The sequence below is a fragment of the Eumetopias jubatus genome, unplaced genomic scaffold, assembly GCF_037043125.1.
Source record: "Eumetopias jubatus isolate StellerSeaLion01/CBP00866 unplaced genomic scaffold, mEumJub1_p1.0 scaffold_8, whole genome shotgun sequence".
NCBI classification, from domain to species: domain Eukaryota; kingdom Metazoa; phylum Chordata; class Mammalia; order Carnivora; family Otariidae; genus Eumetopias; species Eumetopias jubatus.
Window position 1 is genome coordinate 20,746,735 of NW_028274814.1, and position 288,358 is coordinate 21,035,092.

General features: G+C 40.4%; 1 protein-coding gene across 2 annotated transcripts; it reads left to right on the plus strand.

The window, feature by feature from the left end:
• The first annotated feature begins 29,568 nt into the window (after positions 1-29,568).
• ITGA8 (integrin subunit alpha 8) lies at positions 29,569-221,351 on the plus strand. Of its 2 annotated transcripts, XM_028114140.1 has the most exons (30): positions 29,569-29,774; positions 30,473-30,606; positions 58,168-58,268; positions 61,749-61,872; positions 68,508-68,569; positions 69,661-69,706; positions 76,427-76,552; positions 77,656-77,700; positions 83,437-83,480; positions 92,004-92,060; positions 94,812-94,864; positions 107,844-108,049; positions 110,448-110,639; positions 138,954-138,999; positions 141,171-141,278; positions 148,310-148,365; positions 149,019-149,173; positions 150,449-150,586; positions 151,083-151,150; positions 152,826-152,973; positions 157,944-158,036; positions 162,368-162,447; positions 167,703-167,783; positions 184,046-184,151; positions 186,105-186,263; positions 198,862-198,990; positions 203,245-203,358; positions 210,080-210,181; positions 218,004-218,126; positions 220,023-221,351. In XM_028114140.1, the coding sequence occupies exons 1-30, from the start codon at positions 29,569-29,571 to the stop codon at positions 220,107-220,109; spliced, it is 3,189 nt and encodes a 1,062-aa protein (XP_027969941.1). In that variant the 3' UTR covers positions 220,110-221,351. The 2 variants fall into 2 exon arrangements, with proteins under 2 accessions (XP_027969941.1, XP_027969942.1); XM_028114141.1 differs by lacking the exon at positions 77,656-77,700.
• The last annotated feature ends 67,007 nt before the right edge of the window (positions 221,352-288,358 follow it).

The window sequence follows — 288,358 nt, forward strand, 5'->3', positions numbered from 1 at the left end:
AATGTCATCTTGGTGGGTAAATCACATATAAATCTAGCATGAAGTTTAAAAGACAAAACCACTAAAAATAACTTCAACATAAAAAGTTGTAAATTGTGACATCAAAACGTAAAACATGGGGGAGGGTAAAACTGTAGAGCCTAAATAAGCATTCTAAATTAAATTATCAGCTTAAAATAGATGTTTAATATAAGTTTCATGGTAATAACAAAGCAAAAACCTTTAACAGATACACAAAAGGTAAAGTGAAAGAATCTAAGCATACCACTATAGAAAAATCATCAAATCACAAAGGAAGAGAGCAAGAGAAGAAAGGAACAAAGGAATTATAAAACAGCCAGAAAACAATTACAAAATGGCAAGAGTAGCTATACTTCCATTAAATAAAACAGATGTTCAGACAGACTGTAATAAAAGACAAAGAGGGTCATTATATAATGAAAAAGGGGTCAACCCAATGAGATGATATAACATTTGTAATTATACATTTATATATGTTTTTGTATGTAATTATATTTTTATATATAATATACTTTTATATGTAATTATATATTATTTACATTTATATTGTATTTATATTTTTATATTATACATTATATTTGTAAATATTTATGCCTGTGACATAGGAACACCTAAATATATAAAGCAAATATTAACAAACCTGAATGGAGAAATAGACAGCAATACAATAATAGTTGTGGACGTCAATACCTCACCTTGAACAATCATTAAGAAGGAAAATCAATAAGGAAACATTGGATTGAATCTACACCTTAGACCAGATGGACTTATACAACATTTCATCCAAAAACAACAAAATGCACATTCTTCTCAAGCACAATGAGAAATAGATCATATGTTAGGCCACAAAACAATTTTTTTTAAGATTTTATTTATTTTAACAGAGAGAGACACAGTGAGAGAGGGAACACAAGCAGGGGGAATGGGAGAGGGAGAAGCAGGCTTCCTGCCGAGCAGGGAGCCCGATGCAGGGCTCGATCCCAGGAACCTGGGATCATGACCTGAGCCGAAGGCAGACGCTTAACGACTGAGCCACCCAGGCGCCCCACACAAAACAAGTCTTAATAAATTTAGGAACATTGAAATCCTATCAAGCATCTTTTCTGACCACAATGTATGAAACCAGAAATCAAATATAAGAAGAAAATACTAGAAAACTCACAAATACGTGGAGGTTAAATAACATGCTTTTGAACAACCAATGGGTCCAAGAAGAAACCAGAAGAGACATTTTAAAACATCTAGAGACCACTGAAAGTAGAAATACAACATAATAATGCTTATGGGAAACAACAAAAGCAGTCCTAAAAGGGAAGTTTACAGCAATAAACGTCTACATTAAGAAACAAGAAAGATCTCAAATAAACAACCTAACTTTACACCTCAAGAAACCAGAAAAAGAGCAAACTAAGCCCACAGTTAATTACTATGAAGGAAAAAATAAAAATCAGAGCAGAGATAAATGAAATAGAGATGAAAAAAATACAATAGAGATGAAATGGAGTTGTGTTTTTTTTTTTGAAAAGGTAAACAAAATTAACAAACCTTTAGCTAGACTCATCCAGGTAGGAAAAAAAAAGGGGGATTGAAAATCAGAAATGGAAGAGATTACAACTGAAACTACAGAAACACAAAGAATCGTTAAGAGACTACTATGAACAATTATGCCAACAAATTAGACAATCTAGAGGAAATGGAAAAATGTATAGCAACATAGAACCTTCATATAAAATCTGAACATACTGATTACTACTTAGATTGAATCAGTAAACAAAAATCTCCCAATAAACAAAAATTTAGGACCACATGGCTTAACTGGTGAATTCTACCAAACGTTTAAAGAAGAATTAATACCAATTCTTCTCAAACTCTTCCACACAATTGAAGAAGAGACAATACTTCCAAAATCACTTTACAAAGCCAGTATTATCCTGACACCAAAACCAGACAAGAATGCTATAAGAAAAGAAAATTACAGGCCAATGTCCCTGAACATAGATGCAAAAATCTTCAATAGCATATTAAAAACCAAATTCAACAATACGTTTAAAAAGAATCATACACAATGATCAAGTGAGATTCATCCCCGTTATGCAAGGATAGTTCAACATCTGCAAATCAACATGATGCACCATTTTAACAACTTGAAGGATAAAAATTATATGATTATCTCAGTAGATGCAGAAAAAGCATTCAACAACCTCAAAGTCTATTCATAATAAAAACTCTGTGGGAGAACAGGGAACATTCCTCAACATAAAAAAAAAAAAAAAAAAAAGGCTAGAGGGGCACATAGGTGGCTTAGTCAGGTAAGCGTCCAGCTCTCGATTTTGGCTTAGGTCATGACCTCAGGGTTGTGAGACTGAACCCTGCATCAGGCTCTGTGCCCAGAGCCTGCTTAAGATTCTTTCTCTCCCTCTGCTCCTCTAAAAAAATTAAAAATAAAAAAAATAGTAAAAGCCATATATGACAAGCCCACAGCTAACATCCTATTCAATGACAAAAAACTGAAAGTGTTTCCTCAAAGATCAGGAATAAGACAAGAATGCCCACTTGTGCCACTTGCCAGAGCAACTAGGCAAGAAAAAAGGAATAAAAGACGCCCATATCAGAAAGGAAGACGTTGCCCCACATCAGGCTCCCTGATCAGTGGGGAGTCTCCTTCTCCCTCTCCCACTGCTGCTCCCCCTGCTTGTGCTCTCTTGCTCATGCTTTCTCTCAAATAAATAAAATCTTAAAAAAAAAGGAAGAAGTAAAACTGTCTGAATTTTCATATGACATATATATTAAAAAACCTATTAGAATAAATGAATTCAGCAAAATTGCAGGTTACAAAAATCAACTTACAAAAACTGTTGGGTTTCTATACACTAATAGTGACCCATCGGAAAGAGAAATTTTTAAAAATCCCATTTATAATTGCATCAAAAAGAATAAAATATCCTAGAAATAAATTTAATGAAGGCGGTAATGACCAGTTACTGTACACTGAAAATAGAGAACACTGATGAAAGACACAAATAAATGCTCACTGATGGAAGAATAAATATTGTTAAAATGTCCATACTACCAAAGCAATCTATAGATTCAATGAAATCTCTATCAAATTTCCAATGACATTTTCACAGAAATAGAACAAATAATCTTAAAATTTATAGGGAACCACAAGCGACCCTGAAGAGCCAAAGTGATCTTGACCAAGAACAAAGCAGGAGACATCACACTTTCTGATTTTAAACTACCTTACAAAGTTATAGTCATCAAAACATGCTATTGGCATAAAAACATACAGAGATCAATGGAACAGAGAGCCCAGAAATAAACCATATATGTATGATCAGTTTATGACAAAGGAGCCAGATATATATGGAGGGGGAGGGAAGGACAGTCCATTCAATAGTGATGGGAAAACTGGACAGCCACATGTAAGAATGAAACTGGACCTACCATACACAAAAATCAACTTAAAATGGATTAAGGTCATGAACATAAGACCTGAAATCATAAAACTCCTAGAAGAAAACAAAAGGAGTAAACTTGTTGACATTGGTCTTGGCAATGTTTTTTCTTAATTTTATACCAAAAGCAAAGGCAATAATAAAGGCAAAAATAAACAAGTGGGATTACATCAAACTAAAAACCTTCTGTACAGCAAAAGAAACCAACAAAATTAAAAGCCTAACTATTGAATGGGAGAAAGTATTTACAAATCTTGTATCTGTTAAGGGGTTAATAGGCAGAATATATAAAGATTTCATACACTTCAATAGCCCAAAAACAACACAACAAAACCCAAACAATTTGATTAAACTATGGGCAGAAGATCTGAATACACATTTTTCCAAAGAAAACATACAGATGGCCAACAGATAAATGAAAATGTGCTCAACATTCTTAATCAGGGAAAAGCAAATAAAAGCACAATGAGGTATTACCTCACAGCTGTTAGAAGGGCTACTATCAAAGAGACAAGAAATAACAAGTGTTGGTGAAGATGAGGAGAAAAGGAAACCCTCACACATTATTGGTGAGAATGTAAATTGGTGTCGCCACTATCCAAAACAGTATGCAGGTTGCTCAAAACATGAAAAATAGAATTACCATATGATCTAGCTATTTTACTTCTGGTTATTAACCCAAAGGAAATTAAATCACTACCTTAAAAACGTATCTGTGCCCCCATGTTCATTGCAGCATTATATACAATAGCCAAGACATGGGAACAACCTATGTTGATGTTTATCCATCAACAAATGAATGGATAAACACGGTGTATATATACACGATAGACTGTTATTCAGCTATTAAAAAAAAAAAAAGAGTGAAAGAGTGAAATCTTGTCATTTGTAACATATGGATGGATCCTGACAGCACTGTGCCAAGTGAAACATGTCAGAGAAAGACAGATATTGCATTATCTCACTTCTATGCAGACTCTAAAAAAATTTAAAAATTGAACTCCTAGATACAGAGAACAGAGTGAGTTTGCCAGAGGCGGGGGTTGGCATAATTTATGAAGGTGGTCAAATGGTACAAACTTCCAGTTACAAGATAAGTAAGTCCCGGGGTTGTACTGTACAACATGGAGACTATAGTTAACAATACTGTGTTGCATATGTGAAAGTTGCTAAGACAGTAGATCTTCAGAGTTCTCATCACGAGAAAAAAACTATAACCATATGATAGGATGGATGCTAACTAAACTTACAACCATTTTGCAGTATATACATATATCAAACCATGTGGTTTACCCTGAACTAATACAACATTTTATATCAATTATATCTTGATAAAACTGGAGAATTTTTTTTAAAGAGTACTAGTAAAAGTTCTAAGTGACTTTATATGGGCTTGGAATAGAAAAAGACTTTCTAAGCATGACAAAGTGGGAAAACGATAGCATGGACACATAAAATTTTATAATTTCTGTATATAAAAACCCATAAGTAAAATTAAAAAGGAAATGACAAACTAGAAAAAAAATACACACATGTGGCTGACAAAGAGTTTACATTGCTACCCTGTCTCAATAAGAAAATGTTCTTAGGATGTAAGAGGACACTCACGAATGAAAAAACAGCTAAGCTTTAGTTTCTCTCTTGAAAATTAACAATAATGATAATGCATGTAAAGAGCTTAGTACTGGCCTTGCACTTACAGTTTCTAATACAAGTGGTGTTATTTACTGCTGCATGTGTGTGCACGTGCATGCACACAAGGGCACCTGCACAAACCAGCTCCACCAGTTTGCCCAGAACTGATCATGGGTAAAACTGAAAGTCCAATATTGCAGGGAACTCTTCAGCTGGCCAGTTGGGATGGTTGGTCACCCTACTACACACATACATATATACATAGTGAAGGACCTGAAAGAATGTGCACCAAGCTTTTAACAGGGTTTAATTCTGGGAAAGAAGTATTACAGATTCATTCTATTTTCTTTGTTATGCTCAGTTGTATATTCTAATTTTTCCTATAAATAAATGTGTTGGTTTTATGATTTTAAAAAAATTTATTCTAATTATTTTCTTTAAAAATTTGATTTAGGGGCATGTGGGTGGCTCAGTTGGTTAAACATCTGCCTTCGGCTCGGGTCACGATCCCAGAGTCCTGGGATCAAGTCTCACGTTGGGCTCCCTGCTCAGTGGGGAGTCTGCTTCTCCCTCTCCCAGTTGTGCTCTCTGGCTCTGTCAAATAAAATCTTTTAAAAAATAAAAAAATAATTGAATTTAGCCTCTAGAACTCCTAATAGCTGTGGAATGATTTCCTAAATACAGACTGAGTCAAATATTAACAGTTCTTACAATAGGAGAAAAATCTTTTGGCCCCAATACATGATATGGTATCAGTTTGTCAGCACTAAAGAAACATTCCCTGTACATGGCTTCTGCACTTTAATGTCTTGACAATTAGCATGGAAAAATACAACAAAGTCGTTTAATAAATGGCAAGATATGCAGTTATATTAGTACGCAATGTTTTTAGTGCTGTCAGTAAAAATTAGAGATGTTCCATGTGTCTATTGCATTTAATACAACGTCACTTATGATGTCATCATTTCAAAGACTAGGACTTACGTGCTGAAATTTTGTCCAAAGGCTGGTGGGATTATGTGATTATGTAATGAACTAGATGGCATGCTGACAGAATTTGTGATTTATACTTAAATTGATGGATTTTAGTTTATTTAATTTCCTTAAAATTTTGAGTGTTCCTAACTTAAATACATACTTTAAAGTGTCTTTCTTTCGAGGAGAGACGCAGGGGAAGGGGGGGGGAGGTGGGTCCCAGAACTTTGATGAGGAAAAGAAAAAATCTTTTCATTATTCTTTTAGTACCCAGGGAGCTGTAAATTCACGGAAGACAGATGTGGCAGGGAAGGACAAGCCATGGGGCCGCCTCTTCCCGTGACCAGGAAAAGCCTCGCAATCCACATAAAGGTTCATCAGTACCAGTGGGATTGTCTCGCATTTCCTTATTTAGTGCCAGCAAGCTGTTAATGGCTTGACTCAAGTCTTTCCAGTTACTGTATTTCTGAATACTTCCACATGAGATTTAGAACGTCTGAGTTGTTAAGAGAAAAAAAATTTTTTTGGAACACTGGAAGCACACAAGACAGCCTCTGATTCCTTAACTCTAATTCCTAGAGCTAAAATCAAAACACACACACACACACACACACACACACACACACACACACACACACACAGCTCCTGGCCAGGACCTCATGTAAACAGAGATGTAATCCTGTAACTCAGCCCTATTCAGAAACCCAGGCTCCCTGATTTAAATGGCTCACCTACATTACTAGAGCAGATTTAGCCGTCATTCCAGATGCGTTCAAAACCCTGTCTTTTGAATCTAGCACGATTTCCAGCCTTTTACACTTAACTGCCTCAGCCCCCTCTACAGAGAATTATCTGTGCCTATCATGGTTGGCCTTAATTACAGAGCCTCCATCAAGTATCTGGGATTACATTACTGCTGTATACACTCCTCTCTGGCTTTGCCCAAGACCAAGGGCCCCTTTTCAGCAATTACAACTAATCAAAAACAAATTGAGCTTTGGGCTTTACTGCTCTCAAAAACAAAACAACAACAAAAGCCAAACCGCACGAGAAAATACTCCTATTGCGCTAAAAATGCATCTCCCAAGCTGTCCCTCTTTCTCACTCCCTCACCCAATCTCCAGTCCCCTCCACATGCAAACTGAAAAAGAAAGTAACCCGGGAGATTTTTTTTGAAGAATTCATGAAAAACCTACTTTCTGGCCGCTATCATAATTTGTAGAGAAGTTAGAGGAGATATACATGGAATATCCCCCTAGAGAAGACAGTCTTTTTTTTTTTTTTAAAGATTTATTTAGTTTAGAGAGAGATTGAGAGAGCGAGTGAGATGGAAGGGGGCAGAGGGAGAATGAGAATCCTTAAGCAGACACTCCGCTGAGCACAGAGCCTGATGCAGGGCTTGATCCCAGGACCCTGAGATCATGACCTAAGCTGAAACCAAGAGTCAGACACTCAACCAACTGAGCCACCCAGGTGCCCCAGCCTTATTTTCCTAGGACTGCAGCAGAAAGTCACCACAGGTCCTTGAAATGCACATGCTGTCAGCAATCAGAATTCTATGAACCAGCGGTAGAATGTCTGATGAAAAATAAGCAGGCGTGGGGAACATCAGCCTGTAAAAATCTGTCCCCGAAGTGAAGTTCTGGGGCTCAGGCAAGCTCCAGGAGCCAAGACTGAATGACATGTGAGCCACTGAGTGGCTTGTTCGAAAGCGGCATCCCCGAGGCAGCTCACTAACTCACACGGAGCCCGCGCCAGATTCTCTGATTTCCCAGGTGCTGGCAGCAGCATCAGTCAGTGTTCTTTTGGGCCTTGTGGTACCTAACCTTTCCTCTCTCACTCCTTCCATTCCATTACCTGGTCCCAAGCGTTATCCCTTTCTCCTCATGACGTAGCCATAGACCTCCCCACCTCCTATACTGAGCTAGCTCCTCACCAACATGCCCCTGCTTCCTCCTATTTTATGTCCCATCTAGAAACAAAAATCTAAGTTCCTCAGTACATTTTTGTGATGCTTCCCTAGACCACAGAATCTATTCACCGACCCCAAATTACATGTATTGTTATGATCAAATAAACCAATGATGGATTATAGGGGAACTTTACCGCGTACTCTTTTCCCCATCATCAAACCACGCTCACCTCCAATTATGAACGGCGGCACTCACCCTCTCTCATCCCTTATTAACCCCGGCTCCCACAGGCCACCGAGGCCAAAGTGAGTAGATGGAACAATGCCTCTGAGTGGTTTGATTTTGAGCTACAGGGAGTGTCATGGCAGCACAGGGGAAGTCCATGTTCAACCCAGACTCTAAGCAGAAAGGGGTTGCTCCCACCAAAGCCGCTTAAAATAACTGCACAGAGTAAGTTGGCTGGACAATGAGATCCTCCTCTCCTAAAGAGAAGAAAACCCGTAAAGAGAATCCAAACACGGTTTGGTCCAGGCAGAGAGAAAAGACAGAGATACAGCATCAACCCAAAAAGGCTGGCCAGCATTTGCAGAACACGCTGGGAGAAGCAAAATCTTCCCTAAAAATCAGTTCACAAAACTCCATCACTCGGAGACTGGACTGGGAGCAGTGACAGGAGCAAAGACGAGTTATTTTCTGTGCTTAGTTACAGGGACTTTAAAGAAAGAAAAAAAAGGGAAGAAAGAAAAAAAGAGGTCACAGCTGGTGCAGAACAAAGGCCTGGAGAAAGCAGATTCCAGACATGAGTCTCTAGCCCACCCTGGTTAACACTAGGTTCGTGATTGAGGAAGCACTGAAGACTGTTACCACAACACACTGAACGTCTTTATTGCTCTGGGGGAGAGCTCTGGACACATCTACAGTTTGTTGCTTAGAGCTCTCATTTCAGAATATGTGTTCAGCCATTCTCAAAAAGTCCTTTTGTTGAATTTGCACTGCCCCCCTCCTAGAAGGACTGGGTAGACCCTTCCTATCTTTCACTGACTCTTTCTAGAGGTCACTGATCATTTAACTAGAAAACGCTTTGAGCTCATTCCATTTAATTCTATCTTTGTATATGGAGATAGTGCTAGTTATGTATATTTTCATATTTTTTAGTACTTATACGTGTATTGATATTTATTTGTCCTCCATTCCAAGTAAAAGATTATACCAGATACTATGAAGACACAGAGTAGATACAGCACGTTATTCTTGCCTTCAAAGGACTAATAACCTAGGAACATGAAATAAATAACTCAAGAGTTAAATAATGACAGAGTAATCAAGAAATAGCTCAGTACTTGTGGTAACTTCTAGGGCAAGCGGAGGGAGAGACCCCATGGGGACTTGGTATCCTTCTACAGTTTCTTTTCTACGTGCCAGGAAGTAGTATTGATTTTTCTTCCTGAGTCTTGCTGCAAGTTTTGGGTCTAGCCCCTTTGGCTCCCCAAAGCATGGGAGTTTGGCTGCTGGGCCTGGGTTACGATGATCCATCCCAGGAACGTAGAAAGGGTACTAGGGAAAAGGTCGCTTGACCACTAGAGACCCAAGAACCAGCACATTTGAGAGGAGTTTATTACATCCAATTGGGAATTCAATCCCAAGAGGCTAGGGTTGGAGAAAGAAGAGATGGAAAGAAAACACAGGTGTGAGCGTGGCCATTGGCTAGAAGGCAAGAAGCCAGCCTAAGTGAAAAGATTTATACCAGGGGGAGGGCACAGAGTCTGAGAACACTCCCCCACCCCCAAGGAAATGGTTGCAGTAGCTTTTATTAAAAGCAATTGCCCCCTTGAGTTTTAGTGGGATGAATCATAAAAGGGGCCCACTGAATTTAGACACCAGCCCCTACCTGCTCTGACTCTTTCCTACCAGGAAGGGAGGGGTGGCACTACCCAGGGCAAACCCTAACGCTCCCTAGAACATCGCTGAGGTGGGAGAGGGGTTCCCTCAAGTACCTCTTTGAACCAGACACTTCCTAGTGGCTGATTTTAATGCCACTGGCTGCCCAGAACCTCTTCTAACACACTCTATGTGGTCCAAGGTAAAGAAGGGAATCTTGAGTTTTGATGATCAGGATGAGCATGAAATAGAAGGTATGGGGCAAGATGACCCTGAAGAGAGCTTCTCTAGTTACCTTGGAGAGTCCGAAGTCAGGGTCTTTCAGCAGCTGGCGTGGGCAGAATGTGCATTGTGTTTGGAGGCAAGCCCAGACTCACAAATCTCCCTGACTCCCTCCCCCCAGAGGTGCAGCATTAGCTGTGGAACTCCTTATATGTGTATAAGGATAGCTTCCTTAATATTGACCAGCTGTTAGGTTAACAGCGGTGCCAAGGATGGCAGGGGACCAGTGGGAGTGAAACAATGATTGATACAAAAGAGAGTGTTCTGGCCAGTGGCCATGTGAGTCATTGCAACTAAATTCTGTTAGGAATATGTAGCGCATGTGTCTTTTTTAGTAAGAGGTTCTCCTCTGGAGTTAATATAGAGTATCAATCGATATGATCCATATGGCTGATCATCTGCATACAGTGGGCAGATGGAACCAGACTTGGAAGATCTAGAACAGTCAGCTGTTTGGTCTGACAACAGAATCACCCAGGATATTAAGACTATACATCACTTGGCCTCCTCCTAGATCTACTGAATCCTGATATTCAGAGGTAGAACTTTGGCACAAAGTTTAAACACAGTCCTTTTTCTAAATTCCCACAAGAAGCATAGCCAAGGTGGTGAATTACTGTTCTAGAACAATGCTCTACAGAATTGGGATACAAAATGAGGACAGAATTCTTGAACTGTGGAAGAATGATGTGGCCAAATAATCCGTGAGCATATGTGGGACCGGGTCATCTATCGATGCTTCGCTAATCTGTGAACGTGTTTAAAATTAGAAACTGGTTAAGTTTTAAATGTTTTAAACTACATAATAAATCAGATAACCTTCTTCTGGTCATCATCTTAGTCTAGTTAGCTACAACTCTTACTCCTAAGCAGTACATTTAATAAGTTGAAAAAGTTGCACCAATAGGATTTGAGTCACTGTTCTTCTGACCACACTGGATTCAACAGATCAGTGGCTTATAAACACTCACGATCAGAACAAGAAGAGCAACCAGCGGGGACAAGGCTCTGCTCTGCTAGGAATGGAAGGGGGGGCCAACAAGAGGAGTGGTGGGCACTGTAAGAAGGCAGAGTCCTTGAAAGGTGGGACCACTACAGGAAACATGTCAATTAAGAGAGCCAAGTTTTTCTGGATGATTTCCACAGAGAAAGCAAGGGGGAAATAAAGGGTTATCTTAGTGAAATCAATCCAGGGTAGATTATTATTAACATCTCTTTTGCCAACCACATATGTCCCTCACCGTTAAAAATGGGACCTTGGGTAGAACAGATGGTAGATGGTCTATTGTTGCCACCACTTCCTTCTTTGACCACGATTTCCAGTAACTGGCCACATTTCATTTTAAAGTTCCCAGTGTTAAGTGCTCAATTTGATCAAGAGGAAAATGGGTTCCAGTGGTCCAAATCCTTCTAAGTAAATACATTAGTTGGCAGCATACTGTGATGTCATGGTAAATATAAGGCCACTAAAAGTCTTGTTGGATAACATGTGATGTTTTGAATAGGCCCAGGGCTCAGCTAGGGTGTTGCTATGGCACAGGTAAAGTACATGGGTTTAGCCACCCTTGGTTGCTTCATAGAGCTACCCTCCCTCCATATTCTTTCTTGTGCACACTCCAAATTCCATGACTACTACTTCTTTTCAGGGAGGGGTCATTATACATAAGCACCGCTCTGTTAGAGCTATAGCATCACAAAGTTTTGGAGCCAAAGGACCAGGTATTTGTTGGTAGCCCAGGCATCTGCTGACCAAATATATTAGAGTTCTTTAGAAAGTAGGATGTGTATGTGTATACACACACACACACACACACACACACATATATGCATATATATGGAGGGAGGGAGGGAAAGAGAGAGCTTGAGAGAGACTGAGATACATTTTAAGGAATTGGCTCACACAGTTGTGGAGGCTGACCAGATCAAAATCTGCAGGGTGGGTTGGCAGGCTAGAGACCCAACAAGAGTTCAAATCCAAAGTATGTTGCAGTTCAAATCCAAAGGCTGTCTGCTGGCAGAATTCCCTCTTGCTTGGGGGAAGTTGGTCTTTTGTTCTATCCAGGCCATCAACTAATTAGTTGAGGTCCACCTACATTATGGGGAGCAATCTGCTTTACTCAAAAGTCCACCAATGTAAATGTTAATCTCACCCAAAAACACTCCCATAGACACACCCAGAGTAATGTTTGACCAAATATATGGGCACTACAGCCCAGACAAGTGGACATATAAAATTAACCATCACAGTGCCAAGTGGGCACCCTAATCAGCCTAAAAGACCACAGGTCCTCAAGCATCAGATACAGGGGTGTTCTCCTTCCCCCAGTTTGTAGATGGGTGGCTAAAAGAAGTAGGCACAGATGGACCCCAAACAAAAAGAAAAAAGGTACTAACCTGGCCAGGGTGGTAATTCATTCCCTCTGGAAATCACAGTGTGGGAAATAATGAGAAAACCTGATAGCGCTATTTGAAGAAAGTTCTTGTTTCCAGTGCATGTTAGCATACGGTCCCTGAATGAGGACAGACAGATATATGTCGTGTTCTCAATGCATTAGAGCAAGGAGTAGGCAGTGTTAGGATGAGGGAGGAGTGGAATTTCACACAGTTCAAAACCCACTCTGCTGGAATATCTGCCCTTAAATGCTTTGAAGGCTGTATCCCAGGCTTTGATTTACCATTTGTTTTCCCAGAAATCAAATTACAGTATCTCTGGAAAATCTCTTAGTTTTACTATGGATGACATCCACCTTTATGAGTTTTACAGGAGCACACACAAACAGCAGTCTATCGTGTACAAGAACTTGGCAAAAGAATACTATTGTGACTCTATTCAGAGTACTTAAGTTTACCACTGTCTCTCTACTAAAAAGTGATCCACGTAGAGCCAGTGAAGCCAACCACAGCAGAAAAGCTATTGAGTGAGCCACTGTCAGGGGCCTTGTCACACACTGGGGGCTCTGAAGTTAGGAGTTCCAAGTTTGGCTCCACCAAGCAAACCAAACCAGCTATTTATAGTACTTATAGGACTTAAAGGAAATTAGAGCACAGAGAAATGAGGCACAAGACAACATAATGGATCTCTATCTGCACTCTCTCCAATAGATTGCAAACTCCTGAGGGTGTCTTGTTCTCTGCTGAATGCCCAGAATCTGGCACATAACAACCTGTGCTCGGCAAACATGTTAACTGGCTAAGTGACTGGCTGGTTAAATGAAGTCCAAAAAAGTCTTCCTCAAAGTACTGACACATCATCAGAGTTGTCAAAAAGGAATGGGACTTTTTTTTTTTTTTTGGTAGGAAAATTGGAATGTTCTCAGAGTGAGTAATGTTGAAATGAATTTATTTATAAAATGGCCACCATCTTTGCATGTCTGCTTGGCCCTCTGTAAAATGCGACTGGCATGGCATGTTTACTTAGCGCCCATATAATGCTCAGGGATACATCTGATATGTAAATACGGCAAGAAGGCAGCCCCCCCAAACTATTCATTCCAACAGCTCTTTTCCTAACTAGCAGAGGACAGAAGCTTCCAGGAAGATATCATCAGGTTGCTCAATCTGCCTAGATTTTAACTCCTGGAAGGCAGAGAGCATGTATCTCATCCCCAGCACCTAGCACATTGCCTGACACCCACAGAATGTGCTCAGGCGATGGTTATCCAATGCTTATGTTGTTTTGTTTTGTTTTTTTTTCTTGCCAAGCAAGGAGATTGGAGCATGGCAGAATTTCAGGAAGCCTGTGATAACAGAAAACTGGTGAAGTGAGCAAAGATTATTGCAGTGGAATATCAGAAAGAATTAAGAGTAGAGGAGGATATTGACAGAGAGAATAACACCTGAAGAGGCTAACTAGACTATTGAGTAGATGGGGGTAATAAGAAGACAAAAGAAAGATAACTAGACTTGCAGTGAGTATTCATTCTGCCGAGTATGGAATTAGAGTATAATATTATGATATACATAAAAAGGTGGCAAGCAAGAGATCAGGTTTTTAGAGAGGGTCAAAGAACACAAAAGGTAGCGTTCCCAATCTTGAGTAGCCTACACAGTACACCGTTTCATTATTGACAAACCTGAACCAAGTGTCATACCAAGAAATAATTTCATGATCAGGGATTATTATCACCTTGGATAACTTACTTGCATATTTATCCTTCAATAGTATCTATAAGTATTATAACGTTTTATGTCTATATATAAATATATTTACAACATTTCTCTTTTGTAAACTGCTAAGACATAGATTAAAACCCCGCAAGTACAAATTTTTTGTCATCCTAAAAAAAGGAATTCAGTCCTTTCAAATGAATAAGCCCTGAAGTCACCATTTTGAATGCTGTAGGAAAAATTTCCAGCTTTTCTCCAAAATCATAACTATGAATGGACCCATAATTAATGCCTATACTTTCATTTTAGTGGAGCAGTGAGTCTTGGCCATTTGGGGGACATCAATGTTTTGATGAGCTGATGGAAGGTATGGACCCCTTTCCTTTACAAAAAAGGTATATACAACTTATTTTATTGAAGAAGGGTAGACAAAATATATAAAGATGTATACTTAGGTTTTTCATAGAAAAATGAATGTGTACTTCCTAAAATAAAATTGAACTAAATCAAAACTCACAAATAAAGAAAAATAAAATTTTAACTCTGCTCGCATTTCAAAGAGAAGTCAAATTTTGTTTGCCTTGAATAGGAAAAGAAGATTATAACGAGGCCTTTGCTACAGTGATGTTCATGTCAGGGCAATGTTTGACGTCTATTTAATTTTGACTTTTCTATCTGATGGCTGTAGGTGATGAAAATTCCACTATACAGAACTCTGAAGTGTTTGGTAACATCAGGAGAGCCTGCGCTCGTGTCAAGATTCACTGAAATCCCCCAGTTCTTTGAACTTAATTAATGCCCCATCATTTCCTATGTTTCTGAAGTGACCTTAGGCAAAAATCTACATCCTTGACGTTGTCCTCAAAGACAAGAATTTTTTAAAGAGAGAGGAGTCATAAGCAGAGACCATAGGACTTACACTGTTAGGAGCCATGACCTTTCTCATCTCATGGTCCAGTAATGCTCTCATCCCCTTTCCAAGAGCCCCTTAGTCCTATTTGCTTCCATACTTGAGGCCTTGCCTATTCCTACCCACCAATTACTTTCTCCACAGTTCTCCACCATGTGCCTGTTGAATAGCCAAGAAGGACCCCAATCCCACTGCAGCCAGGGAGAAGGACAGCAACGGAAGTGTGGTCTGAACCATTTCATCCCAGAAGCACCATTAATGTCATGGTTGGGTTTTGTGATATACTGCTCCATTACGAGGCCATTATGAACAAACTAGTGGGCTTATTGATTACCACATTTGTTCCCATCAAAAAATACATTCCAAGTTCCATACAACCCATAAAAACTGGCTCTTGGGGCACAATCTGTCCAGAGCCTAGGTGCTCCGTGCATGTGATGTTACCCTTGCACTAGACATGAATTTCACCCTCATTAGTTTTAACAGAACAGGGCAGAGATCCAGAGGTATTTTATTCCTATGGGAATAAATATATGATTTATCCCTGTCTACATCCCAATTGTCAGGCACAGTAGTTCATATTAAAAGAAATAGAAACGGGGGGTAAAACTTCTAACCACTTCTGTTTTTACCACTGGAGCCAGACCTCTATTTTCTTAAAATTTTGTTCTAAGAGCAGAGTGGAAGGCTGCCGTTTTTACTGTTATTCTACAGGCATCTTGGGCCCACAAATCTAATAGGGAAGCTAAAAAACTACAAGGAGATCTCCTATCAGAGAGCTGACTTCTCTCCAGACTGTGTCTTCCCTATTTGGTAAAAGTCTGTGCTACATCTCAACTGATTCTTGATTAGCTTTGGTCTCGTGTCCTCGGAGGGTAAAATCAGGATGGAACATTAAATTGGACATGGAGGGAACGTCCTTGGATGTGTACACACTCTTAGATAGAATGCAACTCCCTGTACATTTTAAAATCCTAATCACATCACTATTATCCTCTTAGTTACTAGCTATTGAGAATGAAGCTGTGCTTTTAAATTTACCGGGGAAGACGTGATTAATTGAAGACACACAGGCTGATGTCTTGCCTCTCACATTATTATAATCTAGTGGTGTCTCATGGTCCCACCAAAACGACAAACTTTCACCACAGCCAGCTTTCTGTGTTTGTGGTGGCGAACCTCCAAAACAGTGTTGTTTGGCAAAAACAGGAGTGTTTTTAGCAACAAAATCCAAGACAATTGTTTGCTACAATCTGAAACCAGCACATTGCCGGCCAATTAACTGAGCATCTGTTACATCTGGCCCCAAACTATTAACTCACAATCTTGATTATCTTCATGTGTGAAACCAAGTAAATGCCCAGCTAGGTGTATTTTACTTATTTTTTTTCACATAAGTCAAAGATTCAAATTTGTTTGCAAATGTTCTCTGGATGTTTGAAGCTTTCTAGATAATTTAGTGGGGTTCCCCCCCCCCAGTTTCTGGTGGAATTTGTTTTTGAAAAACCTACTTATTTAGAATTTATATGCCTAATATAAAAATTATTTGTGTTAGATGGCATGATTTTCAGTGAAACTAAAAGAAACTCCAACTCAAAGTGACTTAAACAATAAAAAGTATTTACAACTCACATCACTGAAAAGTTGAAAAGCCAGGCAGATGTAAGGCGTGGTTCAGTTCAGAACTCTGGCTCCATTTATCTCTGCTTCTCCCAGTTCTTCCTCCATGACGGCGGTCAGCAGCACTTGAGATACTGTCTCCTCTTTCCTAATCTAGAGGAGAAAGAGACTCATCTCTCGTCTCTGGTTATATAAACCTGAACCAACCATGGCCGCTATTAGAATGCCAGGCACTGATTGGTTCATTCCTAACCTCACCCCTACCAATCATGTGGCCAGAAAGATGGCACAGGCTATTTGGCTAGTGCCAATCAGAGCCTAACCTGGAAGCTCCATCACACCTGAACCACCAGCATACTCCGTAATGGGGGCCGGAATGTGGAGGGGCGGGAGTTTCCCCATAGAAATGGGAAAGAGAGGGGATACGTGCTATGCTACCTAACCAACTATTGAATGCCAACTTAATTCATTTCCCTTAAAAATGAACTGACTTTTCTTTTTAGAATTGTAATAAAGAGCTATTACAGAGATTTTTCGTAAAGCACCATACAGGGGCACCTGGGTGGTTCAGGTTAGCGTCTGTCTTCAGCTCAGGTTATGATCCCAGGATCCTGGGATGGAGCCCCGGAATGGGGCTTCCTGATCAGCAGGGAGCCTGCTTCTCCCTCTGCCCTTCCCCCCACCTTGTGCTCTTGCATGCATGCTCTTTCTCTCAAATAAATAAATTCTAAACAAAAAAAAACCCCAACATATATGTTTTTAGATTAGAAAGAAATAGGATAATATTTACCTACCCTCAAAGAACACTTGTACCAATATTTATAATGGTTAGGAATCCAAGTGTTCTGGAATCTGAGCCCTTGGATTTAAATTGTATCTCCATCATGCACTTAGCTACATGCCATTGGGTAAGTCAGTTAGCATCTGTGTCTCAGTAAATGAGGATAACAATAGTGCCTACATCATCAGGACTAAGTGAAATCACACACGCAGATAAATCTTGTAACAATAACAAGTGCTTCATGGTTGTCACCCACCCATTAGAATGCAGCTTCTATGTGGGCAGGGACCTCGCCTACCTTATTCACTGCTGTAATCTCAGTGGCCGGCATATACTAGGTGGTTGATAAACACTTGAGGGAAGAGTGAAGGAATCTCCTTTCCTTCATCTCTCTCAAAAAGAGAGTAAGGAAAAAGAAAGAGTTAAGAAATTAGAGGCCAGTACAGCTGGAGCAAGTTTTTGGTGGAAAGCCAGCACTAAAATCCAGGAGGATTGGGGTTTGGAGTTGTAGATCTACTTTGAGTGCTGTTGGAACAGCGCAGCTGACGGGGTCTGGAAGGGAAGAGGTAGAAGTGTTTGTTAAATCCCACAGCATGGGCTTCTTTTCTTTCTTTCTTTCTTTCTTTTTTTTTTCTTTTTGAGCCTGAGAAGCAAAGGATGAAGTTGGATCATCTGGTTCAGTAACATAATCTTAAAATAAAATGAAAAATCTGGGAGTCTCTCTGTGGGAAAAGGGAGAACAAGAGAGTCAAAGGAAAAAAGACAATAGAGGATTTAATCCAAAACATCTAAAAGCAAATATTGTTTTCAGGAATTTTCAGAGATTCTCTACAAAGGGAGAAAGAAATTGATGACTAAGGCAGAGAGGGATAAAGATGTGGAGATGTCTCAAATACAGGGACTGCACACATGCGTCTTTAAAGTATGCCTACAGGAATTCCTCATTCATACAGCTAAACATGCTGGGTTTCGAGCTGGCCCTCTCCACCCCAGCCTTCCTTATCTCCTGGGCTTCTGCCAAGATGTGGCACAATTTTAACTGCAAAAAAATGGGTCCTGCTCAGTGAGAAGAAACAAAACTGAACTAAACTCTCCTCCCAAGATAAAGCAAATAAAAATTCACTTTGGAATATTCAGAGAAACAGTGTAGGAGAGAAACTATATAGAAGATATAACAAATATGCAATTTTGCATGTGCGTTTTAAATAGACTTTTTAAGTTTAGAATAGTTTTAGATTTACAGAAAACTTGCAAAACAAAATAGTACAGGTAGTTTCTCTATATGCTTTGCGTCCAGTATCCCCTGTTGTTAAGATATTACATTAGTATGACGCATGTGTCAAACTTACCAACCAAATTGGTACATTACAAGCTGAAGCTCATACCTCATTCAGATGTCTTTAGTTTTCATCTTTGAAATGTCTTTAGTTTTATATTTTGTCTTTAGTTTTATACTTTGTTCCAGGATCTCACCCAGGGTACAACATCACATTCAGTAATCATGTCTTCTTAGGCTCCTCTAAGGGGTGACAGTTTTTAGACTTCTTCTTTTGACCATCCTTGACACTCTGGAGGAATACTGGTCAGATATTTTGTAGAGTGTCCCTCAATTTGGGTTTGTCTGTTGTTTTTCTCTTGATTCCATTGGGATTATAGTTTTGGGGAGGAAGACCACAGACATGGTAAAGTACAATTTTCATCACATCATCAAGGGTACATTATCAACATAAATTCCTACTGAGGCTGTTAATCTTCTGAATATTTACCCCCTTTCTATACTACACTCTTTGTTAGAAGGTCACTGTGTACAATCCACATTGAGGGGGTAGGAAGTGTCGTTTCACCTTCTTAAGGGGGAAGTGTCTACACACATTTTTAAAAAATTCTTCCATATGGGAACTTGTCTCTTCTCCCCGTTTCTTTATTTATTCAATCATTTATTTTTATCGCTATGGACTTGTATTAGTCTGCTAGGGTTGCCATAACAAAATACCACAAACTGGATGACATAAACAGAAATTTTCTTACAGTTTTAGAGGCTGGGAATCTAAGATCAAGGTAACAGTGGGGTTGGTTTCTGATGAGAACTCTCTCCTTGGTTTGTAGATGGTCACCTTTCACTCTATCTTTATTTGGCCTTTCCTCTGTGCACACCAGATCTCTCGTGTCTCTTCCTTTTCTTACTGGGTTAAGGTCCCACCCTTATGAGCCTTAATTTACCGCCTTAGAAGCCCTATCTCCAAATATGTTCACACTGGGGGTTAGGGCTTCAACATATTGAATTTGGTGGGGGTGAGTGGGCACAATTCAGGCCATAACAGGGCTCGTGATAATTTCTTTTATACTTTGGGTTATAATCCAATACTATATTATTTATTTTCTTGTTCAAGGAGCCTTTGGGAGCTCTTTAAGTTGACTCTTGTGTCCCCTTGATGTGTCCCCATCAGTTGGTTTTTTGTTTTTTGGTTTTTGGCTTTTATTTTTGTTTTTTTAAGTAGGCTCCATACCCAGGGTAGAGCCCAATGTGGGGCTTGAACTCACAACCCTGAGAACGACACCTGAGCTGAAACCAAGAGTTGATGCTCAACCAACTGGGCCATCTGGATGCCCCCATCAGTTTGTTTTTTGAGCACTCCCTTATTTTCTACATTACAAGATGCTTCAACTTAATCTTATATATTTCCTTCCCTAACCCTAGAATCAGCCATTTCTCTAAGGGACACTATTACTTTTATTGGAGAAAGATGTTAGACACACAAGCTGGTCCCTGGATCTGCTTGTTGCTAATACGTGTTGCCTCTGGGCTTGCTCAGTGATGGCACTTGTTTTAATGCCCCTTGTGTTGATTTTTCAAAGAGTCTGATGATAGTTTCCTTTCCCAAATCTAGAAAATAGAAATGGAGTAATAGAAAAAGTAAGTTCTTGGGAATCAGAGGGACATTCTGTGATTTATCCTCAGGTTTACTGCTTACCAGACATGTGAACTGCAAGTTCCCACAAAATTTAGGTTTCCTCATTTTCAAAATGGAATATTTAAAAAATATTAAAAGAGATTATATATATATATATATATATATATATATATATATATATATATATATATATATGGGTAAAGGAAAGCATCAAGCTCATGACCATAAATATTAGCAACCCCTTAGCATATAGGTCACCTATTATCTCTGCAATTGGACCTTTGAGCAAGAGATAAATGTTTTGGTAAATATTCTTTTCTACATGCAAAATCTAATGCAAGAATCAGCTGACTTATTCATCAAGGTTCTGTCCTGTATTTCAAACCAACTATTGGACAACTCTACATGTATATGTAAATTTTACTTCAAATTCAAAAAATTTAAAAAAAAATTCAAAATATTTGAAGCTAAATTCTTTTCCCTAAACTAAGTCTCACATTAGAATTTTACCTTTCTAAAAGGAGCACCATTATTCACCCAAATTATCCAGACCTAAACTCTGGTAATGCCAGACTAGATATTTCAGACTAACCGTTCTGCGAAGTACAATTTTTAGAAGTTGACAAAGTATTTTTTCCATAGTTTTAAAGGCACTGGGGCATTCATAAGTCACTAAGGAATTGCTGAGCCAATGTCCATGAGGCTTGGTAGCCAGTATCTGGAGCCATGTTTCCCTAGAAGAATCTGTTATTTTTCTAATGAAATGGAATAAGGAGAGGTTGGGGTGGGAAGGGCTTATTGGGTTAAGGAAACAAAAATTGTAACCCATGGTCTTGGAAGAAGTTTGTTCAATGGTAAATATTTCACACTTAATGTTAAGACCCCAACAGTTTACACTCTAAGGATGAATTGGAAATAGATTGGCCCTTCCAGGAACAGAAGCCCAGATTTGAGTCATCTTGATCTGTGAAAATTGATTAAAGTGAGTTAGCCATATTATTGCTCATAGAAGCCTGCCAGAAATAAGTGTAAACTCTATCTGAATAAGACAGATTCATTCTAGGCCTTAGGTTACTTGTGTATCTTCTAATATATGATATCTGGTATTTAATTTTTTTTAAAAATGCTGCTATGTAAGAGGCACACAAAGAGACAAGATGGGACCAAAACACAAGAGAAACAACAGATAATATAAACAGACCCCTCCCCCACAATTCACATAATAAAGTTAACAGACAAAAACTTTAACCCTGAAAATGTTTAATAAAATAAAAATAAGATTAGTAACTTTGGCAGAGAACTAGAAACTATGACAATAAAATAACCTATGGCAATTCTGTAACTTAAGGATACACTAACCAAAATGCAGAACTCAATAGACTGATTTAACAGCAGATTAGTCACAATTATAGAGATAATCAGTGAGATGAAAGATAAATCAGAAGAAAAATATTAAGATAAAACATATGGAAATAAACAGATGGAAAATGTCAAATAAAATAAGAGGACAGACTATACTATGAGAAGGTTATAAAAATACCCTGATTGGCATCTCAGAAAGAGATGACAGTGGAAAAGATACAATATTTGAAAACATACTAGCTGAGAATTTTTTTAAGACAGTAACCCAGAGGTTCAAACAGTTCAAATTTAAAAGTAAAGAAGTATACATTTTAAAAAATCACAACTACACACAACACACTAAAAACAAAAAACTTTTGCCTACCCGTTGTCATTGCATTTTACCTCCTTAATTCTGATCTTTATTTTTCACATGTAGACCTATATAACTATGTACCAACTATTCTCTGTTTCTCCCTCATTTATATAACTTTTATATTAATATGCCTGAAACATCACTTGTTACCCACCCGAAAAAAAACCCTCAAGATTTTTTGGTAACCTCTCTACAAACTGCTATTGCCCAAAGGAGTATTAATTGAGAAGGCTCAACCAAGACAACAAGGCACTGTGGTTGTGAGGATGATCATCTCCAGGCTAGGGTCGGGCAAACAGTGAATACCTGATGTCCCTGGTGAAGGGTAGGCACATGTGGATAATGGAGAGGAAAAAATAATGTCATTCTATAACCAATTAGAAGTGTAAGTAATAATAATGACTAACCCTTATATTGCTTTTCATATGGGCTCTCATATAGGTTTATACATTTCAACTTGTTGAGTCCTCATAGGTCTTTGTGATATATTGTTAGTGTCTTCGTTTTACAGCTGGGGAAACTGAGGCATAGAAATGGTAAGTAACTTGCCCATAGTGTTATAGGTAAGTGGCAAAACTAGGCTCTGGACCCAGATATCTGGCTCTGGAACTCATGCTCTTAATGCCTATGTTATACACGGCCTCAACACATATGAACAGCATTGATTTCCAAAGAGAATCATACCATGATTGAGCTGACAGCAGAAATTTAGGGTTCAAGAGAGAAATGCCCACTATATTTAGGGCTAATCTCTCACCTTGCAAGAATGAGATGCAGATGAGTGAGATCACACAGTGACAAAGGGCTGGACAACAATCCTAACAGTATTAGAAAAGTTATTACAATTTAGAGCCCTTCCCTCTTTGGGATTGCCATTATTTCCCCGATTTGGTACCATACTAAGTAGTGACAAAAGTTTTTCAGGGATTTTGTAGGAAGTTACTCCAAGATCTACTTAGAACAAGTCCTCCTTGCAAACAGCTGAAAACTGGGCTAAGCCTAATCCATTTGGTTTAGTTTTCTCCTTCCAGTAACTCGACTTGGCATCTTTCTTTTTTCTTTATGAGGGTATTTTAACTTTCATCTGCTGGTTTTAATTTAACTTGTCATATTTCCATTTTTTTGTGCATGTGCCCAGAGGCCTTTGGGAAAAGGACACATTTTTTAATAAGTCAAAACAATAAAAACCAGAAAGGTCAACTTAAGTCAGTTAGTCACGTTTTAAGCAATCTAAGTAGAAGACCAAAACTCCACTTCCAACCTTTAAGTTGTTCTCTTGAAGACTGCTAAGACTGGAAACAGATTAGGGCATTCTTGAACAGAAGGAATTGAAATGACCAAGGCCAGTGAGTGTAACTCACTGTCACGATAAGCAGGAGGCCTTTTTATGTAAGTTACACAGATGACAATATACATTGGTACCCTAAGAGCTCTAAATGCCCTAACTTGATTCCCTGTACACAGATGAATTCTGCTAAAACTGAACTTCTCTAAGTCAATGGCCCCAAACAAGTCATAGGATTCCTTGTTTTCCAGATCTGGGTGAACAGGATTATAACCATATATATATTTTTAAAGTTGTGGCATGAATAGTGTGTTTTATTCTTTGGCTTGTCACATGTCTGTATTCTTTGAGGAAAAATATCTCATAAAAGCTTCTCCACCTTACCCTCACCCCCATTATTCTCTAAGCACACCTTCTTAGTTTTGCTCCTGGAGCTTGTCAACTTATCCATTAATTATCATGTTATCAGGTGGCTAGCTTGTGTGCCACCTAACTCCTCACTAGATCATAGGTTCCATGTAGGGAGGAAATTCTATTTCTTTAGCTCACAATTGTGTCTCGAGGGCTGGCACAGTGCCTAAGACATAGCCAGTGCTCATGCTTGCTGAATGGTTAAAGAAAATGAATAAACAAACCACAAAATCAAGTAGGCAAGTGAGGTTGAATCGGACACAGTCCTTACATGGATGACATGGAAATCTGATTTGGATTTTGCAGTTAGCTGGGAAAATAAGAAATATTATTTTTATGGGCAAATTCCTTCCTTCCATCCTTCTTGTCTATCTTCTTTTTCTCTCTTTCACCTGATGATTTGCAAAGCCATAACAAGGAGACAAAGACGGTGTTGAATGTAGGAGAGATCAACTCAATATTGGGAAACATTTTAATGAAAAAAAAGCCATCGAAGTAGTTGTGAGATTAAATTATTTTTCATGAGAAAATTCCACAGGATCACAGACACTAGAGGGCAGTCCTAGGCACCCTGGCAGTGTCTTCCAGAGGCTGAATAAACACAGCAATCTAGCCTGAGGTTTAAAACACACTCATATCATAAAATCTTAAAATAAAAATAAATTAAAACACACTCATATCAACAAATCAGATGCTCCAGCCTTCCCGTCCTCCTGCAATTGGAGGACTTCCTCCATGACTTCCCACCTACTGTAGGAGAGCTTCGGTGCCTCAGCTGAGTCCTTTCAGCCTCCAGGACCGGGAGAAATGCATTTTTGTTTTTCATAAGCTACCCATTCTGTGGTATTTCGTTTTGGCAGCCCGAATGGACTAAGACACCTGGTACGTGCACAGGGGAAGAACGCCTGGTTCCCCATTTTAAGTGACCCTCTTTCCCAAAGACTAGCATGGTACTGTCCTGAACCAGGTTAAGGTTTAACCTTACTGAAATTTAATAATAATAATAATAAAAATAATAAGCCCCTTGAATATATCCCTATGGCCTTATTTGGCACTGGCAGCATAAGCTTAGGTTTGGCCTCGAACATAAGCTCTGTGGGAACTGGACTCCCCAGGTGCCATGGTCCAAGTTTACAGCTAAGATGTTGTGAGTGCCCTGAGCCCCCCAGAAGTTTGCTTCAGTCACTTTGAGCAGTAGTTATGTAAAAGGCCCACCTCACCAACCCAGCCGCTTGTGTAGGTTCTTCAGGATTCTGGCGCAAACTGGCCCTAGCTGAAATCTGTAAATTATTCAAGATCCCGAGTATACGTTCAGGTGCCCCTGGGGATTTGCCTCTCAGGAAGATTTATCCCCAATTGTCAAGGATTTGAAAGAGCATTATTTTCCTTAGTTACCTTCCCTTTAGAGGAAGACTTGTTTTATTTAGTTTTATTTTTTGTTTAAAGCAGAGCTGTTTTTAAAAGGCTCATTCTAAAAAGAGATCAAGTCAGAGTCTGTTTTCGACTAGTGGGAATTTTCCTGCAACTAAACTGTGGGCTGTGTTTGAACATCTGCCAACACGGGGGCCATGGCTGCGCCCCTGTAACTCAAAAGCGGCTAGTAAAATCATGAAGGGAAATCACAAAAGAGAATTACGAGCAAAATTATCAAAAAGACCAAAAAAAAAAAAAAAGATTTTTCTGTAATGAGAGTCACCCTCCAGGTACCAGAATAGAAAATTTGCAGACATAAGCTTGTGTTAGCAGAGACAGTTGATGGATTTAAAAGTTTGCCCCAAGTTTAACCGACCGGTTTCTAGTAATCAGTTGTTTCTAATAATGAAAAAAAAATGAGCATAGTTGAGCAAAAGAAAAACCCAAGATCATCTCCTCCATCATTACCTTAAATACAAGATGAAATTGAAAAACTGCTTTTCATTTTTGGTGCATTCATTTTTCAAGCTATTAGAATCTTCAAGAACACACTGTTTTTACATTGGCTTATTTTGTAAATGATTTAATTAACATAGTGAAAATGTGGTTGTATGAATGAATTAATCATGTCAGGATTCTCCTACCTCTTGATCCGAAGGCAGGATTGCACTTTATCATATAAAAAATAGATTTAAACATAGTAGGAATAACACTTGGTTATTAAGTCACAAATGTATTTTGTCATCTGTTAAAAAGTATGCACTAATGGTTAAATGTTACAGCATCTCTATTTTTAAAGTATTCAGTACATGGCTGCAACCCAGAGATCATTTTTTCCTGTAGTGCTTTTTACTTATTTATTTTTGGAGAGTTTGGGCCAAATCTGTTCCATCTTTGACCTTTGGATTCTTTTCTTTTTAGGGAAACAACGATGTATACCTTTCCCAGTATTAAACATACACACAAACTCACATGCATGATAAACAATTCCCAGACTTGCTTTTCTGACAAATAAATCAGTGCTAGTAGACCTTTAAAATGTCAAACTTCTCATTCAGCATGAGAGCTGTCACTGTCCATGTGTTCTCTGACAGCACCCCAGGCCTTACTGATTGGCATGGTTCCCATGTGTCAGAAGAGTGAAATGTACAAGACACCTATTCAGACCTACCCTGTCCCGATAATTATTGCAGGGTTGTTTTGTTTTTCCTTTTCTTTTCTTTTCTTTCTTTCTTTCTTTCTTTTCTTTTCTTTTTTTTTTTTTTTTGGCCTGGCTTCTTCAGAGATTTACTACTTTCTCAGGCTTCTGGCCTCCCAGGGAGGTCAAAGAGCTTCAAGTTAGTTTGCTTTCCCTCCACTCTTTCAATACCAGGGTACCACCAAACCTTGTTCCAAGACCTCTTGGAGAAGTGCACAGCTGCCTTATGCCACCTCTCAATCACTGCTCACAGGCATGCCCAAAGGGTCCTCCCAGCATAGCTTACTAATTCTAGAAAGGTGACTTCTCATGATTATCACAACTTTAAAAAATGTTCTTCTAGACCTCATAGCATGAGGAACTGGTTTTGATATCCGACAGTCCTGGGTTCATATTATACCATTTTTTGCTCTATAAATATGGATATTATTGCATTTCTCCAAACCTTAATGCACTCATCTGTGGAGTGGAAAGAGATGCCATCAAGAATATAAGTTTATTGTGTAAGTTAAGAACTAAGTATGTATTAGAAAATAGGAACAGTACATGTACCCATTTGTGTGGCAGTAAGTGGAATTCTCTTTCCCTACCTACTCTATTTTGAATACAAGGATAAAGAATACACTGGAAATATTGCAAAGCAAGGGAGTACAAAAGGGGATACCCTGGTGATGTGCTGCCCTATACAAATCAAAGCATTTTATACCGTATAGTGACTTCTGCCCAGTAAGTCGGTATGGGGGCCAAACACACGTCTAAGACAATGTTACTACTTTCTACCTATTTAGGTATTCCTTTCCTACCTAAGATTTGCCTGCAATATGAGGAATTTCCAAATTTCAATATGCCAGTGTCAGCAAGCCATCGAGTTGAGGTTATCCCCTAGTCTCAAGGTCAGCAACAGCTCTGAATGTGCCCATGTGTATGTTGCATATGAACTATTCATTGATATTTACTACAGAGAACATCACTTTTATTAACATTGTAACCTGACCAGAGCCCAAGACTCCATGTCCAACACAAACGGACTTTTGGACTAAGAAAAAAAGTTTTCTACCATCTACTCTTAAGTTCTTGTCTGGAAAAGGACTATCCAGTTAGGAAATTATCCAGATGTGATGATTTGCCAGGTAATCCAATAGCTTATTGATTTTTTACAATTTTTACGGGGATAAGACAAGCAAATATAAAGACATAAAATTCAAATCAAGCTTCCAAGTGAGGTCTGATGTGAGAGAGAGGAGAAAGTCCAGCTTTTCAGTGGGCTCAGAGTTTTCCTGTGGATAGCCTCCCAAATCTGCCCCGCCAGACTGACAACTGCCGGAAATTTATGCTTCCAGAGCCTCTGGGGCTGCCAGACTCAACTCAGACTCAACAAGCCCAGCATCTGACTCACCACAGACCTCCCATCCTCTCCTTGCCCATGGCTACTGTTTGTATTCTTCTCTTCTAACTGGATACCTTCACACTCACCTTGGACGCTCCTTGACTTTCATCTGCCATTAATCCTCTGACCTTTTCCCTTCTCATTGCCCCGGTGGCTTTCTCCCTCCCCTACTTTCTGTGAATCAGGTCAACGGCCTCATCAGCCAGTGCATCTGGGCAATAGCTTCTTGGCTTTCCCTTGCTTCTAACAACTGCTACCCCACCCCCCACCCCACCTCCTTGCCAGCAAGTGTTTTGAATCCCTGTGGGCGTGTCATGCCTCTGCTCTAGAACTGGCTCTCTCAGCCTCAGTAAATGTTCTTGTTACTAAGATCCTCTGTCTCGGGAGATCCATCCCTATTTCCTGCCACTCCCTGACCCACTCTTTTATTCTATCCCTTATACAACCCTTTCCTCCCAGCCTGGTGTCGGTGATACTCTTTGCCTCAACTTTTCCGCCCATAACGCCCAAATCCAAGCCTCTTATTCCAATTCCAGCCCAAGTCTACATCTGCCACCAACTTGCCTTAAACTACTTTCGAAACTGCTTACCCTTCCCGTCTCTACACTCCCTGGCTATTTAGCTCCATCCCCTGCACCCTCTCCCCAGGTTAACCCTTACTTAATCGCTCTGTTCGCCCATTAGCCCTGTTTCCCCATAAGAGCGTGTGATGTGAGCATCTACACCATTCTTCTTCATCCTACTCATTCTTCAGTCCCTCCTCCAAGCAGAGGACACAGAAAGAGAGCAATAGTGTCCCTGAATTGGAACTGAGGTTTGGACTCCTGTAGATTCCAGCCTACGGTTTCTACCCCCGCTGAGGGTAAATCATTAATTCGAACGTTTCTAACTTTGTTACTCTTCATCACAATTGCACAGGGCCACGGAAGATTTAGTATCAAGGCATTCACATGCCCCACGTGCCTTTGAGAAAGCGCTAAATAAAGGGTTTTTTTTTTTTTACCAGTTACCCTGCAGGGGGGCCGGGTGGGGGTGGAAAAGTTGGATTTAAGAGCTCAGCCGCGGACGAACACACGGATGGACCCTGAGGGGTCATCAGGCTGCAGAGGTGATGCAAGGAGCCCAGCTTTATCTCGCCTCGTGGTGGGGTACGTTCTCACATTCTTCCGTTGGGGAGAAATTACAGCATACTCTCGTCCCATGCCGGGGGGGCGGGGGCATAGCTCCCAAAAGCAGTGGCCTGAACTGGCATGTGCGAGATTCAGATCGTCCCTGAGATGCGGCTGCAGTGGCTGGGCGGGCGGCCGAAGCAGGCTCTTGGCGCCGGCCTCCAGCCGGGACGCGGGCGGCCAGGAGTCTCCGGGGCTCCCTCCCGCAGCCCGCGGACCCGCCGCTAGGAGGCGCCGTGAGAGCGCCGGGCCCCCTCCCGCTGCCAGAGGAGGACTGGCATCCCCTCCGCCAGCCCCTGCGCCGGCCGGGGAGCAGGCGGGGAGCAGACCTCAGAGGACAGGCGGCGGAGAGCCGGGGGCTGTCACCGCGGACGCGACGCGCGCACCGACCCAGGACGCGGGCACCTGCGGACCGCCACCCGCCGCCCCTGTGAAGGAGCCGGGCCGGTGTCTTGGGCTCCCGCTCCCCGGTGAGCACCCGCCGGGGCGGAGGGCGATGTCTGCCGGGGCCCGCCGCGGTCCCCGGGGCAGCCGGGCGCAGCCGCTCGCGCCCCTCTGGTGCTTCTCGGCCGCGCTGGGCGTGCTGTGGACCCCCGCCTCGCAGGCGTTCAACTTGGACGTAGACAAGCTCACGGTGTACAGCGGACCCGAGGGCAGCTACTTCGGCTACGCGGTGGACTTCCATATACCTGCCGCTCGCACGTAAGTCGCCCAGCGCAGGGAGTTCGCGCGCGGGGGCGAACGCGGCCACAGGCTGGGTCCCTGCCCGTCTGCCGGGGGACCCGCGCCTGTCCCCGCAGCTCGATGGAAGGAGATTCCTGAGATTCCAACCCGCTGCGCACTTGGGGTCCCGTCCGGCTTCCCCGCCTCTTGTCCCCCTTCCATGCTAGATGAGCCTTGTGAACTTTGAAGTAGAGACGTGCCACTTGCATTGAAAACGCAAGTCCTGGGGAGCTCCCAAGACGCGAGCAAAGACTCGAGCACCATACAAAGGGGAGACCGGGACCGAACAGACTCAGGCCAGTTAAAACAACGGACCACAACACGGGTCTGTTTATGCATAGCCTGTAACAATTAAGTGTCTGGGCGCAAGTGCTGTCGGCTACAAGCAGCTGGGCTCTGTCCTTTGCTACTTTTTTCCCCCCTTTTCTCTCATCTCACTGTATACATAGCTCCACCTAGAGAAGAGTTGGGACGATTTGCACCCTCTTCAAAACCAGGTTTCAGACGCCCGTAGGTTTCCAACAGGAAATCAAGTGTGACAGTCGGTCTCCATCATAAATACGTTTCTGCCCCCGACCCCCACCCTAGTCTCAGTGAGCGCGCCGCCACGGGAGACTGCATCGCATGTGCACACTTTTATGATTCCCAGGGAGTGATTTTCTGCATCCCTTTTGCAGAGCGAGTGTCTTGGTGGGGGCGCCCAAAGCCAACACCAGCCAGCCAGACATCGTGGAAGGGGGAGCCGTCTATTACTGTCCTTGGCCCGCCGAGGGGTCTGCGCAGTGCAAGCAGATACCGTTTGACAACACCAGTAAGTGTTATCTGTCATTCTCAACGGTGGGCCTTGGTTTCAAGGAACTGGAGCCATCCTGGAGTTAACTCCCCACTTTGTACTCAGTTGGCCTGTCTGATGAGTCTGTGTTGTGGGCTGTTCAGGTCCCTAGAGAAGCCTGAGTGAAGGCGAGGAAAATGTCCCGTGAACCCCAGAGAGGGAACGTTGGTGTTTTGACCTTGAGTATTTGGGTGCGTCCTAGTAACTTCTGTTTCCTTACTGTCCCAAGATGAGCATTTTCAGGGTGAGTGGATGCTTTGAAGAAATACAAATGTTCCACCCAAACCTTGATTATGGAGAGAGTTTGGTTGCTTCCCAAGGACAAATCCAGGAAAAGACAGATCCTTAGCATTTCCAGTGCCCAAACTCTGGAGGCAAGACTCAGCTGCTATAGACCCAGACATCACTCCATGTTGCTGTTTAATTCTTTACAGAAAGAAAGAATTTTCTTTCAAAATATTGGACATTGGAGGCAAACTAGTACAAGCAGAGTGTGGATGGATTACATTCATTTCCAAAATCCCTAGACAGATGTTTCTTATTTAATTAAAGGAAAAATACATTTTAACCAGTTCAGGCTGGTTAGGTTTTCTCTCATGTTTTTTCTTTGGGTCCTGAGAAAATAACTTTACTGTAATGCTTTAGAAAACATTAACACTGAGTGTTTTAATTTGTACCTATAAAACTTTATGAATTCAAAAGGTATACATTATCAGGAACCAAATATCTCTTTTCAGAAAAATGTGAACTCAAATAATGTTTTTTGATGATCAGTCATTTAAGATACCTTTTGCACCACACAACTATTTTTATGACATCATTCTTCATCATTGTTACATTAGTGTGCATTTAGAATGTATGTAGAAAATCCATATTCACAGCATTTTGATGAAATTGGATGGCTTGTATTTTACCTGTTACTTTATCCGATTTGCAACTTTCTATCTTAAAAAATAAAATAATTTCGATTCTACCAATATGAAAACCATTTCAAAGGAAAAAAAAATCCTATGCAAGGCTTACCTTGAATTATGACCAAATTAGGAAAATACTTCATAAAAGCATTTTCAAATTATGTTTTTCATATGTGTCTATATATAGTCACAGTAGCTCCTCTACCATTTTAAGTAACTCAGTTACTTCGTACCAATTTTCATAAGCTTTTACTTTTAAATGTATTAGAAATTAGAAAAATTAAGCCACTTGATGTTAATTTGTAAAAGATATCTTTTAACTAGTTGTTTAATTGGGATTTTAAATGTTTCTGCTTACTGACCTACCTCCATTTGAGAATAAATTTTGTAAATCAGGATTAAGCATAAAATTAATGGCTTTTTAAATAACCCATATCAAAACCATTTGTATTTTTAAAAGACCCTAAAACTTAAGCCTTGATAAATAAAGACATAAATCAATAGTCTGAATTTAAGTTAATGGAAATAAGTATTTACATTTTAAGATATGTTCTTGTATTTTTACCAAGAAGCAATCTATAGTCATGGACATAAATTTTGTAACCTGCTAGAACATTCCTATAACATACCAAATCAGGATCTGGTTAGTATATTTTTCCTTTGATAAAAGAAGAACCGATGTCTGCCCAGATAAGTCACATCTGAATACCTTTCTAAGTACTAATCCCAGTAGATGTCATCGTTCAACAGATGAAAACCAGAGAATACAGACATCAATATGAATTTTTAAAAACTGAACACTCCCAACCAAAAAATTTCCAATGTTAAATTACAATAGGTAAATTTTCCAAAAGTTCCTTCTAGAGCAACTGTTTGGAGATCTGAATTCACTTTCCCATGGCCAACTAATGCTGCAAGATTGTGCTTTGGTTTCCAGAACAGCCCACAGGAATGCACATAACCCTTATTGTAGCTGAGTTATAGTTGTAGTGAAACAGTAGGAGACAAACCAGCACAGTTTTAGCAATTAAATAAATAGAAAAATAATAAGAATGTCGAGAAAAGATCAGTGTTACTTGGAGAAAGAGGCAGGGGTGAATGGCATCCCTTCTGTGCAAGTTCTGAGGAAGACATCTGGATATCTCAAAGGGCTCTAGAGAATAATGCTGTTGGTTCTACACTATATCTTATTTGACTTCTAAATGAATGGAGGTTTTTTGGATTTTTTTGTTTTTTGTTTTGTTTTGTTTTGTTTCGTTTTTGTTTTGGTAGACAGATACCCTCTTCCTGCTGTTATACTTAGCAACCATAACTGGATTTGAGGATTCATAAATGGAACAAAATAAGGGGGAGAAATGGGGAGGGAGATAGATGTTTCTGAAGTAATTGAGCAAAAAATGAAGGTAAAAAAGAAGCAAAGCAGAGGAAGTCACACGTTTGTGAGAAATGAATGGTCTGCGGTGGAATGAACAACGCAGTGAGCTGGGAAAGCTTGGGGGAGTCCCACTGAGAAGAGTCTTTGAGAAAAGAAAGTTCCCCATGTTAGCCATCAGGGGGTACTGTGGGCCCAGGAACCTTGGTTGCTGTTGGGAATGGCCTGGGAATGGTGGGGCGAAGGGAATCTGCGGACCCTGGGGGCTCCTGGTTGGCTACTGAGTGGGTGCTAGCACGCGACGCATCATTTCTATCGATTTCTCTATCCAGGCGCCCCAGACAATGGGGCTCTTTGCAGTTGGAGTCCCTGTTCTTTGGGCACAGTGTGACCTTGGAACCAAAGATGAAAGGCAGAAACACAGGTGTTGCTGACTCTGGGTCTGGCAGTCGATGTTACCACACGCTTGGCATTTATTGATCACCTACTATGTACCAGCCACTTATACAATTTATTTCTAACCCATAAAACACATTTTATGAATAAGGAAACTGACATCAAAGGTGTTAAAAAAGTTATGTGCAAGACCACACCATGGTAAGCAATAGACGCAGGGTTGGAAAAAAGGTCTGCCTGGAACAGAGCCTGCCTCTTCACCCTGCCTGCCTTCCAGGAATGGGAGAAGTCTGTTCCTAATGGGGAGCAAATTCAGGGCTGGATCCTATGGAGCTGACGCCCTGCTTGTCCTGCCTTCCCCACCTCCTTCCTCTCAGCCCCCAATTACCCTCACAAATTTCAATGAAAATGATCTTCCAGAGAAGATCTAGAAGGGAAAACCAGTTGGGGTCGAGGGCTGTGGAGAGCAGAGGTCATAGAAGAAGGGCTTTGTCCTGATGGGGATGACGGGTTGTCCACGCCCTTGGCTTGCCACAGCTCCTCACAGCGTGCTATGGCCCCTCAGTGTCCCCAGTCAGCGACCTCCTGTCTTAATCTCTGCCCCTTGGCAGCCCATGTACAGTTTTCCCAAAAGAGGAAGAAAATTACTCTGCTTGACAAAGTAGTGGCTTTGAGTGTTGAGCACCCACAAACTGATGTTCACATAATAGAGCACGATGTCTCGGGCATAGATATGTATCATACTGCAGATATTCTTCTGTAAAGATAGGCGTGACTTCCCTGTCTTTTCTCCATCTGGCTTTACTGTTATGTCTGAATTCAAGTAAATTTGACCTTTTAATGACATTGTTTCAACTTGTTCAAGCCGCCTGGGGTGTCTACAATTTAGTGTTCACGGTGGTAACCTAACAAACTCTCTCAACCTAGGCATTGAAGGAGACTGGCCTATAATTTAGTCCCCCAATCTGGTTGTGATCTTGAACTTCAGTTGTAAGGTCAACTGCCTTTTTTCTTTTTTAAACTTCCATTTTGTTCGATGTTTTTTTTTTCATTAAACGATCATTTATTTTATTTTTACCTTATCGTGTAACCTGGATCTTAAAAATTACTTCTCATCATGAATGAAAAACCAGGAAGCCAGAAATAGCCTAACACTTCAAATGCATGAATACTATTAAAATCTGTGGTCCTTTCAAGTGTGGAGGAAGGAAACCTGAGGGAAGCATATGGTGGTGGGGGAGGTGCAAAGTGCAAAGAGTAGATAATTTTCCTGCTCTGTACAAAATCAAGTGGTTGCAAAAAAGCACTTCTCTCATCTCCCTTCTGTCTTTCCCTCTTACTTCACTAGAATAAAATTCCCTCTTTACCTAATTCATTTCTTTCACGTTAGCCTCAGAAACTGTCTAAACTGTGCCCCGTGTCTTAAACAATTTAAAACATCACATCTGCCAAATTCATGCCTCTCCTTTCTAAATCTACTCCAAGGTTCATTTCATCTTTTTCCTACATTTTCCAAACCCATGTGTGGAGTAAATACAACTGCTAGATTAGAGCCCCCCTGCTAAAAGGGGGAGGGAAGAAACAGAATGAATAGAGCCTCATCTTTGGAATGATGAAGGGCAAATTGCCAACAGTAGTGGCAAAGGCATAGTGTGCAAATATCTGATCATTTTAAATACACAAATGAAACATTTTGAGGAGAAAGATAATGGCATGTGCTAATTAATGATGATAATCATCATAACACGAAAAGTAATGGAGGCAAGACAGCTGGGAACACTGGCAGTTAGGGACCCATATAAAGAATGAACAGGAAGAGGTGGGCGGTGGCATTGAGATTTGGAAGTCATCTGAGAAAAAGTACTAGGATTTGCCTGGCCTTAATTTAGTACCTTTGTGTTTAAAACAACAACAACAACAACAACAAAACAAAACCCTAAAATGGAAGACAGTTTGGTTAAGATGTTTCAAAGCTCTGTAATGCTAAGATTTTTGTTAGAATTGTGTTTTAGCTTGGGGACCGGAAGCCTTTGGGTGAGGGGGGTCTGCTTTATTTTGTGTTAAGTGAGCCCACAATAAGAAGCAGCTTAAAGCATCTGGCGCTGTGACTGGTACAAGGGTTGCTTTTTGATAATATTGGGTGTGCCCTTTTTCTCGTGTGAGGGTTGGGAAACATATTGGTCGCATAAGTCTTGCTTTTTCCAACTTCCTCAGAAAGAAATCAGGTTTTGTTCAGGAACAAAGAAAAGAAAAATGTAGGTCAGAGCTATCAAGTAAATGACAGAGGAAATAACACAAATGTGACAGAACTCGTGGACAGCAGAAATCTGGGCTTTGGGAGGCTCGGTTGAAAGTGGAAAAGAGGGGGAGGCAACCCAAATAGAACCTGCTCTATGAAGAATTCATAATGCAATAATTAGTATAAGTGCTGCTAATCAGAAACATATAGAGATACATATACATTCACTGCTGACCCCACTGAATCACTGAGGGTGGTTTAGCTGGATGGTTCACTTATTCTGGGAGCAACTCATGATGGCCACCACACCTGACATGCTGCCTGGACGGATGCAACCAACATCGCTAAGCTTCTCCCAAACGGCTCGGACTTCCATGCGACAGAATGCAACCGAGTCCTGATACGAGAAGGGAGGAGGCTGTGGTCCCTACAGCACATAGCAGCCGAGGAAGCAATTAGAAAAAGGAAGTCCTTGAAACTCTAACTAGAAATGGGAAACAGATCTGCTCTATGGCCAGTTGAGTAGTATGAGCATCAGGCGCCTGTTGCCTAATCTGCAAAATTCTTTCAAGAAACTAGAGGTCTGTGCGATGGAACAGGCTTCCAAGCTCTCGGCAGGAAGAGCCAGTGCAGTGGCTGCAGCATTCTGGGAGAAAGATAGGAAATTGTCTTAAAATTATTCCGAAAGTAGAAAAAAGCACTTGGATGTAGAAGGTGACCAGTTGAGATGTGTGCATTCAAACTTCACCTGTTGTGTATAAAGAGCCCTGTATCTGTGCACGGTGTTGAAGAGTATTGCCAATATTATCAAAAAAGTTCAGAGCAAGTGCGCCCTGACTGACACCATCCAGATTCACAAACAGATATTTGAGGAAGATAGATAGACTAATTATTGACCCTATTAAAAGCACTCACCTAGAAAATAATATTTAATTTTCAAAATTCAGTTTAAGTGTATCCTTACAAAAACATATTTAATGCATCAAGCAAGGTGCACCTATGTAATGAAACCCTAAAATAGATTAAAAATAGTTTTAATTCTATTATGGATATTTAAGGTACATAAGCAAATCACAATTCACCAATAGGTGATTTATACTTAAAATAATCTACCTAATACACTGGTATTATTCCAATGGACTTTAGCCAGGCAGCTCCCACGCCAGTTCGGAAGAAACAAAGTTAAATCTCAGTCCTGCAGAAAGATCAGTTGTTGGGCACCTGGGTGGCTCAGTTGGTTAAGCGACTGCCTTCGGCTCAGGTCATGATCCTGGAGTCCTGGGATCGAGTCCCACATCGGGCTCTCTGCTCAGCAGGGAGTCTGCTTCTCCCTCTGACCCTACCCCCTCTTGGGCTCTCTCTCTCATTCTCACTCTCTCTCTCTCAAATAAATAAATAAAATCTTTAAAAAAAAAAGAAAGAAAGATCAGTTGCTGGATCTCTGATATTTTGTATATGGCCCCCAAGATCTGCCAACTTTTCTAGATCCACAAACATTGGTAAAAGTGACCATTTACCATTTTAATTGTTTTTAGTAGAAATAAGGCATGGATTACAAATAAATCTTTATAAAAATGCCGGGCATTAGGGGTGGGAAGGAGGTGTTGACTCCAAAGGAGCAGGGGGTGAGCCCACGGATGGACCTTTCTGTGTCTTGATTGTGCTGGTGGATACATGGCTGTGTGTATTTGTCAAAACCCACAGAACTATGTATTACCAAAAGTGAATCTTACTGATTGTAAATGAAAAGAAAAAATGAGAAGGAAAATTTTTATGAAGAATGCTAGAGAGTTGTCTATTCGATGTGGGGATTCAATTTGGTTTTGTGGCCATTTGCTATGAGCGCGTGGTCTTTAAGCTCCCGGACTATGGAAAGGTCTGATGTAACAATAACTGGCAGCATAAGGAGACACATATTACCCTTGAAGAGCTTAGGCTGCTGCCTCTAAATAAGGGGGGAGCAATCAGTCAGATCATCCTGTAGGACCTTCTTTATCATTCTTTAACTAAAGGATTGTATGTTCAGAGTATGTTTGGCAAGAGAACTGTGAATGAAAACATGATGAATAAGAATAAGCCTTTGCAATGAAGCATCATACTTGTGTAATATTATCCTTACTGAAATTCAGACATGGGACCCCTCACTGGTAGTCATTAAACTAAGGAGACCTCACTTCAAACACTTATTGTAGTTATCGCAATCCGTGTAACTACCCTCAGGGTATGTACATATTAACATTCGTTCAGTTTTATTCTTTACCTCTGATATCTGACATAGGGACACAGATTTGTATATGATATTGCAAAAGCCTCTGCATGCATCTGCCCTGGTTTCCAGGAAGTGTAGAGATTAAAGAGGCACACACCATTACTACAGAAATAGGTTTATGCAGGGACGGTGCACAGCCCACCCTATGCACTGCATCTCCCCACAGGTGTAGGGGAGGAAGCCATAGGGGATGAAGCCAACTCCCCCTACTCAGGTTATGGCTCCATTTCACATGTGTCTCGGTTGTTATCCCCTATGACTTGCCCAGATGTCTCCAGCTTGCCACATCGCTCACACAACTTACGTCTTTAGCACGATATGTCACAGCACTGGGTATCTCTCAAATGTATATTACATATACACACATGTCCCTGCTCTCCCTGGGCCCACGTCCTCAACCATCCAGAACATCTTCTCTCCCAGTCATGATTTTCTGGTACTTCTGGCTTCATTCTTCCTGCCGTTCCCAAAGGGAAATATGTTTTAGACATTAATTCTGAAGTTGTTGCCAATCCTTTTTTAGAAGAAAGGAGGCATAAACACTAAAAAAGTAATGTTTTCAAATATCCTCAATATTGGTGGTCAAGCAAATTATGGCCTAATCACTATGGGAAATGGTTTTTGTTTAATGTTAAATGAAAAACATAAAATTCAAAATTGTATCTAGACCTGTCAAAGAGTACAAGAAGGGATATGGAATGAGAGGCTGTCTTTGGGACATGTGATTAAAATTGGATTTTTCTTCTTCTTTCTATTTTTTAAGATTTTATTTATTTATTTGACAGAGAGAGAGAGACAGCAAGAGAGGGAACACAAACAGGGGAAGTGGAAGAGGGGGAAGCAGACTCCCCGCACAGCGGGGAGCCTGATGCGGGGCTCGACCCCAGGACCCTGGGATCATGACCCGAGCCAAAGGCAGACGCTTAATGACTGAGCCACCCAGGTGTCCCTCTTCTTCTTTTTTTAAATGCGTTTTTTTAACCTCATTTTCAAAACCACAAACAGGTATTTATTTATGATCAGGAAAAATAGTGGTAAAAATAAACATGCAAACATTTCTAAATGAAGTTACCGAGTTCCCTGAAGGGTTGTGAAGATTATGTATAGATGGTGGAGTAGTTTAGAAATGCACTATTTTTGTATGGGTACTTGTGTTTCCAAATATTGAAGACCAAGGATGTTTTCAGTAACAATTATATGTGTGAAAATAAGAAGATGCAGAAGTATTGCCTGTTTTACACATTTTCGATTGTCCCTGAATCAATAGGAATATAGACTTGATGGTCTGCCATAACAGTTTCTAGAGCCTTTTACAAGAAGGGGCTGCTTGTGGGGGCAAACCACTGTACAGATCCTACCAATTCAAATGCTAATTTCATCTGGAAACACCCTCACAAACAGCTCCAGAAATAATGTTCTGTCAAATATCTTGAGCCAGTCAAGTTGACACATAAAATTAACCATCGCACACCTCTATAAGACTCACAGTGCATGTTCTCCTAGGAATGGCACCGAGAATTCATGAACTAAGGAAGCCCACTGGGTTTGTAAGAGAGAACATTTATTGGTAGTCACTATTTATCTTCACATTTCTTAGGCCAAAACATACCCAGGTATTACTGTGGTAACAAAGGAGTTCAAATCTCTGGTTTCAAATAACTTGGGTGTATTGCTTGCTCACATTGTATGTTTAATATGAGTTGGTAAGGAGGCTCTGTTTATTCAAGTCACCCAAGGACGCAGGCCAATGGAGGTTCCTTATTTCTGTGTGCTTTCAGGATCACCTCAACTGTAAAGGCAGGTAGAAAATTGCACATTGTCTGTGAAAGCGTCCGCCTAGAATTGACATTTACCAGTTTTCCTCACATTTGGTAGGCCAAAGCAGGCCATGCCAACTTATTTCACACTTTTTTTTTTTTATCCACACCTAACAAAATTTTATCTACAACCTTTAAAAGAATACCAGAGAGGAAATGCAATAAAAGTGGTTGTCTTTGAAAAATGTGATTAAAACTCATTTTTCTTCTATCCCTAATGGACATATTTTGTGGGACATATTTTGGGGACACTGAAATGGTTCTTTGGGACAACAGTCCCAACCCTCATACATTACGGTAGAGAGCAGATACATGGCAAGGAAACGAAGGTGTTTCTGTCAGCAGATACAAAGATGTGAACAAAACTTTATACCAAAAATCAGTCCTTAACCTGATCCACCTGGACTCCATTCTCTACCACAAATATTGTCTGGCGAGACTGAATGTCCTTCATCCTTTCAATCAGGCTCCTTGGGGGACATGCTATTCGATCATAATGTCTTTTCCCCCCTCAAAGCGCTTTTCAGTAAATTTTAACCTTACTTATGAAAACATTATCTTAAGACAACAATGGAGTTGAAAGTAAAGCTTCATGTTAGCAAACAATAAAATCAAATTTCAGTGACTAGAAGAGTGTTAATAACTTTCTACAAGCAGATACTATTCTAAACAGTTCTGAACAGAGCCCAAGGCCTTACCTAACTCTTGTGGGGTTTACAGTGCATAGCCAGTGACAAACTGAGAAAAAGGAAGGTAAGGCCAAAGGAACAATGAGTGGTGTGTGTGTGCACTCATGTATTTATTTTAGATTGGGTGGGTATTATTTTCCTGGTGCTGCTGTAACAAATTACCACACATTTAGCGACTTTAAACAACACAAACTGATTGTCTTACAGTTTTGGGAGGCCAAATTGAAAATAGGTCTGACTGAACTAAAATCAAGGTTTTGGCAGAGTTGTATTCCTGCTGGAGGCTCTAAGGGAAGAACCTATTCCCTTGATTTTTCCAGTTTCCAGAGATTTGCCCACATTCCTTGGTTCATGGCCCTCCTGCATTTTCAAAACCAGCAATGTCAAGCTGAGTCATTCTCCCACTGCCATGTCTCCTGCCCTCCTTTCCTGCCTCCATCTTCCGCTCTAAACGATCCTTGTTATGGGCGCCTGGGTGGCTCAGTCGGTTACGTGTCTGCCTTCAGTTCAGGTCATGATGCCAGGGTCCTGGCATCGAGGCCCACATCAGGCTCCCTGCTCAGCAGGAAGTCTGCTTCTCCCTCTGCCCCTCCCCCTGCTCATTCTCTCTCTCTCTCAAAGATAAATAAATAAAATCTTTTAAAAAAAAAAAAGAATCCTTGTTATGACAATGGTCCCGCCTGGATAATCTCTTTATCTTAAGGTCAGCTGATTAGCAAACTTAATTCCCCTTTGCCATGCCACCTAAAATATTCACAGATTTGGGAGTGGTTAAGATGTAAACATTTTGGGGGACCATTATTTTGCTTACTACATGTGGTTAGAGTTTCATTGAGGAGGTGGTCTATCTGAGCAAAGATCTAAATTAAGTGAGGGAGGGAATGAAGCCGTATTGAGGGTTGGGTAGTGTTCCAGCTTGCAGTGAAGTCATTGTTGAAATCTGGAGATGAGAGTGTCCTTGGGAGTTGGAGGCCACTGGCTTGGACTGAGGTAAGTCGGGGAAAGAGTGACAGAAAATGAGGCCAGAGAGCCAAGTATATAGGCAAGTACCTTAAAGGCCAGGGTCAAGGCTTTGGAGTTTATTCAAGGAATGATGGGCAGCCACTGGTGGTTTTGAGTAGATAGGCAAGATAATTTGAATCATATTTTTCCAAGGATCAGTTTAACAGACTGTGGACAAGCAAGGAAACTAGATGGAAGACTATCCCCATTGTTGACTGACAGAGAAGTATGGTTAGGGTTGGGCGATAGCAGTTAGGGTTGAAAAATGGTTAGATCTGGGTTCCTTTGAAATGGTAGAATTTCATTAAGGTAGAATTTCATTACAGATCAGATGAAAGGTGTGGAAGAGAGATAACTTTGACCTGAGTAATGGAGGAATGGGACAGAGACAGGGTAAAATAGGAAAGGAGCAAGTCTTGGAAAAAAAAAATACTAGGAGTCCAATCCAGACAGGTGAAATTTGAGCTTCTTATTAGACATCCAGGTGAGGTCACATGGGAAGGTGGATCAGTAAAGTTGGAGCTCAAGCAAGAGGCTTGGAGACTGAGATTTGGAAGTCATGAGTATGTGGATGATATTCAGAACCACACCTTGGGGAGTGAGTATCGTGGGAGAAGGGGGAAGCAAAGCACAGCCAAGAGAAGAGCATGAGAAGAGAGAGATCACGGTTGAGATTGAGTCCTGGGGCATCCCAACATTTGGAGAAATATTGGAGAATTGAGAAGGATGTGTAACAAGCGCCGGGATAGAGGGCCACTGAGGTGGAAGAAGTCATGAAGCCGGTGAAGCGGGTCTTGTGAGGTGGAGTGAAGTGAGGATGGAAATGGGAACATTTGCTTTGGCAACGGGAAGTTATTGCTGATAAACAAAAGTGGTTGTGGTGGAGTGTTCGAGAGAGAAAATGAGAGGACCAAAGGGGACAACATGAAATGAGAAGCGAAGTTATCAGCTGAGCATGAGAAGGTTGGGAGATTGAGGAAGTGTGAAGAGTAGTCCCAGGGTGGAATGAACTGAGTAGTGAAGTCACAGGAGTGATTAGCAGGCAGTGCGCAGGGACCGTGCAAATTTATAAATCTGAATTTATTTGTGAAAGGAATAAATTTTTGCCTCTGCCCACCTTACGGTGTGCTTCTACTCATTTGGGATAGGATTTAAGATCTCCCAGAGAACAATTCCATCCTGAGTGTTAATCTTCCATGAGGATACGCTGCAGACACAGAAGATTTGAATTCTGAAATGCTGATTTTATGTGCCATTGCGAATGGTGATTCTTTTATTTTTTTTTAACCACAAAATGAACCATTTGTTAAATGAATGGTTGGGATCCTTTTTACTACATCTTCCGGCAACAGAGATGAGATCCCAAGGAAAATGCAAGCATATGACAGGAGTTAGCGTAAATACATTTGCAAGCGCTATTGGGAGGCAAGTTTATACAGCCTTCATCCTGAAACCCAATCATATCCTGTATTTAAAAGCATTGCTTTGAGGTCATATTGAAGAGATTTATGTCATTTAATCTGCTTCCTGAGATTCCCTTGCTGAGAGGTTTTCATTACTTCTTGAAGCAAATAAATTGTTGGGCACTAAACAGAAGCATGCTGTGCGCCTGACAATCTGACATAGAAGCTATATTGAGACTCATCAGTTCCCCAGCTGTATCTATGGCCAAAACATTGGAGACCAGGTGTGAGAAAATCTAGAGCTGAGAGAAAGTCTGAGGAATTCAAGGAGCTCAAAGAAAATCACTGTGCTTGGGAACGAAGAGATGACACTGGCGCGGTAAGGGTGGTATGAGAACTCTGGTTTCAGGATAGAGAATGAATTTGTAAGTAGCAAATCTGGGGGAAGGGAGACCAGTCAGGAGGCTATTGCAGAAATTGAGGCTAAAGAAATGGTGGTCACAACTAGAGGAGTGGCAATGGGTATGGAAAAAATGGACGGATTTGAGAGGGCTTCAGAAGGAAGAATCAACAGGAACTGACTAGCGAATGGAATTTGAGAGTGCAGCATTGCTGATTGCCAAGGATGCACGCCAAGCCCCTGGCTTGGTTCATGGGGCCACCATTTTACTAGGTATACATAGCAAACAAGACAGATGTACTCTCTGACCATGTGATATTCAAGTCCAATGGACAAGAGCATCAGTGTCAGGAAGCGGTAGTCTGAGACAAGTACTGTACAAACAGAGAGTGAAGAAGGTTTTAGGTGTGCAGAAGGGCTGCTGTCTCTGTCTGGAGGGGGACTTAGAGGGTATCAGGGACAGCTGTTCAGAGAGGGCATCATTAAAGGTCAGAGCTGAAGCTTGATGTGTATGTGTGTGTGTATGTGTGTGTGCATGGGTGTGCCTATGTGAGCTGTGTGTCGGTCCCAGGCACGGGTGAATTGAAAGAGAAAACTGTTCTAGTCAGCGCAAATGAGTGGAGTGGGTTGGAGCAGATGAGGTCAAAAGTGATGTCTCTATACAACTCAGGTGTATTCAGCTCTGCCTTTCAGACTTTCATGTCACAGTAGGGGAGTTTTTGTTTTGTTTTACTTCGTGTTTTTAATCTGATCTGCCAGAGGTGGCTGACCATTTCCCTTTGGAGAGACGAGTCTTCCATTTAATAATATTTGCTCCCCTAGCTGCATCATATAAATTAACAGAACATCTACCCAAAAAATCACTTGCATCGTACCAACAAAAGTCCATTTGTATTTCCAGAACAAACCTTACGTACAACCTGAGTTAACTGGCATATGAAAAACATTTCAAATGATATTATATGATATAGAAAACTCATTTGTATTATTACTAAACAGATGTCTGAAGAACACTGGCTAGGCACTATTGGTTGTTAAAAAATCAAGTTGGGAATATGATCTTTATTCTTGGTAAGACAATATAGATTTGGAAATAATTGTAGCAGAAAATTTATATTCTCACCTAGATTAGGAAAACTACATAGTATTATGTATGGAAACAAACATTTAAATAGTGATATGAAAATAATAATTTAAAATAAAGCTTTCATGATTTCCAGAAAAGAAATGTCTTAGACTAGAGGAATGAGCTAAAAGCCTCTTAAACTCTGAATGGTTGGATGGGCTTACCAAACTTAACAGCTACTATATCCAGGCAGTAGGATTCCAATGACTTTCCACTTAGTGCCTTATATAATTCTTCATACAAGTTCCATTACTTTGTATTGTTTGAATTTTTAAAAACAAAAATATGAAAGAATTTCGATTTGAAAAGAGCTTTTGGCTCTACGTTTTAAAACAGTTTTTTTTTTATGACAGATACATTTTTTTTAACAGCTTGGTTTACTTCATTCCACTATTTAAATGTAATGTGTGGTGTTCATTTGTATTCATTCAATTATTTTATTTGTTTGCTTATTTACTTATATTTGATAAATTTAACATGTTAAAATTTATAAACTTAAAGCATGTTACTTTTATACATTTATATATTGTAATATGATTGCCACTGAAGCAATATTTATCCCATTACATCATTATAGTGCAGTAGTATTAACTAGATTCATTACAATGTGCATTAGATCTTTATGGCTTATTTACTACTCATTACAAGTTTGTGCTGTTAAACCCCATCATTCTTGTCTCCCTCTCCCAACCCCCTAGTAACCACCATTCTACTCTCCGTAAAAAGCAGAGTTTTAAGGAAGTGATTTGGATTAGTTGGCAAACAAGGAAGAACGGAATTTTGCAAGAGAAACATCATATAGGAAGTCTAGGAATGGGACTCAATAGGGAACAGAGAGGAAGTTATCTGAATGGAAGGAAATGCTGTCCCTGGACATCAGGTGTGGCGCCCCAGACCTATGTTATGGAGGGCAGGGCATTTAGGTTTGATCTACTAGATGAAGACAGGAAAACTATTTTTGTGTGTCTGTGTGTGCATGAGTGCATACATACACACATACATATTTGCATATGTATATAATATTCATTTAATCAGAATAACACATTTCTGTCCATCAACAGATGAATTGATAAAGATGTGGTATATATATGCATTGAAATATTATTCAACCATTAAAAAGGAGAAAGCCCTGTCATTAGCAACAACATGGACAGAACTTGAGGGCATTACACTAAGTGAAATAAGAGAGAAAGACAAATGCTGTATAATCTCACTTATATGTGAACTCTAAGAGAAAACAATAGCAACAACAAGAACAAAAACTCAGACAAAGAGATCAGATTTGTGGTTACCAGAGGTGGGGGGAATTGGAGGAAGGTGGTCAAAAGGTACAAACTTCCAGTTATAAGATAAACAAGTCCTGGGGATGGAATGTACACCATGATGACTACGGCTCACCCTGCCGAATAGTATATATGAAAGGTGTTAAGAGAGTAGATCCTAAAGGTTCTCACCATCAGGGGGAAAAAGTTCCTTTTTTTTTTTTTTTGTATCTGTATGTGAGAATAATGGATGTTTACTAAACTTACTCCTGTAATCATTTCATCATATGTGTGTGTGTGTGTGTGGTGTGTGTGGTGTGTGTGTGTGTGTGTGTGTGTCAAATCATGATGCTGTACACCTTAAACTTATAGTTTTTTTTTAAAGATTTTATTTATTTATTTATTTGAGAGAGAGAATGAGAGAGAGAGAGCACGAGAGGGAAGAGGGTCAGAGGGAGAAGCAGACTCCCTGCTGAGCAGGGAGCCCGATGTGGGACTCGATCCCGGGACTCCAGGATCATGACCTGAGCCGAAGGCAGTCGCCCAACCAACTGAGCCACCCAGGCGCCCTAAACTTATAGTTTTGTATGGCACGTATATCTCAATAAAACTGGGGGTGGGAGGAGAATAACATTACAATTTACAATTACAATTCAATTTCTTAAACATTACATGGAAAAGTGAATTTGTGATATTTCCTCAAATACTTGAAAACTCACACTAAGATGATCAAGAGTATGAAGCTGACAGAGCTGTTCTTTAATGGTTTTTAATAGTGGTTTTAGGGTATCGGGAACCACACATTTGGAAGTTTGACTTTCTGGGGCATAAAAATCAGCACAGGTTCTTTTCTTGGATTTGTTTCTTTCCGACAAGGAGCTCTCCCGCCACAGCTGTATTATTTTGAATTTTACAAAGGAGTAATCCCTGTTCTCAGATATGTAGTTTCAATTTAAATGAAACTTTTACAGCATACATTGATTATGGGAAAGATTACAAACAAACGTTTAAAGATCTCTTTTTACCCTTTTCCTGATTAAAAATGTCTGGACAGCTCCTGCAACAACTTTAAGAAAATCCCTAAGGCCCTGCACTTTAAAGTGATGACTGAAGGTATAAGGAAGCTTACTGTGCTCCAGAAGGAGGTCGAGGACTTCTCTATAAATAGCTTTCAGAAATCCCCCCATCTACCAGAATGTTTTGCCGCACCTGTGTCAGTTTCGGATCTTCCCTTCTCTCCCCTGTGGTGATCTATCTTCACTTCTTGTAATTCCTCCCATTTGACCAAGCTAAATGATTAGAAAAATCTGCTTGAAGCCCATATGTGCACCATATTCTACACTCCCTCATTCCTGCTCTGAAATGAATATTCCCATGAAAAAGGAACCAAAAGTTAGTAGGCTTGCCACCCACTTGGATTTGTACCCAGACTGCCCAGAGACCAAGCTTCTGATTTAAGAGAGGTGGCTTCAAAGCCCAGAAATGTGGGACAAGACAAATCAATTTGATTGCAGCTACCCATCTAAATTTTCCAGTTTGGCCTACAAATCTTTTGATTTTATCTTTAGGGTGTTTTTTTCCCTCAGATATTTTATTTTATTTTTTGAGATTTTATTTTTTTAAGTAGTCTCTACACTCAACATGGGGCTTGAATTCACAACCCCAAGATCAAGAGTCGCATGCTCTACCCACTGAGCCAGCCAGGCAGCCCCCAGATCATATTTGAAATGAAAGTGAGATCATAATGGGGCGCCTGGGTGGTTCAGTCGTTAAGTGTTTGCCTTCAGCTCAGGTCAGGATCCCAGGGTCCTGGGATCGAGCCCTGCATCGGGCTCCCTGCTCAGCAGGAAGCTTGCTTCTCTCTTTCCCACTTATCTTGTGCTCCCTCTCTCGCTGCCTCCCTCTGTCAAATAAATAAATAAAATCTTAAAAAAAAAAAGAAAGTGAGATCACAGTAACCAATATCCTGGACAAACTTCTGAATAAATATATGGAAGCTTGGTCATTCATTCCACAAACTTATGAAGGGCACACTATGTGCAAGGCACCATCCTAAAAGTGGGAAATACAGAGATGAAGCAGAGAATTAATGTCTCCGCCCATGAGATTTACACATATTCTGAAGGAGACAGACAGTAAGCATGCAAACCAAGAAACAAGATCATCTCAGATAGTGCTCAGCCATGTGAAAAACTGTCACAGTGGGAAGAGTAAATGCAATAAGAAGACAACAAAAGCTGAGCACATCCAAGGGACAGAAAATCAATGTGTCTGCAGCTTAACGAGCCTGCGCAGTTTGGAGGAGTTGATGCTGGAAAGGCAGGCAGGGGCCAGATCATGTCAGGAGTTAATCACTGCAGAGGTAGAATTACAACTCCCCAAGAATAAAGATGGATAGTTCAATAACTGGTGTTGGGACAACTGGCCTTTCATATTGAAAATAAGTAAGATATCTGGGCACACCATGTTAAAAAAAAAAAGAAATTCCAGATGGACAACAACCCCATAAACAAAGTTAAAAGACAAGCAAAAATCAGGGAATGATATTTGCAACATATATATGGGGAAAGAATCAAGACCCAGAATATATGTTGAATTCTTACCAATCAAGAAAATGAATCACCAAACAAGAGAATGAACAAAGGAGGATAGAAACTGGAAATTCACAGAAGAAAAAGGTGTGTGGGTCATAAATAGAAAAAGATCACCTTGCTAATAATCAGGGAAATGCCAATGAAGACAGAACAAAGGGAGGTACCATTTCACCTGGCTGGGCAGAAACTTACAAACCTACAAGACAAGAGCTGCTGGCCCTCCTCTTGTGCACTGCTGGTGTGCATGGTAACTGTAGTTGGTGTGGCACAGCTGGGGAAGTAGATATGGTGACTCTGTGTGACCCAGCAATGTCATCTCTACCCTGGTGCCGGACAGACATTCTTCCACATGTGTAGGTGGCGATGGATATAAGGATGTAGTCGAAAAACAGGGGGAAAAAAAACAAAAACAAATGTTCACATGTAGGTGGAATGGATAATTAAAATGGAAATGGAGTAGGATACAATGCTGAGCAAGAATTAAAACGAATGAGCGAGGAGCGCCTGGGTGGCTCAGTCGGTTAAGCATCTGACTCTTGATTTTGGCTTCAGGTCATGTTCATGGTGTGGGGAAATCGAGCCCCATATTGGGCTCCACGCTCAGCAGGGAGTCTGCTTGGGATTCTCTCTCTCCCTCTCCCTTTGCTCCTCCCCCGGCTTGCACGTGTTCAATCTCTCTTTCTCTCTTTAAAATAAATAAATAAATAAAATCTTTAAAAAAAGAAAGCTAAATCTGTCTATCCATCTATCTATCTCTCCATCTATCTATCTAAACGCAGATATCTCTCACAAAGATAAAATCGAATGTCAAACACCAGCACAGACTATTACATACAGACAATGTAGTACCATTTTTTTTCCAGTTAAAAGGAACGCACAAAGGCATACTGAATAAGAAATTGTTGGCAAACTACAACTAAATCTGACCCACCACCTGTTTTTGTATGGCCTGTAAGCTAAGAGTAGTTTTCACATTTTGTAATGGTTGGGAAAAAAATTTGTAAAAGGATAACATTTAATGACACATGAAAATTATATAAATTTCAAATTTCTGGGTCCATGCACAAAATTTAATTGGAACACAGCCAAGCCCATTCTTTTACATGCTGTCTATGGCTGTTTCTGTGACAAGAGCAGAGAGGAGTAGTTGCTACAAAGACCATAGAGATTGCAAAACCGAAAGTATGTCTTTTCTTTCCTTTAAAGAAAAAAAAATTCAGACTACTGTTCTATATTATTCATGGACATTATGTTTTAAATGGCCAGGAGTATACACATCAAATTCATGGTGGTGGATACCTCTGGATAAGGAAAGGAGGGGAACGGAGCCAGGGATAATTACCAGAGGATACTGTCATGTTTGTAAATGTGAAGAAGCTTGTCAATTCTGCCTGGTAGGAATATAAGTGTTTGTTATATTAAGTCCTTGTACCTTTTTCTACTTTCTTTAAGCCTTAGAACAGCTAACAAAGAAAAATATATTTTGTAGACATTACCCTCAATCAGTGCATACAAGTCTGTCATGTATATTTTAACAGTTGGATAGTAAACTATTTTATAGATAACAGAAATTTCTGTTTGAATCCCTTAGATATAAATATTTAAGCTCCAGTTTTGCTATCACAACCAGGATGGCAAATATCTTCATATTACATCTTAAAGCATTTGTGTAATTATTTCCATTGAACCAAATCCTGAAAGTTGAATTCCTTGGCTAAAAAAAAAAAGTACATTTGGGGGCATGTGAAAAGATGGCAGAGGAGTAGGTGCCCTGAATTGAGCTGGATATCTACCAGACCACTCTGAACACCCACAAAATCAGCCTGAGATGTAAGAAGATAGATCTGGATCTCTACAAACAGAATATCGCAGGTGGTTGGTTTCGAGGTGTGAAGTGGGGAGCTGTGATTCCGTGGGCAGATATCGGAGGATAAGTGGCAGGGGGAGGGAGCCGAGCTGTTGGGATACTGCACCACCGGTAAGCAATAGCCTCCCACACTGGGGACTGGGCACAGACTCGCAGACTGGACTTGGCGGGGAAAGGACTTTAGGGCAGCACCCCAGGCTGAAACCGGAGCGGTGGGGTGTGCCTGTGAACTGGGGGTGGCTGGAGGTATTAGAAGCCCAAAGGGCAGAGATGCACCCCGACCTGGAGGCGAGGACTGGGAGCACTGCTAAGGGGCTCACAACCCAGGATGCTGCAGTTTATAGCAGAATAGACATAAATGCAGATACTGTGGCCTGGAGAGCTCACTGAAGAACAGACTGTGATCTCTCTGCTCTGAAACAGAGGGTTGGAAACGGTCTCTTCTGCTCTGACTCTCAGAAGAGACACGGAAAGCTGCCAGGGAAAGCTGCCAGAGAACAAAAGCCCCCCAAAAACGGTTTTCACTGAGCCCATCCCCTGCCACAGGGGGCAGGGCAACTCTGCCCAAACAGGGTTGCCTGAGTAACAGCGCAGCAGGCCCCTCCCCCAGAAGACAGGCTGGGAGAACGAGAGGCCAACCTTAAGGTCCCTAGAAAACAGATGCATCTTGCTTGGGTTGTGGTCAATAATTTGGACTCTGTACACTCCTTCAACCACCCCTCAACAGAATGACTAGGAGGAGGAACCCCCCCAAACGGGAAAGACTCAGAGACTGACTTCTGCCACAGATTTACAAATGGATACAGATATAACCTAGATGTCAGAAATGGAATTCAGGGTAGCAGTTGTGAGGATAATAGCTAGAATGGAGAAATCGATTAATGGCAACATAGAGTCTCTAAGGGCAGAAATGAAAGCTGAATTGGCAGAACTTAAAAATGCTATCAGTGAGATCAAATCTAATCTAGATTATCTAACAGCTAGCGTAAGTGAGGCAGAAGAATGAATTAGTGATCTAGAAGACCAGTTGACAGAAAAGAAAGGTAAAGAGGAGGCCAGGGAGAAACAACTCAGAATCCATGAAAATAGAATCAGAGAAATAAGTGACACCATGAAACATTCCAATGTCAGAATTATTGGGATCCCTGAGGGGGTGGAGAGAGAGAGAGGACTAGAAGATATATTTGAGCAAGTCGCAGTTGAGAACTTCCCTAATCTGGGGAATGAAACAAACATTCATGTCCTAGAGGCAGAGAGGACCCTCCCAAGATCAAGGAAAATAGGCCAAGGCACCAGCATGTAATAGTAAAACTCGCAAATCTTAGAACCAAGGAAAACATCTTAAGGGCAGTTAGGGGGAACAGGTTCCTTACTTACAGAGGAAGGAACATCAGAATAACGTCAGGCCTATCCACAGAGACCTGGCCAGCCAGAAAGGGCTGGCAAGACATATTCAGGGTACTAAACGAGAAGAACATGCAGCCAAGAATACCTTATCCGGCAAGGCTGTCATTTAGAATGGATGGAGAGATGTAGAGCTTCCAAGACTGGCAGAAACTGAAAGTGTGACCATATGTGACCACTAAGCCGGGCCTGAAAGAAATATTAAGGGGGGTTCTATAAAAGGACAAAGACCCCATGAGTGATATAGAACAGAAACTTACAATCTATAGAAACAAGGACTTCACAGGCAACATGATGACAACAAAATCGTCTTTCAATAATCACTCTCAACATGAATGGCCTAAATGCTCCCATAGAACAGCACAGGGTTGCAGATTGGATAAAAAGTCAGGACCCATCCATATGTTGTCTACAAGAGACTCACTTTGAGCCTAAAGATACATCCAGACTGAAAGTGAAGGGATGGAGATCCATCTTCCATGCCATCAGACCTTGAAAGAAGGGGTGGCAATTCTTATATCAGACAAATTAGATTTTAAGCTAAAGACTGTAGTTAGAGGCACAGAAGGACACTATGTCATTCTTAAAGGGTCTATCCAACCAGAAGATCTAACAGTTGTAAATATCTATGCCCCCAACATGGGAACAGTCATCTACATAAGCCAACTGTTAACCAAAATAAAGAGTCATATTGATAATACGTTAATTGTAGGAGACCTCAGTACTCCACTCTCAGCAATAGACAGATCATCTAAGCAGAAAATCAACAAAGAAACAAGAGCTTTGAATGACACACTGGACCAGATGGGCCTCATAGATACATACAGAACATTCCACCCTAAAACAACAGAATACTCATTCTTCTCGAGTGCACACAGAACTTTCTCCAGAATAGACCACATACTGGGTCACAAATCGTGTCTCAACCGATACCAACAGATTGAGATTATTCCCTGCATATTCTCAGACCATAATGCTTTAAAACAAACTCAATCACAAGAAAAAATTTGGAAGAAATTCAAACACTTGGAAGCTAAAGACCACTCTACTCAAGAATGTTTGGATCAACTAGGAAATCGAAGAACTTAAACAATTCATGGAAACCAATGAGAACAAAAACACATCGGTCCAAAACCTATGGGATACTGTAAAGGTGGTCCTAAGGAGGAAATACATAGCCATCCAAGCCTCACTCAAAAAAATAGAAAAATCCTGAATTCACCATCTAACTCTACACCTTAAAGAACTAGAGAAAAGGCAACAAACGATGCCTAAGCCACACATTAGAAGAGAAGTAATTAAGATTAGAGCAAAGATCAATGAATTAAAAACCAGAAACTCAGTAGATCAGATCAACGAAACTAGAAGCTGGTTCTTTGAAAGAATTAATAAGATCGATAAACCACTGGCCAGACTTACCCAAAAGAAAAGAGAAAGGACCCAAATTAATAAAATTATGAATGAAAGGGGAGAGATCATGGCTAACACCAAGGAAATAGAAACAATTATTAGAAATTATTATCAACAACTATATGCCAATAAGCTGAGCAACCTGGATGAAATGGATGCCTTCCTGGAAACCTATAAACTGCCAAGACTGAAACAGGAAGAAATTGACAACCTGAATAGGCCAATAACCAGTAATGAGATCGAAGCAGTGATCAAAAACCTCCCAAAAAACAAGAGTCCAGGGCCTGATGGATTCCCTGGGGAATTCTACCAAACATTCAAAGAAGAAATAATACCTATTCTCCTGAAGCTGTTTCAAAAAATAGAAACAGAAGGAAAGTTTCCAGACTCATTCTATGAGGCCAGCATTACCTTAATCCCTAAACCAGGCAAAGACCCCATCAAAAAGGAGAATTTCAGATGGATATCCCTGATGAATATGGATTCCAATATTCTCAACAAAATCCTAGCTAATAGGACCCAACAATACATTAAAAGGATAATCCACCACAACCAAGTGGGATTTATCCCTGGGATGCAAGGGTGGTTCAACATTCACCAATCTTTGTGATAGAATACATTAATAAGAGGAGAGAGAAGAACCATATGGTCTTCTCAATTGATGCAGAAAAAGCATATGACAAAATACAGCATCCTTTCCCAATTAAAACTCTTCAGAGTATAGGGATAGAGGGAACATTCCTCAAGTTCATAAAATCCATCTATGAAAAACCCACAGTGAATATCATTTTCAATGGGGAAAAGATGAGAGCCTTTCCCTTAAGATCAGGAACACAACAAGGATGCCCACTCTCACCACTATTGTTCAACATAGCACTGGAAGTCCTAGCATCAGCATCAGACAACAAAAAGAAATAAAAGATATTCAAATTGGCAAAGAAGAAGTCAAACTCTCTCTCTCTTCGCAGATGACATGATACTTTATGTGGAAAACCCAAAAAACTCCACCCCCAAATTACTAGAACTCATACAGCAATTCAGTAATGTGACAGGATACAAAATCAATGCACAGAAATCAGTTGCTTTCTTATACACTAACAATGCAACTGTAGAAAAAGAAATTAGAGAAACGATTCCATTTACAATAGCACCAAAAACCATAAGATACCTCAGAATAAACCTAACCAAAGAGGTAAAGGATCTATACTCTAGGAACTATAGAACACTCATGAAAGAAATTGAAGAAGACACAAAAAGATGGAAAAACATTCTATGCTCATGGATTGGAGGAATAAACATTGTTAAAATGTCTACGCTACCCAGAACAATCTATACCTTCAATGCCATCCCGATCAAAACGCCAATGACATTTTTCAAAGTGCTGGAACAAACAATCCTAAAATTTGTATGGAATCCGAAAAGACCCCGAATCACCAAGGAAATGTTGAAAAACAAAGCTGCGGTATCACATTGCCTGATTTCAAGCTATATTACAAAGCAGTGATCACCAAGACAGCATGATACTGGCACAAAAACAGACATATAGACCAATGGAACAGAATAGAGAGCCCAGATATGGACCCTCAACTCTATGGTCAAATGATCTTTGACAAAGCAGGAAAAAATATGCAATGGAAAAGACAGTCTCTTCAATAACTGGTGCTGGGAAAATTGGACAGCTATATACAGAAGACTGAAACTCGACCATTCTCTAACACCATACACAAAAATAAACTCAAAATGGATGAAAGACCTCAGTGTGAGACAGGAATCCATCAAAATCCTAGAGGAGAATATAGGCAGTAACCTCTTTGACATCACCCACAGCAACTTCTTTCAAGATACATCTCCAAAGGCTAATGAAACAAAAGCAAAACTGAACTTTTGGGACTTCATCAAGATAAAAAGCTTCTGCACAGCAAAAGAAACTATCAACAAAACAAAGAGGTAACCCACAGAATGGGAGAAGATATTTGCAAATGACACTATAGACAAAGCACTGATTTCCAAGATCTATAAAGAACTTCTCAAACTCAACACCTAAAAAACAAATAATCAAGTCAAAGAATGAGCAGAAGACATGAACAGACACTTCTCCAAAGAAGACATACAAACGACTAACAGAACATGAAAAAATGTTCATCATCTTTAGCCATCAGGGAAATTCAAATCAAAACCACATTGAGATACCACCTTACACAAGTTAGAATGGCAAAATTTGACAAGGCAAGAAACAACAAATGTTGGAGAGAGGTTGTGGAGAAAGGGGAACCCTCTTACACTGTTGGTGGGAATGCAAGTTGGTTCAGCCACTTTGGAAAACAGTGTGGAAGTTCCTCAGAAAATTAAAAATAGAGTTACCCTATGACCCAGCAATTGCACTACAGGGTATTTACCCCAAAGACACAGATGTGGTGAAAAGAAGGGCCATATGCACCCCAATGTTCATAGCAGCAATGTCCACAATAGCCAAACTGTGGAAAGAGCCGAGATGCCCTTCAACAGACGAATGGGTAAAGAAGATGTGGTCCGTATATACAATGGAATATTACTCAGCCATCAGAAAGGATGAATACCCAACTTTTCATCAACCTGGATGGGACTGGAGGAGATGATGCTGAGTGAAATAAGTCAAGCAGAGAAAGTCAATTATCATATGGTTTCACTCATTTGTGGAACATAAGGAATAACAGGGAGGACTTTAGGGGAAGGAAGGGAAAAATGAAGGGGGGGAATCTGAGGGGGAGACAAACCATGAGAGACTATGGACTCCAAGAAACAAACGGAGGGTTTTAGAGGGGAGAGGGGTGGGGGGATGGGTTAGCCCAGTGATGGGTATTAAGGAGGGCACGTGCAGCATGGAGCTCTGGGTGTTATACAAAAACAATGGATCGTGGATCACTACATCAAAAACTAATGATGTATTGTATGGTGACTAACATAACATAATAAAATTAAATTAAATTTAAAAATAAATTAAAAAATAAATAAATGTACATTTAGGGGCACCTTGGTGGTGTAGTCGGCTAAGCATCTGACTCTTGGTTTCAGCTCAGGTCCTGCTCTGAAGGTCATGAGATCGAGCCCCATGTGGAGCTCTGTGGTCAGCCTGGAGTCAGCTTGAGATTCTCTCTCCCTCTTCCTCTGCCCCTCCCACTCATGCTCTTTCTCTCTCTCTCCCTTTCTAAAATAAATAAACCTTTAAAAAATTTACATTTAAAACTTTGACATATGTTGCCAAATGGCCCTTCCAAAATACTATGTTGAGTTATCATCTTGCAAAGAGTGAATATTAATATTTTTTGCCAAACTGGTAGGTGACAAGTGTTAAGCCATTATTGTTTTAACTTGAGGCTCAGGACCTGTCCATGAATTTACAGGCTATTTAATTTCTTCTTCACTCCGCAATGCTTATTCAAGTCCTTAGAACTTTCTCCTGTACAATGTTAGTCTTTCCTTGATTCGGGAATTTTTTATATATTAAATATGTTGATCCTTCCCTTGAAAAAAGTTTCACCTGGATTTTCATTTATTTACGCTTTTAATCCAGTTACTACACAGTTCAACCTCAGAACAGCAGAAAAGATGTCTCAGGAGTCACAAAGGCCAAGTCACATCATTTTCTCTAGCAAAACAAGGTCAATTTGAAAGTGGCTTCTGCTTTTTCCCCAGAATCCATTTCCTTCCTCCCAGGAACGTGGGAGGGATCTTCTTTAAGGATATTTGAAATTTTGGAGGTGCTGGTCTTTTCATGGCTTTTTAGCAGATGGGAAATTTCAAAGCCACTGTGTTGTACTTTCTTCCTGTAATCAATCAAAGCCACATTGACAATCTTGAGAGGTGTTACTAATTTCATTGCTGAGTACCAAAAATCACCAATAATAAATAACCTGTGTGTGTGTGTGTGTGTATGTGTGTGTCTGTGTGTGTGTGTGTGTCTGTGTGGTCCTTTCCAATTCTTGGACTTAGGTTGAGTTTCCAGGTTTCTAAGTAAGAGATCTTTGTAAAGGGTTTGGACTTTCAGCGGTATGGCTACATGATTTCTGTAGTGTACAGCTTCTCAGCTTATAAAGAAAGCACTTTCAGTTTCATTTATCTCATGTGATCTTTATGACTTTGATCACCTGTGAAAGAGGAAAGGGGGAAGGTAATCTTAGCCTTATTTTATAGAAGAAATCAAAACTCCAAAGATTAAAAGAATTGTCCCCAGTCACTCAATTAATGGTGATAAGATTCTTTGTCTCTGAGCTCTACAATCTTCCAAAGTGCCTACATATAAATAGAAATGTTTATATTTTCAAGTGTATGCTATAATCTGTAAGATGCTCTAGTTCTTTGCTAGTTGTGTGCATTTCTGGTAAGGATTTACAGAACTTGTTTTAAAAAAAAAAAAGCTCGGAAACAACAAAAGCATAAGGTTTTTAAGAAGGAAATTCATGATTTTCTACTAACATGTAAAATGTAAATTTTAGATTAAGATTGAGTATATATAATTTGTAAAAGTCTGTAATCATATGTAAACTCAATTTAATGTTAATTACATGTATATTTTGGCCTCACTTAATAGGAGTTAAAAGTTCATTTTGTAATGCATTTATTATAGAGTCAAGGAAGAAAAATGAAATGCATACCAAAGGAAACACATACAAATAAAATGCCTTGGTACAAATGTCTTTTGAAATTCATTAGCTATTACTGACAAAGCTCCAGTTAGAACCATGCGGTTAGAACCATGTGGGAAATACGTTGACTGGGAATCAAGAGTGAAAGAAAAGATATCTGCTTTTTATTAAGACCTGAAGTGTGCTATAATTGGGTTGAGTTTCTACCCAGATGGCCCCCCTCATTCTGACATCTGCAAAGTGTATATAAAACTGTGTTGAGGTGTTATTTTCTGTGGCTGCATAGAAACATGTTACTCAGTTAAAAGCCAAGACCTTGGAGTCCTTCACAATCATTCCTGCTAACTCATGCCAAGAAACTCGTGCTTCTCTGATCAGGGAGATTCCTGTGTGTTTCCCTATTGGAAAAGATTTGGAATTCCTTAGGGCAGTTATAAGTATCTGGTCTTCGAACTTTTATAAATCAATGACAAACGTGTAGATTCAAGACTAGCAGAGTCCACATCAAGTTTATAATACAGTTCTCTCTGAAAACAAGTTGTAAAAAAATTGCTTCTTGTAAGTTATGAAATGTCATGTTCAAATATGCATTTTCGTTTGGCATTTTTCTAAATGAAAAATCTTGATTAGAACCTCCCCCTCCATGTATGAAAATTGTTTTTCAAGTATTTTTAACGGACACGTTCATTTTTACGCATTATATCTGGCTGCCACATTTTACAAATTATTAACAATTCCATGTCCTCCTTGTCAGACAACAGAAAGATCAGAGTTAACGGAACCAAGGAACCTATAGAATTTAAATCCAATCAGTGGTTTGGAGCAACAGTGAAAGCTCACAAAGGGGAAGTTGTGGTGAGTATGAATCATGGGGATGCTTTGGAATAATATGTATTCTGAAACGTTTTAAAGCTCATATTTATAAAAATACTTTCATGTAAGGACATGCCAGAATTTTAATGACAAATTTATCAGCATTCTAAAAATAAACTTGGTGCTTAAAATTAAAGAATTTATTCTAGTGTTCAAAGGAGATAAAGCTTGTTTTCCACATCAGTGAGATATTTTTGAATATTTCAAAAACAACTAAGGAAGATAGAAAAATAAAAGCTAAATATTAAGGAGGTAAATATTTTATTGCTCAAGATTGATTTAAAGGGCTGATTACACACTGACCAGAGAAATAGGACTGCCATTTGGATTCTTTAAAAGTTTATCTACTGTGGCATCATTGATCATTTTTAAAGCTAAAGGAAATTTTTCTTTAAAAATATAACCACTAACTACGTGGTTCTCTGAATACATTAATACTTTTTAAAGCAAAAAAAATCTCACTCCCAAGTAGATGTCATTCAGCTTTAAAATGCTATGACTTTATAATTCTATTATCTTATTGTTTCAAGTAATGATATATGTCTAAGTTATTGAGAAATAAATGACTGTATTAGGCTGATCTGGAAATTTTTTTTGTTGGGAGAATTTTTTAAACCATTGGCTTTGATTTCCTTACAACAACAAAGCAATAACTTTGCTTTTAGGATTTGTTTAAAGCTGCCTGAATTATGATTTAATAAGAATAAGTATCTAAAGGAAATGCCTTGCTTTATTTGGTCTGTGGTTAACCCCCCAAGGAGATTTTGACATAAACAGGTAATGTATAAAATACAGATAGCCCTCTCCAGTTACAAATCCAGAATTTACAGTATGGTCTCTATAGGATTGTACTTGCACTAATATGGTTTTCACATTCCAGAACTGGTAAAAACCTTTTTATCCTTTAGTGGTGTATGATATGTGAATTTCTTTGGAAAGCTAGCTACTTCCATCTAATAACTATTTGGGGTAAAAAAAAATCTTTTGGGTACTATATTGATATTTTTAAGTCTTGAAAATTTATCTGTAATTTACAGACAAATTGTACAAGTTATTCAACACTTGTAGAAGCCTTCAGGGTCACTGAAAATGAAATCATATGCCATATTCATAATAAAAATGGTTAATTTGGGGGCATGCTTGCATTTTCAAAATTATGTGAAAGGAAATAAGATAATATTAAGTATATTTCAAGTTAATTTTTTCCTTTGAGCACTGAAACTTAGCAGGGTAAGGAAATAAATTCTACCCTATGTGATAATTATCAGAACTTCAAAATGCTGAAGTATTCTTTTGAATATCCAGGTGTCATATGTGTATGTTTTAAGTTTGGGTCACAGGCCAAATTCATCTCATCAGTATGTTTCACATCAGTGTGAAACTGAGCAGATATAAAAAGGGTAACTTTCTAGAGCTGACAGCAGGCAAGTACTGGGGAAAAGTTTCCTGGCATTTAAGTGTGCCGTGGGGATCCAGCAGGTGAGGTCATTTGGCAGACTACTGGCGGCACAGGTGAATGTCTGCACTGCCCAGACTCCTGCTTTTCACTGTGGGGAACTTTATGTTAAACATATTAACCATATAACTTGTCAGTTTACCAAAAGGGCCCTAAGATAGGGAACGTGGATGAGATTCGCAGTTTTTAGGTATTGGCCAAGACCTCACAATACCAAAAAACTCAAGTAGTGGAAACACTCTTCTTACTTGAGACTATAAGTTATTTTTACTAAAAGTAGTTATGCAGGGGACTGATTATCAAGGACACATTTGGAATCATGAAAGGACTTTAAAAACAGTGTCTGCCTTCGTTTTTCTGGCATTGTTTTAAGAGTGATACCATCAGGGGCGCCTGGGTGGCTCAGTCGGTTAAGCGACTGCCTTCGGCTCAGGTCATGATCCTGGAGTCCCGGGATCGAGTCCCGCATCGGGCTCCCCGCTCAGCAGGGAACCTGCTTCTCCCTCTGGCCCTCCCCCCTCTCACGTGCTCTCTCTCATTCTCACGCTCTCAAAATAAATAAATAAATCTTTAAAAAAAAAAAAAAAAGAGTGATACCATCAAACTAGGAGGTAGGCTAGTGGTTCCGTATTCGAGGAATCTGCAATTATGTGTCCTGAGAATAATGAGCACTTGAATAATCAGGTAAAACACACTTATGGAGGATTCTAGCTAGCAAAACAAGTCAAAAAGATGCCTATGTCTTCTAGACATTTATTTCATTGCCTCTCTCCTTTGTAACAAAATTAATATTGTTTATTTTACTTAAAGAGGATTTCATATATTCTCTTTCATATTTGATACCCTTGGAAATACCATGCTTTTGTTAGAATCCAAGCTTCTGGAGAAAAGAAGAGTATTTTATGCAAGAATCATGTTTCTTACTGTTGTTTAAATTAATTTTTGTTTTGTTGCCAATAAAAACCATTAAATGAAAAACAAAGTCAAGAACACTGTGGCAAGGGTGTCCAAATGAAAGTCATTGTTTAAAAAGTTGTAAGATATACCGTCAGTGACAAACCAGGGAAATCCACAAAACAGAGGTTTACAAATTTGTCTGCATCCTTTGATTTGAAAATAATTTCTTAATGTAACAACTAGACAAAGAAAGTAACTAGTCTTCATTTTAAGACATCACACTGATTTATTCACTGCTTCAATGATCATTTGATTCTAGGTAAGTCCTATATTTTTAAAAAAGAAAAGAAGGTGTGAGTTCTTTGCCGTTAGGAAACAATCACTTTGTTTTCATGTTATGTTAACCACCATACATTACATCATTAGTTTTTGATGTAGTGGTCCATGATTCATTGTTTGCATATGACACCCAGTGCTCCGTGCAGAACGTGCCCTCTTTAATACCCATCACCAGCCTAGCCCATCCCCCCACCCCCCGCCCCTCTAGAACCCTCAGTTTGTTTCTCAGAGTCCATCGTCTCTCATGGTTCGTCTCCCCCTCCGATTTCCGCCCCCCTTCATTTTTCCCTTCCTGCTATCTTCTTTTTTTTTTTAACATATAATGTATTAATTGTTTCAGGGGTACAGGTCTGTGATTCGTCAGTCTTGCACAATTCACAGCGCTCACCATAGCACATACCCTCCCCAATGTCTATCACCCAGCCCCCCCATCCCTCCCACCCCCCACCACTCCAGCAACCCTCAATTAGGAAACAATCACTTTTGACACTTATTTAACTTAAAATCCTGTAGGGGAAAATCTCATTCCTTTCTATATGTTTAATTTGTTCTGATTCTGTGGTACATTAATGTTAAAAAAAAAATGGCTTTGGATGTTTCATTAACTCTGACTACTGAGGTACTTACCAGCATGCTGGCAGCCAATTAATTCACCCCCTACTTTAACATAGTTTATCATGAATTTAGGTACCTTAGTCAACAAGCTATATCCTATCATGGTATGTGGAAACTATGTCAAGAAAATATTGATTGTCTTTGTTGTATCACAGGCCTGCGCCTCTCTGTATCACTGGAGAACTCTCAAACCAACACCAGAAAAGGACCCAGTTGGCACTTGCTATGTAGCAATCCAGAATTTCAGTGCATACGCAGAGTACTCTCCCTGTCGGAACAGTAAGTGATTTTATTCCTTGAAACTGTAATTTAGCTCAAGAGCCTTTCTGTGGTAGATGGTGCAGGCAATGTCAGAACACCGTTAGTAAGGACAAAGAGACGGGGGTGAAGGTTACGGACAGCCTTTCGGGACGCCTTTCTGTGACATGGCGGGGAAGACACAGAATTCTGTTGATCCTCTTCCATGTTGTATAAAATTTCTTTTAGATATTTTGCAGGAGAATTGCCTGGTTCCTTACTTTAGGCCTTAAACTCTCAGTTGTTCTCCAAAACTCAGGCTGTGATCTGAAGAATGCTGACCACGCACTTCACTTTTTAATGGCAGGAGTGGTCTTAACTAGCTACTGTGCTTGGAACTGGGGACACTCTGACATCAGCTTTCTGTCCAACCTGTGTTTGGTGTTTTGCTTTGTTTTTTAGAGACAGAGAGCATGAGTGGGAGGGAGGGGCGGAGGGAGAGGGGGAGAGAGAATCTTAAGCAGGCTCCACACCCAGCACAGAGCCCGACATGGGGCTTGATCTCACAGCCTTGAGATCACGACCTGAGCTGAAATCAAGAGTTGGATGCTTAACCAACTGAGCCCCCCAGGCGCCTTGCAGCCTGTGTTCTTGACAACTGTTGCTTTCTTTGGCAGTCGTGTGCTCCAGTTATCTGCATGGCACACTTCTCTCCTTTAGGTGTTTAATCTCCATTTTTTAAAAAAGACTCTGTATACTTAGAGTGTAAGTCTCATCTGGCCATTCTAGGGGGCTTCCAGCGAAGCATCCTCGAAAGCAAGCCTGCAAGTGCCATCTTTGGGGCACAGCTGTTTAATCACTTCTGGGTGGAACACTCCCAGACTTGGGACAGCATTTCCTTTTTTTTTTTTTAAAGATTTTATTTATTTGACAGAGAGAGACACAACGAGAGAGGGAACACAAGCAGGGGGAGTGGGAGAGGGAGAAGCAGGCTTCCCGCTGAGCAGGGAGCCCAATGCGGGGCTCGATCCCAGGACCCTGGGATCATGACCTGAGCCAAAGGCAGCTGCCTAACCGACTGAGCCATCTAGGTGCCCCGGGACAGCATTCATTTCCAATTGGTAGATCTACTCAGTCTTTCTGTGAATTCTTCCAGTTTTCTACCTGTCGTGTCGGTCATTGAGATTTGCCAGAAAGAAACCAGTGGATTTTCATTCATATTCCTGATAGTTTGCAAAACTGCACTGAGGAAAGAAATGTCATTAGAAAGAACATTCTGGTAACTGGTTTCAGGAAATTGATTTTTTAACAACCCAATTCCGAATTAGATTTCCAAAACTGTTAAGTAAAATTTCACCATTTTTGTGTGAATTTTTTTTAGATTCAAGATTAATTTTGGCAGGGTGCCTGGGTGGCTCAGTCGTTAAGCGTCTGCCTTCACCTCAGGTCATGATCCCAGGGTCCTGGGATCGAGCCCCTCATCGGGCTCCCTGCTCAGTGGGAAGCCTGCTTCTCCCTCTCCCACTCCCCCTGCTTGTGTTCCCTCTCTCACTGTGTCTCTCTCTGTCAAATAAATAAATAAATAAAATCTTTAAAAAAAAAAGATTAATTTTGGCAAGGTAATAAACACATATCAGAAATAAAACAATGGAATGAAGGGGGGGAAATCGGAGGGGAAGACAAACCATGAGAGACAATGGACTCTGAAAAACTGAAAAAAACAAACGGAGGGTTCTAGAGGGGAGGGGGGTGGGGGGATGGGTTGGCCTGGTGATGGGTATTAAAGAGGGCACGTTCTGCGTGGAGCACTGGGTGTTATGCACAAACAATGAATCATGGAACACTACATCAAAAACTAATGATGTGTGGTGATTAACATAATAAAAAAATTAAAAAAAGAAATAAAACAATGAAGATAAAGAATGGATCAGTGATATCAGAGGGTTAATAAAGAAGCCACTGAGATTTAATCTGAAGATCAAAGTGAAACAGCTAACTCAGATGGTTTTGGGGGAGGATTTTGGCAAAGAGAAGATCATGACTTTTGTTTAAAAATATTGAAATTAATTAGCCACTTCCTCACATCATGACAAATGTCAGCTGAATGAATAATCTGTGAAATTAAGGTTTTATTTTAAATGGCTTTAAAACAGAGGGTTCCTTGTTGATAATGACACTCGATTATGTATCTATTCAACACATTGAACACTAATTATTCTATGTTTGGGGAATAAAGCACAGAACAAGAGAAAATAAAACCCAATCTTTAAGAAACTTACATTCTAGTGGGGGAGACAGACAACAAACATGTAAGTGTTCAGATCCAGTCATTCTACATCTGGGTATATATCCAAAGGAAATGAAATCAGTATCTCAAAGAGATATCTGCGCCCACCCCGTTCATAGCAACATTGCACACAGTAGGCAAGACATGGAAACAATCTAAGCATCTGTCAATGGATGAATGGATAATGAAGATGTTATATATATGTACAATGGCATGTTGGTTAGCCATAAAAAGAAGGAAATCCTGCCATTTGGGACAACATGGATGGAACTTGAAGGCATTATACTAAGTGAAATAAGTCAGACAGAGAAAGACAAATACCAAAGAAAAATACCACTTATATGCAGAACCTAACAAAAGCAAAACCACCACCCCCCCGCCAAACTCATAGATACAAAGAACAGATTGGTGGTTGCCAGAAGTGGGGGGGTGGGAAGATGGGTGAAAGTGGTGAAGGTGGCCAAAGGGTACAAACGTCCAGTTATAAGATAAAAACGTCCAGGGGCTGTAAAGACCAGGAGGGTGACTATAGTTAGGAATACCGTATTGTATATTTGAAAGTTGCTAAGAGAGTAGATCTTAAAAGTTCTCATCATAAGAAAAAAATTTATGGGGCACCTGGGTGGCTCAGTCGTTAAGTGTCTGCCTTTGGGTCATGATCCCAGGGTCCTGGGATTGAGTCCCGCATCAGGCTCCCTGCTCAGTGGGAAGCCTGCTTCTCCCTCTCCCATTCTCCCTGCTTATGTTCCCTCTCTTGCTGTGTCTGTCTCTGTCAAATAAATAAATAAAATCTTCAACCAAAAAAAAAAAAGAAAAGAAAAAATTTATAATGATCTGTAGTGATGGGTGTTAACTAGACTTACTGTAGGGATCATTTTGTAGTATATACATATAGCAAATCATGATGTTATATACCTTGGACTAATAATATGTTATATGTCAATTATATATCAATGAAAAGAATTTTTTTAAAAGAAAAGTTCATAATATAACGTCATATAGCAAAAAGTGCTACAAAGAAAAAATATAATAAGGCAAGCAAGTAGGGAGTGACATGGCCTGCCTGGGTGGGGAGAGGAGCTTTGAGACAGGACCAAAGAGCTCTCTTAGCAAATGGCTGTTGGAGAGGGCGAGCGGGAGTTTCCCAGGTATAGGCAACAGCCAACAGCCAACAGAGGCATATTTTGGGTCATGTCCCACTCAGAGTGTTGTGTTCCCTGGTTCAGTATGAGGCCATTACTATTATGCTAAAGATAAAAGTCAAGTAGAGAGATAAATAAAATCCTGAATTTACTCAGAAAACTAATGGTAGGGCTGAGATTTAACACGGAACATGTTTCACCAATCCTGTTCATATCATATTGCTCATGATTTGCTAAAAAGCCTTCCCCAGTACAGTAAACTAGTACAGCTGAAACGGTGAGCCCATCCTTCACACTCCTCTTGCCTTGGTGATCTCTCATACTCTTCCAACCAACATGGAGGGTGATCGTTTATAAAATTTGTCACTGCCTCTTATTCTGCCTTTTTGACTGAGTGCCTCTGTGATGAGAGAACTCAAGTTAAAATACGGCACATGGCACTTAGACATGAGTCTGAGCCTTTACCTGAAAATAAGAATTATAGCAGCCTTGTGTCTTGAGTGACACGGGCACATTATGGTGCCAGTTTACTTACTGTTTATTTTCCTAAATAAAAGAACAACTTGACCAAGGTAAAAATGGAGTTCATGTTGAATTGCAGAATAGCTAAATAAATTGCCAAGAATTCTTCCAACTCTAGTACACAGCTACAGTTTTCATATTCCCTGTGGTCACTCTCTTACTACAAATACTTCCTCCTTAAATTCACCCAAGGAGCGGACTTCCTGTCCTTCCCTTGGGTGTTTACAGTTCATTAACACAAAGCCAGCTTGTTCAGGAGCATATGGTCAATATCACAGAAGGAACACCAGCAATATTATTTTCAAAAGAGAATTTAAAGAACTCTCTCATGCTAATTCCCTATCACAAACATACCCCACTGATACATTTAGCAGTATGGGAACTAATCTGCTCTTTCATATTCATGACATGCCTAGAGCTCTTATGATCATTCATAATTCAGGTGAGGATTATTTACATATGGTCTTCCAATCAGCATAATTCCCTGGATTCTTGAGTTCATTCTGGGACATAATTTTAAAATTTACAGACGCTCTGAAGTTCAGGAAGATAGATTCCTTTAGCTCTATGAACTATAACTCTAAGAGAAAAAATAACCTCACATTTTCTTATAACCACTGCTTCAAATAAACATTTGAAGTTGGTTATTTTCTCAATGAGTTTCATAAAAAATTAGTATTTTCTCTTAAGTTTTTCAGTTTCCTGTTTTGAAACAAAATAATTTCAAAGAACAGTCATATTTCTTCCTTTTTGAATAATTTATAATATTAAAAATGAAAGAAAGACTTGGCTTTAAAAAAAGGATTTCTGAAGAGGTTTGTACATTAGAAAAATATACTTCTAAATATATGCAAGACTACACATATATGTTTACATAATCATATATCAGGTATTCATATAGAAATATTTACACACATGAACTTCCAGAAAACTGGTACCCAGACATTGGAGGTTATACACATGAACCTTTAGGGAATTTTATAGCATTCAGAACTACAAACCACAAAATACAACTTAAAATAAGGAAGAAATTTCATAAAAATATAGCGTAAGATGTTGTACACTTAAAATTGCAGAGGTTAAATCTTATGTTAAGTGTTTTTACCACAAGAAAACAAACAAACAAGGGGACACAAGAATTTTTTTGTAGGTGATAGAAATCCTTATTACTTTGATTTTGGTGATGGTTTCATGGGTGTATGCCTATGTCCAAACTCATCAAAATGCATATATTAAAATATGCATTTTTTATATATTAAGTATACCTGAATAAAGCTGGGGAAAAAAACTCTTAGCTTTAAAAAAGAACCCCACAAGGCATTAATGGACATTTGAATTAAAAACAGGTATTATTGTAAAAAAATACAGTATACACGATAGAACAGTGTATTAAAATATACAGGGAGCATCTGGAGAGAAATGGATGATGACAATGCTAAAATTAGCTAAGGATTAACCAAAGGAAAGAAAAAACAGAAGACATTCTAGAAAAAGCTAGAAAGGCTAGATCTATCAAAAAGCTTCTGGAACAGGCATACCTAGTCTATATATTTTTCCTATGATAATGTCCAATTCCTTTCCTGCTCTCTTTTCTTAGTTTCCATTGAGGAATATCCTTGATAAAAAAAAAAAAGGAGTAATTATTTGCATGTTCATATCAAACTACATAATGATTGAGATGCCCCGCACTGAACTACGTTTTGATTTTATGCTAAGCACTTTAGAAGCTGTAGACGGGGGGTGCCTGGGTGGTTCAGTGGGTTAAGCGTCTACCTTCAGCTCAGGTCATGGTCCCAGGGTCCTCGGATAAAGCTTGGCATCAGGCTCCCTGCTCAGTGGGGAGTCTGCTTCTCCCCCTACATTTACCCCCTGCTCATGATCAATCAGTCTCTCTCTCTCTCCCCTCTGTGCCAAATAATAAATAAAATCTAAAAAAAAAGAAGAAGAAGCTGTAGACAGTAGTAAATTCCTGATCCTGATGTCCTAGAAACTTTTTATAACAATCCCCTGGGAATCCACAGGTTGACCTACCCATAATTTTAAAAACGGTATGGTAAGGACCTATTGGACATTCAGTTAGTGAATTACATTGGATAGAATACAAAATAAGCCATTACTAGAGAGCTTTCTCTTTTGCAAACACTGTTTTATTCCAGTGTGCCCGTGTGGTTCATTGTGACCATAAATGCAATTTCCAAATGTACCTAACTAATGATAATAGAACAATTTTAAATTAACTTCCTCTTGGCAATCATTAAAATTGGAATCCTTGTTGGTGCCCTCAGCAGAAAGCATCTGCCCAGGTGACCTTGTTTACCTCTCTCTTGCTCAAGGGATTTCTTTAGGAATGACACATATGGCTTCGCATAGAACACTCAGGCAGCTCAGAAACACATTACTGCCACATGGAGAATGCAGAACATGGCTGAAAGAAGGAGAGTTTATTTCTTCAAACAAACATGAGTTGTAAAACCCAGTATGATAGCTCCAAGGGACGTTATTCCTAACAATCTTACTAGAGAATCATGATGATATTTAGGACAAGAAAATAAATTGAAATATATGTCATAACTTACTCAGAATGAATTTAAAAAAATATAAAACACATATTGGTTATTTTAAACTTAGAAGTATATAGAGAAAATAACAGAATATCCTGAATTGGTTATTAAAATATACCTTGGGAATGATGATGTTATAACATTTCTACATTTTGATCCCTCTAGGTAATGCTGATCCAGAAGGCCAGGGTTACTGCCAAGCAGGATTTAGTCTGGATTTTTATAAGGTGAATTCCTTTGGTCTTGTAGCTTCTAATATTTGTATTAGCTGTTTTTTTTTTTTTTTTTTTTTTTGCCCTCTTGCCCTCTGTCTCACTCACATCCCCAACCCCATAAACCACAACCACCAAAAGAATCTTTAGGTATATATCTAGTCTGTTTTGGCAACTTCTTCAAATGTTTTTGTTTGCTCTTTATTTTTATGAATCTATGAAGATGACAAACTCTTAAAATAGCACAGAAATACATATGATAAAAAGCAACAGTCTTTCTTCCCATCTCTTGTGATAGTCATTTTAAATAAAAAATCTCAAAAACTCAGTGGGAAAAATGTGCTTCCAAAAAAATCACAAGAATCAGTGAATTGCTTTATCTCTTAGCTATAATTCACTGATGAGATTTAACATTAGTGTTAAAATTCACACATCCTTTCACAAAATTAAAAACAGAGATGCCTAGTAAGAGGGTACAAAGATTTCATGGTTTTGAAAATAGTATAGAAAAAATTCTTCAGTCTACAAAATTCATTGCCTTTTTTTTTTAATCATTGTCCTTTTTTTTCCACTGAAAGTTAAGGATGCAGAGGTTGGAAGGTGGGGTTGTAAGGAGCAAGAAAAATTTATATTTGCTAGTCTGGAGTTTTTGCTTTCTCTCCTGAGAAGGGGAGAGGGAGGTGGTTGCAGATGTATGGAAAAAATAGGCATTACTGTGGCCTTGAGATAAATAGAAACCAAATTTTCTTTTTGTTGCCAAGGCTCAAAAGATAATGTCTGCTAAATTACACAGCATTAAACTTGTATATATTTTGCTTACCTGAGGCAGTGCCAAAGAACTGAATTTATATATCCTCAAGGGAAAGAATTCAACTTAGCTAATTGAGTCAAATGAAAATTATTTACTATGCTAACACACTAAATAGTGGAAAGCAAGAAAAAGAATTAAAATGAGCTGCATGCCTCTGATAGAAGGGCCTCATTTAAAAATTGCTTTTTTATGTATAACAAATTGTGAGAGCAATGCTTATTAACAATGATTTATCACCTTTAAAAAAAATCTGTTTTGTTTGGTTTTTCCAATTGTTGCTGTTTCTGTTTTGTAGAATGGAGACCTCATAGTAGGAGGACCGGGAAGTTTTTATTGGCAAGGTACGTTCCATTAGCAGAGAAGAAATGCCCATTTGTTGTTAGTAACAAGAAGGTGAAGCACAAGTAACAATCAAACATTGACCTTTTATTACATTCATTTTATATCCATGTTCATGGTTTCCCAAATAATTGAGCTATCATTTCCCATTGTATATTGTTATATAAATGATATTTTAAAATACTGTTGCAACTTAATTCATTTATTCACCACGTGTTTATTGAGGCTACGCCAGGCATTGTGCTGCTAGATGCTGGGGATACAGTGATGAGTAAAGACAGACATTGTTCCTACCCTCACAATGTTAATACCTGGGGGAAGATGCAGGCATTAATCCAACACTCACCCAAGTACCTGAGACAGTCCTCACGTGGTACTCGCTGTGAAGGAAAGGCATGTCATGATGGAGCCATGAGAGTATAGGAGGCTTCTCCGAGGGTGTTTCTTGCAGCTGTTTTGTCCTGTGAACACTGGCGAACAGGGGACTGAAATACAACCTGTGCTCTGCTTAGGGAGCCCTGAACTAGATGTGGGACAGCATCTGCCCAGACGGGGTGATGCCTTCTAATTCTTAAAAAGGTGTTACATAGGCCAGCAACTTCCCTAATGTCAACTAACTTGGAAGCAAGCAACCCTGAGCTGAGATCTGAACTTTGCTAGGAGGGAACTAGCAAAGAGAGAAGGGACTTTATGGAAAGGTTCTATGACCTGAAGCTGAGCAGTCAGGTGAGAGAGAGGGAAGCCAGGGTGACCAGAGTCAGGAGATGGGGAGGAGCTGCTGTGTGATGTGGAGCAGCCCCCCTGGCCATGGCTTGCAGGCCAAGGTAAGCAGATTTTTCTTTTCCTGAAAACAATAAGAAGTCCCTGGTGGATTGCAGGAGTTTAAATAGATGGCCTTAGCTACAGTAATTAATTGTTGCTTGTCTTGAGAATAATGAGAAACCATTGGAGAGTTTTAAGCATGAGATGCTATGATCAGATCTGTGTTTTGGGGTGAAAAGATCACTCTGGTTGTTATATGGAAACTGGATTGGAGGTTGGCCAAAGTGAAGTATCAGCAAACCAGTCATAAAGTGATAAGTTAGTTATAAGTTTATAAGGTAAACTAGCTATAAGGTTCAGATGAAGATGCTTGCTTCTTAGAGTGGTAATAGTACAGATTGAAAAGGGGGAGAAATTTGAGAGATGATTTGGGGGGGAAATAAACAGCTTATCTAATGGGTTGATATGTGTGGGTGAGGGAAGGGAGGATGCCAAGCATATGTTTCTGACTTTTGCAACTGCATGGTTATAGGTGGGTCTCACCCACTGAGATGGGGAACCCTGGAAGAGAACAGGTTTGGAGTGTATTGTAGAGGGAATATTATGAGTTTGCTCTTGGTTATGTTGAATATGAAAATGTTTGAGATATTCAAGGTTCTTCACATAAGTGTTTAGATGTATGGGCTTTAGCTCAGAGAAGATATCTAGGCTAAAATACAAACTTCCATCACTTGCATCTTGGTGACAATTAAAGCCATGCATGTGGATGGGATGCCTACATAGAGATGACAGAGAATATTCGCTGAATTTTGGCTGTAAAGTTTAGGATAAAGATAGAGTAGACTATGAAAGAGATGAATAGTTGAGTGAAGTTTTTCTTTTAAAATGGAAGACACCTGATCATATTTAAAAGCCAATGGAAGAGTACAAATATTGGGAGTCTGGGAAAGATGGTGGATTAGGAGGACCCTAAGCTCACCTTGTCCCCCAGATACAACTAGATAACACTCACATCAGTGTAAATAGCCCAGAAAACAACCCCAAGACTGGCAGAACAAACTCCACAACTGAATGTAGAGAAGACGTCATATTGAAGAGGGTAGGAAAGGTAAAGATGTGGTAGGGAGCTAACCAGACCCCTGGGGCTGTCCTTGGGAGGGAGGGACACTGCAGGCACAGAGAAGGGAGAGAAATAGACTATCATGTCAGGGATCCCTCAGGGGGATGATGAATCCCTATTACATTGGTTTTGAAAACCAGAGGGGCTGACATTCACAAGTTCGTATAACCAGTGGGACTTAAAACCCCAGCATAAACATGCCATCTGCAGGAACCAGCATGGCATTGCCAATACTTACTACCTAACTTGCTAACACCATTTGCACTTCAGTCGATCTGTCCCCCTCCAGTCAGACCAGCTTTAGTCCCAGTTGCTGCAGGTCCCCTCCCATAGATCAGCAAAAAACTTGCTGACACCTTGCCTCCTGCCCCTATGCACTTTGAGGATCCACCCCTTTAACACTCTTGGCCAGAAGACATCTAAAGTGGTGTTATACACACACAATGAATCATGGAACACTGCATCAAAAACTAATGATGTACTGTGTGGTGATTAATATAACATAATAAAAATAAAACAAAAATAAACAAAAAATAAAGTGGTGCAACAAGTCTGGTAGTGTGCAAACAGACCTGACATGGGCCAGCACTACTCCACAGTGACTCCTGGCCTGAGGAGAGGGAAAGATAACCACACACACCTGTCATACTGTGGCCCAGCAGTGGGCTGGGGACAGTCAGTGGTTCTGAGTGCAGGACCTGCCCACCAATGAAAGTTTCTCAGGCAACAACATGGGGAAAGTTCAGTGATACTGCATCTCTGGCAAATGCCTGGTCTGACTCAACTCAAGCTCAAGGCAGCCCCAGACTGGACCGCTAACAGCACAGGGACCAAACCCTACCCACAACAGGCAAAGAGAGCCACTGCAGATGCCTGGACTGAAGAAAAAGTAGCTCAGCCACAGCAGCAGGGCACATACAACACACATAGGAGACACTTTGAAGTGCCAGGTTCTCATGAACTGGTGACACCACACTGTAGAGGACCTCTTCTTCATAAGGCCACTACTTTCAAGAGCAGGAGATGTAGCTGACTTTCCTAATACACAGAAACGGACACAGAGAGTTGGACAAAATAAGGAGACGGAGGATTATGTCCCAAATGAAAGAATCGGACAAAAATCACAGCAAATGATCTAAGCAAAATGGAGATAAATAATATGCCCAATAGAGAATTTAAAGTAGTAATCATAAAGATACTCATGGAACTTGAGAAAAGAGTGGAGGACATCAATGACCCTTATCAAAAAGATAGAAAACATAAAAAAGAACCAATCAGAGATGAAGAACTCAATAAATGACATTAAAAATACATGAGATGAAATAAATAATAGACTAGAGGAAGCAGAAGAACAGATCAGTGACCTGGAGGATAAAGTAATGGAAAGCAACCAAGCTGAACAGGTGAGGGAAAAAAATAATGCAAAATGAAAAGACTTAAGGAATTCAGTAATACCATCAAGCATAGTGATTTTCACATTATAGGGATCCCAGAAGAAGAGAGAAAAGGGGGCAGAAAATTTATTTGAAGAAATAATAGCTGAAAACCTTCCAAATCTGGGGAAGGAAACATAAATACAGATCCAGGAGGTACAGGGAGTCCCCAATAAAATCAATCGAAGGAGGTGCACATAAATACACATAAGTAATTAAAATGGCAAAAATAGCATATCAACAGGATTTATTCACAGAACTAGGACAAATAATTCTAAAATTTGTACAGAACCACAAAAGACCCTGGTTAGCCAAAGCAATCTTCAAAGAGAAAAGCAAAGTGGAGGTATCACAATTCCAGATTTCAAGTTATACTACAAAGCTAATAGAAATCAAAACAGTATGGTACTGGCACAAAAATAGACACATAGGCCAATGGAACAGAATAGAGAGCCCAGAAATAAACCCATGGTTGTATACTCAATTAATGTTCAACAAAGGAGGTAAGAATATCCAATGAGAAAAAGTCAGTCTCTTCAACAAATGATATTGAGAAAACTGAACGATTACATGCCAAAGAATGAAATCGGAGCACTTTCTGACACCATACACAAAAATAAACTCAAAATGGATCACAGACCTAAATGTGAGACCAGAAACCATAAAAATCCTAGAAGAGAGCATAGGCAGTCATTTCTCTGACATCAGCCTTAGCAACATTTTCTAGGTATGTCTCCTGAGGCAAGGGAAACAAAAGCAAAAATAAACTACTGGGATTATTTCAAAATAAAAATCTTCTGCACAGCAAAGGAAGCAATCAACAAAACTGAAAAACAACCTACTGAATGGGAGAAGATATTTGCAAATGATATACCCAATAAAAAATTAGTATCCAAAATATATAAAGAACTTCTACAACTCAATACCAAAAAATAAATAATCTAATTAAAAATGGTCAGAAAACTTGAACAGACGTTTCTCCAAAGAAGACAAACAGGTGGCCAACAGACACATGAAAAGATGCTCAGTGTCACTAATCATCAGGGAAATGCAAATCAAAACCACAATGAGATATCACCTCACACCTATCAGAATGGCTAAAATCAAAACACAAGAAACAACAAATGTTGGCAAGGACGTGGAGAAAAAGGAACCCTTGTGCACTGTTGGTTCCCACCATGCAAACTGGTGCAGCCACTGTGGAGGCTTCCTCTGAAAATTAAAAAATAGAATTACCATATGACCCCATAATTTCACTACTGGATATTAACCCAAAGAATACAAAAACACTAAATCAAAAAGATATATGCACCCCTATGTTTATTTCAGCATTCTTTACAATAGCCTAATTATGGAAGCAGTCCAGCTGTCCATCAATAGATGAATGGATAAAGAAGAAGTGGTATAGAAACAATGATGGAATATTACTCAGCCATAAAAAAGAATGAAATCTTGCCATTTGCAACTGCATGGATGGATCCAGAGGGTTTATTACTAAGTGAAATAAGTCAGTAAGAGAAAGACAAATTCCATGATTTCACTCATATGTGTAATTTAAGAAACAAAACAAATGAACAAATTTAAAAAAGAGAAAAACCAAAACACAGACTCTTAACTATAGAGAACAAACTGATGGTTACCAGAGGGGAGAATGGGGAACAGGGGATGAGTGAAATATATGAAGGGGATTAAGAGTACACTTATTTTGACAAGCACTGAGTAATGAATAGAATTACTGAATCACTGTATTGTATGCCTGAAACTAATATAACACTGCATCTCAACTATACGGGAATTAAAATAAAAAATAAAATAATAAAAAACTACAAATGTTTTTTTAAAAGCCAATGGAAGAGATCTGGGAGATGGGTTTATGATAAAATTGTATGTGAAATTACTATTAAGCTTAATTCATACATGTACAATTATGAACATCAAATAATTAACATTTCAGTCTTAAAAATTATTTTGCAAATTGAAAAACTATATTTTATGTAGCAGATGGTTATAAAGTAAAAATTATGTGTGTTTAAAAAGACTTCTTCTAGTTCACTTGACTAGATAATCTAATTCACTGGATTAGATCATTCTTTCCTTAAGTTAAAATGTCGGACAGTGATAATTTGCTGAAAAGTAGCCATACCAAGGAGATTTAGAAGCATTGTCTGTGATAGGTAACGTAAAATTTTATTTAGGCTTAAGATTATAATGTTTATTGAAGCAGCTAAAGAAAACAAAGGCAGTGTGTGAGGGGGAGGTGGGAAGGGGGTATTTAGCTTTAAACCAGAGAAAATTGGCAAATTTTGTAGACATTGTTCACAATCATTTCAGGCACAGTCACTGGGAAATATTTATGGCCAGATTTGATAGTTTTATTCCTTTTGGACTTCAAACAGAAAGATTGTGTGAATTATCAGTAAATTCCCAAAGAATAATTTGGCTTTAAAACTAAAATTAATATTAAATGTTAGTTTCTTGAAGTCATTTCTCCAATTTTCTCACAAGAAGCATGAGATCACACTTGTCCCTTAGATGTCCATTATAAATATAGGAATGCATGGAAATTGTGGTGGAAAATTGCTGGCCATCTTTTGGATATTTGACCACCCCAATATGATCATATTTCAAGACTTTTAATAGTGACTTTATTTGGGAGATATTAGCCAAAGTTCTTACCATATCATTGTTGGCAGCCATGGATTCCTTTTTTTTTTTTTTTTTTGCTAAGATTCTGGATCTCACTGGACCTCACAGCCTCCCATTGTCATAATTTTATGCTCTCCGTATACATTTTAGCATAAAAAAATAAAGAGCTCAAATGTTATGTAATTCCCTCCCTTAACATAACTGATAGATTTCATAATCTATTAAGTGTTTTAGATTTAATCTGTATTTTGTGAGAACACAAAATGTCTTCTTAGAATGCCAAAGGAGACCTTGGTTGTAATGCCAAATATCTTAAAAGTGAAACCACATGACCGGAGAGAAAGCACTCATGCTCTCTGGGCCTCAGTTTCCCCACTTATAAGAAGTTATGCTTTGGTTAGATGATCTCAAAATTAGATGATGTTTCTTCTAGTCACGATGTTCCAGATTAAAAATTTAATTCATAAATTTTGCCAACAGGTGTCTTTACACAGATATTTTTCTCATTTGGAGATGGAGGGAGTATGTATTGTGAAGGCATTGGGAAGACAGATAAAATTATGTAGTTCATCTTTGGTTCTTCTGTCAGAATGGAAAGTTCTATCCAGCTGTAGCCAGTTTTACCTTGCAATTTGGCATGTGGGAAAATTCATCATCAAAAATGCAAGCAATTCCATGATTATTTTCAGGAGAGTATATGTTATTCACAGGGCCTGTCTCTTGCATTCATTCAGCTAATGTATTAATTTGTTTGAACACAGGTCAGGTGATCACTGCCAGTATTGCAGATATCATTGCAAATTACTCATTCAAGGATATTCTAAGGAAATTGGCTCGAGAAAAACAGACAGACGTGGCTCCAGCTTCCTATGATGATAGTTACCTTGGTGAGAATCATTGCTCAACACATTTGTTGTTTCTCAAAAGGCAAACATATTAAATGTAGATGCAAATTTTATTCCTCACTTATCTGATATTATTCTGCAACTTATGCAAATTTTCTTTCCTTATTAGCTTAGAATGGACTTTCTTTTGCTGAGCCATATTATGTCTTTTCTTTAGGTTCAGCCTATTTTCTAGGTTCCATAACAGAATCTTTCTTCAAATTCAACAACCATTTTTTTTATTTTAAAAATTTCAATAAATTAGACTAGGTGGATACTTCCTTCACACAATAAAACATTGGCCTCAGCCCCAAAGTCAATATCTTATTTAGTGGGGGATTTTGATGGTTACTTTTGTGTTTCAATTTAGGTGGTAGTATGCAGTTATGCAATCAAACACTAACCATCATAGTGTCTTGCGCATAAAATATTTTGCCAATTGTAGATAGTATAAATTAGTGGGGCTGCCCAACACTGTAGGGGCAACATGCTAGTGGTCCTTTCCAGTTTTTAGAGCAACAACAAAAGACCTTTAAACAGTTGCTAGAATATTGTCAAAATGTATTACATGCAAACCATGTCATTGTACCTCTGTTGCTTCCCACTTTTGGTATCCTATTGGCATTTTGATTGCTTAATAAATTAAGCAAAATGTAGTTATATTTTTCACCTCACCTCACTTTAGAGGTAAGTGAAATTTGTGGAAAACCATCCTTAAAGAAATTAGGAAGGAGACCTTCTTGATGATCAGAAATAGCCAAACCTGAGCACAAAAGATACCTTTCAGAGTATCGTGTCTGATCCTGATGAATTAACAACCTTAAAATGCAGTGGCCACCATTTACACTTTAAGGTGGATTATGAAGCATCCCTCAGAATCTGATTGTGCTGCCATTCTCAGAAGAAGCAGATCTATTATGCATTCAGGATTTAGTACAGAAATTGGCTTCACTAATTTTTCCCTCTACAGAACCCTAAACTTTTATGTTGCAATATTTGTCGAGATTTCTGAGCAAAGCAGTACTATGGTAATTCTTTCATTTTTCTAGACATAGCTCATTTGTAAAGCCTTCAAGCATGATTGGTTTTTCTTTTCTTTAACACAGGATATTCAGTTGCTGCTGGGGAATTTACTGGAGACTCTGAGCAAGGTGAGAGACATTATTGAATATAAGTCATTTATAAAGCCCGGGAAAGATAAGGTTAGGTTACCCTTTAAAAAGCCCCTTTATAAATGTAATTTTTGTCGCTACACAAAATGTATAAAAGTGGAATCCCAGAATGTATATGATAATAATCTATAGAAAAACAAGCAATATACACTTCAGCACAGCTTTATCAGTCTCAAAAAATTCCATAAGACTAAATATCAATTTTTATAAAATCTAGTTAAGCAATAAAAAACAAGTCCAGTAATCCCATGTTATGAATTTAAAAAAATAAGGTGATTAAATGGCCTACACAAAAGCCATGCTGTTAATGACAGATCAAATTTGAAAAATCAACATCCCCCATCTTTACTTTAATTTCTGGGATCTCATATTGGACATGTCCATACTCAACTCTCCACCAGACTCCAACCCAACATCTCCACGTTATTTCCTTTTCCCCTTCGGACATGCTCAAGCCCAAAATAATGGAATGAATTAACCCCTATTCTCATATATGCCCCTCACCTCTGTTCTCTATATCCTGTGAAGGCTGTCATCCCTGGTTTTAATCTACTGATTCTGCAGCCACTCTAATTTCCAGTGGTCAAATGCTACTTTTTTTTTTTAAGTATAATTCAAATGTCATCTCCTCCAGAAATCCGTCTTTTACTTCCTTCTGTAAACTCCTATCTCATATCATTTTTCTTTCTCCTAAGGCATTTATCGTTCATTTATTTGTCCAAAATTTTTTGAGCACCTACTCTGTGCCAGACTTTGTATTAAGTGTTGAACACATGGAGGTGAACAGATGATCCTTACTCTCAGAGTTTATGGTCCTAGTGGGACTGACAGGCATTAAATAATGAACACAAAATACCTGATTAAAAATTGTAGTAAGTGCTAGGATAAAGCTCTAAACATAAAACTAATCCAACCCTCATGACCTAATCACCTCCCAGAGGCCCTGCCTCCTAAGACCATCACATTAGGGGTTAGGTTTCAATACTATGAATTTGGGGGGACACAAACATTCATCCCAAAACAATACCCATCATATACAAGACTGGTATTGTTTGTTGAATGACTCAATCATCAATCAATATTTTCTTCTTGTTTCATATGAACCTTAACTACTTTTTACTAATGTGTTTTAATGAATTCACAAAGAATTAAGAGTAAATGAAATGTGGCCATCCCTAGAAATCATCAGAGCTCTTTTAACTGTTTCATGTCAACAAGACCTACAAAGCAGAAATTCACAGAGCATAAAACACTCTTTATGCAGTGAAGCAAGGGTTGAAAGCAGGGTTGGTTTTTTTGTTTTGTTTTTTGTTAAAAGAACATTTTTCTTTTAAACATAAGCTAATTTTTAAAGGCCCTATCCTTCCATTTTTTCTTCAAGATATTAAAAGACAATCTATTGTGGTAGTTAAAAGCATGGACTTTGGAGCTAGACCACTTGAGTTTCAACCCTGACTTTGCCACTTACCAGCTCTGTGACCTAGTTACCTGAATCTCAGTGCCTTCATTTCTTAATTTCTAAAAGAGAGATGGTGGTGATGATGAAGGTGATGATGATGATAATGGTAATGGTAATGATGGTGATGATGATGACGGTGATGACGACAACAATGAAGATGATAGTATTATCTATATCATAGGATTCTTATGAGGATTAAATAAGCTATTCCTATATGTTCATTAAACAGTAGAATAATCCCTGATACATAACAAGTACTATTTAAATATTAGCTATAAGAAGAAAGAACTCTTGGGTTAGGGACCATCAGAGATAAAATTGAATTCCTAGTACCCTAGAAGAGTCAAATCTTATAATCACTCAGTGATTTAGCAAAGGAAACTGTAAAATATGCCAAATGATTTTAAACATGACATTAAACTCTTGGAAAGTTCCCCCACCCAGTACAGCATTTAGTCCTGACCCAAGGAAATTAAGAGGGATGCATGACAGCGTATCACAGAGAAAGATGGTAGAAGATCATTGTGATTTTCCGTCAGATCACAGAAATGACTAGATGGATCCAAGTTTTAAATGATTTGTAGATATGTAAAGGCACTATCAGAGATCATGATCCATTTATCAGACCACACCAAGCCATGACTACCCATGTTCACTACTTACATAACTAGACTGGAAAGAATTGGAATTCTATGAAAAACAGTGAGTGACTTGATGTCCTCTAGATGAGCGGTCCTTAATATGGGATCCTTGGACTCTGGATGGTACATGGGTGGACTTCACAGGATTTGCACCCCTAGAAATCATATGCAAGGTTTTGCATGTAGGTGAACTTTTCCAGTGAGAGGATCCATAACTTCCATCTACTTCCCAAGTGTGCTTATGATTCAAAAAGATTAAAATATTTTGTTCTTGTTTTAGAGTCTGATGTGGTGAGCCAAAAACCAAGAAAGTGATCTGGCCAATCCTAGGGAATATGAATGCCTGCTTTTTAGAGGTTAAACAGTGGAAATATTATAAAGCATGTGGCACGCTCTGTAGTGGGTAGAAGACATTCGATAGACACTAGCCTCCTTTCTGCTTCTCTTGATGGTCAGGTCATGTATTTCGAGGCCAGTTTTTCCTCCATGTATTATTGATATTGAGAGAAGGTTTACCACGAGGTACTGAAATGGATCTAAGAAAAGTCACTTATTTTCCCTTCCAACAATATTTTTATAGTTAAGTGACAGTTCTAACTTACCTTAAACTCCAATTTCCCCATCTTGATCATTTGTAAATAATTATGAACATTTTTAACCAGCATTTACTTTTAATAACTCCTAGTGTTGTGACCATATAAGGCTGCAGACTCCAAAGTTACTGAGTGTGATGGTTGTTGTCTTTTAAATGAAATTCTGAATGTTTGTGGAATGCTTAGTAGTGGTCGTCATGTATTTCAAATGGGATAGTCAGTCTTTTCTGGTTGATAGGCCTGATTCTGGAATCAGTCAACTCCATTATATCGGATGGTGGTTTGTGGTTACATGCCAATTTAATTCATACCAAGTAAAGATTACTGAAAACTGAGCAGTGTGCTACCAGTTCAGCCACCTTTCCTAGAAATCTGTCCAGATAGCTTAGTTTTTCTGAGCCTGGTTGTATTCTTCAAGGACATGCTTCACCTTCTCTCCCATTGCTGAAGTTGAGCAGTCCATGCTCCCTTGTAAAGTTAACTTTCCACTTTAAACTAGGCTTCATTCCCTCTCATGACTCAAAGAAGGGACTCCAGCCATTCCTAATTCTCTATCTCATATCATCAGTTTTTTTAATCATCCCCATGAATATACAAGCATACTGTTATTTCTCACATCTTAAAAAGAAAATCTCTTAACTCCACTTCCCCTTCCAGCAAGCACCTGTATTCTCTGCTTCAAGAGCGGTCACTCTTCTCTGCCTGTATCTCTGTCTTCCAGTTCCACTGTCCCCCTCCTCTTAAACTCACTGCTCAGCTGAAACAGCTTGTGTCAAGCAAACCAGAGGCCTCATGCAACTCATCTTCCTTAACTATCGGGAGCATCTGACAGAGTTCATCATTCCCTCCTCATTTCTTCACTCGACTACCCAGACACTTGCGGCTCCTTCTCCATCTCTTTTATTGATTCCTCTTTAATTTCTCTCATCTCACTGAAGTGTCCCAGGGTTAAATATTTGGGCTGTTTATTTCCTCTTTGAGTTTTGGTACTCTCATCCAGTCTCACTTATTTTTCCAGCTTATGCTGAATTCCAGGCTCATGGTACTTCTCCAGATTACACTGAATTCTAGGTTCAGGGATACATGTTCTAAGATCTAGAACCTCAAACTCAATACTGAACATCTCTATTTGAATAGCTGTCTCAGGCTTACTGTGCTCATGAGCAAACTCCTAACCTTCCCCCTGAAACGTGGCCTACCCTCCATCAGCTTCATCTCAGTAAGTGACAATGCCATCCTCCCAGTTGCTCAAGCCAAATACCTTGGAAGTCAGCCTTGGACTGTACTCTTTCGCTCACACCCCATCCATATCCAATTCATGAGTAAATCCTGCTGACTAAACTCTCAAAGTATGACCAGAATCTGACCACTTCTCACTTCCAGCACAGCTTCTACTTTATTGCAGTAGACTCTTACCAGGTCTCTCTGCATTTACCCTTGTCCCCCTGTAGTCTGCTCTAAATCCAGTAGCTAAAGTGGTCCTTTAGAAACAGAAGTCAGATTGTGTAACTTCTTTGATCCAGTGATTTTTCAACTCGTTCAGTCTGAAATTCAAGTCCTCACAATGACCTGAGACTCCATTCATGAGGCTACTAGTTACTTTGACCTCTCTCCTACCCCTTTACTCCTCACTCCCTCTTCTCCAGCTACCATGGTCTCTTTACTATTCTTTGAATACTCCAGACACACTTCTACCTCAGGACCTTTGCACTTGCCATTCTTTCTGACTAAAACATACTTTTCCCACTTCTCCATAATATTTACAGCCTACTTTCTTCAGTCTTTGCTCCAATGTCACTTTCTTGCCATGTCCTTTCCTGCTAATTGTGCCCTAAGAAGTCATACGTCCTTCCCCACCCCACCTCTAGCGCTCCCTGTACCATTTTACTGTTTGTTTTTTCTCACTCACTACACTTATCCCCTTCAAATATGCCATTTCATTGACTGTGCTTTTTAAATTGACTGTCTCTTCCAGCCAGAGTATAAGTTCTGTGAAAGCAGGGAATTTTGTCCATTTTGCTCACTACTGTATACTCCATTTGCCTATAAATATTTGTTGACTGAATGAATGGATTTACTACTGAGAAGTCCAACATCTAACCCCAAATGAATCTTCTTTGATTATTAATGCTAAGATCATGATCACCCACCTCTGCTAGAACACAGCACACCAGATGTAGTTGATGCTAGAACTCGTGCTGTACCTTTCAGGGCAGGATGAGGGGACGGGAAATTTAAGTGGAAGGGGATTCTCTTCCAGGCCCTTCCTATTTAAATTAAACTAAATCTTTAACCCCAATGAATCAAAGGTTGGTTTAGATTTATAGAAACAAGAACTGAAAGATTTTTGATAATTAGCAATTCCAACTCCCACCAATTGCAGGTAACTGGAAAAATGAGGTTAAATGACACATCCCAGGTATATGGCAGGCCCAAGAATAACACCATAACAATCTAGAGCCAGATCATAGTGCAATGAGTTATATGGACCCTTTCCCCCAGATTTGCCTCTTCTGTTTCTATTAGTGAAGCTTCCCTTCTGGGGGACCCTTAGCTACCAGGTCACCTGCTAATTCTGCTACCAGCAAACATTTCCAAGGGGGCCAGACTCATGTCATTTATGATGGCTTTTCTTTAGGTAACCAGAATTGTTTTAACACGTTCGTGTGACAGAAGCTATACTTTTTACACTAATACAAAATGTCACCACAGTGAAAGCTAGAGAAACCAGAGTAAGAGGTTTAACCTACAAATCACACACAGAGCTGAGAAGCCAGGCTTATGCTATGCAGGCAAAAACACATGGAGACCAGTGATGAAGACTGGTAAATCTCACAGTACAACTTTTGTTCTGTATTCCATAGTCTGTAGCAGAAGCAAAAGCAAACACAAAGCCATGACTTCACACTTCCAGCTCTTCACATGGTGGTTACTCATGTCACAAGCACTATCTTTAACTGATGTGTTGGATAACTTTAAAATATATGTAATCCCCCTTCTCAATGACTATTTTTATCCCCAGAACTGGTTGCTGGCATTCCAAGAGGAGCACAGAATTTTGGATATGTGAGTACAAAGAATGCATTGTTGGATATTTTCTTATATATGCAAAGAAATGTTTCATTGCATTCAACTTTTAAATGGTTTAAAATGCCTTTTAATAGTGAGCTCCTATCGATCCATGCTTGTATGCTTGTTTGCTTACTAAAAAAGGAAGGAAAACAAGCGAAGCTAGATTTTTTTTTCTGATCTATGTACAGTGTGCAAAATGAAGATGCAGGGCCCTTTGTCCAAAATTAAGAATTTCAGGATCGCAACAGCTGGGCATTAAACCAAGGGTGGGGTCTGACTGAACGTGGGGACCAGTGTGATGGCGCAGGTCACGCCCATGAAGCCAGCACGATTCTTGTGCTTCATCCAGGAATAATTGCAGAGAATACTGTTGCTGATGTGCTCAGCATTTTAATATGCCTCATATGGTAGAAATGAGAAAATCAATTGTTATTACACTAGTGTATTTGTTTCCTGAGACTGCCACCACATTACCATAAACTGGGTGGCTTAAAACAATATAAAATTGGGGGGCGGAGCAAGATGGCGGAGGAGTAGGAGACCGAGATTTCGTCTGGTCTCAGGAATTCAGCTGAATAGGGATCAAACCATTCTGAACACCTACGAACTCAACAGGAGATCGAAGAGGAGAGTAGCAACAGCTCTCTGAACAGAGAAGCGACCACTTTCTGGAAGGTAGGACGTGCGGAGAAGTGAATCCGAGGCGATATTCGGGAGGATAGACGGCGGGGGAGGGGGCCTCCGTCGGCCGCTTCTGGCAAGTGCTAGAGCCGCGGAGCACAAAATCGGACCTTTTAGAAGCCGGCTCCGCTGAGGGACGTCGCTCCAGTGGCTCAGCGGGGGGTGGAACCCTCGCGGGACAGTGTGGTCTCAGGACCCTTGGGGTCACAGAAAGACCGGGGGTGCCTGAGTGCGGCAGAGCTCCCAGGGATCGGAGCGGGGAAGCCGGCTGCAGAGACGGAGCCGAGGCGCGGGCTCTCAGCTCGGGGTTGCCATAAACTGTGATCCGCGGCCCAGTCGGGCCACTGCTCCTCCAGCAGGGACCCAACAAGCGGCAGAGCCGGGGAGACTCCCCTCCCTCCCCCGGGAGGAGCGGTGCGGGAGCGCACCGCAGGGATCTGCTGGGTTTGGAGACTCCACACGGGGTCAGGTGCCAGAGATAGAAACGCTCGGTCACAGGCCGGGTGAGCACGGAGTGCGGCCGGAGACCGGGGACACGGGAGTGACTGCTTTTCTCTGGGGGCGCACTGAGGAGTGGGGCCCCGAGTTCTCAGCTCCTCCGGGTGGAGATTGGGAGGACACCATTTTCACCCTGGTCCTCCAAAGCTGTACCGAGAGCTTGCAGGGAACAAAAGCTCCTGAGAGCAAACCGGAGCAGCTTGCTTAGCCCAGACCGACAAGAGCGTGGCAATTCAGCCTCCGGCAAAGAAATTTGGAAACCACAGCAACAGGCCCCTCCCCCAGAAGATCAGCACGAACAGCCAGCAAGCCAAGACCAACTTTACCGATCAAGGAGAATAGGAGAAATCCAGCGCTAGGGGAATACTGCACATAGAACTCATGGCTTTATTTTACCATGATTCATTAGTTCATTAAAGTTAATTTTTTTAACTGTTTTTTTTAATTTTTCTTTTTCCCCTTTTCAACCAACATCTTATCAATCCCTTTTTTAAAAAAAAAATTTTTTTATTTTCCATTTTTAGAGTCATATTTTATCCCTTCATAGTAGTTACCCTTATTTTTGGCATATATATATAAGTTGTTCTCTCTTTAAAATTTTGAGATACAGTTTCTTCTAACAGATCAAAATATACCCTAAATCACTAGTGTATGGCTTTGTTCTACTCTCCTGCCTGATCACATTCTCTCCCTTTTTTCTTTTTTTTTTTTTACATCTTCTTTCTTTTTTCAAACAACTTCTCTTATCAATTCCTTTTATAAAATCTTTTATAATTTTCATCTTTACAGTCATCTTCCATCCCTTCATTTGTACATATATGTCTTTCTTCCTTTAAAATTTTAGGAGGCACTTTTTCCTAACAGACCAAAATACCCGCAAAATCTAGTGTGTGGCACTGATCCATGCACTAGCCTGATCATATTTGATCATATTCTGCTTTTTTTGTATTGTTCTGTTTTTGTTTTTATCTTTTATCTTTTTTTCTTCTTTTCTTTTTTCTTTCTTTCCCTTTCTTTTCCCCTGGTTGCAGGTCTTTTCTGATTTGTATACAGTATATTTGCTGGGGACGTTGTTAACCTGTTAGCATTTTGTTCTCTCATTCATCTATTCTCCTCTGGACAAAATGACAAGACGAAAAAAATCACCTCAGCAAAAAGAACAAGAGGTAGTACCGTCAGCCAGGGACCTACTCAATATGGACATTAGTATGATGTCGGACCTAGAGTTCAGAACCATGACTTTAAAGATACTAGCTGGGCTTGAAAAAAGCGTGGAAGTTATTAGAGAAACCCTTTCTGGAGAAATAAAAGAACTAAAATCTAAACAAGTCGAAATCAAAAAGGCTATTGATGAGGTGCAATCAAAAATGGGGGCACTAACTGCTAGGATAAATGAGGCAGAAGAGAGAATCAGTGATATAGAAGACCAAATGATGGAAAATAAAGAGGCTGAGAAAAAGAGAGATAAACAACTACAGGATCATGAGGGCAGAATTCGAGAGATAAGTGATACGGTAAGACGAAACAACATTAGAATAATTGGGATCCCGAAAGAATAAGAAAGAGAGAGAGGGGCAGAAGGTATATTGGAGCAAATAATAGCAGAGAACTTCCCTAATGTGAGGAAGGAAACAGGCCTCAAAATCCAGGAGGCACAGAGAACCCCTCTCAAAATCAATAATAATAGGTCAACACCCCGACATCTAATAGTAAAACTTACGAGTCTCAGAGACAAAGAGAAAATCCTGAAAGCAGCTCGGGAGAAGAGATATGTAACCTACAATGGTAGAAATATTAGATTGGCAATGGACCTATCCGCAGAGACATGGCAGGCCAGAAAGGACTGACAAGATATCTTCAGAGCACTAAACGAGAAAAATATGCAGCCAAGAATACTATATCCAGCTAGGCTGTCACTGAAAATAGAAGGAGAGATAAAAAGCTTCCAGGACAAACAAAAACTAAAGGAATTTGCAAACACGAAACCAGCCCTCCAAGAAATCTTGAAAGGGGTCCTCTAAGCAAAGAGAGAGCCTAAAAGCAGCACAGATCAGAAAGGAACACAGACAATATACAGTAACAGTCATTGTACAGGCAATACAATGGCACTAAATTCATACTTTTCAATAGTTACCCTAAATGTAAATGGGCTATATGCCCCAATCAAAACACACAGGCTATCATTGGATTAAAAAACAAGACCCATCAATATGCTGTCTGCAAGAGACTCATTTTAGACCCAAAGACACTCCCAGATTGAAAGTGAGGAGGTGGAAAAACATTTACCATGCTAATGGACACCAAAAGAAAGCTGGGGTGGCAATCCTTATATCAGACAAATTACATTTTAAACCAAAGACTATAATAAGAGATGAGGAAGGACACTATAGCCTACTTAAAGGGTCTATCCAACAAGAAGATCTAACAATTGTAAATATCTATGCCCCTAACATGGGAGCAGCCAATTATATAAGGCAATTAATAACAAAAGCGAAGAAACACATTGACAACAATACAATAATAGTGGGGGACTTTAACACCCCTTGACTGAAATGGATAGATCATCTAAGCAAAAGATCAACAAGGAAATATAGACTTTAAATGACACCCTGGACCAAATGGACTTCACAGACATATTCAGAACATTCCATCCCAAAGCAACGGAATACACATTCTTCTCTAGTGCCCATGGAACATTCTCCAGAATTGATCACATCCTAGGTCACAAATCAAGTCTCAACCGGTACCAAAAGGTTGGGATCATTCCCTGCATATTTTCAGACCACAATGCTTTGAAACTAGAACTCAATCACAAGAGGAAAGTCGGAAAGAACTCAAATACATGGAGGCTAAAGAGCATCCTACTAAAGAACGAATGGGTCAACCAGGAAATTAAAGAAGAATTAAAAAAATTCATGGAAACCAATGAAAATGAAAACACAACTGTTCAAAATCTTTGGGATAGAGCAAAGGCAGTCCTGAGAGGAAAGTATATAGCAATACAAGCTTTTCTCAAGAAACAACAAAGGTCTCAAATACACAACCTAACCCTACACCTAAAGGAGCTGGAGAAAGAACAGCAAATAAAGCCTAAACGCAGCAGGAGAAGAGAAATCATAAAGATCAGAGCAGAAATCAATGAACTAGAAACCAAAAGAACAGTAGAACAGATCAACGAAACTAGGAGCTGGTTCTTTGAAAGAATTAACAAGATTGATAAACCCCTGGCCAGACTTATCAAAAAGAAAAGAGAAAGGACCCAAATCAACAAAATCACGAATGAAAGAGGAGAGATCAAAACCAACACCAAAGAAATACAAACAATTATAAGAACATATTATGAGCAACTCTATGCCAGCAAATTAGATAACCTGGAAGAAATGGGTGCATTCCTAGAGATGTATCAACTACCAAAATTGAACCAGGAAGAAATGGAAAACCTGAACCGACCTATAACCACTAATGAAACTGAAGCAGTCATCAAAAATCTCCCAACAAACAGAAGCCCAGGGCCAGATGGCTTCGCAGGGGAATTCTACCAAACATTTCAAGAAGAATTAATACCTATTCTCCTGAAACTGTTCCAAAAAATAGAAATGGAAGGAAAACTTCCAAACTCATTTTATGAGGCCACCCTTATCTTGATCCCAAAACCAGACCAAGACCCCATCAAAAAGGAGAATTACAGACCAATATCCTTGATGAACATGGATGCAAAAATTCTCACCAAAATACTAGCCACTAGGATCCAACAGTACATTAAAAGGATTATTCACCACGACCAAGTGGGATTTATCCCTGGGCTGCAAGGATGGTTCAACATCAGCAAATCAATCAATGTGATACAATACATTAACAAAAGAAAGAACAAGAATCATAGGATCCTCTCAATAGATGCAGAAAAAGCATTTGACAAAGTACAGCATCCTTTCTTGATCAAAACTCTTCAGAGTATAGGAATAGAGGGTACATACCTCAACATCATAAAAGCCATCTATGATAAACCTACAGTGAATATCATTCTCAATGGGGAAAAGCTGAGAGCTTTTCCCCTAAGGTCAGGAACGCGGCAGGGATGTCCACTATCACTGCTGCTATTCAATATAGTATTAGAAGTCCTAGCCACAGCAATCAGACAACAAAAAGAAATCAAAGGCATCCAAATCGGCAAAGAGGAAGTCAAACTCTCACTCTTTGCAGATGATATGATACTTTATGTGGAAAACCCAAAAGACTCCACCCCAAAACTGCTAGAACTCATACAGGAATTCAGTAAAGTAGCAGGCTATAAAATCAATGCACAGAAATCAGTGGCATTCCTATACACCAACAACAAGACAGAAGAGAGACAAATCAAGGAGTCGATCCCATTTACAATGGCACCCAAAACCATAAGATACCTAGGAATAAATTTAACCAAGGAGGCAAAGGATCTGTACTCAGAAAACTATAAAATACTCATGAAAGAAATTGAACAAGACACAAAGAAATGGAAAAACGTTCCATGCTCATGAATTGGAAGAACAAACATTGTGAAGATGTCAATGCTTCCTAGAGCAATCTACACATTCACTGCAACCCCCATCAAAATACCATCCACTTTTTTCAAAGAAATGGAACAAATAATCCTAAAATTTGTATGGAACCAGAAGAGACCCCGAATAGCCAGAGGAATATTGAAAAAGGAAAGCAAAGCTGGCGGCATCACAATTCCGGACTTCCAGCTCTATTACAAAGCTGTCATCATCAAGACAGTATGGTACTGGCACAAAAACAGACACATAGATCAGTGGAACAGAATCGAGAGCCCAGAAATGGACCCTCAACTCTATGGTCAACTCATCTTCGACAAAGCAGGAAAGAATGTCCAGTGGAAAAAAGACAGTCTCTTCAACAAATGGTGTTGGGAAAATTGGACAGCCACATGCAGAAGAATGAAACTGGACCATTTCCTTACACCACACACAAAAAGAGACTCCAACTGGTGGAAAGACCTAAACGTGAGACAGGAGTCCATCAAAATCCTAAAGGAGAACACAGGCAGCAACCTCTTCGACCTCAGCCGCAGCAACTTCTTCCTAGAAACATCGCCAAAGGCAAGGGAAGCAAGGGCAAAAATGAACTATTGGGATTTCATCAAGATAAAAAGCTTTTGCACAGCAAAAGAAACAGTCCACAAAACCAAAAGACAACCGACAGAATGCGAGAAAATATTTGCAAATGACATATCAGATAAAGGGCTAGTATCCAAATCTATAAAGAACTTATCAAACTCAACACCCAAAGAACAAATAATCCAATCAAGAAATGGACAGAAGACATGAACAGACATTTTTCCAAAGAAGACATCCAAATGGCCAACAGACACATGAAAAAGTGCTCAACATCGCTCGGCATCAGGGAAATCCAAATCAAAACCTCCATGAGATACCACCTCACACCCGTCAGAATGGCTAAAATTAACAAGTCAGGAAACGACAGATGTTGGCGGGGATGTGGAGAAAGGGGAACCCTCCTACACTGTTGGTGGGAATGCAAGCTGGTGCAACCACTCTGGAAAACAGTCTGGAGGTTCCTCAAACAGTTGAAAATGGAGCTCCCATACGATCCAGCAATTGCACTACTGGGTATTTACCCCAAAGATACAAATGTAGGGACCCGAAGGGGTACGTGCACCCCAATGTTTATAGCAGCAATGTCCACAATAGCCAAACTGTGGAAAGAGCCAAGATGTCCATCGATAGATGAATGGATAAAGAAGAGGTGGTATATATACACAATGGAATATTATGCAGCCATCAAAAGGAATGAGATCTTGCCATTTGCAATGACGTGGATGGAACTGGAGGGTGTTATGCTGAGTGAAATAAGTCCATCAGAGAAAGACATGTATCATATGACCTCACTGATATGAGGAATTTTTAATCTCAGGAAACAAACTGAGGGTTGCTGGAGTGGTGGGGGGCTGGGAGGATGGGGTGGCTGGGTGATGGACATTGGGTAGGGTATGTGCTATGGTGAGTGCTGTGAATTGTGCAAGACTGTTGAATCACAGATCTGTACTTCTGAAACAAATAATGCAACCATATGTTAAGAAAAAAGAAAAAGAAGAAGATAGCAGGAGGGGAAGAATGAACGGGAGTAAGTCGGAGGGGGAGATGAACCATGAGAGATGATGGACTCTGAAAAACAAACTGAGGGTTATAGAGGGGAGGAGGGTAGGGGGATGGGTTAGCCCGGTGATGGGTATTAAAGAGGGCACATTCTGCATGGAGCACCAGGTGTTATGCACAAACAATGAATCATGGAACACTACATCAAAAACTAATGATGTAATATATGGTGATTAACATAACAATAAAAAAATTTAAAAAAAACGAACAATATAAAATTATTTTCTCATAGTTCAAGAAACCAGAGTCTGAAATCCCAGTGTCAGGCAGTGTGTCGCTTCCTGCAGCACGTCTAGCAGAGGATCTTTCTTATCTATTCCGGCTTCAGGTGGCCCCTGCCTTTTTTTGGTGTGTGTCAGCATGACTCCAGTCTCTGCCTCTGTCCTCAGATGGCTTTCTTCCATCTGGGTCTATGTGTGTCCTCTCCTTTCTGAGGAGAACATCAATCATGGGATATAGGGCCCACCCTAAATCCAGGATGATTTCATTTCAAGTTCCTTAATGTATTTCATCTACAAAGACCTTATTTCCAAATAAGGTCACCTCCTGAAGTTCTGGGCAACATGAACTTTGGAGGGATACTATTCAGACCCGTTATACCGACTTACCACAAAATTAGGAAAAGAAAATCAAGAGACCCTCTGAAAAGAAAAAGTTATATTTTAAATAATGTTTAATTTTTAAAAAGTCTAGTAAATAGTATCTGTAGATTTTAGGCTGGCTGAATAGAATTAAAGGTAATATTTTTGATATGTAGATAACATTTAAAATTTTCAGTTTTGTTTTTTTGCGAAGAGCCATAATCATCAGTTTCTCATAATAATGTAAACACAGAAATGAATTTAGACAAAAACCCTGATTAGATCAATTAACTGGCCATCAGGTTAATGGCTCTCAGCGTTCATTTGAATTCAATTTCTATTTTCCCTTTTCAGATTAGTAAGCATGCATTTTATCTGAAAGTATCACAGACTTAACCATAAATAAAAGTTCAGTTGGAATTTTTTAAAGATCGTTCTTATGGGATTACATTTTTGTTTTACATATAGTTAATAATTAACTACCGTTCCCCAAAATTTAGAAATGACTTAAGTTGTAATTTAAAATGTTTTTTTTTCTCCAATTCTGTCAAATGATGTAACCTATCTAATCTCTATGATTTCAGGTTTCAATCATTAACTCTACAGATATGACTTTTATTCAGAATTTCACTGGCGAACAGGTGAAGACCTTTTAATACCAATCAATGTCACTCAGTACTAAGAGTAAATCGCAATATTCATATCATTTATTCATTCATAAAATAAATGGTCACCGAGTACCTACTATATGTTGGAAACTGTTCTAGGCACTGGGAATATAACCATGCATCAGACAGACAAGATCCCAGCTTTCATGCAGCAGTGTCACTAAGTACTAGGATCTGTTATATTGTAGGCCGGTATATAGTGGGCCTGGTGGTGAGTTCTAAGTATCTGCTTTCCCTCTGAGAAAACACAGGCTTCTCGTAGGCCCTATTGTATCTGTTAGAGTCAGTGGGCCTGTGCTCTGCCTCCCTTCCTCACTGCAACTGGAGCCCTCCACCCATCCCAACATGATGTGGAGGTTGACAGGCTATCTTGTTCTGGTCCCTTCCTCCCAGGGATTAGATATTGTTCCTCCCCCACCATCACTGGCTGAGGTCTTATTATGAATGAGGGAAATGCCTGTCATTCTCCTAACCTAATAAGGCCTGAGGTCATACTTTATCCACCACCCCTGAGTTGTCCAGGGTATTGTGACCTGTTGAAACTTGCCACATTTATTTAAACAATGAATGTGGTATGGCCATCTAAGGGAGCCAGTCATTAATGGAATCAGTTTCTCTGGGCAACCCATATTCTCTCCTAACCAGAAGCCCACACTACTGAACTTCTAGGAAGCCTCACATTTGAATGTGGCCAAGTTACCTCTTGACCTTCTGGATCATGGTTTAGGATCCTTAGATGCTCCATTCTTAGATAGATATGTAGATTTGGAATAATATATCTGTCTAGCAATTTTGATTAATAGAGTTTTCTATTGAACACAGAGCATTTTTTACATCCCCCCCCCCCCCAATTGGGGCTTTGGTCTATCCATTACTCTGCAGTTTTCAACAAAGCATTTAACAATGTCCTTCATGATACTCTTGTGGTAAATGTGGAGAAGTAAGGCCGGGACAATACTGAAGTTGGATGAACTTACAAATTTTGAACTATTCTCAAGTGATGGTAATTAATGGTTTATTGAAAATCTGGCAAGACTTCTCTTTTGTCCAGATTTGTTTCACATTTTTATCATTAGAAGCTTTTTAAACATTATTAAATTTGGCCTTTCTATAACTTCTTGTCCTCAATACCACCTAGTTCTTCAGTCTTTCCCTCAGCATTTAATGCATAAGTGATGAAACTCCTCTGAGTGAAGGCCACACAATGCCACACCAGAAATAAGAATTTCACTGTATGTTTGGAATAGAGAAGAGAGGTGGGAAAACTGAATTATTATTACACAGTTAACTCATGCATTCATTCCCTCTGCAAAGAGCATTTGGTACCTGGCAACTATATCTCAGTCTTCAGAATACTATAATAAAAAAGTCATAGATTGGGTGGATAAAAAACCCAAATGTTTATTTCTCACAGTTCTGGAAGGCTGAGAAGCCCAGGATCAAAAGGTAGGCAGATTCAGTATCTGGGGAGAGTTGGTTTTCGGATTCATATAGACAGCCATATTCTTAGGTCCTCCCATGGTGGAAGGAGGGCTAGAGAGCTCTCTGGGTTCTCTTTTATGAGGGCACTAAACCCATTCATGAGGGCTCCACCCTCATGACCTAATCACATCCCAAAGGCACCACGTCCTAATACCATCATATTGGGGGTTAGGATCAATATTTGAATTTAGGGGAAGGAAGGGACACAAATATTCATCTATAGCAACTGTATATGTTTGGAATAGAGAAAAGAGGTGGGAGAATTTAATTATTTCATGACACTTGTTAACTCATGTATTCGTTCCCTCTGCAGAGAGTATCTGGCACATGGCACCCACTCTGAGCTGGACCCTAGTCAGGCAGTGTAGACAGAAGACTGAACAACACAGACCAAAATCTCTGCCTTCCGTGGAGGACACTTTCTAGTGGACTGTAGACTGATTACATTAGAAGATGATGGGAGGCCAAGTCAGCTAAAGCACTGGATGCCAAAACATGGAAACAAAACATCTCGACACGTTCAAAACTATGGGCTGAATCTGAAAAGATGATAAATGTTGGAAACATCACTTGAAAAACAAAAAACTTAAGAGCTAGAATGTGGCTCGCTAGTTATACTCGGAAGGGACTTAGAAAACTTAGTTGACAATGAACTCAATATGAATTGATACTGAGACATGGTTTCCCGTGAAATTAAAACCCTTTTTATGCTTCATTGATATAAACAGCCCAAAGCAAAGAGTGTAAATCCTACTTAACTCTTCTCTGGGCAGTGCACTCATGGGGTATTATCTTTTCTTTGGTATCACATGCAGTATCTCTAAGAAAGAAAGGCCATGATGGTGAGCCAGTTACAAATATTTCCATATGAAATATCATACAGGAGTGGAATTAGATTCATTCTGTGAGGTTCAACATGGCAGAACTAAATAGGATTAAGGACTAGAAGTTACAGAAGTGCCAATTTTAGCAAAGAAAATTCTAATAATTGTGTCCATAAATTGAATGGGCTGATTGTTGAGTAGCTGCAGAGGATGACCAAGCAGATGTCAGGGGTACTGAGGGGAAATTATGCATGGGGTCAGACTGAATGACTTTAAGACTCTGTCCATGTCCAGGAGTCCATGAATTTAATGCAGAAATCTGCTGCAATGAGATTCATCCTTCAGGAAAAATTGAGAGAGGACGATAAAAATTATTTTTGAACATAAACTATGTCATCTTAATGGTTTTTCTTTGCAGATGGCATCTTATTTTGGATATACGGTCACAGTGTCAGATGTTAACAATGATGGGTAAGTTTTTAAGAACTTCCTCACTCACCATATGTTATATTCATCCACAAAGATGTTGCATTTTTTTCCTTCATGGAATAGATCCTTCCATACTTCTTCAACAAGATAGAGGCTCTCTTGTTTTAATTGGGTGGTTTTTTTTTTTTTTTTTTGGTTCAGGATAAGAGGATATATCTACTAAAGAATTCTATCGTCCTATTTTATGTCTCTGTGGAGATTTTCCACATCTCCCACTTCCAGAAAAGGACTGTTTTACTTAGTTTTATCTTTAATTTAATGAACTGAATAGTCCTTGGCCATTTGAAATCCAAAGCCATGAAAGCATTTGCTCATCTGTCGCTCTTTACCCTTACTTAGCATGTGATACATTCATAAACCATTTGCACATAAATAAACATTTTTTTCTCCTGACATTGCTTTAACCAACATACTAGTAATGCCCATGGAGAAGATGAAATAATAACATGAACTTTTCAGAGTATGGCAGCAAATTACAATTGAGCTTGGATCAAACACCATGATAAACTATGGTTGTGTTTAAGTCATTCCTTAAAAACAAACTATTATTAAACATCTCTTTGGCTCACTAAAACCACCTAACTGGTAGATAAAACGGATGATTAAATAAGAAAGCCAATACACTGATAACTGATTAGCCATCCAATAAATATCACTGGAGCACCTACTGTGTGTCAGCCATTGTTCTTAGTGTCCAGAATATGGTGGCGAATAAGGCAAAATAGGTCTCTGCTCTCAGAGAGTTCACATTTTTATAGAAATCAAATACCTGCAGAATCCTGACTTGTTCCAGGATCTGGGTTAAGCAAGCACTTTAGATACATCATTGATGGACACTAGCTATGATTTTCATATAGATAGAAATGTACTTTATATAACATGGTGGCATATGACTAGAGATAAATTTAGTTACTTTTGCACCTTTTGGAAAATATCATTTTTTTTAAGATTTTATTTACTTATTTGAGAAAGAGAGAGAGAGAGAGCATGAGTGGGGGGAGGAGCAGAGGAAAAGGACAAATAGACTCTGCACTGAGAGCAGAGCCTGATGCAGGGCTCAAACCCACGACCCTGAGATCATGACCTGAGTTGAAATCAAGAGTCAGACACTTAACCCAATGAGCCACACAGGGGCCCCTGGAAAAGATCTTTTTTATTATTCTTCCATTTAACATATATTTCTTGAGCATCTACTATACACCAGCACTGTTCTAGGTGCTGGGATATAGCAGAGAACAAAATAGACACCGCTACCCTCATAGAGGCTACACTAGAGGTGGGGAGTTGGGGACTACAGATGAAAAGTAAGTAAGTCAAGTCAAGCATATTTAGATGGTGATGAACATCAGATAGGAATAAAAAAATGGAAGGGCTGAAACCAAGATGTCCTTCAGTAGGTAAATGTACGTTCAGACAACGGAATATTGCTCAGTGCTAAAAAGAAATGAGCTGTCAAGCATGAAAATACATGGAGGAAGCTTACTTGCATATTATGAAGTGAAAGAAGCCAATCTGAGAAGATTACGTACGGTATGATCTCAGCTATATGACAGCCTGGAAAAGGCAATGCCATGGACATAATAAACGGATCACGGGTTGCCAGGGGCCAAGGCGGGGAGAGGAGGGAGGAACAGGCACAGAGGATTTTTAGGGCAGTGATGCCACTCTGTAAGACACTACAGTGGTGGATCCTTGTCGCTCTACATTTGTCCAGACCCACTGGATGTCCAACACCGGGAGTGACCCTAATGTAAACCATGGATTCTGGGTGATGGGTCACTGAAGGTTCATCAATCGTAACACATGCACCGCGCTGGTGGGAGATGTTGAGAGTTGGGGAAGGCTGTGCCTGTGGCGGCCGGGGGTATATGGGAACTCTCTGTACTTTCTGCAGGAGTTTGCTTCGAACCTAAAACTTCTCTAAAAGATAGTCTATTAATTAAACTTATAAAAGCAAAACAGAAGGGGGGTAGAAAATATTGGGAGGGTTGTGACTTTAAATGGGGTAGACAGGGAAGACCTCAGTGTTAAGGTTGAGGAAAGTTGAGGAATGATCTGCTGGAAGTGGGGTCCATGGGGAAGAGATTCCCGGAGGTGGGAGCCGCTGGAAGTCCGAGGACATCAAAGAGACTTGGAGAGGAGGCAGAGGGGTGCAGGATCACAAAGGTTTGTGAGCCACTGCATTTATAAAGTCTTGCATAGTGCCACACAGGCTCTGCTATGGATAGAATGAGTGTTTCCAAGAAGGACACATTTCAGGAGCCACTGGAGGATAGGATACTAAGCAAGGGAATGGCCTACTCCAACTTTGGTCCCAGCAGACACACTGTGTCTGTTGGGTCTCCTCGGCCGTGAGGCCCCTGGGAGCCCACTGCCATAAGCGAGTTGAGGCAGGACAATGCCCAGGGCCCAAGCAATGACAGGACAGTGACAGAAAACTGTAGTGGTTGCACTTTGGAGATATTCTGAAAGTATATTTGAATGGTAATCTTAGCCTGGAAGCAAGTCATTGAAAATTAAATTGCTTTCATCTCCAACTGAGCTGTGAAAAGAAAGTAACAGTTAGGGCCACCCTTCACAATTTCCAAATTAGATGGACTGGATTTGTTATCAGCACCTTTTAGTGATCTAGAAAAAAAAAAAAGGCGGGGGGTGGGGGCAGGGTGGCTGAAGAAGAACTTGAGTCCAAAACATGGCATGTTGTCCCAATTGAGGAAGCCCACACTTTAGTAAAAACAACAACAACAAAAATCCCATGATGGCCTTTGGGATATGTGCAAACACATTTCTTTCAACAGATGGTGACACAACAAACACAACCTCCCCCCCACACCCAGGGGAGCCACGCAATGCCTTATTGGGACCAGATGAACTCAGTGTGTGCCCTTCGTTTCCTCCACTCTGCCCTGAATCCTTTCAGCTTTCCCCCAGTTCAACACTATGCCCTGCAGGGCACTGCCTCCTTCCTGGAAACACGTTCATTCCAGTCCATAGCAAAGCTCTGTGACAACATTTATAGGACCTTTTTTTTTTTTTTTTTTTTTTGCCATGTTAAGAAAAGAACAAGAACACTTGTGAGAAAAGGCTCTCTTTGGTCTCCTGCTGATCAAAACAACATGGTAGTAACAAACACAGGAATTTTCCAGGGATAATTTGTCCTTTCTTGATGTTCTTAAAAAATTGCTGTGCCCACTATTTCTTTTTTATTAGGCCGTATATTCTTAATTCTTTAGATTGCATCAAAAAAATACATCCATTATCTTAATAGTGCCACTCTTTTTTTTTAAGATTTATTTATTTGAGAGAGAGAGAGAGAGCAGGGGCAGGGGAAGAGGGAGAGGAAGAGAGAAAGAATCTCAAGCAGACTCCCTGCTGAGCACGGAGCCTGCCAGGGGGCTCAATCACATGACCCTGAGTCGTGACTTGAGCCAAAATCAAGAGTTGGACACTTAACCGCCTGGGCCAGCCAGGCACCCCTTAATATTACCATTCTTAACGTACCCATAGATTCTCAGTCTGTATGTAATTTGCCACTCTTAGTTACTGTAATGCTATGTAAATTCAAGGCCTTATTATAAATAAGTAAGCTATAGAGGCCACTGAGCACCTTTCATCCCAAATACCAATAGACAACTCACATGAAGTCTGAGACTGCAACAACGAAGATATAATTTGCCATCATCTTTGCAGCACCTGTGTTTCAAGAAAAATTGCTTGATATTGTTGGCTTTCAAACAGACATCTTGTGTGTCTAGGTTTATACTTGATCCCAAGATGGGGGTCCGAAAACCACCCCCAGTAGTAACAGCCGTGTCCTCACCTCCCTGGTGGGTATTCGTCTCTGGGGAAGGTGCAGTGAGAACAACCCATTGGGGCAGAGACATAAACTGCAGTCCCTCAGAAATCTTAGCAGAATCAGAAAAGAAAGGCAGCAAATCATGCGTGTGCCAATGACTTTTCTCAAGCCCAAGTCAGAACACATGTGTTCTCATTTTGGGAAGGAGTGCTTTTGTCATTCTAACTTCTGACAAGATTTCTAGCAGAGATCCGAAGATTGCATGGGATTTACAGGAGACATGAATCCTTGTCTCAAATAAAGTTTTCCTGGATATTATATATGCGGTCTCCCCAAATTCTTAGTCCTTTCAAATGCAAAAACCTCTATTCTCCACTGAAACTATTGAAAAACCTAGGATCGCGTTAAGCAACAAAATTTTGTCAGGCATGATTAGCAGGCAATGTTCTTCCCTCTCTCAAAGTGACTTCACGTGTAATCTGTGTCTAATAACGTAGGATGACCCAAACTACAATCCAGTGACGCTATCTAAAATTCACCCGCGAAGAAACTGAGACACAAAAGCTCAGAGACTTGCCCAAGATTACACACTAATTAGGCAAAGGTCTTGATTAGATCCCAGACCTTCTGCTGACTTACCCAACAGTATTTTTTTCGCTAGCTACAGAGAACTCTATACTAAGCTCTATAAAATAGCTGGTAGGAAAAATATATAGAATTTCCATGTCCAAGGACTTATAATCTATAAGAATTAGGAATTTTCAATGTAATAAGGGAGTAAAATGGCATGCCTCTCACTTACTTTTAAAAAGCTGAGAAATTAGTGTATTTGTCACTGAAACAATCCATGACCTTTTTTACTTTTTTAGATAAATATTATGTTTAAGGTGTACAACATGATGTTTTGATACACATGTGCACAGTGCAGTGATCACTGTGTTCAAGTTAATTAACATATCCATCTATAGGATCCATCTCTATTCATCCAGCTGTGCAATCCATCCATTACATAGTCACCATGTCTACTGTGTGTGTGTGTGTGTGTGTGTGTGTGTGTGTGTGTGTGTGGTGGTGGTAACACCAGAGAGCTACTCTCTTAGCACCTTTCTAGGATCCAGTACAGTGTTATTAACTGTAGTCACCATGCTGTACACTAGATCTTTAGAACTTATACATCCTACATTACTGCAACTTTGTACCGTTTGACCAACATCTCCTCTCTGCCCCACCTCACCACCTCTGGTAACCACAGTTCTATTCTCTGCTTCTATGAATTTGACTGTTTCAGATTATAAATGTGTGTGTTTCTGTGGGGTTTTTTTTAAGATTTTTATTTATTTATTTAACAGAGATAGAGAGCACAAGTAGGCAGAGCTGCAGACAGAGGGAGAGGGAGAAGCAGGCCCCCAAGGAGCAGGGAGCCCAATGCGGGGCTCGATCCCAGGACCCTGGGATCATGACCTGAGCCGAAGGCAGCCGCTTAACCGACTGAGCCACCCAGGCGCCCCATGTTTCAGTGTTTTACTCTTATTTTTTGGTAAGAATCTACATTCCTGTTTATTAATGTGTGTTTTATTAATTTCCATTATTTTTATAAGCAAGGTCATACTTCCACTTTATAAAAATATAAAATCATAATTTCAGAGTTATTTTCACCCAAAGAACTTTAATAAGATTGTCTAAAAACAACTGATTCATGAGACAAAATTCAGTTATAGTTTTTAGTGTCATGGCATGTAAGAAAAATCAGTCTGTATGATTATATTAAAAATAGCTATACTAGTCTGCTGCATTTTACTGAGTCAGTAGTAATGATTTATATATAATTTTATAGTCTATAACTCCTATATATTTTTTTAAATTCACAAAACCCTTTTAACTTTCCCAGCATTTATCAGTGATCAAGGAATCATCAGTGAGCATTAATCACCAGTAGAGTTCAGTATTAAAACTGAGATTTAATTCCCATTTTTTTACCCAAATTTCTAATTTTTCAATAGCCTTTTTTTTTAAGGTCTATATCTTCTAAACCTTGGATCTGAGTGGATGCTATGCAATGACTCAGAATAGGATTAAGAATATCACTTGACAGGGGTGCCTGGGTCGCTCAGTTGGTTAAGCGTCTGCCTTCAGCTCAGCTCATGATCCCAGGAACCTGGGATCGAGCCCCACGTAGGGCTCTCTACTCAGCAAGAAGCCTGTTTCTCCATCCCCAAGCCCCCTGCTTGTGTTCCTGCTCTCACTATCTCTCTCTCTCTCTGTCAAGTAAATAAATAAAATCTTTTTAAAAAAAAGAATATCACTTGCATAGTTGATTGGTCATTGTTCAGAAGTTAGGACTCCACATATTCTGTGGGATTAAACCAGACTTTCCCTTCTCTGGCCAAGAGATAATTAAGTACTTTTGTGCATGAGGTTACCCAGTGACCATTCTTTGACAGTATTTGACATTTTCTCTACCCACTGTGCAACAAAAGCAAGGTCCCTGCAAATGCTCCAAAATCTCGACATAGGAGGTGGGGGTGGGGAGGGAGAAAAGACAATGTCATTAAGTAATGTTGACCAAATTAGTAAATTGGTGGACTTTCCCAATATTTTTTTTAATTTAAAAAAAATCTCTAGGTATTGTGAGTGACTTCAAAAGTTAAGACCAAATGGTGGTGTCTGTGCTGGTTGGTGGTTGATACTGTCAAGCTTATGACTGTTTTGAAAATATAAACAAGCTGGTGAAATTAACTTTAGTTTAGTTATCTTAAGATAGCCAGAGCTATAAACTCTGCCAATGTAAACTGTTAGGAATTTCTGGACAAACTTAACAAAGGGAGGTGGAATTTTTCATCTTGAGCCTAAGCAAGCAAATTAGGGTTTTTTCTTATGGCTTTTGAAACTTACAGTATTTATACTATTTCAGAAACTCACAGGATTACAATTTAATTGATTGGATTGGTTTTTTGCCTCTGCAGGGCCCAAAGGAGATAAATTTCAAGAGAATTTTAGCAGTTTGTTAACTTGAGAACATTTTAGAGAAAATTTATTTGAAAGGAATCAGCTTTGGGTAATTATGTTTTTGCCCCAGATTTAGCCTAAGTATGTATTCTCTCAGACAGGTTTTACTATTATGATTGAAATAAGTAGAAAATCCAGAAAACTAAAACAGAAAGAAGTTGTAAATTGAAATTGATTTCTGTAATGTAAATGATCAGCTATGCTAGTTCTTGTCCACCATAAAAAATTCAGCTGATAAGATATCAACTCTAGTATAAAGTCTGCTAATCTGCATTCTGTTAATAAATAACCATGTTCCAAAAATTAATTATGAGCATTAGCATGCAGTATCTACTACTGGGAAAAAAGAAATATAGAAAAGTTTATATGTGAAACCAACACATTAACACCATTTGACTCAGAAAACTTGAATCTAGATGCTCCATATTGAATATTCTTATTGCTGGGTCCTCTCTTTCTCTTTCATTCTTTATCACTATTTATACTTTGCTTTTCAGGAAAATATAATGTTTCTGTCTCAAACAATATGGGAAGGAAGAGAAATTGAGCCTTGCATTATATTATATTATCAGGGCAGATTTAAACATAAAAAGAGACATAAAACCTGTGTGTATGTTACCCAAAGATTTTAAAGAAAATTGTGATTAAATATTAGACATTTTGGATAAAATGAAACTTAGTGTATATGTCCTTTGTTGAAGTGCCTTTATATAATAACTCAGATCTTATCCAAACTGCCATGACCCAAACAGAAAGGATGGATTTTACTGAAAACCTCATCATTAATAATAATAATATTTCTTCATCATTAATTTTTTGACATTACAAAACCATACAGGCTGGGTGATATGTGTGTGTGTGTGTGTGTGTGTGTGTATATATATATATATATATATACATATATATATATATAATATTCTCTTACAATGGTACCCAACCTATTACACAACTATATATCAGAAAGTCAATGAAAAATACCTTTACTAATAAAATATTTTAAAAACTTTAAACTTGGATTGGGCACATTCAAAACCAGGATTTGGCAAACTAATTTTGAAACAGTACAATAGCACACATAGCCTACTGCAATGGTTTTTCAGGGATTTTTTTTTTTTTTTTTTTTGCTTGTGGTCCATAATAAGAAATACATTTGACATTGCAACCTGGCACACACACACAGAACTGAAACAAAAGTTTCATGGAACAATATTTACCCTCACATAATGTATTCATTCTATTTTCTGTTCTTTTCTATTTCATTTTTTAAAATTGCTTGTCAAGACCCACTGAATTGATTTCACAATCCACTAATGTGTCGCAAACCAAGATTTAAAAACACCAGCCTAAACAATAATATATATTGTGGCTCTTAAGTAGTATTGCTATAATAAAATAATATTGACACTAAGTGCAAAGTATTCTATAAGGCACATTGTACCAATTAAATCCAAGACAGTTATTGTCTTTCAACCTTATGGGAAACACAGTTATAAATGAAAAACAAATGTCTTTTGCTGTTTTTATGGCATTTAGAACATTTTAGAAGACTTACACTTAAATATCTGGGGAAATATATTTCTAACAAAATAAATCAATGCTGTCATAATCCTCCAGGAATCCAAAAGTTCCATGGACGTGCTAGGCTCTCACAATGATGGGTCGAGTAATTTTCCATTTCTAGAACTCGGTGTTGGCAGTGAGAAATGTAGAGAGCAAACCATGTCAGTCCTGAATCATGTTTGCACCCTCAGGGACCAATTATACAGCTTGTTCCTTCTTTATAGAAGGAGAAAATGGCCCCATTCCATCTCTACAGTAGAGACCAGCGATTTCAGACATCTTTGAAGTACAAGGCAGCAACACACACAATTAGGTGTTTAACAAATGCCTCTTCACACTGGCAATAATTATAACAGAAGGGGAGGCAACCGGGTTCCTGCGAGGGGAAGGCCAAGGGCGTAAATAACTCGAATCCTTGCTCTCCTCTGGTCCTGGAGCACAGCAGGATGGCAAGCTTCATCAAGTTACTTGTAAGATTTTTAAGAAAATGTTTTGCCTAAGCAGAGCAATAACTTAGGTTCTGGAATTTGAGATCAAAATAATGGCCATTCCTCTTTTCCCAGCCCTCGACCCACCTCCAGGAATGCACTTGTCATGATGAGCCCAGGTGGTGGATAGAAATGTTGAATCACTATATTGTACACCTGAAACTAATATAGCACTGTATGTTACCAATATTGGAATTAAAATAAAATTTTTAAAAAAGAACAGAAAAAAAAAAAATAACTGCTCCTCAAGTCTTTCTATAACCACCCTTTCCTTCTTACAAGTTGGCCAAGCAACACTTCAAGTGTTTCTAGCTAGAAACCATGTGTTAGGTCTCCTGCTGTGGGAGACAAGTAAGAGGCTATTAGAAGTAGCTAGCAGCCCCAGATGATCCCAAAGTCACATTTCACCATGTTTCTGGTTCCTACAAGGTAGGAGAGGGAGAACGGGGATACATTTTGCTTTTTTAACAGGAGCTCTTTCTGCTTACATTGCTATGATGTAAAAATATTGTGTATTCCCTTCAACACCTGGGCCAGTGCCTTCATAATACCTATCATGTATTAAATGCTGTAGTATGACCTGTATGTATGTGTGTGCGTGCACATTTGGAAAGAGAAACACACAAAGAGAGACAGAGATGAAGACAGAGACCAAGGGAGATCTTCAGTGATGTATCCAATGAAGTAGCCTATTTCTACATTCACTTTTTTTTCTGGGGCGCCTGGGTGGCTAAGTTGGTTAAGTGCCATTTTTTCGGTAATGTTAACTTGTTCAATAGGACACAACTGGTTACTAAAAGAGCCGGATTTTAAATCTAAATCAGTATAAGGTCAAAACTCCTGCTTTTCTCATACGTCTGGACTCAACTTACTTTTCCAGTTATCTTTATTTTTTTTTGTAGGCTGTATTTTTTTAGAGCAGTTTGGGTTTATGGAAAACTTGAGCAGGAATTACAGAGCGTTCACATATATTCCCTCCCCCGCCCCTCCACCATCGGTTTCTACTATTACTACCATCTTGAGTTGGTGTGGTACATTTGTTATAATCGATCCACCCGTATTGATACATTATTAACAAAAGTGCACAGCTTACATTATGGTCCACTCTTCCTTTTACACATTCTGTGGGTTTTTTCCAAATGTATAATGTCAGGTATCCATGTACAGTATCATGCAGAATATCTTCATTGCCCTAAAAACATCCTGTGCTCCATCTATTCATCTCTCTCCCCTCCCCTCATTCCCTCCAACTACTGATCTTTTTAGTTTTGTCTTTTCCAGAACGTTATAAACTTGGAATCCTTCAGTATGTAGCCTTTTAAGACTAGCTTCTGTCACTTAGCAAAAAGGGGTTTAAAGTTCCTCCCTGTCATTTTGTGGCTTATTTGTTCATTTCTTTTTATTGCTGAGTAATATTCTGTTATATAATGTGGCACAGTTTATTTATCCATTCATCTACTGAAGGATATCTCGGTTGCTTCCAGTTTTTGGCAATTGCAAGTTTTTGTGTGGACATAAGTTTTCAACTCATTTGTGTGACTACCTAGGAGTGTGATTATGGTCTCATATGGTAAACCTGTGTTTAGTTTTGTAAGAAACTCCCATACCATCTTCCCAAGCGACTGGACCATTTTGCCTCCTCACCAGCAGTGAATGAGAGTTCCTGTGGCTCCACATCCTTGCCAGCATTTGGTGCTGTCAGCATTTTGTATACCAGCCATTCCAATAGATTTTTAGCAATATCTCATTTCAATTTCCAATTCCCTAATGACATATGATATATTGGATTAAAAAACAAGACCCATCAATATGCTGTCTGCAAGAGACTCATTTTACACCCAAAGACACCCCCAGATTGAAAGTGAGGGGGTGGAAAACCATTTACCATGCTAATGGACACCAAAAGAAAGCTGGGGTGGCAATCCTTATATCAGACAAACTAGATTTTAAAACAAAGACTGTAATAAGAGATGAGGAAGGACACTATATCCTACTTAAAGGGTCTATCCAACAAGAAGATCTAACAATTGTAAGTATCTATGCCCCAAACATGGGAGCAGCCAATTATATAAGGCAATTAATAACAAAAGCAGAGAATCTTTTTATATGCTTATTTGCTATCCGTAAATCTTCTCTGATGAGGTGTCTGTTCAAATCTTTGCCCAGTTTTTAATTGGGTTGTTTCTTATTGCTCCTATCATATATTATATATATTTAACATTGATTATGTATAACAATGATAATATATGTTATGTAATATATAATGGTATCACGTTTTATATGTTACTGTAATGTATTATTACTATTATTGCTATTTCATATTATTAAGTTTTAAGAATTCTTTGCATGGTTTGTTTTTCCAATTAAAATCATTGGCATCCCTCTAGCATGGAGCTCACCTGGACCACTCACTGGCCCTGACTCCACTCAGAGACACTTGCTTTGGGCTCAGAACCCTGCCACCTGGCAAGCCTGCCTCCAGAACCACCTGTCAGAATCCCACCCAGGTGCAATGCCATCTCCTCCAAGAGCCTTCCCTAACTCTCTCAAAGTTCCAGCTCTCTCTCCTGTCTGGGATCTCTAGGATTCATTTTGGATTATTCATATGCTTTTTTTCACCCTGCCTTGTCTGTAGGTAAATGAGTAGCAATTTGACCTCTCTTGTACGTTCCTTAGGAACAGGGTTGACCTAATAGTCATTATATTCCTTGACTCACTTATCACAGTATCTTAAATACAGCTGTTACACAGAATATCTCTTGAATCATACAGGGAAATGGAGACTACAGGGAAGGCAAGAAGTTGGAGAGAGAGGCAGGTCAGAGTGTTGTTGGAGCGTCTTGCAGATGTCTCAGACCTTAAAGGAGGTTTTGTGTTCTCAGTAACTGTCCCACCTCATCCCTGTCTTTTAGATGAATGGTAATATTTTTAGTTTAGTTGGCAAGTTTCTGCATGTTACCTAATCTATATAGGCATAAAAGTCAAGTGCAGATTTCTATTTATGCGTGAGGTCACCCTTCAGATTGTTGCATCTCCCAAGAAAGGGGTGTCTGCAGAGGTCATTAGTATCGATCAATTAAATTATGAATTTTGGTTGATGTGACTTTTTCCAAAATTTCTAAAATAAAAATGATACATGCATATGTTTTTAAAGAACTCAAATAGCTTAGAAGGCTCTGTTCTATTCCTCTTCGTGCCCACTGGCTCTGGGAAGGAAACATCTTTGCCCCCTTGGATTTTGTTCTCCTGGTAGTTATAATTTATCTCTAAGTAACTTGCATAGGCATTTGTTTCTTGAATTTTTTCAACCTTAAAAATTGTCTACTAGTTTCCCGCTATAATATCTACATTTATAAAGAATAACTATCAAGTCTTATTTGGGAGGAAAATTTACTTTCTATATTTCTAGGCAGTCCCACAACCCTCTCTGGCCTCTGTTTTATTTAAATGAAGGTAACAAGAGGACGGAAGGAAGCAAAATTTATTTTAAACCTTATTCCTGCAAGAAAACTTCATAATTTAAGGGTATAGTTCTATTGTTGTAGACAAACTCTAATCCACTTTGAGAAAAACCTTTTTTAGATCTTTTTTGATATGTTTTACTTGTATAGCTACATTTTCCGGAAATGCACTAAGAAGCTTTTGAAAATGGTGAAGTATCTGGTTTTCTTAAAGTAGTCATTGTAACATAGTTTAAAAGTTCAGTGTACGGGCACCCAGGTGGCTCAGCCAGTTAGGCATCCAGCTCTTGGTTTTGGCTCTGGTCATGATCTCATGGTGAGATCGAGCCCCATGTCAGGCTCCCCACTCAGTGTGGAGTCCGCTTCTCCTCTCCCTCTGCCCCTCCTCCCACTTGCACACACACTCTCTCTCTCTCAAATAAATAAATCTTTTTTTATAAAAAAAAAGTTCAGTGTAACAATGAACTTACAATGTTCTTACAACATTCTATCCCAGAGATAGCAATGAAAGAAATACGATGATTGTAAAATACTCATTTTCCTGGGAAAGGAAAAATACCAAAGAAATATACTAATCTAGTTGATTAAAAGTGTACCCCAAAGAATCTCAGGTCTGTCAGTGCTCTGACCTCTCTCTTTGTTCTGTACAGAATGGATGACGTATTGATTGGGGCACCTCTCTTTATGGAACGTGAATTTGAGAGCAGCCCTAGAGAAGTAGGGCAAGTTTACCTGTATTTGCAAGTGAGCGCGCTTGTCTTCAGGGACCCGCAGATCCTTGCAGGCACCGAGGTTTTCGGGAGATTCGGTAGTGCTGTGGCACACTTAGGAGACCTGAACCAAGATGGATACAATGGTAATTGACACCAATACATGGAAATTGTTTTTTTGTCATAATTCATGTTACCGGTACACAAAGGAAACAATGACAAAGTGGTGTGTGTGTTATGGTTACTATTATTGGTTTTTAATGAAGTATCAAAAACCTCAAGGCAGTTTAAAGTTTATATATGCAGCTCTTAATAAAGGCAGCAATTATTTTTTAAAGTGATATTTGGATTTAATGACTCAAAGAAAACTAGAGAACCTTCTGTTATGTACAGAGTCAAGACAAATAAATACATGTCGATATATGGACAAGTATATTGCCTTGTGATTAACCCACATGGACTATGTATAGGTTATGCTGAATTTTAATTGGTCTGTAAACCTGAGCTTGAGGGCAATTTCAATGTTTGCAGTAAAGTAGTGTTAAATTCTTAGTTTAGGATTATGATTCTTTAAGCTAAGAATTTGTGAATGCCTTGCAAGTACCTTCTCAGAAAAACATGCAAGCTCACACAAAGTTTTGCTTACATGTTCAGGACCTTTAAATCAAGAAGCAAGGTATAGTGGGTTTCTTAAAGTTCAAGGGAATAACAGGAATTTGCTCCAATAAAATAGCCTTGGGAGTGTTTGCATCAGATCAGTATTCATTGGGGCCTTTGGCATTTTTATGTTTTCTTTGAAAAAAAGACATCCCAGAAATGTATGGTTAGTAATTTTTAAAGTGCTATAAAATATAAATGTATATTGAAAGTTCATGGTTCCAGGAAAATAATAAAAAAGAGACAAGTTCATCTTTAACTGATACGCTGCTTTCAGAAACTGCCCTATCGCTGAGCACCAAGCGAAATAAATAATGCTAAATTATCTATCAAGCCATCTTTTCCACCATATTTTCCTCTATTTGTCTTTTTTCTCAAACCCTTCATGATATTTTTGAAAGCTAAGAGAAACATTTTTAATGACATTAAGGGGGTTCTGCCTCTCTGAGCCTCACTGTTTTTGAGTATAAAGTGGGCAAAATAATTCCAAACTGGGAGGAAACATGAGACAGATGTGGACTGACTTAGAGGAGGTGAAGGAAGGGCCCCTTTGCACCTGTCACATGATGATATCTTTAATTTCCACCATGATCTGAGATTTGGGATATCTATCGTTACCTGTTAAATGAAACTGGAATTATGATCCTCATTATGTAGTAAAGTCAATTCATGATTTACTTAGTCTTATCAGACTTACTTAGGAGCAAAGAGAAATAAACGACAAAGTGAGGACACATAACCGTCATCCACTGGCGTGAGCTATTATGTTATTGTGTTCTTCGTGCTCTTTTTTATGTAAAACTCAGTCTTTCTGTGTATTGTTTAGAACAATCCTGAAGAACACAATGTGTGGAAGTTACTTTTCATTGAGTGCTCTATTTACCGTGGGAGTCAGGTGATAGTGTTCTTTCTAGGTTCCCCAATGTCCTCTACTGTAAAATGCATCCTGCCTCCCTCATGGGACAATGTAATCATTACATTATATAATCTTTGTACAAGAGATTGTTTATTTCTTTTGACAAGAAACTCATAAGTACCTTGCAAAGGTGCCTCCTGTTTTATCCAGCCTAGTGATGTGACCCAGCCCTCCCTGTTGCTCGCTAAATTCCCGTGTAGACCATGCTCTCCCTGCTCCTCCAATGGGCCCAGCTTTTTCAACCTTTAGACCTTGGCACACCAGTTCTTTCTGCCTGGAGTGCTCTTCCCTCTGATTTCACACAGTTGGTTCCCTTTTGTCCCCAGCTTTCACTTTCAGCACGAGCCTTAGCAACACCCTGTCCAATCACCGAATCTAGAAATAACCACCATTCTCCATTACATTAATATTTTTGATTCTTCTGCATAGAATGTGTCACTTTCCATCTTTTTTTATTGTATTATGTTATGTTAATCACCATAATTACATCATTAGTTTTTGATTAGTTTTTTCCATGATTCATTGTTTGTGCACAACACCCAGTGCTCCATGCAGAACATGCCCTCTTTAATACCCATCACCAGGCTAACCCATCCCCCCACCCCCTCCCCTCTAGAACCCTCAGTTTGTTTCTCAGAGTCCATAGTCTCTCGTGGTTTGTCTCCATCTTTTCTTGATTGTCTCTCTATTCAAATTGTCTACTACCTGCACTAGAACATAAACTTTCTAAAAGCGGCATCTGGTTTGCTGTCATACCCACTGCATCCAACACACAGTGGTCACTCGATAAATATTTGCTGGATGGATAAAAGCCAACAAATAATTTATGGTTGCTGCAGTATTACAAAATTTTCCTGGAAAACTGAATGAGCCCTTTGGATTATAGTTTACTGCTCTTTGACTGCACTTAATTCTATCTCTAAAACCTTCTTCTTTCCTTAAAAAATATGTTCATGTGTCCCCATTTGCAGATATTGCCATCGGAGCACCCTTTGCAGGCAAGGATCAAAGAGGCAAAGTGCTCATTTACAACGGGAACAAGGATGGCTTAAACACCAAGCCTTCCCAAACTCTGCAGGGAGTGTGGGCCTCACAGACCATCCCTTCGGGCTTCGGCTTTACTCTAAGAGGAGACTCAGACATAGACAAGAATGATTACCCAGGTAAGGGTTTCTTTCCTCTCCCACCAGAGAGCCCACTTCCTAGAAAGAAGCCCATTCTCAGGACGGCGCATCACATGTAAGCTTTTCCCTCATAAAGGCGAAGGCCCAGCTTAACTGTGGACGGCCCGGGGCTCTTTTGCATGATTCCTGAGTGACTTTCATGAGCATTTAAAGGCAGATAAAGGGATGCCTGGGTGGCTCAGTCAGTTAAGCGTCTGCCTTCGGCTCAGGTCACGATCCCATGGTCCTGGGATCGAGCCCCACCTCGGGCTCCCTGCTCGGCGGGCAGCCTGCTTCTCCCTCTCCCTCTGCCCCTCGCCTGCGTGTGCTCTCTGGCTCTATCTCTCTGTCAAATAAATAAATAAAATCTTTTAAGAAAATAAAGGCAGATAAAATAACCCCTCCCTTTCCTACCAGGAGACGATGTTAGAAAGGCAAGGTGGCTTTTGAAAAGCCACATTGGACATATGACTTGTCGACTTTGCAACCAAAGTTATTTGAAACCCCTCAGTGAGTTGTTCTCCACTGATAAAGACAACTTGCCTCAGAGCGAGCTAGAACAATTTATTTTAACCCTGTCATTCTCTCTCGAGCTCATAGTTCCTGTAAGTTAACTCATGAACTTCAACATTTTAGTCCTAAAGCTCATGTTTTTTGGAGTATAAATATTTTCTTGCCACACTTTGGGGTTTTTTTCAAAATAGATTGAATATTTCAAAGTGAAACAAGAAGAACTGGTTCATAATAAAGACTGTAAACTCTTTTTGATTACTTCATTCATATTGAGGTCTCATGGAAATTAGACAATACAGTGAGATAATTCATGTTTTATGTGTGGTGTAGGAAAATACAATTTGTCTTAAAGGATCGTTTCAGTAATCCCAGGGGTTTTAGCAGAGAGCAGACTTCTTGGTTTTATGGTTCAATTTTCACTTTTATGTTAGTTATTTTAAGATGGTTTCAATAAACACTTAGAAATCACTACTAGTTAACTGACAGCTTTAAATATTTATTAAAACCTTGTCTCTTTCTACCACCCTTCCCTTAACTGGGTATTTTCCATATGAAGAGTATTTTTCTGGTTTGGGGCAACATTCCAATAAACTGACGGCCTAAATATACATCACTAATTTCATCCTTCCACTTTCTCTTCCCCTCTGGGATTAGGCAAAAAGGATACTGCCACATATTCTCATAAATTTGCCAGAAGTCTTTTATGGCACTAACATAGATGTTGTAGTGGACTCAAAGCAGATTTAGTATTATAATTATAGGCAAATACCTTCCACATTTTCAAGAACATCTAGTTAAGTTTATTTTCTTAGGTTATATTATACTAGTCCAATCAATGAGGTTAGCGGGGTTCTTTGGGGGGGGGTCATTCATAATATATTCTATGTTAAATAATCCTCCCTATGTGATTCCTTTCCAAAATACATTAGGATGATTCATGAAATTTAATTCTTGGGTTCTAACTTTAGGTAAACAGTTATTTTGGAAAATTACTGCCAGTCATTAGGCTCGTCATATTCTCACCTTAGTACCAGGGAGCTTGACAGACAGGATGGCAGGACCTTCCCCCAGGTAAGGGAGATAAGGGATGTATCGATCACACAGGCAGTTCATCAACTTCTTTCGAAGTCTCCTAAATAAAAGCCAGGAAGGAGAGAAACGTGAAAGAACTTTTCTCTCAAGGAATATTCCTTCTGGGGCTGGATGGAGGGTTGAGGAAGTGAGCCAGCGTAGGACAGGGAAGAGAAAAGCTAAAGTAGGTAAATGTTGGTCATTAGTCGCCTCTTACTTATGTCTTCTTTTATCCCTTCTTAACAATCAGTAAAAAGTCATTTGAGGCCATTCGTTAACTTTATCTACTGAGGCTGATGCAGTTTATACTAACCAATGAAGTTCATGCAGTCTATCCATCTGTCTGTAAAGTGAATGATCTTTACTAAGGCAGGACCAATAATGCCACTGACTGAATTCTTATTCCTCAAGATTGTCTTGAGGCGTTCGGTGTTCGTCTGGACATCTTAGTAAACTTGGGTTCTGGTTCCGGTTCTGCCTCTCAAATGGAAATAGAGATGTCTGGTGATTCATGATCCTATAACATTTTCCTTGATCCTCATCTTCTTGCAAAAGAATGCCACTCAAAGAAGCCTCTTTATATTGACACCAAGTCCCCAGGGACCTATGCAGAGGAAAACCACCTGATGGACGGGTAACTACATTCCATTCACTAGAACTGTGGATTTGAAGTTCACAGGCATAATTCAGGAACTAGACATGTAACTTTCCTCATTATTCTATTAAAAAATTCCACTTGGCTTGTCTCAACCCTCCATTTCCATGAAGAGGAAAACCTTAATGTCATAGTCACTTCCAGATTCAGACTTAATCTCAGTTGAGTAAATGTTCATTTAGATTCAGGACTCTCCTTCCTCCCCCTTTCAAGGAATGAGTAGCGTAGGGCATGCCTGTTGTCCTGGGATTGACAGAGGGGCATGCAGCCCAATGTGTCATCTGTTTTTATTAGTTTCTGCCTGGAGGATAACCCAGTCTCTCCTGGTCTTCGATGTGTTGCTCGAGCTTCTGTGGTTAATCCGATGGCCTGTGTAGTGGCCACTGGCAAAAGTTCCATGTGTCCTGGATCCTCATGCTATTTTGGCCTCTTCCGGTCCCCTCTCAGCATGTGCTTCTATGCCATGGTTAGGAGTTAGACACTTGCAGGTTGGGTTCTCAGGTCTCTGAAATAGTTTTTATCCCCCTAGATTATTCCTTGAGCCATTGCTGATTTTCCACTGGGACATTTTATTACTCCAGCCCTAAGAAAACATTCTTGGGTTTTGCCTGGGCAACAGCAGTCTCCCCCCCACCCCCGCAAAGGTTATTGGGTGGCCTGCTTTCCAAACTCTATAATTCATTTTATAAACTCTATGTCCTAGTCCCCCATGGTCTGTCTTGTGATTTTTCCAAACCAATTCTTCCTGGAACTTAAAAAGAATTAGTTTTCTTTCTCTCTGGGGTCCTGCTCTTCCAAATCAAAATTGCTTTCAGATCATTGTGCCTCCTAGGAGGTTCAGAATCCATTTAACAAGTTGGCTTTCTTCTAGGATATATCTAGTCATCCTCAGTAAGCAGAGCTTCTCAATCTCGGCTGCACATCAGAATCACCTGGGGAACTTTAAATAATGCACCTGCTCGGGTCACACTCCAAACTCAGAATCAGACTCTCTAAAGTCAGAATCTCTGGGCGGTAGAACCCAGACCAGAGTATCATAGTTAAGTAACCTGGATGATTCCAGTGCACAACCCAGCTGAGAACAAATGATCTAGAACATGTTCCCCCTTTAATGGACATAGAATTGACTGGGCATCTCATTCGAGCACATATCCTAATTCAGTAGGTCAAGGGAGTGGGAAAGGTTCCCCTTTCCAATCAGTTCCCAAGTTTTTTCCCTGCTACTGGGCTCCACATTACACCCTGAGTGGTAAGCTCTGAAGCACTGTGTGTACCGGTCACCCATTGAGCCTATTATCACAGGCTGAATGCATGGCATCCCTTCAGATAGTTTGACTTATGGAGACTGAGATGGGCTGCAAGGATTTATGTTCTTACCCAAAACCCTATTTTGAGAAACACGGCTCTAGAATCTTTGTGCTCAGTTCCCATGCCTACGGTAGCCGGATGTGCGGTGTGCTCTTTTGGCAAGCACCTGTTAACTAAGCTCTGGCATTCCATTTATTATTTAGAAGGCTGTCAAACTAGCCCGAGGGGCTTTTCTCCAGGTTGCCTCTGTGTGGTTACTGCCATTGGGATGCTTGGGTACAATACGTGCTCTGGCCCCATCTGGAAAAATTAAGGAAGGCCCATTTAAAATATTTAAGTTTTCATGCACTGCTCTACATTTCCTGGAAGTTATCTGTGCATTTAAAATGATGCCTCACTGACTTTCATTTAAAATATATTATCGCATTTGTTAGGAATTAACCTACCTTAACCTGGCTTAAGCCATAAAGGGAGAGATTTATATTAAAGCTCTAGGAATATCTCAAGGGAACCTAATGACAGGAATTCTGCCAGGCCTCTGGAAGGGACTAACTGGGATCCAAGATTGTCAGGGTAGGGCTTCTTTTCTGTCTCTCTCTTACTCCAATCTCTGCTTTTCTTTGCATGTCACCTCTCTCTCCCTTTCTCTCTCTATCTCTATCTGTCTCTGCCACCCTCCCTCTCTTGCCCATATTTCTTTGAGTACATAGTAGTGTTTCAACTCCAGAGTTTGCATATTGCAGTTTTACTCACTCAAAGAGACTATCTACAATTTATCTCAGTCCCAAATCCTAAGGAAAGGAATCTTTTAGGCTCTGAGGTAAAGGGTGACATTCTCCAAAGAAAGTAGGAGGTGATTTGTGGACTGTGCAAGGATCCCAATAAATATCCACTATGATGCCCTGGCAAAACAAAACAAAACAAAATGGCCCTACGAAATAAGAATAGTAGTAAGAAGTGAAGAAAATAGTTGAGAAGAAAAATATTTTGTTTTAAAAATTAAAATATTAAAAATGATGATGTGATTGTTCACTGATATTTTTATGTTTATTCCTTTTGCTTCAAAGTCCAAAAGAAAAATAAGTAAGAAATTCCTTCATTCAGTCAAAAAATGTGTATTAGTATTTACTACATATTAGACATTGTGCTGGAGGGACAGTGGCAAGGCGTACACAATCACTACCTTCCCAGAGCGGACATTCTAACTGAGAAAAACAGACAGTTAAATAATTACAACAGAGTGTGAGCGTTTTAACACTGAAGTCTTTAAAAGCAAAACTTTTTTTGGAGTATCATAACACCTGAAAAAATTCAAGCATGGTTGCTGAACATTATGCTTATGATTTTTAAAAGTATGTCGTGAGAAAAATATTGTTGGCCTCTGGAAATTTTCTAATTATTTGGTCTTCATTAAATCAGCTGAGGAAAATATATAAGCTCTGTAGCTTCTTACACAGACACCTCCACGAGCCCTGGCAAACTTCCAGAAGCCAAGCTAATATTATGATCAGGGTGACAAATTATGTACAGGTTGTGCCCAGCCAAGGGGCAAGTGAGGGCAGATTCATATGCCAAAGAGTTCCCTCCATACAGGGCCGCCTTTTTAAATTCAGACACAGGCATTTGTGGGCTCTCAGTGGCCCTGTTCCAGGTCCTCCGTTCTAAATAGACCAGAAACAAAATCCCCAAACTCTTCGCTTTAACTACGTGGTCACCTGCAAAATTCATGTAAAGACAAATGTACAAGTGAACAGTAGTTTGAAATTCTGCACTAAAATCAGTTAAACCCCTTGGAGCTGCTATTAAATGGAACACACTTGAAGAACTGGGAGGACCCAAGTGATGGCTTCTGAGGGGGTTATTTTTCCCATTCCTGAGGTGAACACTTTTACCTCATTTGAGGTGTACCCAGTGCTTAGCAGCTGTGTCTGCAAGCAGAGCTGGGTTGGCTTCCCCTGGTCTTCACCGCTTGCCACCTACCCACTTCTGGGCACACTGCTATGAAACCTACGTATGTTAATGGCGGGGTGCATATGTTGCCCCATTGGTTAGGTAGCAGCAAGTATTCTTTACATGTTTTTGATACAAGGCAGCTGCCTTTTGCAGGAAGAAAGAAAAAGATTGTGATGTTTGATGTATATTTATTGTGAATTACAGCTGTTTCATCTGCCAGACTGACTAGAAATCAGGTCACCTGGTACCTGAAATAACCAAAAGCACAGACATGTAAAAGGTGGTTTGATTTACATTTACTCTTTGTCGCATGATCTCTTCTGCAAGTTACAGATGTTCTGTATTTGAGCAGGACCAGACACTTAGTTTCCTTGTCGTAGGGAAAAAGAATTCTACCAAAAAGCAGGCATGGGAGCAATTATACTGCTAACATTATTGCAATTATAGCAATTATTACTACTATGCCATCTACTGCATAGAAGATAGATACAGGGCGCCTGGGTGGCTCAGTTGGTTAAGCGACTGCCTTCGGCTCAGGTCATGATCCCAGGGTCCCGGGATCGAGTCCCGCATCGGGCTCCCTGCTCAGCAGGGAGTCTGCTTCTCCCTCTGACCCTCTTGGATCTCGTGCTCTCTCTCTCTCTCTATCTCTATCTCATTCTCTCTCTCAAATAAATAAATAAAATCTTTAAAAAAAAAAGAAGATAGATACAGTTCATATCCACTAGAATATTATTTTTTAATATTTCTCATGCACACATACATACACTCACACTTACATGTACATACACATACATGTGTATGTATGCATGTGTATTTTTTGTGTATGTGTGTGTGCTCCAAGAGAGTTTATAGGGTAAGGTTAGATGACACTCCACCTCCTTCTTTTTGGGAAATATCAAACCAGTGTAAAAATAACCTATTAAAGTTAGCAGTGTGGCTGGGAACAGACTGCCCAGGTTAAGATTCCCATCCATCACCGATGGGCTGTGTGGCAATGGACAAATTACTTGATTTCTCTGAGCTTCCATTTCCTTACCTGATATTATGGAGCTAGCAATACTTCCCTCACTGCGTTATGTGTGTTTGCACTTTCTAAGTTGGGAAAAGATTTTTTACAAAATGTGAAATGGCTTAGAACCAAAAAGGAAATCCATTTGATTGACATGAACAGACTCAAAGCTACTTTACTTCACAGACATATTGGGCCACATAAAGTGTTGAAAAGCTGCATTCTTGGATTCTGGAGATGGACAAAATGGGTTTCAAAATGGACTCCACAGTTTCCTAGCTGTATAAGCATAAGACAATTTCCTAATCTCTCTTCAATCTCCTTATCTGTGAAATTAGGTATAGTAAGTTGGTATAAAGACAAAATGGCATTGTTGCTATAATATGAAATAAGATGATGTGTTTAAGTTAAAATGGGATTACATAGAACATAGTTTAAAAAATGCCAGCCCTCCAATCAAGTTTTAAAGCAAGACTGTATTTTGGAGGTATTCTTTTCTTACGCACACTAGTTGACATTATTTTCTTTTGCTTTCCATGGCCCCCATTCTTAATTTACAACACCATATTTGCTTCTCCCACCCCAGATGAACACTGATATTGAGACTCTGTTGGGTTGAGACGCACTCATAAAATTCCTGTTGCTGGACCCTCCCTAGAGGCTTCTGATATCAGGAGGTTATTGCCCTGCTATGATGTAGTTCCACCACTCACCCCATCCAACCTCCCACCCCTGCCGTGATGGAGGGTAGAGGAGGTGGGGTAAGGAAGAGATGCTAAGGATGACTCTGGAATTTTGATCCAGAGTACGTGAGAAAAGTATGGTAGAATGGAGAGACATGGGGGGATTTTGTTATAGAAATATAGAGATTCTATTATAGAAATAATATTTGGAATAATTTTCCTAAATCTAGTTTAAACACTCAGTATTTGTTTCAATTTTTTACCGTGCATATTGTCATTGGTACCCATACAAAAATAGGAGTCATTAGTATATTCATTTCTGGCACCAAAATTCTTTTTCCTATTTAAAATATGGATGTATTCAGGTCTCTGTGTTGGTGCTGATTGGAAAATGAGGGTTGGCCAGAGGAGTATCTTGTATACATTAATTGAGTGAAAGCATTTCAGAGAAGAAACAGCTGTGATAGTCAGAAATCCCTACAATTCAATGTTCTAGCCTAATCCTGTTAAACATGATTGTATAACAAGACCATCTGCTAAATGCATAGCCCAGATATTGGAGGGTGGAGGAGGCAAAGTGCAGGTTTTGTTGAGGCACAGAAATCTTGCCGGCAATAAAAACTGGGGGAATACATCGGCTGAATGCCAAGATTATCACTGTCTTCTTTAGGCCCGTAACGTCTGATGATTATACCATGAAGTCACCTCAGACAATTACACCAAATGAAAAATACATGACTCATTATCTGTTTTAATGAGTGCTGTGTGTGTGTGTGTGTGTGTGTGTCTGTGTGTGTGTGTGTGTGTGTGTAAGCAAACAACTGAGCAAGAAAGAACCTTCACATAAGAAGAAATAAAAGGGTGGCTTTAACCAAGGGAACAATGCATAATCAAACATTGAGCTCCTTGAAATTGATTTAAAGTTTAGATGAACTAAATTCAAATCTCATAGTCAAAGTTTATTTACTTCTCAAACTGGTACTCAAGTTCTCCTGAAAAGTAAAACATGATCCTTACTGAGCAAGATTTTCATAATTTCGTTATAAACACATTAGAAATTAGTATATAACCTTTCTTATAAAATATCTTATGAATTAGATTAAATGGAATTAATTAAGTCAACTGACAGAGGTCCTGGACTTGAATCCAGGTCATAAAGTGGAAGTAAAAGTGAATGGAGAGATAAAACCCATGAGTTCTAGAACCATCTCTCCCAAGATAATGTTCCTTTAGTAACTCAGCTTCTCTGGGCCTGACATTATTCCCCTGAATGTGACATGATGCATGGAAAGCTTCTCCAAGGGTCTTTTTGAACTCCATACTCCTCTGATCCTAAAATCCAAAATCTAGACTTACTGCTTTCCAGATAAAGATACTATCAAAAAAAAAGAGAACCGTAAACCAATATCTCTGAAAAAGATAGATGCAAAAATTCGCCCATAAATATTAGCAAACTGAATCCAATAATACATTAAAAAAATCATTCACCATGATCGAGTGGGATTTATTTATGCAAGGGTGGTTTAATATTCCTAAGTCAAAATGATATATCAATCAATAAGAGAAAGGATAAAAACCATCTGATCATTCCAATAAATGCAGAAAGAGCATTTGACAAAGCACAACATCCATTCATGATGAAAACCCTAAACCAAGTAGTTTTAGAGAGATCACACCTCAACATAATAAAGGCCATACATGAAAAACCTACAGCTAACATTATACTCAATGGTGAAAAACAGAGCCTTTCCCCTAAGCTTAGGAACAAGACAAGGATGTCCATTCTCCCAACTTTTATTCAAGACAGGACTGGAAGTCCTAACCACAGCAATCAGAAAACAAAAAGAAATAAAAGGCATCCAAATTGGTAAGAAATAAGTAACACTGTCACTATTTACAGATGACGTGGTATTATATACAGAAAACTCTAAAGACTCCACCAAAACACTACTAGAACTGACAAATGAATTCAGTAAGGTTTCAGGATACAAGATCAATGTGCAGAAATCTGTTGCATTTCTATACACTAATAATGAGCAGCAGAAAGAGAAATTAAGGAAACAATCCTTTTTACAGTTGCCTCAAAAATAGTAAAATACCTAGGAATGAACTTAACCAAGAAGGTGAAAAGCCTGTACTCTGAAACCTATAAAAGATTGATGAAAGAAATTGAAGATGACACAAAGCATTGGGAAGACATTCCATGCTCATGGATTGGAAGAACAAATATTGTTAAAATGTTCCTACTACCCCCAGCAATCGACAGATTTAATGCAATCTCTTTCAAAATACCAACAGCATTTTTCACAGAACTAGAACAAATAATCTTAAAATTTTGTGATTCCATACAAATAATCTTAAAATTTGTATGGAACCACGAAAGACCCCCCAAATAACCAAAACAATTTTGAAAAAGAAGAATAAGACTGGAAGTATCACAATCCCAGATATCAAGTTATATTACAAAGCTATAGAAATCTAAACAGTATTGGTACTGGGACAAAAATAGACATATAGGCCAATAGAACAGAATAGAGAGACCAGAAATAAACCCGCAATTATATGGTCAATTAATCTTCAACAAAGGAGTCAAGAATATCCAATGGGAAAAAGACAGTCTCTTCAACAAACGGTGTTGAGAAAACTGAACACTTACATGCAAAAGAATGAAACTGGAGCACTTTTTTTTTAAAGATATTTATTTGTTTGTTTATTTATTTATTTATTTGAGAGAGAGAGAGAGAGAACAAGCAGGGAAGAGGGGCAGAGGGAGAGGGAGAAGTGGACTCCCCACCGAGCAGGGAGCCCGACGTGGGACTCAGTCCCACAACCCTGGGATCATGACCTGAGCCAAAGGCAGATGCTTAACTGACTGAGCCCAACTGGAGCACTTTCCTACACCACACACAAAAACAAACTCAAAATGGCTCAAGAATCTAAATGTGAGACCTGAAACCATAAAAATTCTAGAAGAGAGCACAGGCAGTCATTTCTCTAACATCAGCCATAGCAACATTTTTCTAGATATGTCTCCTGAGGCAAGGAAAACAAAAGCAAAAATAAATTATTGATACTGCATCAAAATAAAAGTCTTCTGCACAGCAAAGGAAACCATCAACAAAACTGAAAGACAATATACTGAATGGGAGAAGATATTTGCAAATTATATATCTGATACAGGGTTAATATCCAAAATATATAAAGAACTTCTATAACTCGACACCAAAAAACAAATAATCCAATTAAAAATGGTCAGAAGACATGAACAGAGATTTCTCCAAAGAGACCATACATATGGCCAACAGACACATGAAAAGCTGCTCAGCATCACTCATCATCAGGGAAATGCAAATCAAAACCATGAGGAGATATCACCTCACACCTGTCAGAATGTCTCAAATCAAAACCCAAGAAACAACAAGTGTTGGTGAGAATGTAGACAATGAGGAACCCTCATGCATTGTTGGTGGGAATGCAAACTGGTACAGCCACTGGGGAAGCTTCCTATAAAAATTAAAATTAGAATTACCATATGATCCCATCATTTCACTACTGGATATTTACCCAAAGAATATAAAAACACTAATTCAAAAAGATATATGCACCCTTATGTTTACTGCAGCATTATTTCAATAGCCAAATTATAGAAGCAGCCCAGTGCCCATCAATAGATGAATGGATAAATAAGAAGTGGTATGTATATACAATAGATTATTACTCAGCCATAAAAAGGAATGAAATCTTGTCATTTGCAAATACATGGATGGATCTAGAGAGTATAATGCTAAGTGAAATAAGTCAGTCAGAGAAAGACAAATACCATATGATTTCACTCACATGTGGAATTTAAGAAACAAAACAAATGAGCAATGAGAAAAAGAAACAAAACAAACAGACTCTTAACTATAAAGAACAAACTAATGGTTACCAGGAGGGAGTTGGATGGGGGGATGGGTGAAATAGGTGAAGGAGATTAAGAGTACTCTTATCATGCTGAGCACTGAGTAATGAATAGAATTGTTGAATCACTATATTGTACACCTGGAACTAATATAACACTGTATATTAAATATACTGGAATTAAAAAATAAAAAAATTAAAGAAAAAGGATGTTTTTACTACCCAGTCATTTATTCAATTTTTTATATGTGTATGAACTCATGGATATTTATTTTATTTTAAGGGCTATAATCCATTATAATATTTGTTTATATTTGTTGCCTAATGTGTTCTATATCTGCCATTGGGAACCCTTTCCAGTTCATTCCTATGTTCTCTTAATACTTCCCATCCTTTTATGAGCATTTCCTTGCTTTATAACATCACAATATGCTCTTAGCTCATTTTGTATTTTCCGTGCTCCAGCCCGAAATCAACCATTCTTTAAAGACCTACAGTTTCTTTATTGAATAACAGTATTTAGAAATCAAGATCTAGACACTAGGCTTTATCATGGCAGCTATGACATCAAGACTTGTAACGACTTGTTGCCATATATTATAGCTACGTTGCAAACCATCAACATTACTTGAAATCAACAAATTACATTTTCAGTGTTCAGCCTATATTTTTTAAGTCAACATTTTTCATTTTGGTTGTCAACAACAGGTATTTGGGTAACGTTAAGGTAGATAATATATATAAGCAGTTAACACTCTGAAAAACATGTAGGAGGAATTATTAACTATTAGTTATAAATGACTACATTGATACTATTTTGACATCATCCATGCCTTTAAGAAACAATGCAATCATGAAGATAATAAGGCATCCAACAATTAACTGTAGTACAAGACAGCATATGAGAAGAATTTTAAGAGGTAAAAAAGAATAATAATGAATGAATTAAAAAGAGAAGTTTCTGCTAGCTGAGGTGTTCAAAGGAAGCTTCGCAGGGGGAAATAATGGCTAAGCAAGGTCTTAAGATACGGGTATGATTTTAAGTGGTGATAAGGAGACAGCATTCCAGAAAGGAACAAAGCACAACAAAGAAAGACACAGCACAAGAAAAGGCAGTTTTGGAAGTGATTTGGTTCAAACTGAGGAGAGCATAAATGGAGAGAGTCAATGAAAGGTAGATTTGGGGCAGGTAATGAAGGACCTTGAATAACATGTCAAATAATTGGTACTTTATTAGGAAAATAGTGGAAAAAGAGATTTTGTTTAATAATTCAAAATGACACTTTTGCTTCAGTCATTAGCAATGAGCAGAATGAGCTGTCATGAAAAAGGAACTGGAGGGCAAAAGCCATTAAAGCATCCCAGGTGAAAGCAGGGCACTGAACCAGGTGAGTACACTGGTAATATCAGAGCAGCCTGGAGGTGTGTGAGGATAAAACAGGCTCAGCCACCTTCACTCCTTTTGCATTCCCACAAGCAGGGAATGAAAGCTCCTAGAGTTTCACAATCTCACCAGCATTTGATGTTATCAGTGATCTGGATTTGGGTCTTCCTAATAGGTGTGTAATGATATCTTGCTGTTTTAATTTGCATTTCCTTGATGAGCATCTTTACATATGCTCATTTGCCATCTGTATGTCTTCTTGGGTGAGGTGTCTGTTAAGGTCTTTGGCTCATTTTTTTAATGGGGTTGTTTTCTTATTATTAAGTTTTAAGGGTTCTTTGTATATTTTGCATAACATCCTTTATCAGATGTATCTTTTGCAAATATTTTTTCCAGTTTGTGGCTTATCTCCTTATTCTCTTGACATTGTTTTTCACGGAGCAGAAGTTTTTAATTTTAATATAGCCTAGCTTATCAATTCTTCCTTTCATGGACCGTGCCTTTCATGCTGTATCTAAAAAGTCATCACTGTACCCCAGGTCATCTATAGGCTTTCTTCTATGTTGTCTTACAGAAGTTCTATAGTTTTGGGTTTTACATGTAAGTCTGTGATCTGAGTTAATTTTTTGTGACGTGTGTAAGGTCCGTATCTAGGTTTTTGGTGGGTTTTTGTTTGTTTGTTTTTTGCATGTGGATGTTTAGTTTTTCCAGCATCATCTGTTGAAGAGACTATCTTTGCTCCATTGTATTACCTTTGCACCTATGTCAAAGATCAGTTGATCATATTTATATGGGTGTATTTCTGGGTTCTCAATTCTGTTCCATTGATTTATTTGTTTATTCTTTCACCAACACCATACTGTCTTGATTATAGTAGATTTATAGTAAGTCTTCAAGTAGGGTAGTATCAGTTCTCCAACTTTGTTCTTCTTCAATATTGTATTGGCTATTTTGCATCTTTTGCCTCTCAATATACACTTTGGGTCAGTTTGCTGATAGCCACAAAATAACTTGCTAAGATCTGGACTGGGATTACACTGAATCTATAGAGCAATGACATCTTAACAGTATTGAGCTTTCCTATCCATGAACATGGAACATTGCTCCACTTACTGAGTTCATTGATTTCATCAGAGCTTTTTAAATTTTCCTCATATAGACTTGTATGTATTTTGCTAGATTTATTCCTAAGTATTTCATTTTGGAAGGTGGATGGTGATGTAAATGGTATTGTGTTTTTAATTTCAAATTCTACTTATTCATTGCTGGTATGAGACAATGGTTGACTTTTGTATATTGGCCTTGTGTCCTGCAACCTTGCCATAATCACTTATTAGTTTCAGGAGCTCATATGCTGAATCTTTTGTATTTTATACTTAGATGATCATGCCATCTGTGAACAGAGATAGTTTAATTCTTCTCTTCCCAATCTATATATCTTTTATTTCCTTACCTTGTCTTATTGCATTAGCTAGGACTTCTGTTACGATTTTTAAAAGCAGTGGTAAAAAAAATAAGTAAATAAAAGCAGTGGTAAGAGGGGACAATCATTGTCTTGGTCCTAATCTTAATGGGAAAGCTTCAAATTTCTTACCATTAAGTATAATGTTAGCTGTAGGATTTTTGTAGATATTCTTTATAAAGTTGAAGAAGTTCTCTATTCCCAGTTTACTGAGAGTTTTTGTCATGTATAAGTGAGGATATTGTTGAATTTTTTTTCTGCATCTACTGGTATGATCATGTGATTGTTTTCTTCTGTATTTTTTCGATGTAATGGATTACATTAATTGATTTTCAGTTACTGAATTAGCCTTGCATACCTAAATTACATTTGGTTGTGGTATACAATTCTTTTTATACATTGTTGGATTCAATTTGCAAATATTTTGGAGATTTTTGCATCTATGCTCATGAGAGGTATTGACTCTTAGGATTTTTTTTCTTTGTATTTTCTTTGTCTCATTTTGATAGTAGAGTAATACCGGCATCATAAAATGAATTAGGGCATATTCCCTCTGCTTGCATCTTCTAGAGGAGAATGTAGATAATTTATATAATTTATTTTTTAAATCTTTGGTAGAATTCACAGGTGAACTCATCGGGGCCTTGTGCTTTCTGTTTTGGAAGATTATTAATTGTCAGTTCAATTTATTTAATAGATGTGGGCCTATTCCACTTACCTCTTTATTCTTGTGTCAGTTTTGGCAGATTGTGTCTTTCAAGAAATTGGTCCATTTCATCTACATTTGGATTTCCCTGATGCCAAGTAATGTTGACTTTTTCATGTGTCTGTTGGCCATTTGGATGTCTTCTTTGCAGAGGACATAATGATCCTTGACATGTATGTGCCTAACAACAAATTGTGGGCATAGAGTTTTCCTTTATTATCTCTTTAATGTCTATGGGATCTGTCATAACATCCCTTCGTTCGTTTATATTATTAGTAATTTGTGTCCTATTTTCATCTTATTTAGCCTGGCTAGAGGCTCAGTTATATTGATCTTTTCAAAGAATTAGCTCATGGCTTTGTTGATTTTCTCTATTGATTTTCTATTTTCAATTATATTGATTTCTGATTTAATTATTATTTCTTCTGCTTACTTTGGATTTAATTTGCTCCTCTTTTTCTACTTTCCTAAGGTGAAGGCTTAGTTTATTTTAAATCTTTCTTCCTTTCTAATTTATATATTTGGTGGTATAAATTTCCCTCTAGGCACTGCTTTCACTACATCCCACAAATTTTGGTAAGTTGTGTTTTCCTTTTCATTTAATTTAAAATATTGTTTAATTTGTCTTGGGTTTTCTTCTTTGAGCCATGTGTTGTTTAGAAGTATGTCATTTAATCTAATACTTTGGGATTTTCCAACTATCTCTCTGTTATTGATACCTACTGTCATTCCATTGTAGTATGAGAACAAACATTGTATGACTTCTAGTCTTTTAAATTTGTTAGAGTGTGTTTCGTGGCCCAGATTATGGCATATCTTGGTCAATATTCCCTATGAGCGAGAAGAATGTGCATTCTGTTATTCTTAGACGAAGCAGTCTAGGGATGTCAGTTATATCCAACTGATTGATGATGTTAAGTTCAATTATGTCCTCATTGATTTTCTGCCTGCTGGATCTGTTCATTTCTGATAGAGAGGTGTTGAAATCTCCAACTATAATAGCGGATTAATCTATTTCTCCTTGCATTTCTTTTAGCTTTTGCTTCATATATCTTGACAATTTGTTGTTAGGCACATACATGTTAAGGATCATTATGTCCTCTCTGCAAAGAAGACATCCCAATGGCCAACATACACATGAAAAAGTCCTCAACATCACTCGACATCAGGAAATCCAAATCAAAACCTCAATGAGATACCACCTCACACCAGTCAGAATGGCTAAAATTAACAAGTCAGGAAACGACAGATGTTGGCGGGGATGCGGAGAAAGGGGAACCCTCCTACACTGTTGGTGGGAATGCAAGCTGGTGCAACCACTCTGGAAAACAGTCTGGAGGTTCCTCAAAAAGTTGAAAATAGAGCTACCATACGACCCAGGAATTGCACTACTGGGTATTTACCACAAAGATACAAATGTAGTGATCCGAAGGGGCACGTGCACCCCAATGTTTATAGCAGCAATGTCCACAATAGCCAAACTATGGAAAGAGCCTAGATGTCCATCAACAGATGAATGGATAAAGAAGATGTGGTACACACACACACACACACACACACACACACACACACACACACACACACAATGGAATATCATACAGCCATCAAAAAACCAAAATCTTGCCATTTGCAACGACGTGGATGGAACTAGAAGGTATTATGCCAAGCGAAACAAGTTAATCAGAGAAAAACAATTATCATATGATCTCACTGATATGAGGAATTTGAGAAACAAGACAGAGGATCATAGGGGAAGGGAGGGAAAAATGAAAGAAGACAAAACCAGAAAGGGAGACAAACCATAAGAGACTCTTAATCTGAGGAAATAATCTGAGGGTTGCTGGAGTGGTGGGGGGTGGGAGGGATGGGGGGGCTGGGTGACAGACATTGGGGAGGGTATGTGCTATGGTGAGTGCTGTGAATTGTGCAAGACTGATGAATCACAGACCTGTACCCCTGAAACAAATAATACATTATATGTTAATTAAAAAAAAGGATCATTATGTCTTCTTGGAGAATTGGCTCCCTTATTATTATGTAATGCCCCTCTTTATTTCTAATAACTTTGCTTAGTTTGAAGTCTACTATGTCTGAAATTAATATGGCTACTCCTGCTTCCTTTTGATTACTGTTACCATGGTATCTTTCTCCATCCACTTACTTTTATTCTACATGCATCTTTATATTTAAAGTGTGTGTCTTATAAACCACATATAGTTAGGTCTTGTTTTTTGATCCCCTCTGACAATATCTGTGTTTTAATTGGTGTATTTAGACCATTGAAGTTCAAAGTCATTATTGATATAATTAGATTAAGTTATACTATATTTGTTAGTACTTTCCATTGTTGCCTTTGTTCTTTATTATTTTTGTCTTTCACTCTTTTTCTGCATTTTGTAGTTTTAATTGGGCATTTTATATGATTCCATTTTTTTCTCCTTACTTAGAATATACTTCTTTTCAACTTTTATTAAGTGGTTGCTCCAGGGTTTGCAAAATACTTTTATAACTAATCCAAGCCCACTGTCAAATAACACTGTAGGACTTCACATGTAGTGTGGGTACCTTATAAATAACAAAATAATCCTAATTCTTCCTTTCTATTCCTTCTATCAATGCTGCCATATATTTATATGATACACACACACACAGACACACACTATGTGTAAATAAAATATACCTACATACTAAGTGTAAGTCATATATATACAAATACAGTGTTGCTATTATTTTGCTGTTACATGTTAGATCAAGTTAGGATAAGAAAAGTAACATTTTTTATTTACTTTCACTTATTCCTTCTCCACCACTTCATTTCTTTATGTAGATCCAAGTTTCTGACTTACACCATTTCCTCCTCCCTAGAGAACTTCTTTTTAACATATTTTGAAGTAGGACTGTTGTCAATAAATTCCCTCAATTTCTGTTTGCCTGAGAAGGCCTTTGTTTTTCCTTCAGTTTTGAAGGGTAATTTTGCAGGGTAAAAAATATCCGGGGTTTTTTTCTCTTAAGAGAAAATTTCAAATATTTTACCTCATTCTCTTCTTGTTTGCATGGTTTCTAGAAAAAAGTTGGATGTAATGTTATCTTTTCTCCTCCTTAAGTAAGGTGTTTTTCCCCTCTGGCTTCTTTCAGAATTTTTTTGTTTTCCTTCTATTTCTTTTGTTTTTTCTCCCTCTCTACCTTTTGTAGTTGTACCACAGTCCTTGGATATTTTGTTCTGTTTTTTCCAGTCTTCTTTCTCTTCGCTTGCGCTCTAGCTCAGATATCTTTCCCCTGCTGTGTGCAGGTTACTAGTAAGTCCATCAGAGATACTCTTCATTTCTGTTACAGTGTTTCTGATCTCTATCATTTCTTTTTGGTTCTTAGAATTTCCTTCTTTCTGCTTACCTTGAGCCTCTGTCCTCGTATGCTATCTATTTTATCCATTAGAGCCCTTAGCATATTAATCATAGCTGTTTTAAATTCCAAGTCTGGTAATTCCAACATCCCTGCCATGTCTGAGTCTGGTCCTAATGCTTGCTCTCTCTCTTCCCACTATATATTTTTGGCCTTTTAGTTACACCCTGTAACATAATGATAACTGGGCATGATCTACTGAATAAAAGGAACTGCTATAAATAGCCCTTAGCAATGTGGTGGTAGGTGTTGGGGGAGGGGAAGTGTTTTGTAATCTTATGAGTAGGTCTCAGTCTTTTAGTGAGCCTATGCCTCTGGACCGTGAACTTTATACATGCTTCTTAGTCCCCCTCTTTATGTTGGACTGGATGTCAAGTGTGGGCTGGAGTCAGTATTTCTCTTCCCCCAGGTCAGTTAGAACCTGGTAGACACCCGGGAGGTAAAACTCACAAAAGCATGCCTTCCCCCAATCCCTCCCCACCACCCCCCACCCCGCCCCTGTGACTGGATCCCCGGGGAGTTTTTAATCCCCAGAGTCGTCCACACTGAGCCTCCAGCAATTCGTCACCTACTGTTCAGGTTTCTGCATCCCAGAACTGGCTCCCATGGAGGTTGCTGCCCCAGCAACGTGGCTCACTGTATTTGCCTGTCAGTTCCTCCAATTTGGAGCCACAGTTTGTCCTGTGACCTCACTTCTCTTAGGGATCTAAGAAGGGCTGTTGGTTTTTTCAGTGTGTTCAGCTTTTTACTTGTTGTTAAGTTGGAGGGCTGACTTCCAGGCTTCTGCACTGGACCAGAAGCGGAAGTCTGTCAGTTTAACTTTGAACTAACTCCCTTTTAAACACTCAATCATAGAACCTTGCTTCTTTATGAAACCCCAGGCAACAATAAATATGACAGGATATCATTTATACTTGATATTACTTATAAAGATATCGTTAATAAAAACTTGATGCCTTGCCATGGTCCCTTTTATGGGTGGAGGGAGCAGGATGTGGAGGGAGTGGGAGGGTGTTCTCCTGGACTTAGAACCTCTTGCATTATTTCTGACCTCCTACTGCATGCGCTTTCTAGAAGTCATTTTTAATGCATTAATATGTGATTTAAAAGCCATATTTTAGAGCAGTTCACTTGAAGCATCCCTTCTGTCTTCGTACACCCTGGACATTTGCCCGGGAGTTCACTTCCCACTTATGAACTCGGTTCAAATGTCGCTTCCTCAGGAAGTCTTCCCTGACTCTTGTCCTTTCTCTAAAAACACTTATCTGAGATTGAAATTACACATTAGTGTGATTATTTGATAAATATCTATTTCACCCCACTCGGCTGGACACTGTATTAGGTGAAGGCAAGCACTGAATTTGGTTTTGCTCACTATGGAATCGCTTGTGCCCAAAGCAGTGGGTGGGACTGAAGGCACCTAGTAAATATGAATAAATAAATGTCAATGAATGAATGAGTGAATGAATGAACAAACTAATTTCCTCACAGCCACCCACCCGGCAGGTACATTGTTGTTCTCCTCTCTTTTCACCTGGCCACTCTCTTCCAGCTCTACTTAAATCCAGTAAACTGTTTTACTCCTGTGCAGAATGAGAATGGAAATGTAAGCAGAGATGATGATGCCCTTTAAAAAGAAACTGGTATCTTCTCCTGGGATCATGGGAAGCTCGATTCAAGTGGTGCACTCATTCTTGACAAGCAGAACCCTTGGCCCTAGCTCTGTATTCCCTGGACGTTTAAATGTCAATTGCTGTTCACACTGCTCAACCAGGAGAACCAGTAGCCAGTGTGATAGAAACATCACCAACCTGGAGTCAGGGGACCCCTATTCTCACTTTTTCACCCATTATTATCACCTCTGTAACCTTGGACATACCACTTACTTCTCCTAACCTCAGCTTCTCTACGCTTCAAGACTGTTGTGAAGGCGGTTTGCAAACTAAGGAATTCTACCTAGTCAACTGTTGTTACTTCTTAACACAGCCCACCAAATGGAGGTGGGAGGGTTTGGAATCTCGCTCTAAGGCAGAGATCCAGGCCCTTTGAGCCAGACCTGTGCTTTAAGGTGATGATTCGGGTAACTTATGCCTAAAGCCTTCCTACAAGAGAAAGGAGGAGACATTTTCAAAATAGCTAACGTGAACGAAATCCTTCTCAGTACTTCGTCCTTGCAAACATTGCTCATGTGATGCTCTTCTTTATTTATGGTCATGATTTTATATTTTCTGGCTGACATTTTCCTGTGGTGACATTATTAATAGCTGGTTTCCTAAGAACTACCAACCCTAACGGAAATTCACGAGAGCATGAATGTGCAACAGAAAAGCTCAGGGTCTGGCCAGCCGTCGGGCTAAATTGTGAAGTAGGTGAAGCTCGTTGGGGGAATGGTCAGCTCTTCTTGTCCCCAGCTTCCTTTTCTTTCTGTCCCTGATGACTCCTCTATGCCACCTGCAGAAACAGACACTCTTCCCTTTTCTCAAATGTGCGGTGGGGAAAGATCTAATATCCTTATTCCTATCAGGACATTAGTGACCTGAGGAAGTAGGTCGAACCCAGAAACTCTGATTTGGGGGGTACCGGCCTACATTTTTAACAAGCCCCTTGGAGAGATGGCTGATAGACTGTGAATGCCTCAAGGGCAAGGGGTGCATCTGCTCACCCTCTGCTGAATCTTTGGCACCTAGGGCAGGACTTGGCTCGTGGTGGGTGTTCAGTAAGGAGTCTGAATGAGGGAACCACTGCGTACATGTTCTTCTCTTCCTCTCCTGCTTCCCTTGCAACTCTATAAATGTGTATTTTAGTGTATCAGTCTGCTATGGCTGCCATTGCAAAGTACCACACACTGGGTGGCTCAAACAATAGAAATCTATCTCCTCATGGTTCTGGAGGCTACAAGTCCAAGATCAATGTGTGGTTAGGGTTCCTTTCTTCTGAGGCCTCTCTCCTTGGCTTCTAGATGGCTGTTTTCTCTTTGTGTTCTCACATAGGCTTCCCTTTCAGTGGGCCTGTGCGGGCCTCTTAGATTAGGGCCCCCCTCGTGTCCTCATTTTAACTTAATTTCTTTTTTTTTCTCCAAATACAGTCACATTCTGAGGTACCAGCGGTTAGGACCTCAACATATAAACTCTGGGAGAGGGGACACAATTCAGTCTCTAACACTTAACAGACTTATAAAGTCCCACAATGTTTTAATCCTGGGCTTTTATCTATCAGGCTGGAGGTGGGGCAAGGGTCTCAAGAGATAACAAGCCCTTCTACAGCCTGAAATCCTTCCCAATAGGCAGCCACTTCTAAATGGGACTGTTCCTAAACAAACATACTTTTCTCCAAGACTTTGAGCAACTGACTAGACAGCACACTTATTGGAAGTGTGGCCACGCCAAGGATAAAGTGAAATGCCTTTAATTCGGTGACACAGAATGCAACGAGTAAAGCATCAAGCAACAGCCGAGGGAAAAAGCCGCTTCTTGCAGCCGCAGGACGCCAATAACGTTTGGAAAACTGTTTTACTAAGGTGGCAGACTCATCATTTGATATTTCAGTCTTATTTTGTGTGAGATTTTTTTTAAAAGGAAAATAAACTCTCAGTAAATTAGAATGTTGCAACCTAATACTGCATTCCAACTCATAAATGTTTTTCTTCAGAGTTCATTTGGAAGCATTTCAGACAGATTGTTAGGATTATTACTTTCTGGGATAAAACCATGCATTTTTTTTTTTCAAGCACTTCTTCCTCAACTCCTAACCTTCCTCTCAGGAATATTTTGCATGTTGCAATAAAAAAGCAAGGAAGAAAGGCGGCCTCTATTTTTAGATTAACGCATTTGCCAAACTCAAGGAGACTTATCTAAATGCCTGCTTCCCACAGACATGAGCTGTTTCTCCAGTGCCAAACACTTAAGCCAATTTTATAACCTTCTTACAAGTCAACATTGCCATATTCACTCACCACCTTTAACCCCATCATTTTATACATCATCTTTAATCCCACCGTTTCTCTGAAGAGCATCCCTGTAGGAAAATGAGCAGAGCCTGGGTGGGTCCAGGTGAACAATTCTGCTGGATGACCACCATTTGTCTTGAAAACACTTGTGCGCTGTGGGGAGGGCTGAGCAGAGATGGTGCCTGGACAGTGAGGAGAAGGGCCTGGGGGGGGTTCTGTGAACTGGGAACAGGAGTAACGTTAGGACAGGACCCAGAAGTCTTCCGATCATGAACTCAGGGAGCTGAGTCATGGGGGTAAGCAGGCCTGAGGCCCTAGTCTGGGTAAGCCAGGGAGAAAGCCAGAAACTGGCCGTCCCATCATGGGGGCAAGAGGAGAGGCAAACTCTGCAGGAGCAAGGCTGACTAACAGGCACAGAGGAGTGCGGGGCCGGAACAGGGCAGACAAGGCACGGTTGTGCAGCCCCAACCAGTCCTGCCGAGCTCGTGGCTTTCTTGAACGATGAGAACCTTGAAGATTTCACCAGACATTTGGCAGAGAATAGCGACTTGCCCCGAGTCATTAGGAAACCAGCGGCAAAGTGAACTGGAATTTAGAATTCCCGATTTTTTACCCTCCGTTCTGTAATTTTCCACTTGAAATCAAACACTGCTTTAAAAGAGGGCTTCAAAGATGTTAGAGAGATTCAACAAGAGAATTTACAAATCAAACTCAGCCTGTAGATACACAAAATAACTGTGCATGCGTGGTTCTAGTGACTTTCCCCAAACCGGACGCAACTCAAGTGACCACTAGCCATGGATGGACAGACTGTGGGCCATCCACACAGTGGAACCCTGCTCAGCAAGAAAAGGGAGTGAACTCATGACATACCCAACGTGGTGGATGACTCTCAGATGCGCTGAGCTGATTGTGAAGGAAGCCAGACCCAAAAGGCTACATACCGTGCGCTTCCATTTCTCTGCCATTCTGGAAAACACATTCGTGGATGCCAGGGCTAGGGGTGGGGCAGGTTCAATGACAGGCAGCATAGATGACATTTTAGGATGATGGAACTGTTCTTGATCCTGGTGGTGGTTATATGACTGGATGCATTGATCAAAGCTCTTAGAACAGGACACTAGAAAGGATGCAATTTACTGTATGTATAATATACTTAATTTTAAAAATTTTTAAAGAGAGAAAAAATGGCCTGCAGATGGGCTTTTGGGAAGCAGCATGGTAAAATAGGAAAGCATGTTGGCTCTGCAGCCAGACTGCCTGGGCTTAAACTTGGCCTTGTCCCCTTCTCTAGTTCGCTTCTCTGTATCTCATTTTCCTCATTTTTAAATGGGAATAATTAAAGTATGCACCTCCTGGGATTATTATAACTAAAGAATTCATATACTCAAAGTGCTTAGAAAGCTAGCTTTTGTCTGACGCATGTCTACACAATTATCCAACAGAGCCTCAGGACAAATTCCTAGAAGTGCAAATGCCAGGGCAAAAAGTTTGCCTTGTCAGACCAATTGGCAAACTTCCTTCCAAGAAAATTGTGCCCATTTACCTCCCCTCTCACAGACAGCCTGAGTTCTCAGTCCTCGCCCAACGCTGCCTGCCACAAATCCTTCATCTCTTCCGATGGAAAGGTCAAAAATGGTATCTCATTGTTCCTTTCATTTGGATTTCTTTGCTGACTAATGAGGCTGATCATCTTTTTATATATTTATTGGTCATGGCTATTTATTTTTATGTGAATTGCCTCTTTACAACCTTTTTATTAGAATGTTTATAGTTTTATTATTAATTTGTGTGGGCTCAGTATGAATTAGGGTTAATAATAATTAATATTTATTTATTTTACTATGTGCCAGACATTCTTGTAAGCATTGAAAAATACTCACATCTGATCAGGCGTGTACATTATAAACATCTTCCCCCATTCCTTTCATTTCTCTTTGGACCCTGCTTTGACTTTTTGCAAAAGAGTTTACACTTTAAAATTCCTTTGTGATTTCCACATTGTTTTGGTCACGTTTAAGGAGGCCTTCTGTCTGGGGTCATTGTAATCTTTTTATACAACTATTAGCTGTACATTACCATATTTCTCAATTGTTTGGAAGTTCCTTATGGCAATTCTCATTGTCTAGGATTATTCTAAAATAGTAAATGTTTCTTAATTCCAAAATATAAAAGGAGGGCTCTGACGGCATCTTTAGCCACAGACATAAGCATTAGTACATTTCTCAACGAGACCAGAGAGTAGGAAGGAAAAGTAAGAAGGCTCACATCTTGTGAAATGTAGACGCTTGGATGGCCAAAGGGACTTTCCACTAAAGGATTCTGAGTGATCCTGTAACGCATTACTGTAGCTGCTCTTCCTGCTGTCTCCCCTCCGATTGGCCCCTGTCCCCTCACCCCTAGAAAGTTTCCACTCCCTCCTGCCCACCTACACCCACACTCAAAACAAAGCTGTTTCACATAGAACTTCTTCCAACTCTAAAATTTCCTTCCTAGGTTAATCAAATCAGACTCTATAGTCCAAGTACCACTTTAAAAGCTTGGCTCTTTTCTTCTTCCTCGTTTAATAATAATAATTTTGGAGAAACAGAATACAGAACAGAGGTGTAATACATATCCTATGACCTCACATTTTTAGGGTTATTTTTTCTTGCCAACTGAGCCTGCATTCATGCTAATGTTCCCCTTTTTGAATCCTTAAAAGTACGCAGTTGTTTCATCAAAGGCCAAAAGGAAAATAAACTGTTTCCCAGGCAAAGTGAGGTGATAACAAAGGGCTCCAGCATTTTGGGAATAATTTTAGATTAAGGGGAAAGAACGGATCTTAGTCACCAGTTATTTCTTCGAGGAAAAAAAAAAATAGCTGTGTCTTATATAAAGGCAAAATTTTTTGTTTGTTTTCAGAATCTGCCCTTAAGAAGTTTCTAGAAGAAAGGAAAATAAACATTAGATAATGGTATAAGACCTGTTATCTCAAAGCAAGAAAGAAAGTTTGCAGAGTTACAAATCCCAAGTATCAGTACGAAAATTACTTTCTCTTCAGATTATCCTTTAAATTCCTAAGCGTGACGGAATTATGTAAGATTAAAAAAGTAGTGTGTATGTGCATATATATATGAATATATGTACATGTCTATCTGTACAGAAATGTGTATGTGGGTAGACATACATACATACACAAATATCAATATACATGTATGTATATAAGGATCATGTAACTATGTGTGTGTGTATATATGTATATATGTATATGGAAACCACATAGTACTCATTAAAACAAATCACATATTTTGAAAGGGCAAATGAGTTAGGAACACAAATTGGCAGATCAATTCTCCCCCTTAGAGAGATCCCAGAAGTTTAAGGTCCTAAGCATAAATGTTTCTGGCCTTTTCCAGCAGGCACAATACCAAGGTGGTGTCTCCAAAGGCAAACATACTTTCCTGGTAGATAACTGTTTTCTTGGCCTCTGAATAACTGTGGCCGCATTCTCATGAAGAAAATTGTGGACTTTTTTGCCAGTTACTTTATTTTTCCAGAGAAGTAAAATTCCCACCCTGAGGCACAGGAATCAAAGTTTCTAAAGGAAAAGGCCTCTTGCTCATTACTCTCAGGGGGTGTCTCTCATCTTCTTGTCTAAAATGATGATCGAGTTGTGATGCAGCTTCTGTACTTTCTGGAATTTTCTAGCATCTGGAGCTTCTGTGTGTGTGTGTGTGCGCGCGTGCATCCGTGCACACTCACATAGGCAGAAACCCAGCAGAATTTAACTACGGTTTCCATGAGCCTGTCTTAACAACTGTCCCATTTTCTTCACCTTGCTCATCTTTAGTACATTATCTCATTATTACTTATTCTCTTATTTCAAGTATTTATAAAGCCTCTGTTCCCAATCTGGCCCAGTGCCTGGTACTGTGGATGCAAAGATTCTTTCTTTCTTCCTTCATTTATTTCACCCTGTACCATTCCATGAGGTAGTTGTGATATGTGAGCCCAAAGAAAGATTTCTGCCCTGGAAGAGCTCACAGTCTTGTTCTCTTGGCCATTTCCAGAGGAGTCCATCATTAAAATTCATCTTTTATAAAGTATCTAATCTTGGTATATTAATATTTCACCATATTTGGAGCCCCCAAAAACAAAGCGCATAATTCCTCTAGAATCAGTTTTCATAATGGAACTCTCTTGTCTGGTGTCAGGTCAATAGATAGGGATCAGGCTGAGGGCCACCGGTGTTCTGTGTAACTCCTGGAGAGCATGGTACACAGGGAGAACAGAGTTCACATTTCCTCAGATCAGTAGCTCTTCTTCCCCTGACATAGCAAAAATGCATGGATATGCTGGAAGAGAGGAATGTAACAGGAAAAAATAAATGTGAAAATATTTGAAAAAGTTCAAACTCTGATACAATTTTAAAAATTGGTAGACTCGGAAACTTTGGCTTCTGGCTTCAAAGACTTGAATCTTTGGAAAAGACTATTTCATGCCATAAGCCATAGCTGGTCACATTGTCTTTTTTCTTACTGTGTCTTTTAATCTCACTAATAAAGAATTCTTCAAAATGAACTGCATTTGACTTCTTTGAACATTCGCATATGCACACTTTTAGATACAGAGTTTGGGAGTCCAGTCTTGAACCCATGATCTGAATCTGACTCTGTGTCTATAAAACACGAGACATCTCAACTGTGGTTTTAACCTGGAACATGTTGAAGTCCCTTTCTTTTGAAAAACAAACATTTTTATTAAGAACGGTTGTTGTTTTGGGTTGGGTTCTTCCAGCACAGACATTAAGACAAGGATTTAGAAAACAAGTGAGAAATGGTCCGAAGAAACATTGCTAAGGGAGGGGGATGAAGGCCATGGGAAGGAAGATGGATATGAAACAGGTTGACACAGTGGGTAGTGGGAGCTGGGGACATGTGGGAGACAGGGAAGAACGTGCTTCCAGAGTTATCCCACTGGAGGGGTAAGGAAGCAGCCGTTCCTGGTTATCGCCTGTTTCCATCCATCATTAGCTGAGGGCTCGGGCCAGGGTCACTTCCGGCCTCCAAGGGGAATCATGCTTGCGGTCCGATGCTGCTCCTACGTCCAGGAAAGGTGAGTGCCGAGGGAACGTGGCTACAAATCATTTTCCTGTGCAGACTCCATTAAACCAATTAATTCCTTGATTGGTTTTCCATATGGACTGGCCAGAGAAGACCTCCTCTTTTTTTTTTTTTTTTTTTCATTTTCATTTCTGCTCTCCTAGGATTAACCACTTATGGTCTCAACTGTGTAAGTTTTCTTCTGTGGCCCTTATTTCTACCGGGTCCAGTTTTCTCATATCAACACCTAAATTTTATTCTACAGGCTCAGCCATTGTCATTTGTATGTTGGTTTGGTTGCATCTACCAAGAGGAATCATTATACATTAGATTTAGGAAAACAGACTGCTTTACCTGTGTTTTAGCCAAGCACTGCAATCAGTGTGAGCATTACCCCTCAGACAGCCTAAGATTGTTCTGTTACCCAGAACCACCGTAGACCAGCCCCACCTCTCGCCTAGTGTGGACTTCAGTGAATTTATAGGTTCGCCTTCTTAAGGCTCCATTTACCCACCTGCAAAATCGTGCAAATAGTAGAGACTTTAGAGACTTCCTAGCTTCTTATTAGGAATAATTAAGGTCAACCCTTCAAAAGAATTCCCGGCCTAGAGTAAGTGTTCAACATGTGCTATTTATTATTGTTGTTGTTGTTGTTGTTGTTGTTGTTATTTAAGATCATTAAAATGACACATTAATTAGTTCGTAAACTACCAATCCCTTTGCCAAGAGGGTACTCACCATCCACACTATTCATAAAGAGCAAATCGTTGTGTCAAAAGGATGGACAGTCGAAATGTCCCATTTTGTAATAATTAATAAGACCAGCTTCTTAGGGTCTTTGCTGGAGGGAAAGGGAAAACAAGATGTGTAACATGCCCAGTACATACAGGCACTAAAGCACATGGTTTTTCCCTTTCACTTTCCCTAAGATGTAGGCCTGCAGTCTGGAGGATAGGAGAAATGGTGTTATGATGCATTTTTAAAGCATTGCTAGAAAGCTGGCTTTCATGAGTCCAGAAGGGATTGAGATCTACTGGTTTGTGTGTCCTACTGAGTTACGATGAAGTTCCAACATCCTTTCCAGAATGTCGTAAGGAAGGTGCAATTTACTGCTCTTACTGGATGAGCCTCACTCTACAATCAGCATTTCAGGATGCGCTGTATGCTATTTATGAATATGAGCTTAGATTGTTTCTATAAAATGTGTGCATGTGTTTTGAGTTTTTGTCTTTTTTTAGATTTAATTGTAGGTGCATTCGGAACAGGAAAAGTAGCTGTTTACAGGTACGTGGTTTGTGGTATGCAAATGTTCCTCTAATTGTTTCAAGTGCATTTCCTTTTTGCTGCTCATTTCCCCTTCAAGGCTATATCCCAACTATTTATTTTGGAGAACATTTAGATGCTCTTTTTAAAGTTTGGAGGAAGTTTTGCTCTCAACTGTTCTTTCTTTCATCTCTCTGTCTTTTTAATCTCATACCTCATGACCAAACTTCCAGCCCCTACCAACATAATGTTAAATGAAGATATGAATCTTAGCAGAACTTATAAAATGATGCATTCTTTAGATGTTACTATGTCTGAATTCTTCTCTTTGCCTTGGAAATGCATTAACATGTGCTTATAGAGAAGGGGTACCAGTGGGAGGAGGTTTATATAAATCAGGTGTGGAGACTCAGTTAGGGAATGGAATGTACCAAAATAATACTCCAAAAACAAGTATTGAACAAAAGTTCAAATCTGACAGGCCTAGATTCAAAAGCCTAGCCATTCCACACACTCACTCGTGTGTAGTCTTGGGCAAGTTCCTGCAACTTTCTGAGACTCTGATTTTTCTGTCTGTTAAAGAGGAATAGCAATAGCTGCTTTAGAAGTTTATTTTTGTGAAGAGGATTAAGTGGCAATCTGGAGGTAAAGTACACAGAATAGTAAGTTACCGGTAGACAATGGGTGCTCAAAAATTTTAGATTCTTTTTTCTTCTTAAAAACAAAGTTTTATAGGAATGCAAGACGTTAGATCAGGATATCAAAACAAAAGGCAGAGAGCAGCCCCACGTGTTCTGGGCACATAATACTAACCTAGCCCAACCCCCGGTGCGATTCTAAAGTTAGGTCTCCTCGAGTAAGTGAGATTTTCCCCATCAGTTCCAAGACATACTCCTAGACTGATGTATACCCACCCCTCGCCACTTTGGGTTGTAGAGAATCAGATGATTGGAAAGCTCAGGTGCCTAAAGGATGGGGCTGTGCGTCCGGGGGCCATGCCGATGCCCCGCTCAGGGCTGATGCACTCATGGGCTGGTTGCTAAGGTCTCAATCCACCGCCCAGTCCTCATTCCTCCCGTCGCTCCTTCGCAGGGACCAGACCTCCATCGCAGTCTGACGGCCGGCCGCCAGCCTCCCCACTCCCGCCCCTTTTTTTCCCTCATAGGTATTTGCCCCAGTGATTATCTTGCACATCGAACCCGGTCTTACCGTCTTACCGTCTGCTTTTTCAAGGACTGGAGCTAACACAATATTAAAAACAAAATTATGTAACAAAGCCCAGATAAATAGTGTAAAGGAGTTCAGGAAAATGCCCAGGGGGGCTGTTGTGGTGGTCATGAAACTGTTTAAAGTCGTGCCTTAAACACACACCGTCCCAAAGCACAGCCCTCCCTCCCCTCAGAGGAAGACTTACCCAACGCAATATCATTTCACATTGTCATCTGGAGACTTGGCTCTTAGCTCTCCTATCTTGGAACAGCGCTTTAAAAATTGCCCAGTCCCCTTCCCCCGTGAGTTACTTGCTTGCCTTATTACCCTCACCTTGGTGAAAATTGAGTTTGCTGTACATTTAGTCCCTCTCCTCACACCTGGCTGCACATTAGAACCACCTGGAGGGTTTGGTTAACATTCCGATGCCTGGCCCTGACCCCCTGAGGTTTTTTGACCTCTCTGGGAACTCCTTGAGTGCTTCTATCATGCAGTCAGGATTGAGAACCACGGCTCTGGTGTGAAGCACAACAATGATCTCGTCAGCCCACCCTTACGTGCTTAGCTCAATCTGCAAAGCTTGGATAGAAAATTATCCAACAAAATAAAAAACCATCAGCCCATCAGGAAAGGAAATTTGCAAAAGTCAAGGACATGAGTGAGTATAGAATGACGTGTTTCCTCAGATACGAATATAGCAGATCACAGAGCGCACTTCACAGCAATATCTCCAAAATACCTGGAGCCCACTCTACACACAAAGCAGCTCCGTGAATGTGGTTTTGCTTGGCGGACCCATAGCATCCTTTATTTGTATTCATGAGCTACCACATATGTTTCAAGGTAATGAGTTAAGTCTGGAGCCCACCTGCTCACACAGTGAGGCAAATTCTTGGCACAAAGGTTGGGAATGTTGGCAGTGGCCTCTGGAAGTGGGGTGTCGCTCATGTGGCTCATTATAACCCTGTGTCTTCTCCCTGCAGAGCAAGACCAGTTGTGACCGTGGATGCCCAGCTTTTGCTGCACCCAATGATTATCAATCTGGAAAATAAAACATGCCAGATTCCAGAGTCTCTGTCATCTGTGGCCTGGTGAGTTAGCCCAGGGCTTCTCCAACTCTGATGTGGATGCAGATCACCTGGGCCTCTTGTGGTAATGCGGCTTCCGGGGTGGGGCCTGAGACTTTGTAGCTCTGGAAAGCTCCAGTCGAATGTTATGCTGTGGGTCTGTGCGCCCAATTTAAGTAACAAAGAGTTAGTCTTTCTGAATGGATAAGGAAAATGTGATATATATAGGGAGAGAGATAATTACTACATATATAAAATACTACCATATATACAAATTACAATATATATAATATGTTGCGCTCTCTCTCCCTCCACACACACACACACACACGAATTTTACGCAGCCATAAAAAAAAAGATGAGATCTTCCCATTTGAGACAGCATGAATGGACCTAGAGGGTATCACTTTAAGTGAAATAAATCAGATAGAGAAAGACCAACACCATATGATTCCACTCATAAATGGAATCTAAAAAACATGAATAAACAAACAAAAAGCAGAACAGACCTATACATATAGAGAACAAACTGATGGTTGCCAGAGGGGATGGGGGTGGGGGTTGGACAAAATGGGTAAAAGGGGGAGGGGGGTACAGGCTTCCAATTATGGAATGAGTAAGTAACAGGAATAAAAGCAGAGCATGAGGAATGTAAATGATATTATAATAGCAATGTAATGGGACAGATGGTAGCTGTACTTGGCGGTGACCATAGCATGATGTATAAACTTGTCAAATCACTGTTGTACACCTGAAGCTAATGTCACATTTTTTCAACTACGCTTAAAAAATTTTTTTAAGATAACAATACTCAGAGAGATTGAAGATATGAGCAAATATGATGAGGATAATGGCAGCAACATTTCTCAATGTCAGAGAAGAAAGTTACAAATAAAAAAGGAGGAAAGCTAGAATATTTCTTGTGGGGCTAATCTGGAATGGGAGGCATGAATGTACACTAGTGTTTTTCTATATAGAGAGATAGAAACAAATACAGGTATAGAAAAAATAGAGTTAGTCTTTTGAAACAAAAAAAGAAGGATCTATCACATGATGCTGATCTTTTGTTGTTAACTTATTACTTGAAGGCAACTTCTCCAGTCTACAGGCTCCAAGTGAGAGGAGAAGCATAAAAACATTCGCAGAAATTCCTGCTCAAAAGAGAGCAGGATTCTTGGCATGCTAAAATAAATGTTAAACAAACTGAAAATAGAATAAAATACCTTGACTCTTACATTTGCATATGCTTATGGATACCCCTTTCCAGACTTTTTTTTTTTTTTTAAATAGGTTTCGGTTAAATCGCTCAGTTTCCTGTGCTAAAAACACACGTCTGTTTTGTGATTTAGTGTGCACAATTAGACAAAAGGCAAACATTATAAAAATAGCAATTTTTGTACTCCCAACTCTATTGTTGTGGCCCTGATCTCATTATCACGAATATTAGTAGCATTGCAGTTCCTTTGCTAGGCCGTGGGAGAACGCGATTTCTATCCCTTTTGAAAGTGTTCCTTCTCAACCTTGCTGGTCATCTGAAGGAACTACAAATGGAATTCAGTTGTAACAGAGCTTGAGAATATGCCACTTTGTTTCTCAATACATGGGTCCTCAAGGGTCAGAAGTCTGTCATATTGGGTAATGCCAACAGGGTATATCCTCTGAAAAATCAACAAATACTTGGAGTGTTTGAGATTTGCCCTCATTTTCCAGAAGGTGTGGTCTAACTCAGACAGGATGTTCAGTTCCTGAGAATGTCAGAATGCAGAAAAAAACAGTGTTGACCCAGAGGACTTATTTCCACCCAGTCTCAGCGTGTTGTTGATGGCCTTTTGACAAGAGTTCATAGCAGAGTCAAAGCCTTCATCGGTGGAGGTCGGGGGTGGGGGTGGGGGTGTGAGGAAGACCCTGAAGAAATCTTTGATAAAACGTCCTTTGCTGGGCATTCCCCAATTCTGGGAGGCGTGTCCTCTCCTTTACCAGTTTTTGAAAGTAGCTTGGAAATGCCCTAAGCACATTTTTAAATGATTTAAAACCATAATGTATTATAATGAAAACCTGATCTGAGAAAATATGTGAAAGAGCCAGCGTCTATCGTTACCCTGGCGTGATTCACTGAAATGGAGCTCCTTGGGCAAGAGTGCTAAGACTTCAGTATTTCCCCAAAGAGTCTGATGTTCCCACGTTCACAACTGAATGGACCCTACACTGGATGCTTTCAAGTATCTGGGCGTGGCACGCTCTGATATAAAGTGCAATTTAAATTTTTTAAAGATTGTATTTATTTAGTTGACAGAGAGAGACACAGCGAGAGCGGGAACACAAGCAGGGGGAGTGGGAGAGGGAGAAGCAGGCTTCCCGCCGAGCAGGGAGCCTGATGAAGGACTCGATCCCAGGACCCTGAGATCATGACCTGAGCCGAAGGCAGACGCTTAACCGACTGAGCGCCCCAGGCACCCCTATAAAGTGCAATTTAAACTAGTTCATTTTTCTAAGGATCTTTAGGTTTTGTTTTTTTTTTAAGGTTTTATTTATTTATTTGACAGAGAGATAGAACAAGTAGGCAGAGAGGGAGGCAGATGGAGAGGGAGAAGCAGGCTCCCTGCTGAGCAGGGAGCCCGATGCGGGGCTCGATCCCAAGACCCTGAGATCATGACCTGAGCTGAAGGCAGCCGCTTAACCGACTGAGCCACCCAGGCGCCCCTAATGAAATTTAAGTATTTTTAACAGATACGGGGTCTGTTTGGTTTTAAGGAAAGAGTATTACTTTGTTACAAGAAAATGTTTCTTTTCATGAGCTGTTTTCCTTATTGCATTTAAACTATATTATTAAGGTAAGATGAAATTTGTTATGTGGGCAAATGAATAAATATATGTCTTTATAATTACTTATTTCATTCTATCACATGTATTCTCTGAAAAACATTTCGTCTTCACATGCAAAACTTTGGAATTAATGGTGGCTCAGGGTACTTGAAGATGAAAGTTAACAGCTGGTTCAGTTTACAATGTGTTTCTTCGATAGTTTTTTTTTAAAGATTTTTATTTATTTATTTGAGAGAGCGAGAATGAGAGAGAGAGAGAGAGTACATGAGAGGGGGGAGGGTTGGAGGGAGAAGCAGACTCCCCGCTGAGCGGGGAGCCCGATGCGGGACTCGATCCTGGGACTCCAGGATCATGACCCGAGCCGAAGGCAGTCGCTTAACCGACTGAGCCACCCAGGCGCCCTCTTCGATAGTTTTTAAATTTATTTTAGGAATTTAGGTCAGTATTTCCAAAACGATTGACAGGCATTTGTCAATTTGCTTTCCTAGAGTTTTTGTCTCTATTTGATATAACCTTGTATTCTATATTTGAAAACCATTTAAGTGAAGCTTAACTGGGAAATAGTTCTTCGCGTCCATCAGTGTAAATTTCTGCATCTTTCAAACGGCTGTGTAGCTTTATAAAGTATCGGCTACTGGCACTGCCAAATTAGAAAAATAAAAATAAAACCGGCACAATAAATATTAATATTGTTATTAATCAATTTAAAAAAGTCGTAAAACATTTCTTTTGACAAATGTGAAAAACCATCACTATCAACTTTTCAAATGTAAGAAAACCTTTTCCAATATGCCTAACTTTATGCAAAATATTTGCTGTCACTGAAATCGAATTAAAGGGCTTAGACTGAAAAATCAGGGTTGCCTGGCTGGCTCAGTCAGAGGAGCATGTGACTCTTGATCTTGGGGTCGTGAGTTCGAGCCCCACATTGGATGCAGAGATTACTTAAGGTAAATAAATAAACAAAAAAGAAAGAAAAGTGAATTGCTTTGTAGTTTTACATCCTGTTTGGTATCCACCTCATTCTTTTTCCTTCATGCATGGCTATATGCACACCGTTAAATCACAGTATCATTACTCTAACTGTGCATTGAGTCAGGGCTGGTGTCTGAGGATTTGTCATGTATCGTCCTGACTTCTGATGTATTTCCAATCAGACCTATTCAGACTAATGTACCATATTGAATGTGATCATAAATTCAAGTTTGTAATTTTAGCACTAATTAATTTTAAATCACAGCTTTCCGTGACAACTCAAGGGTACTTCATAATTAGGTATAGACCTGTGAGTGGACCCAATTCTCTGGTATATAAAACCATAGTGAATATATGTGTAGGTTTATGTACAATGTATGTTTTGCTAAATTCAGAATGACCATCTCAACAAAAACACTAAAATTCGAAAAGATATACTCACCCCTATGTTTATTGCAGCATTATTTACAATAGCCAAGATATGGAAGCAACCCAAGTATCCATCCATAGATGAATGGATAAGGAAAATGTGGTGTATATATTTATAGTGGAAGAATACTCAGCCGTAAAAAAAAAAAAATGAGATTTTGCCATTTGCAACAACATGGATGGACCTAGAGGATATTATGCTAAGTTATTATAAGTCAGACAGAGAAAACAAGTATCATGATTTCACTTATATGTGGAGTCTAAAAAACAAAACAAAACAAAAAAACAGACTCATACAGAGAACAAACAGGTAGCTGGCAGAGATGGGGGGTAAGAGAGATAGGCAAAATAGATGAAGGAGATTAAGAGGTACAGACTTCCAGTTAGAAAATAAATAAAATAAATAAATAAATAAAAGTGATGAAAAGGACAGTATAGGAAATAGAGTCAATAAATTTGTTTTAAATTTATATGGTGATAGATGGTAGCTACACTTACCATGGTGAGCACTGAGTAAGATACTGAGTTGTCGAATCATTGTGTTATTTGCCTGAAACAAATATAACATTATATATCAACTATATTTCAATAATAAAAATTTTATTAATAATGTTTTATTTATCATAACTTCATAACATTTTTTGATATCTGATAGGACTATGTCTTTTTTTTTTTTAAGTAGGCTCCCCACCCAATGTGGGGCTTGAACTCAGGACCCTGAGATCAAGAGTCATATGCTCTACAGATTGAGCCAGCCAGGCACCCCAATAATAAAACTTTTCTTGAAAAGAATGAATATTTTGTTTCAGTACTATGAGATTTTGAGGTTTTCCTTTTAGATCAGAACAAGGTGCTTGGAATGTTTTGACTCGGTGACTCTTTTCTATGAAAAGAGTCTTTCATAGAAAAGACAGAAAAGATGTCTTTTCTATGAAAGACATCTAGAAACTGGCAGGTTTCGGCTGAGGTGCTGTTATCAACAATTCAGTAAGTTGTAGCAGTTATTTTAAAGTTGTATGAAAAAAGTCACAGTCATCCAGCTAATGATAGGGAGGTAACAGAGAGGGAGAACTAAGAAATATAGAACACTGACGTGTAATTGGTATCATTCATAAATCAGCTGCTAACCCCGTTTGTCCATCAAACACCTTCTCACAAAGAAAAAATAAGGTTCGCCTCCAGAGCTTTATTTCTCTTCCAAAAACTTCATTGCTATTGAATTGTTCATGTCCAACAAAATACCATATATAAAATTATTTTAATTTACATAGGCTGATGATTTTATTACAAATAGGAATTTCTCTTGTAAAAGTTAATGAACTTTGTCTCTGATTTTGACATGCAACCAGGTACTCCCAAAAAAAAAGAGGGACACAGAAAAAAATTCGATTTTGAAAGCCAGATATGCTGCAGAATCTAAAGATAGGGCTAACTATTCCATCTTTCTTAAATAATTCTAATTGAAATAGAAGTGGGCTGGAATTTGTGACTTCTCAGGGAAAGTGGTACGAGCATTTGTAATAGCAGAAACATCTCAGGAAACTATTGGCTTAATGGCATGTGGCAAATTATTTACCCTGAGGGGAGACACTGACTGAGGTCACGGCAGATAGATGAGTCCCAGATGTGACACATTTTCATTATATTCCATGCAGGAAGCTGACACATAATTAAAGTATGATTAGGAATTATTTACAGCTTTGGGATGCTGTCGAAATATTCCAATCCTACTATAGTATTTTATTAGTAAAACCATTAAGACTGTCTTTAAATCATATTTAAGTATTTTCTTATATTTTCACTTTCTTGGAAATGTGAAAAAGCCCCCTCTCAAATGCTAGCTTTTTAGGGCTTGACGTGTTTCAGGAGGGACGTGAGCACATGCTGCAAAGTCAGGCAGAGACAACTGGTCATTTCTCATTTCCTCTTTGGCCACAGAACAGGTCCCAAGGCAGGTCATCCTACAAGCCATGGCGGATGTCTCTCTGGACTGAGTTTAGATCATGTTCTAGGCAAAACTATAATGTGTCTCTTGTGCACGTCTGCCCTCTTTTTATTGTGTCTACACACCACATCATTGTGCCTACCTAGCTTGAGACAGCCACGCTCAGCTCCTCACGTTCTTTCTCCACGCCCCCGCCGCTGCCCTCCTGTAGGATCTCTGCCTCAAATTGTACCCACACCTAGCAAGTTACCACCAGGTTCCCTCCTCCTCCTAAGCCGAGTGGGGATGAGGGTTAATCGTCCCATGGCTCTCCGTGCCTCTTAGGATGAAGTCCAAACTCTTTAACATGACTTTCAAAGCCCTGTTCCCTGCAGACCAACCCAACCAGCCTGGCCTCCTCGAGCTTCCCCGCCTTGCTCCAACGCTCCAACCAAACTGACTTCCTGTGGGTTCCTCAAATGGACTCATGTTCTGGCCCATCCCCAGGCCCCACCACTAGCTGTTCTCCTATATGCCTAATTCTTCCCTCCCTAACACAGGGCAATGTTCTTACGTATTTATGGAATAAAAGTAGCAAGTAATTGATTACTTAACCCATTGATTAAGTCAGTTACCTTCTAGTAATACTTTAAAGTATTACCTTCCGATGTATTAATGTTACCCATCTTGATTGTATTAGTGTTGTGGTCAACAGATAGGTAGATAATAGATGATAGATAGATTTTACATGTATATGTATCTTTAGTTAGTTGTGCGTGTGTATAATGAGAAGTACAGAGGAAAAATGATGTATTCATTTTATCTTGGGTGAGATAAAGTAAGATTTCTCCTTCAGATTCAAAACTTTACTAACCAATGCATTATTGACTCTTATTTTCCTTAGCTTCTCTTTAAGAGTATGTGCATCTGTAACAGGCCAGAGCATTTCAAATCCAATAGGTGAGCATGTTTTCATTTTTACGCTCCTGTACTATACCAAGAAAAGTTAACAATAAGCATTTCTCGGCACAGACCACAGAAAACTTTGAAAGAGCCCTTTCTTAATATTAAGATTTCTATTGTTCTATTATATTTCTATATATGGAAACTTCTACAAAACTACTACTTGAATGATTGGCGTTAATGTTGTCTGTAAAAACAAATCGGAGGGGGAGATGAACTTTTTCAGAGTGATGATGGACTCTGAGAAACAAACTGAGGGTTCTAGAGGGGAGGGGGTGGGGGGATGGGTTAGCCTGGTGATGGGTATTAAAGAGGGCACGTTCTGCGTGGAGCACTGGGTGTCATATGCAAACAATGAATCATGGAACACTACATCAAAAACTAATGATGTACTGTATGGTGATTAACATAACATAATAATAAAAAAATATATAAAAATGGGGGAATGACTATGTAAAACCATTACAAAACAAGGTTCTCAGTTTGGAGAGTATTTTCTAAAACTTTTTTTCATCTCGTGTATTGTTTTTGATCCAACTATGAAAACAATGTTTTCTGAGTAAGCAAGTTGAAATAGAAATTCATTCAAGCACTGCATTCACTGAATACATTTCCTTTCCTGATTATATTTGCTTTATTTCGGTCCCTAGGCTTGACTGCCGAGGTGCACGTAGACTCCCTAAAACAAAAAGGAGCCATTAAGCGCACGCTCTTCCTTGACAACCATCAGTCCCATCACATCTTCCCCCTTCGCATAAAGCGGCAGAAATCCCTCTACTGCCAGGATTTTGTCGTTTACCTCCGAGTAAGTGTTCCAGAATCACCTTTCTGGCCTCTAACGTTCAGATTCAAATTCCAACCATTTTTCTCTATTGAATCATCGTACTTGTCCACAGAGATCCACATCTATTTTCCTTTTATAGGAGCAAACTTTATTACAAGGCCCCTTGCTCCATTCTTGAGCTCCGAGGCAGCTGACCTGATGGTGTGTGGCTGTTCGTTCCCAAGGCTTCTTTCTGTCTTGCACACTATCCTGATACTGGTACTAACTCGGGTGGTTTTCATTTCTCACTGCCTCCCTCCCAAAAAAACCATAAATGTGAAACGTAATTTATTTGAATTTTTCTCCTACGTGAGTTATGTTTGGCCAGATGTTATCAATGCCCATTTCAGAGCCAACTCGGGAAAACGTTTAGGCAATTCAACACTTTTATTGAAAGTAACTGATAATTATATTTTTAAAGAAATGTGTGTTTACACATAACTCCAAAGCCTACCGTGAAATAGAAGAGCCAAAATATTTATAACACTATTATTCCAGCTTCTTAGCAGTTGTGGGGTTTATCACTCTCTCTCCCTCGTTTTGTCTCCTCCCTTAACGGGACTTAGTGAGTGGGTGAGAGAACCCAGTGAGAGCAAAGTTCACAAACGCACTCTAGAATGCTCTAGAATGAAAAGCTGGGTGCATGACCCTTGAGTCTCATTACGACCGTGACTGGCACACATCTGAAGGTGGCATTTCCTCTGCGTGGTCTGAGGTGTTCCTGTGTGCTCAGGACCTCTGTTCCTGTTACCCCCTCCACTCTGAAGGGGGTTCTGTTTCGTTTTCTGAGGGAGCTTCAGGGGCGCTGAAGGTGTTTTGAAGTTCATGCAAGCTTAAAGAGATGACAAGAGAGGAGGAGAATCAAGGTGTTTTCTCCCCCCGAGCCCAAGAGGACTCGTAAATGCTGCCAACCTCATGAAAACAAAAATCCCAATTCACAAAACTTTCCATGACACCTATTACGTATATAAGTAGGGTTTTTTTTTCCTTTGCAATTTGACCCATCTGGGTGGGAACCTGAAGACTGCCTCCCGAAGCATATATTTCAATGAAGCACCAGCCCTAAATGATTTCATCCCTGAATGTGTATTAATTAAGCTGCCTACTACATCCCACATGAACCTAAGCCTGCTGCCGTGATAATCACCTGACCATTCACTTCCACTGGCTGAAGTCAAACGTCGCCTGCCTCTCAGGGGCTAACATCTTGTAGCTATTTCCTGGAGCCTTCCTTGAGTGTGTGATTATTTTCCCTAGGATGAAACTGAATTCCGAGATAAATTATCTCCAATCAACATTAGCTTGAATTACAGTTTGGATGAGTCCACCTTTAAAGAAGGCCCAGAAGTGCAACCGATATTGAATTACTACATGGAAAACACCGTGACCCAACAGGTAGGTCCCTGACAATCTGGGATGGCTGATTCCCAGTCAGGGCCCTGGGCATCGCTCCCGTGACCTTAACACCAAACCCAGCCTCTTGCGTTTGCATTCCTGCACACCAGCTCGTCCCACTGGGGAGATTTTCCTAACGTGTTTCCTGAAACACTGCATTGTCCTGTTTTCAGAAGTCCTTCCTCTTGAGCAACCGAGATTTAATTTGTTCAAATTGTGGCTCTTAAGGGAGGAAATACAGCTTGTGATCCTCAAAACACCGCCAGAGTGGGCCTTCTTTAGGGACACGGCAGAAGGACGGGGAATTGGGCTATGATGTCAACGAAGCTGTGTTGGGGGATCACTGCCTGGCCTAGGGTGTCTAGCGGGGCCGAATCAGGCCGCCGAGTGGAATGAAGGCTTTACTTTAATTTGTGGAACCGTTCATACTTTTCAAGAAAAAGGGTGTGATTGAGGTTTTCCCAGATTAATCCTGATGCCCGTTTGCACAACACAGGCTCACATCCTGGTGGATTGTGGCAAAGACAACGTGTGCATTCCCGACTTGAAGCTGTCAGCTAGACCGTAAGTTTAAATAAATAAACGTGTACACTTTATCTAATGGAATACAGGTGTTTATTTAAAGCTTCTCTGGAGAGAGTATACACTTCCAACTACTACTAAAAAAAAAAAAAAAAAATACTCTGCATGAAATTCTTGAGCTTGGCTACACTTGGAGTTAGCCTGTGTTTTGGGTCAGTTCTTTGTCACTGGTATCAAGTGACATACCCTAAGATTTTGCCTGGGCTGTTTCATCTTTCAGCAAAAGTGGGGGAAAAGTGCTTGTTCAAAGTGAACCCCTCTGGGCAGGGGTTGGGGGGTGATTCAGGTTGTATGTACTTACCTCAGTCCTGGGAGCGGAGACCCAGGCTGGTTGTATCTACACCTTACCCAAACTAGCTTTTGCAGCACCTCATGACTCAAAAGCATCCTTAAAATTGTCAAAATGAAATCAATTTTTTAATTTTCTGAAAAAATAAAAATTAATGGCACTCTGTGGAGTAAAGCGGAAGGTGTCCCAAAATCAAATTAAGAATCGGAGTGCTTCGGGACCCCTGGGTGATTCAGCGGGTTAAGCGTCTGCCTTCGGCTCAGGTCATGATCCCAGTGTCCTGGGATGGAGCCCCGTGTCAGGCTCCCTGCTCCGTGGGGCTCCCTCTGCCCCTCCTCCCTGCTCACACTCTCTCTCTGTCTCTCCCCCTCTCTGAATAAATAAAGTCTTTAAAAAAAAAAAAAAAAAAAGGAAAGAATCAAATGGCCTGTAATGGAGAGTCACCAATCCAGCACTGGTAACTGCACTACATTTTGTTATGGAAAGAAATGAGACCAAGATAAAACATCCTCTGCTGGAAAAAGCAGACTCATGCTCCTCACACCCCAACACACACACACCCAAGGCCCATCCCACCACCAGTGTTTGGAATCTGCTTGGCAACCTTTCAGGGGATTTTTTTCCCAAACTTCCCAGTTTAGCCAGGATCCAAAGCAATAGCTTTGATTAAGGGTCAAAAGTCATAAGGGTCAAATGCCTTGGCAAAAGGCATTTCCAAATATCGGCTCAGTTCGAGGTTTGGAGAGAACTAAATTTCCTCAAAATCCTCAGGCAGCTATTTGAGATCTTATTTTACCTGCCTCTTTCTTCCTCCTACGGTTCACTTGGCATTCACAGCCCCCTCCCTTATTCATTTCTAAACCGTCTCTCCCTTTTCTCCCACTGCCCATCTTCTGTTGGGCATGTTCAGTGTTGTGCGTGTTCAGTGATGTGCCAGAGCGGCCTCATCCTGGCTTGTGAGCAAACTGTCAAGTTTCCTGGAATTTTTGCTGGCAGATTAAGTAGGTCCGTAGCCTGAAATTGACCACAATGGGAGGATTTACATCCCTGGAATCAGCAAATGAAAATTTCAGAAACTGAAATCAGCTACAAATTGGTATTCCCCTGTTTTTTCTTTTCTTTTCTTTTCTTTTCTTTTCTTTCTTTCTTTTTTTTGAGAACTTGTTAAACATTACCAGGATGTTTTCCTGCCCTGCCCATACAGATGTGGTTCTCTCAGTTCTTCTCACAGACCCTCATGATGAACCATCTTCTTGTCCAAGTCTTATATTCTCACATCTTTCTTCTTTTCTTCCAAGTCCTTAAATAAGGTATCTATGAATCCAGAGAAGTATGATACCTAATATTCCTTTTAAACTGCGTTTTTAGAGATAAGCATCAGGTCATCATTGGAGATGAAAATCATCTTACGCTCATAATCAATGCAAGAAATGAAGGAGAAGGTGCCTACGAAGCTGAACTCTTCGTGATAATACCAGAAGAGGCAGATTATGTTGGGACTGAACGCAGCAACAAGGTAATGCCTTGCACATTATTCGAAGTAGGAAAAGAGCTCGTTATATATTGGAAGTCAAATCGATGTTAAGTAGAGCCATCTTAGCTGAGACTTTCTTCCCAAATAAAGGAGGACAAAAAGGCACTTTACTTTGGTCATCATAATAACAATGAGCCAGGAAGGGGGGGTGGTCTTAAGCAGTATTCATATCTTTCTTGGCCATAGTGCAGAGATAAATTGGCCAAAGATCCAGAGCTGAAGCAAGGAAGAGAATACAACTGGCTGAAAGGAGAAGCTCCCTAATGTGATCTATCAGCTTGATTCCCCTGCTCACTCCCACCCTCCCTGGCTGTTTTCAGACCTTTGTTTTTAGTTCCTTTACATTTCAAGCAGGGTCCCGGGAGGTCTGGTTTTCATTACTGCTTACGGAGGAAGGTCCGACCAGTCCCAGCTGAGCACTGATAACAGCCGAGACAGGCACTGGAAAGGAAACACGTGCATTTTTCTTCCTTCGTGGCCCACCTTTTTGGGACCAGGACCAAGAAAAGCCAGGTCTTTGTCATTTGTGGGTCCGGCAATGCCACCATTTATTAAACTGACAACAATGTTTTTTATAATCTTTCCTTATCAGACCACGAATCTTCTCGCTCAGGGCATCCTCAGGTTCTGCTGTGTTTTTAACCACTTGGTCTAAAAAACCATTATAAATACAGTGCAGGATAACGGAGAGAGTCCTTCGTCTTCAGAAATGTACAGAAATGTACAGCCAAGGGTAGAGACCCAGCCTAACACTCTTTCACGGGAACCAGGCACAGCGGGAGCTCCTTCAGGACATGCTGATGGGTTTACTCCTTTAACTACGATTTGTTAACTGTCTGCCGGTTTCCAAATACCACGGACTCCGAGGAGTTTGAGCATTCTAATGACTACATACTTCAATGAAGAATAATTCCTCTAAAGAGATGTTAGCAAGTTGTTGTGGTGTTGATACTTTATAGGCATTTAAAAACGTAAGGAATGGAAAATCCTCTACTCAAAATCCTCTACTCACACCTCTAGTCTTGTGGTTTATGTGTTGGTTAAATTACCTTCTTAGTAAAAAAAATAAACCCAGGTGAGTAATAATCGTGTATCTTTGGCAGTCATCAAATCATCACGAGTTTCTGTTGCAAGAATTTGTAGGAAAAGATCACCTACACACACTCACACACAAAAACTGTATAAACAAACAAAAAAGTTCAAGTATGTTATTTTTAAAAATATTCCAGGGCTCTGCTCCTATTTTCATTTGATTCCTTCATGTCCCTCCACCCCTGACTTTATTAAACAAAGCATCTATTCTAAAATGTTCTTTTAGCAAAACATCCAGTTTACTGTTCACTTTGTCGCGTGGAAAATACGGGAGAACATTTATCGCCTCTATCTTTGGCTGTAAACATTACAACAGACATTATCCATAATCTCAAAGAAGTCCTTAACTATTTTTCTTCCATCGGTTTCCCTTGGGCAGAGATTTAGCTCAGTCTTTGAATTTCACATGACTAAGCCACGTTCTAATTTATTCTTTGTTTTTAAGCAGTTTGAGGTTTGTGTACCTTTTTATTTAAACTCAGTTCAAGTTTGTTTTTTTTTTTTTAGACATTTTTCTCCAGGGGGAAACATATTAGGATTATCTGATCGTAAGTTTTTTATTCTTTTGTTAAAAACGTTCATCTTTTTGAAAATGTAGATGTTGGCCATCTCTTTCTCTGGAAACCTTCACTGAGCCAGACTTCATACTTCTCTTTGGTGACTTTTTCTAATAAGGGCCTATGCGCTTTATATTATGATTCTTATTGATATTAGTATTGTTGTAAAATAGATATAAAATTTACCATTTTAGCCACTTTTTAAATGTGCAGTTCGGTGGCATTAAGTACCTTCTTGTGCCTTCTTGTGCAACACCCAGCACAGGACGTTTTCATCTTCCCAGATGGAGACCCTGTACTCACCCAACCCTAAGTCCCTCTTCCCCCAACCCCTGGTGAGCCCCGTTCGACTTTCTGTCTGTGAATTTGGCTATTTGGGGGACCTCCCATGCTGCCTTCCTCGGCCTCACACTCACCTCACGTTCAGTGTGTCCAGAACTAGGTTTGTCATCTTCCCAAACTCACGCTTCTCCCCCACTCCCGTTTCTTGTCTCAGAGGATGGTACTGGTAACCACCTCGTTTCTACAGCCCACTCAGCCCCGGGCTCTCCAGTTCGTCTCTTCCCTCCACCCAACTGCCACTGTCACTGCCTTCATCTGGGCTGGCGTGATCTTTTACTGAGATGACCACGGTCTTCTAACTCATCTCCCTGCCTGCCTGCCTCCACACGGGGTACTCCTCTCCCTACCATGTAAATCTGACCCTACTGCTTCTTGCTGAAGACCCTCACTAGGTCGCCATCACTTTTAGGATAAAATCCAAATCCCTCCAATAACTAACAAGGCCCTTAATTCTATTGTCCCTGTTTACCCCTTTAGCCTCATGACAGGGCTTTGATTCTTTCCTTTACCCCACACCCTAAATTCCAGCTGGACTGATTTTGTCTCCAGTTCCTGTAATACCCATGTGCTCTCTTGCCACAGAAATTGCGGCTCCTGTTCCTTCTCTCGGACGCACCAACTGCACTCCCTCATCCCCCATATCCAGCTTACTTCTTTCTGTTTATCCTTCAGGCTTCAGCTCGGTCAGGATTGAGGCTGCAAACATTTATTGAGCAATTGAGATGGGCTGGGCACTGCTCTGAGATCTTATATGGATTTAATTTACTTAATCCCCATAACAGCCTTATAGAGAAACAGCAAGTCTGTCCTTATGCCCCACTTGATAGACGGGGAGAAATTCAGTGATATGCCCAAAGTTACACAGCTACTATAGAGCAGAACCGAGACTCACACCTCCACTGTTAGGTCTGATCCTGGGCTCTGAGCCACTGATCTGCACTGTCCCCCAGCAGCTTTGATGTCACTTCTTTGGGGGGTGGGGCGCTGCTCTGGTCCTTAAATCTAGGTGCATAACTTCCCCTATCACTACGGCTCTCTCCTATCCTAAAACTCCAACTGCACTGATTATGTTTCCATTGCTTGTTACAATTGCTTGTGATTACTTATTACAATTGTTAGGATCATTGGAAATTCGGTGAGGACAAGGGGTCTTTTTTATCAATGCCTGGTAAACAGCAGGTACACAGTAAATATTTTTAGTGAATGAATAATATCTTAAGAGCTATAAATGGATTAGAGCAGGCGTGTCCCTGGAACAGCTAAGGAAAAGAATCTAGAAATATGTAGAAAAACAATCATTGTTTCACTCAGAGAAAGGAAATAAAGGTTAAAAAAAGAAAAAGAGTGGGAGGGTCTGGGGTAAGAAAAGATCTTTGATTGATGTGAAAAAAAGCTATTTCCATAAAACTGGAAAAAATGTACACATAACTTTTAACCTTTAGATAAGATAAAATATTTACTATAGAAACTAAGTCCTTAAATTATATTCAAAGGACTCATGGAAATTTTGAAAAGCTTTTGCTGGGTTCTTTTTTTTTCTGTTTTCAGGACTGAGTTAATAATTCGAACACAAAAGATCTCTCTGTACAATTAGGGTTAGATATGGATCCTTAAGAATTTAAATACATGCTAATTCTCCCTTTCAGAGGAGAGAATGTTACCAGCTTTTTGAAACTGTGTTTCTTAGCTGCTTAGAATACTAACATGTCATTCAGATTATTTGGAGAGAGCATGTATTAAATTACCTCCAGATATCAGTCATTCACTCCTTTCTCATGAGTCTAAACAGACTTTTCAGTGGTCGTGCCTCCCTGGTTGATACAGGAGGGAGGATTTTATAGTTACTTGGGTTTCTGTCTATCTCATTTCAGACTCCTCTTAGGAAGTAGTGTGAGCTACTTCGGCTCTGCATCTCCCATTTACTACTTCGTGCCCAACACTGTTCTAGGCACTGGGAATAGAACAGATACAAAACCCCCTGCTTCCCTGCAGTTCATTTTCTCAAAGCATATGATTTGCTTACAAAATTCTTTACCTGGATGTGTTTGTGTAGCACTTCTTTGTTTTGGTGTTGGATCTCGGTCTTTCGGAATTAAGTGGGAAGAACAGAATGGAGGGCGGTTTCTGAAACTTTTACATGAAGAGTCCCATTACTTCCTTTGATGAAATTTCAGTAGAGCTGACAGATGGACCAATGGTCCTCATATTCAGAACCCTCTTCCTTGGACCTCTCCAGGGACAGAAATTCCCAAAAGGTTGCTCCTTTGTGAAAGTCTTCCTATTGCAAGCTTATCTCTGGGAATGAGGGTGACATATTAGTGGCACTTAGTAAATTAGAGGGAAATAATGCCTCTTCAAACTTGAGTTTTTGTACTTTCTAACAAGAACAGGATATAGGGGGAGGAAGGGAGCAGGAAGCACTAGGTAAGCAGAAAAGTATTCTCTTCCCATCTTAAGTATTTAGAGGATGGAACTAAGACTGATTGTGTAATCTCAAATAGGACCGTGGTGCGTAGGAGTTTGTGTTCAGAGCAAATCTCTGGCAAATGCTCCTTGAGTCATATAATATCCTCTACTAATACCTGTCATTTCATTTCTTGCAAGAATAAATCTGTTCAGTGATGTTTACTTATCTGTGATCTTCATGGCCCGAATTTAACATTAGCAATAGTGAAAATAATTTCTAAAATGTTGTTTTATGTAGTAAGCATTTTCCTCCTCAGGGAAACACACTAGTATGTTTACCAATCCAACTTCTTCCTATAATTAAGCTTTGATTTTTTTTTTTTTTCTCTCAAGTTTCTCTTCTGAGTTAATGGTCACACATGAATTCTTGGGCACAGTTGCCCACACAGGTGTTTGAAATCAAGAGAAGCTTCCCGGCCCATCGAGTTGCCTTTGGGACAGGATGTAACTTATTTGCCCCCTGAGCTCCAATGGTGGTGTTCTTTCCCATTGCAGGACCTGCGACCACTGAGCTGTGAGTACAAGATGGAAAATATAACCAGGATGGTGGTATGTGACCTTGGGAACCCTATGGTGGCTGGAACAAATGTAAGAGAAAACCAGAAGCCCTTACTAAGTTCTAATTGAATTTTAAAGAGAGCTAGTACAAAGCTCCCCAATTAGCACTCAGCAGGTTAGCACCTGGCAACTAAAACAAATTAGGCAGGAAATTAACAGGGTGGTGGCTTGAGCATTCTGTCCTATACAGGGTAGGGAATCTGAGGTTAAAAACACAAAAAGATGAATATTTCTATATGCTTTCTCTTTTGACTTTACTCTTACATGTCTTTTAGATGCTTTATGAAGATGTTTTTGCTGAAGATTTTCTCTTGGGATATTTTTTCTTTGACTGTAACTGCAATTTTTTCTTTGTATTCAGTAAATGACTTAAGAAATAACATAAATAAAGATTTTAGCAAGGAAGATTAAGCTTTTATTTTTGGCATACCTCCCATATAATATCATTCGCAGTATTTTTATATTAAAATGTTACCATAACCCAGCTTTTGAGTTAGCTTTACCAGGTCTATGTTTTCCATACATTTTAATTGAAGAATAATACAGAAAATTGTAGCAAGAAAAACAAAAGAGTTAATAATGATCTGTAATGTGCTTTTGAAAGAATAAGGAGATGTTTGTCTTCTTCTTCTTTTTCTTTGTTTCCAGGTTTAGGAACTTTTCATTCAGGATTACTTGTGGACAATAAGTTTATTTTTTTCAATAGCCATTTAAGTACACATAGTAACTTCTTGTAATAAATATCTCAGTGGCAACTCTTATGAAGTCATAAATCGGAAAAAATTCTGAAGCCTGCAAATACTGCATAATTAAATGTTGTATAAACTGAACATACATATTCCTGTTTTAAATTAGATATTTATGATTATCAATAAAGTGGCCTATTTGAAAAAAATTTCATAAAAACTTATAATTGCATAGGTTTGTATTAGAATAGCTTCCCAAAATACATTCCAAAGAGTACTGATCCCTTGAGATAAGGCTTTAAAGGGGAGTTCTGTGGTTAATGCTGAGTATCATATCCTCCCCTGGGGCATTCACATGCACGTTTGCATTTTAAAGGTGCTGAGAAGTCCTGCAGTAAATAAACTTTTTAGCCCAGGATCTCTCACATGTATTTGAGCATTTGAAACTATCAAGAAATACCTATTCCCAATTTACACTTTAGGGTATTGTGCTAGAATAATATTTTTGCTTTTCTACACCCTAATAAACTCTATTCCATTGATCCCAGGTATTTATAAAGTGTGCCAAGCTATAGTCTAGTAAACTCACTTGTTGGGTCAAAAAAAGTAAATATTTAAATAAAAGATAAAATTTTATAACAGATTTTTCTTAGCTAACATGTACTGATTGCCCTCTGTGTTATAAGCCCATCACTGGGTGCTCTGTCTTTTATGTTATCTCATTAAATTTTCAAAACCAACAATCCCATGAATTGAGTATTTCTCCTAGGTTATAGGTGAAGAAACTGAGAAATGTTAAATAAATTTCCCAAAGTCACACAGGTATTGAATGACAAAACCAAGGTTTAAACCAGGACTGAACACAAAGTCCGTGTTCTATCTGGTTGTCAAAATTGTGAAAAGTACTTGGATAAAAACTAATGAATAACAGATGAGATGAGATTTTTAAACGAAGCCATGAAAGATAGAATGGGATTTCTAAGCTGAGATGTTAGCACATTTTTCATTAGAATCCTTTTATCTAGAAACTAATAAGTCCTTTTGCTAGTTTTCAAGAAAAACCCAACCACCTAGTTTGGTGTAGAGAAGAGGTCTACCCAAGGCCAAAGAGGAAGAAATTGACATGGTAGCGGCAGGGTTTGTGTCTAGAGGTGACCAGGCGCTCATTCCTTTGTCAGTATTAAAAGTGTTAAATCTAAACCAGAGATCATCTAAGATCATTAATAACTAAGAATAATCTTGGAACAAAAATTGGCCACTGGGGACATTCCAAGTGGAGGGTAAAAATGGCAGTGTGGTCTTAACCACATATGTGTTTATGTGACAGGATGTCAATCCATTTTACCAGCAAATAATTTTTGGAAGTCAAGGAAGTAAATTGTTTGTATTCATTTATCTGTGAGGTCTGTAGTGGAAGAAACCTAATAGCTTTCTTATCTCGCCCTTTAATGCCCTTAAATACATCAAATTTTATTGCATTCTGTTTTGTTATAAAACATTTTGATTTATTTACTTCTTCATTTTGTACTTAAAAAAAATAGTCTCAGTGGATTGTAGTAAGATTCCAAATGTAAAAGCAGTCCTAAATATTAAAAAGCCTCATAAATCACCAGGACCATTTATTTTAGTCCCAATATTTAAAAAAAAAAAAACAACAGTTTTCAAGAGACTTTTTATTTTAATTTAACAAAACATTCAAGTTAATATTCAGAAGTATTACTTCTGATTTATAAGTAGTAATGTCATTTTCATATATTATCTATATGTACCAAAAAGGATTCATAAAAACTTGCAAAATCTCGCAATTAGGAAAACAAAAAAGTAGTGGTCCCACAGAGGTTCTTTAGAATCAATGCCCAGAAATCTGGTGTTCGATTCTAGCTGAAAACACACGGGCCTCCTACCGATACAAAATTGTCATATCACTGTTGTATCTTTGTCCCGGGATGAATTGTTCTATAATGAAGACCAACATTAGCCAGGCTTCATCCCAATACAGTAAGATCCCCGTCACTGGAACTGTGCAAACAACAGCACACTCTTTCACATCATTCTTTCAACCATTTTTATTGTACCCCTTCTATATGCCTGATACTAAGCTCTTCTCACAACATCAAGATGAAAATATACAATCCCCATTCAATAAGAAACTCGAAATTAGCAATATCAGAGGTTGAGTGATAGGAGAGTAGCAAAGAAGGAGATAGGGAATAAAGAGAAAATTTCTGCCTGACCTGACCTGTGGGACCAGACAGTATATTGCAGGAGGATCTTTTGTCCTGAGCTTTGAAGCATGAGTAGAACCTCTTCAAGTAGAAAAAGCAGGAAAAGTTTTAAGAGGTTTCCAAAGAAGAGAAGAGTTTGTGTGCAAAGTCCCAGAGGTCTGACTGAAAATTGCACATTTGTTATAAAGGAAATCATCGTGGCTGCAGCGTTAGGATTCATAGGCTTAATAATTAGACACACCTGGGTTTGAATCCCAGCTTTGCCATTTATCAGTTGTGATACCTCGGACGAGTCACACTGAAAGGCGAGAAGCCCCATGTTTAGGAATATTTGGAGCAGTGCAATTATATGATGTATATAAAGCCACTAGGGCAGTTCCTGGCTGGTAGCACAATCAGTAAGGGCTAGTTAAATAATGATGATGATTTATGATAAAAATAAAGATTTACTAGTTCATATTATTACTGGTTCATATTAACACGAGTTTTTAATCACTGATTGGATTCTCATAGCTTAATAGCCAAGAAGAGTACAGGTGCCGGAGTCAGTTTGCAGGAATTTCAATTCCAGCTCTACAATTCACTTGCTGTGCACCTGGAGGAAGGAACTTAATCTCCCTAACCCTCAGATTACTGCTGGATTGTAAAATGTCAGCAATCACAGCACCTACCTGTGGGGTGGTTTTCACGATTATGTGAGACAAGGCATGTAAGGTTTACCACAATACATGGGAGAGTAAGTCATACAATTGCTTAGCTCTTATTTTCAGTTCCTTATTTATATTGTCATTGGATTTATTTTCCCCAACATTTTAAAAATCTGTCCTCCAATTAAAAAAATAAGAAGAATGGCTTTAAAACTTGAGAAAATAAAGAAAGGTGGAAAAAACAATCCGTACACTCATAACCTTATTATAACCATAGCGTGTTATTCTGGTATATTTTCTTACCATACACCCTCACTCCTGTACAGTAATTTTTCCATCAATAAACTTTTAAAACAATAGGTGAAACACGTTGCACATACAACTGTGTAACCTGTTTCTTTATGGGTCATCATTACATTAGAAGCATTTTCCTCATCTGCATAGACTTCACAGCCCTAATTTCAATGACTACCTAAATGTGCATCAAACACAAGCATTACTGTTATCCAAATCATCTCTCGCATATTCAGGTTGCTTTTAATTTAGCACGTAGGAAGGTGGCCAGAGAAGAGTTTGTACGGGGCTAAATGAAGGGAAGGAACCACAATGTATGGGGACTTGAATTGTGTGGGCTCTGCCATCTTAGTTACATGACTTCCTCTCAGCAACCCAGGGTGGGAGCAAAGGAAGGCACAGCAATCTAGGGTGGGGGTTTGCAGAGATGACTTAAAAAGGATTTTTACGCTGTGTAGAAAGTCCCTCCCTGTCATAAACTTAGTGTCTTGTGATTTTTTTTCTTCTAGTATTCTCTGGGCCTCCGATTTGCAGTTCCACGTCTTGAGAAAACAAACATGAGCATTAACTTCGATCTCCAAATCAGAAGGTTAGATTTTTAAGTGCCTAAAATTATGGTCAGCATTCAATATAGAGAGTGAAATGAATGGCCACTCTTCAGGCTCCGTAACCTTAAAAGTTCTCCTAAAATTAGAACCCAGACTTACACAGATCATTTTTCCTTTGTTTCTGTTGTTTCAGTTTTGTGATTTTTAAATTAATTATTATTATTATTATTATTATTATTTTAGAAAAGAGACCTATTCTATAGGCCAAGTTATTTTCCTAGAAATTGCGTCCTGGGCACCCTCCCACTCCCATTTACCTCCATTTTTCCTCATCCTGATTCACTTCCCTTCTCCCACCCTCACCAACACCACTACTACATACCCACCAGGCTCTCAGCTGGGGGTCGGCTAATCCCTGAGAATAAAATTTTTGCAAAAAAGCATAGATTATGCATTTGCAATCTTGAAATCTGATTCTCCAAGAATCAATGAGTCTCTGACAGTTTCATTGTGAGCACCGTGGCAGGAAGCAGGTGTGATCATATGTTCATTCAGAGCCTTCATTCAGGGCCTTTTCTGGTAACTACAAGCCAAAGCAGGTAAGTAGCTGCCCCTTTTTCCTAAGACGGACCCTTTACAGATGTTCAAGTGTAACTACTTTTTCACTGTCTATTCTGTTTGCTCCTTCATGGCTGAAAATAATATATAATGAGTGGGAAGACTTGTAGGGAGCAGTGTGCAGGAAAGCCCAACTGTGGATTTCAACCCGTTAGACAGTAATGGGATCAATTTAATGGCCCCAGGCCAGTATTAAAAGAAAAGGAGATTGAATAGAATGTAATATGCCAGAGTCCTGTTCATGAAACAATCCAATTAGATAAATATAAATGTGTATAGTAAGATACCCTGTGAAATGTATCTATTTCTTTTGTGGTCTGCAATTTTAAATGTCTGAACAACATTGATATAAACAGCATATGTTCAGTGTGGTGGACCCTTATTCTAACTATAACACAACTCTGAAGTCCGTCTTTACAGTTTGGTTCTCAAATACTAGTGTGCAGTGTGACTCAATCTCTAAACTTACCTTCTGTCCTGTAAGAAGTGATTGGAGAGTGTTGACTTTGTGCAATGGATTACTTTTTGATAGCTACTTTGATTAAAGGTTTAGAGTTTTTTAAAAGTATATAAGCTCTATAAGAATATAGCAGATTTTTAAAATCTACAACCTAGGGGAACCTGGATTGTCAGGTTCAGGCAACTGACTCTTGGTTTTGGCTCAGGTCATGATTTCAGGGTCCTGAGATCAAGCCCCACGTTGGGCTCCACGCTTAGGATGGAGTCTGCTTGGGATTCTCTCCCTCTCCCTCAGCCCCTCCCATTCATGCTCTCTCTCTCTCTCTCTCAAAGAAATAAATCTTTTTAAAATTTTTTGAAAAATCTACAACCAATATCACAAACCACATCCCCTAAATTTTATGATAGATTTCTAAGAAGGAAGGTCTTCTCACTTACCTTAGGTCCTTTTCTGACCTTAATTAGGTCTTTTTTAAAATTTAACTTACTATTTTCTGCTAGAGATTTTTAAAAATTTTACCCATCTTAGTGCTGAGATGCAGGCAGAATGAATTCTGTAATATCATTTTACCAAAAGCTTATTAAATCACTTCTTTGTATCAACATAAATGTGTATCTTCCAAAAATTTCAGGTAGTCCTCAATATTTTCATTTGGGAAATATCTGTAAGTGTTCAGAAAAAAAGAAAAAAAGTAAAGGCACTCCATAGTGAGGACCACCATCATTCCAGATGGTAGCCTGAAGTTTCTTTTTCTCACCATTACTGTCTGTGACATTGGTCCTGCAATGGCATGAAGATGCATCTCTCATGAAATATAAACCCTTTATTTAAAAGAAAATCTGGTACAAAAATGTAAAGCAAATTCCTTGACGCATCCTTCTTACTTCTGATTACAGTTACAGGTAATAGAATGAATGCAACTAATAATTCACTCAAGGAGCAAAGGACACCAAATGATGTTCTAAATGCCTTTCCCAAATCCATCCTGGAGATCATCATTCAAATAGTGAATTCAGCAATGAAGTGCTAAATTTGATGGAAAATAGAAATGGCCACATTTTAACATCCCCCTTCATCTAAAAGAATGGACAGTGATTATATTCTATCCTTACATGCTATAGAAACTCATGACTATTTTAACATTATCCTGAAAAATATATATAAAAATGCAGAAATGAAGAACCAGAAGGGCTACAGGGACATACATAAACCATCAAATTCCCAAAACAGACCTTTCAGAGATGAAAATGCTTGAGAATACTTAACACTGAGGTGAGCATTTATCTACATGCTTTGCTGGCAGACTCCAAGGACATAAATAAGTATTTAATGGACAGTTTGCTTTCAATTTAAATGTGTTAAAACCAAAAATAAATTAAACCAAATGCTCTGAAGTCTAAATTCTTAAGCTTTTGACCACATGGACCACTGTTACCCACATTTAATGTCCTTTTTCACAAACAGAACCCAAAAGAGAAATAGGGCTTTATTTATTAATAAACTTAAAATAGTTCATGTTACCAGATATTTGCATTAAACGGTCTCTTCACACCGTGGCTCTGTGTGACATGTAAACGTTCTCCTCCCTGACTACAGTGGATCTCAGATCTCGATTCCCACACACAAATAGGTCTTCGTGATGTCATTGACATTGCTTCCTCGGCCGTGGTGAAATGAACATTGTATTGTATTTGCTGACGTTCCAAAGACCACAGAAAGCACAGAGGGAATGTTAGAAAACAGAAAATAGGAAACAGTAAGGAAAAAGAAAATAGCATCGGAGCAATAAGTAAAAAACATATTTATCCTTGGTGCATGACATAGGGTGTAGTCATGGAGAGGAAATCCATCATTCCTGCATAGAACTAGCAGCAACAGTATAAATAGCTCAGCGTCCAGGGCGGTGGGTGATGGATTGCTTGTTTGAACGTAGCAGTGGTATTAGCAAGGGAGGTTTCCTTCCAGGAAAGAGGTCAAGGAAAAGCATCTAAGTTATATATCAAGCCCAGTGCCTTTCTTACCAGGACATATTGTTGATACCACTGGTTGATTACAGCACCAAGTGTCATGACAAGGCTGTGTGACAGAGGACGATTTTGAGTAGCCAGCCAGATCTAGTCTCCACATCTGCCATTGCTCTCATTACTTTGCAAAATAGCCTCTGTCAGCTTCAGATGAGACTTCTGTCCGAAGGCGATTTCAGTGCCTGACACCTATTTACATTTTCAGGGTGTTGTGAGTAAAGGCAATTGTGTCATTTCAACCACGTGGAAACAAAATGCAATGACATTATGGGACAGCTCAAATGAAACATTTTTTTCTTAATTTGTATATCCACTGCTGCAAAGCAGTGAGAACTAGAAAATTGAACCAAGTCTGGGTAATGTGTGGAATAATGAGACTTAAATTTCTAAACTAAAGAGTTTCCCGTCATGCATTTGGAACCACACAATGTGCAACAAGTAGAATTACTTAATGACTTCTTGCTGGTTAGCAATTCAGTAATTAAAATACAAAACCAAACCAAACAAAACAAAAAACTCTTCAGTTGACTGATTTTCCCCAGATGTGATAAAAATAAAGTGGCCTGGAAACTGGGGTTCAAACTTTGATGAACAAGTCCCCCTAGACTCATCACAAGGTTAGCCGTGATGCCCCATGACAGGAAATGAGCCTGACATTGGCCTGTTTATATCTTTTATGTGTGTTTGTGGTTGAAGTGGCCTTATCAGTATATACAATCAGACAAGGCTTTTCAAAAAGCATTGTGGGAACGATTCTGTCTCCTCCTCCCTTGAAAGCCGGCTCTTATCATCTCTCCAGCTCCCACATTTGGAAAGCTTCAAAAGCCAGTCAGAACATACCCCATTACCACCACTGCAGTGTGAAAGCTTATCATTGAATCTGCATGAAAGTCGATGATGAAAAGAGGAGGCTTTCTCTTCTTAATGAGACCTGGATATAAACATGAACCTGTCCGTGGTGGTGTGGCCACATCTGTTTGCTGAAAGCTGCATTATCTTTGGGATATGAGGGTGACTCTAGGGAAGACACAATGGGGTTATAAAAGCAAATGGCGTCTGCATTCAAAGCTCAGCTACTGGCCCGGCCTCTTGTGAGAACATGTTTCATTTTCCTGACAGGACTGGATGCTTAGCATGCATTTTTTAAAAATTAAATTTCATATGTAGGCACACCTGGGTGGCACATTCAGTTAACTGTCCGACTCTTGGTTTCGGCTCAGGTTCGTGAGATCAAGCCCCACCTCGGGCTCTGCGCTCAGCATGGAATCTGCTTTGAGTTTCTCTCTCCCTCTCCCTCTGCTCCTCAATCCCCCCACGCTCTCTCTCTCTAAAATAAATAAATAAATCTTTTTTTTAAAAATTAAGTTTCATAGTAATTGTATTTGCTTGAGAGGAAAAAAAAAAAACAGCAGACTTAAAAATAATTTTGCCACTGTTCAAAGAAACATTATTAAACACGCACTTTCTATCCTGAGATTCTTGATGCACTTGACAACATCTATGTCATCTCCTAGTTGCCTTGGCATGAGCTGCCCAAATTCCTAGGGTCTTGCTTCTTCCCGCCATTGGCTAAGCTTTCAATTCACTCTCGCCCCCCACCCTAGTCAGCCAGTGAGCGTGCAGTGAATGTACATTTATTTTAATATTACTGCAGAAATAAACCGTAAGGAAGATAAATTTGCTGCCAAAACAATGTATGGTGTGATGCATTCCAGAGCCAAACACAAACGCTTTTTCCATTATGTGCTGCTCTTGGATTATCCATGCTAGTTCTCTTTATTAGCATGGAGAATCAGGAGTTGACGGTGCCTTCCTTTCCCATTTAATGGGCAATGAACTTGATGCACAGAGAAGTAAGGAATGTGTCCAAGGGAGAAGCTGGAAAATGAACTCAGCTCGCTGCCTTCTTGGTTTAGCCATTGAAACAAAAAAGCGTTAGCTTTTCTAGATGGCTGTTATGTTTTCAGATAAGATGTCTTTCACGGAAAGTTATTACGTTCCTTTTACTCATAAAGAATCTTAGCATTTCCATTTTCAAATGGTTACGATTTTGTAGAATGGATATACCATTGTCTTCTGAATGATTGTGTTAGTAATGTTTGTTGTTCTTTCGATCTACAGAATGTTTTTTATGATCGTATATGGTAACATGTCTGAAAAAATATATTTAAATCATATTGTCCTTGTGTTTTAGTTCCAACAGGGACAACCCAGACAGCAATTTTGTGAGCCTGCAAATCAACATCACTGCTGTAGCTCAAGTAGAAATAAGAGGGTAAGTAATAATCAAGGCATTGTAGTAGTTATACTCTAACAATAGCTTTAATTATGACAAAACACTAGTAAAAATTATACGGAATTTTCCTAATGCATTAGCAATCACAATTCATTTTGGTTATAAATTTTCATTTTTTTCGACCCATCATTCGACTTCCATTGAAAACTGGAGTAAACCCTATATGGTAATTAACTCAAAGGATATCAAAACAAGAGATCACTTTATTCCCCAAACTGACAGGTCAGTAATGAGACTATAAAAACTAGTGATAAGAAGTCAGGTCAAATCGACAAACCTGTGATTGCCCGAAACTCTCACTTCTCCAGTAATTATTTCAGCATAATGAAAACTCAGCCTCATCATACTACAGCTTGAGTTGAACAAATGGCTAACTCTTAGATGTGAGGGTTTCTGGGATTTACATTTTACGTCTTTTTCCTTCTGTCCTTTTCTTCGAAGAAGGTACCAATATGCAATCAGCTGAGAGACAGGAGGACAATGGTCAAGGAAAAGGCTTAGAATAACTACCATCTTGGGAAATCCATGCCTGGGGGGAAGAAAATAAATTAGCAATGTACTGTCTGTAGTTCTCTTATGCAAGTGTGGACCCCAGTGATTTTATTGTAATTCTTATTTCTTCAGGACAATCAAAGACTTGGCTAAAAACGTCAACTGGTATTCTGGGCTGAATTGTCATTGGGCTCCAGCAACCCCGGTTCCCTTTCCTTTTCCACAGTCCTGAGTGGTTCCCACTCCTCCATGATGGCAACTGTAGCCCCTGCAGTCAGAGCCATGGTCTTCCATGCATCCTCTCACTGCTGCCCCCTGCTGCTCTCAATGGCAGGAGCCCTGCCTGCCCTCCTGGGACCAGTGAGGCTCCGCCTAGTAGATTAGAGAAGAATAATAATACCTAGTGCCGTTTTGATCCTTCCATGTGCTACCCCAGCCCATTAGCACATCTTAACATGTACCAGTATCCTCGCTGCACGGGTGAGGAAATTTTGGCACAAGGGGCTGAAGGCTACACAGCTAGGGCGTGGGGAGCTAGAATGCAAGTCCAGGCAGCCTGTCTCCAGGTCCTTTGTTATAAATGATCATGCTATGTAGCCTATGAGAGAGTCCTTTGAACCTTAGCTACGCAAAATCTTGTTTTGTTTATGTTTCTGCGATATTTTTCAGTCAAATGAATGTTTTTGACATTCACCCACTTTAGGGCATGTGCCTATAGTTCATTCATTTTAGTTGCAGAAGAGTTTAATATTGTAAAGCTACACCACACTTACTTACGCATTCTACTCCTGATGAACGCGTGGGGGTTTTCTTTTTCCTTTTTTACAAACTTCCTTGTACCTATCCTCTGGCACACATGTGGAAGAATGTCAGAAGGGTACCTGCTTAGAGGTGGAATTTCAGGATCAGACAGTGTACACTATTTAACTTTATTAAATAGTACCCAACTGTTTTTCAAAATAATTATACCTACCTATTGTTCCACAAGACACGGAGGAAAGTTTTCACTGTGACACGTTATTAACTAACTCATAAAATGGTCGCAATTTTCATTTTGAGCCAATCTGATGGATGAGAAATACCATCTAACTCAAGGTCCAGTTTGCTGTTCCCTGATTCCTAAATGAGACTGAGTAGCTTTTTCATGTGTTTGTTGTCTCCATTCTTCCCAAATTGGGTAATTTCTGCTCATTTTTTAGGACATTTCTACGAAGAGACTTAATTGTTTCATATTAATTCATAGGAAGGAACTCTTTCCTATTCTAGAGTTGAGACACTAATCCTTTATCAGCTACACATGTTGCAAGTACCTTTTCACAGTCTCTGGGGTTTGATGTGTGTGCGTGTGTTTTTTTAAGTCAGGTTTATTGAAGTATAAATTAATAAAGTAAAACTTACCCTTTCTTTAGATGTTCAGTTTGAAGCATTAAGATACCACAAGGATGTTCAATGTAAAACAGTTCTGTCACCCCACATAGCTTCTCATGCACCTTTGTAGTTAACCCAGCCCCCACCCCCCGGCTCTGTCAACCTTGATCTATTTTCTGTCACTATATTCCCAGAAAAATCATATAATTACACTCATACAGAATGTAGCCTTTTGAGTCTGGCTTCTTTCACTTAGCATAATGCATTTGAAAAAACACCCATGTTCTTACATGTATCAGTGGTCTGTTTCTTTTTATTGTTGAGAAGTATTCCACTGTACGGAAGTCCCACAGATCATTCGTCCATTCACAGGTTGGTGAACCCTTGTGTTGTTCCCAGTTTGGGGCTCTTAATAATAAGCCTGCTATTGGCTTTCACATACAGGTCTTTGTTGGGATATTTGATTTCACAAATGGAGTTGAGCTGTATGGCAAGGGTATGTTTAACTTTATAAGAAATCGCCAAGCTGTGTTTCAAACTGGCTGTACCATTTCCAATTCTCATTCCCACCAGCAGAGTGTGAGTTCAGTTGTGCTGCATGCTTGCAGGCGTGGGCTTGAGGTTTGTTTTTGTTTGTTCGTTTTTAGCCATTTTAGTAAGTGTGTGAAAGTATCTCTTTGAGTTTGAATTAGCATTTTCTTTTTTTTAGATTTATTTATTTGTTTGAGAGAGCGAGAGCTCAAGTGAGCACACAGAGGGAGAGGGAGAAGCAGACTCCCCGCTCAGCAGGGGGCCTACCGACGAGGCTCGATCCCAGGACCCTGAGATCAGGGCCTGAGCCGAAGGCAGACACTTAACCGACTGAGCCACCCAGGCGCCCCTAATTAGCATTTTCTAATGACTAGTGATATTGAGCATCTTTTCACTACTTATTTGCCCTTAGTAGGGTTTTTTGAAGTGTCTTTTAAAATTTTGCCCATTTATATTGAGTTGTCTTTCTTATTATCAAGTTGTAAAAGTTCCCTACATACTCTGGCTACAAAATTATTTATCAGATATATGTCCTGCAAACATTTTTCTCTCAGTTTATGATTTGGCTTATTATTTTCTTAACAGTGATGTTCCAAAAGCAAAAGTTTTTAATTTGTATGAAATCCAACTTTTAAATATTTCATAGTTTGCCCTCTCTCTTCCTAAAATAAATAAATCCTTAAAAATAAATAAGTACATAAATACATAAATAAATAAATATTTTATAGTTTGTGCTCTTTTTGTCCCTTGTAGAAAAATTCTTCACTTTGCCCAGAGTCACAAGACTTTTTTCCTATGTTTTCTCCTGCAAGTTTTACAGTTTTACATTTGGTCTGTGATACCACGTTTGTATCTGGTGTGAGGTAAGGTCCAAGATTCACTGTTGCCTAAGAATATCCAGTTGCTGCTATGCTGTTGGCTGGCAGACCATCTTCCCCCCATTGGATTCCTTGACACCTCTATCCATCTGTGAGGCTCCTTCCATTCCGTTCCATTGATCTACATAATAAGTCTTGAAATGCAAGCAGTATCCTGAGATCTTGATAAACTTGCTTACAAATTCTAGTAGCTTTATTATTTGTTGATTTCCTAAAATTTCCTATAGCATTGTCATTTCATCTGTGAATACAAAGTTTGATTTTTTTCCTGACTAATCTAATCTGTATGTGCGAGGGTTTAGCCAACTATGGAGTTAGAGGGAATAGAACCCACCAGAAATTACCCTTACTTCTGATACAAATTGCAGAGTTGTGTGCTTCCCAAAACCACCCAGGGTTGATAAATCACTTAGAAGGACTCACAGAACTCCCTGAAAGCTATTATACCCATCAGTACAATTCATTACAGGGAAAAGATAAAAATTAAAATTAACCAAGGGAAGAAGTGTGTAAGTCAGAGCCTGGGGCAATACCAAACACAAGGCGTCTGTTCTTATCTGCCATGGAGCCAGGACATATTACTTTCCTTGTATGGATATATAGCAGTATGCATGGAGTATCCTCAGGTGAGGAAACTCCCCAAGTCCCAGTGTTCACAGTTTTTATTGGGGACCCACTACGTAGGCATGAACAATTGATTGACTGACCACTTAACTGATCGCAGTCTCCAGGTTGTCTGATATGATGCGATCAAGCTCCCACCCTAACTCACACTGTTAGTCTTTCTGATGTGGGCAACCCCCACCCTAACTCATATTGTTAGAATATCCAGTGTGACCCAAAACCCCCAGAAAAACAAAGATACTTCTTTCAGGCATAAAATTTCTAGAGCTTAGACTACCTCCCAGAAGCTGAGGGCAAAGGCCACACCACTTTGGGGAAAAAGTTGTTTACTACATAGTTATGCCTTTTATTTCTTTTATTTCTTTTTTCTGTATTTCTTTTTCTTCTCTTACTGCAGAGACTGGGAGTGTCGGGGCAAGATTGAGTATAGCCTTGGTGCAAGAAGACATCTTTGCCTTATTTTTAGACCCTACCTTGATCTTAAGAGGGAAACATTCAATTTATCTTTCAAGGAATTTGTCTGTTTCATCTAAAGTGTTACATGTATGGCATAAAGTTGCTCGTGATAGTCTCTCATTTTCTTTTTTTTTAATTTTTTATTGTTATGTTAATCACCATACATTAAATCATTAGTTTTTGATGTAGTGTTCCATGATTTATTGTTTGTGCATAACACCCAGTGCTCCACACAGAATGCCCTCTTCAATACCTATCACCAGGCCAACCCATCCCCCCACCCATCTCCCCTCTAGAACCCTCAGTTTGTTTTTCAGAGTCCATCGTCTCTCATGATTCGTCTCCCCCTCCGACTTACTCCCCTTCATTCTTCCCCTCCTGCTATCTTCTTTTTTTTTCTTAACATATGTTGCATTATTTGTTTCAGAAGTACAGATCTGTGATTCAACAGTCTTGCACAATTCACAGCGCTTACCATAGCACATAACCTCCCCAATGTCTATCACCCAGCCACCCCATCCCTCACAGCCCCCACCACTCCAGCAACCCTCAGTTTGTTTCCTGAGATTAAGAATTCCTCATATCAGTGAGGTCATATAATACATGTCTTTCTCTGATTGACTTATTTCACTCAGCATAACACCCTCCAGTTCCATCCATGTCGTTGCAAATGGCAAGATCTCATTCCTTTTGATGGCTGCATAATATTCCATTGTGTATATATACCACTCCTTCTTTATTCATTCATCTGTCGATGGACATCTTGGCTCTTTCCACAGTTTGGCTATTGTGGACATTGCTGCTATAAACATCGGGGTGCACGTACCCCTTCGGATCCCTACATTTGTATCTTTGGGGTAAATACCCAGTAGTGCAATTGCTGGATCGTATGGGAGCTCTATTTTCAACTGTTTGAGGAACCTCCAGACTGTTTTCCAGAGAGGTTGCACCAGCTTGCATTCCCACCAACAGTGTAGGAGGGTTCCCCTTTCTCCGCATCGCCACCAACATCTGTCGTTTCCTGACTTGTTAATTTTAGCCATTCTCACTGGTGTGAGGTGGTATCTCATGGAGGTTTTGATTTGGATTTCCCTGATGCCAAGCGATGTTGAGCACTTTTTCATGTGTCTGTTGGCCATTTGGATGTCTTCTTTGGAAAAATGTCTGTGCATGTCTTCTGCGCATTTCTTGATTGGATTATTTGTTCTTTGGGTGTTGAGTTTGATAAGTTCTTTATAGATTTTGGATACTAGCCCTTTATCTGATATATCATTTGCAAATATTTTCTCGCATTCTGTCGGTTGTCTTTTGGTTTTGTGGACTGTTTCTTTTGCTGTGCAAAAGCTTTTTATCTTGAGGAAATCCCAATAGTTCATTTTTCCCTTGCTTCCCTTGCCTTTGGCGATGTTTCTAGGAAGAAGTTGCTGCGGCTGAGGTCGAAGAGGTTGCTACCTGTGTTCTCCTTTAGGATTTTGATGGGCTCCTGTCTCATGTTTAGGTCTTTCAACCAATTGGAGTCTATTTTTGTGTGTGGTGTAAGGAAATGGTCCAGTTTCATTCTTCTGCATGTGGCTGTCCAATTTTCCCAACACCATTTGTTGAAGAGACTGTCTTTTTTCCACTGGACATTCTTTCCTGCTTTGTCGAAGATGAGTTGACCATAGAGTTGAGGGTCCATTTCTGGGCTCTCGATTCTGTTCCATTGATTTTTGTGCCAGTACCATACTGTCTTGATGATGACGGCTTTGTAATAGAGCTGGAAGTCCGGAATGGTGATGCCGCCAGCTTTGCTTTTCTTTTTCAATATTCCTCTGGCTATTCGGGGTCTCTTCTGGTTCCATACAAATTTTAGGATTATTTGTTCCATTTCTTTGAAAAAAAGTGGATGATATTTTGATGGGGATTGCATTGAATGTGTAGATTGCTCTAGGAAGCATTGACATCTTCACAATGTTTGTTCTTCCAAACCATGAGCATGGAACGTTTTTCCTTTTCTTTGTGTCTTCTTCAATTTCTTTCATGAGTATTTTAGAGTTTTCTGAGTACAGATCCTTTGCCTCTTTGGTTAAATTTATTCCTAGGTATCTTATGGTTTTGGGTGCCATTGTAAATGGGATCGACTCCTTGATTTGTCTCTCTTCTGTCTTGTTGTTGGTGTATAGGAATGCCACTGATTTCTGTGCATTGATTTTATAGCCTGCTACTTTACTGAATTCCTGTATGAGTTCTAGCAGTTTTGGGGTGGAGTCTTTTGGGTTTTCCACATACAGTATCATATCATCTGCAAAGAGGGAGAGTTTGACTTCCTCTTTGCCGATTTGGATGCCTTTGATTTCTTTTTGTTGTCTGATTGCTGTGGCTAGGACTTCTAATACTATGTTGAATAGCAGTGGTGATAGTGGACATCCCTGCCACGTTCCTGACCTTAGGGGAAAAGCTCTCAGCTTTTCCCCATTGAGAATGATATTCACTGTAGATTTTTCATAGATGGCTTTTATGATGTTGAGGTATGTACCCTCTATCCCTATACTCTGAAGAGTTTTGATCAAGAAAGGATGCTGTACTTTGTCAAATGCTTTTTCTGCATCTATTGAGAGGATCCTATGATTCTTGTTCTTTCTTTTGTTAATGTATTGTATCACGTTGATTGATTTGCAGATGTTGAACCAGCCTTGCAGCCCAGGGATAAATCCCACTTGGTCATGGTGAATAATCCTTTTAATGTACTGTTGGATCCTAGTGGCTAGTATTTTGGTGAGAATTTTTGCATCCATGTTCATCAAGGATATTGGTCTGTAATTCTCCTTTTTGATGGGGTCTTGGTCTGGTTTTGGGATCAAGGTAATGGTGGCCTCATAAAATGAGTTTGGAAGTTTTCCTTCCATTTCTATTTTTTGGAACAGTTTCGGGAGAATAGGTATTAATTCTTCTTTAAATGTCTGATAGAATTTCCCTGGGAAGACATCTGGCCCTGGGCTTTTGTTTGTGGGGAGATTTTTTGATGACTGCTTCAATTTCCTTAGTGGTTATAAGTCTGTTCAGGTTTTCTATTTCTTCCTGGTTCAATTTTGGTAGTTGATACATCTCTAGGAATGCACCCATTTCTTCCAGGTTATCTAATTTGCTGGCATAGAGTTGCTCATAATATGTTCTTATAATTGTTTGTATTTCTTTGGTGTTGGTTTTGATCTCTCCTCTTTCATTCGTGATTTTGTTGATTTGGGTCCTTTCTCTTTTCTTTTTGATAAGTCTGGCCAGGGGTTTATCAATCTTGTTAATTCTTTCAAAGAACCAGCTCCTAGTTTCGTTGATCTGTTCTACTGTTCTTTTGGTTTCTAGTTCATTGATTTCTGCTCTGATCTTTATGATTTCTCTTCTCCTGCTGCGTTTAGGCTTTATTTGCTGTTCTTTCTCCAGCTCCTTTAGGTGTAGGGTTAGGTTGTGTATTTGAGACCTTTGTTGTTTCTTGAGAAAAGCTTGTATTGCTATATACTTTCCTCTCAGGACTGCCTTTGCTCTATCCCAAAGATTTTGAACAGTTGTGTTTTCATTTTCATTGGTTTCCATGAATTTTTTTAATTCTTCTTTAATTTCCTGGTTGACCCATTCGTTCTTTAGTAGGATGCTCTTTAGCCTCCATGTATTTGAGTTCTTTCCGACTTTCCTCTTGTGATCGAGTTCTAGGTTCAAAGCATTGTGGTCTGAAAATATGCAGGGAATGATCCCAATCTTTTGGTACTGGTTGAGACCTGATTTGTGACCTAGGATGTGATCAATTCTGGAGAATGTTCCATGGGCACTACAGAAGAATGTGTATTCTGTTGCTTTGGGATGGAATGTTCTGAATATGTCTGTGAAGTCCATTTGGTCCAGGGTGTCATTTAAAGTCTTTATTTCCTTGTTGATCTTTTGCTTAGATGATCTGTCCATTTCAGTCAGGGGAGTGTTAAAGTCCCCCACTATTATTGTATTGTTGCCAATGTGTTTCTTCGCTTTTGTTAGTAATTGCCTTATATAATTGGCTGCTCCCATGTTAGGGGCATAGATATTTACAATTGTTAGATCTTCTTGTTGGATAGACCCTTTAAGTAGGCTATAGTGTCCTTCCTCATCTCTTATTACAGTCTTTGTTTTAAAATGTAATTTGTCTGATATAAGGATTGCCACCCCACCTTTCTTTTGGTGTGTCCATTAGCATGGTAAATGGTTTTCCATCCCCTCACTTTCAATCTGGGGGTGTCTTTGGGTCTAAAATGAGTCTCTTGCAGACAGCATAACGATGGGTCTTGTTTTTTAATCCAATCTGTAGCCTGTGTCTTTTGATTGGGGCATATAGCCCATTTACATTCAGGGTAACTATTGAAAGGTATGAATTTAGTGCCATTGTATTGCCTGTAAGGTGACTGTTACTGTATATTGTCTGTTCCTTTCCGATCTGTGCTGCTTTTAGGCTCTCTCTTTGCTTAGAGGACCCCTTTCAATATTTCTTGTAGGACTGGTTTCGTGTTTGCAAATTCCTTTAGTTTTTGTTTGTCCTGGAAGCTTTTGATCTCTCCTTCAATTTTCAATGAGAGCCTCACTGGATATAGTATTCTTGGCTGCATATTTTTCTCATTTAGTGCTCTGAAGATCTCATGCCAGTCCTTTCTGGCCTGCCAGGTCTCTGTGGATAGGTCTGTTGCCAATCTAATATTTCTACCATTGTAGGTTACATATCTCTTCTCCTGAGCTGCTTTCAGGATTTTCTCTTTGTCTCTGAGACTCGTAAGTTTTACTATTAGATGTCGGGGTGTTGACCTATTATTGATTTTGAGAGGGGTTCTCTGTGCCTCCTGGATTTTGAGGCCTGTTTCCTTCCTCACATTAGGGAAGTTCTCTGCTATTATTTGCTCCAATATACCTTCTGCCCCTCTCTCTCTTTCTTCTTCTTCTGGGATCCCAATTATTCTAATGTTGTTTCATCTTATCGTATCGCTTATCTCTCGAATTCTGCCCTCGTGATCCTGTAGTTGTTTATCTCTCTTTTTCTCAGCTTTTTATTTTCCATCATTTGGTCTTCTATGTCGCTGATTCTCTCTTCTGCCTCATTTATCCTAGCAGTTAGTGCCCCCATTTTTGATTGCACCTCATCAATAGCCTTTTTGATTTCGACTTGGTTAGATTTTAGTTCTTTTATTTCTCCAGAAAGGGTTTCTCTAATAACTTCCATGCTTTTTTCAAGCCCAGCTAGTATCTTTAAAATCATGATTCTGAACTCTAGGTCCGACATCGTACTGATGTCCGTATTGAGTAGGTCCCTGGCTGACGGTACTACCTCTTGTTCTTTTTGCTGAGGTGATTTTTTTCGTCTTGTCATTTTGTCCAGAGGAGAATAGATGAATGAGAGAACAAAATGCTAACAGGTTAACAACGTCCCCAGCAAATATACTGTATACAAATCAGAAAAGACCTAAAACCAGGGGAAAAGAAAGGGAAAGAAAGAAAAAAGAAAGAGAAAAGAAAGAAAAAAAACATAAACAAAAAGATAAAAACAAAAACAGAACAATAAAAAAACAAATATGATCAAATATGATCAGGCTAGTGCATAGATCAGTGCCACACACTAGAGTTTGGGTGTATTTTGGTCTGTTAGAAAAAAGTGCCTCCTAAAATTTTAAAGGAAGAAAGACTTATATATGTACAAAATAAGGGTTAATACAATGAAGGGATGGAAGATGACTATAAAGATGAAAATTATAAAAGATTTTATAAAAGGAACTGATACGATAAAAAGTTGTTTGAAAAAAGAAAGAAGAAGATTTAAAAAAAAAAAGCAGAGAATGTGAGCAGGCAGGAGACTAGAACAAAGCCATACACTAGTGATTCAGGGTATATTTTGATCTGTTAGAAGAAACTGTATCTCAAAATTTTAAAGAGAGAACAACTTATATATATATGCCAAAAATAAGGGTAACTACTATGAAGGGATAAACTATGACTAAAAATGAAAAATAAAAAAATGTTTTTTTTAAAAGGGATTGATAAGATGTTGGTTGAAAAAGGGAAAAAGAAACATTAAAAGAAAAACAGTTAAAAAATTAACTTTGAAAAACTAATGAATCATGGTAAAAAAAAAAAAGCCATGAATTCTATGTGCAGTATTCCCCTAGCGCTGGAGTTCTCCCGTTCTCCTTGATCGGTAAACTTGGTCTTGGCTTGCTGGCTGTTCGTGCTGATCTTCTGGGGGAGGGGCCTGTTGCCGTGGTTCCCAAATGTCTTTGCCGGAGGAGGAATTGCCCCGCCCTTGTCGGTCAGGGCTAAGCAATTTGCTCGGGTTTGCTCTCAGGAGCTTTTGTTTTCTGCAAGCTCTCGGTACAGCTTTGGAGGACCAGGGCGAAAATGGTGGCCTCCCAATCTCCACCCGGAGGAGCTGAGAACTCGGGGCCCCCCTCCTCAGTGCGCCCCCAGAGAAAAGCAGTCACTCCCGTCTCCCCGGTCTCCGGCCGCACTCCGTGCTCACCCGGCCTGTGACCGAGCGTTTCTATCTCTGGCACCCGACCCCGTGTGGAGTCTCCAAACCCAGCAGATCCCTGCGGTGCGCTCCCGCGCCGCTCCTCCCGGGGCAGGAAGGGGAGTCTCCCCGGCTCTGCCGCTTGTTGGGTCCCTGCTGGAGGAGCAGTGGCCCGACTGGGCCGCGGATCACAGCTTATGGCCACCCCGAGCTGAGAGCCCGCGCCTCGGCTCCGTCTCTGCAGCCGGCTTCCCCGCTCCGATCCCTGGGAGCTCTGCCGCACTCAGGCACCCCCGGTCTTTCTGTGACCCCGAGGGTCCTGAGACCACACTGTCCCGCGAGGGTTCCACCCCCCGCTTAGCCACTGGAGCGACGTCCCTCTGCGGAGTCGGCTTCTAAAAGGTCCGATTTTGTGCTCCGCGGCTCTAGCACTTGCCAGAAGCGGCCGACGGAGGCCCCCTCCCCCGCCGTCCATCCTCCCGAATATCGCCTCGGATTCCCTTCTCCGCACGTCCTACCTTCCAGAAAGTGGTAGCTTTTCTGTTCAGAGAGTTGTTGCTCTTCTTCTCTTCGATCTCCTGTTGAGTTCGTAGGTGTTCAGAATGGTTTGATCCCTATTCAGCTGAATTCCTGAGACCAGACGAAACCCAGGTCTCCTACTCCTCCGCCATCTTGCTCCCTCCCTCTCTCTCATTTTCTTTTTAATGTATGTAGGATCTCATCATTCCCTGTACTGGCGATTTGTATCTTTTACTCCCCTCAATTTTTTTCCCTGATCACTCTGGCTAGTTTAGTGAACTTTTCAAAGAACCAGTTTTTTTATTTCATTGACTTGTCTCTCTCTCTCTCTCTCTCTCTCTAAGATTTATTTATTTGGAAAGAGAGAAAGAGAGCGCAGAGTGGATGGAGGGGCAGAGGGGGAGATGGAATTTCGAGCAGATTCCCGGCCGAGCGGGGTGCCCATCCTGAGGCTTGATCTCATGACCTGAGTCGAAATTAAGAGTCAGACACTCAACTGACTGAGCCGCTCAGGCACCCCTTTTTTCTCTCTTTATTTGTTTGTTTTGCTTTCTATTGCATTAGCTCCTGCTTCTGTTATTATTATTTCCTTCCTTCTGTTCACTTTGGGTTGGATTTTCCCTTTTTCTCATTCCTCTAGGTAGAAATTAGATCATTGGCTGGAGACCTCTCTTCTTTTCTTACACAAGCATTTAGTGCTGTAAATTTCCTTCTAATTACTTGAGCACATACCAAAATGTTGATATGTTGGGTTTCACTCACAGTGTTTTCTAATTTCCTTTGTGATTTCTTCTTTAACTCGTGAGTTGACTCATGAGAAGTGACCTGTTTGATTGGTAGATAGTTGGAGCTAATCAAAATGTTTCATTTGTGGGCATTTCTTATTTAATATGCCCATCTTCCTCATTGAGAAAAACACTAAAAAAAAATTAGAGAAGAAATAAGCATTTCTTTATTATCTTATCTTATATCTTTTAACATTTACAACTAGTGTATATGAAGTTTTGTCTCTTTCATTAACCGTAGTTTATCTTTGTTTTGCCAAAAATAAATTGAATCTGTTTTTTAATCCCAAAGCAAATTTTAAATTGGGAACTGTTTTTATTCCATAAGACATAACTCAGTCCAAGGTAGCAGAGGGTGCAATGTAGCTGTATTTATTCTTATATATCTATTTTATAAGATAAATATTTATAAATATATTTCTGCCATCAGTTATAACACCAATATTTCTCAGTTAAAAAAGAAGGAAATTTTCTATTCATGTTACCAATAATCAAAACAGGTAATTAAAACTGGGTTTCTCATATGGGTGCAATTTTTTAATTGCTAGATTAATGTCCAACAATTGACCACAGTTTATTCTCTAACACGGGGTTAGAGTTCTTGTTAGCCATTTTGCAAAGTAAAACTCTTTACTCCAGATACTCAACAAAAATATTGTTTTCAATGTTTAATTCTTCAAGGAACAAACAGCTACTGTGTTGAAAATCTTCCATGCTCAGTCTTCAGAAAAATCTCTTTTTATTCGCCGGTTGGTTTATTCCGATGTATTTTATCACGCACGGTCTCTAGTAGTTCTTACTCAGTTTAATGTTGTTTTTATCATTTTAAAAATAAACTCAAATGGATTTATTCCTTCAATGGGAAAAAAAATACTGAGAATTATTCTACTTATTTCAAAGCCAGATGGTGTCAACACTGTCTTTCAGCAGACTCCCATGTCATTTGTTGGTACAGAGGATTAATTTAGCATTAAGTCTGTAGGAAGTAAATTTGGCCACAAGAGACAGCACCACATGCATCGAGCTCATGAAGAGTAATAAACTTGTGTCCTCTTTCATATAATCAGGATTGAGTGGGTTTGATCACAGGACACTGCAGTCATAAACAACCATGGTCTGTATAGACGCTGGCTATGGTGGGTAGAACTAACATTGTTCCAGACAATAAATAGTAGTCTGCTATTTGGGGCTTATAGTGTTTGAAAAAGGGATTATGAAAATAGGGTTCATACTGTACTACCACAGCATTGGATTTGTACTTCTGATAGCATATAGATTTTAACTTATCAAAAACCTAATTCCTTACTTCCCTAATCCTTTCCTAATGTCTCGTGTTATCATTGATACCCCAATCTTCTTATCCCTGGGCGGGGGGGGGGGGTCTCCCTGGAATAATGTTCTATCCTCCATCTTAGAGTGTGAGCACTATTCAGTAAGAGCTGTTAGGGCTGTTTATCCTTGGCTAATAGTTGATTATATTCTTCCTTCCTTCTAAAAAAAATGATAATTTTGAAAACAGTGAACAATGTTTCACTTATTCATTTGGTATCTTCAGAGAGCCATTTTTTTCTCATGGTTTCCCCAGATTGGAAAAAGTCTTAGACAGTAGATAACTGAATTTTGTGAGCCGTAGCTTTTGAATGATTTTGCCATGATTTTGCCATGACCTATAATAGATTATCTTTTCCCTTACAGATTTCTATTTGATTTTGTTAAAGAAATGGAGCAGGAAGTTTCTTTAAGTTGTCTTTACTAAAATCACTGCTGCTTAGTGGCCCCTGTGGTGCATTATACAGTCGACTTTTGAACAATGCAGGTATTGGGGCACCAACCCCCTGTGCATGTAACTTTGACTCCCCCACACTTAACTACCAGTAGCCTGCTGTTGACAGTAAGCCTTCCCGATAACATAAGCAGTTCATTAACACATATTTTGTATATGTGTTATACACTGTATTCTTACAACAAAGTAAACTAGAGAAAAGAAAATGTTATTAAGAAAATCATAGGAAGAGAAAAAAACATTTACAGTACTGTATCTTAGATGAAAAATCATATATAAATGAAAAAATCTGCATATAAATGAACCTGCACAGTCCAAACCTGTGTTTTTCAAGAGTCAACCATATATTGGAAATAGAACAGGCCTGAGTAAACCTGAGCTGAAGTCTTCACCTGCAACTAAACCCTACTTTTCTGAACATCAATTTTCCTTTCATGTATTAAATGAGGGCTTTTGAACACACTGTCTCCATAGGACCTGTAAAGTTCTAACTATTTATGATTCTGTGGTACTGGAGCATATAAATGCCCCAGTTCTCCAGGATTGATGACCATAAGAACAAAACTCTTCAGAGAAAATATGCTCAGCTTCTGCTCTGTATTTGTTCTCTATGCAAATAAACAAACAAACAAATAAATAAATAAATAAATGGTCTCCCTAGAACCTCACATTGGGTGTGGAGCATGGGGTCAACTCTCTGTTGCCAAGCCAAGAGCAAAGTAAAGCTTTGGGTGCTTAGGTCGTGAAGACCCCACGGGGACAGAAGTCCAAACTCTCTGGGTTTCACTCGAATAAAAGTAACCTTCTGTGTTCTGTACTCTTCTCCTCACCAAGTCCCCAGTGTTTGACCTGAACATGATTTAATCAAATCAAGTCGGAAAAGGGAGAGTGACATAACAACAAGCCAATATAAGGGTCGGGGATGTTGAGGTATCGGCCCAGCAAGGCTGTGTTCTGCACTTGTAATTTAATAGTTGCCCATTAAGGATGAAAGCAAAGGGTTTCATAATTTAGTAGCATTTCTGTGTGTTGTCAGTTTAAAATATGTACTTCTTCCACACACCCCTAGAAGACAATGCAGCCAAAGTGACTTTGACCAAGAGCATTTGAGATGTTTTCCAATCATTTGTGGTATACAACCCAAAGAGTTTATCATAATTTTCCAGATGAGGAAATAGGGACGCACAGAAATTAAATTACTTGCCCTTGGGTCAGTATTTAGCCCAATAAATTTTGCTTTCTGCTTTAGAAAGAGATTACTCAGAGGGGAAAATAAAAATAGCATTTGAAGTTGCTAGAGGCTGCGTTAATTACTGATGCCCTTAAAAGGGCATTTAAGACTTCTGATTGCCAAAAGAGGGATTTTCTGTTGACATTACTTTCAGCTGGAGGTCTAGGAATTCTTTTAAAGATACCGTCACCTAAAAATTGCTAGAAAAGCATTGTTCTTTTGAGAAGTATCCTTTTTAAGATTATATGAGAATAACAATTTGGTTTGGAACCAGCTTTTAATGTAGAATAATGCCATGTACTGCATTGCATTCAGCCAGTGCTCACTTTCTAGGTGTAAATTGTAGGCAAAAAATATGTTTGTGTCATGTTAATATCCTACTTACATGATTGCATCATTTAACTGTCTCTCTGTCTCTCACCCTTGAGTTGTCTAGAGGACAACTCTAGAACTCGATCAGGCTTTATTTTGGCTCTGGGCCTGGCCTTGGGGGAGGTATGGCTGCATTAATGGTAAGCAAAAGAAATCTAAGAAGTAGGAATATACAAGTGGCCACCTTTCTACTCTGAAGTATTTAATTCAAAACTACATTTCTTCACAACTCAACAGAATTCTAGATTTTTATCCACAAAAAAGTCCCATTTCTTGATATGGCTTGAAGCACCGATTATATATCCTGTGTACACACACACCCACACCCCCCCACACACACACACACACTCTTACACTTACACGGGACCTACAGATAGATGTATACATTTATATGTCTATATGTTAAATTATCTCAACTCAGGGATGCTCTCTGCTCTGCCCCCTAGTGTCCAAGAGAGGAGATACTATAAAACAGTCAATCTCTGAGCTAGAAACCAGAACTTAAAAGCCTCGGGGTAGATGTTTCAGATCCCTTACTATTCCTTGAGTTATTTTGCTGAGCATCACTTTCAATACCTTTTTCCGTATAGACGATATCTGTTCAAGTAAATTGCGGGCCCCCTTTTCCCATTGCTGTTAGCGAACCCTACGCTAGTGAAGCATTCTTCACCTGTGTCATCACCAGCAATTAACAAAACATTCTACGTTTCAGAGTATCCCACCCTCCACAGATTGTTCTGCCCATTCATAACTGGGAACCGGAAGAGGAGCCCCGCAAAGAGGAAGGAGTTGGGCCATTGGTGGAACATATTTATGAGGTAGCTTTTATCTATCTTAAAGTTGTGTTAGGGGTTTATTCTTACGCTCTTTACCAATAAACTCTTCATAGCATTTTAAAAGACACCGATCCAAGATCTGAGCTTTATATACTGCTTGGATTTGTGCTGTTACGCTATCATATTGCAGTGGGGGGGAGGGGGTAGAGTATGAGTCACTTGCTTTTTAGTGGTGAGAGCCATTATGTAGTGAGAATATTTTATCTTGTTACTGTTCTCTTTTAAATGTTCCTTACATCTCTTTTTTTTAATGTTTGGACAGCCTAACCATAAAAAGGACTAGCTCCCTGGACTTTATTTTGCCTCTTCCTACATTTTCAAATATCCTTAAAATCTACCCACCTCTTAAACTGAAAGTCACCAGCCAGAAGGTACCAGACAGAGAAAATTTTATGGATTATTCGCTATGTACAAAAAAAAACCCCACACATATAACACACACACACACACATGAATAACTTATTCTGAGATTTGAAATAGTCCGTTGATTAATAAAATATTTTCCAGAAACAAACCAGAAGCTCATGAAAAAGCCATCTTCTGTTTGAGGTCCCTTCTTATTTACTGCTCTGTATCCCTTTCCTCTGTAACTCATTCCACTGACCTAGGAATCCTGACTGTGACTTTCATCTTAAGCTACAAGGGACATGAATAGCATTCTCTAAGGTTAACAATGAAGTCATTTCAAAACTGATGAGCTGTGTACATATGTGGGAAAGAAGTGTCAACTCCTGCATAGCATCAACATGAAAACCTCTGTCATCTGCCCAACCTGTGGTTCAGAATCAGAAGCCCCATCCGCAGCTGGATCAAAGCTTTGCCCTAAGCTCTCTTGATAGCAAAAGGATAACATAGTCCCCAAGGCCACTCGGATTAAGAACCTTGCTAGAAAAAAATGCTGTCAAATAATTTATTAAACCTTGTGTGCACCGGTTTCTGTTTAAGAATGGTGAAACTTTAAAGTTTGCAAACATATGCAAACTCAATCATTCTCAGGGCAGCCCTGCTTCTAATCTTAGCATAAACAGATCATAAAATTTTAGGGTAATAATCAGTGGTGACAAAAGCAATCATCACGTGTTTCCTACATGCTATTCTCATGTCTCAAAATATCCTGTTATCAGTGGATGCCATGTTGTTTTGATAATGTGAATTAAATGAGCCACCTAATAAGCAAAACCAAATTATAAATTGTTTTGTTGATCATTATAATTATCAGAACTGTGAAAAAAAAAAAAAGACAAAAGTTCCCTGCTAACTTTGAAGTGAATTTCCAAAACCACAATAAATTTAAATACATTTCATGATTTTCCCAAGCTGTTTTTGTGTCCTGTGAGTACAGGATTCATGTGTTTAAAATGCTCATCTCTTTAGGAGATGTGGCCTCTCTTTCTTTGATATTCACTGATTAAAATAGAAGGAGCTCAGCTTTGAAATGCGCACTTGAAGTGAACTGTGGTGAGCCTGGACTATCTTTGGCATTTGATGGATAACCATTTTTCCAGAGGGTGAAAGAGAGTGCGTCGCATATGGTTGCAACTGGCAAGTCAGTAGTCTGGGAAAAGGCAGATTTCAATGTAAAGAACGAATAACTAGGTTTTGAAAGAGTATCATTAAAATTGCATTTCTACTCCTGCGATTAAATGAATATAAATTTTAGGTAAACATCGCAATGATCAGACATGGTTAATGTGTTCTTTGCTAAGGAGATCTGCCCTCAGAGATTCACAGAAGCAAGAATCCTCTCTGAGCAAAAGCGCCTCTTGTTTTCGGAGCTCCTCTTGCTTATATAGATTGTATTTTCCTATAGCCACCATCATAGCCCAGATGCATTAAAACCCAAAATACGTGCTTTTTAGAATGGGTAGGAAGTACATGGAGCTTTATTTCATCTTCCTGCCTTGTCCTGCACCATTACTTGTTCCTTTCTTGTAGCTGCACAATATTGGACCGAGTACCATCAGCAACACTCTTCTGGAGGTGGGCTGGCCGTTCTCTGCCCGGGACGAATTTCTCCTCTACATTTTTCATATCCAAACTCTGGGACCTCTGCAGTGTCAAACAAATCCTAATATCAACCCACAGGATATAAAGGTAGGAGCCTGGTCTAACTAGCTGTTTTGCCTGTTTTTTATAGCAAGGAAAAAAAATTAAAACTGTGGTTTATATTTTTTAAAGCAAAGTAATTAAGAATAAGTTATTTCGGTGATAATCTATACAGCCTTTTCTTTTAGTTTTATGGTTAAAATGCCAGGTCTTGGGGCACCTGGGTGGCTCAGTCGGTGAAGCATCTGCCTTTGGCTCAGGCTGTGATCCCAGGGTCCTGGGATGGAGCACTGTCGCTGGGCTCCCTGCTCAGCGGGGAGTCTGCTTCTCCCTCTGCCCCTCCCCCTGCTCGTGCTCACTCGATCTCTCAAATAAATAAATAAAATATTTTTCTAAAAAAATGCCAGACCTAACTTAAAATGTCACTCCTAGAAAACTTAAATTTCTCTTGGTTTTATTGTTCATGGTAACCTGTCATTTATCTAGCCTATTTTAATAGATACTTTTGCATATGGTTTGACTAGCAGCACAATAAAACCAAAATCATAAATAGACATGTCATGTTTTGGAGAATTTGTGCAAAATTCTATTTTTAGAGTCCTTTTGGTGCATTGCCAAAAGATATAAGGATTTCTGCCAAGTGGGCTTTTCCAGATGTTGCCAATAGCAAGTGGTGAAATGCGATAATTTTCCAAAGGCCATCTCTGTGCCCCAAGAACCCCCAGACTGAAAATTTCTGGACCCCATGCTTTAGCGCAGCTTATAGAGAAGCCGAGAGCTTTTCAGATTCTCAAGCTTATCCAATCACCTGGGGGTCTCGTAAGAGGCAGGGTCTGGGGGCCCTAAAACTCTGCTGCTCTACAATCCCCATCTGACATCCACACTGCTTTGCTGGTCACGGACTAGCCAGGAGCTCAAGTGTCCAAGGAGCTGATCTCATTCAGATCAAGATCCAAATCTGGCTTTAAGTTTTTTCTGGGAAGAAAAGAACATAATTAGCATAAACCCTTGAAAATGTCACATTTGAATGGAAAAAAAAAAAAAAACTTTTTTACCGGATGTTATCCTCAAAAGAGAACTTTATTTAAGAATCAACATTGTCTAGTAGCTCAGGGAGACAGTGTCTCTATTCGAGATGGAGCAAAGAGCAGGCTTCATGAAATACTAACTCAACCATTTGGAACGCAGGTCTGCCTCTACTCTAACTGCGGGCACAGGGACATTGCCGGTTATGAAAGGCTTTCTTCTTCAACCCAACATGGCTTCTAGTCCAAGGGAGGAAGGCTGAAAGGGGTTCAGTATGAAAGGATTTATAGGACAAGTCTCCTTCTTTATGGAGAAATAATAAATAAGGTCACAAAATTACTTAAAATACTTCCTCCCTGGAAATTTTTTTTTCCATTTCCTCTCTCTTGGCTCTTCATTGAGACGATTTTAATATCTTCAAGGACAGTAGCTTATTATAAAATAATAAATAGCTTATTATAAAATAAATAAAATAAATTTTTATTTAATCAGGGGGCGTCTGGGTTGCTCAGGCGGGTAAGCATCTGACTTTGGCTCAGGTGCCCCTAAGGCTAGTAATTTTAAAAAGTGCCACTTAAGGGCGCCTGGGTGGCTCAGTTGGTTAAGTGACTGCCTTCGGCTCGGGTCATGATCCTGGAGGCCCCGGGATCGAGTCCCACATCGGGCTCCCTGCTCAGCGGGGAGTCTGCTTCTCCCTCCGACCCTCCCCCCTCTCGTGCTCTCGCTCTCTCTCATTCTCTCTCTCTCAAATAAATAAATAAAATCTTTAAAAAAAATGCAACTTAATTATGCTCCCTTTATAAAACTCTCAATTTGTGGAAATTGAATATAACAAGATTTGATTACAGTATGAAGGAATAGCTCCCCAAAATGACAAATGATAACAGTTCATGAATTCTTGAAATTCAGAATGATGAAACGTTTTTACTTTCAGGTCCTCTGAGTACTTTTACTTATATTTAGTATGTATAACCCAGAGAGTCTAAAAGAGCTTTTTATCAGTAAATATATTTTTAAAATTAATTATCAGTATATTTTACATAAGCAGCTACCAACAAATTGAGAACACTTGAAAATTATTTTCTTCTTAAGATAATTTATTGGTGAAGTCTCCATAAATTCACTTGGCAATTTATTTCTTCCTAGATAATACAAAGCTAAATAATCAATTCTCTGTCTTAAATATGAGTTGGAAATTAGTGAAGAATAAATTATTTATTGTATCTAGTTATCTTCAATGGAATAAGTCTGGGAAATTTTTTAACTTAGGTATCAATTTCAGATTCTTGCATCAAATCTGATTACTGTTTTTTATATAGATATTTAAAGATAAATATAGTTTTTTTAAATATAGATATTTAAAGATACATATCTGTAGTTTTTTTTTAACTTAGTTCTTTAAGAAGTAGAGAAAGGGTAGGTTTAATAAAAGGAACAAGGAGGCAAAATACATTCATATGGGCAAAAAGTAAATCCTAGTAGGACGAGTGGGTGGCTCAGTCGTTAAGCGTCTGCCTTCGGCTCAGGTCATGATCCCAGGGTCCTGGGATGGAGTCCCGAATGGGGCTGCCTGATCAGCAGGGAGTCTGCTTCTCCCTCTCCCTCTGCCCCTCCCCCCTGCTTGTTTCTCTCTCTCTCTCTCTCTCTCTCTCTCTTTCTAATAAATAAATAAAATCTTAAAAAAAAAAAGTAAATCCTAGCATTCGATCTTACCCACTAAGATAAAATTTCTTACGATTTGGTTCTACAATTTCTTTATAAGCAGAGCAGTGATTAGTGAGTGCCTCTTGAAACATCTGCGTCTATGAGCAGGTCTGCAGGTCTTTTCTGAGGATGCTCTAAGGCCCACTGGATGAGCCGCTGACATATCCCAGACCAGCTGCATGCCTGTCAGAGGGAAAGCTCCCACCTCAGCTTTCCCGAGGATCCTCTGGAGGATTTTCAAGTTCTCCAGCATGTTTGCCTCCCCAGCCATTCAGCTGATTTCCCCTCAGCAAAATGCTTTCTCTTCAGGTCACATATACCTTTTTGTCCACCCCTCCTCCCGTATATATTTTCATTCCTCCCCCCCCCCCCCACTTAACCACTGAAAATAGCTCCCTCCTTCACTGCTTCTTTGCAGCTCCCACCAATGTCTAAGGAAATGTGCTGATGAAAAAGCAACTGTCCAGAGTTCCTTAGAAGCATTTTCTAGGCCACCTGCTCCAAGGAACCAATGCCACCAACTCTAAAACCTTTAAAATTCCCTGGATCCCTTCTGCAGAATCTCCACATCTCAAAATAATTCCTCACATCTGCCTAATTAAACCTATCAGCATTTAATAGAATTAATGTATTTAACACAATGTGGGAGGGGTTCATAATTTTTAAAAAAAATTACTCAGAGAGCAACCTCTTGGCTTTGCGTTTTATTACAAATACATAGTTTTATTCATCAAAGCCATATTGTAGATAAAGTAGGGTTTTTTTGTGGGCTGATCTGAAAACTGAGCCACCATTTAAAAGATTGTCTCTAAAGAGAAATGCATTCTGAGTGCCAAACATCTAGCCTCAAACCTTCTGAAATATGACCCATCTGTATATTGAACAGGCATTCCAAATGTGACGCTCCTCACATAAGTCTCCAAGTCCGATTAAGGCCGGAACGGGATTCACTTTTCACAACACTGACTGGTACAGCTGAGTTATCCCACCAAGTGACCCTAATGTCCCCAAGATCTGAATAGCAGACTACTTTTGAAAGCCACCACCGTGAACATAGGAAACAATGGGCCAAAGTTCTCACCCACACGTACCTCACTTGCTGCCCAAATACAGAGCATCAGTGACTAAACTGGGGACACACTCAGATGCCACTAGAAGTTTGTGAGTTTTTTTATAAGGATTTTAAATTAGTTTTCTTCTATTGTCACTTACCATAAAATGGATACAAATAGATTAATCTGCCAATGGAAAACTGATAAATAGCTACAATTTCCCCTGTGACTTTATCCCACTGAAATACAGGTCACCTGCCTTGAAATAAGGCAAGAGTTTAAAGAAATGAGGACTTAAGTACTCATGACGTTTAAAAATATGATCTGGGAAACGGTGTCATTGAGACTGAGAAATAAGCATGTCTGTCCATGGCCTACCCATGCTGCTCTATGTTATGTACTATGATCGTTTGTTCTCAGCCTCATATCAGGTTTTGTGGGGATTCATTTAGCCTGCTCTGTTGCCACTGTTCAAACACCCCAGTGAAGGTAAATAGCACGCGTGGGTGATGGGGTTCGGGAAAGGGGGGTGAGCCGCCCGGCCCCTGGTGGTGCCCGGCGCACGCAAGCCGGAGGGTGGGACACTGCCTTGGGGACATTCCCTTCCGCTTTCCTTTTTGCCTCCCCGTGAAATGACTGCTGTCTTTGCTTTTCTGTTCCTCCCATGATGGTTTCATGTCATCAGGTTCACTTCTCTGCCTTCTATGAACACAGGGGCATGAGCAGATGGCCATGAAGGTTCTGCCTCCGGGCTTCAGAGATAGAGGATTTTAATGTGGCAATTTCGGCACATTCTGCCATCCAAAACATTGTGAGACAGTCAACTGTCTGCAGCATTCTGGCCAATCCATTAAATCTAATTCATTCCAGATCCTTCTTGAAATAAAATTTTAGAGTCGAATAAAGTATTTCTCAACCATTCGAAAGGCAATAAAATAATGATTTCCAACTACCCATTATCTTATTTGGGAGGACTTTATCCTGGGATTTGGAGAGTCTTCCAGACAGGCTGTGATCTCTAGATAAGATGTAGTTGAAAAAGCCAACGCTATTAAGGAACCAAAGCTGCATAAAGAGTAAAGGACTTTTTTTTAAGTTGGCAAGGTTTCATCACCAACAGCCAAGCGGGAGAAGTGGGAGAAAGGGCTGTGGGATGTCACACTGTACCCAGGAGGGGAGGACAGGCGAGGTGTTGGCTTCAGCCTGTGCTAGGATCACAGGACCATGTTCTGGGCCCCCACACTCAAGGAAGGAGCCCGAGGTCCACATGATGTGACAGAGGCTAGACTAGGGCGACCTTAACAAGAGAGAAAGCCAATGTTGCGTAAAGAACGGGCTTTGGAGCCATGGAAGGCAGGAGGTTCCAACTGTCTCGAATGAGACCATTCTCACAGGAATCCCAAATTACAACCAGATAGTACAAACATGGAAGCAGAAACACAGGTACCATCCACCAAGCCCTGCAATTAGTTTTTGGGTTTTTTTTTGTTTTGTTTTTTTATGTGTTTAATCGGTGAGCATGCAGACTGTGGCTTGACTTGGCAAATTTGCATCATTTTGTCTTACCCTCGAGAGAATTTTTTTCTTCATAACTGCCTCCATTTACTTATTGCTCCTTATTAATTCAGAATGCAGGGACTTGTTACAGTTCGAAACCCACTTGCGTTCTCTCTCTCTGTCTCTCTTTCATGCACCCCCGATAGAGGACTTTCATTCCCCTTTTATTTTTAACAGTGCCTATACGTCAATTTTTCAGCCATCAAAGGGAATACACTCTCCAGGGTCCATTTCTCTTTGCCTTATCTTCTCTTTAAAATGGTCTTCAGATTCTCCTGTAAATTTTATTTTTATTTTTTTTAAGATTTTATTTATTTATTTGACAGAGAGAGACACAGCGAGAGAGGGAAAATAAGCAGGGGGAGTGGGAGAGGGAGAAGCAGGCTTCCTGCTGAGCAGGGAGCCCGTTGCGGGGCTCGATCCCAGGACCCTGGGGTCATGACCTGAGCTGAAGGCAGACGCTTAACGACTGAGCCACCCAGGCGCCCCTCTCCTGTAAATTTTAGTATATAAAAACACATGTCTAACAACTAAGAAAAGCTTCAAAATCCCCAATGGAGTGCATCTATCCTTAGCCCCTGGAAAGAAAACTCATCTTGGTTCAGGTCATTCCAGTGGTAGCTCGGATGATCTACGAGATGTTTTCTGGTGATTTTACGTGGTCCTTTGACAGTGGCAGTGTCTGCCTGCAGATCTCAACTCCAGGCATCAAAGATAACATCGCTGCTCAACTGAAGCAGCTGTACCACATCCTCCAAACCCACGAAAGCTGGCAGCCCATGCAGTCCACCCCCAGCATGCAGCTACCCCCGCCTGCCAGCCCAGTAATCGTGAATGCGATCTTTTTTTTACAATATTGTACATATCGGTATTTTTTATTACTCAGATTTAACCAGCTTTTAAACCTCTTCTTTCTAACAATGTTAGTGGCCTCTAATTTTCCACATATGCCTGGCTTTTAAAGTTGATTTAATTTATGGAAAAATCACCCTTCATGTTCCCCCTTTCTTTCTTAAACCTCCCAATGTTAGTATAATGTAGGAGAGGGAGATTTGGCCTGGGACTTTGGACACCAACGTTCTAGCTGCAGTTCTGCTTCAGTGGTGTGATCTTGAACCACCAAGTCATTTCACCTCTAGGCTTCAGATTCATGACTGTAAAATGAAGGGGTTGGAACAATGCCTGAAATAACGCCACTTAAAACTCTGACCTGATGACTTTATTCTTCTTGTATAAGGCAAAACTGCCTGGAACAGAACCCTTCTGCATTGTTCTTGCACCACATTTTTTTCTTGCTTTCATTACAGTTCCCTCAAGTGAAAAAAAAAAAAAAAAAAAAAAAAAAAAAAAAAACGTGGTTTGTTTGGTTTTTTTTCTCTCCAAATCCTTAACGTTTATGTCTTAAAGAAAATTACATGGTAGACTGACCTCCTGGGTCTGTCTCTACTTCGATTTAATTATAGACAAAGAATTACATGAGGGAAAGCCCACCATCTTTTGTGTATTAGCAATACCTGAAAGCCAAAGACAAACCACAAACCAGAAGAGCATAGTATGTGTTGTGTTTGTTCAGGTTCAAAGAGCCCTTAATCTTATTGCACCCAACTATTTTCTTCAAAAGTTTTATTTCCAGCGGTATTGCACATTCCAGCCAGGCAGTATTCCTTTAGCTCATAAATTTAAACCTATCCCAGAGTGAAGAGTTTGGTGAAGAGTCATGCAAATAGAAAACTCCTGTTGGAGTCCAAAATCTGAGTAGCAGCTGGGGAAAGAACCGTATTTACTAACAATTGTTTCCTTATTGCAGAAAAAGAGCAATTTTCGTATTTGTTCTGAAGAAGATACTTGAGTGTTCACCACCAGCTCCTCAGAGCACTTAGCAAATTGTTCTCTGAACTGAATGCCTGCCTAACATGGGTGCTAAGAGGCCCTCACCTCTAAGGGTTTCAGCTTAAGGAAAAACATGACCTGCAGGTTCATGATCAATTGTGAAACAGGCTCTGAGAGTTCATCTAGAAAACAGGCTGCAACTGTTGTTTACATTTCTTGGATAACTTCTTCCTTGTTTTTTGTTTTTTGTTCATTTTGCTTTTTGGGTTTTGTTTTGTTTTCTTTTGTTTTATATTTTGAAATAATTTCTGGAATGCCACTTCCGAAAACTGGTTAGAAAGCCTTTCGAAGACTTTCTCAATGTGGCGTTTGGGAGGGACATTCTTCTATCTGCAAAACAATATTACTAAAAGGAAGAAGCATGTTTTCTCAACCCCTGCTGTGTAATACGTTCATTCTCTGGCTCAGAGTAAGTCCTGTGTGTTACTGAGAGACTGCTCATAAGTATTTGTAAATGATGATGTACCAGGGGCCCCCACAAACGTGGTCTTCATCCGTACGCAAGCTGCATCTGACACCACCACACAGGAGGCTGAAGAGCTGTCTTCTCTTCGGGCTATTATTTTACCATCACTGCTACAACTACAGGAACAAAGGAACATCCCGTAGGTCCATCCAGCACCTTTTCCCTGTAGTTTGGTTATGTGCAGAGTTAATTCTGTAACATATCTCCCGGTGAACTATAAAAAAAAAAAAAAAAAGAAATTACACATGAAAATGTCAAAGCAAAAACCACACGCACACGCACACGCACACACACACACACACGAGTATGTGATAGAAAATATATAAGGGAATCTTAGAGATGTTCACAATTTTCTATCTAAACTCAAATCGCAATCTTAAGCTATAAGGGCATTTCTATCAGATTCTCCACCATTGAGGATCCTTGAACAACTCTTTGGCTGGCACTCCTTCCTGACCATGGTCCTGGACTATTCCAGCATCCTTGGGGCTGGCCCACACCTCAGTGTCTACGTACTTCATCAGCCCAGTGCTGTGAACATCACTGCTAATTACCCCGTCCCTGAAATATTTAAGTGCACATCCACGCCTCCAATTCAATCTCCCGTTTTTATAACTTTCTCACTTCCTCTGTTCACGAGACCTTCTCTTCCTTGATAGAAAACTTTCTCCGAGTCAGTTAACCACCCGATTCTCAAGACTGCCAAGCCGGGAATCCATGATGAGTTGGCTTAAACATTCTTTTATAGGTTCCCTTATGTAACCCTCCCTTCTCCCATGTCCTTCCAAGTCCCTGCCCTGAAAATCTCCATCAGGCACACTCCCATAATTTGGCTTCTCTGCCCCTTCGCCTGAGGGCACCAGGACACACTGATGGTGGGAAGTGCTCACTAGACAGCCGGTGGAGTGTGGAGAAGCCCCCTCTGCCATTTTGATTCGTCTCTTCATTTGTTTCTCCAAACCTTCACTACTGTTCTCGGACTTCCCATCCAGCCTCCCTAGCATCACTGTTAGTAGGTGACCTCACAGCAAGAGAATCTTCAAAGGATCCTTTCGCCATTCCAAATCCCAACTCCCACCACACACGCACACACACACACATGCACGCACGCGCACACACGCACGCGCACACACACACACACCCCTCTAATTGTCTCTTTCTCATCCCCAAGTCCTGTCCACCACCTTCCAGGGGAAGGAGAGCTCTTCCTCCGGTTCCAAATTTAACTTGCTACATCAAGTATGCCCTGTTTCCTATATTTTCAACCTCTTCTCCTCTACTGGTTCCTTCCTTGGATCCCAAAAACTTACTTAAATTTCCTCCATCTTCAAAACAAAGAATAAGCAAATAACTTATTATAATTATTAATTTTTTTATTTTCATATTAAAGAGTATTAAATGCCCATCAAAAGAATATATCAGGCAATATATAAAAACAGAAGAAAAATTTTAATTTCTAATAATGTCTCCACCCATTTACTGTTATATTTCCTATTTATTTGTGCATGAATTTTTTTCCACTTCACTGTATATTGCCGGTGATTAAGGATCTCTTTGAGAATCCATAATACCATTATCATACTTGAAAAGAGGTTAGCAAAACTTCTACCACTAGTAATATTTACATGACTATTCTCCCAGATTTTGTTTCATTGCTATATGTGCAAGGTAAATATACGTCCATTTTTTTTATTTTTTAAAAAATGCAATCTTATTATATATATGCTATTTTATAACCGGCCTGTTCCTCTCACTAAGATCTCGTATTTTTCTAAATTACTATGTAGCTTTACATCATTTTTAAAAAGTGTCCAGTAGTCTTTTGCATAAATGTCATAATTTATTTAACAAATTATGAATGCCCACAAAGTTTTATGTTACTATCCCGTTTCCATTATAAATAGCAACTAAGAACATCCATGTTTTATTTTGTTTTCTTTTGGTGCTCTCTTATTTGGAGGACATGGCTGCATCTCATCTCTGAGCCATGGGGAATTGCTTCAATATGAGAATAAGATAAAGATTTAATTTTATACTTTTTCAAATAATTATCCAATTGTCTGAATGCATTTACCCTTTGGCTTCTGCAGATCAATTTCCACCCATACCCATCCCCCGCTCAGCAAAAGGCATCTACAAATTCTTTTTTCTTTTTTTTACATTGAGGTATAATGGACATACCACGTATTAGTTTCAGGTATACAACATGTTTTGGTATTTGTATACATTGTGAAATGATCACCATAGTAAGTCTAGTTCACATCCCATCACCACACAGAGTTACCAATTTTTTTCCTTGTGATGAGAACTTTTAAGATCTACTGTCTTAGCAACTTCTAAATATACAATACAGTATTATTAATTAGAGTCACTATGCTATACTTTACATCCCTAGGACTTATTTATTTTATAATGGGAAGTTTATACTTTTTGACCACTTTCACCCATTTCAGCCACTCCCCAGGACCCCCTCCCCCAAACTGTGGCAATCACCAATCTGTTCTCTATGAGTTAAGGCTTTGGTTTGGGCTTGGGTTTCTGGTGGTCTTTTTTTCTTAGATTCCACATGGAATTTGTCATTCTCTGTCTTAGTTCATTTAACATAACGCCTACAAGGTCATCCATCCAGGAAATCCCATCCAGGATTTCCTTCTTTTTTTTTTTTTATTTTTTTATTGTTATGTTAATCACCATACATTACATCATTAGTTTGTGATGTAGTGTTCCATGATTCATTGTTTGTGCATAACACCCAGTGCTCCACGCAGAATGTGCCCTCTTTAATACCCATCACCAGGCTGACCCATCCCCCCACTCTCCTCCCCTCTGATTTCCTTCTTTTTTATGTTTGAATAAGTTTGGGGGTGTGTGCATGTGCGCACGTGTGTGTGTTCACCACATCTGTTCACGATCAGTGGACACTTAGGCTGCTTCCATATCTTGGCTACTGTAAATAAAGCTGCCGTGAACATGGAGATGCATATATCTTTTCAAGCTAGTGTTTTTGTTTTCTTCCGATGAATACCCAGAGCGGAACTGCTGGATCATATGTCCATAATTCCTTACATGACAAATTCAGTGACTGCTTTTAGTCGTAATTCTTTACTCCTCTACAGGATTTGACATTCTTAGTCACTCCTTTATTTCTGCAACTTTCTTTCCCTTAGGCTTCCCTAGATTCCCACTTTCCTGCTTTCCTGGATTGGGTCTTACATCCAATTTCTCCTATCTCACGTCTCCTCACTGGATCTTCTTCCTCTCCCTGTTTCCCAAGGTTGCCTTGGATGTTATATATGACTCTATGCTTATCATTTTACATGTTCTCACTGGGCAACTCAGGCTGTTCAGCAGGCATTTACAGCACAGCTTGGTGGGTGCTGATGGGGGAATAGAGCTACCACTTGGAAGGTCACACAGGGGCTCGGGAATCATCCTGCTGCACGTCAGGAGTGGACAGCAGTTCTGCACGTTGCTGAGCAGGGTGTGGGGGGCTCTTGGCAAGAAATGAGGCTGGAGCAAGTAGGCTGAGGCCAGAACACGGGCTGTGCACAGATACTGAGGAATCTGGACTCTACCTTTCTGTTTATCCAGTAGATTTTTCTAGGGTCTTAGGACATGCTGGGCATGATCATTCCATTTTCTGTGGTGCATCCTACATCTACAAATATAGGAATACCTTTCTTCACCCCACAGAAATGGGCATACTATCACTGACCCTGTGACTACAAAGAGAACATGTGTGGGGGCGCCTGGGAGGCTCAGTCAGTTAAGTGTCTGCCTTCGGCTCAGGTCATGATCCCAGGGTTCTGGGATCAAGCCCCATGTTGGGCTCTCTGCTCAGTGAGAGCCTGCTTCTCCTTCTCCCTCTCCCTCTACTGTTCCCCCTGCTTGTGCTTGCTCTCTCTGTGTCAAATAAATAAATAAAATCTTAAAAAAAAAAAAACTTAAAAAAATTTAAAAAATAAAAGAACATGTTTGGGGGACTTGGGGTAGGGGCAGAAAATTAAGGTTCTATATTCAGTCAGTCTAAACTGAAAAATTCTAATGGGGTATTATGTGTGATTTATGGGCATTTCAAAATATTTATTCAGCTATCAGATGTACCCAGCATGGAGCCTCAGATAAAATCGTAAGTTCTAGAACACTCGCAAAACAAACTGAGGGCTGAAAACAAGCTCCCTTACAGCACAATGTTCATGTGGCATGCTTTGGAAAAGTCATTTTTATTAGAACACGATTCACTCTTGAGGGACCATTTCTTACAACTTCAGGAGCGTGGGGCTCAGGCATGCTGATGTCGGGTCCTCGACTACATCTGTTTCCCCAGCACCTCACTTTCCTGCCTCCTGAGGATCCGTCCCACCACACAGAATATTCCTGAGCTTCGCCAGCACCGATGTGTGAAGAGAGAAAAGTAACAGGAAAATAATGACTCATGCTTGAAAAGTCACTTCCTTCTGGGGAAATCACTTCTGCTTAAAATCTGACCCTTGGGCGCCTGGGTGGCTCAGTTGGTTAAGCGACTGCCTTCGGCTCAGGTTATGATCCTGGAGTCCCGGGATCGAGTCCCACATCGGGCTCCCTGCTTGGCGGGGAGTCTGCTTCTCCCTCTGACCCTCTTCCCTCTCGTGCTCTCTCTCTCTCAAATAAATAAATAAAATCTTTAAAAAAAATAAAATAAAAAAAATGAAATCTGACCCTTACAAGATAAACTTTCCAGGAAGGCATTCCCCATCCTTCAGGAGCTCCTATGGTTGGAGAACGGGAAGCCTTATCCCTTGTCCATGCATTTCATTGTGTGATTGAACACACTGCTGGCAAAGCAGGAGGGGTCTGACTTCTCTTGTGACTCCTAGCCAGCTGAGGGGGAAAATGCCTGGTGTTCAAGGCTAATGAAAAGGTAATGAGCATTTATGAGACTGACGTGCTATCTCTTGCTTTCTCTTTGCAGCCCGCCACCCCCCCAGAGGACACCCCCGAGCTGAGCGCCTTTTTGCGAAACTCGACCATCCCTCATCTTGTCAGGAAGAGAGACGTGCGGATGCCGGAGCCCCACAGACAGAGCCCCGCAAAAATCTTGGTGAGTTATCCCAGTGTGCGTACATCCGAGAGGAAAGACCGGATTGGACCGAACCCCCCAAACACAGAAGGTTTGAACTTCGGCTGTTTCTCCGACCCATTCAATGCTCAGATATGCCTGCCATGTTTTGCCAGTATGCCTTGTGAGCCACCAAAGCGACTCTTCCCTGCATTCAAAGCCATATTTGCATTATAGTGTTTTCACTCTTCTAAACGTGCCATGCAGGCCACATTAGAAAAATAATGATAAAAACCTAAAACACGGCATGCAATGCATTTGCAGAACACAAAGCTCCTGCTGTGAGCCCATTCCTAGACGCTGAGCTCTGGCGGGGTGGGGGGGTGGGGGGTGGTCACAAGTGTCCCTGCATCTCAGACTCCTCTGCTGGTCCAGAAAGGACGAGAATGGGGTTTTCTGATTTCCTGGGCCCAAATCCTGCAGAGTCTTAGCACGGGGAGCTGTGGTAGATCTATCCTGAGCTTAGTCAACCCTTTGCAAAACTGTGGAGAGCACTCAAGAGTCCATATTTTCAGTTCAATTCAATTCTCTTCCCTCGTTCCAAGGTGAATGTTAATACCACCAAACTCTACAATTAAGAGACTAAAATTAAAAAAAAAAAGAGGCTAAAATGTTTTGTTTTAATGTGCCTTGAATATGTTCTAACATTCATAAAAAGTTTCAAACATGGAAATGGACAGAAACATACATCGAGCACGTCTAACTTATTCAGTTAAACTTAAATCAATAGAGCAATGTTTATTATAATAGAAGTACCTAAAGTTACCTGGCAAAAAGCTATGGCAGGGGACAGATTTTGGTTCAAGTCCCTGTAAATTTTTATGGCATGGTAATGTTTTTCAAAACCTAAGAGTAGGAAACTGTTACGCTGTTCAGTTTAGGATAAATTAATAAAATCCCACATATTATTGTTTAAAGAAAGCTTCCCAGAGGAACAGTAGAACGGAAAACAATGATTTAAGTCCTGGGGATGTGGCATACAGAATGGTACTGTACTTAATAATCCTGTATTGCATATTTGATAGGTGTTAAGAGAGCAGATCTTAAAAGCTCTCCAAGATCATAAAAAAACTGTAACTGTGTGGTAATGGATAGTAACTAGACTTATTGTGGCGATCATTTCACAAAATATACAAATCATGAATCATTATGTCACACAACCAAAACTGATATAATGTTCTGTGTTAATTATACCTCAGTAAAAAATTTAATAATTTTTAAAAAGAAAACAATAATTGGCATCTATAGAATTCTAATATGCAATACCAGTGTGAAAGCCCTCTGGAGAACCAGTGTCCAAACCTACGGGAACCAACAATTTAGAAAATCAGTGTTCACTTTTATTTTTCAATTTCCAATTATTTTACATCTCATGAGTACACTGAGGCAGGAGAGATCAATAACTAAAATTCTTTCGAAAATTATATGCACTTCTGTTCTAGGGTCAGGATTTTCCCCTCCCGTTCTTTCTCATTAAATATTTTTAATGCAAGATGATTTCTAACTCCTGAATATCATAGAAACTTACTACTTGCAGATGAGAGCAAGGCAATCCTTGATTTCCATTTCTGACTTCGTTAACTCATGCTTTATTCTCTTTGTCTCTTATTGGTTCGAAAATTGCAAATCATACGCCTCCCCGTGTCCTCAAGTCAAAACGGTTCTGAATAGAAAGTGATTATACAAAGTTTATTCTAAAATCAAAAGTTCAATAAGACCTCCTACGGTTTTTGTTTAGTTAAAAACAACTTACTGAATCCCATTTCTGATTAGGAATTTGAAAGTGCAAAATGCCAACATCCTGTGTTGGGATCATAATTTCCAATTTGCATAGGAAAAATTTGTTATCTGTCACACTGAAATATACTTCTCCTCTGCCCAAGAACGTCCTTGCCTCTCTTATCTCGGACCCCTGCTGCTCTTATAATGACCATACCATCTCCTCCTCGCCAGGCTTTCTGCTTGTCCCTTTCCCTCCTCAGCTTACAGAAACCTTATCTTTCAAACCTTCTTCAGCCTATGATACTATTAACCGCTTCCTGAAACTGTATGTCCCTTGGCCTCCCGCAAAATACTCTCTCCTGGCTCTCTTCCAGTCTGTTGGCCTGAGCCTTAGACTTGTTCGTGGGCTTCTCTGCCCATGTACCTCAGGTCTGCATCCTCAGGTCCCTTCCTTCTGCCACCAACTTCGCTCCTTCAGGGAGATGTTCTGCACGATCGTGAACTCCAGCCATGCCCACTGCCATCTTAGCAGTCCCTACTACACTCTAGACTCGAGGGGCTCAGGGTATACATTCCTCTGGATGCCTGATAACCACTCCAGCCCCAACACATCCAGAACTCTGTCTCCATGCCCCCCAGAACGTGCTTCTCCTCTAGGATTCCCAGTCTCAGGAACGCCAGTGCCCATCCGCTCGGTTCCCCAGCCAAAAGGGCTCCCTACAGCCCTCCCTACAGTCCTCCCTCTCCTTCATCGCAACTTCCAATTTGTCACCAACGTCCCATTCTGCTTCGTGAACCTCCTTAAACTCCGTTTTCCTCTCTCCATCCCCGTACCTCAGTTCAGGGCCTCCCCCCCTCTCCCTTGGACTCTTGCAACAGCCCTTGTCACCCTCCTCGCTTCCCACTCTCCTCCGCCCACCAGGCTTGCCTTCCATACCACCTGCCCCTAAAGCCCAAACCCCATCATAGCCCTGGCTTAAATGGGACCTTCTGAATAGGATCTAAACTCCTCAGCTCCAATAGGAACCTTCTTTACCACCTAGACTTCCTCTCATTCCTCTCGCACTTGCATCCGTCCACCCTGCCCCCGAATACCCTTTTCTCCTCTCTTCTGAACATGCACTGGCCTTGTCCCTGTCTGCCTGGACAGCTAGGTCACTCTTTCTCACCCTTCAAGACTCATTCTGAGCCCAATCTTTTTCCGGAATCCTCCAACAGAGCTAGCTCACCAGGACCAACAGCTCCAGGGAGCTTATAAGAATCACCCCCTTCTCACTCACCTCCTTTGCCTCCAGAGGGTGGGATTGGAGATACACAGCGTGTCAGTAATGAAGTGGAGGTAGACATGAGGGTCCTCACAGGGGACACAAACTGCGCACTTCCAGAATTCCTGCTCCTGCTGCAGGCACAAAACCCCAAACACCTCAGCGCCCAGCCCTAGTAGAACAAGAACAGCCCCGCCACCTGAACCTGGAAACAGCATTTCGAAATCTGACCTCCCTGGAATTTATCAGATGCCCCTTATCGATTGCTTTGTTTTTAGAGAATTCAGAGGTTCTCAAAAAAGATTTTCATGGCAATATATCCCTCAAGTTACTCTGTGGTTTAGCAATTGCATTAAAATGAAGTGCCTCAGTTAAATCCTGCTCATACTAGTCAATAAACTAATGCTTATTGAGCATCAGTAGTCCAGAGCCAGTGCTTGAGACATGGGAAATAAGTAAAGCATAACCCACACAATAAGTTCAAATCAGTGAGGGAGTACAATTCAAGAAGTATCATCCTGCACATGTGTACACAGAAAACGGATGTGAGCCATCTATTTATTTCCATACTGGACCCAATCAAAAAATATGATTTGACAGGTAGAATGTCATCACAATGAATCCTTCCCTGGAACATGCATTTTATATAGTAAAAGTTACCTGTTGTAAGTTGGCAAAATTAGGAACTAGCTTAAAAACAGCCTAATGGATGGAACTCGAAGGTTCTGCTTTATAACCAAGAAGTAATTTAGAAGGAAGAATGTTTTGGAAAAAATGGGTTGATAACACTGGGTCTTTGAGACAATATAGATAACAGGGAGCTTCCTCCGAAGCCGTTTCTGGGCTCCTCTAGTCCAGGGTCACGTGTTGTCAGGGTCTATAAGAAATATCTTCCCACCTTCGGAGAAAGGAAATCAACAAAGAACAATCCAATCACTGCTGCGGAGAATTGTTTTAAGTCCTTAGGAAAAAAACAAAGCTTAAATCTTATGTTGTATTTTACATTCCATTATCTCTACACTACCAGTAAAACTGATGCATCATTACTACCAAATTGTGTTTTCTCTTGGTTGTTTCAATGTAATTGTTTGTTATTTAAATGAATAATTTATGAATTAGGTGGTGACTTCTGAGAAAATACAGTGCAGATAAGCTGACTTCAATGTTGATTTTCCACCACAATTTAAAAACACCAATTGGCCACCACTGCTGTTGAGGTTTTTGTTTTTTGTTTTGTTTTGTTTTGCAGAATTGTACAAATATCGAGTGCTTACAAATCTCCTGTGCAGTGGGGCGGCTAGAAGGAGGAGAAAGTGCCGTCCTAAAAGTCAGGTCACGGTTATGGGCCAAGACCTTCCTCCAGGTAACGACACTGACGCTCATGCACCCGCTTGTAGGGAAACGCTCCTCAAAAGCTCAGCTGGAAGTTTTCCTAAAAAGGATTTTTAAATGTTTTAATTTTTAAATTTAGAAAAATTTGATTTTTTTCATTTAAAAAAATTTAGATTTAATTTTAATTTTAATTTAACATTTTTTATTAATTTTTTAAATTTTTTAATTTTTAAAATCGTTTAAAAGAGGCGTCTGTGGAGACGTTGAGCCAAGATCAGCTGGTCATCTTTCCCATCAGGTGAAGACCTTTTTTTTTTTCCCAGCTTTTTTGAGATGTTGCTGACCTATATGGAAATTTAAGGCATACAGCATGATGATTGGAGACCTGTATGTTTTCGAATGGTTACTACTCTGAAGTTCATTCATACCTCCATCCCCTCATGTAAATACCTTCGTGTGTGTGTGTGGAGGGCAGGTGATAACTTTTAAGACCTACTCTTTTAACAGCTCTAAGAATCCAATACAGTATTGTTAATTATACATTAGATACTCAGAACTTATTCATCTTATAGCAAGAAGTTTGTACCCTTTGACCGTCATCGCCCCAATCCCCCCTCCCCGAGGCCCTGGCAACCTCCAACCTGATCTACTCTATTTCTGAGTTCTGCTTCTTTAGATTCTACATGTAAGTGATGTCCATACAGTATTTGTCTTTCTCTGACTCCTTTCACATAGCATAATGTCCTCCTTATCCATCTTTGTTGTCACAAAAGGCAGGATTTCCCTCTTTTTTATGGCTGAGTAATATTCCTTCATCTTTTAGGTGAAGACAATGAAAATATTCTGAGTCCGTAAGACCTTTAGACAGTAACTTAGCTTCAAATAAATCTATTTAGCTCACCACTTTCTACCCAGTGGCCAGCACATCGTAGTTCTTCAGTAAATATTGGTCAGCGGAATGATGGTGCGTATAAGAACACAGTGTAAGCCATATGCCCCAAAGGGTCAAAATAGAAATCAATGAAGAAGGGAAAAGGGATATTCCACAGCCTGGGCTCCAGCCAGTGACGTTCCACATATGTGTGATTAATAGATTCTTGGCTGCTTCAGTGTGTCTATACTGTGGCATCCCACCCTACCACAGATAATTCCGTGGATTGTGTGCATTTTAAAGTTTTAAGATCTCTTTTATACTGTACAAATTCATTTTTTCCATTTGGAAAGAGCTGTTTATTCAAATGATACTACTATGCTGTGACCTTGTGGTTTAGAAAGGATTTACAGAGGGGGAAAATAAGATAAATTAAAAACCCTACCAAGTCTATGCATTCTTGCTCATATTTTAACTATTAAAAAATTCATCTGGCTCATTGCACCATAGAAAATCAAATGGTAAAGTCCTTTTGAGTCTAACTAATAAATACAGAATTTCAGGGCTCTGGATTTTCTGTTTTCCGGGATTCAAAATACTTCTGTAGTCTCACAAATCTTATTTAATTTTGTTTCTAAAATAAATAGAAGGAAAGTTAAAGGTATTTATGAAATAGTGGTGAAGCTTTTTTATTTTTTAACTAAGGCAGGGTTTCTTAATCTCAGCATACTATTTCAGATCAGATCATTATTTGTTGTGGGGAGCAATCATTATAGGATTATAGAATGCTTTATGGGAAGTGCATTATAGGTTGCTTAACAGCATCCCTGCCCCCCCCGCCCACTAGATGCAACCCATTCCCCAGTTGTGACCATCAAAACTGTCTCTAGACATTGCCAACGTCCCCTGGGGGCAAAATCACCCCCAGTTTTGAATGCCTGAACCAGGGAGAAGTGCAGTACACAATTTATTTGATTTTTAAAAAAAATTTTTTTAGTTAAACCATTATTTATTCATTCACTAAACAAATACCCATGGAATGCCAACTATGCGCCAGGCTCCTCTTCAGGTATCGCTTCCTTTCCATCGATTTGTTCATGGTCACTCTGTTTTGGGGTTGTTACTGCTTGTCTCAGAGTTGAGGAGTTGAGGAGAGGAGTCTCACTGAATTCCCAAGCCCCTACAGTCTTCAGTGATAACCATACATTCCTTCTATTACTTTGGGTATCACATCCTACTGAAATAAGGGAGAATAACTTTTTGGTGAAACAGGACTAAAATCATTACAACACCACAGTCAAGGGAAACAGGATTATTTAATTTTTTTAAAGATTGTCAACTTATTAACTTGTTAATTTTAGAGAGAGAGAGAGAGCAGGGAGAGGGGCAGAGGGAGAGAGAGACTCTCGAGCAGACTCCCCGCTGAACACAGAGCCCGATGTGGGGCTCGATGATCCCAGGACCCTGAGATCATGACCTGAGCCAAAACCAAGACCAGAGAGAGTGGCTCAAGTCACCAGCATTTACCCACAGCCATAGCCCACATTTCCGCACACCCAGTTTCTGCGTATTCCCTGTCTTGTAATCTGAGGGCCGAAGAGGAGTGCCTTCCTTATTGCAGTCTCTCTCCCTTGCTCCCTCCCTGCCTCTCCCACTCTCTCTAAGAATATACTACATACTGGAGGTCTTTAACGGTTTTGTCATGCAATCCAAAAGGAGGTAAACATTTTCTGCCTTCCTAATCTAAACTAGAAAGTTTACAATTCTTGCCTGTCATGATTTGCTGCATTATGTTTGTTTCTGTCCACTTGGTGAACATGCAAACCGGTCAGAAAAAGATTTTATTTAGAATAGTCCTAAATGATACCCTGTCCTGTGATTGTTGCTTGAAACAATCCTTCCCAGGTAAGATTTTACCAGTAATTGCTTAGGTTTTGTCAGCTCACAAGGCTTTGTGTCTGGCAAATGTTGAGTACTTAAACATGGGCGATGTGGTCAAAAAGAATTCTTGAGAAGGAAGTGAGCCGTGGGAAGGTAGGAGTGGAAGGGCTCATGATGTTACCAGCCACACCATGTATTTAACCAATTCAAAAGCCTCACTCTCCATTTGTTACCGACTAGAGGACTTGTATTAGTACCAAGACCATAAGCAAATCATTGTGCAAAAGTGCATGACAGCTAGTGAGCTGCAAACCACGGTTGAAATGATGCAGCAATGATAGAGGAACAGGGAATTTTCTGAGGATTAATAGCTAGCTGGGGCAGGTTGAAGGTCCCAGATATCGTCAAGGGATATTAACTCCAACTGCTTTTTCAATCTTAAATTGCCTGCAATATAGCAATGGTCGCTATTAGATGAGTATATTGCTATATGGAAGAGGAGATTTCTTTTAAACCAAAGAATAATGTAGTTGTTATGTGAAGACCACGGCTGAAAGCATTCAACTTTGAACGTAGAATCAGTAATATGACTCTGCTCATAATTGTTGTTCATGAATTAAATACTTGTGCCATGCTTTTGACCTGCAGTCACGAGACTAGCACATCTCTGGTGCCACCCCAGCTGATCATAGTCTAATTGCTTACATATCCCCCATTCCCGGGAGCTCCAGAGCATCTTAGAAAAATGAAAAAACAAATGTATTTTCCTACTGAAGAGGATGGAAGAATCTTGGTTTTGGGGAATAATTTAAAATAAGGAGTAGATCTGTCTATGAGTTGTATTGTTTGCAGGCTATTTGCCTACCACCTTAATTTGTTCAGGCCCCAGACTGTGTCAGTTTATGTCACTGAATCAAGTAGTGGAGGGACAGGTCAACAGCCCGTTTTCATGAACCACAGCCCCCATTTTATGTCACTACCTTTCTTACAACTTCTTGAACTTTCTAATCTAGTTGAAAGTGGACGGGGTCCAATTCAACCATTGAAAGAACTAAACCTTCTATAAGGTGCTATAAAATGGGTGTTATGTGAGGTGGGAGGGTTCATTCACTGTCCATTTACGTGGTCAGTCAGCCAGGGTTGAAGCTGTTGGAGGTGCTATGGAAGATACAAACATTATATCCCATGGTTTACACCCTCCATTTCTATACAATCTTGTTGAGGAGAAAAGTAATCGAGACAAATAATAAGTTAAACAACAATGTCAACATTGCAAACAGTGTAGGACAAATATAGTTTCATCCTCATCTTTCTGAATCAGAATCCCTGAGCCTGATCCCAGCTGTTTCTGAAGCTCCGCAAAGCCCACGGGGCTGTGAACCCTTGGAAAGGACACTGAGGACTGGGCATAAAGTAAAACATGAGGAAAAATCAAACTGTGGCCAAGAGCAGAGGGGGTAAAGGAAGGAGGTGAATGGAAATCCCCTCAGAGAAACATGTTTCTCCCTGTTCTACATTCTAGAGTTCAAATCCCACCTTTTATTCATTAAGAAACTTCCATATTCATAAATGCAGAATCAGGCAGGACAAAACTTCCCATCTAGAGCTGAGACAGAGATGGAGGTCTCTATTGATTTGTTCCTCAAAGATACGACTTCGAGAACAAGAGAATTATTTTCTATCCGTTTTTTTAATTGGACTTGGAGACTAGAGAAAATTTGTTCTTTGGAGTTTGGGGAGCATGGACACACATGTGAGTATGTAATTGTGATTCTTATGCAGAATCTCATGGCCAGAATTTGGTCATGTTCCTTCTGTGCCTACCAGCCAGGGTGGTAAAGAAAGTAGATTTAAATCACCAAGTACATGCCAGAATTTATGAGCAAAGTCCTTCCACATTTTAAAAAACACTTCTCATACAAACAAACAAACAAATCCAACTTTCAGTTAAAATGGAAAAGCCAGGAGACAAAAGAACATCAGAAGAATAACAACCAAAAACTAATTTTTCCAAATGAATGAAGTTACTTATCCTGGAATGTTGGGGTAGAAAGAAAGAGTCAAAGATATAGTGACTTTAAGTATTTAAAAATGTTGCATACTCTTGCCTGTCCTTATCGTCTAGAGGAAATGGGATTTATTGAAAAGAGGAAAACATTCAGTCACAGGAAGAAAAAAAGAAGAACTTTGTAAAAAAATGTAAACAAAATTATTACAGTCCAACTTGATGGATTGGCTTCAAGAAACCCAGCATTCAATTATAAATGGTGAAGTGCTGGTGAATGTTTAATAAACTGCTCTGTGGGAGTAGGGGGGAAAGCTCCAGTGGGCAGCATTTGCTGATTTCCATGGTGTAAATATTCCCACCATGGCTGATTTCAAGCTGCCAGCGTGACGTCACCAAATCTGGAGTTGGGAAGAGAGGTTCTAACACACCATCGTATCGTATTTCCCCTTCCAGATACAACAGACTTTGATAATATCCAGAGCATAGATACTAGCAAAATACAATAAAATAGTTAATAAATACTGAGTTTGGAGTGTGTATGACCTTTTAAAAAACATAATTTTCTGAAAGTCACATATATAGAAGTTTTAATAATGGCTCTGTTTAACAACTGATACTCAAAATTCCTGAAATTTTAACAGTCTGCTCTCAAGAGCCATTATGAACCAGCTCCAGCCTAAGACTGGATAGCTCTAATCACTGTCTCAAGTTAAAGGGTGGGGAACCACAGAAATTTACGTTCTCAAAATTTACGTTCCTTGACTTAGTTTAAATATTTTCCTTTGGCTTTAATCAACAGTTAATATGGGAACCAATTAAACAAAAAAAAATTTTTTTTGCTGAAAAGTTTTATCAAAAATTCTGTGGCTTTAAGTCAGTAGTTCTTTTTTTTTTTAAGATTTTATTTGTTTATTTGACAGAGAGAGATTGAGATCACAAGTAGGCAGACAGGCAGGCAGAGGGAGAGGGAGAAGCAGGCTCCGCACCAAGCAGGGAGACCGATGCAGGGCCCGATCCCAGGATGCTAGGATCATGACCTGAGACAAAGGCAGACGCCCAACCGACTGAGCCACCCAGGCGCCCCTAAGTCAGTGGTTCTTAACCAAGAGGATTTTGCTCCTCGGGGGACATTGACAATAATTAAAGACATTTTTTTTAAAGATTTTATTTATTTATTTGAGAGAGAGAGAGAGAGAATGAGAGATAGAGAGCGCGAGAGGGAAGAGGGTCAGAGGGAGAAGCGGACTCCCTGCTGAGCAGGGAGCCCGATGTGGGACTCGATCCCGGGACTCCAGGATCATGACCTGAGCCGAAGGCAGTCGCTTAACCAACTGAGCCACCCAGGCGCCCTTAAAGACATTTTTGGTTGTCACAACTGGGATAGAGGTGTTACTGGCCTGGCATCTAGTGGGTAGAGGTCAGAGATAACTACATATCCTACAATGCTCAGGACAGTACCCCATCCAACCCCAAAATCCTAACAGTGCTGAGACTAAGAGAGCCTATTCTGGGTCTTCTGTATCAGATGAAATGTGATAAATTTCTTTATAACTTAGTATCAGCCTCTCTCCTAAAATATTTCCCTCTATCAGATAATAAGAATTTTATAACCCACTATATCTCCCCTTTGTTCTTCACTAGCAGCAACTATATTAATCCTTGTGCTTGATTCTTTTTAGGACTCTGATTTTCTGTTTTTATTCTAACATCGTTGTACCAAGTCTTTTGTTAATACAACAAATTCCTTTTAGAACTAAGAAAAGGATGAATGACTGGATGGGCAGTTGGATGGACAGTGGAATGGATGTCTCAAAGGATGGAAGTATGATGGATGATTAGACGGGGAAAAATTTTTTCAAGAGAAAAACAAAAAAAAGGAAAAATGAAATTTTGCTTTGGAAATGAAAACCACTGAAAACAATTGGATGGCTGCCTGTATAACTTTTTAAATATTTGCATGGAATATATTTAAATAAATATTTTTAATTTCAGAGAAAAAATGATCCCTATTCTCTTGCATCCCTGGTGTCCTTCAAAGTTAAGAAGATGCCTTATAAAGATCAGCCAGCAAAACTCCCAGAAGGAAGCATAGCAGTGAGTATCTGAAAAATATAGAGCCACAATAATTTTGTTGAAATAATTATTTTTTAAATCACTGTTCAGCTTGTGCTACACTTAAGTGCTTATTACATTAACTTGAGGAAAGTTTCTTCTCTGGATCACTATTTTCTTATCTCAGTCTGGAAATTTCTTAGTGCTGCTTGATCAAAGTTTTAAACTTTCAGTGTCAATTTCTACTCAAAAGAAAAATCGCAGTGCAGGACTAATACCACTTTTTCATCAAGCCATTTTGTTTGGAAGAAGTCCAGATAGCAATGATCATTATAATGCAATCCTCCTGATTGTTTAATTTTAAAGACAGCATGGTAAGTGAGGTAGGGATGTTGGGGGGAAACTCTGACTTAGGGACAGCTGGATGACCTTAGTCATATCCTTTCTATGCAAAGAACTGTAATTTTCACCCAGAAAAAAAGCACACTATGATCTTCATTTGAATGAAATGTTATTTTAAAACTGAGTATACTAAACATTAGTGACGGGGGTCTATCAGTCACAACACAACTGCTGTCATCCTCCGCAGCTTGGCAAGGCCATGGAGAGCAGACCAGGACAGGGGGTTTACCTGAGTTTACCATGAAGGTGATCACAGCCAGAGCTCTGGGAAAAAATATTAAGATTTAAATCTTTGTCTCTGGGTCATTCCATAGATACAACCCCCACTTGAAACCTGGTCCCCAGGTCTTTGTTACTCATCGTGCAGCTTGCAGACAGCACCATCTGCATCACCTAGGAAATCCGTCAGAAATTCAGAAACAAGCCTCACTCCAGACCTGCTGAGTCAGGATCTGCATTTTATCACAATCACCAGGGCATCGTGTACACAGTACAACTTGAGAGGCACTGTTTTGGATGGTATATAAGTTGATACTGTCATGATGTCTTATTGGTGTAGGTCTTAAAATGTAATTATAAAATTTAATCTTTCTAGCCTGATCTACTTTTAGTAATTTAAATTGGATAAATCCATCGATTCGTGATTCTCAACCCTGAGTATGCAAAGCATCATCACTCGTGTGACTTTAAAGATATATACACGCTAAGACCTCACCCCAAATATCAGGATTGAGGAGGGCTGGGGTGGGGCCCTGGCACTGTGCTTTAAGAGCACTGAGAGGGGCGCCTGGGTGGCTCAGGTGGTTAAGCATCAGACGCTTCATCTCAGTTCAGGTCTTAATCTCAGGGTTGTGAGTTTAGCACAACAAGGTTGTGAGTTCAGCACAGTGTTGGTGTGGAACATACTTAAAAAAATAAAAGCACTAGGGATCTCCAGCACGGGGTGAGGCAACACAGAGCAAGACCCACATTTCAAACGTGTTTCAGGAACAAACTGAGGGTTGCTGGAGGGGAAGGGGGTGGGGGACGGGGTAACTGGGGGATGGCCATAAAGGAGGGCACTTGATGAAATGAGCACTGGGTGTTAGATGCAACTGACGAATCACTAAACTCTACCTCTGAAACTAATAATACACTATATGGGTTAATTAATTAAAATTTTTAAAAATTAAATTTAAAAAATAAAAAAATGGGATTATATTATTGAACAGACACACACACACATTCTCCTGCGCCTCACCCTGGCTCCACCCACTGGAATTAGGAAACATTCGCGAAATCACTGTACCTCCCTGAGGCTGTTATATTCACCTGAAAGCATTGTTGAGAAGGTTAATAAAGTCCTGCATTACACCTGGAACAAGGTACGCTTCAAGCCTCAGTAATGGTAACCCTCCCAAAATGTCTCACCCTCCCTGGCTAAGTCAAGGAAGCCCAACTTGGAAATGTCAAAATATTTTTGTAAGCTTTGGTGGCATATTAAAGTAAGGACGGCCACATCTTATTTCATTTAGCTCGCCTTTCTTTCCCTTACAAGATGTCTGCTGTAGTTGGATTTACGTTCAACCTAGAAGACGGAGGCTTTGGGTTTTAATACAGAATGTTCATCCAAAGAGGTTCAAAGGCTTGTCTCTCTAAGGGAGATAAATCTGGGTCCCTTTGTTTTCTCTGAGCATGTGTTCCATACCAGAAACATATGTTACAGTCAATCCTGTCAACAGCGTTGGGTCTTTCCGTACCGGCCCCAGGTGATAGCCTGCTGTTCTCAACTCATCTCGATAGACCCACAAAATTATCTGTTACATGTGCTTCCCCATCCCCACCACCCTTGTCACTGCATTTTTTAAAAGCCTTATTATCTGAGGTGGATGATTTACCACATCGTTTATGGAAAGATTATTGGAAAAACATTTAGGAATGAAGGTGCTCTTAGGTCTCCCAATACCTGACCGAGTGGAGATCCGGTTGGTAGAAAGTTTGCCCTGTGCTACAGGGAAACGATTTTCCTGTGGCTTGATTTGAGAGGACTGTGCTTTGAGCTAGCTGATGTTTTTTTTTGTTTGTTTGTTTTGTTTTTTGTTTTTTTAAAGTGAGTTCTTCTCAAAGGTCATTCTTATCTGGAAAAGAATGCAGCAGAAGGGAATTGCTTTAAGGCGATGAGTTGGAATAGGTTGAGAATCGTAAGAACTCCAATCCATACTCTGCCAATGGGGAAACCCTCTCAGATACTTCTTTTGTAATGAGACTTGTTGTCCTAGGCCCTTGTGTGGGATGATTAGTGAGTTTGTATTCCCTTGTCAACGTGGTCATGATTTCAACCATTTCTAGAACCCCATGTGAGCTTCACACACTGAAGCTATCTGCTACCTGTAGCATGTCTGTGTTTGTAACAAATGAACTCATGAAACATGACCCTTGCCATGTTCAGAGGTGAGGAAAAGGTGACCTGGGATGCAAAGGGCTATGATTGAAGGTTCAATCATTACAGTGCAGCAGAAAAAACAGGATTCAGTTACTTGACCATTTTCTTTGCCTAGCAAGAAACGTTGGTATTTGTATGTCATGCCACTAAAGCTGAATTCCATAACTGACACCTAGGAGGGAATATTACTGTCTAGTGTAACTCCAACAGTAGTTATTATACAAGAGTTCATGAGAATCCTTATTGAAACCTCCATACAAAAACTGTTGAATCCATTTCATTTGTTAGCACAACTTCAAAACCTTAAAATGGAATTATTATATCAAACAATTGTTTGGAGTTCAAACTGCTTATCTCATAGGGGTTATTTAAATGTTGTTAAAATGTGTGTCCAGCTGGTCCACTTTATATCATTTTGTTCTAAATGGCACTGTAGGTAAGGTATCTTGGTACATTCATTTAAAACATTCCTGTGACCCCTATGAAGTATGTTTACACAAGATTTTGTGATACCTAAATACAGATGTCAACATAAATTACAGTTGCAAATACAAGGGAGCTTTTTCCTTCTACCTTGGTATTTTGTCAAAATATACAAAAACATATCATAAATGTCAATGATAAAATATGGGCATATTAAAAATTTATTTATGATCTTTCAATCATAATAAAGAACAAGATTTATGACTGGATGAAGGTAAGATTAAATGTTCCCTACTTAGCATCACTTTAAGAAAGTCTAAACCACTTGTAATTTATGGATCTCACGTCCTAAAATTGCAGATAATTATAATAAGGGAATTGTTAAAATGTTATGTAGTTCTTTAAATAGCTGTAGGTTCTTGATACATGAAGACAAACTGAAACGGTTTGTTGATTAGTTGGCACACACCTGAGTTTTTCTCCCTAAATTTTCAGTACTTACTTCAGTTAGTCACCATTACCCTTCTTTCTTAAAGCAGTTGAAATTTGTAATCGCTTGTCCGTATTCTTAAAGGAAACTTTTAGTTCTCAATATACCCCATCTTCTGCCTTGGGACCACCTTGTTGTTGAATGAATCTTATAAGGAGGGACTTAAGTAAATGGGCAAATCACACCATTGTGTGAGATCATACAAAATGTTCTAGAGCTGTGCAGTCCAGTATGGTGGCCATCAGCCACAAGTGGATAGTGAGTACCTGAGAGGTGGCCACTGTGACAATGAACTAGTAGTTTTACTTTAACTCATTTAAAGGTAAACCTAAAAACTTGCTGTATAAGGTGTTTGTCCATTAAATGAACCTGTGTTTTTTCTCTGAGACTGCATTTCACTTTAACCTTTGAAAATCTAGTTTGTTGTCATGTGCTGCAAATATAAAATACACACTGAATTTTGGAGACTTCTTTTTAAAAAAATAGTTTAAAATGTCATATGTATATTTTTATATCAACTGCATGTTGAAATGATAATAGTTTTGATACTTAGGCTTAAATAAATTATTAAAATTAATCTCATCTTTTTCCTCTCTTTTTAATGTGGATACTGAAAATTCTTTAATTACACATGTGGCTTACATTTTATTTCTATTGGACACCACAGATCTAGAGCAGGGTTACAGAATGTTCCAGTTTGGAGCTGATGATAATACCTGCAGAGCTTCAGAGAACATGGGGTATTTAATAAATCTTATTTGAAATGAATGAAAAATTATTACAATAAATAGTACTTAGTCATGAGAAACTAAAAATTAAGACCTATTTTTCTTACTACTAGTTATCCAAAGGATAACTAAGTTTCTTGTGGGCTTATCAAAATGAGCTGCAAGACAAACATAAATGCTAACAAAGTTTTAGTATTTTCCAACATTTTATTTCTTGGCAAGTTTTCCCAAAACCATTCTGTAATTTCCACAGCACTAACACAAATTTAAATAAGCTTTGGTCTTATAAAAGTGATCAATTTAGTCTTTCCCTAGCAAGCTTGTCTCTGTAGTTCAAGTTTCTAATTTACACAGATCATTGACTTTTAGGAAAAGCTGGGCTTTACCTGTTTTCACCCATGAATGAAATGCCCCATTGCCATTTATACACATGAATATGTCACATGACTCCCTGATCAATGTGTCCTCAGAAAGACCTCCCTTTCCAAGACACGTACAATTCTTCCAATGATGTGTCACCCTTGACTCTTCATCCACCTCTTTCCAGCAACAATCAATTAGCTCCCCCGCCCTGGCAATCTGGAGAAATGCTCCGGGGCACTGTTGTTGATTTTCTGTATTTCCAACTGTCATCGGTGTAGTGACTTCTTGATTATGCGGTGCAAAGCCTAGGTAAGTTTAGGAAAACACCAGGGGCCAAAGGAGGTCTTTGCAACTGCTCACATTTTAGATTGAGAAGATTGCGCAGCCTCAGTGCCACATGGATGTCCTAAAGGCAACAGACAAGAAAAGCAGAATAGAGGTGCAGGGGGAAAGTTTTCCAGTTTGCTTTCTTTTAAAATTCTTTGTTCTTTCCTCCTGGTTAATTACATATGATGACTTTAGGGAAATGTACAAGACATGTATAATCTTAACTTTTGTAAAATACTCAGAGAAAGGGAATAGCGTGGTATTTTTTAAGTGAGCATGTTACAGGGAGCTGACTGATGACCATTTGCGTGATGAGAATTTCAGAATTTTGGAACTGAAAAGGACAGTGGGGATCATCTACTCTCAGACGTTTTTAAGACACTGCTGTCAAGATCTTTGGAAGTGATTGCAAATGAAAAGCCAACAGATTTTGTAATTATATCTAGAAAGTTGTTTTCTGCTTCAGGAGACCCTAATAAGCATATCCTGTTCAATTTAATATTTTATTCATATTTTCCATCATTGCTGCAAAAAAAAAGGCCTTCACATATCATTATTAACTCTTTGTAAGTGACCTCCCCTACCTGTTTCTACAGAATGACCAGTTTTTTAGATAATAACATCAAAACCTATAGTAGCCAAGAGGCACAGGAACCCAGCAAAGTCACTGGTAGCTTTTCTCCCATCCCATTGCTTTTTACTAACCTAACAATCTGAACAGGCCCTTCTTTCAACTCCTTTAGCTAAATTGGGAGGCAATTTAAGATATTAATTAGGTAAATCAAGACAGGGAAGATGAAGAAGCATGGTTGCTTGTGTTACTGTAAATTACCTATTAGTAAATTTTGGTGATCTCTAACACATGAACTAAATATAGCCTGAAACTATGTTGTTTCCTCAGTGTACTTAGAGCTCAGAGGGAGGAAACAGTTATCAGAAACCTCAGAATTGGGGCACCTGGGCGGCTCAGTCGGGCAAGCATCTGCCTTTGGCTCGGGTCATGGTCCCAGGGTCCTCAGCAAGGTGTTGGCTTCTCCCTCTGCCTGCCGCTCCCCCTGCTTGTGCACGTGTTCTCTCTCTCTCTGTCAAATAAATAAATAAAATCTTAAAAAAAAAAAAAGAAAGAAAGAAAAGAAACCTCAGAATTTTCCATGGCTCCAGATTTTCTCTCTCCTGGGTCATTGTAACTGGCTAGTGAGTACATGATCACTACTATCCCTTGTGGTTCCAAAATTCTGAAATTCTCATTATCGAAACTGTAGGCATCTGCTTCCAGTAATATTAGGATCATTTTGCAAGACGACTTCATGTCCTCTCTCGGAGCACCTTACGAAAAGGATTGAGCACTGACTTTGTAGGTGTTACTAGATGTAATTCACCAAGGGAAAGGTATATAAAGAGAGGTGATTCAGAAGTCATCAGCCCCTACCTTGCTCACGCAGCCATATACATGCAGAGGATCAGTGTAGAATAAGCGATGCAGGCTGCAGAATCCAGTGGCATCGTGACTGCTTTGAGTCCTTGCGGTGTATTGCTTCATGCACCACGTGTCCTGTCCTTAGACGGCAGCAAGCAGGGTGAGGCTAATCCCAGCATGGTCATGGAATGCTGCACTTCCTGCTGATGTGTTGGATGAAACAGGGACTGCTCGGCAACGGGAGTTAGCAGGCTAAGGAGGAAGGTATAATGATGAGCAGGTGAAGGCCAGCCTCTTTCTCACTGAGAGCAGGAATCAAGTCACTACTGGTGATGCCTTTGTTTAGTCTGGATGTAAATGATATCTGGGGCTGGAGAATTGAGTGAATTAAGCCATCAGGATGTCTGCCAAATAGGGGAAATGGACCAAGATGAAGGAGCAGTGAAAAGCCAGACAGGCTGAGAAGCTCAGAGGCAGGATGCTCCAATGTAGTTAAGAAGGCAGAGCAAAGAGCTGAGCATGGTCAGGGTCCCATACTTGGGTGCAGGCCACGAAAACACCTATATGTATCCAGTCGGGAAACATTCCAGGGCCACCAACCTTCGCCAGAGTTAGACTTTCTTAGCTGAGACCTGGGATCTCCTTTCCAGTATGCTTGGAGTGAAAAATCTTTTTATGAAGCCTTCTTTTTCTTGTGTAATTAGTCAAGATCTCAAGATTTTTACTGACATGATCCTATCAGCAATCCTCTGAGATGTTTCGTTACAAGCACTACGCGGGTGCAAATAATATAGGTGATTAGGTGATTTTCTAATCTTTTGCACATCCAACAGTCTGATGGATCCAGTTCAACTCACCTCTCAATGAGGTTAGTTCAGGTCTGTGGAGAAATGTGTGTGGACAGACTTGGCCTTCCAGACGGTCTACTTTTAGTCATTACTGCCATAAAAGGTCCAGCCCGATTTAAGGTCACTCCTTTCCACCTTGTTGGTTCTCAGTCTTGGTCCACCTCAATTCCATGCCAGGGTTTCTGGGCTGTTCCAAGCCAAACACACACCAGGTGTATGTAATTAGATCTTCCATCCAACCTGGGGGACCTAAAAATGTGCTGGTTTTTAAGATTTGTTGTCTGAGTGCTGTAGACATTCAAATCTCCCCTGGGATGATTTCAACTCTTGTATGGATCTTTTCAGAACTAACCCCCACCCCCCCCATGTTGTATTGGTAATTACTGCTTTATTTCACCCAATAGTTTTCAGATTTGAGGTCATTTGCTTTATTTTCCATTTCAGATTAAGACATCAGTTATTTGGACAACCCCAAATGTTTCCTTCTCAATCCCATTATGGGTAATAATACTAGCAATCCTTCTTGGATTATTGGTTCTGGCCATCTTAACGTTAGCTTTATGGAAGGTAAGTTTATTTCTTTTATTTTTCTTGTTGAGTAGAGAGGCCACTGAGGGGATTTACAAGGACACACCTAGAGGGGCACCTGGGTGGCTCAGTTGTTAAGCATCTGCCTTCAGCTCCGGTCATGATCCCAGGGTCCTGGGATCGAGCCCCGCAATGGGCTCCCTGCTCAGCAGAAGCCTGCTTCTCCCTCCCCCACTCCCCCTGCTTGTGTTCCCTCTCTTGCTGTGTCTCTGTCAAATAAATAAAATCTTAAAAAAAAAAAGAAACAAGGATACACCTAGAGATTTAAAAAAGACAATGCCAGAGGCATGATTTGGGGATTTTTAACAGTCCAAAAAGCATAACGGGAAAATTGTATCATGTTTGTTTTGGCAACCGTACTACACCTATACAGCTGACAATTTAAGACCAAGAGTGTTTAATGCTGCTTTTATCTTGAGATTTCTTATAAATAAATACAGAGAGAGTTAGACTTTCTTAGCTGAGACCTGTGATCTTCTTTCCAATATGCTTGGAGTGAAAAATCTTTTTATGAAGACTTCTTTTTCTTGTGTAATTAATCAAGATCTCAAGCTTTTTGCTGACATGATCCCATCAGCAATCCTCTGAGATGTTTCGTTACAAGCACTACGCAGGTGCAATTAATATAGTAATTAACTGATACTTGGACTGTCAGGCTAAATAGATCGTGCATGTTATATTCTTGAACTTGTTTTTTTTTAATCTTGCCAATTAGTCCATCTCCATTAGGAAGATTTAATGTCTTTTACTGAAGTTTATTGTAAAAATCTACAATAGGCATTAATTTCTAGCCCCAAAACCAACACGACTGCCAAGTTTCACAGAGCTTTCCACTCCAAAATAGGAACAGTGTCACAATTACATGACTATAAGAGTAATCAATCCAGTCACATCTTAGTTAACCACTATTGTTGTGGTTCCCCAAAATCATAGTGTATTTTTATTTTAAAACAATATGTGGCTTGCTTAACAAACTGAGAAAACCTTGCCATGTGAATTAAATATGTCTTTCCTGATCATTATCATAAGCTGTTTTGTGCCTTCCTGAGTCTACAGAGGCTACTGCATAGTTTACCTTTAGAAATAGACTCTTATATTATTCTGTTATTTATAGTATCTTTGTTTCCATAAATGATGCAATGACATATGGCAATTGACAGAATATGGTACTAGTCCTGGGAAAAAAAAAGAGAGAGAGACAACTCAATAGTTATAACGAAACCCAGTGAATTTGGCTTCCAGTGTAAGAAACAATCAATAGGAATTAAGGTTCCAGTTTTCCAGACCAAATACTAATGGAAATTCAGGAGGATGAAGATTCTAGAATCACTTCTTCCTCAAGTTGCTGGCTGGTCTTTGGAAAGTCACTAAAATGTCCTGGGATTGAAAGAAATGACCAATCTACTTTTCCTCTATATGCTATGTGCTCCACAAGTACAGAGCGATATGCAAGCATCTCCTCTCTTTTTCCTAAATTCCATCGCAAGGTAGCCTACAGTACACTTCAGCAGTTGGTACTTCTGCTGGCTCCAGAAAGCATGCAGAAAAGCAGAGAGGAAGACTGGGCCTTGTGGCTATAACCTCAGGGGGAAAAAATGCCAGGTCCATAAGTGGATTATACAAAACAGGGACATTCCCCCACTACCACGACATGGCAGGAGGAAGGACCCAAACCCTCTGCTCTATGCAACGAATTCCTCTCTGAAGGTAAAGAAGACTCCGCTTTCCCCTCCTAATTTGGAGAATCCAACAGATAATATCCACAGAGCTCCGATTTCCTTAGAAAACAGAGAAAGTGAAAATCCTTATAATGAGGAGTTTCACCCAGTTCCCAGAACAACTTGATATTATAGCCCTCTTTTCTCTTGTTCATAGTGTGGATTCTTTGACAGAGCGAGACCCCCCCAAGATGATATGAACGACAGGGAGCAATTGACAGATGAGAAAGCCGCGGAGGCATGAGAAGTAAAACCCCAAGCTCAAAACACACAAACACTGGTCCTGTTCAAGGAAAAGAAGGAACACAAAGGTTCAGTAAATGTTTCCCTGTACTTGCCAGTGACCTAGGAAATGGAAGGCCCCCAGAAATATCACTTCATCTATGCTGCACTTTGGAGAAGCTGCCACAGAGCCCAGAGACCCTTCTGGGTGATGTAACGTCCATCCTCAACACTGTGGAAACCATTAGCAATCATGAAAGACGTCTTTTGCTTTAGTCGTTCTGTCTTTGACAGATGCTCTGAGATGGGCATGGGAACTCAAGTTGCTTTCCAGGTAAATCCAACTCAAGTTGCAGAGATGAACTGTCTGAATCACAGTCGACTTCGGAAGGTGAACTAGGACCGAACCTTCCAACACTACTGCATCCAACAGAATATTCGACACCTCCCATGGAAAAGAAACATTTCTAATGAAGTTATGGCTCAGGGAGACAAGCATTATGTTGTTGGTACTGTGAAAGTACTTTTGAAACAACAAAGATGATCTTGTAACTGAGGATAACAATTTATTTATTTATTCTCCATGTCTCTAGGCAGATGTTCTGGTCATCTAGAATATTTGGACATTACAATTTGGTTAGCTGGTTTTTGAAATCACTCACTAAATTTCCTTCTAAGATAACCATCTTGTGCAGATAAATTAACAGAGCTTCAGGATTTAGACAGTGTTAAGGAAAAGCAGACAGTTTCACTTAATACCACGCCACCTGCAACCTGAAATCACTTTTATTCACATTTTCCAGGGACTCACGTCTGCTTAATTTAGCTTTGCAAAAAGATGTATTTATACTTCCTTTTAGAGAAACAAAAATCTTCCCATTGACTTAATTAGCAATACAGAAATTTCAAGGTACTCTGGAACCTGTCTGGTGGTTAAAAGTAATGGTAAAATTTCTAGAGTCCATTAACAAAAAAGCAATTTTACAATATGGGCAAGCATTATTTTTAATTATAAGAAGCAACGCCAATATTCAGCTTGGGATTAAATACCTATTTTCTCTACTGTACCTCAAATTTATATACACAGGAAGACGTGTTAAGCATACATGGGAAAGAAATATAAAGTTATGCAGATGTGAGATGAACCCAGAAAGGGGATTCCTAAGAATTTTATCTACCATTGTCTATTCTAACTTTACTACTCATTTTTACTGCTAATCTTTATAGTACATACCTTTGGAAAATAATCCTTATTTAAGCTATTCTCCTGTCATCTAAAATTTAACCATCACAAAAAGTTGATGTTTAGGACTCTTGTAAATAATCCATAACCGTGTGTAATGTCATCATTTTTGAAGTAAACTTGACCAGCCAAATTCATATAATCTGCACAATTTTGTATCCTTTTTATGAAAATGAAAAATTACTATGAAGAAATCCTGAACAAATTTTATATTTATGTGCAATATTTTATAGACCTATGTATCTAAAGCATGTTTACACTGGCATTAGTTATGTTTTTAATTAATATGCTGAATATTACATATAATAGAGCAAGCGGACCAAAATCCTTCAGTTTACAAAGCAGTTGGAAAATTTGTATTCCCGATGTCAACAATCACACTTTATTTGAAAGATGAGCCAAACTCACAGACACTAAATTTTCTGTCATGCCTTAACCTGGAGGCAAGCCATTTGGCTACAGCTGCAGAGCTTCATTGGAAACCACATGCAAGGCACATGGAAGAATACTCTGATGCAGTTCATATTTTTCCCACTTGTGAATTAAATCCTGTCATGGTAGCAGTTTCAAGTGTGTAAGGACTGAAGTCTGGCTCTCATTGTGTACGGCTGACTGTGGGTGAGAACTGCAGGTGCCTCAGAGAGTTTGAGGGTCCCACAGCAGCCTCTGGGGGTCTTCCATGTTAGTCGTCTAGGTAGAATTGGTTTTACAGGGAGGTGGCTGGCTGTATATGATTGGAAGAGTGCCTGACAGGTTTCTCTGCCCCCAAGTAATGCCCTAACTCTTGTCATCGTGCCTGACTTTGGGCCAGTAGGGATTAGCTCCTCAGGATTTGGGGTCATACAAGGTCTCTGAGAAAACATACCCATTGCCTTTTAAGCTGCCATTTGTGAAGAAACTCAGAACTCGTAGGGCTACATAAATGTAGAACCCCATGAACCGGATCACACAGACAGCTGGAGGAAAGTCGTGATGACAGGAACAAGACTGGGACCCAGAAGGATCAAGGTCTGGGGGCTTCCTCACAGTCGCAGCCAAGAGTGGTCCTCTCTAGAGGGAAGGGCACTGCTACCTACAGGCACTTGACAGGGGATCATCATGCACACTGTGGCCCCTCTGCCACCTCAGATGTGGAAGCAAATGGAGGAAGGGGGACACCTGAGGTCAGGTGAACCCACCAGTCATCAGTTCCTGAGCATCCCTTCTACTTGAGGAACACTCTCTGTCAATGCACTGGGAGTATCTGCTTCCCATAGAGCATCGCCAATTGCTTTCATAATTCATGATGTACCATGCCTCCGTTAAAGTCTATGTATATTTTAGATATCCCTGTTAAAATTCTTGCAGCTGGTTTTGAAGATGTGGGAAAAATGGACAAATCAAATGGGCAAATCATACACTTGGAGATTTTAATTCAGTAAACAAACAACATGGACTAGCCGCCACTGAAACCCCACGCTTTCAACTCAACTCCTTTCTTTTTCTTTTATTTAAATACATGTGTAGATATCTGTGAAGATTGTCACATACCTATTTACCTTGTCACTAATAAAATGAAAAAATAAAGACAAGATGAGGTACTTGTGGTTTGTTTTGCACGCAACATAAAGCTTTCCCACAATGGCAGAGATCAAAAGTTTCTGTCTTTATGCTTAGATTTTTCTATTATTATAAAAACATTTAATGTTGGAAGAAATTTGAAAGAGTGAAAATACATTTCTTTGGGATGAGGAGAATGTTCTAAACTTAGATTGTGGTGATGTTTGCAGAACTCCATGAACACACCAAGAAAATATTGAATTGTACACTTTAAATGGGTGAGTTTTATAGTATGTGGATTAGATCTCAATAAAGATACTTTTTAAAAATTTTAAGTTACTTCCAATACCTTCACCCTTATACAACTGATTATTTGTCTCTACATTGCATTTCAAATTTTGTCCATATAAAAATCTTAGCTCTTTTATGAAGCTTTTCCCTGTGTCTTCAGCCAACTTGAAGGCTCCTCCTGCACTCCAGTGGCATTTTGTGAATAACTACACTTTTCCATTTGTTTGCATGACTGTCTTTCAGCTGGACTGACCCTTAATGAAAGCAGGAAACACACATTTTCACCTTGTGTCTCCAGCACCTAGCACCAATATCTGCTATATAATCAGTAGACATTTCTACAACATTTCTAGAATAAATGAATAAATATATCTATGTGCATAGTAATCACAGGGAACATGTACTTTTGTAATCTGCTTTCATTACAAAGTCCCAGGGTCACACACTTTTACACCCTCCTATTGCTAGTGTCCATACAATGTTGTTATAATAGTTACCCAAAATTCTATTCAATTAGCGGACCATCTTTTGTTTAACCATGCCCCCTCCCATCAGGAATAGTTGTTCACAGACTCCTATATTAACAATAACATTAAATTGAACACTTTCATACACAAGGCTTCTTTTGGTTACTTCAATGAATGAAATTCACATGTCTTTGCTTGGTCAAAGCAAAGATTGAAGATTTTTGTACTTAAAAACATATTGCTTCTTATGAGCACTAGATCAATTTGCATCAACCTAAATATACTATTTCCTTCCTAATTCTCTTGGTATTTTAAAATATTTTGGTAATTTCTTTCAAGCAATACTTTAATTCCTATTTCACTAGAATTCAGTTATTTGTTGTACACATTTAATTTTGAGTTCTAATATTTATCATTCAATATAGAGCAATTTACTGGTCATACCCTATAAGGTATTTAAATACCTGTCACTTCTGGGGCACCTGGGTGGCTCAGTCCGTGAAGCATCAGCCTTCAGCTCAGGTCATGATCTTGGGGTCCTGGGATCGAGCCCCTCATTGGGTTCCCTGCTCAGAAGGGAGACTTCCTTTCCCCTCCCCACCCGACCCCACCCCCGACTTGTGTTCACGCACACTCGCACTCTCTCTCTCAAATAAGTAAATAATTTCTTTTAAATGAATAAATGAAAACAAATAAATACCTACCACTTCTCTAGCCAGTAATCATGAATCCCAATGAGAAGAACCCCAAATTTCCAAGCTTTCTTTATAGCCTAAAGCAAGCATTAGGATGAATCCTTCACTTCATGTTGTATGTCACTCACACTTCAAAGCCTAAATATATCAAAAGGCTTATGATGGTTCAAAGGTGCCTGTGTATCCCAGATGAAAAAATGGAAAACTCAGTCTGAGATTTGGTCATATCGGAGCTGACCATCAAAGCACCATCCCAGGACAAACTCGTCTGAGTGGGGCAAGACCACCACAGCACACACAGAAGGATCTGTTCCAGGCCAGTCCCACTGGAAAAGCCTGCACATGTTCACAGTAAGGGAAAAAACATCTTACCATACCTTTTATAGTAGTAAAAGGCTTTGTAGTTGTGTGTAGTTGTGTGCAGTGAAATTTCAATCTCCCCAACAAATTCCGTTGATATCTTTGTCACTCCCAGCCATATTATATGTAGACAGTCAATTGCATCAATACTGTCTCTTTTTTTATTAACATATAATGTATTACTTGTTTCAGGGGTACAGGTCTGTGATTCGTCAGTCTTACACAATTCACAGCGCTCACCATAGCACATACCCTCCCCAATGTCCATCACCCAGCCCCCCCATCCCTCCCACCCCCCACCACTCCAGCAACCCTCAGTTTGTTTCCTGAGATGAAGAGTCTCTTATGGTTTGTCTCCCTCTCTGGTTTCATCTTGTTTCATTTTTCCCTCCCTTCCCCTATGATCCTCTGTCTTGTTTCTCAAATTCCTCACATCAGTGAAATCATATGATACTTGTCTTTCTCTGCTTGACTTACTTCGCTTAGCATAATACCCTCTAGTCCCATCCACGTTGTTGCAAATGGCAAGATTTCATATTTTTTTGATGGCTGCATAATATTCCATTGTGTACCACATCTTCTTTATCCATTCATCTGTTGATGGACATCTAGGCTCTTTCCATAGTTTGGCTATTGTGGACATTGCTGCTATAAACATTGGGGTACACGTGCCCCTTCAGATCACTACATTTGTATCTTTGGGGTAAATACCCAGTAGTGCAATTGCTGGCTCATAGGATAGCTGTTATTTTCAACTTTTTGAGGAACCTCCAAAATGTTTTCCAGAGTGGCTGCACCAGCTTGCATTCCCACCAACAGTGTAGGAGGGTTCCCCTTTCTCCACATCCTCGCCAACATCTGTCGTTTCCTGACTTGTTAATGTTAGCCTTTCTGACTGGTGTGAGGTGGTATCTCATTGAGGTTTTGATTTGGATTTCCCTGATGCCGAGTGATGTTGAGCACTTTTTCATGTGTCTGTCGGCCATTTGGATGTCTTCTTTCCAGAAATGTCTGTTCATGTCTTCTGCCCATTTCTTGATCAGATTGCATAAATCTTTATAGATTTTGGATACTAGCCCTTTATCTGATATGTCATTTGCAAATATCTTCTCCCATTCTGTCAGTTGTCTTTTGGTTTTGTGGACTGTACCTTTGCTGAGCAAAAGCTTTTTATCTTGATGAAGTCCCAATAGTTCATTTTTGCCCTTGCTTCCCTTGCCTTTGGCGATGTTTCTAGGAAGAAGTTGCTGTGGCTGAGGTCGAAGAGGTTGCTGCCTGTGTTCTCCTTTAGGATTTTGATGGATTCCTGTCTGACATTGAGGTCTTTCATCCATTTTGAGTCTATTTTTGTGTGTGGTGTAAGGAAATGGTCCAGTTTCATTCTTCTGCATGTGGCTGTCCAATTGTCCCAACACCATTTGTTGAGGAGACTGTCATTTTTCCATTGGACATTCTTCTCTGCTTTGTCGAAGATGAGTTGACCATAGAGTTGAGGGTCCATTTCTGGGCTCTCGATTCTGTTCCATTGATCTATGTGTCTGTTTTTGTGCCAGTACCATACTGTCTTGATGATGACAGCTTTGTAATAGGGCTTGAAGTCCGGAATTGTGATGCCGCCAGCTTTGCTTTTCTTTTTCAACATTCCTCTGGCTATTTAGGGTCTTTTCTACTTCCATACAAGTTTTAGGATTATTTGTTCCATTTCTTTGAAAAAAGTTGATGGTATTTTGATAGGGATTGCATTAAGTGTGTAGATTGCTCTAGGTAGCATAGATATTTTCACAATATTTGTTCTTCCAATACATGAGCATGGAACATTTTTCCATTTCTTTGTATTTTCCTCAGTTTCTTTCATGAGTATTCTATAGTTTTCTGAGTACAGATTCTTTGCCTCTTTGGTTAGATTTATTCCTAGGTATCTTATGGTTTGGGGTGCAATTGTAAATGGGATCAATTCTTTAATTTATCTTTCTCTGTCTTGTTGGTGTATAGAAATGCCACTGATTTCTATGCACTGATTTTATATCCTGCCGCTTTACTGAATTCCTGTATGAGTTCTAGCAGTTTTGGGGTGGAGTCTTTTGGGTTTTCCACATAAAGTATCATATCATCTGCAGAAAGTGAGAGTTTCATTTCTTTGCTGATTCGGATGCCTTTATTTATTTTTGTTGTCTGATTGTTGAGGCTAGGCCTCCCAATCTCTGCCCTGGAGGAGCCGAGAACTCGGGGCCCCGCTCCTCAGTGCACCCCCAGAGAAAAGCAGTCGGTCACTCCCGTCTCCCCGGTCTCCGGCCGCACTCCGTGCTCACCTGGCCTGTGACCGAGTGTTTCTATCTCTGGCACCCGACTCGGTGTGGAGTCTCCAAACCCAGCAGATCCCTGCGGTGCGCTCCCACGCTGCTCTTCCTTGGGGGGAAGGGGAGTCTCCCCAGATCTGCCGCTTGTTGGGTCCCTGCTGGAGGAGCAGTGGCCCGACTGGGCCGCGGATCACAGTTTATGGCCACCCCGAGCTGAGGGCCCGCGCCTCGGCTCCGTCTCTGCAGCCGGCTTCCCCGCTCCGATCCCTGGGAGCTCTGCCGCCCTCAGGCACCCCCGGTCTTTCTGTGACCCCAAGGGTCCTGAGACCACACTGTCCCGCGAGGGTTCCACCCCCCGCTTAGCCACTGGAGCGACGTCCCTCAGCGGAGCTGACTTCTAAAAGGTCCGATTTTGTGCTCCGCGGCTCTAGCACTTGCCAGAAGCGGCCGACGGAGGCCCCTCCCCCGCCGTCTATCCTCCCGAATATCGCCTCGGATTCACTTCTCCGCACGTCCTACCTTCCAGTAAGTGGGCGCTTCTCTGTTCAGAGAGTTGTTGCTACTCTCCTCTTCCATCTCCTGTTGAGTTCGTAGGTGTTCAGAATGGTTTGATCCCTATCCAGCTGAATTCCTGAGACCAGACGAAATCCAGGTCTCCTACTCCTCCGCCATCTTGCTCCGCCCTCATCAATACTTTTCTAAACTCACTGCAGAATTCTGTGACAAGGCGGAATTCCCTTAGGAGTTGCACACCTACTCCGTGAAGTTTGTACCATACTCGCAGGGTCCCCCTAGAGGACACAGCACCCTGGCACCCTCTGGGAGAGCTACAACATGAAAACCTTGGCCTGGTATCTGTGAGGTCTGATGTTCTTTGCCCCAAATATAGCAGATTTTCTCCTTCAGAACTCTAATGACATGAAAAGGTTGATTTCTTTAGCATGAGAACTTTAAAGCATTGCAACTTTAGACTCCGTTGGGAGCTGAGGAGAACTATAACCCCCCAGGGGTGCTGAAGTCAATGGCAAGTTCAGAACGGCCAGCGTGCGTAAAGCACAATTCTGCTTTGCCATGTTAAACTCTCCCCAACCCCACTCCCAAAATACCATCTGCCTGACACACTGCCTTTTGGAATTGTTTATGAGCAAGTTTTCTGTTATTTATGATTGTTGGCCAAAGTCTACATGGAAATGTAGCTTGATACCGGTGCCTCTTGACAATAAAAAGTCTTGAATTTAGCTTCTATCGGCACCATGATATGACACAGTATGAATGTTCTTAATATCTCTGTGCTGTTGCTTATTTTGATTGTGCACTGTGTTGTAGAAACAACCAAGTTATCAGCAAATTGCTATGCTATCCAGCCTGTAGATGGGAATTTTTTTAAGCAGTAACAGTGGACCTCCCTGGTTTTAAAAATTTTTATTTAACTTTTATTAACTTAATTCATTGTAGGATCAGAGCATATTTAATAATTTTAAATTCTATAACAATTTTTAAGTATTAAAAACTCCATGTTTCTTTTCTATATTAGCTTCCTAGGGTTACCATAACAAAGTACCACAAACTGGATAGCTTAAAACAGCAGAAATTTACTGTCATGTATTTCTTTAGGCCAGAAGTCTTTAGGGTCCATCCCAATGACCTCATTTTAAAGCCCCTATCTCCTAATCCAGGCACATCTCAGATAAGGGGAGGTTAGGACTGCAACAGAGCTTTTTGGGAAGACACAATTCAAATCATAATATCCTCTCTCAAAAATATCTATCATGTAGGACAGTTTGACAAGGTGACAAAGCACATATGAATTAAAGATAGGCTGAAGAGTTTAAAGAGGGTGTCTTTGTATCAGTCTTTTGATTCCTACCCACACAGGTAATATACTAGTGTTGCCAAGTACTGAATAAATGCATACATGTTTATGTTTCTCCCCACTGACTGCCTTCATGCACTATTAGAAATTAAAACAGTTGCACTTGTCATATAATTTACTCATCGGCTCTGCTTTGCAATTTTCTCCCACCACCACCAACACCCACATTCTCATCCGCCACTTTCCTCCTCTCTTGAAATAATCATCTTTGTCTCAGGATTAAGTGGATAGCTGTGAGCTTTATGATATGAGGGACTAGGTTCCCTGCTGTTTAGAAACAAAGAGTCCTGCTACTGAGTTAGGGAAGCTTCTATTGGGGGATGTAGGGCTTGATCCCTAGCCGCCCCAGTCAACACGGTTCTTAAATCTGCAATGACCCAGAGTTGAGAAAAACAGCTACCATCCCGGACAACAGAACCAAGAAAATAAAGCAAAGATAACCAGCATTCACTGGACACGTGTTGCATGTGTCACTGAGCCACACACTTGGTGGTAGGAGGGAGTTTACCCCCCACCCGGAAAAAAGGGAAGAAAGAAAGAAGGTGGGACCCTCAGTGCCTGACAATGGACATAAGTCTGGTCTCACAGTGTGGCCAATAGGTCCGCTGAGTGGACCGTCTCTTGCTTCTGCTCCACCTATCTGCTCTTCCCACCGTCTTCCTTCCCAGTCTTTATCGGGGACTCTCCGTCAGCGTACATGTGGGGTACTGGATATTTTCCTTTGGCCACTGACCGCTCACCTCACACTCAGCTTCGGGAGTTTGTCCAAGCTGCCAAGCTCCAGGCATCAGCTGCACTGGTGGGATTTCATCGCTGAGAAAAGCTGCAAGGACCAAGCCTCAAGCGTGCAACGTGAAGAGGATGGCTAATCTGGAGAAAAGAACATCTGGGGGACATCATCTGACTGGAAGTCCCTGCAGGACTATTATGAGGAGGAGGAAGTAGAAGTAGGAAGGAGTTGGGATGGAATAGTAAAGGTAGTAACATTGGAGGGGTGCCTGGGTGGCTCAGTCGGTCAAGCATCTGCCTTTGGCTCGGGTCATGATCTCGGGGTCCTGGGATCGAGCCCCACTTCTGGCTCCCTGCTCAGCGGGGAATCTGCTTCTCCCTCCCCTTCCTCTTCTGCTTCTCCCCCTGCTTGTGGTCTCTCTGCCTCTCTCTCAAATAGATAAATAAAATCTTGGGGAAAAAAGGTAGTAACAGTGGAAATGCATTAAGCTTGCACTCTGTGTCAAGCCCTCTGCTAACTGCCTTCCACGCATTTTTCATTCAATTCTCACAACCACCATATGAGGCAGATACTAGGATTATCCCTGTTTTCTGGATGAATTTGAGATCTAGAAGCAGTAAGTAGCTTAATCTACACCATAGTTGGTGGCAGAACTGAGATTCAAACCCAGGTCAGTGTAACTCCAGAAACCAAGACCAAATTAAGAGCACCTACTATATTTCATGTGGAGAGCAGAGAAGGAACTATTTAAGTAACAGAGTTAAATGGTTTTTTGTGACCTCAATGATCCTTTTTAAATTCTCCCAGAACAGGGCGCCCAAGTGGCTCAGTTGGGTGAGCATCTGACTTTGGATCGGGTCATGATTTCAGGGTCCTGGGGTGGAGCCCTGCAATGGGCTCCCTGCTCAGCGGGGGGGGGGGGGGGAGGGGGGCGGTCTGCTTGTCTCTCTTCTTCTGCCCCTCCCTCCGCTACTCATGCTCTCTCTCTCTCAAATAAATAATCTTTAAAAAAATAAAACAAAAAAAGAATAAATTCTCCCAGAACTTATTTTAAATTCTAAATTTTAATTTTAAATTCTCCCAGAATTTCTTATTATTAAAAATAATAAGGACTTCTGGGTATGAAAGTGCAGAGCTGAGTCCTCCATCTAGTTATGGAGTCCAGATGAGAACCACAGAGCTCCTGTTCTCTTCTACTTTCCAAACTCCCTTTGGGTTCATGCACATGCGGAGACATCCTCAACATCTTCAACACCTACAAAGTTAAGTGGAAGTTATTTTATTTGCAGAATATATGGATAGAGAAACTCATTCTTTAGGTCATTCATGAAGATTGAAGCCGACTCCCAAAGCCACAGGGATTTCAGAGTCTGAGAACAGTGTGCTTTCAATAGTTTTCCTCACACTAAAAAGCTACTGGTTAGAAGCCTACATAGTGGAATAAACTTAGTTTATCAGATCAAAATACTAGACTTTTCCAGTTTCATTTTAGGAAACTGCGATCTCATATAATGTCCTGCCAAGGCCACAAACAATCGCTGTCTAGTGATCTCGCTGCTTAGAAGACTAATCTGATGTTTTGTTTCCATCTTTTGGAAACCAGAGGTAATGAAGGATTAACCCCTGGCAAATAGAACTCCAGTTTAATCCTCAACCTAGGAGGTCTGCTAACTGCATCAGCATCAATGTCTGTTCCTATGTAATTCAGGTTCTGTAATGTTGAAATGTTATACTTTATTTTTAAATCAAGAGGCTATGTGTACACTTGGAAGGACAAATCTCTCGTAACTCACTCCCCTGTTGGACAGACAGCGAGGAAGACCAGGGTCCTTTTGACTTGAACCATAGGAGAAAGAAAGGTAATGATGTGGCTTTGTCCCATGCTGTGATGTGTAGCCATCACGGGGCCAGCGGGCAGCATTTCATCTGGGCTGGGTAGAAGACAGGGCAATACAGAAGACGTTGTACTTTCTCTTTAAGTGTTTGGATCACACTATGTTCAAGAATTAGTTTTTATCCATAGGTGTTGGAAGGGATGTATGTGAGGTGTGGTGTGTGTGTGTACAAGAGAGAGAAAATGTGTGCATAAAGAGGAGAATCTGCAACACATGCTGGTGGGAAATCCTCTAAGGGAGCTGCACTGGGAGAGCAGAATGTGCTGTAAAGCCTCCTAAGGAACATTCTGCGAGCCTGCATGCTCAGACATGCAGACATGTCATGCTGTGGACAGGGACGGGCACCATGCAGAGCTCTGGTGAGTGAGAAGTGGCGTTTCCTTCAACACAGACTGAGATCGGCAGCATGAGGATTACAAAAGGGAAGCTTTGTAGAGTGATCGAACTGAGGACGGGAGCAAGGAAAGAAACAGGAATCCTCTATAAGGAATGTCACTTCCTGGGCGCTCTGCCCAAGGACAATAGGAAAGTAAAGTTTAGTGTGACGTTTATAACTTCTTTCCCTCCTACGTTGCAGTGCCTTTTGTGGACCCCATTTCAGTGGAATTCGACCCGCCCTTCAATAGCAGACTGCATAAATGGCTCTAATTCTTCACTCTTCCCCACATCTATCTATGCCCTTTGCCATGTTGGCTTTGCTGTCCCTCCCATCAACAATTATTTTTATTTTTATTTTTTTTAAAGATTTTTATTTATTTATTCAGAGAGACAGAGAGAGAGAGGCAGAGGGAGAAGCAGGCTCCCAAGGAGCAGGGAGCCCGATGTGGGACTCGATCCCAGGACCCTGGGATCATGACCTGAGCCGAAGGCAGATGCTTAACCATCAGAGCCACCCAGGCGCCCTGCTGTCCCCCCCATCAAAAGGCCACCTATCCTTCTCTACCATGATTCTGAGTTCGGCCACATGACATGCTTTGGCCAGGGGGATGTTAGCAGATGGGAAGCTCACAGGGGCGTGAAAAGATGCCGGGCATAATAAAGCTTGCTGTCCGGTAGCTACCCCGTCATCGGGAGAGGGACATACCAGGGTTAACCTCCTTGTCCCAGGAGGAGGATGAGAGACACCTGGAGCAGAACCACCCTCGCCCAAGCCCAGTATAGATTACCCGTCCCCTGCCAACCTGTAGACTCGAGAGAGATAATATATATAATAATATAAGTAGCTTGTCTGAGAGAAAGACAAGCTTGCAGGGGCCCGAAACCAGAGCCCACTCTTAAGCACTATGCGATGCAGGTCCCGTGGAGGATAAAGGTGCACGGCAAATAAAAGGAAATGTGACACGCCCTGACATCTTACTTCCACTGCAGCTTGTATGCAGGGAGCCCATGGTGGCCTCAGAGCAGGGAAGATCTTCCTCCTTAACCATCTGCTCCGCCACCCTATCCCCTGGCCAGTCACACGCCAGGTCTTAAGATAACGATAGGATAATGCTCCCTCACATACACCAGAGGAGGGAAAAATACCCCTTGGGCTACAGGTCATGATTTAAGTATAATGAAGTATTATATATGTGATCACATATACATAGTATATGTAAGTATATACATATTATATGTGCACTGAGCGTTTTAAAAATGTGTACGGGCAAGTGTCATAGGTGTATATGGATGGGACTGTAACAAGCTAACTAGGACGTTAGCAACCCTGCGATTCTTTGAAGTGTTGTCATCTGCAGACTTCATATATATATATATGCTTTTATAATGACACTGTTAATATAAAGCTGAAATTGTTCATGAATTGTTAAAAATTCCCACTTTGAACTTCAGACCCTCTTCTAATCAAGTAAACATATATACTTATAAATACCACAAGCAGACACATGACATTTTGCATTTTGTTTTTACCTCTACAAGCTAAGAACATGTCGATTAATTAAAATAGTGTTCTCTTGATCACACACCGATATGCTCTTGGACTCCTCACCCTAGGCTTAGACTATGGGCATCCAGCTTTTTGGATTGTGCCCACAAATATAGCTTTCCATATAAAAATCGCGCCCATTTTGTGCTTGGTAATTTGTAAGTCCTAAGTTTTTTGGGGGGAGGGAGCTGTTGGGGTTTTTTTTTTCAAAGATTTTATTTATTTATTTGAGAGGGATGTTTCTTGAAGTCATCCTGTTATAACCACCTGCAAAGTCAGGGAAGATGGCAGAGTAGAAGGATCCTGAGCTCACCTTGTCCCACAGACACTCCAAGATAACAGCTGTATTTATTCAACTAACTCTGAAGACAATGTGAAGACTATTAACACCTCCGGAATAAGCCACTACGTAGAGTACTGCCGAGCTGCCTAACCAGGCGCGCGCTCTCTCGCTCGCTCGCTCTCTCTCTCTCTCTCTCCCTTCCTCCCCCCTCCCCCCTCTCCCCCCCTCCCCCCTCTCTTTCTCACTCACACACACACCTCTTCATCCTTAATACTATTGTCTGTGAAAGAGTCATTACTGATAAATTGTCCTTTTTAGTTTAGAACCAAGATTTTCCCTTGATACACATTACTATATATATATATTTTTTTAAATCTAGTCCTTTTCACCCCATTCTAAGTATCCTTTGTAACTCATAATACCATCACCCTTATATCTATATCCAAGGGGCAAGAGAAAAACCATGCTCTACCAAGGATTTATCACTGAAGCTGCAATTTCTTGTCTCCTGCTTTTGAGTTCACATGAGGAAAAAAAAAAATCTCAGTTGTGTTTTACTCAAGACAAAAATTATGAGGAGGGAGGAGTGAAGGGTTACATCTGGAGAGAGTTAAGTTCTGTGGTTTGCGAAGCAGCTGGGACGATGTAAGGTGGCCCCTCCCTCCCACAGCCGTTCTGCTTTAGCTGGAAAATGCGTGGGTTTTTAAATGGTGTGGGTTTTATTTGGATAGAAGGAATAGAGTGTTTTTTCAGAGAAGACATTTAACAGTTTATTCATGCTCTTAAACCACTTTTTGCCCTAAATTTATTGACCGGGATGATACTATTAACTAAAATTGGGAGGTCTTGGGGAAACTCTAAATCTTGCACAGCCGTTAATTCCTGGGCACTGTGAGAGCTTTTGACAAGGTGTTGTGGAGTGCCTTTTTTAAATGGTTCAAAAGGTAAGGTCTTTTTTTTTTCTTTTTTTTTTTTTAATCTGTTCCTCTTTGATGCCCACGCTGCTCTCGCTTTACTTACTTCAGGACTAAGCAGCCTGATAATCCAAGCTGGTCGTCAAGGGATGGTGACCTATGGCCTTGAGTACCGCCTGCAGTGGTGTTCCTCGAATATCTGCGCCTTTTTAAAAAAGATTTTATTTATTTATTTGAGAGAGAGAATGCGCACACGTGAGAGAGAGAGGGACAGAGGGAGGGAGAGAGAGAGCGCACGCGAGCATGAGCGGTGGGGGGGAGGGGGCAGAGAGAGAAGCAGGCTCCCCACTGAGCAGGGAGCCCAGACATGGGGCTCAACCCCAGGACCCCAGGACCATGACCTGAGCCGAAGGCAGATACTTAACTGACTGAGCCACCCAAGTGCCCCTCAAATATCTGTGCCTTTGTTGGAATCACCTGAGAAGCCATCGCCCCTTCTCTTCCTCTGTCCGTCCACCTGCACCGTTTGATTAATGATAAAGAATAATTCTGCCACATAAAATTATTTTGAAATGGAGAAGTTCCCACCTGAGCATGAAACAGTGTTTTATCTACACTAAAACATGACCTACCTCACAAATTGCTGCCGCAAGTTGCTCAGAGGAAAAATAATTGCCAAAATGTTTTAAACTTCTTCAGGTTTAAGAAGAGAGAAGTGCTTGGAAATGCTCTTTTATTTACAAATATGTTAGGTTTCAAGGGGTGGTTCACAAGGGGAATTGTTAATAAGTTCGAAGGTGGCAATTCCTGAGACATCACCTCAAAGCAGAGAGTGAACAGGTTCTAGGAGTCTTGAAAGCGGGGCCAGAACTTCTCCCACTTACTGAGAAATTCCCTCTCATGGGGCGCCTGGGTGGCTCAGTCGTTAAGCGTCTGCCTTCGGCTCAGGTCATGGTCTCAGGGTCCTGGGATCGAGTCCCACATCGGGCTCCCTGCTCAGCGGGAAGCCTGCTTCTCCCTCTCCCGCTCCCCCTGCTTCTCCCTCTCCCGCTCCCCCTGCTTGTGTTCCTGCTCTCGCTGTCTCTGTCTCTGTCAAATAAATAAATAAAATCTTTAAAAAAAAAAAAAAGAAAGAAAGAAATTCCCTCTCAGGAAGCTTCTCTCATTCCACGACTTCCCTTCATGGCATGACCTCCCACAGGACTTGCGCAGGGCTCACATCTCCACTTCCCTCGCTCCCCTGGGGTCGCCTGGTCCCCGGTGTTCTCCGTGAGGCCAAATCCAACGGCCGCCTCCTGCTCATCTCCAGTTCTCAGCCGTCTGTGCTCAGCTGACCACCCCGCCCTTTTGGAAAGAGTCTCTTCTCCTGGCTTTTGAATCACCACACGCAGCTATTGTCCTTCCCACTGACCCCTCCTCCTTTGTCTTTTTTGAGCTCTCCTTCTTCCATTCATTGCTCAACTTCTAAATCTGGGAGCTTTGTAGTGCTCCATGCTGGGCTCCCAGTTTGATATATTTACACTCTCTCTGGATGACCTCTGCCAGTCCATGGATTTAGATGCTATCTGTATCTACGACAATGACTCTGATTCTTTTCCTTCAGTTATGTCATGTAGGCTCACCCACCATCCAACTCCTATTCAACACCTCTGCTTGGACATCTAATGGGAATCTCAAATTTAGTATATTCCTTTCTTTCTTTTTTTTTTTTTCAAGTAGGCTCCATACCCAGTGTGGAGGCCAATGTGGAGCTCAAACTCATGACCCCGTGCTCAAGATCTGAGCTGAGATTAAGAGTCAGATGCTCAACCGATTGAGCCACCCAGGCGCCCCTCAAATTTAGTACAAAGTCTATGATGAAATTATCCTGTTTTATGTTTATTCCTTTATTGTCTGTCTCCTGCCACCCACTTACATAGCAAGGACCAGGTCTGTTGTTGCCACTATCATATCCTCACACATAAATCAAAGTTTAGCACATGCTAGGGGTTCAACAAATATTTAACTAAATGAATAAATGTTTTTGTAAAAAAGAACAGCTTCAAAAGGACAAATACTGGGGTGCCTGGGTGGCTTTGTCGTTAAGTGTCTGCCTTCGGCTCAGGTCATGATCCCAGGATCCTGGGATCGAGCCCCACATCGGGCTCCCTGCTCCGCGGGAAGCCTGCTTCTCCCTTCCCCATTCCCCCTGCTTGTGTTCCCTCTCTCGCTGTGTCTCTCTCTGTCAAATAAATAAAATCTTAAAAAAAAAAGGACAAATACTGTGTGATTCCACTTATATGAGGCACCAAGAACAGTCAAATTCATACAGACAGAAAGAAGAATGGTGGCGGCCAGGGGCTGTGGGAGAGGAAAGGGGAGTTAGTGTTTAATGGGTGCAGAGTTTCCATTGGATATGATGAAAATTTTCTGGAGATGGATGGTAGTAATGGTCACACAACAATGTGAATGTACTGAACAGTACACTTAAAAATGGTTAAAGTGGTAAATTGTACATCACACGTATTTTATCACAATGGAAAAAAAAAAAAGAATTGCTCCATCAATAATGAAAATCAGTTGAGGCAAATAAATCTCTCCACTGAGGACATCCACAAATGTCACAGCAGACTCCTTAATGGCTACAACAGTCATACTTTTGCCACCTCCTTACCCAAACAGGACTCCTTACCCAAACAGGACTTTCACCACCTCCTTACCCAATCCATGGACATATCCACGGCTTGCCACAAAAGTATCTGTAGGACTTCCACCGTGTATAATCCTTAAGTTTAGCACATCGCTAGCCTTCTCCGAGAAAGCATTAGGTTAATAAGCATCTATTTTATTGTTGAGTCCTGCAACCAGCACTCACCATGCTTCCCATTTTGTCAGTCACCTCTCTTCTTGCTAGTTTTGAAGATCGCATGGGTATGGACTTTTCACGTGTCATAAGATTCTCTCGTTCTTTTTCAGAATCATGCCTACACCCAAAGAGTTCATCCACTAGGTGTGTGTAACTTCTGTCCTTTTCTGACCATTTTCTCGCGTTGTGTTTTCTCTAATATTTCCCATCATAACTGTGGGCTTCCCTCACTAGTGTTTTCAACAGTGTCACTGCTTTTGCATGTATTGGCCGTGTCGAGGTTAATAACGTCCCAAAACATGTGACGATGAAGCACCAGCCTGGTGAACACAATTAGACTAATGATCAAAGTGAGGCCTATGCCATCTGTTGAAGCAGGGGATGAATCAGTGTATTCTAGAAGGACAAACAAAACGCAACCTGCGGACATGACTTTTATTGTTTGTTTGGATTTATTTGGCCCATAAAGTACTTTGTAAAGAAAAAAAAATTTGTTTCCTATATGTAAAACTTTGGAACTGCACATAAATATCCAGATTTATAGCCGTGTTTGAAAAACTAGAAGATCAGCCACTGGGTCTCCATTCTGCAGCAGGAAGCAGCTAGCCCTGAGCAGCAGGGCCCCTTCCGACCAATGTGGGCTCTCTAGTTAACCACGGTCCCCACCCAGCCCTCCGCATCCGTGACCCACCTGGCCCCGACAAGCACTTGAATTGTCGAGTCCCCCCAAGTGAACGGAAGGCAGGCTCGCATCCAAGATGAAGCCTCCTAAGAGGCATCCACACACAGAAAATTTTGCTCTTTGATGTGGAATAACCCAGTGACAAATAAGCCTCAACTAATAAAACTGCCAATGTGTATAAAGTCAAGTTGGTGAGTTTTTAAGATATAGATTAATTAAATATGGGTAAGCCACAAGAAAACCAAACACATTTTTTTTTAGTGACGAGAAATCATTAAAAAAAAATTTATTGTGCTTTAAAAATGACCTCCTGGTAATATTTAGAACTCTTACTAGCTCATGTTTTCAAATGATGAAGAGAGGAATTTCATTAGGCTCAGCAATATTATAATGTGGAGCACACAAAGACAGAAGTGAGACTTGCTACAGCAAAATTCCATCATAGGGTACTGTCTTGCTGATATAATCTTGACACTAACGGTCAGATAGATTCAAACTGACCACATGTCTATACAGAGTTATACCTGGTGGTGTTGGGAACGGGCCTGCTTTAACACAGATCTTTTCAAAGATGAAAAAGTATTAGGCATGCTGAATGCACACTCTATGATGAAAATATTTGCAAGGAGTATATTGGCTCATGTAGCAGAGAAATTCAACAGCACCTTGATCCCGGGATCCAATCTGCCTCCCTCTCTTGGCTCTCAGCTCCCCACATTGCCTTCAGTTTTTTGGCTCTCCATGGTGATAAGATGGCTCCCCACATCTGCAGGGTTCAAGCTTATAAGCCCCTTTTCCAAAGGTCCCAGAAAAAGTCTTTTACTCTTAATTGACTCACGTACGTCCACCTCTTAAGTAATAACTATGACCAGGCAAATGCAATGTTCCAGTTGGTCAGGTCTGAAATCATACACTCACCTCTGATAGGAAGGAGGAAGACTCCCATTTCTGCAGGTCAGAAGTCTGAAATGGGTCTCACTGGGCTAAAATCAGTGTTAGGAGGAGGATGTCTTCGTCTGGAAGGTCCCCAGGAGAACCCGTTACCTTGCTTTTTCCAGCTTCCAGAGGTTGTCCGCCGTCCTTGGTTTGTGGCCCCTTCTTTCATCTTCAAAGCCAGCAGCCCAGCATCTGCCAATCTCTCTCTGATTCTGACCTCTCTTCCACTTCTTCTGTCACTTCAAAGGACCCTTGTGACTACACTGGGCCTGTTTGGATATTCCAGAATAATCTTACTTTAAGATAACCTGATTAGCATCCCTAGTTTCCCCTCCACATGGAACACAGCATATTCCTGTGTTCCATGGATTCGAACATGGGCATGGGTGGGGTGGGGTGGGGTGGGGGCTATCACTTCTCTGCCACGAAGTCCAAACTGAATTATCTTCTGTAATCTCAAGGTGATTGAACTCTACACTGTCTGCTCATGGTTTCTTCATTCTTCATGGCCCCTTCTGCTAAGTCCTTGCTTGTAAATTCACTCACTTACACATTTAATAGATAAGCATTAGTGGCTACGGTTAACTTAATTAAACAGGGAGGCCATTAGGCTAAGGTGGTTCTGATGCTGTGGTGGCCTATGTAAGCAGACCACAGAGTGAGTGTGTAAATGCTTCAAGCTCACAGGACTCAAATCTGAAGGGGCACCTGGGTGGCTCAGTCGGCTGAGCATCTGACTCTTGGTTTCAGCTCAGGTCATGACCTCAGGGTCATGAGCTCGTGCCCCACATCGGGCTCCCTGCTCAGAGGGGAGTCTGCTCGAGATTCTCTCTCTCTCACCCTCCCCCTCCCCCCTGTGTGCTCTCTCTCTCTCTCTCTCTCTCTCTCAAAATAAATAAATAAATCTTTAAAAAAAAAAAAAACCTCAAATCTGAGAACCAATCACAAACAGCCAATTAAGAATTAAGCTATAGCCTTTCCTTAGGCTGTAGACTAATTTCCTTTCCTTGTATATAAGTCTTTTTCCTAACTCCTGTCAGCTGAGTACACCTGAACACTTCCAGTTTATCACTACCCAATTAGAATCAAGTTTTGCTCAAATAAACTCTTAGAATTTTTAATACACCTTCAGCGGTTTGTCTATAAACTATATAGACAAAGCACTGAATATACAATGGTAAGCAAAACGTTCCCCTCCCTCTTGGTGTTTATGGTCTCGTGGATGAACTGACCATAAATAACCTGATCGACAAGCGATTTTTAAATACTTAATTGTTAGCAACCTGTTTCAACAGAGGCTTTGTTTCCAAATTGGATTGCAAATAATGGCCATCTTCAAAATTCTCCTGCTCTCTGTTTTTATAACTGGACTCGGTCGGCACTCCCTCCAGGGGCCTTCAGGACGCTGAAGAGAGGATATGGCCTGTTTGAGATGCAGTGGACAGGAAGTGGCCCTTCCTGCCGACAGTCGCAATCGAGACATGCCCATGGCGCGGAAACAGGGTGGCCGTGACTCTCTGTATAACATCTTTAAATGACGACACCTCCCCGACCCATGCTCCCCATACTTGCCAGAGCAGTGGTTGAAGGGTATTTACATTTTAACAACTTCACATCTGACATCATGTTGGTTATATTAAGTAGTAAATGCAAAGCTACTCAGGACAAACTGGGAGAAAAGCGACAGTTTCCATGGGTCCAATGAATGAGAGACAAGAAAAGAGATAATCACAGTTATGTAGGATGGCTTCCCACTCTTTAAATATTATCTGCTTACAATTATTATTCCGTCACGTAGGAGCTTTAAGTTTTTACTTCAGTCTTTCTGTTACCTCATCTTGGCCAAGTCTATGCTGTAGTGTTCTTATTTATAGGAAGTGGGTAAAAATGTGGCAATCCTTCACACAGCAGTAATGAGGTTATTTTTAAAGGAGTTTTAAGGCCCGGGGCAAGTCTTAGTACACAGGTCAAAGGGTTTTGTATACAATCACTAAAAATTCTTTCAATGCTTCTGTAGCTCAAGCCGCATTTTATCCTTGTTATCTCCCCAGAATCATAGGTTCCTTAAAAACATGACCTTGAAAAAATCCTTTTAATTATGTGTTGACAGTAGCACTGCCTACTCCCTCCTTTTCCCGTTCACTTTCCTCCCCCAACAGAAGTAACACAAATTCTCACCCCGGAAGATAGTTTTGTGCTACAACACATGACCACAAACTTTAAATCTCAACTGAGCGCTGAGCCCCTCATATTGCGGGAACCAATTCGTTAGCTTGTGCCCCAAATGAGCAACATCATAAGAGTGCTCATCAACTAGAGACTTTGTTCACTGTATTTCCTTAAAACCTGCAGATTTGGGGCCAGATTACTAGGAAGCTATCACATGCGTCCGCCTTGGCTGTCTTCCTCTAATCTACAACTTTGTCTTACAGTTTCATATTTGCATCCATTTCCTTTCCATGGCCATATTAATCAACATCCCAGCAGGACCCTTACTGAACATTCAAGGGATTAAACCAAAGAGTGTTAAAAGAATTATCTACAGAGGGCAAATCTCTAGCCAGACAGGGAAAGAATAAGAGGGATGAATTCTCTGACCTCTCCTTCATCCCCGGCCCATCTCCTACCAACACAGCCAGCCCCAGACAGACGCCAGAGGGCAGGCAACCCTGGACAATGCAGGCATTGGCTGTCTGCCTCCTGGGGCACAGAGTGTGTGTGACAGACTGGGGGCTGCAGTGTGGAGCCCATGCATGGGCCCTACGACACTGACTTTCCTTCCCCCACCGCAGCAGGGTGGCCAGACACTGCCATTCTATTGTGCCCTCATTCACTGAATCTTACCACGGTGTGAGGTAGGTACTATTATTACTCTTCCCATCTCTCAGACAAGGGAACTGAGGTACAGAGAGGTTGAGTAACTTGGTCAAGGTCACACAGCTAGTCGGTGGCAGACTAAAGATCTGAATCTGGGCAGCCTGGCTTCAGGGACTGTGTTCTTTACCCATACCCTAGGTCGTCTCTCATTCTTTTTATTGCGACCCGAAGTAGACACTGGAATTCTATCCAGAATATAAGAAGGAATCCCAAAACCAGTAAGAAAAAAATCAAGAACCCACTAGAAAAATGGGCCAAGGCTCTTGATAGGCAACTCACAGAAGAGAAATTAAAATGACCAATAAACATATAAATCGTCACTGGTAATAAAAGGAAATGCAATTTTTTAAAAATGAGATGTGAGTTTTCTTCACCCATTACATTAGCAGAAACGATCACTGCCATGTATTGGCAAGGAAACAGTTATTCTCATAAGCTGGGTCGGAATACATATTCGTAGAGCTTCTGTGGCACTATGTAATAAAATGTTAAATACCCGTTAGCTGATGACTCAGCCATGTCCATTGCTTAACATCTATTGTAGAGAGAGATGTGCATTATGTGTACCATGATATCACTGTCATATTGGCAATAGTAAGATTTTGGGAAGTACCTAACCGTCGATCCACTTTGATAGTTTCAAAAAATGGCAGGAGCGTCTACGAATCACTGGCCAATAGTTCAGAAGCAAGAGAGGCAGTTACAGCGTGGTGGGTGAAGCTTGCGGACCCGAGTTAGACCCACAGGTATTCCCATCCAGTGGTACCACTGTGTGAACAGCAAGCTCTGATCCTCTCTGTACCCTGAGGGCTTCATCCAAAAGTGAGACTAACAACAGCACCCACTTTGGTGCGAGAAGTCAGGCAGGCAGGACCTGTAAAGATCTCAGAACGGCGTCTGACACCTGCCAAGTGCTCTGTAACTGTTAGCGGTTGTTATAAGTCACCTGGAAAGATCTCCTAGATACGGGGTTTAAAAAAAAATGCAGACACATGCGGGCATGCGCCACACAGAACGACTGCAATTATGTATATAAATATATGCATAAATAATATATGCATATATATGGATGAACATAAGCAATCACTTAAAAGTGATTTGTATAAATGTCTCACTCTTTTTGGAAGGATAAATGCTATATCCTTTTAAAGAGACATTGTAAAAATTTATTTTTCAGGGCGCCTGGTTGGCTCTGTCAGTTGAGTGCCCAACTCTTGATTTCGGCTCAGGTCATGGTCCCCAGGGTCATGAGATCGAGCCCCGTGCTGGGCGGTGTGGAGCCTGCTTAGGATTTTCTCTCTCTCTCTAAAAACAAAAATTAATTATTTTCTCAAACTTCACATAGAAAAAAGACCGGAAGAAAATATATCCGAATGTTCACAGTGATTGCTTTTGGATGTAGAAACGATGAATTCATTTTGCTTACTTTTTCTCTTCCAAATTTGCCTTTGGGCTTACATATTACCTTAAGTCCAACATTTAAACAACTATGGTTTTAGGGAAACACATTGCTAACTTATATTAATAGAAATGATGAAACTTGAGACGAAAGGCCCTTCCTCGGCACTGACGATTTTCGTGTAGTTCGGATGAACTTCAGAAGTTTCCTTCTCTACATTTTTTTTTCTTTCAAAAAGGCAGGAGGGTCTGAAAAGGAGGAGCAGAAATGACTCCCAGCAAAGAGGTCATGTGCATAAAGATGAAAGGCTTTGGGACAGTTTGATTTGTAAGGAAGAAGTTCCCAAACTCACAGGCTCTCTTGTTGAGTGCAGCCTCCCGACGTGCATTGGTTAGACTAGGGTGGTTCACTCAGTTGTGATTCTGGAAGCCTTGACACGACACACATGCTCCATTTTCTCAGGATCCCATCATTTCTAATTGCCTTAAACCCTTCGGCAGCTTTTATTTATGATCCTTGCCTGGTCCCTAAAAGCATGTGAGCCTGCAATGCCCAAGGAAGCCCTCGGTTCAGAACCGAAAGGGAACTGAGAACACGTCAAGAGATTGTGATTAAACACGAAGAAATAGTATTCAGGTTTAAATCAAAGAGAGCTTGCACAGGCCCGTTCCTGACGAACTCCTATGGCAAGCTAAATTTAACTGTGTGTCTCAGATGATTTTGTATACACTTTCATGGAGATCAGGCATTAAAAATCCCACCGGGAGTCTTGTAAAGCAGCAGGTCTCTGACGGGCATGGGCGTCCACGTCACCTGCAGTGTCCAAAACACAGATTTCTGAAGCCATCCCACCCCCCACTTCACCACTGAGGTGCTGGCTCGGTAGGGGATACTAAATCAGGGAAGTTTTGACCTCATTTCAAGAAACTACATTGTGGTAGACACCTTGAGAGATACCCGTGAGGCCCACAACCCCCTTCTCCCCAGGATGCACCCACACAGCCCACAGCTGGTGGGTAGAGGCCCCCTGCTCTGGCCATAGCAGACTGCACAGGGAAGGACATCTGCTCCCTGGGCCTGTCGGACTCTCTACCCTGACCACTCGAACTTGGAATTCAGCGAAGCTAATAACCTCCACTCATTCTCCAACTGGAAGGAGGTGGGACATGCAAAGTTGGTGGGGCGGGGAGGAAAGCTATCTTCTGCCTCCTGGATATAGAAGCAAAGAAAGCTAATCTTTTAAGGAAATGAAGCAGCAGTGCAGAGAAAACTGAAAGATTATGCAGTCTCGTATGAAGGCACAGTAACTGCTATGACAAACAGCCCCAAATTCCAGTGACTTAACACAATAAAATTTTATTTCTTGCTCATGTAACTGTCTACTGTGGCATCTTTTGGTCAGTATTTCTATCTTGTGGCTCTGCCCTCCCTCAGGTCCCTGGAGGCTTGCGTTCAGCCAGTGGATAGGATCAGCATATAGGAAGTTTTTATGGGCTAGGCCTGGGAGCAGCACATAGACTCACCTGGCCAGAAGTCAGCTACATGGCCCTGCTTAAAGACAAGACATGCTTGGAAATGTGGTTTAGCCACGTACCCCAAAGAAAAAGGGAAACGGAGTTTGGAGAACACATAGCAGTCTCTGCTACAAGCTCCAAAGAGAGAAAAGTTAAAAGAACAGTTGCCAAACTATTATCAAAATGTAAACGAACAGAGTTACCTGGGGCGCTCAGTGGGTTAAGCGTCTGACTCTTGATTTCGGCTCAGGTCATGATCTCAGGCCCTTGAGATCAAGCCCCGTGTCAGGCTCCGTGCTGAGTGTGGAGTCTGCTGGAGATTCTCTCCCTCTGTCCCTCCCGCTCCTGCTCTCTCTCTCTCTCTCAAGTAAGTAAATTAAAAAATCTTTTAGAAAAAATGAACAAACAAAAAAACACAAAATAAGTAACTGTGAGGATGTGGAGAAACTGGAACCCTCATGCACTGTTGGTGGGAATGCAAACTGGTGTATCCGCTGTGGAAAACGGTATGGAGGTTCCTCAAAAAATTAAACATGGAACTCCCTAGGGTCTGGAATTCCACGTACTCAGCGGAATTAAGAAAAGGAATCGAACAGGTACTTGCACACCCCTGTTCACAGCAGCGTTATTCACAAGAGTCAAAAGGTGGGAACAACCTGAATGTCATTAACAGATGAATGGATAAACAAAATGTGGTTTACTCATACAGTGGAATACTATTCAGCCTCAAAAAGGAAGGAAATTCAGGGGGCTTCCGGGGTGGTTTAGTGGGTTAAGCATCTGCCTTCGGCTCAGGCCCTGATCTCAGGGTCCTGGGATCGAGCCCCGCATTGGGCTCCTTGCTCAGCGAGGAGCCTGCTTCTCCCTTTCCCTCTGCCCTCGCTTGGGCTCTCTCTCTCTCTCTCTGTCAAATAAATCAATAAAATCTTTTTTTTATTTTTATTTATTTGACAGAAAGGGAGACAGTGAGAGCAGGAACACAAGCAGGGGGGAGTGGGAGAGGGAGAAGCAGGCTTCCCTCCGAGCGGGGAGCCCAATGCGGGGCTCGATCCCAGGACCCTGGGATCATGACCTGAGCCGAAGGCAGACGCTTAACGATTGAGCCACCCAGGTGCCCCTAAAATCTTTTTAATAAAGGAAGGAAATTCTAACATATACTATAACATCACAAAAGTACAAATATTGTATGATTCCACTCATACAAACTTTCTAGAGTAGTGACATTCATAGAGATAGAGAGTGGAGTAGTGGTTACCAGCGGCTGGAGGGAGGGAGGAATGTCTCTAGGCCAGGTTTATTCTGTAGCTACAGACATGAATGTAAAAACAAACAATAATAATAATTATTTTAAAAATAAATAATTATAATTATAATTATATAATTAAAAAATAAAATAATTATTAAAAAAATAGAAAACATTATACTCAGCTTCCACACATCCTATCTCAACACATCATCACCCTCCGCTCTCTGGAATCCGTTCCTCTGCTCCTCCTTCTCCATTCTCTATTTCAGCCAATAGCTCTGCTTTCAGTTGCCCAAACATCCAAAGAATTATTCTCGATGCTCTCTCTCTCCAACCCCACCATCAAAACCATCTGTTCAGCCAGAAGCGTCTTTCCCATCCTGTGTGTCACTGCTCTAGCCCAGGCCTGCTTTAGTCTCCACATTCATCACTAACAACAACTTTCCGATTGCTTTCAATACCTTCAATTTCTTTTCATCCTTTACCCACGATTCCCCAAACAGATCATCGCAAAGTACGGGTCTGACTGTGTGTCGTCTGCCCTCCACCCGGACTCGTCTGCCCACTTCTCAGCCTCCATAAAATGGCACGTGAGACTCTTCATAGAACCAGCATTGCCCATTTCCTCCCGGACACCCCCTCTCCCACAGCGCCCAGCTCACTCCCCACACAGGGCTACTTCTCAGGTCGCAGTGCTATGCCCCCCTGCCTGGAGTACCTCTCTCATCCCCTCCTTCACTTCTCTGTCAAGAGTCAGGTCAGACATCACCACTTCCTGAAAGTCTTTTGTGACTTCCCATCCCTAACCCTCATCTGGGTTAGTTGCCCCTCTGATATGTCCTCCCAACCTCACAGATGCTCCTTGTACATTCATTTCTCCATCCACCCGGCTGCCAGCGCTTAGGTCAGGGACTCTGCCTCAAGGCCGCCAGAGCCCATCTCTGTGTCTGGCACGTGTAGACGCTCAACAGATGTCTGTGGTTCCCACTAAGGGGGATTCATTGTTTCCTGGGAAAAGTTACAAAGACACGGAAGAAAAATGGAAGAAAAAAAAGAAGAACACCAGACATATATTGATGTGCTCATTACACATTCAATCAAATCTTGATTGGGGAAGACTGGTTTTTTTGGACTACTGACCCTCACGCAAGGTATCGCCCTATGCTAGGGGAGCGAAACTGAAAGCAGCCCTTTTCCCATCCCTGAGTCCATCCCTGAACTGACTGTATTCAGGAATGCAGACACCAAAAACAATAAAATGCAACTGGAAGCTAATGAAATATTTGTACTTGTCCTGGCCATGCTTCTACGTGGGAGTAATTCCGTTTACATCTCTAGAAAGAAAATCTGGGTTTCATTCTGTAAACTCAGAGCAGACATAAGGTGCCCAAAGACATCTTGACACCCCAGCAGTATTGTAGAGAATTCCACATATAGCACTTTTTGCTGATGACACCACCACTCAGAAATGTGACATTTTCCTCTTACAAAGGAGAAACTATACTTTGCCCATAATCTGGCAAATCACTTCTGAAAGCTGAGTTTAGGACCGATTTGCTCCAAATTCCCAGAAGAACACATTCATGCAATTTCTATTTATAGGTTAAATCTAGTCACTACAAAAATGCACAATAACAAAAGATCGTTACACCCCTAGGGGATAACCTACTTAAAGGAAAACCACTGGTCTCTAGGAAAGCACAGACCACAGAAGGCTTAACCCCAGCCTTGCTCCAGTGGAATTTGACCTGTGTAACCATGTCCCTTCCTCACATAACGGTTCTCCAGCAGCGCTTCTCCGCGGGCTTAATCCAAACCTTGCTGGCTGCCCATCCCAATCCGTTTCTGGCACTTGGTATTTTGTGGGACTGGATTGAGTTAAGAGAGCTAGACAGTTTCAGTGGTGAGCAGCATGAATATATGAATGAAGGTGTGGCAAATTCAAGTGCTCTGACTTCAAGAAGGGATAGGCACGGGGCCCAGGTAAGATACGAGTAAAAATCCGTCTCCCCTTGGCCTTAAAAATAATGAAAAGAATTTCATGGTATGCATCAACAACATCTCATTTCTTCTGTAGATGAGCATTTCACACGGTGTTCTAGTCCCCAACATTCATGCTTGTAATCCTTCTTTTCTCACATTCTTATTTTAAGAATAATAGACTGGCTTAGCTATTGGGATAGGAATGTGGAATCACATTCCTATTAGGAATATGGAAATCTTCCTCTTGCAGAGATCACTTTAGTACTAAGCATGAATGAGAATGACAACAGGGTTCAAAATCATGTCATTCTTTTTCTGGCCCTCGCTCACCATAATCTTTGCCCTCCAGTATCATCAGTCTCCAGAAGATACATACCTAATTTCTAGAATCCACTCCCACTGTTACAGAAACCGTCCACAGTGCACAGGCCCTGCTAGAGGCCTAAGCCAGCATGGAGACTCGGAGGCTCTGAAAGCACCCTCGAATCTGATACCATCCCCCACTCAGATCTGCCCGGGTCTCCAGCATCCCAAGCATCCTCCGGAACTACGGTGGTTATGATTCCTTTCCTCCTTCCAGGGTCACAAGGTCAGGGCCAAGGGAAAATTACCGAAAACAAGACCACTGAGGGTTGACTTGCTAATATCAAAACATGCTATCATGACACATTAACTATAAATAGCACAGAACTCACACAGGAAAGACAGATCAATGGAATGAAAGCATCCAGAGACTAGATGTAAGCACGAACACACACACCCACACATGCTCACAAATTTATTAATTACATGATACAAATATTTCAAATTGGTAATTCACAGAGAAAAAACTCTTAGCAAATACAGAAAATAAATGGCCTACCAGTTTGGGGGGAAAATGAAGACTGATCCTTATCTTCCATTCCATATCCAAATAAGTTCTGAATAGATTCAGATTCAAATGTTAAAAAAAAAAAATCCCATAAAATAGCCAAGGAAAAGATGAAAAGGTTTAAACTTTTCTATGCTTAACAAAAAAACAGACATATGACATATGTTTTTAGGTAAATAAGTCACCTTTGCAATGCCTCTTTTTAAAGGTGAATATAGAAAGGCATCTTACAAATCAGTAAGGGAAAGAGGGATTCTCCACAAAAAAATGGGCACAAAACAAGGAGGCGATTCACAAAGGTAGAAATACAGATACTACAAAATGCTGGTAGAGATCAAAGCAAGTTGCGTTAAACAACAATGATCTATCATATTTCACCTATCAGATTGGCAAACACTGAAAAGAGTGATCCTACCCAGGGTTGACTAGGCAATAGCCAAGGGAAATAAGGCCCTGCTTGTGGGAGTGGAAATCGATACCCTTTCAAGAACACCGTCTGGCGCAGGCCACCTAACTTCAAAATACATGTGTCATTTGACCGGCAATCCCACTCTGGGAATCTATGGAGAAACAGTCAGCCAGGTATGGGAAGAGGAAGGTGCACACGGTGAGGTCAGTATGGGGGGATGGGAACGCAGCAAAGGGATGGACAACAGGTCCCAGGGACTAGGGAGGACACTGGGCAGACTTCCTAGAGGGGAGGGGGAGACAGGCAGAAGGAGGAACAGAAGGAACAGAACGACAGAGGTAAGGCACAGCGAGAGCACCGTGCACCTAGGAACATAAGCAGGGCCTTGGAGCTGCGGGCAGGGAGAAAGGAGGAAGGGGGTCCGTAACAAGAATACCAACGAGGGCTGCTCGTGATGTGCACTTTATGGATGACGAAACTGAGGTTTGATTACACAGTTCAGGTGGACAGAGCTGCCCACATTACTTGTAATGATAGAGCAGGAGTTTGAGCCAAGGTTCATCTGACTGTGGAGCCCAGGGCATGGAGGGGAATTTGGGCTTTCCCCGGCTGGCCACAGGCCGCTGTGGAAGGCACGTGGGAGGCACGTGGAAGGCACGTGGAGGGGGGGTGGATTCACCTTCCTCAAGTTTGTTCTGGCGGCAGTGTGGGGAGCAGATCGGAGGCCTCCCGGGAGGAAAGAGGACAACCAGGTAGGCATTGGTTGCAAGACCGATGAGTGAGGACAGACCCAGTAGGCATGGAGCAGTGAGGGATTTGAGAGAGAAAACCCACAGGGCTTGAGGACCTGTTGAGCGAGAGGGGTGAGAGGCGGAGGAGGAGTCCAGACTGACTCCTGCTGTCCACCCGACATTTCACGATGAGCAAGTGTTAATATCCAAACAACTGCTCTTGCTTCTTGGACACACCTCTGTCCACATCTCTGCTCTCAGCCTTCCCTCCCATGAAACATCATCCTCAATTGCCTTCAAGGTGAAATGCCATCTTTCCAAAGGCTGTCTCCAGTGCTACCTCCGGAAGTCACAAAAAACTCTTCCTCCACCCCACTTAGAGAGTGTCTTGGGGCATTTTGTGTTGGCCTTTATCTGCCTGACAGTTAATCAGTTGTGCAAATACCTTGTTTTCCTCTCTTGTCCACAGGGCCACATTGTGCCCCTTCCCACATGTTTTGCAGGACAAAGCAGAGGCTCTTGGGCATGGTAGACATTTAAATAGTTGAAATAAAGAAAAACAAATAGCTCTCCCCCTCTTTCCGCTCTTAGATTTTGCCTTCTCAGCTTTTAGCAAAGAGCTTGCTTAAATGTTTCTTGCTCCAGAAACCAAAAGAGTTGGGAGGAAGTTTTGGAATGCCTGCGGGAGATTTTCTTAATCCTTAACTGGCTGATAACACTGCAGGAAACTAGCTTAAGGAAAACAGTGATGAAACAGTAAGGTCCTATTACCCCTATTACTGCTTCCCTGCTATACTGAACAGGACATTTTGAGAGTAATTTCCAGTGGAATGTCTTCCAAATGTATATAAATAGTCATGGTCAGCCTGGTGAAAGTGTGTGTTTCCAAGATGAACTGATAAACTAAGCAAGATAAAAGAGGTCAAGTGGACAAGATGGATTGCATAGGACATTTATAGATGAAGTTGGCGCATTTTGCTGGAAAGCAAGTGCATACAAGCTCAGACACTCCATGGATCTGCCTCATTTTAGAAAGCAGGGGGCAAAACTTTAATCTCAACAACAAGGATAAATAAATAAGAGGAGACTGTTTACAGAACCAAAATAGTCCAAACTCCACAGTAAGTCAGACACAAATAGATATTCATGCAAGAAACAGGGTGATCCTTGGTAAAAATGAGTCAACTCAAAACCCTCCACCATGTAATGCTTTGGCCATTGTAGTGATGGGGTCCCCCTAGAGTAGTCTTTCCTCTCCCTCTAGAGTAGTCTTTCCTCTCAACCACTCCATACACCAAACCAGAATTTCCCAAGGTGTGTTGTCTGGAACACTGACCCCAGAAAATTTTCCATCAAGGGAGTTCCATGGTCAAAGACAGTTAGGAAATGTTTATTAATATCATAACATCTCTTGGAGACTCACCATGCATCTTGGCATCATGGAGGCTCTGAAAACTCTTCTATAAATAAACTTTCACTCTTCTTAAGCATGTGTTTCCCAATTATTTGGTCATGGAACCTTCTAAGAGGAGCAAAAGTAAGACCATAGCACGAGGTTGATACAGTGTCCCCCAAAACCCAGGTGAGAACCTCAAGATCTTACCATCTCTGGTTTTCCTTCCTTCTTCTGAACCTCATCTCTTCACTTCAAAAGTCAATGGCCACATTGCTCTTTTCCTCAGAGCCCAGAGAGGTGACTAGAAAACATGAAGAGATCCTTTAATTCATTTATGGATAATGACTTTTTAATTACCTCTCCCTGGGAACATTTACATTTTTCCTGAGGCCTTGTGAAATATAATGGCTAAATTCAAAGGAAGAGTGCAAATGCCAAGACTCTCATGCCTCTGTGTCATATCAGAAAAGTCAGCTCTTCTTTCCAGGCATAGACTCCCACCAGGGAGACTGTAGGGAAGTTACACTCCCTCTCCTTGGCTATCAAAGCAACCACCACCACAACAAAATACCATGTGTGCTAACATTCACCCTCATCTTTACCTTGTCATGCTTTAGGGATCAAAATAAGTATTGCTTCCTTCTTCCTGACCCCTGGATAGAATAATAAATGGGGCTATCCACATTCATAAAACCCAGAACATCCCCCTGCCCTGCCCCCATAGCATGTATCACTCTGTATGCCACAGTGGCCCACTTCTCTGTCTCTCTGTCTCCTCTTCTTCTGTGTGCCCAGAGCCTGGTCCAGGACAGAGTACATCACAGGAAATCAATAACCTAATGAATGGAGAAATGTGTTTGTTGGTTGGCTTTTAATCCCACGGGGGACTAACAATCCCATTTTCAAGAATAAATCTAAAAGGAGAAGATGAATATATGAGTCTACAGCAGTGAGAGTCGAATGATCCCATTCATACTATTTGAGCATTGCCATATAAGGCATTATAGAAGAAACAACAGGAAAATAAAAGATTTGTAAGATCCAATTCCTGCCTTCAAGGAACTTAAAATGATGAAGGAACAATCATAACCCTTCTACTGACCTGCAACATGGCTGATGCAGGAGAGCAATGCTGAGCACTAAGAGTGTCCTGAATACCCTCTCCATCTCCATATTAAGAACACAAACATTCATTAGATTGAAAGTTTCACCCTGGCCCCCAGTGCCAACAGCTTAAAATAGGGTAGCTTCCTGGGGCAAGGAGGCTTGCCCACAGGATACCTAACAGACTTAGTGCGTTTCTGCCACTCAATGCTGTGTAGGCACCAGCAGAGCAGACAAAAGATGCAAGGGACCAGGCTCACGGGGGGCTGAGGAAGTCGGGGTGGAGCTGTGCAGCTTTGCTGGTGTGTGTGATAGCAGCCGAATGGGGAACATCTGTGTCCTGTCAGAGTTTCCTAGAGGTCTTCTCTAACTGCAGTGTGAGCAAATTAAGATTGATAAATTGTAGGCCTCTTTCTGGCTTTAAAGATCCCAGATGCTCTGCGAAATTAATGAATGCTCTATCTCCACTCAATCTGACACCAAAACAGAACTTTGAAAACATACCAGACCCCTGCTCCCCCAACACCCAGGGCAGCACTCCTTCTTTCAGCTCAGATTCCAGGGGCGCACACCCATATATTTAGTTGGTGACGGGGTGTGTGTGTGTGTGTGTGTGTGTGTACATATGCGCACACGTGCATTTTCAGACCAGAACTTATCTTCACTCTAGGGCATGTATACACAGTCTTGACCAACAAATGTACATCTGTTAACACAAACTCCCCAACTAAGTTCCTTAAACACCAAACTGTCCATTACAGAGTAATTCCAAGATGAGATCATTTGTGTCATTTGGAAACTATTGTTTTACTCAAACACAACACATTGCTAATAATAATATCTAAGATTGTTCTGTTCTAATTCTCCAGCACTGAGTTCACTAACCCAGTTCTCTACATGGCCAACAGCATGTTTTATTTCTATCAGTAGAAAATAATCACATGTACCTCGAGGAAAAGTGTTTGAGGCACTTAACTAAAGCGATTCTATTTCTGTGACATTCTGAAGATCAGATACAATTGGAGAACGGCCTTTTGGTGGCCACCCAAGTAAGCATGCAACTCCAAATGAAGTATCTCTAACAATGGTAGTTCCCTTAGAAAAGGAACTGACTAGAAGGCAATATCCCTAACAAAGGAAAAGCATCCTAGGAGGATACCAAAGCCAAACAAAGAAGAAATGCCCTACAAAATTCAGACCACTGGATCATTCTGATAAAGACCCCTGGATCATCTACTTCTGTGTTCTCTTTCCAATTAGGGCATTAAAGGGAATTAAATAGTTTATCCTCTATGACATCATCCTCAGAAGTTGAAAATGTTCCTCAACATCCCTAAATTCCCTATCAAGGTTGGTGAGAAGACTTAAAACAATGATTTGGGGTGTTGAAGCTCTTTTTTTTTTTTTTTTAAGATTTTATTTATTTGCGAGAGAGAGAGAGAGACAGAGAGCATGAGAGGGGGGAGGGTCAGAGGGAGAAGCAGACTCCCCGCTGAGCAGGGAGCCCGATGTGGGACTCGATCCCGGGACTCCAGGATCATGACCTGAGCCGAAGGCAGTCGCTTAACCAACTGAGCCACCCAGGCGCCCTGGGGTGTTGAAGCTCTTTTAAGCAAAGCATGCCTGGACACGGGCCCCAAGTCAGCAGCCTCCAGTATGGGAATCACACTGGTTTCCTCTGCTGCTTGTTATCTGGTTTTCAAAGTTCTCCATTTCCAGAGCCCAGTGATCATACCAGCAAGCCAACTTCATTCACCCCCTCATTCATCCATTCAGCAAGTCTTTATGGTGCATTTACGATTCCACCACCCGGGATACACTGGAGCGTAATAAAACTGTGGTCGTCAAGATCTGGTGCAGGGACCAGGGGTATCAGCATCAGCTGGGAACTTATTAGAAGTACAAATTCTTAGGTTCCACCTCAGACCTACCACAAACTCGAGGGGGCTGGCTAGCAATCTGGTCTTTTAGCAAGCCCCCCAGGAGATTTGGAGGCACATTTAAGTGGGGAACACTCTCACGGAGCGCACCCTCTCGTGCAGGAGATGGGCAATAATTAATAAATAACAAATGTGTGATACAACGTGAGGCAACAATTTTTTTTTTTTTAAAGTAACTCAAGGAAACAGGAAGAGAGTAATGGGAGTGCTATGTCAGATAGGAGAGTCGGGGAAGGAAAGCCTCCCTTCGGAGCAGAGCATGAAGCCAGGGAACAGGACACGCGCACAGCCAGCCCAGCATCATCGCGGCATCCCGTCTCCCTTCAGACCTTCCAATCTCCCTTCAGACCTTCCAATAAACATCAGACCACACTGGAGAGACGCTTGTCTTCCCAGCCATTCTAGAATGTCTATGGGAATTTGAATCTTGAGGAAAAGTAAAAAAAAATGTAGTACCTGCTCCAAACCTCCAAATAAGTTTTGAAATCAGAAGATTACAAAATAGCCAAAAGCCTCAATGATTTCACTTACCATTGCAATAGACGTAAGAGAGACCTTCTTGACAGGGAAGATTAGGAAAATATCAAATGGGCTGCCAAAGAAGACACAGGAATGCTTTCCTGAAGGAAAGATTATTCCCCAACACTCATAATTCATGTGAAATTCTGGTGGGATGCAAGCCTGAAACAGATGACCCTTTGGGGTCACATTTATGCCTGAGATCATAAACATCTGCTCTACCGTTTTTCCAATGCTTTTAATAAAAATCCTCAAATATATGGAAGAACAGAGTGAGGATCCCACATAGACGTGCCACCTAGAATCCAAAATGTTAACTTTTTTCCATATTTGTTTTACTTAGGTAGATAGGTAAATAGACAGATAGATAATAGATATTGCAAGTCATTGGAAAATAAATGATATCGTGTCACTTTACCCTTAAATATACAATCATGCATCTCCTAAAAATCTATTTTTTTCTGACAGAATCACAGGGTTATTATCACTCCTAAAAGAATTATTAACAATGATCTAATAATTTCTAATCCATATACAAGTTTCAAAGATTTCCCTTAATTACTTATTTAGGGGATAACTGCAATATGCTCATCTTGGTTGGATAGAGATTTGAGTTTCATCTAGTTCTAAATATAGACAGATATAGACCTTGAAATTATACCAAAATTTAAGATGATGATCACTAACCCAATGGTTACAATAAACAATTTATGGAGAAATGTTAGAAAAGGAAGTAGGGATCCCAGAAAAAGAGACTGCTATCGATTAAATGTCTGTGTCCCCCCAAAATTCATATGTTGAAATCCTCCCCCTCCCCCCTCCCCCTGAACCCTGTGATGGCTTTAGGGAGTGAAGCCTTTGAGAGATAATTAGATCATGAAGGTGGAGCCCTCATGAAACGATTAGTACCTTTAAAGAATAGTGAGAGAGCTTGTTTCCTCTTTCTTTCCATCATGTGAGGGTAGAGCACAACAGCGGCAGACTCCAAGCCAGGAAATGAGCCCTCACCAGACACCAGATCTGCTAACACCTTCATCTTGGACCTCCAGCCTCCAGAACTGTGAGAAATAAAAGTTTGCTATTTAAGCCACCCAGTCTGTGATAATTTGTTATAGCAGCCTGAACTGACAAAGACAGAGCCTGAATACACTCATTCATTTATTCAGCAAATAGGCTGCTCGTCAGACCCACAGAAATGTACAAGACAGACAGTATCCCTGTATTCTGGGGTCAGTTCAGCCAGTAGAGGAGTAGTCAGAATCGAGGAGAAATGGCTGCTGTGTAATGGGAATCCCTTTGTGGGCTCAGGACCTACCTATCCCTACATCTTTCATCTTACTGCCAGTCTTGAAAAATTCTTTTTACTTATAAAATGGGATTTTTTTTTAAAGATTTTACTTATTTATTTGACAGAGAGAGAGAGAGCACAAGAGAGCACAAGACAGCACAAGCAGGGGAAGTGGCAGGTAGAGAGAGAGGGAGAAGCAGACTCCCCACTGAGCAGGGAGCCCGATGTGGGGCTCGATCCCACGACCCTGGAATCATGAGCTGAGCTGAAGGCAGATACTTGACTTACTGAGCCAGCCAGGCGTCTTTAAAACGGGATTTTAAATTTGCAGTGGACTCACTCATGGTTTAGAGGGCCCTGTGTCTCAGGGAGGTAACCTACTCTTCTAGGATCAGAGTGCCAAGCAGATAGACACTGGATGACCAGTTAAGGTCATCTTGGACGGAGACATGAATAGAACGAGGGGAATGCCAGGTCAAGGAGCTTCGTCTGGCCACACTGAATGAATCCTCAGCTTCTTTAGCATTTGAATGGAGGGGGAAGGAGGGACATCTCTCCTGCATTCCTTTTTTACAGGTTTTGTCTAAAAACTGGCAAATACAAGACATAAAGCTTGACTCTCAGGGACAAAAGTAATCTGTAATACCATAATCTTTAAACAGAATGCTAGAAATTTAAGAGAGTGTGAGGTCTATTCATTGAAAAAACATTTATGGAACATCTCTTAGACAGAAGAATCAGACAATTTAGGAGACTCAGACAATCGGGAGTTAGTGCTGCTCTTCACGAGGTTACAGAGCTTTAGGAAGGAAAGTGCCAGTGACTTTCAGAGGACACATAGCTATTGTGGTGGCACAGTTATGTTTAAAACATAGGTTTCTTTCTTTACCACCCGCGGCTGTCTCCAGCAGCCCATAATGGCCTTGATGAGATTTAATATTACATGAGTCCTTTGTTAGTTTTATTACGTGTAAGTTTCAGGAGGGCAGACGCTTCAATTTGTTCCCGGGTGGCATTCCTGCCCCGCACAGTGCTGAACACATGTGCTATATCTGGCACATAATACGTGCACAATATATTTTTTAACTAAATGAACTACCTGAGGTCATGCAATATATTACAACATCTGCTCCCATTGTGTACTAAACAATTTTAATTTGTGTGCAACTTGCTTTACCTCCCACACTTCACAAGGCCGAAGAAGTAACAAGGGCAATGATGATGATTTAAATAGGTCAGGATATTTTGTTTTCCTCAGATCTGATCGTACTTTTCAGAAGCGCTTTATTCTAATTATTGAATTATTCTAATTTATTTTAATTCAGAATTATTCTCATTCTTACATAATGAAACCACACCAGCAGAAGCTATTTCATCCTACTCTTTGAGGGGGAAAAAAAAAATCAACACTATTGCAACACTAATGCAAGTTATTGGTGTAACTTCGAAACTAGTCCACTGATCCTCTTCCCATTTTATGAAAGCAGGGAGAACTACATCATAGATTTTTCTATGACTTAACAAGAACCAATGCTCTATCTAGCTAACCTCAGTCATTCATGTATCACTTGGATGGTAGCCTAATTGGCATTGAACCCAAAGCAATGTTCTCAATAGCAAATACATTTTAGAGAATACATTTTAGAGACAATTTCAGTGGCTCCTGAGACCCTTTGGCAACTTCTCTAACTGTTCCTCAAGAGAAAGTAGATTAATCTTTAACTCTGATTGAATTTCCCGGCACCAAATGGCTTCTCAGTCTTCTCTCAGTTAGCAATTTGCCGGTCATTTGGGATAAACAGTTAATAATTATCAAGACTTTGGAATTCTCCACACTCTGTGAGGTAATCTTTATAAGTTTAATAACCATGCAGACAGCTCCCATTAACATTCTCAGTGCTTCCCGGCAATTGGAGGCATCCTCCAAACCTCACCATTTGCTTTCTTAATTCTATCTGCGATTATCTAAACACTCTATGAAGAGGTGATGGCATCTCTCTGTGGAGGTGGTATGCCTACCAACAATGGCCCAATTCTTCCCACCTGGTGTTTCTCAGGCTCAGTTAGAAACTCCAGCTGAGATTCTGCTCTTGGCTAGGAAAAAGCAGAGCTGCATCCCATGGTGCCATTTTATTAACTCGCTCCAGGAAACAATGCGGTGAGAAGTGGACATTGTTCTTTGGTTGTCTGCTGATCAGCCTCAGTGGGAAGGAAATGATCCCTTGGACAGACCAGAAAGAATACAAAGAAGGTCTGGCCATGCATGGTCTTCCCTGACTTAGTTTTTCAGAGAACTAGGCAGTGGATAGAGTATCACTTCACCTCAGCTCATCGGAGTCACACTAAGTATGTACCAGGCTCGCTAAAAAAAAAAAAACAATACAGAGATTAACATCGCCCTGTGCAAATTCCTGGAGCATACTTTTAAATGTGATGCTATGTGAATTTTACCCCAACAAACAAATATATAGACAAACAAATAAGTGCCTCCTAGACACTGGAAAATCAGCTAGGAGATATACATATTAAGTGGCCCTTCAGCTACATCTTAGGAAGCACCACCTGTCAAGTGGACAGTGAATGTAGCCAACAGCAGTCTTCACTCTTGATAGCTACTGTTCTAGAATAGAAAACAAGGAAAAGAAAAAATCCCCCCAAGTCAGCAGGACAAGAGAAAGGGAATTGTTTTAGAAATGAAACCTCTCAGAAAATAATTTAATATGGTAAACAGAAGAAAATTCAAATAATTTCCCAGAATGCAGAGAAAAGTTGAAAAGAAGGAGAGATGATAGAGAAGACAGTGTTTTAACCTACAAATTGCCATAGTTTCTGAAAAAGAAACCAGAATATTTGAGATAGAAGCAATGTCTTAAACAAATTTCCCTGAGTGTGTAGATCAAAAGATCTCCAAACAAAATCAGTTAATATAAATCCATAATTAGATATCCTCTTAAAAAAAAAGTGGATTATAAGAATGCCTCAGTCAATGCGTTGACAGGAACAGGAACTTCTGCAAGTAGGTTAACTGTGCATTTGCAGGGAGGGTACAGGAGAATCTCACAGAGGTCCACTGATGGCAGTATGGGTGGACTCCTAGGAAAAAAATAACCATTATCAGGAGTTTTTCTCTCTACCCCCGCCTCCCCACCCCACAGTTCAACGTCACTCCATGACTGTTTCATCCAAGTTTCTCCATGATCTGACTTCCCTGCTTATTTGCTTATACATAGCTCAAAATGGCGGCTCCTCAATGAAACATCAGCACTTGAGCCTGCGTTATCTTTGAGCTTAAATTCCTACAGCTAAAAAAACTCAGTCCCTGCTCTCCACTTACAAGTTTCTGGATAAGATTACTGATGGCCCAGCTTTGGATAGTTGTCCACCCATGGTCCAATTAGCTGTAGCCAAAAAGGCAGGGCCAGACTGTGATCAGAGCTGCTCCATGTTCTCTAGGAAGGGGTTCTGGAATTGGAGGAAATTATTGAAACCTCCAGCCCAGTGAATTAAGAAAAACATTCTACAAGCACCCAGGCAGGAAAAATATTTACCGACTATGGAACAAAAACCAGTGTGGTCTTCAGTGACTCTGCAACATTAACTACCGGAAGACAAAGAATCACAGTCTACTCGGTTTTGAGTGGGGAAAGGTCATGAATTTTGTATTCAACCAATATAAACATATTCTTTGCAACTGAAAAAAGTTCTCAGACCCGCATGAGATTTTTTTTAAAAACACCTTCCCCAAGACACTGTCCAGCTAACCAAATGGAGAGGCAGGTATGACCAACCTCATGCCACGTGGGAACCTTGAATGAAGCAACAGAAGAGCATAGCCAGGAAACTCTGCCCAGTTTGAATGGAAGTGCTTTTGGGGGGATCAGTCAGGGAGAACTGACACCCACCTCACCACAGCCTCACTCGCAGCTACTCTGTTCCAGCTACAGGTGGCACAGGCAAGGGCAGCTTCCACCTGGCAGCCAAGCCCTCCTAACACCAAGGTGGGAATGGTTGGGGCACGACTGTTCACTCTATCACCAGAGTCCGCTGAACACACTGAATTCCTACTCATATGAAAAAAAGTGAATTAGGGTCCTGAACTGGGTGCACCTGGACTTTCTAGTACCTGTACTGGGAGCCTGGAATCCAACTCTGAGACTGAGGCATATTATTTTATACACAAAGCTATACCCAAGTGCTCCCTGGTTACAGAGGAGACTAATCACAATTAATAAATCTAAGGATTGATAAGTCATAGACTGAATACTCAGGGTTTCACTCTAAGATTTCTGTGTATTTATAGTAATAACCCATATCCAGTCGATGGATAATGAGCACATCAAGGGGACATATATGCTGGCAAATCTCCTTTGTCACTGTCATTGACAAGGAAAGGAAACATCTGGGTTTGCTACATGAACAAGATATGTCATTCTGGTTAAATCATCAACAGATTAAGAAATAAGTAATAAATAAAACATTAACAAAGGAAAGCCTGAAACAATAAAATGGTGATTTTACTTAGCACTCAACTTTGTACAAGATGAGTGTAAAGTACGTTCTTTGCATTACGTCCTTGTGATCTTTACATAAGCCAACTGAGATATATGTCACTATTCCCATTTCAGAGATCATTAAATTGCAGCTCACAGAGATTAAAGAACTTATCCACAGTTGTGTGACCAGAACCAAGCTGAGAGCCACACTCAAATCTGTCTGATTCCAAAACTTGTGCTTTTAATCACTTCTCGGTTATCCTCTTCTTTTTCTTTCTCTTTAAATTTTTTATTGTTATGTTAATCACCATGCATTACATCATTAGTTTTTGATGTAGTGTTCCATGATTCACTGTTTGTGTATAACACCCAGTGCTCCATGCAGAACGTGCCCTCTTTAATACCCATCACCAGGCTAACCCATCCCCCCACCCCCCTCCCCTCTAGAACCCTCAGTTTGGTTTTCAGAGTCCATCGTCTCTCATGGTTCGTCTCCCCCTCCGACTTACTCCACTTTATTCTTCCCCTCCTGCTATCTTCTTCTTCCTCTTTTTTTTTTAACATATAATGTATTATTTCCTGCAGAGCTACAGATCTGTGATTCAACAGTCTTGCACAATTCACAGCACTCACCATAGCACATACCCTACCCAATGTCTATCACCCAGCCACCCCATCCCTCCCACCCCACCCCCACTCAAGCAACCCTCAGTTTGTTTCCTGAGATTAAGAGTTCCTCATATCAGTGAGGTCATATAATACATGTCTTTCTCTGATTCACTTATTTCACTCAACATAACACCCTCCAGTTCCATCCACATCGTTGCAAATGGCAATATCTCATTCCTTTTGATGGCTGCATAATATTCCATTGTATATATATAGCACCTCTCCTTTATCCATTGATCTGTTGATGGACATCTTGGCTCTTTCCACAGTTTGGCTATTGTGGACAATGCTGCTATAAACATTGGGGTGCACGTACCCCTTCGGATCCCTACGTTTGTATCTTTGGGGTAAATACCCAGTAGTGCAATTGCTGGATTGTGTGGGAGCTCTATTTTCAACTTTTTGAGGAACCTCCATACTGTTTTCCAGAGTGGCTGCACCAGCTTGCATTCCCATGAACAGTGTAGGAGGGTTGCCCTTTCTCAGCATCCCTGCCAGCATCTGTCGTTTCCTGACTTGTTAATTTTAGCCCTTCTGACTGGTGTGAGGTGGTAGCTCATTGAGGTTTTGATTTGGATTTCCCTGATGCCAAGCAATGTTGAACACTTTTTCATGTGTCTGTTGGCCATTTGGATGTCTTCTTTGGAAAAATGTCTGTTCATGTCTTCTGCCCATTTCTTGATTGGATTGTTTGTTCTTTGGGGGTTAGGTTTGATAAGTTCTTTATAGATTTTGGATACTAGCCCTTTATCTGATATGTCATTTGCAAATATCTTCTCCCATTCTGTTGGTTGTCTTTTGGTTTTGTGGACTGTTTCTTTTGCTGTGCAAAAGCTTTTTATCTTAATGAAGTCCCAATAGTTCATTTTTGCCCTTGCTTCCCTTGCCTTTGGCAATGTTTCTAGGAAGAAGTTGCTGCGGCTGAGGTCAAAGAGCTTGCTGCCTGTGTTCTCCTTTAGGATTTTGATGGACTCCTGTCTCACATTTAGGTCTTTCAACCATTTGGAGTCTATTTTTGTGTGTGGTGTAAGAAATGGTCCAGTTTTCCCAACACCATTTGTTGAAGAGACTGTCTTTCTTCCATTGGACATTCTTTCCTGCTTTGTCGAAGATGAGTTGACCATAGAGTTGAGGGTCCATTTCTGGGCTCTCGATTCTGTTCCATTGATCTATGTGTCTGTTTTTGTGCCAGTACCATACGGTCTTGATGATGACAGCTTTGTAATACAGCTGGAAGTCCAGAATTGTGATGCTGCCAGCTTTCTTTTCTTTTTCAACATTCCTCTGGCTATTCAGGGTCTTTTCTGGTTCCATACAAATTTTAGGATTATTTGTTCCATTTCTTTGAAAAAAGTGGATGGTATTTGGATGGGGATTGCATTGAATGTGTAGCTTGCTCTAGGTAACATTGACATCATCACAATATTTGTTCTTCCAATCCATGAGCATGGAACGCTTTTCCATTTCTTTGTGTCTCCTCAATTCCCTTCATGAGTATTTTATAGTTTTCTGAGTACAGATTCTTTGCCTCTTTGGTTAGACTTATTCCTAGGTATCTTATGGTTTTGGGTGCAATTGTAAATGGGATCAACTCCTTAATTTCTCTCTCTTCTGTCTTGTTGTTGGTGTATACGAATGCCACTGATTTCTGTGCATTGATTTTATATCTTGCCATTTACTAAATTCCTGTATGAGTTCTAGCAGTTTTGGGGTGGAGTCTTTTGGGTTTTACACATAAACTATCATATCATCTGCAAACAGTGAGAGTTTGACTTCTTTGCTGATTTGGATGCCTTTGATTTCTTTTTGTTGTCTGATTGCTGTGGCTAGGACTTCTAATACTATGTTGAATAGCAGTGGTGATAGTGGACATCCCTGCCACGTTCCTGACCTTAGGGGGAAAGTGCTGTCTTTCCCCATTAAGAATGATATTCACTGTAGGTTTTTCATAGATGGCTTTTATGATATTGAGGCATGTACCCTCTATCCCTATTCCCTGAAGAGTTTTGATCAAGAAAGGATGCTGTACTTTGTCAAATGCTTTTTCTGCATCTATTGAGAGGATCATATGATTCTTGTTCTTTCTTTTGTTAATGTATTGTATGACGTTGATTGATTTGCAGATGTTGAGCCAACCTTGCAGCCCAGGGATAAATCCCACTTGGTCATGATGAATAATCCTTTTAATGTACTGTTGGATCCTATTGGCTAGTATTTTGGTGAAAATTTTTGCATCCGTGTTCATCAAGGATATTGGTCTGTAATTCTCCTTTTTGATGGGGTCTTTGTCTGGTTTTGGGATCAAGGTAATGGTGGCCTCAAAAACAAGTTTGGAAGTTTTCCTTCCACTTCTATTTTTTGGAACAGTTTCAGAAGAATAGGTATTAATTCTTCTTTAAATGTTTGGTAGAATTCCCCTGGGAAGCCATCTGGCCCTGGGCCCTTGTTTCTTGGGAGATTTTTGATGACTGCTTCAATTTCCTTAGTGGTTATAGTCTGTTCAGGTTTTCTATTTCTTCCTGGTTCAGTTTTGGTAGTTGATACATCTCTAGGAATGCATCCATTTTTTCCAGGTTATCTAATTTGCCTGCATAGAGTTGATCATAATATGTTCTTATAATTGTTCGTATTTCTTTGACGTTGGTTTGTGATCTCTCCTCTTTCATTCATGATTTTGTTGATTTGGGTCATTTCTCTTTTCTTTTTTGATAAGTCTGGCCAGGGGTTTATCTTTATTGAAAGAATTGTTAATTCTTTCAAAGAACCAGCTCCTGGTTTCATTGATCTGTTCTACTGTTCTTTTGGTTTCTAGTTCATTGATTTCTGCTCTGATCTTTATGATTTCTCTTCTCCTGCTGGGTTTAGGCTTTATTTGCTATTTTTTCTCTAGCCTCTTTAGGTGTAGGGTTAGGTTGCGTATTTGAGACCTTTCTTGTATCTTACGAAAGGCTTGTATTGCTATATACTTTCCTCTTAGGACTGCCTTTGCTGCATCCCAAAGATTTTGAACAGTTGTGTTTTCATGTTCTTTTGTTTCCATGAATTTTTTTAATTCTTCTTTAATTTCCTGGTTGACCCATTCGTTCTTTAGTAGGATGCTCTTTAGCCTCCATGTATTTGAGTTCTTTCCGATTTTCCTCTTGTGATCGAGTTCTAGTTTCAAAGCATTGTGGTCTGAAAATATGCAGGGAATAATCCCAATCTTTGCTACCAGTTGAGACCTGATTTGTGACCTAGGATGTGATCAATTCTGGAGAATGTTCCATGGGCACTAGAGAAGAATGTGTATTCCGTTGCTTTGGGATGGAATGTTCTGAATATGTCTGTGAATTCCATTTGGTCCAGTGTGTCATTTAAAGTCTTTATTTCCTTGTTGATCTTTTGCTTAGATGATCTGTCCATTTCAGTGAGGGGGGTGTTAAAGTCCCCCACTATTATTGTATTGTTGTCAATATGTTTCTTCGCTTTTGTTATTAATTGCCTTATATAATTGGCTGCTCCCATGTTAGGGGCATAGATATTTACAATTGTTAGATCTTCTTGTTGGATAGACCCTTTAAGTAGGATATAGTGTCCTCCCTCATCTCTTATTACAGTCTTTGGTTTAAAATCTAATTTGTCTGATATAAGGATTGCCACCCCAGCTTTCTTTTGGTGTGTCCATTAGCATGGTAAATGGTCTTCCACCCCCTCACTTTCAATCTGGGGGTGACTTTGGGTCTAAAATGAGTCTCTTGCAGACAGCATATCGATGGGTCTTGTTTTTTAATCCAATCTGATAGCCTGTGTCTTTTGATTGGGGCATTTAGCCCATTTACATTCAGGGTAACTATTGAAAGATATGAACTTAGTGCCATTGTATTGCCTGTAAGGTGACTGTTACTGTACATTGTCTGTGTTCCTTTCTGATCTGTGCTGCTTTTAGGCTCTCTCTTTGCTTAGAGGACCCCTTTCAAGATTTCTTGGAGGGCTGGTTTTGTGTTTGCAAATTCCTTTAGTTTTTGTTTGTCCTGGAGGCTTTTTATCTCTCCTTCTATTTTTAATGACAGCCTAGCTGGATATAGTATTCTTGGCTGCATATTTTTCTCGTTTAGTGCTCTGAAGATATCATGCCAGTCCTTTCTGGCCTGCCAGGTCTCTGCGGATAGGTCTGTTGCCAATCTAATGTTTCTACCATTGTAGGTTACAGATCTCTTCTCCCGAGCTGCTTTCAGGATTTTCTCTTTGTCTCTGAGACTCGTAAGTTTTACTATTAGATGTCAGGGTGTTGACCTATTTTTGTTGATTTTGAGAGGGGTTCTCTGTGCCTCCTGGATTTTGATGCCTGTTTCCTTCCCCATATTAGGGAAGTTCTCTGCTATTATTTGCTCCAATATACCTTCTGCCCCTCTCTCTCTTTCTTCTTCTTCTGGGATCCCAATTATTCTAATGTTGTTTTGTCTTATGGTATCGCTCATCTCTTGAATTCTGCCCTCGTGATCTAGTAGTTATTTCTCTTTTTCTCAGCTTCTTTATTTTCCATCATTTGGTCTTCTATATCGTTGATTCTCTCTTCTGCCTCATTTATCCTAGCAGTTAGTGCCCCCATTTTTGATTGCACCTCATCAATAGCCTTTTTGATTTCGATTTGGTTAGATTTTAGTTCTTTTATTTCTCCAGAAGGGGCTTCTCTAATATCTTCCATGCTTTTTTCAAGCCCAGGTAGTATCTTTAAAATCATGATTCTGAACTCTAGGTCCAACATGGTACTAATGTCCGTATTGAGTAGGTCCCTGGCAGATGGTAATACCTCTTGTTCTTTTTGTTGAGGTGATTTTTTTCCCTCTTGTCATTTTGTCCAGAGGAGAATAGATGAATGAGAGAACAAAATGCTAACAGGTTAACAATATCCCCAGAAAATATACTCTAAACAAATCAGAAAAGACCTGAAACCAGGGGAAAAGGAAAGAAAGAAAAAAGAAAGAGAAAAAAAAAGAGAAAGAGAAAGATAAAAACAAACAAAAACAGAACAAAATAAAAAAAACAGAATATGATTAAATATGATCAGGCTGGTGCACAGATCAGTGGCACACATTAGATTTTGGGTGTATTTTGGTCTGTTAGAAGAAAGTGCCTCCCAAAATTTTAATGAAAGAAAGACTTATATATGTACAAAATAAGGGTTGATATGATGAAGGGATGGAATCTGACTGTAAAGATGAAAATTATAAAAAATTTTATAGGGCGCCTGGGTGGCTCAGTTGGTTAAGTGACTGCCTTCAGCTCAGGTCATGATCCTGGAGTCCCGGGATCGAGTCCTGCATCAGGCTCCCTGCTCAGCCGGGAGTCTGCTTCTCTCTCTGACCCTCCCCCCCCCCATGATCTCTCTCTCTATCTCATTCTCTCAAATAAATAAATAAAAATTTTTTAAAAAATTTTATAAAAGGAATTGATAAGTTTTTTGAAAAAAGAAAGAAGAGGATTAAAAAAGAAAGAAAGAAAGAAAAAAAGGGGGGGAGAGAATGTGATCAGTCAGGAGACTAGAACAAAGCCATACCCTAGAGATTTAGGGTATATTTTGATCTGTTAGAAGAAAATGTATCTCAAAATTTAAAAGACAGAATAACATATATATATATGCCAAAAATAAGGGTAACTACTATGAAGGGATAGGATATGACTCTAAAAATGAAAAATAAAAAATTTTTTAAAAAGGGGATTGATAAGATGTTGGTTGAAAAAGGGAAAAAGAAAAAATTTAAAAAAAGTAACTTTGAAAAACTAATGAATCATGGTAAAAAAAGCCATGATTTCTATGTGCAGTATTCCCCTAGCGCTGGAGTTCTCCCGTTCTCCTTGATCGGTAAACTTGGTCTTGGCTTGCTGGCTGTTTGTGCTGATCTTCTGGGGGAGGGGCCTGTTGCCATGGTTCCCAAATGTCTTTGGAGGCGGAATTGCCCCGCCCTTGTCGGTCCGGGCTAAGCAAGCTGCTCGGGTTTGATCTCAGGAGCTTTTGTTCCCTGCAAGCTTTCCGTTCGGCTTTGGAGGAGGAGAGTGAAAATGGTGTCCTCCCAATCTCCACTCGGAGGAGCCGAGAACTCGGGGCCCCGCTCCTCAGTGCGCCCCCAGAGAAAAGCAGTCACTCCCATGTCCCCGGTCTCCGGCCGCACTCCGTGCTCACCCAGCCTGTGAGCAAGCGTTTCTATCTCTGGCACCCGACCCCGTGTGGAGTCTCCAAACCCAGCAGATCCCCGCAGTGCGCTCCCGCGCCGCTCCTCCCGGGGGAGGAAGGGGAGTCTCCCCGGCTCTGCCGCTTGTTGGGTCCCTGCTGGAGGAGCAGTGGCCCGACTGGGCCGCGGATCACAGTCTATGGCCACCCCGAGCTGAGAGCCCGCGCCTCGGCTCCGTCTCTGCAGCCGGCTTCCCCGCTCCGATCCCTGGGAGCTCTGCCGCCCTCAGTTACCCCCGGTCTTTCTGTGACCCCGAGGGTCCTGAGACCACACTGTCCCGCGAGGGTTCCACCGCCCGCTTAGCCACTGGAGCGACGTCCCTCAGCGGAGCCGACTTCTAAAAGGTCCGATTTTGTGCTCCGCGGCTCTAGCACTTGCCAGAAGCGGCCGACGGAGGCCCCCTCCCCCGCCGTCTGTCCTCCCGAATATCGCCTCGGATTCACTTCTCCGCACCTCCTACCTCCCAGTAAGTGGTCGCTTTTCTGTTCAGAGAGTTGTTACTCTTCTTATCTTCGATCTCCTGTTGAGTTCCTAGGTGTTCAGAATGGTTTGATCCCTATTCAGCTGAATTCCTGAGACCAGACGAAACCCAGGTCTCCTACTCCTCCGCCATCTTGCTCCGCCCCCTCCTAGTTTATCCTCTTCTGAAAGTCAGTTACTAGGAAAGGCTGACTAGGAAGGATCTTCTTGTACCAGGTCAGTTAGTCTGAAAATCACAAACCATTTCCCAACTTCCAAAAAGCTAAACAAAATAAAATAAAAACTCCAAAACACGGATAGGCAGATACACAGAGCAGATATGTTGAAATAGTAGAGAACAAATAAATGTCCTTCCTACCAAAAAGGAGTATTCTGAAGTTTAAACAGTCTGAAGTTTTTTTTAAGCATCAGAGAAAGGCTATCCCAAAGAATGAACTAGAAGGATTGCTGCAAATTTTTCCCGTCTGATAAATATCCCATGTTGAAACAATAAGTTTCAGAATTTTCTTTGAAAGACTATGCTTAACATAAATGTTCTGAAATTTTCCTTTGTTTTCTCACAGTTTATGATAAGTGAATCAGAGATGACTGAGTTATATAGCTATTTAAATTAAGTTTATGAAATATCTATAGCATGGGAAATGCCAATATTTCACACGATGCCATGTGAAAAAACCAGGATACAAATTTTATAGAGTATAAACTTCAGCATATAAAAAAATGCATAGAAAATCAACATTAAGGACATACACCAAAAGGCTGAGAATTTGGTGGTTTGGTTGGACCAGTTATGAGTAATACTATTCCTTCTTGGTTTTTTTCCAAATTTTTTAGAACGTGTACAATTTTATCATCAAAAATATAAACTTTATTTTTTAAGAATTGTGACCTAGCCCACAACTTTGTTAGTGTCATTGGCTCAGTGGAAAGAGCACTAGATCCAGGAGACTGGAATGTTCTAAGGGGGAAATCTGCTCCATCAGCCCTGGTTGTCCAATAATGAAGTCACCAGCCCTACATGCCCAAGTCTCTTCATGTGCAAAATGGAAGGGTTGGAACAATGATCTCCAGGGTCCCTTCCAATTCCATGGAAGATTGTACTGCCATTATGCACACTCCATTGGGTAACTGGTGGCCATGAGAATTTGTCATACAAACTTCCCACTAGAGGAAGTGTAATTGACCGAGAGGTCCAGCTGCATGCTCTGAAATCCATCATCACCTTTGCATCAGGGTCACATTTCCCACAGGCCGCTCCCAGCCCCTGGCTGAGCACAGCAGGGCATACCTGGGAGGCACAGAACCCCTCTCAGACACAGAACCCGGCTTTGGCTCAAGGATTCCCTAGCGGCCTTGCTGAACCTTCCTTGAACCGCACAGCAATCTTGGATGTTTCCACCCAACCCTCTTCCTTCTCTTCTTCACTCAGGGTCAGACTTGCATTGTGCTCTGATGGCTCTCCTTCCTTTCCTGGCTCACCCTGCATTTTTTCTCACACAGGCATGTCCCCTATAGAAACCTTTGTGTACTAATGTCATCTTGGCATCTACTTCTCAGAAGACCCAGACTAACCCAGCCTACTGGTAGACCGACAAATTACACCTGTACTACAGTCCAAAAAGAGTCGTATTCTATTGCCTATGGACAAAAAACAAAAACTTTTTTTCAATAAGTCTTTCCTAGATTTATTTTAAATTTGTCTTGTTTCTTTCTCCCTATCAGCCATATGTATCTCTTCAGCAACTTCTGACGCCCCACTTCAGACCAGAAAATACAGTTCATTCTTCATTTCTGTCATCTGCAACATTAGAGGAATCTTCCTCTGAGATTTCAAGTATAATTAATCATTTTCATCCCAGTGTGACCCCCTCCGGATGACTAAGGGACCGTTTCTTGCTAAAGTCCTCTATTTTTAATAGAGTAGCTTCCACCTTTCATGGTTGGTTGTCAGTCTTCGCCCATCATGGTTGTCAGTCTTTGTCCACCTTAGAACTCCTTTGAAAATGTCAACAATTCACCATTCCCTGACTCTTCCGCCCACTTCTTCCAGGTTGAGGATATTGAAATCCAAAGGTCTTCCTGCTGTGCTGTTTAGAATCTTGTTTGTAAGCTAAATGAGGCAGCCTCCCAGATTTAAACTCAGAATTCCACAACAACATTTCAGAAAAGACACCCTTATGCTTTGCTTTGGTAATTAAGAGGGAAAACAAGCAGCTCTCCAGGGAAGTAGAGTCCTTTCTTTGATGAGCTCTGAGTAATCTAGGGACTCCACGGGAGACATTTCCTCCTCTGGGTGAGGGGCAATGGGTCCTGGAGAGGGTCACCACCTAGGATGCAGCCAGTGCCCCCCTTCCATCCCCCAGCAATGGGTTCTGTGCCGTGGGCCTTGCACAGGGAGCGTTTAATCTTCTTGGTGATGTAAGATTTGGCCCAGATTCACGGATTCTTGTGGCGGATGTTGCGCCCGTGCCAAACCCTTACATAGTGATGCTCAAAGAGATCAGGGAGGAGAGAGCCCCCTGCCTGTGCACAGACAAGATCATGCATTCTGATGAAAGGTGCTTTGATTATGACCCTTTCTCTCCCTCAGCCAAGACTCCAGAGCTGTCTCCAAACTCACTCGACACCAGAAATCCTCAGGTTGCAGCAGGTAAGATGGACTGGAGGCCTGGTCAAAGCAGAAGGGTACTGCCAAGTTCCTCAGAGAGAGACCTGGTCCAGCTTCAGAGGGGCGGGATGGGTCTCACGCTACCAGACAGAACCCTCTGACTCCAGGGTCCCAGGACACTGAATCAGCATCTCCACTTGCTCGTTTGACCAAAATGACTAACTAGAAGGCTTTACTCAGCAAACAAATACCAAATTTTTTTCTACTTCTTATTCCTGTTTCTACTTTGTCCTCAGGGAATGTAGAAAAAGCAAATATTATCTATAGCGATTTCCTCTTCTCAGAGACCATATGCATGAGGCTTTATGTCCCCAAAGAATTTGTAAACTTTCTCTAATATAACCTCTCTCTTAGGTTATTTATTGTGACATTTCCAAAACAAACAACTAGACAACTGAAACACAGTCTTGGACAAAGAGGCTTAGGGACATGTTATTATTTTAGGGCAGCAGGAAGGACACCTGCCTGGGGAACAGAGGAGCCCATCCCTTCAGCCTGTTAAACTCTGTTGGGTTTCTCCAGTCAGCCACGAGTGCTTCAAGAATACATGCTACTCCCCCTTTCCTCCCTGCTAAGGGGAGGGCACTTTGCAACAGAGTAACTCCAATTTCTGAACATAAATCTCTTGCTAATACCCACATTCCTCACACACCGCCCAGACAAGATTTGGGATTTTCTTAGTGTACTTAGACTGAAACTTCAAGACTTGTTGTTAATCAAGTTTAATCCCAGGTTACAAATAGCCTCACTAAGAAGTAAAGAATTCTATCCCCATCAGTATGGGTGCAATTCCCTTCCTTCCAAAAGTATTCTTTCTAAATCTAAACGCTATTGCAAATCTCCTAAAATGGAAGAAATGAAGTGGTGGGTGTCAGGGGGAGGGAACATCCTAGAGTCAGTAGCTAAAAGCATAATAAAATAGACCAAAGCTTTGGGGACTATGAAAATGTCATGAATTTAGCAAAAGAATGAGAAAGAAGACACTCCTAACCACGTTTGGGGATTTGGGGTACATTCTATATTATGGATGGTCCCTCCGAAAGAATTCTCTTTAAATACATTTACCTCGGGGCACCCGGGTGGCTCAGTCGGTTAAGCGTCTGCCTTCGGCTCAGGTCCTGATCCCGGTGCCCTGGGATGGAGTTCCTCCTCGGGCTCCCCGCTCAGCAGGAAGTCTGCTTCTCCCTCTGCCCCTCCCCCCATTCACGCTATCTCTCTCTTTCCCCCCTTTCTCTCTTTCAAATAAATAAATAAAATCTTCAGAATAAGTAAATAAATACCTCACTCTTGTACAATTCCAAAGAATATTTCAGAAATGATTTGATGGGGGCATCTGGGCGGCTCAGTCAGTTAAGCATCTGCCTTCGGCTCAGGTCATGATCCTGGGGTCCTGGGATCGAGCCCCATGTCAGGCTCCCTGCTCCATGGGAAGCCTGCTTCTCCCTCTCCCACTCCCCCTGCTTGTGTTCCCTCTCTCGCTGTGTGTCTCTCTCTGTGTCAAATAAATAAATAAAATCTTAAAAAAAAAAAAAAGAAATGATTTGATGCCGTCCAGGTGAACTAAAAGCCATACCCATCTCTGAGAAGCTAAATTCTTTAAGCAGGACAGTACAGTGAAACCAGATGGTCCAGTGGAATAAGTTAGTATGAAGCTATTGTGTCAATAGCTTGATTGCTTTCTTAAAATCTTAACTGAAGGTGATTGTAAAGTGAGTAAGAAAATACATCATGTGATTTTCTCAAGGAATTGGGTAGGTGATACATGAACAGTGAACTCATTTGAGGACAAGTGTTACAGCCGAGCAAGGGCATCTTTGTTAATGACTTCGAAGTTGACCAGTGGTTGTCTCAGTCAATAAACCATGCAACACTGGATCTCCAGGCCGTGAGTTCGAGCCCCACGCTGGGCGTAGAGATCACTTAAAAAAAAAAAAAAAGGTGGAAAAAGTAAACAGAATTTGAAGGAAACCCAGAGAGAAGTAAAATGGAATTAGAGGTGTGAAGTCTTATCCCAGGAAAAATTCTACTTCCAACAGAAAATTACCCAAAATTCAGACTTGTAAAAGTATGGGTGTGCCTGGGACAGGTAAAGAAACTGAGGAGGGTGTGGGAAACAGGTACCTGAATTCATGCTGTGTAATAGAGAAACCAAAGACCAGCATTCTGTGCAGATTAATAATGCTGCTATTCCTAAGGAAAGATGATTTTCCTACTCCCTACAAATTGCTTAATTTTCCTCTCCAATTCTGCAAAACAGAATAACTAAATTCCAATGACCTGAGGGAAACCGAAGTTTGGGCTGTATTTAGTACCATGCGAATTGGGACCAAGGTTCTCACTTGCTTTTGGGATGGTAATCCCTATAACACCAGAAATACTGTAGTTGCATTTTTTGAGTTCATGATATCAGTACATCTACATGCTTACTTGAATCCGTGCATCATGACCATGACCTAAGGAAAATATTTAAAAACCACCTGTGTGTGTTTCACCTGAAATGGCAGCAGGGAAGGATGGAGTGGGAGCAGCACCATAACTCAGGTGGAAATGCTCGCATATGAGGGAACGCAGGAGTTTAGGTGAGGGGGACATGTCAGTGGCACTTAGAGGAAACAGAAGAACCCCGCTCCCAAGAGTATTAGGAGAAAAGATTCTGAGATGAATAGCTTAAGCCACTTTATCCTGCCCCTTCAATGCCAAACAGACAGCCCCCTGAGGTTGTTAGGAATATCCTAGAGCAACTGTGAAGAGGGGACCAGAACTACATTCGTAGAACTGACTCCAGTCTTCTTCAGTGCTGGAAAATGCAGAATTAGGCAAGCTAGTTTATTGAGAATTGTTATGGACTGAGGACTGTTGGGGATACTTTAAACACACTAAAGAAGTGTGTAATAGAATCTTTTTTTGGAATTTGGAATCCCATGACTTGAAAACAATTGGTGGGTAATAGAAGTCAGTGCAAAACTATATTGAGTTCTTGGGTTTAGTCATGATGCCCAAGAGAATTTCACAGAAGAGTGAGAGCAAAAGCATCCATGGAGGCTTCCCAGAAAATGTGATTTTGAAGGCTAAGTCAGATGTGAATGGGCAGCAAAGAAGGAAAGGATATTCTATAAAATAAAATAAAACAATAAAATAAAATAAAATAAAATAAAATAAACAAAAGGAAAAGACAAGACCGCAAACAGGGCTTGAGGGGACAGCAGATGGCCCTAACGGGGCTGTGATGAGGAGCTCTGCATGATGCATTCTCAGACCCCTCAGAGCGCGGGGTCAGATGAGGAAGAACGGTGGAGCAAGGCAAGGATACGTGTACTCCATAATAAGAAAATAAGGAGCCACTTAGTTTCTGAGCAGGGAGTCATGCCGACCAGCTAATAAGACTCGTGCCGAAATCCAAGCATGGGTAATGAGTGTAGAGTAAAAAGTGGTGGTTATAGCAACATAGACAGGGGAAGGGAAGAGAAACATTCCAAACAAAAGATGAGAGAGACATTTCAAAGGCGCAGTCCTGAGGACTTGGTGGCTAACCTCCTGACCCGGATCTCCAGGGGACAGCCTCTGACTGCCCGCTACCAGGAGTCGGCTGCCATCATCTGAGCAGGACACCATGTGTAACTCATTCCCCCCAAGTACTCCTTGCTGGGGGTAGGTGGAGAGAAGAATCAGTACTCTGTTGACTCAAAGGCAATGTCTGAATATTGGGGATGAAGACCACAGTATATGTTTGAGGAGATGGAATGTGGAGCAACGTAGTTGTTACAAGAGTCACAAGCCCCCAGAAGTCCACACTGAGGGCCCCCTGCCCACAACCTCACTAGCGCCTAATGAGAAAGTGGTAAGATAAATGGTTGATCAAAAATACAAAAACACTAATTCAAAGGGATACATGCATTCCAATGTTTATAGCAGCATTATTTACAACAGCCAACATATGGAAACAGTCCAAGTGTCCATCGACTGATGAATGGATAAAGAAGATGTGGTGCGTGCGTGTGTGTGTGTGTGTGTGTGTGTGTGTGTGTGTGTGTAATGGAATATTACTCAGCCATAAAAAAAGAATGGAATCTTGCCATTTGCAATGATGTGGATGGAACTAGAGAGTATAATGCGAAGCAAAATAAGTCAGTCAGCGGAAGACATATACCTTATGATTTCACTCGTGGAATTTAAGAAACAAAACAAATAAGGAAAAAAAGAGAGAGAGAGACAAACCAAGAAAAAGACACATAACTATAGAGAAAGGATGGTTACCAAATGGGAGGTGGGAGGGGAATGGGTGAGGCAGGTGATGGGGTTTAATGAGTGTGCGGGTGATGATGAGCACTGGGTGATGTAGGAGGTACACCTGAAACTAATATAACACCATATGTTAACTACACTGGAATTAAAATTAAAACTTAGTTTAGGAGCGCCTGGGTGGCTCAGTCAGTTAAGCGGCTGCCTTGGGTTCAGGTCATGATCCCAGGGTCCTGGGATTGAGCCCCATATTGGGCTCCCTGCTCAGCGTGGCGTCTGCTTCTCCCTCTGTCTCTCTCCTTCTGCCCCTCCCCTCCACTCCTGTGCTTGCATGCGCATTCTCTCAAATAAATAAATAAATAAATAAAATCTTAGAAAAAGCACCTTAGTTTAAAAAAAAAAACTATTTGCCCTTACACTAAAAAAAAAAAAAAAAAGGGTGATAGTGTCCCTTCCTTAAGGAAAGGGAAGAAGGATGTCTCATACCATGCTATTCCTACCCCCATTCCAGCCCCAACACCCAAATCCATTGGCGTCTCAGGCTCTGGGATTTACAGTCTATCTAGCCCACCTCTGAGCCTTTCTACATGGGAGCCCCTTCGGGAGTTCTAACATTTTATCTCACGTTTCAGCCCCACTCATATATCTAGGGCATGGATGGGGCAGCTCAATATACTATATACTATAACCAATTACTGCAAGTCGAGGGGGAAGGCTTGCTAAGACACCTCACTGTTTTAAGATTTCCCATTGTCTCTGCTTCATGGCTTCCTGATTGTCTGTTCTAAAACATTAAGCAGAAAGTCATAAATGTTATTTTAACTGCAGTCGGATGACTAATAGAGACAGCAAAGAAACAATTACTGGAAGGCAAAGGCAATGCAGATTTCCCCCTAACCCTCAGTCCCTGCTCGCGGCCAGACCAGTTTGGCAACGACTCCGAGGTCTCCGGGAGTGTAACTCTTCATTGAATCAGCGTTCACCAGACTGCTCTGAACACACTTCCCTACAGTCATTTTTATTACTTATTTTAAAAGTCAATTGTGTCCGTAAAATCTCATCTAAAATGAATAGACTAAACATATAGCGATTTGTTAGGACAAACCAAATGAAACAAAAACAACATAAATGACATTCATGTAGGAAATTATAGAGAAATTGTCTCTGTAAATGTGTGCTTAATAGAGACTTTGTAGTAAAATGTCAATGCAAGTATCATTCAGTTATCACTGTGAATTGTTGTTTTCAGGTAATTATGTGGGGACATTTTAACCTTAGGCTGGCTCACCTCACCATGTCGTCTGTCTGGGAGCCTCTTCCCCTCATGTTCAGTCACTATGCACTCACAGCTAACACAATTACCAGACTGAACTAAACAAACATAATTGTGAAGACCAATATTGAAAAGAAATTCTATAGTGGATTGCTTGCTCCTTGCTGCTTCTCTGTTCCTTCTGCCTGGAACGTCCTTCCCCTTGCTCTCCACCAGGTGCAGCAAACGCCTGCTTATCTTCCAGAATCCACATCAGGCTTGGCTTCCTTGGAAATACCATTCTTGCTGCTAGCCCACTCCACTTCTAACAAGAACACATCAAGCCTCTCTCTTGTGATCCATCATAGAACTTTCCATTCACTCCGATTGCACTTTTTCCTGGGTCTCCTGTTCTGCTCTTGCCTCCCTCATTCAGAAAGTGGATAAGGTCCTACTTTTTGCAAGGAATGTTGCATCTAAGTACCCTACCTCTTAACTGTGCCCTTTTACCTTCTCTTTTGTGTCCCTGATTGTTCTAATAATCATTCTATTAACGTCTTACATCATGTTATCTGTCTTTACAGCAAACCTCCACTACAACCTAGATGAGTGACATGTGGATTTGCTTATATGTCAGAGCTTGGGAGTGAAGGGCAAGGTGCAGTAGAAGGAAAGGACAGTCAGCTCAGAGGAACGGCGTTTCCCTATCATTTCAGCAACACATATTACACCTAAAAATGCTCAAATGGATTGGTGATCTCCTGCAGCATCTTTTCATCAATCATTAATGCAGTGTGAGTTCTCTGTCCCCAGGTGCGTCTGCCTTGCCTGATGCTTGAGAAAAAGTATCCCGTGATTTGTTAAGACATCTGTGATACCCCTGAAAGAGCTTGCACTTTAAGACCAGTAACTGGAAGCAAATTTTTTTTTAAAGATTTTATTTATTTATTTGACAGAGACAGCGAGAGAGGGAACATAAGCAGGGGGAGTGGGAGAGGGAGAAGCGGGCCTCCCCCCAAGGAGGGAGCCCGATGTGGGACTCGATCCCAGGACCCTGGGATCATGACCTGAGCCGAAGGCAGACGCTTAACGACTGAGCCACCCAGGCAACCGGAAGCAAATATTTTAGAAAATGAGTTTCAGGCATGCAGAGAGATAAGACACATATGTAGAAAACGGAGTTAGACTTCCTTGTCAACTCATCCATTCAACAAATGCTGGTTGTGATGATTCTATGTTGGTTTCTGAGTCTTCTCTTTTTTTCTTAGTTAGTGTAGTTAAAAGCATTGCCAATTTTGTTTTGTTTTGTTTTTTGGAAAAACTTGTCATTATTTTCAATGTTATGTTATGGTTTATTCTGGTCTCTATTTTATTTATTTCTGATTTTTCTTTGTTATTTCCTTCCTCTCCTAAATTTCAGCTAAGTTTCTTCTTCTAGTTCCTTGTGGCATATTGCTGTTTATTTAAACTTTTTTTCTTACTACAAGCATTTATAGCATAAATTTCACTCTAACACCAGCTTTTGCTGCATCCCATAGGCTTTCCTTTTCTTTTGTTCTGAGACATATTTTGATTTGCCATTTGATTTATTTTTTTAAATTTATTTTATTACATTATGTTAATCACCATACAGTACATCTTTAGTTTTTGATGTAGTGTTCCATGATTCATTGTTTGCATATAACACCCAGTGCTCCACTCAATACGTGCCCTCTTTAATACCCATCACCAGGCTAACCCGTCCCCCCACCCCCTCCCCTCTAGACCCCTCAGTTTGTTTCTCAGAGTCCATAGTCTCTCATGGTTCGCCTTCCCCTCCAATTCTCCCCTTCATTTTTCCCTTCCTACTATCCTCTTTTTTTTTTTAACATAGAATGTATTATTTGTTTCAGGGGTACAGGTCTGTGATTCATCAGTCTTACACAATTCACAGCGTTCACCATAGCACATACCCTCCCCAGTGTCTATCACCCAGCCCCCCCATCCCTCCCACCCCCCACCACTCCAGCAACCCTCAGTTTGCCATTTGATTTCTTATTTGGCCCATTGCTTGTGCTGTAGTGTGTTGTTTAGTATTTACATATTAAATATTTAATATTTACATTGTAGATTTTTCAGCTTTTATTGTTGATCTTTAGTTTTGTACCATTGTGGTTGGAAAATATACTTGGTATGACTTCAGTCTTCTTAAATTTGTATTATTTGTTATGTCTCTTTTTATGTGATTTAAGTGGGGGATTCTTCTGTGTGTACTTGAAGATAGTGTGTATTCTATTTTTCTTGGATGGAATGTTATACACATATCTTTTAGAACCATGCATTCATTTTTTTTTTGAAAGAGCGAGAGTGTGTGTGTGAACGTGTGAGTGGGGTGGGGGGGGCAGGGAGAGAGGGAGAGAGAGAAAGAATCTCCAGCAGACTGACTTCCCGCTGAGTGCAGAGTCTGACACAGGTCTGGATCCCATGACCCTGAAATCATGACCTTGGCCAAAACCAATAGTCGGTAGCTTAACTGACTGAGCCACACAGGCACCCCTAGAACCATGCATTCTACAGTATGCTTCAAGTACAAAATGTTCCTGTTTAAAAAAAAAACAAAACACTCAGTTTAAAATAAAGCTTATCAGAGGGGAGGTGTGTGGGAGGATGAGTGAAACAGGTGGAGGGGATTAAGAGCACACTTATCACGATGAGCGCGGGGTGATGAGGTATTGAAGTGTTGAGTCATACTATATTGTACACCTGAAAGTAATATAATACTGTATGTTAACCGACTGGAACTAAAATAAAATTTTTTTTAAAATACTATAAATATATTGTTCCTCATTACATCTATTCACTTCTTTAAAAGGCATAAGATTCTATAAAGCAATAATTATGACACTTTGTTGTGTTTATTATAACAAATATAAATGTACACAGATGATCGTAGTGGCACAAAAAAGGAAGGAATTAAGTTATATTGAAATAATGTTTCTAAATTTTACTGGAATTAAGTATTCTTCTGAAATAAACTGTGATACTTCAGATGCTTATTATAATCCCTGGGGTAACCACTAAGAAAATAACTAAAAATTGTATGTTGAAAAAAAGCAACAAATGATTTGAAATAGTATGCTAAAGATACTTACACTAAAAAGACAATAAAGGAAGAAGTGGAACAAAAAGATATGAAACAAATAGAAAAAAAAAGTGGCACTCAGAAATCCACCCATATCAATAATTATATTAAATGTAAATGGGCAAGACGCTCCATTCAAAAAAGAGAGACTGAAAAATTGGGTGAAAGAGCAAGACTGAACTATGTGCTGACTGCAGGAGACACACTTATATTCACTGACATAAACACATTCAAAATAAAAGGATAGAAAAAAAAGATATACCATACAAAAAATGACCATAAGAGAATTAGATGGCTATATTAATAAGAGACAAAATATTAATAGACAAAGAAGGAGTTCATGATGATAAAAGGGTCAATTCATCAGGAAGATAGAATAATTATTGATGTGTATGTGCCTGACAATAGTGTACTCGTTTTCATTTAGTTCAGATAAATGAACAGAAGACCAGAGGATAAAAAATACCCAGTTTTCCCATGTCTGCACACACACATATATAGTAAAAAAATTAAAAATCACATAGATGACTCCCAAAGAGAAGGCTTTAAGAATAAATGACTTATTCTGAATTTCCAGCTTCAGTGGTTTCTAAGTAATGAACTTAGAGTAAACAAGAAAACAATGATTTCTAATCATGTGGCAGCCAGAGTGGTATTCAAAATTTTATTTACATTTTAAGAGCATTTTTTTCCTCCACGCATCTTTTGCTTGTTTGTCCTAAAGAAATCATCATCATCAAAAATCTGGGGGTCTGTCTATAGTTAGTAGTTGCATGTTTGAATAATACATGCATGCCTGTTGGTTGTGTGGATGTATGTAACCATTGATGGAGTCCATAAAGCTGGGGAAACAGAACAGTGGTGGCTAATGACGGATGCCAACTTTATATTCCTGCGCCGGCATTCAGGAAGTCTCGATATTTCTACGTGTATTTGAGCCTCCTGCTTGTTTTAATTATGTTCATCTAATTCTAAGTGATGCATGATATCAAGCATGACCAGGAATGGAAATATTTCTTTGTGGAATTTTTAAAATCTTGATTGCTGCAAGGAAAAGACCTTTAAGAAAACACAGAATCTTTCCAAACACAGAAGAGATTCCTGTAACTAAGACCATTCCCAAAATGAAATAATATTACCACTGGCCTATTTTCCCCACTCCTATTAGTCATGACAATACACCCCCCCAAAAGGACAGCAATCAGAGAGAATGCAAGAAAAGGGCGCAGAAAACAGGACCTAGAAAGCAGAGAGCGGGACCACAGAAGTATTTTTCATGTCTTGGTCTGTGAGAGGAAAGAGCTGTTTATTCAAACCACTGCTTCAGGGGACAGGAAAACAGAAAGGAGAACACCGACCTAGTGACCTCCACAAATTATTGGCGGTAGCTCGGCCTCCCAGCCTCGCCTGCAGGAAGTCAGTCATCCAGACTCCGAACTTCCAGTCCTAATCAGAAGGGGTGATGGGGCAGGCCTCGAGTGAGAAAGTCATGAGAATGCTCTTGGCCACATTCAAAGTTCAGGGCCACTGTTTCCTCCTGGAGCATTCTGAGAGTAGCTGACAGAAGCTCTGAGGCCAAGGGGCCAAGGAAGCTGCTTCAAGGATGGGGAAGCGGAGAATGTTGCTTTTCTCCCAGGGGAGTTTGATGGCAGTGGGTGGTCAGCTTTGGCTCCAAGTCCTGGATTAACAGGAAATCCTTCCTTCTGGGTCACTGACTCACTGTGTCTTGGAATCACTAGCCAGACAGAAACCCTACAGTCTCTTCAGCCCTTAGGTAAGACCACCTCGTCCAGTCTATGATGTTAGCAGGACCTGGTAGCTTCCATGAGCTGTGCTGTATCACCCCCTGCTGACCAGCCTGGTGACACACCCGGGAAAATGGCCTTGACACCGATAAGCTGGATCATGACAGGTCAAGTCACTAGCAGTAGGACATATGTTTCATTAGACTTTGTCTGAGGCTATTATTTTGCCTGGATCCATAGGCACTCTGTTTTAATACCCATGGTGACCTGTGCATGAGAACCTACCTGGATTATATGGCACAGGCTATTTTTGGGAACTAAGGGCATATCCCATCCAACCGTTCCTTTAGCTACAGCAACAATTACAGATGAAAGATTAACAAAATCTCAAAGGACACTGAATTCCAATGTGTATCCAGTACTCAAGTCCCCATTACACCTTTCCTGGCAAGGGTCCATTCAACTTGCATTCAAATATCTTCAAGGTTACAGTCTTTCCTTTTAAGCCTGTCACTTCTGCCTGAAGTGTCTTGATGTTAAGGTGAAATCGATTTCCCTAAGACTTCCACTGGACAACTAAGTTCTATAGTGAAGAAACTGTTTCTGTCTTATAAGGGTTGTATTTCACCACATTCCTCCATTTTACCCCTGGGAACATCATGAGCAATCTCATCAAATATTTTGTTAAAATCTAAAGCACTGTATCATTCCCTGAGCTAGAAGCCCACAAACCCCAGCCACTGAAAGAAGTTCGTTCAATGTCCTTTTTGGATTTCATAATACATGATCAACTTGTTCTTATGGAACATCAGCGAGCACCACTTCCTTCTTTGAGAATGCACAAGTCATTTTTTAAATAATCCACTCTAAAATCTTACCCAGCGTTGACATAAAGCTCACTGGCAACAGTCTCAGGATTTCTAAGAATCATGAATTGTTCCTAACACATACTTCAACATCATCATTCTACTGAGGAGCCAAACATTTCTGCCATCAGAGTCATTTCCTAGGCATAGTTTGGCGTAAATTATCTGGAAAGCAATCTGGAAATACATAGCCAAAGTCTATTGCATACTATTCTTGTTCTCAGGTCAAGACACAAAGACATTCACTTAAGTCTACCTTTTCAGGGCCCCAAATTGTCCCAAGGGAGACTGACCTCTGAATAAAGGCTTGCAGGTATTGATAGTGATATTTATGACTGCATTCTTCATGAGAGGGAAAACTGGAAACGATCTAAATGCTCAACATTGAGTGTATGATTAAATAAGGAAATACTATCAATCACTAAAAAAGTGGTTTTGAAAATAATTTTTGACAGTATGATCCATATTGTATAAATCCCAAATTGGATATGATCACAGATCTGTTCAAAAAGAAACAATGGGGCTCCTGCGTGGCTCAGAATCTGATTTTTTATTTCAGCTCAGGTTGTGATCTCTGGGGTTGTGAGATCGAGGCCAGAGTGGAGCTCCATGCTCAGCCCCTCTCCCTCCCCCTCTGCCCACAACCCCCCCCAACCTGCTCCCTCATGTGCTCTCTCTCTCCCCCACCTCTCTCTCTCAAATAAATAAATAAAATCTTTTTAAAAAAGAAAAAGGAACAATCACTATGCAAAAAAGTTATTGCTGATTAAGAGAATAACTGTTTCCACTTTTTTAGTATTTTTCAACTTTTCAGAGCTTTAAAATATTTTTAATATCAGACTTTTTATCTTTTTTTTTAAGATTTTATTTATTTATTTGAGAGAGAGAGAATGAGAGATAGCACAAGAGGGAAGAGGGTCAGAGGGAGAAGCAGACTCCCCGCCAAGCAGGGAGCCCGATGTGGGACTCGATCCCAGGACTCCAGGACCATGACCTGAGCCGAAGGCAGTCGCTTAACCAACTGAGCCACCCAGGCGCCCCAGACTTTTTATCTTCTTAAGGGTACAGCACTTTAGGATTGCACACATATGGCTATATCAAAGGGGACTGGAGTCCAGCAGTAGCTCTTGTTAAAAAACGTATGAAATTTGAAAGTATTTGCTTCTGTGGAGTTGTTTGGAGAGGAATAAAAATGGAGGTTGAGACATGGGACCACTGTATTGTTACAAGCCTTTTAACACTATTCTAGCTTTCAAACTGCATATACCACATCTACTAACAATAAACTAAATGTTGTTAAAATTATTTTTAAAAATAAAACAACATGTTTTGTGGAAATCATTTTTAAAAAGTCGTGAAAGAAAGTAAGAAAAGCCCTCCAAGGTTATTGGCATGTTCATAAAGTATCACAAGAGAAAGGGAGAATTGCATTTAAAGAATAGTTTTCTGTTAGGCATTCTACCAGACTCTTCCTAACATGGAAATAGAAGGTCCTGTTCATACCCTCAAAGACTTTACATGTAGGTCCTCTCAGAGGAAGGTGAAAATAAGTACATAAAATAAACAAAGTGCAAGTTAACATATAATAGTATCATAAATGACGTGTTTTTAAACATCTTTTTTATTTAAATTCATTAACATATAATGTATTATTAGTTTCAGATGTAGAGTTCAGTGATTTATCAGTCTTGTATAATACGCAGTGCTCATCATATCATGTGCCCTCCTTAATGCCCATCACCCAGTTACCCCATCGCCCTATCCCCCTCCCCTCCAGCAACCCTCAGTTTGTTTCCTAGGATTAAGAGTCTCTTAATGGTTTGCCTCCCTCTCTGATTTCATCTTGTTTTATTTTTCCCTCTCTTCCCTGATGATCCTCTGTTCTGTTTCTTAAATTCCACATATGAGTGAGATCATATGATAATTGTCTTTCTCTGATTGACTTATTTCACTTAGCATAATACCCTCTAGCTTCATCCATGTCATTGCAAATCGCAAGCTTTCATTTTTGGTGGCTGAGTAATATTCCAAGGTGTGTGTGTGTGTGTGTGTGTGTGTGTGTGTGTGTATCACATCTTCTTTATCCGTTCATCTGTTGATGGACATCTAGGTTCTTCCCATAGTTTGGCTATTGTGGACATTGCTGCTATAAATATTGGGGTGCATGCACCCCTTTGAATCCCTACATTTGTATCCTTTAGATAAATACCCAGTAGTGCAATTGCTGGGTCATAGGGTAGCTCTATTATCAACTGTTTGAGGAAACTTCATACCGTTTTCCAGAGTGGTTGCACCAGCTTGTGTTCCCACCAACAGTGTAAGAGGGTTCTCCTGTCATAAATGACATATTTTTAACAATACTGTATGGCCGAAAATAAAAGGAAAGAGTATGTTGGAAGGAGTCAGAAACCGTTTTGTGGGAATCACATTGGAAGTTGAAAGATACCTGTGACTCTGGCAGGAAGAGAAGTGGGACAGAGGACCCCCGGTCGGAAGGCAGAGCCTGAGCAAGAATGAATGGAGCCCACATGGAATGACTTTGGCTGTTGGGGTGGGAGGGCCGGGATCCCAAAGAGTCACACTGACAAGGCGCCACCCATGTTGGGTCCATAAATCGGGGGGACAGTACACGTTTTTGAGCCAGAAAGCAATATAATCACACAGTTGTGCTTCAGAAAGATTAGTCTGGCAAACTCTACAGGGAAAATAAAGAGCAGACATCAGAGATCAAGCAAAAAGACGTACAAAAAGCCTGAACTGCAGAGAGGCAGTGTGTCGGGTCCTCACTGGCAGGAGCATTCAAGTACGTGCAAAGGTGTTTCAAAACCACCCCAACTTCTTTCCGTCTAGTTTCTCCTCCCTACATCGTCTTCCTCTCTGATTCTCTGCTCGTTTCTCGTTTCCTCCTCTCTTCCCTTCCTGCAGGGCCAAGGATTCCCCTAACTTCCCTAAGGCCAAGGAGTCATTCAGTCATTCTGTGCACATTTCATTTGTTCCAATGCAAAGCCCAATAGGAGACATGGGCCGCCCCTCAAAGAGCAGAAATGAGTTCCTGGAATCTTTGTAGAGGTCTTCCCTCAACCTGGAGGCAGTTGGGATGGCAGCGTCTTGACCAGGCCATGTGTGCAAACTTCAGACATCAGTTCGTTATTTCATTGACCTTATTTTGTTTTCTGGTTTTTGATTTGTGAGAGAGAGCATGAGAGTGAGAACTCACGCACAAGTGGAGGGGGCAGAGGAATAGGGAGATGGGGAGTAGACTCCCCGCTGAGAACGAAGCCCTATGCACCAGGGGCTCAATCCCATGACCCTGAGATCATGACCTGAGCCGAAACCAAGAGTCGTATGCTCAACCAACTGAGCCACCCAGGCGCCCCTCATAGACCTTATTTTGAATAATACATTTTTCAGAATTGAAACAATGGGTTTGTATAACTCCAGTGAGTGTCTCTTAAGAGCTTCAAGTTTAAAGGTTATGTTAAGTGGCTTTTAGGGGAAAAAATAATAAAATCACAGGAAAGGAACTGGATCTCCATACAACTATTGTTTGATTAAGGAAATTACAGACAGGGAGGCTTCCTTCATAAAACACAGAATTATGAAAACTTCCTTAACTTTAACAAATATAAATTGAGTGGCCTCACAGACTCCAGACATAATCTATCATCTGATCTCCCATGGCTCAGTTGATGTTAGGATCCCTCACAAAATGAAGGAATGTTAAATGCTAACATAGAAAGTGACATAAAAAGATGCATGCCAAGAAATGATAAAGAAAATTCTTCTTAGCTAAATAAATACAGGGAAATGTTTTCCCTCATGAGGTCAGTCACAAATTTTACAATGCAATTTAGCAGAAGTGAAAAGTAGCTCAGGAAAGATTCACAGTTAGTCTCAAAATGTCCTTCTAACCCTAATAGTGGTTTTCCAGTAACTCAATGCTGACCTTGGGATTATAACCCCGAAACATTACTTCAGTATGAAACACCAACTGAATCCCTGTTAAATGGAACCCTTCTCCACTCTACATGTTTCCATATGGAGGTACCTCCATCAGACGAACACAGCTGGTCTCTTGCCTCATTCTTTTTCAGTCTTATTTGCAGTAAAAGCGTGCATAGTTATGTGTGACAGACATCGGTCCGCATTTCCCAATTAAGGAGAGTTCATCTACTATAAGACTATAAGCACAGAGAAATCCATCTCTTTTTTTCCTCACTCACTTCTTCCCTGGTTAATAAAGTACCAGGGTGAATTTTGGAAGAATGAACTAAGCATCCCACCGCATGACTTTCACTTCCTGTCTAGAGACTTGTGTTCTATTCTACTTTCTGGTAAAGGGAAATAATCTACCCTGTGTGAGAGGTCTCATTGTGGAGCTGTGCCAGAACTCTGCAAAAAGGTACACCTAATTTCAGGTGAAAGCTTAGCAATCCCATTTGACAACAGACCCAAGCCACTTTCTGCCAACTACTTCCCCCAACAACAAAAGGGTAAATATTTGATATATACCCACCTGACTACTGAGTCTATCTTCCAATCAGAGCAGAGAGCAGTAATAATTACTGACTCCCTAAAGTCTCAATGCACAGGTAGTAGAAACATTTTTTGTATCAACATTAATTGACAGGTGTAGAGAAGGAAAGCAGCTCTTCCAGAGATATGGCCCTAAAAGTCTTCATAGTAAAAGCTCACCAAGGATGTCTTTGTTTGTTGGTAATGTCAAATTAGGTCAACAATTCATTGACTATTTACTGCAGGCAGCATCTTCAGTGCAAATAGGAGCTGTGTGCAGTGAAGAAGTGAACATTATACAGAGATAAGCAAGAAGTCTATAATCTACTGGGAGCACAGAGATACACACAAATAACTTGGATACAAAGCAAACCATGATAAGTGATACATAGATGTAATAACATTACAGACCAAACACTATGAGATTTTCAACAAATGGCAGTGGGACAGTTGAATATCCACATGCAAAAGAATGAATTTGGAAACAAACTGAGGGTTGCTGGAAGGGAAGGGGGTGGAGGGATGGAGTAACTGGGTGATGGACATGGGGGAGGGTATGTGTTGTAATGAGCGCTAGGTATTATATCAGACTGATGAATCACAGACTTACATCCCTGAAACAAATAATACGGTATATGTTAATTAATTGAATTTAAATTAAAAAATTAAAAAAGAATGAAGTTGGACCCCTCTGTCACACCATACACAAAAATTAACTCAAAACGAATCAAAGATCTAAAAGTCTTAGAAGAAAACATAGATGTAAATCTTTTTGACCTTGGATAAGGCAATGGCTTCCTTCTTTATTGTGGTAAAATAGACACAACATAAGATTTATCACTTTACCTATTTTAAGGTAAGGGTACAATTCAGTGGCATTTAGTACATTCTTAATGTTATGCAACCATCACCACTATCTAGTTCTGGAACATTTGCATCAGGCAATGGCTTTTTAAATATAACACCAAACATGTAAGTGACCAAAGGAAAAAAATAGATAAACTGGACTTCATCAAAATTTAAACCTTTTGTACATCAAAAGACACTATCAAAAGAATGAAAAGACAGCCAGCTCAGAGAATGTGATAAAATAATTGTAAATCATGTGTCTGATAAGGATCTAGTATTCACAATATGTAAAGAACAATTAAAACTCAATAATAAAAAGTTAACACGAATTTTTCAATGAGCAAAAGACTTAGACATTCTTCCAAAGAATATATACAGATAGCCAAGGAGCACATGTAAAGATACTTAACACCCTCAAGGAAATGCAAATCAAAACCACGAGATACCACTTCACACCCATTGGCAGAGCTATACCTAAAAGAAAGACAATAAGAACTGTTGATAAGGATGTGGAGATACTGGAACCTTCCTGCATTGCTGCTGAGGGTAAAAAATGGTGCAGCCATAATGGAAACAGTTGGGCAGTTCCTCAAACAGTTAAACATAGTTACCATATGACCCAGTAATTCTACTCCTAAGTATATCCTAAGAGAACTAGAAACATACTTCTACACAAAAATTTATACATGAATATTGGGCGCCTGGGTGGCTCAGTTGGTTAAGCAACTGCCTTCAGCTCAGGTCATGATCCTGGAGTCCTGGGATCGAGTCCCGTATCGGGCTCCCTGCTTGGTGGGGAGTCTGCTTCTCCCTCTGACCCTCCCCCCTCTCATGCTCTCTCTCTATCTCATTCTCTCAAATAAATAAAATCTTTAAAAACAAATAAAAAATAAATAAAAAAAATTTATACATGA

What these genes read in the sequence shown, in the direction of transcription:
- ITGA8 (XM_028114140.1), top strand. Translation starts at nt 29,569, where the DNA reads ATGTCTGCCGGGGCCCGCCGCGGTCCCCGGGGCAGCCGGGCGCAGCCG. An exon ending in ATTTTGTCGTTTACCTCCGA is followed by an intron (nt 149,174 to 150,448) that starts GTAAGTGTTCCA and finishes TATTTTCCCTAG; the next exon opens with GATGAAACTGAATTCCGAGA. An exon ending in GGACTGAACGCAGCAACAAG is followed by an intron (nt 152,974 to 157,943) that starts GTAATGCCTTGC and finishes TTCCCATTGCAG; the next exon opens with GACCTGCGACCACTGAGCTG.